Below are 286770 nucleotides of genomic sequence, written 5' to 3'. Positions count from 1 at the left end.
TTTGAGACTGAACAGGAATAGAGTGAGCACTAATGGTCACGTAAGTGTTTACATCACTGCTCTTAGACAATATTAATCACGCAAAGAGGTGAACTAAATCAAGACACAGTGCAGGCTCACTTTGTAGTTCTCTCCAAAATGGCTTCCCACACTGTGTGGGTTGAGAGCTCATGTTCTTTATTCTCATGAGAAAAACACAGTGGCTAAAGTTGTGGATGGCTCTTTTCCTCTCTGCAACGCAATACAAGATTTAATTAAATTAGCTTTAATTGCCATTCATTCGCCAATGGAACCCAAAGGTCTCCTCTTACCCAAGGCCCTTAATGAATTCCACGTTCTCTGAGGCAGAATCTTAAGTTGAATGAAAAAGTCTTTCACACAGTACAGCACAGGACCACCCGACATCTTGCGGATTGTTGGAAATGTCGATATGAAACATTTTCCCAAATATGTGAAGTGGAGTTGCTGTCAATTTGTGATCTACTGCAACGAATGGAAGAAATGAAATATGATGATAAAGAAAGCAGAAATGAGAACAGAGGAGAGAGGAATTTGAATGTTTCTGTGGTTGAATAGTCATCTTCTTGTCAAATTAAATGATCAGAGCTTGTTTTAGACCTTACAAAGACAAGCAAGTGCAAAACAAATTAACTAATAGAACTGAAGAACATGGCGTGCAGAGGTCAGCAGAGGTATGATGCAGGTAGATGAGGGGAGGAGTTGTGCTGTCGCAGTGAACTCGGTGCCTTGGAGCAGCAGCTCAGGGTTTATTGGGCTCCAGTATTTTTGTGACACAACAATAGGCCCTGAGGGCGAGGCAGGGTCATGTTTTGATAGGAGATGACATGACGGTGCAGAGCAGGGATTATTAGGGACCTGCACCTTTTTTAGGCCTTCACTGCAAAGCATAACAGACAAGACTAATACTACATCACAGAGAGGCATGCGTGCCTGTAAACCATATGCTGCCAATATGCATACAATGTGAAATAGGCATAAATCAAGCATGAGCATGGGAAGGCGCATTCATGCATGCAGACATGTCTGAACCACAGATAGCAATTACCCTGTTGGTTATCCTTGTAAACAAATAGTATGTGAAATCTATGGCCATGAACATATCAATTTTGCCACATGAAAACCATATAAGTGGTGGTTCAGTATTGTCATTTAGGGACATTAACCGTGGCTTTATTCAAAATCGCCTATAGCAGAATGTGCTGATTTGGCCCAAGTATAGTATGGAGTATGCAAACAACAGCAAAATCTGCAGTATGCTTAAAAAAATAACTGGATTTAGTACAGATTCAGCAAAAATCTGGAGCAGTCACAACCAGCCAGACCAACAACGGGCAGTTTTTTACAAGTTTGATGTCATTTCATGCTATTTTATCATCAAATTCACTTTTAGAGGTGAGAAACAAACTGGGTAGATTTCAAATGTTGGCAGTTTTCCGAATATTTTATGAGGAGGGATTTTTCAGTTTCCATACCACTGTTATTCTGTTATTGCATTTAATTTTTTTACATCTTTTATTGAAAGTCTGCAGCTATTGCCGCAGGGGAACCGTCCACAGTGTGACCAAAACAGCACTAACAAGGACAAAAACACCATCAATCAACAAGTTTTCTGAAAAGGCACCCAGTTTGACCGAAGCCAGGATAACAAGGAAAACGTTATGCATCCAAAGCAACAGAAATACCAGGAGAGCACGCCTTACCCACAAAATAAATCGATTTAACTGTGTCATACCGCACACCACTATGCATTTACGAAGCAGGCAGTTCTGAATGCAGCCCATGTCTCTTCATATAATCGTATTGTCTAACAATGTTGGATGATTCCGCCAATCCTGGATAATGTTTAACAGCAACATTTTCCCCACTGTCACTTTCTACAATATCTTTGCGAGGAAACAGCAGTGTGCTTAGGATTAGGGAAAGAATGGGAATCTAGTAAATGAGCAATGGTTTAGGAACTGACAACAAAAAGGACATGGTTAATGTTAAGTTACATGCTAATAAAAAGGGAAACATTAACTGCATGTTTGCGAGGGGAGGCAAACTCCACCAACCCAACCCTGTTTTTTCACCTGCAGCTTTAAATCGTCAGGTCCAGAATCATCTTAATCATTTCAGGATACTTTTCTGCGTTGTACCTCCAAAGCTCTGATGTAGCATATTATTAGCAAAGCGGATTGGGACTCCCTGAGCAACAGAAGAAAAGAAGTCGTTTCAACACAGGAATGCAATCAATTGTATGTATATGATCTAAACTAAGTACAGCTGCTATCTGCCGAGCTGGCGAGCTTTACAGAGCTGCCTTTCAACCCCGCAGGCGTCGAGTGTTTGACACTGATAGATCTGTTTGATTTCTTTCCTTTACTGTTTATGAGTTAGTATCACTGCTGCGCTCAGAGCTTCTCTTGATGTTCTTGGAGTCATCTCAGTCCGCCCTTCTTAGCTTTATTGTGCAAAGCTCCTCTCTCAACTCCGAATGCTGCAGGGCTTGTTCTCCTTGACCTTTCACCTCTCAAAAGGTGACCTCTGACCGCTGGGAGGAAAAGGCCACAGCCAGCCTCTTGATGCCTACTTATAGCAACAACAAAGGGTGCGTTTGGAGTGCTTAGCTATTTTCAGTAACTCTTCCCATCCCCTTGTCAGCTTTAATTACTTGCATTCTATCCTTCTCCTTCTTGTGTCTCCGTCTCTGCTGCTTTTAATTTTCTCTCCCACTCGTCGTTCCACTCAGCATGTTTTTATTAAATTTTATGAGACGTTCTTTAAATCTCACTCATTCTCAGGTTTCCAGAGTCATTTCGACGACAGTGTGAAACACTCGTTACATCAAAATTCATCCATTTTCATTCTTACCTATCTCTCCCACCCTCCCTTCTTATGTGTCCTCTCCCTTCCTGCCTCAGGAAATGTCTGGTAAGCCTCTGGGCTTTCCTCCTCCCCTCATCAAATTGATACCAATTGAGTTATTGAGGTGCCACCCCCATAACAAAGGGCCCTGTTTTATTGGTGTTTGTCAGGCCAGATGTGAAGCAGGTTTTGACATGACCTGGCAAGGAAGGAAAAGTGGAAGGGGGGAGAAATTGAGGGGAGAGGAGGACAAGGAGGCGGAGGAGGAAGAGAAGGAGGGGCGTGGACAACATCAGGCGTGTTGATTTTTCATTCGATATGGTATTTCTTGGTTTTAAGGGGTGTATGTTTTACAAATTGTTTACTGTAGCTAAGGCGACCAGCTGGTCAAAATGATCTGGTTCTGTTAAACATTAAAGTTTGGGAACATAACTTTATGGCATTTTGCATTTTCTCAGGACTTTTTTAGGACCTTTACAGTGGACTGAGTCATTGTAATTGTCTTTCACCAAAGACTGAACTTGATTAAAATGTAAACCCTCATTAGTTTATTGTTCCAAAAGTTCGCATTTTTGAGGGCAATGTTTGAAAAGGAGAGGAAAAAGACTAAGATTACTGACAGAAACGACACGAATGAGCTGAATTTTCATGAATATTCTGATTTTCAAATTTTCCTCTTGGCTTTGAGTTTGGACTGTTTCTTGTCCTCCAGTCCTGCTGATCCTCACAGATCTTACGCCAGTTCAGACCACATTTGACCCTTTTATTCTTTCTTACCATCTGTTTTCCTGTCGTTCAATTAAAGCAATCAGTGTGACCCAATTAAAGATCCGTTAACTGGCAAAAGAAGATGAGGCCTTTCCGTTGAGTCATTACAGCTTTACAAAGCTTGTGTTAGATTTTGGGCCAAATGTGTAGCTATGGAGCAGAGGACTGGGACTAATTTGAGCTCCTTTTGACACTACAAGGATGATTTATATGGAAGTAATTAAAATAATGATTAAATCATCTGACATTCAGTAGAAACTATTGCACTTAGCATAAAATACATTTTCTTTTATTTATTCTAAACCCATTTTCACTAAATCTTGTCTCTGTAATCACTGGATTTACTGAATCCAACCACAGTGCAAGACAACTCTTGCAGCACTAATTTTAAACTCTTAAATTTCAAGTAGATTATTACAGCTTACACATGATTTAAAGGAATAGTTTGACATTTTGTGAAATACACGTCATTTTCTTGTCGAGAGTTAGATGAAAAGATCAATATTATTAAATAAGAAGCTACAGACAGCAGTCAATTAACTTAGCTTAGCATAAAGCTTAAAAGCAGGTGGGAACTGGGCCTGGCCCTGTCCAAAGGTAACAAAATCCACCTACCCGCACCTGTAAAACTGACTAATTAACACTTCATTTCCATGTGTGCGCCTTCTGTCCTGTGACCCTATCAGTTCTGTTACATGAAAACATAAAGACAGGCACAGTTAAGCAAAATAACACCTTTTAACAACAGTAAAGTGTGAAACACGGACAAAAACAAGCCGATAGGGAAGCCTAAGTTAAGCTAAGATAACTATTTACTGTGCATAGCTTCATACTGTGTTTAACAGACAAAGATGAGAGTGGTATCGATCTTCTGATCCAAGTCTCAGCAAGAGAACGAAGATATGGATTTCCCAGAATGTCAAGAGAGGAGAAGAGAAAGAAGAGAATGAGAGTAAAGGGCAGTTATAAATGTTCATTCTCATGAACTCCTGTCAGGTTTTTTTTTTTTTTACCCACTTTGGACTTTCCAGTGGCTTTTGAGATGGGGCAACCATCATAATCCTTATTTGTTTTTAACTCGGGGAGGATTATGTTTTTTCAGTGTGGTTTCTGCAACCGCCTGTCTTCTCCAGATTCACTGTTTCCTACACTGGAGATGGTTTGGGCTGCTTCTATGCGGCCCTGGTGAGTGGTTGTTAGCCGAGGTGAGGAGGAAAACGGACACCAAGTGAGCAACAATTTGCAGAATTCAGTGGAATATAAGTTTAGTGTATGAATCATACCCCAGAATGCCGTACTGTGCAGACTTGAACTTTGCTTTTAGCAAAAGCAGGAAATGTAAGGTTTCATATTGGGTGGAGTACGTCTCATGTCTCCAATATTTCAGAAAACCCATATTGTTCACTGCGCTTTTATGAGCAAACTGTGCTTTTTTACTCTTCCTCATTAAATCTGAAATAGTTTTTAATTTCTCCGCTGAGGAAAAAGAGCTCTTTCCTGCATTAAGTCCTCCTATGCAACCGAATTCAGGATATCCTGAGAGAGGTGGTGAGAACATAAGGAGAGCAGCACCGAGATGAAAATACTATTCCTTTATATATACTTTTCTTTTTTAAATTTTGTTAGACTTTCCATCTGCACTTATGTCATGTTAGGCTACTTTGAGATGCTGACTGACATACAGCAGCTCATTTCCTTTCACATACATAAATCCCCAAGAGCCGCCAAACAAACGAGTGACCTCCACTCTCCGTTATGAGTTTTCCCTCCTCAAACAAAAGACATTGTGTCCGTCTCCATTGAAGCGACTGAGCGTGATGAAATGTTTAATCTCGTGAGACTCTGTGTGGAGCAGACTTGGTCAGCAGGTGCAGGCCGGCGAGGGCACAAAGATTTCACCTCGGAGACCAGACAGACAAGGTCAGCTATGCTCCCATTGTGAGAGAAACACACATGAAACAAGAACGCTAACACAGTGAACGCACACATACATATTTATGCTCTTCTCTGTGTCTATGCTCTCATTTACGCTCCCTATAAATTAACTGCATTTTGAAATCTTTACGAAATACAGTAGGTGGGTTCCTGACTGTGTTTAAGTGTTATTACGTGCTTATTTTTCAGTGTCAGTTGCAGCAATATTTATCCACTGACAAACTCATAAACTATTTAAACTCCAAGAAGGGTTTTTCACTCTTGTGTCTCTGACAAATTATGTTTACATATGACTAAATAATGCATTTTTGAGAATATGAAATTGCTGTATGGATTATGGCCTCGTGTTTGGTTATATTTAGGCTAGAAAAACTCAAGGTTTAAGCTTTTTAGGTTCTTTCTCTAACCTTTACCATAAAAACATGCTTAAGTTGCCCCATGAGAGGACATCGTAGGGAAAATAAATCTATAAAAAATATGAGGTTTGGTTCAGTTTTTGTATTTTGCAAACACATATATTAAAATGCTCTATAATCTGGCCCATTACATTTCTTTCAAGACACATTTACTGTTAATTGAGTCTCTCAATTGGCCACTGCACAATCAGTGGATTGATCTGAAACCAAAAAGGCTTTTGGCTGTGATGGGCTTCAGTTTTGATTTGTAGGAGGTTGTGGACGGCACATGCTTCTTCTTATAATCCAGAAAGTCGATATGCCAGACCGACAAACACAAAGATGATTGAAGTTGAAAATATTTCTGAAATGTTAAGGATATTTAATTATACTTCTGTAACTTTAGTGAGTTTTTTCATTGCAATAAGTCATAATTTAGCTAAATAAGTCTTTGATTGAATTTCTGAACTTCTCTCTGATTGCACACACACCCTCCGTGGTCAAACTAATCACACTGCATCGCTCACACAGGGAGATTAGGATTGTGTGGTCAGTGGTGAGCTGTGTGAACAAGGAGAAGCTCGCAGGAGGGAGATATTAAAACTCAGCAGCAGGCCCTGTGGAGGCCGCTGAGAGGAGAGATGAGAGAGCGTCGTGCTGAGACACCACCAGGCCTCATCATGTGTTGGTGAGATCCGTGTGGTGACGGGTTGTCTGGGAGAAATGTGCGAGGAAATGTTTGAGCAGGACACGGAACAACAAAGCAGATGTGTGTGTGAAGAGTGTGTTTGTGGGTAGATGTGTTTGAATACTCAGGACTTGTATCCCTTTATGTCGACATCTCCTGCAGTATGAGACATTTTTTCCACTCGAGTTTGGGTTAAAACATTGCATGAAATTGTCCAAACGTCTCTGCATTTTAAATAATCCCCATCCTAATTATAGTTTACCCTCATCCAAAGTCACATGTGGGTTTCTACAGTATATTTGTTCGACCTTCAATGAATTCCCTTACGTTGCCCTGCCCAAGCTCCAGCATCCTGCCAGCCCCATATAAACACAGTTAAACGTCTAAAAGGAAAACCTCCGCTGATCGTCAGCCTGTCATTTTCAATAAGCCAAACCTGCTTAATTCAGCTCTGACAGACAGTGGAAGAAACCAGAGCAGTCAAACTGGAAAAACAGAAATCTGTTCCAACAAACAGAGGCTTAAACCAGACCTACACGAACAAGTTAATCTCAAGGACCACGGCAAAGCGAAGTGGAAATCTCCCGCTTCGTCCCTGGAAGTCGAAAGCTTTTTGGCGGCGATTTCAGCATCAGTGAAAATCCTTCCTTTGTGTCGGTGCCACAGTCTCCAGGCTTTGTTACAGACTAGACTTGTTCTGTATCATCTTGTTTTGCTATCAACAAACCTGGGTTTCATTATGTGCAAAATGTGAAGAACATAAATGGATGATTTTCATCGAATGTAGCTCAGTTTGCAGTGTATTTCTTGAATTTACTCAAACAGATATCATCATTTTACATACACATGCTTCCAGGATCCTCCAGCATTTCTTAGCCAGTAACCTCCTGGTTTCACCATGACACTGCTTATAAAAAAACAAGTCCCACCAGTTTAATGTGACATTTACCCCATTGTTCTCAGAAGGCAGATCTCCCCTAATCATCTTCCGTTGTATAACAGTTTAAAGGTATGTTGTGCATTGTAATTACATGGGGAAATTATGAATAGATGGATTAGAGCACAAGCTGAGGAACATGAGCCAGTGTTGCACAAAGCAAGCTAATCAGAACCACTGCTGCGGCAGCGACTCCCATGATGCAATAGATGAGGACTGTCCAATGTTCGTGAATATGGAACATAAAACTGATCTGACTCACATGCCTTTATTCTTGCCTGCTGGCTCTCGAATTCCTACTGTTCCTGCTGCTCACTGACAAACTAATGTCGAGTCCACAGTGTTCTTTAGATCCAGGAGCCGCTGCTAATTTTTACCATGAAAGTAAGAAAGTTTGTTTGGAATTCAAAACCACCAACCACAGACTTTGCTTTGATGTTAGTCTGAAACAAGCTACCAGAAAAACAAATACCTGAAACAAGTATTTGGGCAAACTCCATCTGCGAAGAAAGCTCAGGCTCAGCTACAGCGCAGTCTGACCAGCGTTAGCCATATGCTAGCTGACATGTGCACTACAACAGCTTTTTGTTCCGCCCAGCATGGTTTGAATTCTCCAATGAGATTGATACACTGTCTTTGTCTGGTTTTCCCATTCAGTGCATTTCCTTTCTCTGAGGTACACGAGCAGACTGAGTGCTGACTGACGGCTGGACTTAAGAACGTGCAAACGCTCTGGCAACCCTCCCTGCAGTACCTCATAACGTTTAATCAAAACCATGCCCGGCACTTGCCCCCGACTTTCCACCGCAGCTCCTCCAGTATTCTTAAACAGAAATTAAAGCAGCTCTTTTTTTCCTTGTTGATATTTTTTCATACGGTGGAAGGTTTACATAAAGGAGAGCCTTATCCCCGGAGCTCTCTCTCCTTCCCAAATACCTGCAGGATGAAATCAAACTCCCCCTTGAAAATTGCATTGTAAGTCTCCCTCTCTCTGTCTTTCTTTCTCTCTCCCCCTTCCCTCTGAGCTTGTCAGATCAGTCCAGCTTTCCAACTCTCCAGGAGAGGATCAGCGATCATTCTGTGGGCGTCAGACGTCAGCGCAGGTCTTAATTAATGCAAGGGGGTTTTCATGGGAGAGAGAAGGCTGCAGCAATGAAGGGTTTTGCCAAGAGAAAAAATACAGGAAGCTGGAGCAGGTAAGATACTGTGTAGAGGGATGGATGGTGCATTCTTAGCAGATGACGCATGAAGCTTGGCCAAACTCTCTGGCACCCTTGCTCCCCAAGTCACATAACCAAAAGTGGCGACAAGGGAGTCAGAAAATACAGCCGAGTGCACACATCCATGAGTTAACCTGCAAAGGTTAAAGTGCATAAAACAACTAGTAAATGAAGGGTTTGTTTCTTCCATTATGTCTTTGAACCGCGTGTGTCTCCCTGTATTGTCACACATGAAACGATTCTGTCAGTGCTCATTCCTGGTATTTGGGATGTGTGTTTCTGTTTGTGTCACATGTTATGATTCAGAATACAACTGTTGATTTTCTACCAACCGCAGACTAACAAGTTCAAACCTGAGCCGAATGAAACCCGAGCTAAAAAGGGAAACGTGTGTGAGGACAGGTTTCATTTTGAAGGTGCAAAAGAGTGTAAAAACACTAATCCACTGACATTTGTTTGACTGCAAACTGCAACCACTTTAACCACATGTTTATCACCGTTAGTATGACAATGAAGGTCACCTGATTATTGTTACCATACTGACAATGAAGGTCACCTGACTTCATCCTTTCCTGCAGCTTTAAATACACTAAAATACAGTTTTAGGGACAAAAATCTCCGGGGGGACATCTGAGCAGTGGCCTTTTGTTTTCAGGGCTGTTGGACAAATGGCCTTTCAGTCTGGTGGGACATTTTCTGGACTTTAGGTATTTCATAGTAATGGTCTGTCGGAGCATACAGACATGAGAGAAGTATCAATCCTCTCAGCTATCTACTTAGAAGAAAGCGGATAAACATATTATCCGAAATATTGAACTATTCTTTGAAAGCCATGTTGCTTTTTTGAAGACAACCAAATAAAATGGAAAGCAGAAAAACTTGACTTCTGTACCATCCAACGGGAAAGACCACAAATATGTGGACAGTGCTATCCAGAGTCTGTGCTGCATATATCCAACACTAAACAGGGAAATGAGGGTACCCGCAAATTCAATTTTACTGCAAGAAAGCTGTTCTTATGCAGTCGTGCGCCAAAAGCACTGATTAGGACCCATGTCTGGCTTAAAATGACACATGTGGGACTTGCTGTGAGCCAGCGTTCCTACAGTTAGAGTTCATTTTTATAGCTGGGGTTCAACAAGGTCTGGACAGATATGGGATACAGACACAGGGCATTGAAAACATGTGAATGTGTGTAAACTGAAAGTGGAGCATGCAGTAGAAGCAGTCAAAAGCTTAATAAAAATGAAAAGAGGGAGTGCACTGAGGAGTGTTACTGATGGAGTGAAGCACTTTTCCACTGAGTATTCCTGTTGTAAATCTGAGGTGTAAAGGCTGATGGATTTACTGCAGCCCTGTCCGGTGATCCAAGGTTCTTGTCATAATTTGTTCATCTGAATGAAGGTTTTATTCAGAGATGACGACATAATTCCTGGGTCTGTAGCCTATTTCTGTTAAATTTATACCCCATAATCTAAAACTCATATTTCTGTTTCCTTCAAGTTCATATCCATAAGTTTTTTTATGGCCTCTTCGGGTTGGGCGCTTTTACCCCGTTGGATTTGTTTTCTCAGTTTTTCCGTCCTAAACCCCGTGGCAACCATTCAGGTTTGGAGGGCTTCCTGCAATTCATGTTAAGTATATTCAAAAAACGGCATTGGGAGAGAGAGAGAGAGAGAGAGGGGGAGAGAAGATGACAAAATTTCAGCCACGGACTCTGAATATGAGTCTGTGCGTGTCTTTAGTTTTACTGTATACATAAACATAAACAGCTCTCTCCAAGGCTCGCCACTGTTGGAGCCTGAGGGCAGAGGCGTCACATGTCTGTGATTTAAACTGAGGAGAGGAGAAGGAAGTCAGAGGAAAGAGGGCAACATGACCAAGCATAGGATTTTTCCCTTTCTACATTTAAATATGTCGTGCTACATGTTATATCAATTACATGTTACTCGTGGCTTTTTGTTTATCGTAAGTAATCGCATTACCTTACTGCTTATTCAATGGACACAAGTTAAAGGTACAGCACAGCAGCATAATTTGGCCAATTAGAAAAACGTCAAAGGTAACTTTCACAAGTGTTCCACAGGTGGTGTTGTTGATACTGCTGATATCAGCTTCCTGCGAAGCGTTTTGCATGTACACCTTTGCCGTTGGCTCATTATCAGAGATCCGGGGGCCGGGTCATTAAAGTGTCAACATACAAGTTGCCATTTGCAACTTGAGGTCATGCTTTTCTCATTATGACAATCAAAACAAATGGCATACTTGCGACTCATGTATGAGCATGTGAGAGTCTTGTTTATTTGTATTTTCCAAAGAGCAAATGTGATGCCATTTGCAATCTGCGTGCAAAAACCGTTGGCAAATTACTTTTGTCACAAAAGCTCCAGATATTTAGTTTCAGTGTTCTGATGTTCTGTACTTATGATTCAACCGGAGGAGTTTGATCCCATCGAAGCCTCAGAAGTGCACTAAATAGCAGTCATATAACTGTCTATGCAGGAACTGGGCTGCTCCTTCCAGAACCCTGCACACCCCTAAATAACTCCAACATTCTCCAACTGTAAGTGACATCAGTAAACTTCATTTCACCTTCTCCTTCAAAGGTATTTTCATCTACTGTATGTGACCAAACTTAGCATGGAGCACCATGCCAATTAAGAAAGAGACTGCAAATGAATAATCACAATCATAATGGAGGGAGGAGGAGAGGGGGGGGAGTTGAGTAGGGAGAGAGATTGTGTGTGTGTGTGTGTGTGTGTGTGTGTGTGTGTGTGTGTGTGTGTGGAGTTTTACACCCTAACAGTAGGAAAGTTATGGAAAGTGAGGGCATATTAATCTGTCTTCTCATCTGCGTACGCTGGTGTTCTGCCTTTGGCTGCTGTTTTGTGTCTCCATTCAGGTCCTGTTACATCTGAACGCACCGGGCCAGTCCACTCATCCCCACTCCTCCTCTCTTGCACTCCATTGTTGGCTTTCTCTCTTAGATCACATGGTTTCTTTTGGTTTAGTGGCACCTATCTTTATTTTACACTGCAAAAAGTGAGATCCAAGTATCTTCAATCAAGGCAGTATATGCTTGCTTTTTGTCTGACAAAACTTATCTTCTTACCAGGTAGTTTTTTCACTTGTTTCAAGCTTTACAAAAGTACAAAACTGCTTGGTCGAAGTCAGAATTTCTTTGCATCTAGTGTTTTTAATTTTGCTAATTTCACTTAATATTTCAACCATTTTATTGCTTTCATTCTTGTTTTTGAGAGCTTTGTTTTTGCATCACTACACTTTCTCAGATCCACTCACAAACACTAATCTACTAACTGACCATTTTATGCATTTAGTTAATGCATTCTGTTGCATTTTCTGTAAATAAATATGATTGCTTGTATTCCTAATGTTCAAAGTTATGGTTTTATGGTTAAGAGATGTGTGTGTGCGAGCTCCTCTCTACCACATCTCCTCTCCTTCAATTAAAGCAATGAAAAAACTACAAATCACAGAAATATGCGAAAAGTCTACGAAACCACTGTCATCACATTTGTAGTAAATTATAGAACGTGGTTTCGAGAGTTCAAGCAAGAAAGAGAAAATTACTATTTGCAAATATATATGACTTTTGCAAAATCAGTAATGTTCAGTGTGCTGCCTGCGGGGTTGATGACTGTTTCCACCACGACGTATTTCCTTAGAGCTTTGGAGAAGTGACACAGACAATATGCCGTTTGTTTTCAGGGATGACTCCACCAGAAAGCCAAAAGAAAGAAAGAAACTCAAACATGTACTTAATCAAGGCTTCATGCTGACTTGGCAAGAAATAAAGCTGAGATGATTACCTTGCAATTTTTTTTTTATTGACAGAGGGTCTCACTTTTTGTTTGAGGAATGAAGTGTTGAAATGTATGTCTTGTGCAAGCTTGAAGCAAAAAAAGGAAGTAGAGAAAATATTTGTTTTTCCATTGCTGCACAGTGAAGGAGGCTGCGGTGCTTTGCATTAATCTTGTTTTAGTTAAGATGAAGAGAGAGAGATGAAGAAGAGAAAACTAAAAAGACAGATCCAGAAATGCAGTCTGAAGATAATTTATTAGCTTTCATGAAACACATGTCTGTGATTCTCCTGAAAGCTGTTTGCATAAACACAATCACAGCAAACTCCTCCTGGACCTTCACTCCCATACCAGACCTGAGTCTAGACATTTAGCAGCCCCTTTAATGCTTTACATTAGTTGGGTGGGATGAATGCTCGCTTTTCCACGCATTTTATGCAATCAAAAAAACAGCGTTATGTTTAGACCAGGGGTTCCCAAGCCTTTTCCCAAAACACAAATGAGAACGTTGGCATCTCCTAGAGACCTAAACGCACCATAATGTTCACTTTTTTAAAGTACTGATAAAGACCACAACATGTCATGATTCAAAATGGCAGAGGGGATATTATCATGAAAAATCACCACTCTCACTTGTCATCACCACATGAGTCTTACACACACACACACACACACACACACACACACACACACACACACACATTTCCGACATTTGTCTGGTATGGAAACCGACACACACAAACACAGCACACAAAGTTTAAACAACGGTGAGTGAATGCACTTTGCTGATTAATTCATATTATACTAACGTTCCTCATGTCAGCAATTGTGACTAATACTGGCAATAATGTTAGCCAGCAACACGCTAGTCACCAACAACAGACGCACAAAACAAACAATTCAAATGCTGCGCCAACAAACACAGTTAATGTTTCCACTGTCTCTTGAAAGTCTCTTCTTTGCACAGGAATGATTCTTCTGACTTGCCCCGATGCTGACAATGCTTCATTTGGAGATGCTGCCCTGTCAGATTATTTTTAAGCTGCCATTACTGAGCACTTCCATATATAAAACACATTGAGGCCTCTCCTCCCCCGCAGACAATTCAACCCATTCTCAGTCTCAGAGCTTCAAATCCTGGAGCTTTGTCACGCCCTCTGCATCTCATACAGACGCACAGGGTCGCCTCTGTATGAGATGCACCAGGCTTTGAACCACTCCAATTTAAACCAATCCGTGTGTCTGCGTCTGTATGAGACGCTCACAGAGACCAATCACAGAGGCGCTTTAGTGAACTCTGCTTATGATCAATGCTAACCAAGTAGCCCATTACTGATCCTCCTGTGGCAGTTCCCACCCAGTTGGAGTTTTATGCTAGTTTTATGCTAATGTGCTATGCTGCCAAACAAGCCTAGTCTGCAGCTCATAATCCCTCTACAGGTATATGTTTACCATCATTACCATTTTAGTGTAGCATGTTAAAAGCGTTAGACAAAGTGAAACGGATGGTGGCACCAGATGAAAAGCCAAAGGCTCACCAAAGCTATTACAGTTCATCTTGAAGGGGACATGAATGTCCAAAGTTTGTCCCCTAGGCAAACTTTGCCCCCAGTAGCATAGGCTTGAACCAACTCATCCAACATTTTGTGAATATGTGTTAGCTAAACTTTCCTTGTGATACCCATGAAAATTCAAATTCATGCTTTTGGTAACATCATTAATTCACAAACCTCCACAATACTGAGTATTGGCTCACTGATTCGTATGATGTAAACCATCATCTCAGGGCCGCTCCTTGCATGAGAAGAAACCAGTTTTTAAGGGAATCTCGTTCAGCTCATGAACGTTGCACCAGAATTACTGGACTCTTGGTTCAACTGTGATTGCCGTTAACCTTTCAGATGTCTTAAGCTTTGTTGTGCATGGTGCTGCGCCAACTTTGTATGTAAAAACAATGTAAACCAGTTTCTTGTAAATCAACAGCACTGTAAGACAGGCTTTTCTGGTCAGTTTACAGAGTGAATACTTGAACTTGTTAGTGATTTGGCTTCAGTTTCTGGCAGAGGTAGAGGTTAAATGGAAAGGTGCGGCTTTTAGGAACAACTTTTTCTGTCTCATTGGAAGGAAATCTGTTGGCAGGGTGCTCTTATTTGAATAGTGACTATAATTAGCAGAGTGATGAAACTAGTGATGGAAGTGGTTTTGATTTGTGTGCGTGTGTGTGTGTTAAAGGGAGGGAGAGACCTCCCATGTGTGGGAAGGAGAGCATATACAGTCCTACTGCAGAAACATTCTGAGTTGCAGATGAGGCGTGACAGGACTGACAGCAGTGGGAGTCTTCATTAGTAACAGCAACCAATAAAATGTATTTTTTTCTGTCCCTCCTCCTGCAGGCTTTGCATTCACACCTTCACATGCTCATATTATTCTCAATGACTTTTGTCTATCAGTTCAAAAGATGCGCTACTAGAAAACACAGACAGCTGAAAAACTATATGAAAAACCAAAGCAGCAACCTCCAGAGCAGTGCCAAAAACTGCAGTTCTTCTTCTGCAAATGCGAGTCAGTCCCCATAGACCCTCATATTAAAATGCTCAAGTTAACAGCAGCCTGGTACAAAAAATGGTTTTGGTCTCTATAGTTATTTTCCATGTTCATGAGAACTCTACGGCAGTTAATTTTTATATTACTCACTCATTTAACTTATATTAAGTCTTAAAGTTAGAACTTAAGTCAAAATATATCAGCATGGCCACTTTGACCTTTCACCTAAAGATTAGGTTTCACTATCGAGGCTTCATTCGGCCCACCTCAGCTCCACCTCTGCCCACTTTTGGATTAGCCAGGGACTGCCAAGATGGCAAGAGCCGGAGCCACTGACACTGAGCTTCACAATGGCTGTTCAGAAACCTGTGGGCGATGTCATGAAGAGTACATTCACTTTGTATACAGTCTATGGTAAAACCTAAATAACCTGGAACCTGGAAGCAAGGGGGACAGCCAGCTGGAACTTGTGAGCTGTAGAGATGCTAGTTAGTATATTTCTGAACTTGAATAGAGCCAAGCAGCTATTTTCCCCTGCTTCACGTCTTCGTGCTAAGATAATCACCTCTTATCTCTCCATACTTCATTCATATTTCAGCACCGTTGTCTTGACTTACAGAACCCATACATGCCTGCACACATACCCATACATAGAGCATACATGCACATATGCTCACATAAACACGTGCTTTACATTCTATACACACTGGCTCCTATGGGAAAGGTGATGGCGGTGGGTTCAGTGTTTTGAAGTGGGTGGCCCTCAGTGGGGGTCCTGTCAGAAACAGGATAGAGTTGTTGGTGGTGGTAAGGGTTGGGTTTTCATCATGCTGCCTGTCTGATTCAGGTTGTCAGGGTCATGTGACGGCTTGACCTGGCTGCTTGCCTTGACAGGGTTGACTGGAACTCGACTCCATCTCCCAGATTGAAATTGATCCGCAGCCTCGTAATCAGTGGCTGGCAAACAAGCAACGAACGGCTAACAGAAACACACAGAGAGACGCACACCTGCACGTATGCACATGCACAAAAACACACACACACACACACGCACAGACATCCGGGCTGGTTTGGTGCTTGATGAGGCTAAATTGAGTTCTCAGAAAATGTCTGCAGGTCTTCACTAGTGCACGTTTGACTTACACTCAGTTCCCAGTTTACTGGACACGCCAAGCTGAAACTAATTCAGTCTGATACAGGAGTGACCCTGATTATAACCTGATACAGGTTAAAATGAGTTTTGCTGAAAACGTTTTATTGAGATGTTGATTCAACTTTATGGCCATTGTTGTTATAGTTGTTGTAGTTCATAGGAGCAAACATCTAATCTTTGGTAAAACATGAACTGCAAAGCACCAGACCATCTCAAATCTTTCCACAACCCTTTCCCACTGCTACAAACAGCTGAGAGGTCGAGGTCATGCCACCTGCAGCTTAACCTTGTATTTGTGGGCTATTCTAAAAAAAGAATCAAAGGTGAAGAGGGTAGCCTTCCTCTCTACATGTGGAATGATCAGGAAAAAAACAACTTTGCTCTATTTTGGTCTTTGAAAACAAACTGGAGAGGCAGGCAGAGCAGTTTTCTTGGAAAATCGCTTTAAGAAACATCAATCTGACAAACTTGTCAGCTTTCATACTCCCTGACCAACGTCTGCTCTAATCTGCTGCACTGCTGCAAAAACAACACAGCCCCTAAAAGTGGCAACATTACAGCAATGGCCCCTAAAATTGGGACAATTTAGGAAAAACAGTCACGGCTAAAATTACTTAACAACAACAATGAATTTGCCATTTGTGTCTGAACAGTTTTGTTGTGATTCATTGGCTTCCCGCAAAGCAGAGAACTTTGAGATGAAGAGACAGCTCAGCTTTCACAGGATGGAACAAAAATGAAAGACCAGTGACGAGGAGCGTTTCTTTTGACAAAGAACAGGAACACTTTGTAGATAGAAAGAGTTTTGGGACATTTCGGCAAAGCTTATTCACTTTGTCTCTGGCAGATGAGAAGATCAGTACCACTCTCAGCAACCAGTTAGCTTAGCTTAGCATAAATACAGGAAACAGGGGAACCAGCTAGCTGTCCATGTGTAACGAAATCCACCATGCAGCAAAAATATGTGTGAAAATGACTTCACTGTATTTTTTCCTGAAGCCACATTAGCAGCATCACTAAGAACACTGAAAACAAAGAGAAGTCATGAAAATACAATGTAATTAAAGACAGATGACAAGAATTAAAACTGATTCTGTTGTTAAAGCCACAATAGAATCAATGGTGAACAGGTTTGCGTCTGCCTGACTCTGCAGATGTGCAGCGTAGAGCAGGATTGCTCCTCTGCACTGATGTGTGATCTTGCTGCGTTTTCTGCTTTTAACGGCTTTCGTTGGCACAGAAATTAGGCCATGAACGGTTCTCATTACATAAAGAAGTGTGTTTTTCTCTAATGCAAGAAAAAAACACGACAATGATACCTTCAGTGAGCCCAGAACAGACTAAACAGACCTCCTTGCAACAGCTTTGGCTTATTAGTGTTTTTGAAAAAGACACACACACAATGAGAAGAGGATGGGAAAACCAGGGCAGCTGATGACAGATTTCTGTTTCATCTCTCCTTTCTCTCAGCCGTTATCTGTTCGTTTATGGGTTGAGCTGTCAGGACGCTTCATCGTGGTTTCAAACACAACGCCACAGGCATTCGAAGAAGAACGGCACTGCAACATGGACGTTTAACTGTATTTACGGATGTGAAAGATAAAGAGATGGATGAGATGAGATGAGATGGATGAGTGAACTGCCAATGAACGGATGGAGAAAGAGGCCAAGAACAATGGTTCAAAAAAGATGCGAGGAGGATAATTTCACAATATCTGGCCATTTATATGTATCCAGAATAAAAAATGGAAAGAAAAGACAAAGGAAAAGAGAATATATGAGGGAAGGAGTAAGACTTTGATATGATGATGATATATGACTTTGATATGCATGTAGCGAGAGACAAGAAGATGGGAAAAGAGAAGAGAGAGACAATCAGACCTATTGTTACCATGCAAGAGAAAAATATCAAACCGTCTTTAAAATGCAAAGGCAAATATTTCCCCGACTGTTTGGAGCAACTTCAAACAGCATGTGTGTATTTACTGTACTCATATTCATGTTCGACTGTGTAGATATGTAACACTGCACTGCATTCTTGTTATTTGCTCATTACGTGCAAGAAAGAACTTCAATTAAGACGAAAGGAAACAGGTCCAAGAAAAAGTGCAAATTGCTGGAATGCTTTGAACATAACAGGTTTGAAATGAGTGTTTGAAGGGAATGAAAACAGCATCTTCATCTGCACAGTAGTCTCCTTTGTGCAGCACAGATGAATTGCGCTTCACATACTGACAGTAGATGAATGTTATCTGTCACCATTGCCTGCTGTGTTCTTTACTTCTATACAGAGATGTGTAAATAAATTGCAGCCTCAGGGCATCACAGTAGGTCAGGTTTCTTTCATCTCTGTACTGGAATGAATCAAGTGTATTTTTCCCACATACAGCGCAAAATAGAAAGACCACCAGTGTTGTTTGACTTGGCCTGCTTCCTTTCAATATGTCAGAAGATTTCACAAATTACGACATGCACAGCAACACGTTCGAGTTCACTTCTCCTGTAAAAATCCACTGGATTTGTTTCACGAACTACAAAAGACTTGCAGATCTGTGTGGGTTACTCGCTAACAGCATACTGACAAGTATACAGTAACAAAAGGACGATACATACAACAGCCAGAGATGCACATTTGTTGAAAAGATGTTTCGTCTGCTATATCTGAAGCGCTGCGGTTTTGGAGTAAAGTACAGGGTTCTGAATCGTTTGACATTTTTTTTGATAACAGCACATTGCACTGCCACATCCTTCAAACTTCATAAGTCAAAGTACGTAAACACAGAAAATCTTGAAGGTTTTGAAGGTTTGATTATTAGAAAACTGCTGAAAGTGTGTGCAATCACTGCAATTTAGAAAAAAAAAAGGGGTTAAAGGCCCTGAAAACTTGGTTTTAAACTGTGAATATTTCTGTGAAACAGTAAATATTAGCAATTCAATAAACATCAATCAGTTAAAGAAAGTTTTCTTATTACATTTAACTCTCAGAAGATTAACTAATGTGCTTCATCAAGACTCTGAGTGACTTCACCTTTTTTGAGTCCTACCCACTTCAAACCACTACAAAGACCACAAATAAAACACAAAACATAAATAGAATATATAGAAAATATTCACAACTCTTCTTATTTTGGGTTGAGCCATTAATCTATGACCCCATCGCTCAAAATAAGAAGCTGATCCTTTAAAAGCAAGCAGTGCAGGATTTATACAGCGTGCATACGTTCTGTGGCTGCAGGCACCTACGATGTACACATGCATGCCCTTCTATAAAGCAAGCTAATTAAACCTCAAGCAATACGTAATGGAGACATTTTGAAGTTAAGAGGAGAACATGTGGGAAAGAAACTGAGCACACATTCTCTCAGGCCTCACATGTTTTACATCCATGCCTTCAAGCCCCTTCATCACCTTCTCCCTTAGAAAATTATCCTTATTCTCAATCCTATGTTCCTTCATTTTGTACCACAAAGCTTAATGTTGTAGTCAAGTTTCTTAAATAATTTGGATGGAAGGAGCTACAGTGTACTCAAGTTGGCCATGCTGGACCAAACTAGTGGACATCTCTGCAGCACTTTAGGTTGATTGTGGTGGGCCTAGCCTGTGTCTCCATCCTTTAATATGAAAATAATTCTGCAGAAAACTGAAATGCTCAATGAAGAACACACACAAACCACAGACATTACAGTGGAACAGTGAAGGGTAACTTGTTAGAGCTTCAGGTTTTGCTCTTTTTCTCTAATCTATTCACATATTATTCTTTCCTCTGTGCTCTGTGTCACCGTCTCCTCCATCTTCTCCTGCAGTCTCTATCAACAAAACCTGGTATATTTTTCTGACTCAGCTCAGTGTCTGCTGACTTCAGTCAGACTCCATGTCCTGAGGTTGTTGATCCTGACGGGTAATGGCTTCTCCAGACTGAGCATTATTCTCAATGTGCTGTGAAACCACTGGCCAAAGACAACAATGGGCCTCACAAGCTTCCCAAATAATCACTTTGATCATTGCAAGGGCTGGTCTCAATGGCTACTAAATGCTGTGGAGTGGAAAACATTTGGCATCGGGCCGACAGCTTGGTCCTTGCAGAAGCGGGAGGACACAGCTCTCTCGGCTCGAGCAGTGTTGTAACCCTGTCCTGTTCTTGGTCTCACTTGTTGCAGGAATGCTTTTTGCTCGTGTGCACACGCTTGTTTTAGCCCTGCTTCATACAGCTCGATGAACAACTGGAAGCTGCTCAGTGCATTACAGCCTTCTCCTGCTGGCCACTTAAGCTCTTCTCTGGAGAACCTGGAGGTTGAAGGGAATATTCCACCACTGGAGCCTCTCTGCGCATCATATACTATTGATTCTAATTGGCACACTGGGAAACTTTGTGTGATTCACCTTTGTGGTGTAGCCACTTTCCAGCGTGTTTTATCGAACTCTCAAGGATGTGATTTCCTCCGTCTTCCACACAACTCTTGAACACTTAGGGAAATGAACTTGCTGAAAATAGCTGATGATTACTGGTAAGTGGAGAGACCAATAAAGGTTCCAGTTGATATCCTGCACTCCAACAAAGTGTTGTGTGGCTGCATTTTATTCTGGCCTATTTAAGTCATTTTTGGCAGAGAAACAGGGGTAAAGAGATTTTGTTTTTCTTCTTGAACAACTGAAAAGCCTTCTTCCATAGAGTCTTCTATTTCTTCCATGCTAGTACAGGACAGATCAGCTGAGCTCAGTGAGAATAGCAGCCTTCCTGAGGTGAATCAAACCTGTTAAGATCTGGGCCAGAAAACCAAAATAATGAGCTGAAAGACACTAAAACACTCTGTAGAGATGAGGGTAATTACAGAGTCAGATGAAAAATTTCTGTGGGATTCTGACCTCTTTAACATTACACCTAATTATCTTAAGTGTTTCAGCAACCTTCCACTAACCAGATCTCGTTCCTTTTTATTTGTCTACCTTTTAGCTGACCTGAAAACTGTTAATCAGCATTGTGTATTTCTTGGATAAAAGCAGCACAGACAGATGGTGATCAGCCTCATGTTGCACGCAATGTGAAAATGTTGAGCAACCCGCGGTGAGAAGTGGACATCTTGAGCCAGCACTGGACACATGTGAGTAGTTAAATTGCTTCTGGCAGCTCTTTGAGTGCAGCGACTGAAAACAAAACAGCAGAGAGAGAGCGAGCGAGAGGCTTCGTAGAGAAGTGCTGAGTAAGTCCAAGAAGCACTGGGTTGTAAAAGATGGGAAATGAAAAGGGGATTGAATGATGGGAGAACTGAGAGATTTTGTATTTTCACTGGAATTCAGCAGGTTCGGCGTGGATTATTTGCTTTAATAACAGAGAAGTGATGCGGAGGCTTTCTCCTCACGGTGCCCTCTTTTTCTCCTCATCCTTTCTGAATCCTGCTCAAAAAGACAACACCCAGCCTTATCCTCCACTCTCCACCACTGCTCCCTCTAACACTCAGCACATTCTCAACTCGAATCCAACCTCTGTATCTGTTTCCATAAAGCCGCCAAACACACTCATCACGGTTCTCTCTGCCAGTCGTCCACTTTCTGTCACTGCTGGTAAAACATGTCTTCGGTGAACAATGCCTCCTGTGAATGACGCTTATGCAACCATCCCACATTGGCGCGTTGCTTTCAGTGGCAGGTTTGACCTTCATATAGTGCTGTAAGAGTGTGGAGGTCTGCTGTGGATGGATGTCTGCTCTCTGGCAGGGTGGGCTCCAGCATTCAACAAGGACATTTGCAATCTTCTTGGCACTACTAGTCAGGACTTTGGCCTTTCAACACTTTGGTCCAGAATGAGATGTTTAACAGCTACTGGATGGATCGTTATATAATGTAATACAGTCATTCATTGGCCCACAGGATAAACGACTAATAATGATTTAAAGATGTCTCATGGTCCTGTGTTTTTCATGGCGAATACATTCTCGATAGATTTCTGAGGAAGTTTTATTCTACACTGGAGGACGTTATATTTGATGCAGAAATTGCTCTGAATTGGGTGAAATTGTCTGGCAGTTGAGTGCTTCCCTTTGGACGGTGAAGGTAAGAATCATCACAGCCACCAAGAGAGAACTCTGCAGTCCAGAATCAAGCCAACTTTTTATTCCCACTCTCCCATTTCTCTTATAACACAGACGATAGCATTACCATTGCACAACACAGTATTTTCCCTTTATTGACCTGGGAAAGTTTGCAGTGTGGAGGTGGTCAGAGACTCAGACTTTTTCAAAAGGGAGGGAGATACCTAGAGGCTTCCAGCAGCATGCAGCTACCAGGACAGCAAACTTCCAAGGTTGCATGTCTGATGGGGGTCCACTTGACCTCCACTTAGAAAAAACCTGCTGCTTCTCCACCTTAATCGTGAACTCTTCTCTAGCAGGTTACAGTAATTTGAGTTAAATCTATGCTATAAGGTTGGTTTGTACAAAAATGTAAATAATTGACAAAACGCCTCTTCCTCACAGCAGCTTTGCATGAAATTGCCTCTGCATCTTCGTCAGAATAAAGCACAAAGTCAACGTTCAGCCTCTGATCGTGTGCGGTTTGTTTTCTCAGTCACTCCCGCTTCATGAGGTCATCACTCTGCGTCAGGTTGGCGGCGCGCTGGGTGCCGTCCCGCAGCTGTGGAGCATCAGGCTGGAAATCCCCTCATCCTCAGCGCTGGGCCTCCGAGTGTGTGCATATGAACATGAACGTACAGTATGTGAGGAGGGGTGTGTGTGTGTGTGTGCGAGGGGCTGGCTGTGCCTGTTGAGCTTGGCTGCCGGTGTGTGTATTTAGGTGCTGGCTTTTGTGGTTGAGGTATTTGTGAGCGTTGTATTTTGTGTGTTTGTGCGAGTGCGTCGGCATGTTTGTGTGTTTGAGTTCTGGATTCTCTCAGCCCATGTGGGCCCGGCATGTGGTTGCGTGTGGCCTGCTGTGAGGAGGCATGTGGCATGAAATGTGTGTTCGATGGAGAGGGAAAGAGACCAAAGGAGTACAAAGCCAGTTTGTGTTAACTTTCATAACTGTGTGTGTGTGTGTGTGTGTGTGTGTGTGAGAAAGAGGGAGACGGGTAGAAAATGAGGACAAAGCCTGTTTGTATAATAAACTTTCTTTTTCTGCTTCCTTCCCTCCCTCCATCGTCCTTATCGTTCTCAGTTTCACCCCGGCGCCCCCGCACACGTTCATACACTGGCTCCATGTTTACACTTGGACCCACAGAGCCAGTTTTCCCTCTCACCTCCTAATCCCGCTCCCTGCTCCTATCCCCTTCTCCCCTGCATCCTCCTATCCCTTCACTTTTGCCCTCATTTTCTCTTCTCCCTCTAAACTTCGGTACACTCCCCTGGAAAGTTGTCCCGCTCCCCTCGAGCTGCGACGCCCACGCTTTCCCACTGCACGTTCACACAGAAACCCTACACACACACACACACACACACACACACACACAGACACACACACATGATTTGTCTCTCGTCAGTGAGTTGCTTTGGGCTCCTCTGCTGCTCCTCTCTCTGTATGATGCTGGGCTGTGGATGAGTGGTGGTGACGAAAAAGAGACACAGCTGAGGGTTTCTGCAGGATGCTGTCTTTCACATTCAAATCGGTTTGTCAAGGCGGTAATCCACAACAGCCTCGTCTTTTGTTACTCCGTCATCTTTGGTGCCAAACTGTACGTTAGTCAACCGCTTGTCAATCAAACATTGTGTGTGCTGTAATGTAATGGGACATCTCAATCCCTCTGTTTGAGTGCTTGAAGAGGAGGTCGGCTTAAACAGCCATCACGCTATCAGTGTTAGGACTAACACGTTACAAAGCACCAAAAATCAAAGTAACATGTCACTGTAATTCCATTACTTTTGGCAGTAACTTGAAAAGTAATTTAAGTTACATAAGTTTCACATTAAGTTACGTAGCTACAGCTACTGACATTTAAATGGACTCATTACTTTAAACATGAGAGCAAACTAACGTAGTGTATAATGCTGTAATATAATGATATTCAGCACAGAGCTCCAGTCATGTAACTTATGGTTGAAACTATAAACCAGCACAAAAATGACACTTACCAACATAAGGCGCCATATTCTGAACAGACACATTGACTAAAAGTGGTGTAACAAACCACTCAGGCCAGCATTAGACATGGATGATGGGAAAATGTTTCATCATTTGGACGATGCTTTGTGTACTTCCACACAAGCAGCGACAGTGAACGCAACACAGATCGATGCAACAGAGGAAGGACCAGCAAAGACAAAACAAGGAGTTCATATAGAAAAGAGGGGCTACTTCTGTTGCATGGATGTGGTTTAGGTACAAAAAAATCATGCCACAGACCGGTCAAGACTGAACAGACTGAAACAACACCAACCTCTATTACCAGCCATACAAGAATCATATCGAACAGTAGAGAGTTTACGGATGAGAGCCACAAAAAGTACAGTCGAAAAAAGCCTAGACTCAGATGTCGGGTTGTTTTGTTTGCAGCTACAGTTGAAAAGTGTTTTGTTTTTACCTTTTTCTATCTTACACACCAACATTTTATGTTTTGTTACATATTTAATTGAAAAGTTGCACCAAGATTCTAAACAAAAGGAGAAAATAACTACCTTATATTTGGTGAGTGTATAATTCAAAATGTAATGAGAAATTGTTATTTATTCATTGAATTTACAGAAAATGTGCTATTTCGTGATATGTTCATTATGTGGATATACAATAATCTGTAACAGGATACAAGTTTAATTACTTTAGTCATGATAATAATCCATTACTTTTTGGTGGAAGTAATCACTATTTAGTCACTTTGAAACTAATTATTACTTTCAGTAATTAGCACAACACTGATGACGACTGTTGACTGCTCACACTGCTTCCAAAAGGGACACAATCCCAAATTCACATTCACAGAGGTACACCAGCAATAAACACGAGGGAGTTGTGAGAGATTGATTTTAAAGTGCATCTAAAAAGACAACTGATTTTTAATCCCTAGTATGGGTAAAATTTCGACAACACTGGATCCTACACTTCTCATATTGCAGGTCAGTGGTGACAGCACTGTGTCATCATGAGGGTGGTTTCCTCAGACTTGACAAAAGCTACCCAAGGACCACAAAGAATATCATTATTAATTAGAATAATAATTACTATGACTCTCAGGCCAGCAGCATTTTTCAGCTTGTGAACAGTGAAGCATGTTCAGCCCTGCACTTCGACTCCATGTAGACAGGAATCATTACACCAACCACCCACTCCGCTAATCAATTTCTCCTCTTAATTGAAAGCAGCTCACTCTCATTTAGCCCTCATTTTCTTCCATCATCATTTCCGTCTCTGTCTCAGTTCTCACCTCAGCACCCTCCTGCTCAAATCTCTGCAGTCGGTCATCACTGCTGACTTTTTGCAAACACCCCTTGGAGAAAAAATTTGTCTCTTTGCTCACACTGGGCAGTCAAACCTCCGGGTGAGCAGGAGAGCTGGAGCCAAGTGGGATTCGGTCTTGCTCAAGGACGCTGGAAATCCCTGTTTAACTGTGGGATGGTCTCCTTGCTGAGGAAACCACTGTGGAGCCAATACTTGACCTCTTAAGTATGATACAGTTGACCCTCCGCAGAGCTGAGCTGGCTCGTAGTGCACCGCAGAGTTACAGTATGTGAGTGGAAACTGAGTGACGGCAGGCTGACTGACTTCATGGGGGTCACAGCTGAGCGTTATAAAGAGCCGTCTTCCTGCCTTTCCTCTAGACTCCCTGCCGAATCTGCTGTTCCCTGCAGCGTGGGAGGGCATCGTGTGAAAGCACTGGGAATACTCATTTGGTTTTATGGTCATATACAAGTCAATTTGAATTAAACGCCCTCATATTTAATTCTCTTTTAATTATTATGGCATTGATTTACATTTTAAGGAGGGGTAACACACTCGATACACAGCACTACCACCGCAGACTAAGGAGAACATTGCTTATAAAGTTTGTACTGTACAAAATGAAGCACAGTAACTAACTTAGTTACTTTTACCTGCTTTTTGGTGCTGAAAATTTGTGTTTAAGTATGTTTCTATTCTGTGTTAACGATGAATAAACTGTAGTGAATATGAAAGAGGTGGCACGGTGGCACAGTGGCAACTGTGTTTCTATTCTGTGTTAACGATGAATAAACTGTAGTGAATATGAAAGAGGTGGCACAGTGGCAACACTGTCGCCTCACAGCAAGAAGGTCCCGGGTTCGAATCTCGCTGCGGGCACTGGGTGTGTCCTCCACCATGCTTCGGTGCCTGCTGCTCGAGGAGGGCCTTTCTGTGTGGAGTTTGCATGTTCTCCCCGTGTTCACCTGGGGTATCCTCCGTAAAACATACCCCCACTAAAAACATGCAAGAAGATCACCACCTGACCAATGGTGACATAACGCAATTGGGTCCCCGGGCGCCGCTTGGATGGCAGCCCACCGCTCCTGGTCTGCCGCGGAGGAAGGACGACCAGGATGGGAGAAATGCGGAGGACGAATTTCACCTTCGTGTGCAGTGTCCAGTGCATGTTGTGTGATAATAAAGGGGAATGTCTCCCCCTGATTCTTCTTCTTCTTCTTCTTCTTAAAAAAAAACAAAAGCATTTAAGATCCAGTTTTCTCATCTGTTGGGGGGGGGGGGTCTCCTTCCATATAAGTATCTAAATATAGAGTCGATGCTGATTGGAGCAGTTTTTCCTGTTGTGTTTTGAAACTGTGTATTTATCTTTTATCTGATTTTGTTTATTTATTTTGGTTTTCAGGCTGGGGTATCTTCCCACGATCTATCTGGGATGGAGCCAGGAGGAGGACGGAGGACGAAGATCTACGCCCGTCAGAAGGGAAGCAAGAGGGAAGACAAGTGTCGCCCTTCACCCCTAATCCCACAAACACACAGTGACTGTACACACTCAAACACACACACACACAAACACTTGTAAATCCCCCTGACACTGACAGTAAGCCAGTGGCTTCACACATTTATCGTGGAGCCAAGTTCTAACTGGCTCCAACTCATCACCCCTTCACCCCGTCCAGATTATGACTGATAGCGTTTCAGATGGGATGAAAACTGTGTGATGCTGGTGTAGACGCCAAACTTCACGAAAAAAAAGCATGACATAATAAGTGACGTAATATACAACATAACTGCTCCAGTGGAGCTACTCAATGGCAAACAGTGGTGATACTACAGCATATGATGATATGATGCAAGAGTTTTGAATAAAAAAAATCTGCTTTAAACATCTAACACGCGCTTTTACTATAAATCATTTTCATGTGTAAAATCTCTGTGCTTGCATTAGCAGATCAGACTGCAGCACTTGGAAGAGCGCTCGTACAATGGAGCAATGCACCGATTGCCAGAAACAGAGCATACTGGACAGACTTGGGGTGGACAGTTTGGCCATGTCCTGGGTGGTAGGATGGGCCCAGGTCATTTGCAGCATGGAAGGCAACTACCAGTGTCTTGACTCAAGCAGCTGGTAGCCAATGCCAGTGCAGAGGAGTGAAGCAGGTTGGGTAGGTTGCAGCTGCTGCATTCTGGATGAGCTGCAGAGATGGAGTACCAGATGCAGGAACACCAGCCAGCTGCAAGTTGCAGTAGTTTAGAGCCTGGACCAGAACCTGCACTGCCTCCTGGTTGAGGAACAGACTGATCCCTCTGATGATGTGGAGAATGAATCTGCACGAGCGGCTTGTCACAGCGATGTTGGCAGCTGGTCACCCAGTGCTGCTCCCAGCATCCTTGGGTGAACTAGAAGGTTAGAAGTCATGACTTCAAGCTTACGAACCTGCTTGATTTCACTCAAATGTGTCAAAATTCTTGAACATTTCTGTTTTAATTTCAGATACAGTAGCACATCAGTCCTCCACTGGGTGCCAAACAATCTTGCTGGAAAATCAAGTTAAACCAGAGTTTGTTTGCCTTTCTGCAGACCTCCGGGTGACTTTCAGCTTCTTCTTGTTGTGCTAGAGTCCATAGAGGAAACGCTTGGATATTTACTGAGGCAGACAGGTTAAGTGCTTCTCGCTGTCCAGTAGCTAAAGTGGGACTGACTAAGAGGCCTGAGATGCAAACCGCTGGAAACTGACTAAAATTGCCCACGAGTTGTTGCTTTTGGAAGATGAAACCCTGTGGGCTGAGGTACAGGAAAGAAGTCGATTTTCTACCTTGTAGTTAAGTTAGGAAGTTATTTGGTGTTGAGATCGAACCTGCTGAGCTCATGAATAGTACAAGTTAATTTGACTTACTCCTGCTGAAGGCTGAGCTGACGTTTGCTCTTTGCAAACTGTGAATCGAAACCTTTCAAATACATGCTGGGCAGGGACACATGGAAAGACATTTTATTCTATTCCACTGACTACATCATACAAGCCTGGAATTAAAACCACAACTGTTTGCATTTGAGTGAGTGATGTGCAGTGTATTGCAATCAAGACACTTGGTAGCACTCTCATCAGCCTTTAAATAAACATTAATCATGGTGGAGTCAGACTGATACATCTATTAATATTGTTTGTAGCTCTAACCCTACAGATACTGAATGACCTATGAGGGGGAAAATAATGAATAAGGGGGAAAAATTTGGGTGGAGAAGGTTGTGTGGGTGGAAAGACACGTCCAAATCCAGTGGGGAGATTTATCATAGACCAGTACGGCATTTGGAACGAAGGAGGAGGAGGAGGAGGAGGAGGAGGGAAAGTCCCGAAAGGTGGAGATGAAGAGAGGAGGAGAAGGCAGGAAGGAGTGAGTCAAGGCCTGGCTTTGTTATTGTTGGAAAAGGAGAAGGGGAGAGATTGAGAGCAAAGTGTGTTTCAGACTGTGAGTGTCGTGGTTCATGTGTTTCTGACTGCCTTACTTACCTGATACTATCTACATCTACTCTCTGCTGTAAATCCCAGACATCTGGGAGTATGTAGGCGTAGAGCTAAAACAATATTAAAATTTAATGTAAAACTCTGGAAGGAAAGGAAGTAATCACTCTTAAATGAACAGTTTGCCATGTTAGGGAATATGGTGTGTCTTGCCAAGATTTTCATTCAAAAAATCATTATGATATGAAGCTACAGACAGTGATCGGTTAGCTTAGCACAAAATCCACCTATCAGCAATCCCAACCCTTAAATTTCACCGGGCACGTAATGTCCACATTCTGTCTGCAACTCTTCCAACAAAGCTGATCGCTGCCATCCTACACAATGCATGCGTTCAGTCACCGTTTCAGAAGCATCCCAGAAGCAGCTATCCGGTCTGCTCTGTGGAGAATACTACACACAGAGTCTATTTTTAATGGATGACACAGTCTGCACAAAGCAGATCAAGCCAGACACAGTGTAGAGAATCAATAACAATCCCAATTAAAACAGACAGGAAAAAAAACATTTAGCTACGAAGCCTGCTTACCCATGGTTGAAGCACAAACATCAAGCAAAAATGACCAAATCAACAAAACCAGGCAGGCAAAACAGGCCCGGTGGTGTTTGCAGCCACGCGGAGGACGGAGCAAAAATGTTATGGAGACACACCAGGTGGAAGCTCGAGGTAAAGCTCAATCTATCTCTTAGCTCCCTCCTCCTGCCTTCACTCTTTGTGCTAAGCTAAGCTAACGAACAGCCAGTGGTAACTTTATTTACAGTAGATTAGACATTAGAGTGGTATCAATCCTCTTATCTAAGTCTCAGCAAGAGAGCAAATAATTAATCACACCTATAATCTTTATACATCAATGAAGCTGCAGCCTAAAAGTAAATTATTTCCACAGCATGTTTTATGCAGCACACTGCACAGATAATGCTCGGTTTGCAGCACCTGAGTCGTTGCCTGAATAATCAACAAATATCCTCATATGAACAGTTTTTGATTTTTTGGGGAATAAGCACGGCCTCATTGCCACGTTGTGTATGAAACACACCAACCTTTACACAAGCTGTGTTGTAAAATCATCTGAGGCAATATTCTATGTTCAGAGTGAGGTGACGTGGTAGAAAGAGCGAGAAAATTCAGTGGAAGAAGCTGGGGTGGATGGATGAGTCAGACAAACGTTACAAACGAACATGTTGGATGGCTGCAGCAGTTGCTCTTGCTGCAGTTGAGTTTACAGTGGAGTTAGATGAAAGCCTGCTGCGTCTCGTACAGATGCTAAAGAGCACCTTGTGTGTCTGTATGAGACGCCATGTGGTGTATTTGCTCTGGGAATAAAACTGGTTGGAGGAAGTGAAGGGAGGAAAAAAGCTCTTGGACTCTGTGTGCATGCGAGTGAGAAAGGAGAGAGGGATCAGGCCAGAGAACAACATTGAGCAATCAAGTGAGCTGAGGTAAGAACTGAGCCGCATTTCTTCCTAAGCTGCTAAAAATACCTGTTCGTATGAGAGTGGGCGGTCCGGCGGAGGCGGGTGGTCTGTGCTGCTGATACGGTGGCCGTGCCAGAGCTGCTTTCTCACCAGTGTTGTCTTTCAGCAGTTGGCACAGAGCCCCCGAGCAGACCACCGGCCTCACACTGCTGAATCACCGTAGTGCCTTTAATTTCCACTCTGACCTCAGCGAACGAGCAGAATGTTGAGGTTCATCGTTCATCACAGAGTGTTTCTGCAGCGTGACGAAGATGTTGTGGAAGGTGAAAACAGCTTCTCACTAATATGTAATTATGTGTGTGTATTTTCTGCATTTGTGGAAATGGATGACATAAAAAAATGTCCTCTAAAAAAGGAACACGCTAAGACCAGGAGCACTTCCAACGGGGCTGCAGTGGGGGCCGTGGCCACCCTGATACAATGCCGGCCCCCCCACTGGACCCCCCCAAAGCAGCCAACCACAGCTGAAATACAAGCTGCATAAAACAGCATTCATATTCAAACAGCAAATGCATAGAAAAGCAACCAAAAATTTGTACGATGGCCCAAACTTCACAGATGGCTGCCATCTTTTTTTGTTTTTGCTTTTGTGTTGTTTTTTTTTGGCCTAAAGAACAAGAAGAAGCTGGATCGGATCTGGACGCTGAAGACTTATTTATACCGGGTATAAATATAATCAGGTTAAAACACACGAAGAGACAATCTGGACATGAGACACATTTCAATCAAAGGCGTAAAAGGGGTCTAAGTGTGTACAGGATCGGCCATGAAACACAGATTCATGCCTATTTTGTTTGTCCTTTAAAGAGCAACATGCAATATAATTAACTAATTTATTTGATTATCTTAAAAGAAGACATTTTTCACAAAACTGCTGCAAAAATACATGTGACCAGCTGTAACTGATAGGGAGGAGTGCAGAGTGACGGACCGACCTGGCTTATCTTGAAGGAAACAAAATGAAATTGCGACAGAAATGAGAAAACTCAGACTGTTGACATACGATTATAAAACACTTAGGTTGGAAAACACAGGAAATCAAAGGCCCTTTATGTAGATTTTCTCATTTCCAACTTGAACGGTTTTTAGATGTGGTACCAAGTAACACACAGAGGCAGACTTTAGTGCAAGCCAACGCATCAGGAGGGACAAATTCTTCTACAAGCAAAAGCATATGGCCTCAGAATAGGTAGAGAGAGTTCATGGCACAGAGGCTCATTCCCTCTCCTGACCATCACTGTTCATTTTTCTGCACAATTTCGCACATATTTCCAAAAAAAAATCTGAAAAACCAGAGAGAAACACTTAAAAATGCAAGAAAAACACAGGGAGAGAGCTAGAAACAGAAAGAGGAAAAAGGACCGAAAAGAGTGAAACTATTTAGGAGCTGAAGTGGAAGAAAGGGTGGTCTCATGTTTGAAACCACCAAACATGACCTCAATGAGATCCAAATAGGCATTAAAATGAATTAAAGTCATTAGAGGTCTTTCAGCTCTTTGTAGAGAAGACCACTGACCGCCACTGGGCATGTAAACAGCACTGCTGGCATACTGTTCGTTACATGACAATGACGTACAAACAAGGCTCACTGATCTGTTGACATTGTTTCGGTGAAACCACTAATTGTGCCATGCTGGCTGGATGCATTTAACCTTAATTCATCAAGGAGACGTGCTTTTGCTGAGAAAGCACAAACTTTCCCAGAGCTGCCACAATGTGTGCAGCTCATGTGCAGTCGTACACAGAGAAGCAGGACGACTCATTTATGTCACCCCCCCTGCTGTTGTCATCCCTGAAGCAAACGTCTCCCAGCGTCACACTGTGAGCGAAATGATCAACAAGTCACTGGAGCGCCGTTCATTTCCTCTAGTGAGCGACCAGGGAAACTTGCGGTGACGTTGTGTTTTTGTTACCTTCTTGTGAGAGCAAAAATACACCACACTGATAACAGTAATTAAAAAAATTTTGTAGGGATTTCAGGCACAACTTCAGCTCCTTCCAATGCATGGAAGTCTGAGGAGGTCTAAACTCCAGCTCAGCACTTCTGGTGTAAAACACAACTTTCCCATCAGCAGGTCTGACTCCTTCTGGCCGGTCAGTCAACATGCTCATTGGTCTCATTCATGTTGATTGGCTATTACTTGTGACGTGATCAATCAGAGGGCGGGACATTGGGCAGAAGTCCTTTAGTTGCAGTCTTTGTTGGGGTGATAGCTTATTTAATATAACATTTATAATGGCTCGTTCTGCACCACACATTTTATGCATGTTGCCACAGTTCAGTGCTAACTCAGAGACCAGGTGCCCTTGATGTATTGAAGGTATCATATTCTAACTGACCACCAATTACTATCTATTTCAACCATTTTTCACTCATTTTAAACAAGTGTTTTTGCTACATTAACTATCCTGAAATCCCTTTGATGTTAATACACTGAAAACACTGTACTGGTCACCGACTGCACACACATGGGCCTATAGACACTTTAGCATTTTGATCATTCTATTACATATATTTATAATTGGTGATTTCTTTAATTTTATCCTCTGTATTTAATTTTCTCTTATTCTCACACTGTAATTATTACTTGTTTATTGTGCTCAAGCCTATGGAGTGTGTCACCCTGCATTTTTCTGCACGTAACAAACAAATAAAACCTGAAATTTGAACTGTAACGTGCAGATATGGTAGAAATGAATAGTGAGAGCCATACAGCGTATGAGATAAGACACTAATGGAAAACTTCTAAAGTATTTTTTATAAATTTAAGAGATCGCGGTAACTAGAGTGTGGATTGTTCTAGTCGGTGGTTCACCTAGCGAACGTCCACATAGATGTACCTCCACTGTGTAAGTTTGTGTGTGTCAGGAGTGTACAGTCGACTGTTTCAAAGTGTTGAAATAAAAACCAAAAACCAAACAATCCGAAAAGGGAGTTCCCGGCGCCGGTAAGGGGAAAATCCGCGCTGATCACCGAGGCTTATTGTATATATCCCAAAAGGCGCTGGGCATTTAGCTGGCCAACTCCCTCCAATCAAAGACCTTCCAGAGAACACACACACACACACACACACCGACGGTGCAAACACACACACTCGCAGACTGAATAAAACTGGGCCGTCATGAGTTTTAATCTGGAAAGTACCCACTGGGAATCGATTGAGGCAGGGACAGCCAGAGGCCAACCAGTCAGCGAACTGCCAGTGATGAACTTGAACCCTTGTTGAAACTTCTGAACCTGGACACCCTCTAAAGCTCGATTTTAGAGATATAAATCATGTCGTGGTTTATACAGAAACTGACTTTGGCGGATAGTCAGGGAGAATTCGACAACATTTGACAACACGCGCATTTCTGCAGCAGTCACCACGTTGTTCCAGTTTGAAACTCTAACATAAGACCTGGCTTTTGTCATATTTAAACTCGATGCTTTGTTTTGCTTACAAAGGCTTTCATTTGCTAATTAGCCATGAAAGAACCGTGTAATGCATCGAAAATCCACTTCCAAACCAAACCATTACTTTCTCCGTTACTAAAACTTCTGCTTGGCCCATCTGACGGCAGCGACCCCATGCAGTTCCCATCATATGGACACGGATGGATGGATGCACACAGATATGGACACAATGCATAAACACACGCACACACAACACATGCTGAAAGCGGACACACATACACACAATAAGCCCACGCCCACCAGATGACAGATGATGAGTCTTTGTGGAGAGGAAATGAGCTGGATTAGTCGGAGCAACAGGCCTGTTACCATGTGAACACCCAGTGTAAACACACACACACACACACACACACACACACACACACACACACACACCACAGAGAGAGAGAGTCTATAATCAAAATCGGACAGCACAAGTCCTCACTGACACACTCTTCTCATTACCCGCCGCTGAACCGTGATATTCTTGTGAGGCGTGTGCGTGTAAACGTGTGTGTCACTTTCTCTGTGCTGCGAAGTAAAGCTGTCACGAGCCATGTGATAATGATTGAACGTGGCAGGTAAAGGTTAACGTGAGAAAAAGGTGATGAGAGGGTGAAAATCGAAGAGGGTTCACCAAAGAAGGGAAGAAAGATGGGCAGAGAGAAGGGAAGAGCGAGACGAACAGCGGCGAAGGGCAACGGTCACATCTGGCCAGAGTTAATGTGTAAGAGTGGAATGGATGGACCGACAGGAGGTCTCAGACACACACAAATACACACATCCTTGGATAAATGTCCTCTCTTCTCCAGAATATTCAGATACACACACACACTTACACACACTTTGACATTCAGCCACGTTGTATAATTCCTAAAAAAATCAACATATATTCAATCCAAACATTACAATAACTGCAGTGTGCTGTGACTGTAACACACTCAGCTTCTGGTCCAGTGCGCTCAAAGAGAGTCCCTGAGGATTTTTCGGTTCAGCCGGAATTCAGAGAAAGATCAGGGTCAAATCTTTGAATATTCCAGGAAACATTAAAACCAACCTCTGAATGAGTAGCCACTTATGAGAAATGCCAGGATGAAAACAAAGGGATTTTTCAAGCTCTAAACGCCAGCGGGTGCCCTGCTTGTTTTCAGGCTGTTACTGTTTTGGTTTTCATTGGTGTGTAAAGGCCTGAAGCCACATGAAAGAGTTTGTTATGAAATCAATTTACCCCAACTGAAAGATGTGACATGAACTTCAACTCCTTAACGTGCAGTTTGACCCTTTTTCCCCCATAACTGCAGCCTACGTTGTAAAAACCATTTTATTCTATCTATCTATTACATTTGGGTTACTATACAGTAACCCAAATGTAATAGTTTCCTACAGTTTTTACTATGTTATGTATTTTCTACCATGCAATAGTACAAAAACATTGTATTCTGTCATCCATATCTTATTTATGTACAATTAAAAAATGCATATTGTGAAGCTGAGCCATCCTTTTCAAGGCAAAATTATCTGTGTACTCTTTTTGTATATAATCTTCACATATATGGTTGATTTACTTTCCTTTTTTATTTTATTTTGTACCCTACTAATTGTCTATTTGTTCTTTTTCTCCTTTTTATTCTTGCTGTCTGCAACAACTAAATTTCCCCCACGTGGGATAAATAAAGTCTTATCTTATTCTGCACTGTCTGACTGTTTCAAACATATTCTCTAAAACATCTGAAATCTAAGACTCCACGCCATCAAATGTAAATGTCCGAGATGTCTGAGTCATTTTGTTGGGCCAGTGAGGTTTAAGAGTTTAAGGATAAACTCCCTGACTTTGTATAGGAGCTTAAAGGCAGCCCCCAAACCTCCATATTCCCTCTCAGATATTGTTGCTGTCTTGAAACCCAACACAGTTCAGTCTGAACAGTGAGCTTCAACATAACTTGAGGATTTGAGGGTGCAATTGGAAACAGAAATTCATGGGATATGATAAACATGCAAATAGAATAAATTGAAAAATATGAATGATACAAATATTTATTTGATCAAATGATCAAAGCTTTCAGAACTGAATAGTTTTGGCAATTGCATTTCAATAATGTGTTATATTTTTCATTTTGTATTTGAATGAATCTGCAGATGGACAGTGCTAAAGTTAAAGGTGCCCTATTGAGTTTTTTTTTGTGTCTGTTTCTCACTTTTTGTTGTGCAGTGCTTACATTTGGGTTTACTTGCTCACAATCTCCTTCTCACCACCTTCATTGCTGCACTTCTTTGTGCTTTATTGCTTCCAACTGTAAATCGTCAGGAGTGTGCATCGTGTAGCCTCTGCGCTCACTTGGGTGCATGTACATCCTCCTGTGAGTGCGTGATACTACCACAATACAGGCAAAACCTGGACTCATTCATCATACCTTTTTTTACCTTCATGTTCAAAATTATTAGAAATACATGATTCAGTAATGATAAATAGCTTCTGAAAGACACAAGGATGCAACACTCTCCTGTCTGGCTTCATGGGTTTTCATACATTGGGGAAAATATGTTACATGTTTTAACCATAGCCCAGATTCCCATGATGCAAGGACATGAATTGCTTTGTAAATAAGAGGTCTTGGCTGTTCGTCAGTGGATATGTGTGTTATGATAGTCTATTGAGAAAATGAAATGAACTTTTCATTTCTTGTAAAAGATATATAAGATAAGACATGGTAAGACATATGTTTGAAAAGGATGAATACAGTTCTCCACCTACATTATAACACTGAACCCAACAATGGCCAAAGCAAACAGAGATCCTCCACAGCTTTGAACACGTTTATCTCATCTGGCCTCAAAGTGAGTTTCTTTATACTGGTTCCTCTTTCAGACAATCCCACCTGTTGATGGACATCAGCCTGCCTCCTTCTGTGCCCATGCAACACTTTACACACCAAACCACCTGCAAATCCACTGAAAGGAATCATAAACCATCATCAGCAAACACAGACACCTGAGATAGACACTGTTATGACAGCATCATGAATCCCACCTGTGTGTGGTCCGGCATCTCATGAAACCTGGATTATGTGAGCTGAGCAAACAGAACGAGAGCTTGCTAAGCAGAAGGAGGAGGTGTTATAAACTTTTAAGTCCGCTGGGCTCTTGTTAAAAGCTGTGAGAACTGTTGTGTCCTGGCGTTTATAGCCTGATGGAAAGAGGAAGGGCGGACGCTCATCTCACAAACAGGAGGACGAGGTGAGCTGTACATCTGTTTGGTTTGGATACTATAGCATTGAGCACTGCGGCGCTATCTCTGCGGATGCCATTTGCCCGACTTCTTGGTCAAGTCGAACAGCCAGATCCCACAACTGTGCCAAAAATGGTCACATTAGGAACAGATGTTATTTTAAAAAAAGAAAAACTGCTTGGTCCAGACTTGTTAAACATCAATCTGACTGAGTCCAGAGTGCTGGTTCAGACTAATCCATCTGTGGGTGCTGTCACAGCAGAATTATGGGTACTTGTGTTTGAAGCATTGCATTTTTCAAAAGTTGGGAGGTAAAAGTGTAAAAACAGGGACTATTTTCACAACCTCCACAACACACGAATGTTTCTCATTATAGAAGATGAACTGGGTCTTGTCAATGATGCATGAAGGTTTGGAGCTGCCAAATTCACTAGAGTCAGCGCTAAGTATGCTATTAAAAAAATATATAGGGAAAAAAAAATTAACATTATGAGCCAAGTCTTCGGTCGCTTTCCAAAAGTGGAAAGGTACTTCATGTCCAAAGATCTGTGTTATAACGTCAGGAAGACAAGATTCCAACTACTTTTCACATTCACGTCTCTTGATTGCGCCAACGAACCTTTATCCGAGTTGATTCGAGGCAGAACTTGGCAGCGGTTCCTGCAGTGTGAGCTGAGACCAAACCAAGAGTAAATGTTGTTGAGCCCTCAGGACAGAGAGGTAGAGTAAGAGAAGCCTTTTATCAGGGTCAGAGTTCCAGCTGCAGACGTAGTTTACGGAGCTGATTCTGCGTGAAAATCTCTCTTTCTGGTGTCCTTTTTTGGACCGTGGTGAGTAATTAATATGTAGCTCCATTTACAGAGCCAACATCATCCACCACTGGGAGACGCTGGAATGTGCACTGTATAAACATCAAATTACAGAGTGTGTGTGTCTGTGTGTGTGTGTGTGTGTCCCTCCTTGTGTGCAATCATGATAATCAGCACGTCTTTCATATAAAGGCCCAGTGCAGTGATATGTTCATATGTGGTGATGACACTTCTCTTTCTCTCTGCATAGCCACAGCTGTTACAACAGAAGGGAAAAATAACCCCCTCTGAGTTCAGTATGCAACACAGTCTCTCCTCTCTCAACCTGTTTTTCTTTCCTTTCTTACATCTCTACATCTGCATGGCATTCATATTTACTGTTGCATGAACTTTTTTTTGTTCAAAATGTGCACGATACTTTGAGTTATTTTCATATAAAAGCGCATGTTTGCATGGGGTTGATTCCAAAAGGTGAGTCAAAGGTAGTGCAAAAAGAGACTTTTGAAAAAGTGTTTTGATATCACGATAATCTGTAGCAACGATTGCTAGTTTTGTGTTAGCAAAGAGAGCTGCAATAGCCTAGTTTACAAAAGGCAGTGGGGCACGCTCTGGGTCAGATGGAACAGACTGACACTTTGGAAAATATCTTATTGTATGTTAAATATGAAGCTACTGCCAGCAGCCGGTTAGCTTAGCCAAAATGAAATAAAACAAATAGTCCCCTGCAAAACCACAATGTGATGTCTTTCCATATGTTTTTTTTTTTTTTTTTTTAATGTATTAAGCAAAAGAGATCCAAAAAAGTTTTAATTATTTTCCTCTTCTTTTTTATCTCCCAGTTTCCCGTCTTTATGTTATGCTAAGTTAGCATGCATTAGGCAGTACCTTTATTTTTATCTTCTCATGTAGCTGTAAGCAAGATTAGCATTTGCAGAAATAAGTCTATAATAGATAATAAATCATTTTATATGTAGTCATATTTGGAACATGTTATTTAAATAAGGTACAATAATATTTGATTATTTTTGTGTTTTAAATAAATAAAACCGTGTTCTGTTTTCTGTTACATGCAAACCCTGCCTGCATGTATGTATATATACACATGTCTGCAACATGAACTCCTGCTCTGATGTTTGTTTTCTCTTCTGCGCTGCTCTGTGAAGGAAATGGAGACTGATGTTGTAATCAGTACCACCACTCAAACACTTGCCTGCTCTCTCACTCACTCAGTTACTCAACCGGTCACTCATGCACTCCCACTCACTCCTTCTGCCTCTTTCTCCTCTCTAACCCCCAGCTCCACCTTCTTCTGTTTCACTTAACAAGCCCCAAAGCAGAGCAGCAGAGGCGGTGAAGAAATGTCGAAATGCTGGGCCGGGTTTCAGAGCTCATTCCCCAGGCGTCTCCCTCCTCCCACCCTCTGTCCTTCACCACAGACCTCGACTCTCCTGCCAGCACAGAGTGACACCGGTGTTTCCAGCCAGATCCTGTGTAATTTAAACACACGCACACTCACACTGCAGCTAATTAGGCTGTCGATGATACTGGCATGCATGTAAGGGTCATTTGTGGCCATTTCTTGTGTTGACAGCACGCACAAAAGCACACACAGGCTCATATAAAGCACACACACGACAGACGCGAGCCTTCATCCTCCCCCTGCTGAAAGAGCGCTGCTCTGAGTTCACCTTTTCCGGTCAAGACCGGCTGCACGTCTGGAACCTCGCAGCCCAACAGGACTGACCGAAGCCTGGGGAGAGAGAGCACTGACCGTGGGCGTCCAGTGGAGAACCAGAGAGAGGCGAGCAAAAACACTGTATTGGTCCTCAACCATATGATGTTGAGGTAGAAGAGTTTGCAGGTTCCCAGCAAAACTCTGCAGCTAATTTCACTCGTTAGAGCACATTTATACACAGGAGAGGTAATTAATGGAATCAGTTTATGAATTGGTTGCATGAAAGAGAAACCTGTATTATTTTTAACTTTCATTAACATTGCATATAGGGCGTGGGGGATGTGCATGTAGACGCTCAGACTTTGCACAGAAAGCAGTTCATGGAGCACTCAGGGACAGCAGTTTCAAGGTTTAAGGCTATGGAAACGTAAATAAACGAGTGTCATGCAACTTATTATACTCCTACTAACATTGAAATGTGAAATCCAAAAGGTTTTGGAAATGTGTCCTGACATGTAATGGCTGTGCTTGCAGATTCGGTCGCCTTGGTGGACGTCTTTGCTCTCTTCTAGTTACAACTTGGGTCTTAATTTTATCTGGTTATGGCAGAACTGTACTCAACACAGTCAGACAGGTTCTGAACAAGCCAACAGCTATCAAAACCACGTTAGAGGTAAGTGTGTGCATTTGAAACGTCAGTAATAATTCCTCATTGTACAGAATGAGGTGCAGAAACAACCGCAATAAATATGGAAGGTCAGACGTGAACAGGAAGTCAGTCTGTGACCTGTAATGAATGTTTACAGCAGTTTATCTAATAGTTTTACCTTTTCTCTTAAGAATCATTTAGTTTTAAAACTTGTGCAATTGTCTAGTTATTGTAACTAATGGACAAAACTATGAGAATAAAACCCGTGTTGGAACATCTTTATCCGCTTCAGTGACACATTTCGAGGTAAAGTCATGAAGAAGTGAGGAGGAGAAAGTAAATCTATGTGATGCAGTAATAATAACAATACAATAGCTTGTTTATACTGTACACCACCACCTTTTAGCTATAAAAGGACAGGGGATTAAAAAAATCAACAATTCTGCATTATGTATGATGCTGCCATAAACAGTAAGAGTTTATGAATGTCTCATGTGGACAACAGATGAATTGTTTCATCCATACAGAAACACTCCACAGCTACAGGCAGAGGAAGGTGCTCTGTAAGCGCTGTCTTATTTTATCCTCTTGGAACAGACTGCAGGCGTTTGGTCGCCTGTTTCCACACCATCAGTACCGCAGTCATTATTCTCTGGGTTCTTAGTATTTTTGGTCGACTTTCCACGACTGTAAAGCAGCCGTAAGGCAAAGCGAGGTAAGTTTATGTGTACAGCGCTTTCAACAACAAGGCTATTCAAAGTGCTTTACATAGAACATAAAAGGCATTAAGAAAAGAAACACAAGGGGACATAAAACTACGTGTTTAAATAGGATTAAAGAGTCAAATAGAGGATAAAAATAGGATGAAAAACAATAAAACATGTAACAGGAGAGTACAGTGTAGCGTAACATAGGAATAAGTGGCTAACAGAAAAATCTTCACAAAGTCCTGAAAGTTAGAGCAGAGTTCAAGTGAAGAGGAGAGAGTGTCGCTCTCTTTTGAACTCTGATGTATCTCTGTGCCTCTGCTGGGCACCATGCAGCAAACTTCTTATGTAAGAAATAATGCATCAGTTTGACCTTTTATCCTGGTAAACAGTGGCTAAGTGAATGAGTTTGCCTCGGTCACCCCACATTCCCGCCACTGCTTCTCTAAGGTGGCCTTCGAGCAAGGCAGTCAACCCCCGTGTGGTCCAGAGCAGCAGCTCAGGGACCTGCAGCAGCTCCCAGGTGGGAATGTGCGCAACTCTAACTGTAAAGTTGGAAAGAAACGGTCTGTGTTCCAGCTTGAACTGCGACGGCTGCAGCCTCGCACATCGCACCTCCCTGACGGGACCCCCTCCGGACCTCCAGTCCGGTTGTGTTTACACTGCGGTTTCAACATCTGTGTACATTTCAAGCAAACGAAAGCTGCGCCGAGCGCTCCGCAGAGCCGAGATGAAGGCAGGCGTCTGCTGCAGAACGGACAGCAGAGGAGAGCGAGAGCAGGACCCTCTTAACCCCTCACGCTGCCTCTACGCACATACACACACACACACAAACACACACTTTGATCAAGTCTGCAATGAGACGCCCGCAAGCTTGAAACACTCACACCCTCCATTTACACCACTGACATTTAGAGTGGTCTTCAGGAAGAAACACACAATCATGTACACACTGGAGGGTAAACAATAAAGCCGCAAGTGCTTGGGTTGTTTGTGTTTTCTGTGCCATAGTGACTGAAGAGGCCATCATGGACTGGTACACCACAGTCTAAACATCATGGCTGTGGAAGGCAGGGGAGGATGCACACTCATTACTGCCTCCAAGATACCGAGAATTTGACTTTGTTTTAGCTTTCGCTGGAGCTCTGCAGTGTGTTTTCAGCAAAGACAAGTAGCTTCCAAAGTACACACAGTAAGTGTACCTTTATATGAGAGTGGTAACAGTGTGTGCTCTCAAAATATATGGTCTTTTTAATGTATGAAACTCAATTAACTGCATCAAAAGAGGCAAATATGCTTCAACTCCATATCTACTTAAGACTCATGATGGGAGTTCCAGCTGTTTTTAGTGAGACAGATCATTTGCTTTCAGCTCCCAAACATCTCTTAATTTAGTATCACTTATGGCTTTTATAACTCAACCAAATTTAGCTTTGTTTTGACCTATGATTGGTATGTGTGCACACATATCACTTAAATTATTAAATGCAATTATACTAAACTGTCTCATTAACATTATGTTTGATATAAAAATATGAAATAGTTTAATGTAAAAACATGAAACACATTTCCACGTGTGTATTGAACATTTTATTTATATTGAACTACATTTTGTATGTTGGCGACAGACACAAAAGTCTCACCATGCTTGGCTCTTAGCGTTATTACCGAAGTGAGATGGAAGAAAAAGGCGATCAACACATCGCGTGTCCGGATAGTTCAGCTGGTTTGCAAGCACCCAGTCTGAACCCTGTCATCTTGTTCTTCTCTTCAGTCTTCATGTCAATAACAGAGAACAAAAGTTTTAAAACGCTTTAAAAATGTTGTTTTCAGCTCCTTAGAAAGGATAAACGGTGCTTTCAGGGACGGCTGCACTGCAATGCATTTCGCAGTAACAAGTGATTTAAGACAGAGACAGCTGATAAAAAAAAAGGCAATATTATGCCCCAAAATGGATTATTTGATCATGGAGAATTTTGGAACCAAAATCCATGCAGCTCAAAAATAACTTGAGAGTAATGGCATATAGATCCATCCAAATATGTCCCACAGTCTCAGACATCACCATTAATGGAGATGATCAAGGACTTAATAATGATGTGATGTTCACTGCCAGCCATGCTGTAGGAAATGTGATTCACACACACCATTTAAGGGATTAAAATAAACTTTAGCCATTCTCTTTGAGTAATTTATCTGACCAGTAGTCTTGAATATGAATACTTCTGGTGACTGTGAGGTCTTTAGTCCAGGTTGTATCCTGTAACACCACCTCGACCATCCAATGCAGGTTTACTGCTACAGCATTAAAGTCACTCCTGTGTGTGAATGTCAGCTGATGTGTGTGAGTTCAGTTAAAATATTGTCTTAAAGTTCATTTAATGATAAAACTGCACATGCTGGCGTCTTTGGAAGTGACTGATGAGTGCTGGTGAGCTTCGTTTTTCCCAGTCACTACAAACCCCCTGATGTACGACTCCTCAGGACACAACAAGCCACAGGTCAAAGGTCGTTTTGAGGGTTACAAGGTCGGTCAAGGCCTCACTGCCTGGTCTGGCTCCCACACCCAGGGATGCAGTGTTTATTCAAAATGACCCAAAAATGTGAAGAAAAACAAATTCAAAACATCAACACAACATGGACACAACACATGGAGGAGCAGCATGATAACCAGGTGCTCCAGACTGTAGGTGATCTTGACCTCTGACCTCCCATTTTGGTAACAGAAAATTGGCTTTATATGGTTCCATATCACATTAATGTATGGGTGCTTTATTTAAGAAACATGCGAACATGAGAGATGGGAGACGGACACTTCCCTGAACTGTGGTGACATGTTAAACCCATCAGCAGCTTAAACATTTATACATGCCCGACCACCAAATGACAGAGTTCAGATACCAAAATGAGAAAGTAACAGGACTGTATTTTCACTGGGCATTCTGACACCTTTGTCTTAAATAATCTATTCAGAATAACACAAAGTGACTCTATTTCCATTACAAGTAATTACAGACCCTCGTGTCTTTGCGCTCGCGTGTTCCTGTAATTAAAGACAAAGCGTGGGCAAAATGAGGAAGATTCCCATCCATTCTGAGTGCGAGGCCGCGAAGCGTTGGTTAGACTGGCACGTTTCTTCATTCTGAGTCCAGTAATTATCACTAGAAGATGGAGGGGAAGCCCAAAGCTGAATGAAGGAGTTACCAGAATAGATAGAAACGACTTTCTTTTCTTGAAAAGCGTCTTTTTTTGGCCTTTATTTATCCAGAGAGTGTTGCTTTTGAGCACTGTAGTTCCACTTGTGAGAACTCGCAGGCTTCACATTAATACCCAAAGCCAAGCTGAAGTCCTCAATATCTGATTAGGTTAATCAATCATTTCCTCGTCCAAAGTGTCCAAACACCAGCAATCTCTTCGTCAAATCCCACTTTTGGCTCTTATCTTATCTTTGTATCATGAATGAAGGTAATGTATGCTTGTTTCAAGCTTTTTTGTCCTTAAAAATCTCAATAAAATATTAGAGTTTGTTACTGAGAGACATTGAAAAGTACAAAACGGCTTTATCGAAGCTGAAATTTCTACTTGCTTTTGAGATAACGGTGGGTTCTTTGAGACTGGATATTTGTACCCGCTTTGTGGAAGTTTCTGGTTCTGTCAGCCTATAATTTTGCTTATTTTAAGTAACATTTTTATTGTCTTTGTTTGTTTTTGAGAGTTGAGTTTTTGCCGTGAATTTAATTTGATTTGAATTCTTTTTGATTCTTGATTCAGAACCAACTCTTGATTTAACAAACAGAAACGGGACGTTGGTTTCGGGCTCTTACTCTGACTCATGATTTAGACCTCTGGATTATACAATCAAACACGACTGAAGCTAACTGATCTTGATCTTGGGGCTTGTGACTCATGAGGTAAGCAGTGCTGCACTTTGTGTCAGTATTAACCAGGCACGTTACTTTCATCTTGCTAGACTAATTATAAGGGTATTAATCCAAATGCAAGCAAACGCGTGCAAATTAAGTCAAGTGTGAGTCTTGTCTTTTTTGTTTCGCCAACATGACGCTGCTTATGATGTTCAAAAGTCTCTTTTTAGAATTGGGAATCTTGTGGGAATTGATTTCCACAGACCCCTGATGAGAACTGCATGAGATAAATCATGAGTGTCTATATCTCTGAGCAGTCAAAAGAAAAGAAGAAGACACTGTAACAGGCTTTCTTGCACCACAGAATTAAAACTCCCTCCCTCAGTTCACTACTGCCACTAAATGCAACAACTTTCAAAGGAGCCATGAGGGAAAAATCAAAGCAGCCAATTTCATTTCTCTCCGATCCATCAAAGATGACATTTAAAGGAACGCAGGCATCTGTTGGTCACTAAAATGACCACTAACGTCTCCCTCTCTGCATGTCTTTCATTGCTTTTGGCTTCGATATTTGTTCATCGTGTTTCTTTTATATTTTCCGTCTCAAAATCCCAAAGTGTGTCCCTGCAGCTTGACTCAGATTTTCCTCTGTTGGTCTCTGCCAGCTTTTACCCTTTTGTCTCTTTTCTTTGTCATCTTTTTCCCAGCACTCGAGCGATCGCTTCTTGCCAGACTGTCATTATAAATAATAAGCTCTTAATCGAGTGTCTTGGTGAAATAAAGGTTAAATAAATCTTTGAAAAAATAGTCCAGAACCACACCTGCAGCTTGGGAACAATCAGACGGGGTTGGGCTGCGTTCCTGACCCATCAGAGCAGTCCTGGCTCGATGCAGCGATGATAAATCAGACGGGGGCCTACCTCCCTCTCGCTCTGCTTCATTTCTTTGCAGTCTGTCTTCCTTTCTCTGGCACAGAGAGGACGTCTCGGCCGCTCAGTTTTGGAAATGTGTGATTACAGTGTATATCAAGAATAGCAAGAGCAATAAACAAGATTATCTTGTATTCTTGTTGAGGCTTACTGACAGCTTAGAATTTCACAAAGCATAAATAAAGTTACATTGTGGCCATGGGGAATCCTCGGCTTTGATTGGTTGGAGAGCCCGCGTTATTCGTGAATAAGCACACAGTTGACAAAAGCTGCATCATCGTTGTTTTAAATCATTACACACAGCTGGAAGGCTACGCACAGTTCTCAATTAAAAAGGGGATTCCCTCAAAAATGAACGCACAGGAAGCGTTTGACAAAAACTGAAGAGTCTTAGGAATAGTTCAGTAAGGAATTTTTTTTATGTATAATTAGCCTTCCTGATAAGGAGCTGGAGCAAGGCGACGCTTAGCTTAGCATAAACACTGAAAACAGGGGGAAAAGGGTAGAAAATCAGCCACAGTATATCTGTTTTTTATTCTAATTAATGAACTTTGGAGGTGCTGGTCGGTAGGTTTGTTGCCTTTTGACAGAGCCAGGTTTTCCTCTGTTCAGGCGTTGCGGCGAGCTAAGCTAAGCTAACCAGCTGCTGGCTGTGGCTTCATATTACTGAGCAGACGTGAGTGTGGTATCAATCAGCTCTGGGCAAGAAAGCGCATTACTGTATTTGCAAAAATGCCCAACTATGACTTTAAGATCCGTTCAGGGGCTGCTCTTCATGGAACTGAAATCTGAACTGCTCACACATACACACTACGTCCTCCTAAATACCACAATCCCACCTTGAAGCAGCAGTTAGATTTACCATAAGTGGCTGTAGTTAGTAATAATAATCCATGCTGTGCTTGCAGCTGACCGTGCTGCTAACACTGTGTGATTTATGGAGCGGGTTGTTTGCCGTGAGGCTGACAAACCCACCAGAGGAGACTGGCTAGAGGAGTGAGTGGGTGGGAGACAGCAGGGGACATTTTCCTTAACTGAATGATTAGTGTGTGCGGTGCAGTCTGGTCAGCTTCTCCCAGGGACTGTGAGATATTCAGGTCCAGACACGCATGTCGAAACAAACGTGTGCATTTAAGAAAGCATGTAGCTAATAAATGCAATATGACTGCATGCACGCATCAGCGGCAGCAAGTGGCTGCCCCAACTGCAGAACACCCTCTGTACTACAACGTACACCAGCACAGGTACAACGTAAGAAATTTGAATTTCTCCATTCAACTCAAGAAGTTGGGGTTACAGTTATCCTGTATTATTTAATACAGGATTAATTTATCATTAAAGATACATTATTGTTGTGGCGTAGTTTTGTACTTAAACTGCAAGTCTCACAAATCTGATAGCTGTAATAAACCAAAGGATAACTGCAGCAGGAAAAATAAATCCAAACGTCTAAAACTGTGTTGCCTGGAAATAAAACTGGTCACTGATCAGAATTTGTAGTAAAGAGCTGAGACTTGCTCTGACGCTGGGACCAAAAACAACTGCATCTTGTTTTTGTATTTAGAATAAACTAGAATTTCCACCTCATGGTTGTTTGCTTCCACCAACCAGTCAAACTGTAGTTTCCATCATGTCTGTCCAGACTTGTATAATATATGAAGTGAAGACTGGCTTAGCGGCAAAATAGAAGTTATCACTATATTGACATGTATGATTCCAGCGAATAACTTCCAGTGAGAATCACGCTGTCTTCACTTAGAGACTGACAGGGGAGCACAGAGGACTGATAGAGAGCTTCATCACATAGTGCAACAACAATCATCTGAAGCTCAATATCAGCAGAACCAATCAGCTTGTGTTGACTCATGACTCGTGACTCGTGCTTCAAATATGGCTGCTGCTGCAAAGAAGCTACGAACTGTAAAAACGTGGACGCTTCATACACATCTTCAACCCGACAGCACAGAAGATATAAACAGTCAGCACAGTTTCAAGGTGGACAACCAAGATTAGTGTCGCCAATTCAGTATCGGACCAAATGTGAAATATGGTCACAATCTGTCCTTCTCTTTCCTGAGTTATGTGTTGAATAATGGTCAGAAAAGTGTTTTTGCAGAACATTATAATGTCACTTTGACCTTTTGGATATGAAATGTCATCACATCACTTTATCCTATGAGACATTTGTCTGAAATATTGTCATAATTATTATATGAATTCTTGAGTCGTGCTCAAAAATGTCTTTTGTGTGGTCACAGTGACCTTTGACCACCAAAATCTAATCAGTTCATCTTTGAGTCCAAGTGAACATTTGTGCCAAATTTGACAAAATTCCCTCAAGACTTTCCTGAGATATCGCCTTCACGAGAACGTGACAGACGGACAACCTCCGACCTCGGCTGCCGCTGGTGCAGAGGCATAATTACAGGTAGAAAACTCTGAATGTAATGAACATACAGCACACTTTATGAACACACACACACAGCTGCTCCGGTCCAGTTCCAAATCATTTCAGCACATTTTGTTTTTGGCTAAACTGATGCTCTCCCAGGGGCTTAAACGGCCGCTGGTTTAATCATCCAACCGCGGGAACACGTGGTTTCACCCTGATATTTCTTCTCTCACAGCAGGACGATAAATCAATCACAAACCTCAAATATATGTTTTTTCAGGCAGGCAAATTGGTAGCTGGCTTGACAGCGAACAGGCTACTCAGTCAGCGTTACTAATCGGAGGAAAATGTCTGAAAAACATTAGCAGGCATGAGATCATCCGTTTGTGTGCTATATGTCAGTGTGTTTCTGTAGTTGGGTGAGAGTGGGAGGACTGGGGCCAGAACATCAGCCACTGAGATCTGGATTGATATGGAGAGACCATATGGAAAACATTTGGCAATCTGGTAATCTGATACTAAATCTGGGGTCAGCCTTTTAATAGTTGGCGAGGCAAGGAACATCTCCTTGACCCCTTGAGATGGACGCAAATATACATGGATACACACACTCACACACACACTGCTGTCAGCCCACATGCATGTGGCAGTGATCTGGAACCCTAATTAGCTGAGGATGGGGGTGGTGGAAGGAAGGGGAGGGTGAAATTGGACCAGAGGTTCCTCTGATTGAGGGGAAATGGGAAACAGGCTGGAACCAATGTTACCCTTTAGCCTTTTACACACACACACACACACACACACACACACACACACACACACACACACACCAACTCCAGATGAATGATGGTTACTGGATCAGTGGTGAAATATCTCCAAGTTGGCCCACTGCATGGTGCAGATCTATCCCCTGTGATTAGGACCTTCTGTCCCTGGATGCCAATATCCATTGGTCTGAAAAAATGTGAGTTTGGAGGCTGTGATTCCAGAATGAATCACTGACTAATCTGATTTGGATTACTCACTCTTTCTTCCTCTCTTTCTGTGCTAAGCCAGATCCTAAACCTTTTCTCAGGAGCTGACAGTTGTAGCAGGAGAAATTGCATGTCCAACAAAAGGAGGAAGAGGTCAGACCTTAATATGAGGCTGTCTGCGAGGACACGCTGGCAGCAGTTCGGCCTTGTGGTTTCGGTTGATGAGCAGAACCAGGTTTAGGATCCGTCAAGGGAAGCATCCGTCCTGCTGAGGTGTCCCTCAGGAGTCCTGCCAGCAGGCTGCTGTCCTGCAGCCAGCCTGGAAAGAACAGACCTTCAGTTTACCAAAGCATAAAGCAGGACCAGAATATCCTGCAGACTGTGTAGCTTCACAAATAGGAACAACTGAGCACCACCGAAAAATAGGGCACCATAACTATAATATTACAATCAGTGTTACTAATGACAAAACGGAAGACAGTAAGATGGATTTTGGGCTGTTTTGCTTCCATAATATATAATAAAAACAGAATAAAATAAATAATGTTTGACTCTTTCAGACCACCGGGGTGTACATAATTAATTAGACAATGCCACATTTGCATATTTAATCATAACATTTCAAAAAACTTGCAGTACAAATACAATAACGGTCTTGGTGTAAGTAATCAGCTGGGGAAGTTTCATGGTAAAAACCTCTTAGTTCAAATTTAACCCTATTCACCTGTAGTGCTGATAAACAATAAATGTCATCATTTGATAACAACCAAGACAACTTCGTCAATATGGGTGGCCCCAGCAGGAGTAGCCGCCAACCCCGACCATGAATTGTGATACTGCAGATGAAACCACACCACTGAGAACCACGTCAGCACTTCGGAGCTCACTGAGAGATAAAATCCACGTGATTTGTATACATGCAGAGCTTCTGGTTTGTGCCCGATTCACTCATTAAAAGGCTTATTCGCCGTCCAGGTCTCGGCCCCCGCTTCACTTCCCGAGAAGCTTTAGGCGCCCATCTATAACCTCAAGTGTCCTCCTCAAGACTCAGCCAACCCAGTGGGAACATAGCGGACAAATCCCAGGCTTAGTGCTCTCCACATAAAACAAAGCCCTGTTCCCAGTGGACAGACCAACAGGACGAGTGAGAAATCCTGGTAAACCAGGCTTAGGATGGGTGGCTTCCAGGCACGTAGGGTCCTAAATCTCACACACTGTCTGTCACCAGCTCTGGGACCTCCATATATTCATCCTCTCTAAATGTGCTCTTAAGCTGTCAGTCAATCACTGCCTTTTGGCCCACACAGACAGCATTCTCGAGCTCAAAATATAATTATCCATCAGGCCGCAATAGTAACACAAGAGCCCCAATTACCCGCCACACTCTGCTTTAACCTTTTTGTGCTGCCCCGTGAGAAGATGAGAGGCCGTTTGTGCCACGATGCTAAAGGGGAAAAGTCCATTATCACTCCCCATGATGCCGACTGACTTTTCCCAGTTACTCCCAGCAACCAGCTGTCAGTCACGCACGATTGACAGACGAAAGCCTTTATCTGTTTGTATAGCAGAGGGTCTACATGGGTTTCCGCCTTCACGGCAGGACAAGGTCAAAATAATGTCTTTAAGTCGGTCGTCCTGTCCAACATTTAATTGCCTTTTACTGACTCCGGTAAAGTCACTTAATCATGTTGTAAAGGCTTTTGTTGTCTGTCTGGTCCCATTCAGCGGTATACATCACGTAGCTCTGTATTTCAATACTGAAGCTGTTGAGCGAAAGCCCAGCCGTCAGCTTCTCAGGAACTTGTGTCGAGCTTGGTCCCAGTCTTTGTTTTGAAGGGCTTCATTGGCCCCAAAAGGTCAGATATTTGTAACCTCAGAGGAAAATGTCTTCAATTAAATTAAAATAAAGCAGAAAACAAGGAAATCATTAAAAATTGTGCTGTCACATGGCTACGCCTTAAATAAGAAGGAGAATGAAAATACTGTTGCTTTTTGGATGACTGAAAAGTTTTGAAATCAGGACTGTCACAGTGCTAACTCGTAGTTTTAAGGGTCTTTGAGAGCAGTTCACATTGTTCGGTGAGGCTAACCATCATTACACCGGCCTAAGTTAGCTTAGCGAACACATGCATGCTAACCTGCTAACAGTGATTTCTCTTCATTTCTGCGCACATTTTGTCATTGTTAACCGAATAACTTCACTTGTGTCATACACTCACATACATTCAACTAGTAACACATTAAATCCTGATGAATTTATTGTTCATATTCAACTTTAAGCATGGAAGTGCACATTTGAATGAGCTCCATCCATGTTACCTGCTGGTCCTGGGTCCAAACTGCCAAGCAGGAAGTGGGAGCAACCAATGGGCTTTATAGTGGAGAAACCCAGACTGTACCATGTTGGTTTTAGCCCAGGGGGAGGTTTTTCAGGTTTTTGTAGTGCAGCTCAAACAACTTAATGTTTCAGTTGGGACAATTAGAATAATGATAATCCTACTTTTTATTTTATGTACATGGAAATGTTATTTATATGTGTTCAATGGTTGTGAACTGGTTTGTCTGGTATCAAGGGCGCCCTGTAGAAAAGGCAAACATAGAAGTTTTACAGCTCTCACTTAATACAGTGCAGCACAGGGTGATAATGGATGGGTGCCGTGTGTTTAAATAGTTTCTGGGTGAGGGGAATTTAAAAACAGAAACATAAATTTAAACCTAAATTGAGAGTGTCAAGTCTTATTAAGCACATTTACCATTCAAAGCATCATGTCACCCACAAACTGTGAATCTTATGAGCTCTGATTATGTACCGCCGTATGCTTTTTAATTTCCTTCTGTTCTGTTCCTTCTGTCCTCATGTGATGCAACGTCCGTTTTACATTCACCACCAGCATCTTTTCACACATGAAATCATTCTTCTTTCTTTCCCTCCAAACCAGAGAGGCGAGGAACATGAAGGGGGACCTCGGTTTGGTCCTGAAAACAACGCGGTTTTCAACCCTCACAGGGTTCAGAAGGGTGAGTAAGACGGAGTACAGCAACCTACTCATCGTGGCATCCTGTAATAAGTGAGCAAGAGAGATTTACGATTATGACGACATCAAAATGACGGGGAACGGTGGTAATTTGTAGCATCCTAAATCCTAGAGAGGAAGCGGAACGTGCAAACTTCATTATTCATATTTAGGATTTTGCTACTGATGTGTTCAAGACTAAAGATATTGTTTTTATTTGGACATATTTGGACATTTTCCAGTCCCAGCATTGCTTCTGACCCTCCACACATCCTCCCAGATAACCTGTTAACCATCAACAGTTTATCTGGTGTGTGACATTGATTCGACTGCATGTTTTCTGCTGTTTACAGTTTCCATTTCAGCAGAGGGCAAAGTGGAGTGCAAACGTCAGTCTGAGCTGTTAGAACTGGGTTTAATCTTCTGTGCCGATCAGAATAAGAAGGAAGTGAAATTTGTGCTTCCTGGTGGGTCATTCCCGATCAAATCAGACTTTTTTCATGTATATGCTATTTGACATCAAAAACTGAACTGTGTAAAATATTTTTGCCAAACTTTGATAATGGCATAGATGAAAAAACATCTGAGACTCATTTTCATGATTTTTCATGAAGTTTCGTCAGGAATATCACTCCTAGAGCCACAAAATGGTGTGCAACAGATCCAAATACTTTAAAGGCACAAGCAGGTGTCATATTGTTGGCCTTAGAAAATGCAAAAAAGTGCAAATTGCTCCGTACAGGTCAATGCATGAGGAGAGGATTGGGCACAATAAGAGAGAAAATCCAGCAAAAACATTTACCAGCATTTTATTTTTTGGTGTCAAGTGGCAGCACTGGGCTGTGAAATCTGTCTGTACCTGCACTGATGCCATCAAGTAGAAATTAGCTTTGCTTGGAGATTAAATGATTATCCTTTTATCAAGATGATCATAAGATGATCATAAACCAGGAGGGATTAGTCATTTCTATTCTGGTCTAATTGTCCTCAGTTGCTCCTGTCATGAAGTTTTGATTCATGCACATTTGCATGAGTGTGTGTTACACTCACATCTCTCAGCTCAGCTTAATCTGAAACATCATCTTCCTTTATATAATATCTGCAACCTGTCAGAAAGATTTGTGCTTTTAGAAACACATCCCAATGATTTTTTTTTTTTTTACTTTTTTTAATCGAACAACAAACCTTGGGACTTAAAAATGAGCAAATTATTGATCACAAACTTCTTCCACCTGATTCCCAAATAATGAATGCAAAGTGAAGTATTACATGTTCCCATAAAACAGATAAACTTGTCCTTTAGCACCAGAGAAACACAGTGATCCTCATCCCTTTCAAGCATTTACAAACTATGTCCTGTCTGTGAAGAACTGACCACTTTGAGTGTCAGCACAGTCGAAAATCCCTGATCTGACGCCCTGTTCTCCATGACCCTCACAAAGCTTCTGTTCAGACGCTGCACACCGTGATGAAGAGGGTGACTGAAAACACCCAACGGTCAGAGGGCTGGAGTGATGAAGAAAGTCTTAGAATAAAAAAAAAAAAAAAAAGCAAATCTTTTCTGACTCACACCGCCATCTACTGTTGACTTTTAGTATTACAATATAAATGTTAAAGCTGAAGTTTGGAAATTTATCTGAAATAAAGAAAAGTGATTCTCAAGGTTTTCCCATTTTATTGCATTGCACAGTTTTGTTGCCACACAGAGGTACAACAACTCACCCAAGAAAAACTATGTCTGACTCAGACAAACTCCCTCTCTCTTCCCGTTTTTACATCACACTCTACATCCTCCCAACACGTTTTTGAGATTTTGGGAAGTTTTAACATCCAGTGACTCCAAGCGTCGAATTAAAATACAAAACTGTATGAGTTGCAAACTAAAAATGAGGTACTGGTCATAGCAGCGTCCTATTCAGATGAGTGTGTGCAGGCGAAATGTGAGTGGTGCAATAAAATCGTTTAAGTTCTGTGTCTGGTCATCCAAAATTATTTGTCAGGTTGATATAAAATTCTTGTCTGCCATTTTTCTGGCTCATCTCTCTTGGTTTTCTTAAATAGGGTTAATGTCAGTGAGAAGTGCGGTTTCAAACTCAGACAGGGAGGAGAGTTAGGCCACAATAGTCCTCTGTAGTCGCACTCTTGCTCCTCTTCCAGCAGTTCTTGAGTTTCTCAGCTCAGCACCTGTCTGTGGTGACGGGCCAGTGGGTGTGTGGGTGGACCTGGCGTCGACTTGACCTGTTTGCCAACCTCAGTTTCATCAATGTGCGACTGTGTCAACACGAATACCACTCTCCCTCTCTCAGGAGCAGGAGGAGACAGCCTGGAGGCCCCGTCAGTGGATTTCTTCTCTTCCTTTAGCATGTTTACCGCGGTTTTCCACCTGGAGAGGGAAGAAAGTGAGTCAAGTGTTTGACATGTAACTGGAGCTGGGGAGACACGGCCACAGCCAGGATTAAAAAAAAACTGAGTCAAGAGTACAAAGTGACTATCCTATCACATTCTTTACAACAGTTATGATGTATGTTTGGTAAATTCTATCCCCTTACACAGTCAGGAATACAATTTTAGTGAAGAAACATCAAATCCTGTTATTTTATTGCATGTTTCTGGACTAAAACAGTCCAATTTAAGGATTGTGACTCTTAAAAATAACCTAACCGGGCTAAAAGCTTCAAAATGTAATATAAAGTCTCCCTCATACCATAAAACACCAAAATTCCCTGAAACAGTATCGAGGACATGACCTTGGTGTAATCAGTGGTAGCTACACAGTCCTGTGACGACTTCCATCGTTATATCTGTTGTTTTTAAATGTGTTTTTATAAATAAGCTGAGAAACAGTACAGCTGAATGTAATGTTTATGTTTGGAACATATCAGGGCAGAAGTCAGAGGCAGAGACTGTTTGAAGCTCCCACCTGCAGCCTGAGTGTCAGCTAAACAACTTCTTAAGCTTGGAGAAGAAACCTCCTTCCTCTTCTTTCTGCTGCTGATTCTCCTGTCCCTCCTCTGAGCCGGTCGACTTCGAACCAGAACCTGAAGAGCTGCTGCCCCCTCCTGGACACAAACACACACTGCATGAGCTCAGCTGCTAACGCCACTGCAGTGCAGAGGGATTGACGGACTCTGTGTCTGCGTGTCTCTGAATGACTGAATGGTGGAAATGACCTGTAGAAGGATTAACACCGTTGACGGTCCCCTGAACGTCCGTCTCCTCCTCAGCATACGTCAGCAACAGAGAGCGCTGCCGGCGAGTCAACTTCCTGCAGGAATAAGAGACCAGAAACTTAATGATGTGCAATTGTTCCCTCTTCACAGTGTAATAAAATTACAAATCACACTTACTGCAGAGTTTTTTCTCACATTCAAGGAAGAGAAAAGAATGTAATATCTATGTGGGTCTTACTTTGGCACTCTGATCTTGATGTGAACGTAGTGATCTCCATAGCTGTAGCTGTTCATCCTCCGAATGCCTTTCCCCTGCAGCCGGATCACCTGGTCAGCCTGGCAGCCAGAAGGAATCTGAAAACACAGGTGGCTTTACAACAAACAGGAATGTCCTGCACTGAAACTCTGTGCAAGGAAACGTGTTTGGAGACAAAGACGTGTCCGGTAGATACATCCAGAAAGAATCAATTTAAGCACCAGTACTCCAAAACTGCAGTTAAGTGCTTAACTTGTTGCTTTATACCTCACTTTTATTCATGAATGCTGATTTTTTACAGATACATTAGACTCTCGCTTAGCTTTTAACTATGACTCTAAATAAGTAAGCTCCAGCCGGCAGTGTATTTTGAGTAGGAAGAATGTCCTCAGAGTCCACAGTAGAATTATACATCGTCCACATGGTGCAGCCTTTCCTCTTACTCACCACTATACTGATGGTTTCATAGAGGCCCTGCGCTTTGGCTGTGCCCCCCAGGATGGCCTGAGCTATGGAGATGAACACATCTGAGTGGATGTTTATTCCATTGCGCCTGAACACTGGGCTTCTCTGGACCTGTTCAGACATTTTAGATATAACACTTCAAATTCAAACACTACTCCGGTAACAATAACTACCGAAATGCTTAAAAAACAAGCAAAACTCACCCTGAATGTAATGAGGATTTCATTTTTCCCGACTGACGTGCTCACCGTCTGACCGTCTTCCACTCCTGTGAGAAAACGTCACAAAAATGATTATTTTTGCCAAGCTGTGTTTGTCATGACTGGGTATGAATGGGGCGTCCTGGAAAGGCTCAGTCAAGACAGGTGAGGATGGAGCGAGGTTCACCACTTTGTGAACACGTGATTGTATAAAGGATATTACTTCCGGATATACAGAGAATCTATTGCTCCTTTCCAAACAGATGTGTGAGTTTGTCTCCTCTGCGTGAGGACCCACCAGCTGGTATTGGTACAGTGACCGTCTGCCTCTTCTTGGCCGTTCCTGAACCTCGGCACAGCGTGCAGGGTGTGATTATGATTGACCCCTTCCCGCCGCAGCGTCGACAGGTGGTGCGCATCATGAAAGGACCAGTGTTGACTGTCTCCTGCAGGGGGCACCATTGTCAGTGATGTGGCTGACCAGCAGCTCAGTGGTACATTGATACTGTCAGAGATAAAAGGACACTGGAGCTTGAAAACAGCTGCACAAGCTGAACGGCCGTGCTCACTACTGAAACTCACCATGCCAGTGCCATTGCAATAGTGGCAGTGAGACACTTTGGTGCCAGGCTCGCTGCCCTTCCCATCACACCTCGGGCAGGCGTCATCAATGTTCACAGTCAGCTGCTTATTCGTGCCCTTCGCTGCCTCTGAAAACGTGAGCTCCATCACAAACTGTGGAGAGACAGAAGACAGATCTGACACATGTATTGACATGACAACCCTTTACACTCGATGCACGTTTGACTAATCCTTAATGTAAATATCAATGAAAAGGGGCTGAACCGCAAATTAAAACCTACATGTACAAGAGCGGTTTAGCGTGTAATATGAAAAACTGTTGCAACAGTGACGGGATTCTGACCTCGGGCCTTTGTTCAAACATGCTGTGGACATCTCTGAAGCCCATTCCTCCAGTAAACTCTCCAAAGATCTTCCTGAAGAGCTCCTCAGGGTCTAAGGTGGTGCCCCCGGCCCTGTAGTACTGCTGCTGGCCGGCTCCAGCGCGGTTTGGGTCGAAGCCTGCCGCTCCATATGTGTCATACTGCTTCCTCTTCACCTCGTCACTCAGCACCTTCACACACAAAACAGCAGAGCAGGGACATTCAGGCTTTACTGCTTCTCCTGCACCTTTATGTAACTGGAGGAGAAACTTAATTATCCTTGTACTTCAGTGTTTAATCAGGCTAATTTCCTGCATTTTGAAAGAACCGGCACTGGCCAATGCCTGAGGTCATGAGGTTGATCAAACAAAAAACGTATGCAGACACGTCTAAGACAATGCACATTTTTAATTTCCAATATATTGGATGGAAGTCGTCACAGGACTGTGTACATTAGTAGTTGGGTGCTACTGAGTGCACTAACATTATTTAGCTTTATAAGTTTACAAATTCTAGTTTTACCTCAGAAACAGAGATGCTGCTGTCTGCTAATAAATGCTGCTGTTAAGTGCACTTTATTTTTCATTCATAAGGCTTTTTTTAAATTATTTTGTTTATTGATTACCCCCATCGGTCAACCTCGGCTTTCATGTAATTGGTTTCGCACCTCATAGGCTTCAGCCAGCTTAGCAAATTTCTCTTTGGCCTCTGGGTCATCTGGGTTGGTGTCTGGGTGGAACTTCTTTGCCAGCTGGAGAGAGACAAAAAGCAGGAGGACGACGACATCAGAGAGTGAGAAAGCATCAGATTTAACGGTATCCAAACAAACATTCTTGGTATTTGAGCATCAAAACCCTGCAGACAGTTTCACCACAGTGTGACACAGCAAAGCGTCTCTCTGACCTGGTAGTACGCTTTCTTGATGTCCCTCTGTGAGGCGGTGCGGGAGACACCCAAGACTTCATAGAAGTCCTGCTTGTTTGCAAACCTGCTGCTGGTGTGAAAGGAGTGGCAGGCAGTGCCATGGGGACATCTCATGCCTGCAGAGAAAAGGCCTATTTAACAAGAAGTATGACTCTTTATCCAAATGCTGGTGAGGCGTCTGCAGTATTTCATAACGACGAGCTTATTGTTGTTCACAGCCCCACGAAAAAGTACAATTCTGAGGTATTTGTACTTGAATATTCCCATTTTCTGCTGCTTTATGTTTCAACTCTGCTATATTTCAGAGGCTAATATTGTGCTTTTAATCCACTACATCACTTTAATATCTCAAGCTGCTGCTTACTTTGCAAATCCAGACTAATACTACATAATATAATTTACAAATAAATTGCAAAGTAATGTTATAAACTAAAATAAAACTCAACAGATACCCTGGGAGGAAATTCACAAGCAACCCAGCAGATAAAATGTATATAACTGTTAAAATGAATCCATCTTTATCAGCTTCAAACTTAAAACGATGTACACATTAATACATAAATAATCATAATCCAGCAGTATCATGTATGGTATTCTGAAATGGGCCATTCTGCACAATGATTATTTTACTTTAGGTACTTCAGTATATTCTGATGCCATACTTTTGCAGTTTTACTGAAATACAAGCTGAACTGCACCTACATAAAATGAACATGAACCTATGACCTTTACTTGTAACTGAGCATCCCTACACTAGAGTCCTGCTAGTACAAGTACAAGACCTCAGTATTTCTTCCACCTCTGCCTGTAATACATTAAAAACTTCACTGTGAAATGAATATGGTGTGTCTGCTGTCCCAGCACTAACAACATGACCATGGAAAGCCAAACGATGTGACCCCGAAGGCGGTGTGTGTACATGCTAATACTGATGTAATACTGCCGCACAGTGAAGTTAACACAGACCGGTTACATCATACACAGATCAAGGCTAACCAGCCATGCAGGACTCTGGAGCCTTTAGCCGGTTGTACACTCGTAACGCTGCACACCACAAAGTCTGGACGATGAGGCTTTTGCTCTTAAACAGCCTGTCGGCGTGATGGAAAGTTGCAGTGGACTGCTTATCTAAGAAACTCTTGTGATGTTAAGCTAACTTTAGCTAGCTGTCTCACCTGTCAGTCCCCTCAATGTCACGACATTTCGATGCGTCCAGGAGCTGATGCTAACCGCTATCCCTCCCCGGTGCGTCGGCAGTATCGTCGGTGAAACGTCTCCTGCAGGTCTGGCGGAGACATTCAGAAAACGACCGCTACGACGTCCAGAAGAAACAGATGCTGATAACCAGCGTGTGGTAAACCTGGCAGCGGAGGACGCCATTTTTGCATCACTACCGGTGTCAACGGGTCGGCGGCGGTCTGCGCATGCGCGGGTTTTAAACGTTGACTACATCAGAAGGCAGTGATGGAAAGTAAATAACAACATGTACACCTAATTTTAAGACTAGTACGGAAATCTTTTACTTATGTGAAAGTCCTGCATTTAATATATAAATGTTAAAAAGTATTGGCTTGAAAATATACTTTAAGATATACTTTAAATCCCAAAAGTAAAAGTACTCATGATCCAGAAAGATCCATTTCAGAACAATATGTAATTTAACACAAGATTTTAATTACTGACCATCACTACATTATTCTATTGTTGCAGCTGGTAAAGATGGAGCTAATATAATGTTATCATGTGAATGATAGATTCCCCTAATCTTTATAGAAATGTGTTTGGAGAATGATTTCATTGAAACGTTTTCATATTTTCCAGACTTCAGTGAAGCTGTGCTGCTACCATAAAGATAGATTTCATAAAAATAAACAGTAGATGGCGTCACAGAGCTGTGAGTGACAAACTCCAGCTCTGAAACTGATAGATGATGATAAAATAGTAACAAAAATAATACCGCCATCCTCCAGGGATCACACGGTTCCCAGGCACAGCAGCAGTCAGACTCTTATCTAACCATCTGAAAACTGACGGGACTTTAAGTTTTGTGTCCCAGGGTGAGGGTTCAAAGGTCACTGAGAGGCCGGTGGGGCAGGAACAATGATCCTCTACATCAGTCAGGTGTCAAGACCAAGTCGGACATGTTTTTTTACAGCTTAGTGATTAAAATCTTCGAAATAAACTGACAGAACGTCACTTTTTCTGTACACAAAAAGTGATTTCTTTCATTACATTGGATTTCAGTGCAGAAGCGCTTAGTTTAACCCGACAACACTGTATTTATAAGCTTTACTGAACACACAATAAGTAAGAAAGAGCTTCACATAAGTGCAGGGTTATGAGGTTTGATTTCTAAAAGTTGTATAATCATATAATTTTAGAAACCTATTACACCTTGTCTTATATTAACCTGACAACACCAAGCAAAGATACGCTGTTGGCATGACAGGTGGATGGTATAAGAGACAAGAGCTGAGGAGAAAGATCAAGATTTTCATGTCCAGCATTATGTCAGGGTTTTTTTATGAGGCGAACATGTTGAATGGTTGTCAGTGTGTGTGTGACCTGATGAAAGAGAGGCTCACACCCCCTTTGAGTTTCCCCTCCCTCTTCCCCGCCACCTCGCTCTCATTCTCCACTGTGTCCAAGGCGACCTGCAAAACAGCATCCCAGCAGTGCGTGGCTGTGAGGAATGCATTACCGGAGGAGGCTGACATTTGCCACTCTGTAATGTACATATCACTGTGAGCAGCGCCTCTTGTCTCAGTAAAGATGCTCCGACTTCCAGCATCTGAGCGCCAACACACACACAGGGGCATATTCAGATATAGAAAGATGTGTGCATGTGAGTGCTGACAGGCCAAATATGCTGAATGATGAGCTTCTGTTCACACATTTTGGACATTGGATTTATCACATGACTGGATGGTTGGAGCCACTTCTTCTTATCCTCTGCTCATTCTTGGCTTTTTAATCTCTCCAGCTATGGAGATGGAGGGTCTGAGGTCAAGTCATCTGAGCGGTGGGAGGTGGGGCAGCGGTGTCAATCTTCACTTATGCGCCTGCCCCACACACACAAGGCCCCATCGTGTTGTCACAAAACGCCGGGTTCAAAGCAGCAGTGCTCGGTGCAAGCCTGTGGTTGTAATTAGCGTGTTGGGTTTATGAAGGATGGTAATAGACCTCCATATATCAGACTTGCTGTCAGGCAACCAGCTCGGCTGCCTCATACCTCGGGCTGAAACGCAGACACATGGAGGAAAACAACACGACTGACCCAGATGGCTCCTGAGCAGCTCAAACACATGCAGAGATGTGGGAGAAAGTTTCACCTTTTTGTAGCATGAGCCAAAATCTGATGTCAGCTGTGCATTACAGTTACACTACACTGCATCCACTGAGAATTCTGCAATCTAACTGGCTGGCAGGTGTGCATTAAGTAACCATACAGTATAACCGGACACCCATGACTCAGTCTTAAACTGAGCTGTGTAACCAATGAGATTATTAATTAGTCTGCCATTTTCACACTGCACGAGAGCACACGAGCATGTTCATGAGGTTCATCAAGTCTGAGACGATAATTATGTCATCTGGGTTTTCTCAGGTTGAGCTTGGAGACATTCAGTCTTTTTTTCAGTGTTAATAACTGGGGACATGGGTTATAAGGTCATGGACTTGTACCAAGCAGGAGACCCAATGAACGATGCTCACAAGTAGTAAGTTTGGATCCATTGTTTTTGGAGTTTGACCAATACAAAGGAATAAAAGTAAGGACATCTCTGCTGAATTAATGTTGATTAATTGTTTTTAATCTGTCATTGAGTCCCACAGTTTTATGAAATGCAATCCTAACAATGCCACCAATAGTAAGATGTCCTATATGGAGCATCTGGCTGGCTGGTGGTCACAGTGCGTACATATACTGTGAGTGTGCATTGACTCCTTTGTTGCATCTTTCCCTCTTTCTCTTCCTCACCATTTCCTGCCTGTATCTGTGCTGTCAGCTAATGAAGCCAGCCAATAAAGTCCAAACAAAACAACTTGTTCAGGAAACATTATGCTGCACACTGTACTTTCAAAAAAACATATCTGGCTGTTACATTGGTTCATGGTGGTTCATATGATAATAAACAAAAAATATACCTTGTCACCTAAATTTCCCTGCAGCCCTCCATCACTCCCACCCTGCACCGATCCTTTCTCCTGCTGGTGGTTTTGACGAGAGCGGTGGGAGTCTGTGATGTCCCAGCCTCTCCCGGACAGTCACTGACGTTTTCACATCACGAGTTAACATGAGATAGATGCAGCCAGAGGAGAGGCTGAACATCTCACAATCACTTTTCAGAAACACACACAGCCGCTGTTATCACCGGAGGGCAGAGCGTGTATCAAGAGCAAGAGCGAGCGAGCAGAAGTGAAACCACGTCCAGCATGACGCGCCACACTCCCCTCTGTTATGGAGATGATGCTGCTGTTATGGTTACAGACTGTGCTTCTGAATTGCTGATTGGTCTCACTGTGTCTCTCTGTGTTTGTGTGTGCGTCTGCTCCCCTACAACCAATAAGTGGCGTCTACTCAAACACTTAAGGCCAGAAAAATGACCTCAAACAAAAGCATCAATGTGGAGGGAGACTGCAAACCATTTTCTGATATAAGACAGAAAAGGCCATTATAGTTTGTCACATTTCAAACCTCAGTTTCCTCCTTTTTATTTACTTTTTTCCATTGGAAATAGATGCATAAAAAAAAGCCTTTTGCAGTGTAAAACTCGGCCTTTTGCTGTGTTGTTTTCTCTTCTCTTTTATGGGAATGTCCTCACACACACTGCTTCATTTAAACCCACATTAACTGATTGTCTGGCCACATGGGGCCTTCACATGTCATCACCTAATAAAGCTGATACAGCGAGCATGCTGGCAGACAGTTGCCGATTTACACATCAAGCAAACATGGAGCAATATAATAAAGTATTCATGTGGACATTCTGTCCTCCTGGCAGTTTGTCTGCATGCTGTTGGTACTTTTTCTCCTTCTTCTCTTGTTGGTATCAAACCCTGTCACTTCAAGCCAACGGGAGATAAGAGTTTGATACACTGCTTTTTTCCTTCTGTCTCATTATGGGCCGTTTATTTTCTGTCAACATGTTGTATATTAAGTGCTGGATGAGATACTGCACGTAGGTGGTCCCCTCCTTCATTAGATAACTTGTTCGCTAATATGAGTCCAGTTCCCTCTGGGAGTACTTGCATTACACTGCCCTGTTCCAGCCCTCTGTCTTTGCCTTGATCACATCATTTTCATCTGGCTGCCTAAGCCAAGGCGTAAAATGCCAATCAACCAGCAATGACCTCATGTGTTGAATCAGAACATCAAGTTGCAGGACGGGTGGACCTCAAGCATGAGAAAGCAAACACACTGTGAAAAATTGGGGCTTATATGCATGGCTAGGGGTTGATATTTTGTCCTCCGTTGATATGGTTGCTATGAATGATGGAGTTGCTCCAACAGTTTTTGGAACAACAGCAAATGATGGTGTTGTTAGCTGTTGGCTGTCATCCCTGTTTTTCACTCAGGATTTGAAGCTTTGAGGTTGCAGGACAATGGCTGCTACAGACTGAAGGCTTCAGATAGTAAGTGTGCAGTATAATAGTCTGAAAATATGCCTGACATAATGGATTGTTACACATGTGAATGAATTGTGCAGCAGCACAGACGGATGCTCTGAATTTTGGGCATTTTAAAAACTAATAATAGGAATTTAAACCCCAGGATGTCCCTGTGGGCCAGTTGTTGTTCATACTGCGCAGCCAAACACACAGAACTTAACTTGTAATGCTAGTGAAGAGGCCCAAAGATACAAAATACAGTATGTCCAGTTGAGCTTCAGGGAAATAAGATCAAGACATTTGCGATATTGGATGGATCAGCTTTAAAAAACATGAGGTCCTCGTTTGCAGTGTTTCTCTCAGTGCAAACAAAATCAATGAAAAGCTGTAACAAGCTGATACGGAATATACGTGTGTGTGTGTGTGTGTGTGTGTGTGTGTGTGTGTGTGTGTGTGTGTGTGTGTGTGTGTGTGGGTGCATGTGTGTGTATACGTAAACAAAAGGGGGAAACTGCATGTTCATAACTGCAGGATTGCTGCCACTTTGCATAAAATTGCACCAGTTATGTGTGTGTTTAAAGGTGCAGTATGTTGAATTAAGGGGATCTATGAGCAGAAATTGAATATAATAGTCATAAGTATGTTTTCGTTAGTGTATAATCACCCGAAAACAAGAATTTTTGTTACCTTAGATTGAGCTCTTTGTATCTTCAGAGGGAGCGGGTCCTCGTCCACAGAGTCGGCCATGTTGCACTGCCATGTTTTTCTACAGCAGCCCTGAGCAGACAAACCCAACACTGACTCTGGAGAGCCGCTGCAGGTTCTCCTCACTCTTTGGAAGGGAGGGGTGAGGTGAGGTGAGGTGTATTCAGTCGGTTGCAATTCGCAGCCTCACCACTTGATGCCACTAAATCCTACACACTGGTCCTTAAAGCTTCTTCAAGTGTGTCTGCCACTGCTTTGGGAAAAGACACGTTGAAGTTGTGTAGTGTATACATTTTCCACCAACATTAAAATTAAAATATCTCACAACTCCTCTACAGCAGACCACATGTTTTAGGTTATCTTGACCTCATCAATGTCGGTTATGAAGGCAAGAAAACATTCGGTGAACATGGTGTGCTGGGGGAAAGTTGTGCCACGTACTTTCCTTTTGATGGATTTTTAAACCACACAAAAAAAAGTCTTTGCCGTGAGGCTACAAAGTGTGTAAAAGGACCCACCTTGATCGGTTTGGCAGGTTTCCACTGCACCACGTGCTGTTTTAACACTCAGTTATCTGGACGGGTTCAGTGATGACGCCTGAGATAATAGCAACACCACTTTACTATGTGGGAAACGGTGAGAGTGGGCTGGCATCTTTTCTGGTATCAAATCATTACTGTTTCAGATTCTCACACAGGCTCTGAACAGGTCCTCTCTACAGCGACATGTTTGCTCTGCTGCCTCTTTTATGTCCATTGTTAACGCTGCAGTGTAGCTACCTCATTGAGAATGGCACTAAAAGAAAATAGATTATATAACCACCGCGGCTGCTCGTCTGCTCCTTCCTCAGCATATTCACAGAGCGCAGCAGAGAGAAAGGCCGCCTTTGTGTGGTTATATTAAGTCACTAATCTGCAGAGTCAACAGACAGAGGGTTTCTCTGCCCCTGCGGTTCTGTGGCAGCAGCCCTGTTTGGGTGATGGCTGCCATGGGGCTGCTCGTAAATGTCTTTGTGGTTTCCTCTAATTCTCTTCTTCCCAAGCCTGAGTGTGTGTGTGTGTGTGCGTGCCCGTGTGTGTGCGTAACTGATGGATATCTGCTGCTTCAAATGAGAGGGTCTCTCCAGTGTGGTAGTACTTTGGGGTTTTGGCCCAAAGCAAATTATTGCCACCAATACACTGAGGCTGTATTGCTTTTTCACTGAAACCAGCTGCAGATGAAAATGACTGATGAGAGCGGAGAGAATGAACGAAACAGCGAAGAACAATGAGCTGAAAGATGCTGTAAACCTCTGTGGAGGTGAACTGTGTTAATGCTCTGTGAGCTCATACAAGGGACATCTTTTATTTACAAGTTGTCTTGTGTTCCATCGTTAATGCAAAATGTTTGATTATGACAGCTTTAGTCTTTCTTTGTTTGCAATGACCGCTTTCTTGTTTTTACATAACATAAAAAAGTTGAATATAACCTGCTGCGTTCAAGGAGTGAGTTTATGCATCTTGTTCAATACCAACTATTTCCTGTAGATATGATTTTCCCTTAAATATATCCACCTCATTGACTTCAGTGAATGCACATTTGTGGGGGTTTTATGGAAAACCATTATCTCTTTGCTGAACTGTAGCCCAGCTCCCTTCTTCTTTGTTTCTGTTTTTTTTACCTCTATCACTGCACTAAACCTTATCCCTCCCTCAATCTCAGCCCTCGAGCCCTTTAAGCGGCGCTGTGACGTCTTGTGGTTGATTGTTCAAAGCGTTTGCCAGTTGGGCTTCCAGTTTGAGGAGAATATTTTGTGGTTAGCCAATTGGTGGTTTCCACAGGGAAAACATTTTCATATTAACTGATAAAAGCTCTCAATAAGTGGAACACACTGTATTTTTTGTATTCTTATGCATACGTGTGTGTTGCCTGTCAGTGTATGTTCATGCGTAAAGCAGATGCACGGCATGTGAAACCATGTGCAGATCTGGAACAGGCCACCCACTCAGAAACTGGGGACTGGGCCGTTCCCAGGACTCTTACCCAGGCCAAACTTATCCCGGCCAATTTGGACGGCTCCATCCTGGTCCTGGGAACATGCTGTACCTGCACTAATGAACACTAATGTGCTTTCTCAAGCTGTTTTTGTAAGGGCTCCCAAGAGCAGTTAGTTATGGACTTCATCAAATACATTTAAAATGCTATGTTCAGAAAAATCATGTTGGCACCATGTTTGTTTTCAGCACCAGCCTGCTTCATATTCATACATCTTCATGCATTGGTGCTGCAGCACAGACACTGCACACAGCCCTGCTGGGGTTTCTGTCCGTCTCTCAGCTTCTATGTGTAAACTTTAGCCTCACACAACTCAGAATATAAGATCAGCTACGTGTCAGCAGCAATGCATGAGGGAGAGAAATGCAAGCATAATATCCAGATTAGATACGCATCGTAAACTTGATTCTATTAGCTCAAAAACATGCAGATACTCAAACACATTTAGAGGAGGATAAATGCTACTTGGGGGTGCCGTGCATCAAGAGTTTAACAACCTTTCCCCCTTTTGAAAAGCTTAAGAATCAAGCAGAATCGGTGAAAAGTGACTGAAAGTGATACAAGCATCAATCCTACAGCAGGCTACGCTGTATCAGCCCAATAATGTCAGTGGTTTTATTCTGCTTAGTGTGTTGTAGTTACACAAAAAATGAGCATATCAGCCTTTTTTGTAAAAAGAAAAAAAAAACAGCCTAAATTGCCAGCCCTGTGCCCTAGAAATCACATTTCTACACAACTAACATTAATTCATAAGTGAATTGTGCTGACAAACATAATCGTTGCCTGGATTTGTTTGAGTGAATGAAACTCAACATTTATGCATCACACTGGATCCACAGGGCGGGGTACAAAGTGCAGGGCTGTGACACCAAAATCCAGGATTCATGTCCAAACTGTGGTCAGGTTTAGGCAACAAAAGCACTTTGGCGAAGGTTAGAGAAAGATCGTGACTGCTGCTGACTTTTTCTGCATTAAACCAGAGCACGATCCTTAACCAAGTGCTGTCAGTGCCGAAACATAACCACAAGCTGAATAATGCTGTCATCACTACTAGTGGATAGGACATTGCAAGACTGTCTGTTTTGATGAAAAACAAATTAAATGTCAGAAAATATTCATTCAGTATCATTATGTTTTGTAACCTGCCTGACTCACCACACAATGAGGCAATTACACAGGGCCATGATTAGGTGAGCAGAACCCCCTCCTCTTTGCAGTAAGTGCGATGGGACCTTTAGTGACCTCAGTTTAATGTCTCATCTAAGGACAGAAATGATGTTTTATTTCACTTCAGTGGAGCTGGGACCATTTGAGCATCACCTGCCGGTTAGAAGTATTATGCCAAAGTAATCAGGCATTTCCTGTCCAACTGTGTTCACACAGTTAAACACCTGCTGTGGTGCTGTCGGGTGGACCAATCACATATGCCAGATGTGAAAGATGACCAGCGACAGCTTTCATGTCTCTGAGTGCAGGTCTCTTTCGTAACCCCCGATGATGCTCATGATACTTCCACTCTTGCACGATCCAATAACTTTGATATCCTTAGATGTTCCACACGTCGCTCTAATCTTGGCAGAAGAGGAAGATCTCACTTATCTACGCATCTTTTAAATGGAAGGAGCTGCAAAGGACCCCCAAGCAAGATTCTCTCACACCACTTAGAGATCTCTTTTGTTTTTTGGAAGCTTTATGGTTGTGAGTAGAGTTCTGTTGACTTGACCCCCTTCCTTCTGAGCCACTGCTGCCATTAGTCTTACCTGAGGGTCGGCTACTATCACCCTCTCAAATTTGTAAAACTGTGCACGTGTGCTTGTGAGACCACTCCCATATCTCCGACCATCCATTTCCCAGGAAGTCTCTATCTGCTCCATCAGTAACAAAGAGTCACACCAAAGGCTGCAGCCTGGGGCTCTGTGACACTTCATCACATCAGCATGGCCCAGCCCGTCGTTTCTGACCTCCCCTCCCCTCAGGTGACAGTTGAACCATGCAGGGCAGCGGCCCACCTGAGTGCAGCCCCTGGCTATAGGTCAATGACCGCCTCATTGTTGACAGCAAGAGGTTACTTAGGTCATGTCAGACAAGAACAGAGCCTAAAAACTGCACACAAAAGTGAAAAACAAAGAGACAAATTGCAGCAAGGTTGAGGTATGCAAGTGTTCACCAGGAATTAGTCCTCTCTGTCTTTGCCTCCTCTTCTTTTTCTGTTCTTCTCTTCCCCGTCTGCTCTCAGGAGGGACCACCAGAGCTCCTTTTTATCTTTGAGAAAGGTGTATGACTTTGACAAGTTCACTTAAGCCTCATACCGAATCAAGGGAGGCTCCATTAGCGAGGGATGAAAGATGTGTGGCGAGGGGAGGAAGGTGGGAGGTTGAAAACACAGGACTTGGCAGGACGTTACTTTCTCTGAGCTGTTTTGTCAACAGGTGAAGATGTGATTGCACACTTGACTTGTGTTGTTCTTCTCACTGCTCCCCAGCCACTGTGAAGAACGGAAATTTAAAGGAGTAAGAACAGGAGGTTGTCGAGGCAGCCAATTGTGTGTTGATGTGACAACACTTCCCCTGTCAGCTTGAATTGTTTAGGTGACACGGTTCAAACAAACCCCTAATTCCTCCTGTTTGACCAAGGGTGAAAATGAGGAGAGACCGGACCCTTATTTCCAGTCTTTATATCAGGGTGACAGAGCAAAGCAAGGGTTTTTTAAAACAATTGGAAATCTGTTTAACACGATCTTCATTCAGTAGTTTCACTTGAGACAGATTCTGCATTCAAACTGTTCTTTTCTGTAGCGGATTCATGGCACTGATGCTGTTGGTTGAACAAACAATTGCACATTTGCTGCACACATCCAGCTGCCACAGAGCAAATATAACTCCCTCCTTTTTGCTCTGCTTTGGTCTCCATTCCATTCCATATTTTCTCTCAGCTGTGGAAGCCAGCCGACATGACTACATGCAAACACGCAGCATGCTCCAGCTACTGTTCTGTCAGCAGGTGAACTATCGAGGCCCTGGTCTAAATCAGCTTACCTGAGGCATGAAGAAGAAAGTTTCCTCTAATGTAAAGAAAAATAGCCTCAATAAATTCAAATTGTCGTGGCACCCTGAAAATGGTAACAGATGTGGGAAAGAGAGGAGGTCGAGAGGATATGAGAGAGGAATTAGGGGGAAGATAAAAAGATAAAGAGTCATTTTGAAAGAAGGAGCAGATACGAGGATCATGAACCGAATGAATGCGAGGAATGGGAAGACAACATCACAGAGGGGTGAGGCTGATGACGATGAAGAGGACTGTAATCAACTTACAATCTGCCAATATTCAAACCCGAAGACGAGGAGCGCATGTTTCCATTCATTTCAGATCACAAATTAACCAACAGAAAAAAAAACCTTCTGCTTTCCTCTAATTTTTATCCAGCAGCCAAATGATAGCTCCAGATATCATCCACCCTCCACATATGCTTCTCTGCACAGAGGTCAGGGCACAGGATTGGCGGTATCACCCAGCCCCTGCAGTTAGTTTCTTGGGCCATCGTGATAGATGTGACAGTAGCTGCCCTCCTGCTCACAGCTGGAATAAAACTTCCTGCCCGTGACTCGACAGTTAGTGATATACCCTTGCACCTGTAGGCCAACCTGTCACCTTCATGTGCAGAGGAGGAGGAAGAATGTCGAGTACAGAGAGGAGTCTCTACCACAGCTCTGATCCCAGGTTCAGAGAGTAAGATGACGTTCTCATAAAGCCACTGTAAGTCCACAGAGGGAGGAGGCCGGGCTGCATTGATGAGTGAACAAAACATCTGCCTTTGACATGAGAGACAGCCAAGGCCATGTCACATGATGCTGTGCTGCCAATAGAGGCATCAGATCAGATCAGTTTGTCATTTGTAGAACTTAAACTGATTCTGACTCTGATGATAGGTGTGAAGATCAGAGGTGGAGATGAGATTCTTTATTTAAGTAAAAGTACCAAGACCACACTGTGAAACTACCAGAAATACTCATCGTGCAGTAAAATGCTGCCTGGCAGTGTTTTACTGTTGTATCTGATGTTAGTGGATTAATATTACTGCTGCACTCATGATGTTTAAGGTTGAGCTCATTTGAACTGCTTTGTATGCTGTTGGCTAGTTTAATCTACAGCAATGCACCATATTATATAAGAGCATCTTGTGTTTCATCATATTCATCATATCTGCTTTGCAACATAAATCATGAGGTTCAGAATTGTTCATTCTTGGGGATCCTGGCACTAAAATGCAGTTATAAGGTTTGTTGTTTACTGGATGAACAATTACTGTAATGTAACGTAGAAGAATTAGCAGCTGTTCTGGCTGCACAATGTGAATGAAACCTGTTAAACAGCAGAAAATATTACAATACAGAGTATTATTTCCACTTTAAAAGTCCTCACACATCAGAGTTAATGGCTTTAATTAAGTGTTGACTGGCTGCCCTGAAGCTACATCATTTCCACCAGTTGATAAAAACTAATTATCAACAACTGCTCTCCTCTTTTTCCTCCTGTCTTCACTGTCCCTCTCTCCTCCTGCTCTCCCTCTCTTTGCACCCGGCAGGCATGAACACACTTTATGACCATTCCTCAGAAGTCTCCTGGCCTTAATCCTCCCTGGGCTTAGGAGACAGAGAGACACTTTGCTCCTCACTTCCCCGCCGTTTGATCCCACATATTGTGCTCTTCTGGTCGGCAGGGAAGAAAAGGGCAGGGCCGGGTGAGGGAGCAAGGTGGAGAAAGCAGGAGACGCAGGGCGGAGGGGACAGAGTACAAAGAAAAAAGAAGAGAGGGAGCGTGCACTGTGCCAATATGAAAACAAGACATAAATTCACCATTGCCAAGATGGATATCTTTTGTTTTTGAAGTCGGGGATGATTCGACTCAATCCCCGGATTGAAGTTTTGATGCTGTTATTATGTATCGCGATGAGAGAGGGATGAAGAACAGAAGGAGAGGAGGAGGAGGGATGCATGATATGAATTCCTGTTGGGGAGGACAGCCATATCAAAGCCAGTGGGCAAATGTGATTTGTGGTGGAACCTGCAAAATGTTCATAAAGAATGATATCTCTGCATGAGAGAGGTAGCACTTTGATCTCAGGCAGGAGTGGTTGACATGATGCCCACAAGATGTTATAAATCAAAGAGGAGGGAAAGAGGGAGGCGGAAAGATTTCATATTTTCCTCCAAATGTTTTGATGTCTTTGTCTGAAGCATGTTTGAAATTCCCTGGCGATCGGCTCGTCATGCCGGGAGAGATGTGAAATATGACGGGAGAAGGGAAAGGACAGAGACACGATGAAAACCAAGCAGGAAGAACTGTGTGCGCATGCAGCGCTGCTCGTAGAGTCACTGGTGATTTTTCTTTCTTTGTCCAGGAGAGACAATACTGAACCCCCTCGGGTGAGAGCATCTTGAAGGAATCCCGACCCCTGTGGAAGGCAAGCTGGCACCTGACGGCTGGACAAAGCCGAGGTCGAGGGGTTGTGAGTCAAAGGTCGGGAGCAGAGGCCTGATGTGGAAGAAAGACCAGTGCATCACCTTCGAACATTCTGTCTCCCACTTATTAGCTGTCTGGCTCCTTGGGAGGCAGGAGAGCAGCTGTTTCTTTCTGTTTGGGGAAAAGGTTTGGCTGATTGATGCAGCCACTTGCACACTGAAAGAATTCAGTGGCAGGTTTCCTCTCTTTGCTCGTACCTCTGGTTTCTGTCTCTTTTCGTTGTCATTTTACGTCTTGTTATGCTCAGTTTCTAACAAGACCATGAGTCTACAGCCATGCTAACAGCTCCATGAGGCTGTAGCTTTGACCTAAAGGCTAACACCTGCATATTGACTTGCTCATAATGATCATGCTAACATGCTGTAACATTTCCTATTTAACCAGGAAGTCCCTTGAGACCTGGCCAGGATAGCACACCTTACAGAGATAAACATGATATGAACAAACAATTTACTGACAATACTCAGTTTTGTAATGTACTACCACTCACAGTGACTACAGCATTATTCAGCTTATTTCTGGTTACGTTTAAGCACTGACAGCACCTGTTTAATGTGCGGGAAATATCATGCTCTGTTTTAAAACAGTAAAAGTCAGCAGCAATCAGGATCTTTCCTTCACCTCAACCAAAGTGCTTTTGTTGCCTAAACCAAACCACAGTCTGGATCCAAACCCTGGATCCTGGTCACAGTCCTGCACTTTGTACCCCCACCTTCCACCCGACCACCTCCCTGTGACTCCAGCTCAGTACATAAAATGCAACGTTTCATTCACTCAAACAAACGTCGACTCTGAACATAGAAGTGTTGGTTATGGACTTTTTTTTTGAATAATAAGAATATGCCCTGTGCTTTAAATACCCAGACATGGGAGGAAACATAAACATGAAATGCAGAGAGGAATGTGAACTCGATGATTCAGTCCACAAAGCCACATCAGTTTTTCTATTCTGAGACAACAGCTTGAGTCATTATTCAACAGAGTGAATCTGAACATCAACAGTGCAGTTATTTAGATTTTATGTTACAACAGTAACACAAATGCTCCAGACCTTGAAAGCAACACGTGACTTTACTCGTGCAGGAAAAGTCCTTTGCGCTCCACTTCCGCAGAGTTGAAAAGGATGGTTTATGGGTAATAAAGAGAGAAGTCATTGTGGCCTTCGATGGGTCCCTGCATGGCTTTCTCTCTGAAGTAAGACCCCCTTTATGCAGACTTGAATGAAGCACATTTAGTGGCTTTAGTCATGTGATGGTTACTCATTTCTTTCACACTGGTCGTCCACAGTCAACAAAACACAAGCTGCTGCAGTTGCCGGACATCTCACCCTTCCTCCTGTGGTGCTTTAAAAGTTCTTTACAGTACAGATCTGTCTCCGGTGGGACTAACCAGGTTAAATAAGAAGAAAACTGATTAACTCGCCTGTTAGCGGTGTGACAAATCATCAAACTGTCAGACTACAGAATGTTTTAAACCCTCTCTGCTGGTCACTTCACTGAAGCATGTGCCTGTTCTCTTCTGTTCATTCAATAATAAAACCAGATTTACTATCGGCCCAGTGGCCCCCATCTACCCCTGCCTCTACATCCACCTCTCCATGAGCCCCCTTTCTCCTCTTTCAGCCTATTGATGTCTTTCTCTCTTTTCTCACCACTGAGTTTTAGTATCTACTCGGAGAGCTCCATAATTCAAATGAGCTCAATTCAGGAGTGAAAAAAGCACTGAAGGCCATTACCATACTGAGCCACAGCTTCATCTCAAAGGTATGCTCACAGTATTGAGAGGACACTGAAACCTTGGGGGGTATATATAATATCACTGAATGCAATGTTAGATTTAAGATTAAATCAAAGAAAATTTTGTACCATACAAGTCCTGTTTTAGCAAATACAAGACCGAGGTAACGGTCTGCAGAGCTATTTGTGTGTCTGTATGCGCACATGCACGTGTGCATATGTAAGAGAAAAAGATAAACAGCAAGTGCACACATGCACAGCTGTGCATATTGGCTTTTCAACAACAAATGACCTATTATCAGCTTGTAAAGTTAATCTGGCAAACATTTTAACAAACAGTATTTACACATGCAAAAGATACTGAGCAACGTTCATTTAAAGTCATGTCATGCCTGGAGCCTTGGCACTGGAAAACATAAATAAATAAAAACTCATAAAAACCTTGATAGGCCTTCATTGCACTTGCTCCCATACATGAGTTTGCATTTTGTTCATGTTTAGGAATTCCAGCCCTTTTTCACCTTCAAGAGCACCAACTTGTGCTGCTCAGGCGTGACACGTGACTCGAACGCATCGCTTTCTGTTTGGACTTCCATCTTTTAAACTTCCTGTCAACTTTGCGTCTGCCACTCATCATAATTCCCAAGATTATCATCTCTTGAGCCTCGCAGACTTCATAAACTGACCTCGTTCCAGCGTGCAAACTCCAACTAATCCTCCTGTTACAGCAGCAAATGGATTTCATGATTCTGGGACTGTTTTTTTCTTTTTTTTTAAGTCATTCCCCCCTTTGCTTCCACTCAAGAATATACAGTAAAAATTTAAGTTTAATAGTTTAATTACCCTTTGTTTCAACAGCCGTTGTGATACAAAGCAAATGTAAAGAAGTCAAGTGCAGAAATGTTAAATCTACACCGGCAGCCATTTTTATACCACTGATTTATTTATTTTGGGAGGCTTTAAAATGTTTATCTTGTATTTCTTTTTTCTTTTTACATAATAAAAAAGTGTGTGTGTGTGTGTGTGTGTGTGTGTGTGTGTGTGTGTGTATATATATATATATATATATATATATATATATATATATATATATATATATATATATTTCATTCCCTCTTAAAAGACATGTACATGTATAAACATACTACCTATGAAAGCGCCAAAGTTGCAGGCCACACATATACAGTGATATTCATCCACAAAATATCTAAATATTCCAAAGGATCTAAATATTATCTTTCCTGTGCATGCTCTGACTCTCCTCTGGTATCACAGTGGCTCTTAATGGCTTTGCGGTAAATGAGTATGCGACCACAGAGGGATTAAAGAGAGAGAACATGCTAGACTGACATAAAAATAACTACAATAGACAGACTTTGCTTACAGCTACATGTGACATCAGGCTTAATCTCCTCCTGTAAAATAGGTTAGAGGGAAGTCACAGCTCTGGATGGCTTGTTGGCTCTGTGGAAGCCAAGATCTGTGACTTAATGTTGTCTAATATGACTGTGACATTATATCAGCGGGGTCTGACACAGGCGTAGCGAGCGGACACACACCTTTATCCTTTAACAATCCCACTCCCCCCTAGTGAGTCCATCAAAAAGCACTTAACCCCTCCCAAGCTCATTCCCACTCTATGTTTTTATTTCCCTGTTCAGCCACACTGCTGCTTTTGTCCCTACAAACACTCAGCAGCAGCAGCAGGCCTTTTAGTCAAGCCGGCTAAAGACAATGGTGGAGCTGTAGGAGATGGAGACGACGACGAGGGGTCCAAGGAGGAGGAGGCGGTGGGGGTTGAGTGATTTGGAGTGGTTGGCAGCAGGATGGCTTTTTTGTTGTGTTTGTGTGTGTGTGGAAGAGGCTTATGACTTTAAAAAGCTGTGCAGAAGGCGGGAGGTGTTAAGAGGTGAAGGGTGTTTTACGGAATACTTGATAGCGATCAGGCAGCTGCTTCCCCTCAGGCTGTGCCGGGACCAGACCTGCAGCAGCTGGACCGGGTTACTTCATGTAGGAACAGACACAGAATCAAGTCATTTCAGCTAATGTTGCTCTGTGTGTTTCTTAAGAATTCCTACTTAAGCAATGGAGAGCAACATAGAGCTGCTGTGTGCTTGACGGTAGCAAAACACAGTAAACATTACGACAGAGCGTTCAAAGACCGGTGAGCTCTCCATGATCCAAAGCTTCTTCCACATTAACAAGTGCAACTAATTTGTCGACAAAGTCATGACAGATATCTTCATAAATCCATCTTAGACTGGAAATCCCAAAAGTTGCAACCTCTCAGTCTCATTTTTCAATCATTTTTAGGAGTCTGACAATAAGAATACGACCCCAAAACAATGAGAGAATCTCATTATTAACTTCTCCTCGTTTTCTCACACGCTCCTGTAAACCTAAGGATTTGTCATCAACTCTTACATCCCATAATTAACGGTTTCTTCTGTTCATTTGGAGTTTCATAAATATCTGTGTATCATCTGTATAGCACAGTATTTGAAGATGTGAGCGCTCATGTGGACCTCTGTGCATTTACTGACCTTTGAGTACGTATTCTGGGAAGAGTCTGGCACTGATGGCAGCTGGTTTACCTGAAGGCCCTTCAGGAGGAAAACAGGAAGGAGGAGATACACAAAGAGAGGAAATGGCTTTGACCAACATGTAGAAATGGATTTGTTCTGCTCCATTACAGCAAGAGCGCACTGTAATACCCTGCTGCATAAAGAGGCCCAGTTTAAACCTGGAGGGTGGCAAGACAATATAACAACACTGTTAACTGAAGTGACTCTGGGAGACCTTCATTAGAAACACGTGGGCACCAGCTGCAGGGGTGGAAAGTAACAAAGTACATTTACTTTTATTATTCACTCAAGTGACGTACAACTGAAACTGAATGTGATGATTTTCAAAACATGGACGCCCCATATTTAATTGAAAATAGCACAAAGAAAACATATCAAATGATGAAACAGATATTTCATTGTTTTTGAAAATTATATCCTCATTCAGAATCTGATGCCAGCAACACCTTTCAAAAAAGTTTGAACAGGGTCGACAAAAGACTGGAAAATGCTAAACGAAAACAGCTGGTGGAACTGATGAGAGTTAATTAGGTTAACTGGCAACAGGTTAGCGACATGATTGGGTGTTAACAGAGTCTGTCTGAAGTAAAGATGGGGAGGGTGTCACCACTCTGTGACAGACTGCGCTGGCAAACAGTGCAACAATTTAAGAAGAATGTTTTAATGTCATGAAAAGATTCAGAGAAGCAAGGGACAAGCCGTGATCTTCAGGCCCTCAGACGGCACTGCATTGAAAACAGACACGGTTCTGTCATGGACATCACTGCATGGGCTCAGGAACGCTTCCAAAAACCATCATCTGTGAACACAGTTCATCACTGCAGCCACAAATGCCTTCCTGCAGTCCTGACTTGTCACCCACTGATATTGTTTGGCACGTTATGAAATGTAAAATACAATGAAGGAGACTCTGTTGAAATCGTCTCCTCAGCTCCCAAATGCTTACAGAGTGTTGTCAGAAGAAGAGGTGATGCAACAGAGTGCTAAACATGAGCCTGCCCCAACTTTTTTAAACAAGTTGCTGGCATCAAATTCTAAATGAGGATATCATTTTCAAAAACAATGAAATTTCTCTGTTTCAACATTTGACATATACATCGTCTCTGTGCTATTCCCAGTTAAATATGGGTTTTCTGTGTTTAGCAAATCATCACATTCTGTTTCTATTTACGTTTTACACAGGCTCCCAACCTTTTTGGAAACGGGGTTGTATTATTTAGCTGCCAAGCTATATATAAAGCAGCTAAAACTAGCTCCACCAAGTGACAAACACATAACTGCATCAGTTATTATAATCCTATTATATAATTAAATCATTTTAAAATCAGTCATTCTGCATAATGACTGAAAATTAGCATCATGGGATAGCAGGTAAAATCATGACGGTTCAGAAATGTTTTTCTACCTTCCCCTCTCTATCTTCTTCCTCTCTCTCTCTGAATCTGTAGTTTTCAATCGTGGACAGGAATCATTCACATTCAGTGGAATAAATCTAACCTCTACACAGGATCCAGCACCAAAACATCAGCCTCAACCACACAGCAGTAAATCTTGACCCAGTGATGCCAAACCTCAGCGTTCCCCATCCCCACTGTATCCAGTGGTGGGAACAAGCCTGATGGTGGGAGGTGGACATGTTTATCTGGTAAGACGAGAGTTCATAAAGCAGCTCTGTGTGACACATGGAAAGGAGGAGATCAGGGAGGAGAGGCGATAAAAAATATTGTTTGCTTTTAATCAAGACTGAGTTTGACATCAGTGCAGTGAAGAAAGACAGTAGGAGGATGAGAGGACAATGAGTTGATACGCCTTTGAGCCCTGCTGTGTTTTTATTCATGTATAATAATGTGTTACGGCAACACATAAATCCAAGTATTGGATGCTCGCCATTCCTGTCATCCACTGCCAATATGGCGAAGAGTCCTCCCAGACCACAGTTACAGTAAGACTTTGTTCGAGTTCTGCTCGCCCTGGTTTAGGGGTCACCCTGCATTTGAGTGGACTTCCAAAAACAGAGCGGTCGTGGTATGAATGGGACAACACTTGGGGCTTGCACGCATTTTCAGAGGCTAGCAAAGGAGTGGAAAGAAAGCAACAAAGGGACCAGGAGCTGTCATTGGTTTTTTGTCACCTCCAGCAACACTGAGTGTACAGCCACGCCAGGCTTTACTTCTTTGAGCCACATGCAAGCAGCAACCGGCAGGGCTGAAAAATGAAGCCAATGCAAAAGTGCCAAAAACTGCAGTTCTTCAAATGGTTACTGGAGGCTGGTTCCAAAAGTGAGTCAATCCCCATAGACCCCCATATTAAAATGTCCAAATTTACAGCAGAAATAAACATGTGTACAGCTTGGTACAAGAAAACAGTTTTGGTCTCTAAAGCTAATTTCCTCATTATTGACAATTGTACAGGTGGCAAATTTTTATATAACACAACCACGATATATATCACGATAATAGCAACCATGCTTCATTCAGCCCGCCTCACGATATTGTTGGCATGCTAACAGCTCAATTAAGTACATTATGTCTTCCATGTTCGCCATCTTAGTTTATTGTGTTAGCATGCTAACCATTGCTAACTAGCACAGAAAAGAAAGCAATACTGAGGCTGATGGGAATTACAGATTTGCTCGTAAACCAAAGTAGTGGACAGATTGAAATTGAGACCAGATGTTCATCATGGAAGTTATTGCAATTCATTCTGAGGAGGACAGTTAATTTCATGGCAATTTAACAGTTATTACACTAAACAGAAATATCAACCTGGTGGAGGCAAACTGAGAGGCTGCTAATATCCAGCAAGAATGCTACCTGGAGGTGTTTATCCAGAGAAGACTGCTGACCCAGAAGCAGATATACTTTCAGCCCCTCAGTTGCCGAGTGCAGGAATACAGAGGTTTGGTAATCTGATCTGAGATCTGCAGCTGAAGGGAGTGAGTTCAACTTCCATCAGGTTGTACTTGACCTGCGGAGTGTTCAGCATTTTAGCTAGCATGTTGTTAATCTGCTTAACTGAGCTTTAGAGAGATGGAGTTTCTCTCTGTTTCACACACACAAGCCCACTTTCATCCTTTCTCACACACAAAGACACACTCTCACTGTCAGTCTTGCACACGCGCACACACACACAATCTCACTGTGCTCCATCCTGTCTGTTTTCATTTCCTCCCTCTCACCTTTCAGACCCTGTTACACAGTCTTATCCCCATCTGTCTCTTCTTTCTCTTTGTTTCCTCTAACACAAACAACTGCTTTTCAGGGCTTTAGATCACAATAGTCTCTCCTTTATGTTTGTTCTTGTTGGTTATGTAGCTTATGTGTCTCGCTGCTGCGCATTTGACAAACTGGCAACAAAAAAACCAAAGCCTTTTTTTTTTACGTCCTCATGCACAGTGTTGTCTTTGTGCAGCTCAAATAGAACCACTCAATTACAAATTTTATGTATTTACACTAACTACCAACTCTGGTTACACTGTTGGCCAATGTCTACACATGGTTTACACCAGCTTCTCCAAGAGCAATATGCCAGCAAAGTGAGTTACGCAAAGCAACCTCAAGCTCGCATGAAGTCACCCGACTGTCTGCCTCGTCTGCTTCTCACCACCACAACCAACAAACATTTGTTTTGTCCTCTGCTTGTTGTAAATGCAGTCAGCTGTTGAAGCATGTCCTAGAAAGTGTTTAACGTCTGAAACATAAAGAGCTGTTTGAGGCTGCGTTTCACCGCAGCGGACTGGGCCAAGCGGCAGGTTTGTGGCATGCCAACAGGGGCTGGAACGGCCTTGTGGGTACAAGGTTCGGCTCCATGGCTTCAGGTTTGGACGAGGGAAGAAAAAACATCACGTCTTCACCACCAGAAAAACAAACCCTACAATCTTCTCTTTATTTTGCAGTTTACTAATTGGCTGCTTTTCCCAAACCAGAGTAGTTGTTATGTACATAAAAATGAGTTTAGTGTTGCAGAATGAAACAAAGCAGTAATAGTTCCTCTGTAAGCATGTGACAACTGCATTTACTTGCATCTGAACGGTGATGACACCTGAACAAGCTCCATTTGTTCCTAGATCTGTTTTTACAATGGAGCGTCAGTTTTAAGAAATCGTACAGTTGATTTTGCACAGGATTCTACCAAATTCCTGCAAAAAGTTATATTTTTAGGATGTAAAATGCTGCATGACTTGAAGGCTTTGGCCAAATCATGTTAAATATAAGAACGGAATAGTTAAATTTGTTGTGTATGTGTTTCAGGTTGATTAAATGTCTCAGAAAATGGCCAGCTCAGTGGAATAACTAACGTTTATTATCCTTCATCTGGTCTGAAGGAAAATTCCTCCTGCTTACATTTGCTCAGAGAAAGGTTACTAACATTTAAAGCACTTTATTCAAGAAGTTGTAGTAAATATTACTGTTTTCTTCTGTCGGCACCTTCACTAAATAGCCAAAGGGTACAGCCATGTCAGCAACTCCATAAGACTGTTCATTAGCACAGCTGTGCTTAGAGCTAAATGCTAACCTCTGCATGTTAACATGTACAATGAGCACGCTAACAGGAAGATGTTCAGCAGGTATGATGTTTACGGTGTTCACTGTCGTAGTTTAGCATGTTAGCATGCAAACAATTTTTAATTAGCACTAAACACAAAGTACAGCTGAGGTTGATGGGAATGTGAATTACTGTGCATATTCAGTTTTGACCTGATGATGGTGCTAGATGAAATGTCAGAGGACCATCATCATCAATTGTTCCTGAGGGTCAGAGGCTCGCTGAAGTCCTCTGGGGAACAGGAACGTCTGTACAAAATTTCATGCCAAACAGCCTGGCCCAAAGATGTGAACACAGTGACAATGCATGCCATCCATGCTGTAATGTCATGGCATGCTAGCGTGGCTAAAACAGTTGAATTGTTTCCTTTTTCCTGTCATTTCTTGTGTCAGTGATTCATGTGATCACAGCTAACTTTTTAAAAAAACATTTCTACTTGCTTATCACAGTTGAGATGACAGGTTGACTTTGCCCACAGTGAAGAGGCTAAGTGCATGAGTGTTTGTCGGTGAAAATTGAAGGAGAACCAGAGAACGAGCTCCTCATCACACGCTGATGCTAACGGACGGTGGAGCGAGCAGCTGACGTACATGTGGTGTTTTGATATGAGGTCACCTTCTCCTCCACGTCGTCCACCGTCTGCGAGTCATGGGATGAGGTCACCCCCGAAAACATTTACCTTCCTCTTTATGGAGTTAATTGTCATTTCCTCAGTTTGAGTTTGAAATAACAGCAGTCGCCCTGTAACAACACTGAAAAATCACCTGTTAGCTGTTAGCTGCTATTCCACCATGTTAACAGCACACATGTCTATCTCCATTCTCTCCATTAGAGGGGTTTTAAGTGTGTGTGTTACTCTCTGTTACAAATTCACAGGGGTTTTAGCTTCAGTATTATGATCCTCCAGATAATCTCTCTCTCACACACACACACCCGAACACACACACAGAAGCCTACTCGCTTCCTCTTTCGAGTTTAAGTCCTGCAGTCGCACTGAGAAGCATTCTGTGAAAAGCCGTTTCCTGATCACCACACTCACTTTGTTTTCATATAAATAGTTTATTAGTATCAGTAAAATGTCAGGAGGAATTCGTTCCTTCCATTCTTTATGCGGATAACATACCAGAAGTAGAAACAGACAGCGATAGAAAATGAGAGGTTATAAAAATAAGAGGATATACGTGCATGTGTGTGTGAGCGTTCTGCTGAGGAAGAGTAAATCTTGGAGTACAAAAACCTAATCCCAGTCACTGTTTCTAGAAAGGATTCCACCCAGAGCATAATCCAAGTCGCTGAGCGGTTTATACTCTGGAGAAGGAACAAGACGCAGAAAATAAGTCCTTCGATATCCCACAATCCACCTCACCTCTGCCGGTGTTCTGCATTCATCATCATCTGATCACTTCTTCTCTCTATCGAGGAATCGCGGCGAGGAAACCGTCAGCTTGCTTCTTATTTGTTTCTGTGTCTGGCGGTTTGTGGCTCTTGGGTTTGTCTACAAAAAGTACAGTTGAGGTCCATATGAGTCCTCCGTTAAACCGGCCCACTGGTCAAAATACCAAACCTTTCACAGTCACATGATGGCAGGAAATGGTGGAGAGGCTGACGGCGCTCGTCCCAGTCTTCTGGCTCAGGTCGTCCCCCTCTTCCTGTCCTCCACTCCTCCGTCCGTCCATCTCTCTTCACCTGATGCCTGTTGGCAGAAGAGTTGAGTGAAGATGAGGACACGTGTCCTGTTCATATTTACAATGTTCAGTGTATAATGCTGCATGAACTCAGGCTTGTGTTACTTACTGGGTCCGACCCAGTAAAACTGCTGCTGTGACTTTTATGTAAAAGTAACTTTGGCGCTTATTCAGACATGAGATGGACATATAAGAACCGCTGTGACTTTTATGTAACCAGGTGCTTGTTTGAAAGGGCCTAGATACGGAGTTTTGCATTCAGCTGATGGCACAGTGACTTGCAGGTAGGTATGTCAGCAGGAAGTCACCTGGCTGCTGTAGCGATTGACCCTGTGACCTTTGGACACTCCGACAGGCCCTCCACAGTAACACTGGTCCACCAACATTCATCAAGTAATTACAGAAAAATTCAATGTCAAAATTATCACTGTTGATGGATTTTACTGTTTAGAGTGACTTCCAGTGATTCGGCATGTTTGTATTTAACGTCACAGATGCAAAGCTGCAGATTCATTCCATTCACTGCCACACAAACATTAACAGCCCACACACACACACACACACACACACACACACAATATCACTGATGATGGTTTTAATGCATGTTGGAAGTGGGGACAAAAGCATTTTTAGCAATTCTGCCGTCTGTCTGTTGGCTCTAGTTCAGGAGACATTTGTATAATAGGGAGCAGGGTTTGGGAGGGTCTGTGCGTATATACTGTATGTGTGTGTGCGTGTGTGTGTGGTGGTGGTGGTGGGGGGGGGGGGTTGCCCTGAGGGAGGGCTAATTGAAGCAGAGAGGAAAAACACAGTAAATACCTCAGATCTCTTATCAGCACCTTCTGGTGTCAGTAGACACATTCAGACAGGAGCAGCCGTCACATAAGAAACGAGCCAATGCATAAACACACACACACAAACAGACATGCACACATGCACGTGCGCACACACACACACACACACAGCCAGATGCTCACCGTTGTCTGTGTCTGAGTTTGGGTTGGTGTGGCGTTTGTTGGTGCACATGCACTCCAGGTGATCCTCCAGCCTCACCTGCACCTCCCTCAGCTTGGGACGCCTCCGTACGTACTCCACCTTCGCCACCTGGAGATTGAGAGAGAGAGAGAGAGAGAGAGAGAGAGAGAGAGAGGGAGAGACATGTGGAGGACAGAAAAAAGAGAGCGTTTCTAAACCAATTAAACAAACGAGTGAAAGTGTAAGAATGGATTATACATTGTGTTTGTCTGATTCAATGTTAGTTGCAAATGTTATCATGTCCGGCTAACAAGCTTGCTAAACCCTGGTGGTGCTTCCACAGTCAAGGAGCACAATTTGTGGAAACACATTACCAAAAGAAAAAATAAATAAATTAAAAAAAATCCTTGTTCACAAGCCGTAAAACCACTGGAAAGCTTTTCTCCACTGTGGAAGCTGGTCTTTGATTCTATCAGACTGGTGGCTAACATTAACAGATACTAAGGTATTATTTTCATACCCAATCATGATACTATCACCTGCTACCAATGAACCTGTTTACCTGTGGAATGTTCCATATTTTTGGAGCATTCCACAGCTCTCCCAGTCTTAAGTTGCTCCTGTCCCAACTCCCAACTAAAAATGATTATTTAGTTGATTCAACACTTCTCTGTGAAAAGTTTCATACCACATTAATTATTTTCCTTTCAGACACCAAATCTCTCCAGAATCAATTCTGACACAGATTTAGTAGACCTTTAAATTCATCAACAGGTTTAAAGACAGTTTGGGTGTACAACATGACTTTGTTAATTGTGAAAAACAGCAAAAAAATTACGAAGGGAGCACCTAATGAAGAGCAACATGTCAAGTGGACTGCTCCCGTCAATATGTAGTACAAGTACTACAGACAAAATACCTACGTTGAGCCTCTTATTCTCAGATGACAACCATGTCTCTGCTGTAGCTGTGTAAACACACAGGTGTGTCTGCTCTTGTTTGGATGAATGAATAGAGCGTCTACTCTCACTGCCAGGAAAGTCAGTTTCGTCACACATCACACTTGCTGCTAACGCTGAATATCTGAACCTTGTTACTGAAACAGCAACTGGTCTTTCTCGCTCTGACACTCATACACACACAGATATACGAACAGAAACCTCTGAGCATATGCACACCGTAAACACAGAAAAACAATGAAACACACAGACACGCTGCACACTGATGGCCACATCCCGGACGAGGAGCCAAGCCATGGAGCTCCAGGTCTGTTTGCACAAGCAACTCTGCTTCAAGTCTGAACAGACGCAGAAACCGCCGGGCTTAGAGTCAGACTCAGGTGGTTCAGCTGAGGTGAGGAGGCCAGGATTTACCTTTGATGACAGGGTGCTAAGAGGGTAAGGCAAGGCACCTTGTGAGGGACTGCTCGTGACCGAGATCAAAATCCAACCCTGTCTCCTACAAAACATGTTGTCGATTTGGAAGAAACAGTATTAACGCATTCCTAAAAATCTGAATGAGCTCCTGAATGGGAAAATTCCCATGAACCCCCCCTCCTCAAGTCAGAACAAGCTGGACAGTCAGCAAAACCTTCGGTCCACGACTTGTACGACAGTCCAGTCCAACACCACACCAATCCACCTGTCGATCACATGCTCCAGCTTGCCCTCACTCTCAACCGAGACCAAGGGGTACTTGAACTTCTGATGCTAGTTCAGATGCTAATGCTAATGTTATCTTTCTCTCTCTCTCTTCGTCTCACACATGGACACACCACCTCAACCTCAGCCCTGCCATTTCCCCTCCGGCCGTGTGTGAGTGCGTCTTGCACTCGTGACTGTTTACCCTCTGAACGCTGGATCTCAGCACATGCGGGTGACTTTACTTTTGATTTCCTCTGTAAGCAGACAAAGGACGGGTCCTTTCATCTCAGATTGGGTATCAGCAGGCTAAAGCACAGAGAATCAAACTCGCCTTCTCTTTTTCTTCCTTGACTTTTTCCCTCTCGACCTCTGGCAACACACACAAATGCCTTTTCTTATTTCTTCATCTTTGACTCTTCTTATTTCCCACTCGCTCACACTCAGCGCCGCCTTCTCGATCTTTCGCTTTTTAGAACTGTATCTTTGCATGTAGGCTTTTGTGTCTAGCGTAACACACATTTAACGCGGTAACTTAAACCTTCTTTTAGATAAGCAGTAATTGGAAGTATCAGGAGTGACATTATCACATCAGTCCATTTATCAATCTGGTCAAATTTACACGGTGAATATCAATATCAAGTTAACAACACTATTCTCATGATTTAAAAATGCATCTTAGATCCATTTCCTGTGTGCAGAACACACACACACACACACACACACACACACACAAACACACACCTTGGGTCAGCTCCCAGTTGGCAGGTGGTGTGAATCAATCAGGGTTTACTGAGTCTTATTTCCAGCTCTGGCAGAGATCAAAAGGAAGCTATTATGTTCTTGAACGAACTCACTGCCAGACTCTTAATCACACACACACACACACACACACACACACACACACACACACACACACACACTCCGGTCAAACTGGGGAGAGTAAATGTTTTTGGCAGGTGCACAGTGTATACCTCCAGTAAATGGTTAAGTAGTAGTGTGTTTACATGCTCTGTGCCATCATTAGTTATGTATGTGTGTGTGTGTGTGTGTGTGTGTGTGTGTGTGTGTCAGTGCCACGAAAAGACAAATAACAGAAGCCCCTTACAAAATGTTTGCAGAGTGATTACCGGTGTTTACGACAAATGTGCCAACGTGTTGGAATGGTGAGAATGAAAGTTTAGAAAGTAGTACTCTACTGCCTTTTTCTGTATTTCATCTATCACTGTCATACTGGACGTGGGCAGGACGTTAACCTTCAGGCTGAAATGTCCCTGAAAAAAGAAAGATACTGACAGCCAATAATAACTATTGGTCTTATTACTGTGATAAAAATTAGGAGGCTATTGACAAAAATCTGAAAAGTTTGAAGCTTGGTCATTTTACATGCACTTTTGAGACGATCCCTAATTCAGCTGCTCATTTCCTGCCCTTTTGTGACGTCCTCAAGGTGTCAGGCTTCAGTATCAGATCATGAGGTCAAGTCTTTATCCTGAACCACACAGCACATTTCATAAAGGCTGACGAAAAGGTAGTTATGATTCTAAAACTGCCAAACTTCAGGATCTGCTATAGATAGTCAGAGCATAATATCTGTTCATATCCAAAGAATGTATTTGTATTCATTTACATTAAAGAAGAAATGTTTTGGCTGTGTACCTTGACCATGCGGTGGTGCTTGCGAGCCGCCTGGCACCTCATGTTGCTGGTGTTACAGCAGCCGGTGCAGCGTTTCACCTCAACGCAGGGCGGCCAGATAATGAAGTTGGCTGACGTGGGATCCACCTGGCTCCTGGGGATCTCATAGATCGCTGTCCGCACCTTACACACCGCCGGCAAGGCTTCTTCCACTACTGCAAGGGACCAAAAGAGGTCAAAGGTTACAGAAACTGAGCATCCCATAATATAATATACAATACCGCCATAATATACAATATTTATATGCACATTTTTCTGTAGAATGAATACTTCTGCTTTGATAGGTATATTTACTTTTACTACAGCAGGATTTTAAATGCAGGACTTATACTTATTATGGAGTATTTTATACAGTTGTATTGGTACTTATACCTAAGCAAAGTATCTGAATACTTCTTCCACTATTGAAAATATATGCTGTCTCCATGGGATTGGGTGTTAAATGGTTAACATTTTAACCAACTTATCACGTGAGAGTGTGTGTGTGTGTGTGTGTGTGTGTGTGTGTGTGTGTGTGTGTCTCACCAGTGCTCCTCCTGTGTCTGGTGTGTGTGTGTGCTCTCTTCAAGTCAGAGAAGCTGTGAGAGAAGTCCTTGTGGTAGCTGTGTTTGGTCTCCTCGATCACCTCGTTCTCTGGATGAAGACAACACATGCACATTCAGACATCACACACGGTTACTGTTAACAACACCTTTCATAAATATTCCCAGATCCCTGTCACACACACACACACACACACACACACACTAAGCCTCGTCTTTGAAGGATAAAACGCGCGTCATTTGTAAAAATGAAATTTTGGTCTTAAAAAGGTCAGAACAGTGGAGCTCATTCTCTCTGGACCATGAAAATCCACGACCATGTTTACATGCTGTTTATTAAATCTTTATCAAGGCTCTCCTGATCAGAGCACAAGCTTAATCTGGTTAGTTTAACTAAGTTATCATGTTTATATCTGTCAACAGGTTACTGAGTTCTCTGGCTGTGAATGCAGGCAGTGAGAAACAGTCTGTCAGATACGCTGTAAATCTAATTCATTAGGAGTTCACTCAAGGGTCGTCAGAACTCTGCAGCTGAGAAAATGCAGTTTGGTTGAGCCAGATCTTTAACAGTGACACAGAGCTGTGTCTAGATTCAAAAAAGGGAGCTCAAACCCTCCTTGGCCAATCACAGCATGAATTTCAGATTACTGGTGACAGAAAGTGACAGAAATTGTTGGAATTTCAACCTTGGAAATATGAACCTGATGAAATATACAGGTGCTTTAATACTCGATACTGCTCTAATACATTTAATCGGCATCCGATTGTGAGCCTGCTGCGGTGAGACTCAATGAGAGAACAGCTGAAAACACACTGAAAACAGGTTTACGCTCTAGTCCCAAGAAGAACTTTGTCTTGCGGTCGAGTGCAGCACCAAACACACAAAGCCTAAAACACAATGAAACACATGAAACAAATAGCAAAAATGCATCTTGTGCTGAAAACCAGCAGACAAGCTCACATAAAACAATGAGGACTGACAATAAGAAGACTCGCCCTGAGCATTTAACAGTTTGATCGGTTGCTTCAAGAAGTAGCCAAAGAAGAAATGTTTAACTAAAACTCACAGGCGTTATCTAAACTCAACATGAATGGAGGAATAAATGCTGTTTCCATACAGCCAGTGAACAGGTTGTATTAAAATGTTTCAGACTCTTCCTTAACATCATGACTGTGCACTGAGTGTAGGTGGTCTCATAATATTACAGGAACTCATCTCCCATCTGGGGACATAAAGCAGTGAATGCATTTATTTCAGAGCATCATAAAAAAAACATCATTTGTACAATGAATCTGAGCAGTTGAGCAGTTTCGGATGACGCTTCCAGTCTGCTTTATGACTGATGGCTTTCATTCAACTGTACAGCAACACAGAAATAAATCTTAAATCATGACAGGCGGAAAAATCCAAGCTGATGTTTATGTTTAGTGATGATTTAAAATCTAGCTGTACTGTGTGTGTGTGTGTGTGTGTGCGTGTGTGTGTCTTTGTATGTGTTCATCATGAGATGCTGTAAAAGTCAATCAAGTGTTTCTAAAGTGTTCACAGATCCATCAAACCATTTCAGCTCTCAGCACTGCCAAACCACAGGATATCCACAGACTCGCTGATGGCCAATCATTTTTTTGTGAGTTTGTGTGTAGTGTGAACTTCAGTGTGTGTGTGTGTGTGTGTGTGTGTGTGTGTGTGTGTGTGTGTGTGTGTGTGTGTGTGTAAGAGAGGGGGGAAAAAGAGAGAAAGATTCCCGGAAATCAGCATAAATGATGTCTGGGCAGGACTGTTTTAATTTGATTCTGAATACCAAAGCTCACACTTCTTTATGTGTGTGTGTGCGTGTATGTGTGTGTGCACACACCCGTCACTCTTGCCTGCACGCAGAGCTCCCTGCCGTGTGTGTGTGTGTGTGTAAGCAGTCACGCACACACGCCAGCGTATACACACAATGTGCTTCTGAAACACAACAAAGTCCACCTTCAACGTTCCTCTCCCTCTCTCTCGCCCTGACATGCAGGAATTTGAGCATGAATTATACATAGCAACACAGCAGCCTTCCAGCGGGCCCTGCTCTCAAAACAATAATGGGCAGCATGACAACAGCATAATGAAGTGAGCCACTTGACCCCCACCGAGCCGGGGAGCCGTCACACTCGACATTTGCATCTCAATGATGCCAGGATTAATGGTGGCACCGCTCGGAGCGGCAGACATTAAAAAATGAATCAACCATTTTTCACAGGCAACCAGAAGTTCAGAGCAGAAGAAAGTTCGTGTGGCAGGAATTTAGAGTCTGACTCGGGGCGTCAGCGCAATAAAGCCTGTTTTGTGCCAGTTATTTCCTCCTGTCTCACCTCACTGATTCAGTCAGTTCTGATTTATTACCTGGATAATGAGAACTGGCATCTACTGTGTTTGTTGAGGGTGAATATTGGTGTATGAGTTGCAGCCAACTTGCTTTACTTACATAATGTTTGCTTTTCATTAATTCATTTATTTATTTCTTTTACAAATTTCAGTTGCAGTTGTTGAATTGAACTGCTCTTCCAGCCAAGAAAGACACCACAAAAATAAAGACAGAGAGGTCACAATAAAGTTTTTAAAGGGAAAAAAAAAGTTATTGCCTGTCGGGGACGCAGATTTCCTCTTATGAGTGCAAGCGATTGACAGGAAGCAGAAAAAAAATGGAACGTGTACATTGACATGGAAACTTTTACTATCTCAGAACTCGCACAAAATATTTTGACTCATTGGAGACATCTGCAGGAAGACTGCTATCAGAGGGACAAACACCATCCACACAAACTAAAAGGTGGTATTGAACTTCCATAATACAGGGGGATTCGTGAGAATCAGCTGAAAAAGAATCATCAAAATTGTGCAGCACAAGTCAATCCCAACTTTTAAACCTTTGTATGGAGATCCAAAAAATACTGCAAGTCCCATAATGCACGTCTCTTCATTAGACTGGTAAATGCTCACATCTTTAAACTCTGCCTCCACATTTTCTAATGCACGCTTCCAGTTAAATACTTCTTAAGGCCCAAGATCCGCAGACCACATTCAACTGTTTTCACTTGGTTGAGTTTAACATGACCAGTAAGCTGATTTTGGCGTGCAAAATTGGTGGAATGCCCCCATGTCACCAAATTTACACCTCCGTCCCACTTTGCCGTTGGCAGTGTCTGATAAGCACAGTTAACTCAGAGTTCACGCGGGGTGTAAAGACCAAGACACGCAGCTGGTCTCCTAGCAACATCTGGTGAGGTATTCGAGTAATGAGACAAGAAGACAGCATCCTCTTACTGTGCACTGAACCAGATGCAACTAATACCTCAATTCAGAGCCTTTCAATGCACAGACAGGGAGGGAAGCTGTGGCCCTGACTGGCACATGGAAGCCTTTGGTGGGCTTACGTTTGTCAGTAGAAGGGCCCACAATGGAGGCTACATGGACATTATTGTGTGTACTTTATGGTTTCTGCCAACAAAATGCTAAAATGAGATTGAGCCACTGCTCCTAATCTCACAAGTAACATATATTTTATCCTCGTAATAATCCTTTACCCTGAAAAACAGCTGCGCAGGTATTTGTGCATTGTGGTGCCTATGTTACAAACGTCATATGAACTGAATTTTTACTTTCTGCTGTTAAGGCTCACTAATCCAGCTTGTGGGAGTGACTGAGTTGTATTATAATGAAGCGCTTTACCTACGGAGTCTATCTCTAGCAGCCGCTGGAGGTCGCTGATGCTGCGGATCTCGCTGCGGGAAAGGCGCTCCAACAGCTCCCGGGGGAGAGGAGACTCCTGTGGGAAGAGAGTCGATGAGATACAAAGCTGCTCCTGTTTGGTGGGTAAAGGGCGTAAAAGCATGCAAGCATCACTAATCTGCAAACTCGGTAATTTACTTCAAAAAGGACAATACTCGTGCCATCTGCGCCAAAAGAAAGACTAACCTTTTGTGCGTAATTACGCACTGAAGTTAATCTGTTGCATTTGCCGCTTTTACCTTGTTAAATTCTGTATGAGTTACAACAAGTGTGTAACAGATCTCACTGCACGCAGCAGTAAATATCAACCACATCATACGTCAACGCGCTTTACCTCAGCAGCGGTGCGGAACAGGCAGAGGCAGCCGGCGAGGAGGTGGTATACCGCAGCTCTCATCTCCTCTCAGATCCGCTGCTTAGGCACCAGGACGAGACTAGGGTCCACTGCAGGAGCCGGGCTGTCGCTCCCTGGTCTCGGGAGCCCAGAAACATACCTCGGGAGAGCCGGCCACAACCTTGAACCTCAATGAAAGAGCGAACCAAGAGCGCCTAATACTTGAGTTGATGTTTAAACTCCTGAATGAAATGCGGTTGCGGTCTGGAGCCGAGCTTGTTCCGCTCCTGCAGTGCAAGTCGCTCTAGGTGAGGGAGTGGTTGATTTCCAAAATAATATGAAAGCGACCACAAACCGTGTTTAAGTCCGAATTGCTGGGGGGGGAAGCTCACAGCTGCACAGACTCTTGTCCAGTAGTTGGAAGCATCAAATAATCAAACCTAATTGAGGTCAAGTTGATGTTCAGCAGCTCGTTTTGGCATCAGAAGAACAGGTGTCCAGTGGAAAAACCTTGCTTTTGCATTCACACATCCAACAATATCCATCATTTTATCCTCAGTATAATCCGTTCAAAATCACACATTTGTGCGTCTTGCAGCGGCTGAGCATCATGGCACTTCTTCAAAGATGGACAAATCATTTAAATTGGTCAAATCTTTGAAATTGAAACTTCGCGAAATAACCAGTTCTGTCCTGAACACGCGGAGGAGAGACGAATAGCATCAACGAAACAGCTCCACGCTGCAGCCCAGAGGAGTTTGATGACGGTTCCCTCCGGTCCTGTGATCTCCGGCGTGAATGAAGTCGGGATGCTTTCAGTCACAGGATATAGCCGCGCGCGTTCCCGTGGCGCTGAACCGCGAGCGCGCTTTGCATAATAGACTACTCAGCGGTGTATGAGCGTTAACTTTGGCTGTAAAATGGTGCAAGAGAATCGTTTATGTCTGTTCAATTTTATCACAACTATCAGAACTTCACGCAGCGATTGAGCCGCTCTGTGATAATTAACTATCCTTATGGAGGCTAATTTATAACCAACCTAAAATCATCTTTGAATAAGTTGCTCTGAAAGTCAGTGGCCCCATAAATTCCAATAAATTATCCTCCTCTCCCCTCTCACCTAACTCTGTATGTGTGTGAGCTCAGTGACCGTGTCGGTGTTTAATTGCTGTGTAATAAAGCTCATTAATGAGTGTCCAGACCAGAGACTGAGAGAGCACCAATCCCTTTTTGTGCACAAGAGAGTATTTTGGCCTGATGGCAGAGCTGTGTGAAAGGTCAAGGGGTCAATAATACTTGGAAGAGCTTCCCATGGGGTGTGCTGACAGGAATCTCCAGGATACAGAAAAAGAAAGGATGGTAAGTACTGGTGAGACTGACGTGGTTCAGTCTTGATGCTGTCACTTCCTTCTTCTGGCCTATCTTCCAAGAATGTCACCAGATGGATCCTGTTTGCTTTGCTTTGTCTTCTACTTTTTGTCCTCCCTCTGACTCCTGAATATTTGATGTCCTGATGTCAGAAGCAACGGTGGAAGTAGCTTGACCTTGTTTTACTATCCACCTCTTACCGAGGAGTCTGGGGTTGATGGTTGTGGCAACATAAGATTGGTAGCCAGACAGTGCTGTTCACCTCATGTTTCCTCTTATTTCTTTTGACAGCAGCTGGGTTTACATCAAAATGTATTGCAAATTTTAAACAAAGTTAAAATAAGAGAATGCAAATGAAACCAAACCTCAACCTTAAAATCGTTATATGAATACTGCTATGATACAATTCGGTTCCTAATAAATAAATGCAATAAAATGGGTTCCTTTAGGAAGTCAATGTCAAATCATTGATCCATCCATCATCTGCACCAGGGTTGCAGGGGGCTGGAGCTCGGCACACATTGGACAAGAAGCACGGCACACTGGATAGAACACCAGTAGCTGGCAATAAGTGTGATAAGCGTAAACATGCAATACCACTAACTGTGTCCTTTAATGAGCACCTAACTGAGAGTCTGTGACATGACGAGCAATTTGCAATTCTCCATTTCTTTGGGTCGGAGAAGGAAATTGTTGAGGGAATGTAAAAGTATTTCCAGAGCTAAAGCTTCATAAAGCAGTGCTGGAATCTGAAAATCCAGCCTCAAGCATTCAAACATGCACGTACACATTTACTCGCCCTGTGTGTCTGTCTCACTCCCCCACGCACATATACACACACATACATAGCATTTTACCCAACATCCTTCATCCCACTGCGCACACACACACACACACACACACACACACACACACACACTTACAGTCACGTTTCCATCAGTTCTGAGGACTTTGCAGACTGACCCTAACCATAACCATAACCACTACTTGCCTCACACTAACTCTTAACCTAACCTGCATTAACACAATGTGAGCATTTTATGTCCAGAAACATGCGCGCGCACACACACACACACACACACACACACACACACACACACACAGTCATTAAAAAGGTTCTCATGAGGACAAAGGAAAGAGACCAAGAGAGGAGAAAAAAGTACACAGAGAAAGAGGAAAAACTGGAAGAAGTTGAGAGCAAGAATGGCAGAGATAAGAAGCTTGTTGATACCAAGATGAAGCCTATTTGGATGAAAGAAGACGACAGTGGGGTGACTCTGTGTGTGTGTGTGTGTGTGTGTGTGTGTGTGTGTGTGTAGAAAATCCAGGCTGTGTTGGACCAAACACTCCACCAATTAAAGCCCATTTAGCCTGACAGAGGCTAATACCATCACAACAGAAATCCACCTCTGTCTCTCTCTCTTCATCTCCCCTTGAATGGCTTCAGTGCACCCAAGACACACACACACACACACACACACACACACACACACACACACACAGAGACAAAGAACCGGAATGATGGAGGGGAAATGGGTCAGAACCGATTCGGATCTTGAATGGCGACACACTCATGCCATGACGCTGTCACTTCCTCCTGGCAGCAGCTCTGATGCATCCCACTCATTCTGTTCTGTCTTCTTTCTTTTCTTTTCTCTTCCGTCGCTGTTGTCTTTCTCTGGGCCAGTCAAGCTCACTGCTGTCAAAAGCTCAAATGTGAGTGTTACGGACAGAGAGGGGAAGAAACTTTAAGTTCAACTCTGAAAATGCACAATTGAACGTTGAACATTTTCTTGGAAAATCATAGTTTTGCTTTTTGTACTCAAAAGACATTTCTGCACGATTGACTGCTTTGGAGTTGTAACAAGGCCAACTGCTACAGTCAAGGCAGACTCCCAGGGCTGATGTGGCTGGTAAATTGGCTAGCTTTCCATTTGCACGCTTTCCACTTTTTGAGCTAACATTACCAAGCAACCAATGTCAGATCCATCAAGCGTTGCTAAATTACAGCTAGCTGGCTAATCTTAGCCTGCTTGCTTGCTTGGTAACGATATCAATAGCAAAATACTTTGTTAAACCATTTCACCAGCTAACGTGACCCATGATACTAACTTACGTATTATGAGAGACCTTGTTGATTTTAGCCAACAATAAATGATGTAACAGTACAAAGCGAACATGTAAAACTGACAAAGTGCTTTATATAGTCTCCCCCATCTCCTTTTTCTTCCACACATCCTTCCAAGTAGAGTAAGTATTTTATAGAGTTTATTTATACCAAACCAAGGAAGACTGTATCTTGTGTGTAACTTTTCCAGTTCTTGTTCTAGAAGCAGATTGATGCAAATACAGTATGCACCATAATGGGGTTTGTTGACCTTGCTCAGGAGCATGTCAGCAGTGTTTGGTACACTCAATACAAACAGCTCTCCCTCCCCAACTGCTGTCCTGTGGGAAAAGACAACGTCAGCAATGGAAATAGAGTAAAATGAAAATATAAGAGCTGCAGTTGGGGAGGAGGGTGTTGGAGATATGAGCAACAACAGAAGAAAAGGAGTGTTTAAGAGAGAGAGAGGCAGTAAAAGTTAATCCAGAAGGGGATAAAAACTTTTATGAGCAGGGTGGGGGTTAAGGGCTATCCCCAAATTTATTCACAAAACCAAGGACATGGTGGAAAAGAAAAGCCTTTATACACATTTTCCTCCTGTTCTCTCTTCAATCCACCCGACATTAATTATTAAAGCCCTTTCCAAAAAAGTCAGAGTGGATTTCACCGTTAAACCCAGAGTAAGTCCAGTATTGGACACCTGCCAGAACCTATTGTGCAACGCATGAATGTTTGGTCATCAGCCAACTGGAGACTTATCCTGGATTACCATCTCAAATATGCCGGCATTTACCTACATGTAATGCTACCCCCCCACCACCCTCACCACCCTCACCACCAACCACCCCACCCGTCTGTTCATCACGGGCCACAAGGCTGTGAGAGAATGCTTTATTTAGGTTTGTTTGGGAAAGTGAAAACACAGGGCCCTTGTACTGTGTGAACTTGTAGTCATGAAGACAGAGAGCCAGCTTAACTGGAAGGGGCATACAGTAAGTGCTGGACCTCCCACCAATATGAATCCGATTTGCTATACATTAAAGATTGAACTGGAAAGCACTCAGAGAGCACATACTTCGACAAGTGCTGCACAAATTTTTAATTTTGCAAAATAAAAGACAAATGTTTAGAAATGTCTGATGTGACGTCTGGATCTTTGCTGAAATCCACTTGGTGATAGAGACTCAACAATCATGTTCTCCATTTAAATAAGTGTAGCAGTTTGAGAAAAAATATTGTAAATTGCAAAATCTAATAAGTCGATAGATTTAGTTATTAGCGTTGATTTAAATCAGAGCCCTCAGATGTGATTGGATACTCTGACTGTTCTCCACACTCCTCCTGCACATACGTTGTTAAATCAAGATGAGGAAGATAATGAATAAATTAGACCTCAAACACATGTAAATAAAGCTTCTGCTGTCGGAAATCCAAACACACACCTCGTACTATGACACTGCTCTGCTAGTGACCCACGAGCTAACGGTCAAGTGTGGTTTCATATGATGGGTGGGGTTAGCTAGTCATCCCAAATTACTTTTGATTTATGTAACCAAACCCAAGTGCGAGTCATCATTTTTTTTTTTTTTTTTTTGGTTTAAAGGAAGGTGAAAGTGTCACATAGTTAGCACACTTTTAACAGAGGAGCAGAGGATTACAACTTGGAAAATGAATTTCCCGTTCCCTGCTTTCATTAACTCTATTCTCTGAAAATTCCTGCATATGCCACCACCAAAAAATAATCACTTTAGCCACCAGCTAAAGTTTTACAAAATAGCAAATATGCAGGGTCAAATGACCAAATGACCTCCTTAGTGGAAGTAATGAGTCTCCCAATCACAAAAGGCAAAAGACTGATGCTTTCATACACATTTTCACATTTACATTTTTATCTATCCACACTCTGACATGTGATATCAAAGGTTATTCCATTAGCTCTGAAAGGCAAAATAGGTTCTGCAACATCACTGACTGGTGCACTGACAGATAGGAAGGCAACAGGCCAAAGGACGTCACCTCCCTGACTGGATGATTGACCAGTTAGGCTCCAGCGTGTCTGAGCCAAACAGAAGCCGTGGTCTGAGTTATTCTGTGCACAACTCTTTCTAAATATCTCCCACTGAAGCATACCTGAGCCGCACACTGTATCCCTGAACACTTTGCTGGAAACAGTATCTCATCCTCGAGGATAGGGAGCCAGGCCTGTGAGCATGAGGTTGAATCTCTCAGCCTGCTTGGAAACTGTTAGAGAGAAAAGAAACTCAGTGGCACTCAGGCCTTCAACAACAACCACAGAGATGCCCTTGAGCAAGGTGCTGGTTTTACAGGGCTGATTTCAGGTGTGTGTGTGTGTGTGTGTGTGTGTGTGTGTGTGTGTGTGTGTGTGAGAAAGTGAAGCCGGACTGTGTGGGAAAATCAATTCCAAGACGTAACAGTAACAGTAAAATACATTTATTTTGTCATGTAATGCTGCCCATAGTACATTAGTTCAAAGTTCAAATTCACATACACCCTCAATTCGTGAACAGAGGAATGTTCGGAACAGACATATCTCTGCCTTCTTATCTGCACCTTGAGACAAAACATCACAGCAATGATCCTGCGAGTACTTCCTGTACTGCTGTTAACATCTGTGGTCCATCTCTGTGTGTTCAGATGCTAAAGACAAAGAGCGGCTTCCACGTGTCTGATTCAGCAGACAAGGAAGTGAAAGCAACAAGGCAACAAGGCAATGACACTCCCACAATAGATTTAACGCTCCGCTAATGTTTCACTGTCCTCCCATGAAGGACGGAATAATCAGCCATTTCAGCAAGTGCAGCGAAACGACATGTTTACATTCAAGTGACAAAGCCCTCTGGCAGCTGTAGTCATTATGACGGGAGCAAAGGAAGAAGTCAGGAAACGTTCTTATCAAAGCATCAGGAGGAGGTTGAGGTGGATGGACGGGTCAACAAAACATCGGACTTTACCAGGGGAGACTGCTGCCAAACCACAATTATTACTGAAGGGGATTTGTAGCTTCTGTATTGTTATACAGGGAATGAACAAACATTATAGTTGATTCAAATTAGTGAGCACAATAGAAGACTGCCTTTACCTCTATTAAGACACAGGAACACTGCAAAAACCTTCCAGACTCCAGACTTCCAGGTGAGGAACAAGGTGAAGCTCATCTTGACTTTTGCTGCTTCCGGAGCCTAATTTCACTGAGTATTGTTGCCAAATGGACCTGTGTTGATCTAGAGTAAGTTTTTGCTGGGAAATGATGCATTTCGTGCAGCAGTGACACTGGGTTCTTAGGAATGAACAAAATAAAAACTGGTTTGCTAGCAAGGACAACTACCGCCATCATTGAAGGAAAGCCCTGTTGCAACAGAAACTTAAACATTCCTTAAGCAAACAGTCCACTACCATGTTTTTTTTGATTGCACACTGGACTGCACTCAGGGTCTATGGAAAAAGTGATGCCATTTGACGTGTCCTGGAAGATTTCAGCGTCCCAGACAAACGGGAGAAATTATGGTCAAATATTATCTGTCATTACGGACTCTACATCCTAGTCCAAGTGACTAATGGAAACAACAATTTTTGAAAATCTAGTATTGAGCACAGCAGCAGGAAGCTGCATAACAGGCTGCCATGCAAGCCCCCCCAGGTGTCTGCACACTCTAAATGAACGAAAAGTGTTTGTTTTTGCCACTGACAGGTTCAGATTCTTATTCTAAATGTCTGACAATGATATGAAGGGATCCCTAAAAAAATCTTTCAGTGACCGAGTATGATCTTTTTTGGTCTAATCAGAAACAGCAGCCATATTGCTCTTGTTAAAGCCGCCAGACTGGATTTACAGAAACAGTAAAACATCATCATCGTAAAACACACTTCAATCAAACTCAACATAAACAAAACAAAGCTCACCAAAACGTTCTCGGTTCATCTTTCCACTGTTGCAGCAGTCTCTGGCTAGCTTGACTTTTAGCTCATCCTTCTTCTCCTCAAAGTGTTTTTCAGTGCGTTTAGTCACGGTAGCTCTCAATGGAATACTTTGAATCCCTCGCCCTCTACCACATTGACTAGACACATATGGATCTCAATCATTCGGCACACCAACAGGGTGATGGCCTCAGACCAGCAAGCACCACACAGTGTGTGTGTATGTGAATTAACCTATAGTCTAAAGTGCAAAACCAGTCAAACATTTCCTTTGTTTTTCGCCAATTAACTGTTCAGTGTTTACTAGTTTTGATCCAAGTCACTTCATGCTGTGATCTCTATGTAAGCTGTTTATCTGGAGGATCGTCTGTGAAGAGCAGAAGACGACAGCAGATAATATGGTGCTCATGTTTGTAATCTGACCTTCATGATGCCAAGATTAGACACAGGAAAAGATGTGCTTGACCAAGACTCCTCAGGATGTTTGTCTATGTGTCATACAAAATGTCAACATGCAATATCAACTTCAAGATATCAAGAACGGAAAAGGAAATCAGAATCTGAAATAAGAAATCTCATCCCATCACTATGGAGTTTGGATGGTAACGTGGTAAAACATGCATTTGGCCCACCCTTGTTATCAATGCTGAGGTTTTCTCGAGCAGGGGCAAATGGATCAGACTTGGTTCTGATTAGGTTCCAGGTCTGAAAGTGTGAGACAGTTAAGGAGAAGATTCATTTAAAACAGCAGTCACTCTCTACCTCGGTTTAATTTTAAGAAATGCTCATGTCGAAAAACTTGTGTGTAAAAAAGGATGTAAAGATCATGATGTGAGCAGCTTAGATGGAGTCTTTCCAGCCACAACTTAGCTTTTATTCCCCCCCAGTGTGCTAATTAACACAAGATATATATACAAGATCACACTGTTTACAGAGATTATAAGAACAGCACAACAGTCAGTTAGGTTTTACAGGTGAGGTATAGCATCTTCACCTCATTTTCAAACAGGGGACAAAAGAACCTGCATGTGATCATCCAAAACCTTCATAAAATATGTTTGGATTGGAATTGTCTTCCAGTGTGTCCCGACACTGACTGTCTCCCACTTCCAGCCAGCTGCAGCAGAAGGTTAACACCTCTTCCCTTTTCCTCTTCCTCCAATTCTATCACCTCTCTGTCCAATGTTTGCCAGTTGATTCATGTGATAAGGTGATGATCAACATCACTGTGATCGACACAGCTGGGACTGAATGCCAAAAAAAAAAAAAAAACCAAGAAAACAAAAACCACTCTCATCTGGATTGACAAGGTCTGCCCAGCTGACAGCTGTTAGGGAACTATGAGTGCTGAGTGTGAAAACAGGCGCTGGCGGATCATTTGACCAGTGGAACATTTGATTCAAACGTTCGTCCGTCCCCAATTGTTCATCGTTTCAGTTGGGAGACTTTAATCTCCTCTGCGGAAATAATTGGGAGGCAGTGAGGGAGTTAATTGTGTTTTCCATTGATGAATCACCAGGAAGTGTTGGTGAACCCCGCTGACCACACACACACACAAAGATATGCGTGCAAGCACACACACGAAGGAATACACACAGACTAACTGTAAACACATGCATATCCTACATATCAACACACCAACATGCATGCATGTACATTTTTTTACACTACCGCACTTATACACACAAATGCTTGCACACACACACACACACTGACACAATCACACATACCTTCACTTACAAAGTGTTTACCACACATACACGCTCACGGAGACCACATAAACACATGCATGCATGCTCACACACACTGTAATGTACAGTAACACACAGATGACCGCTGTGTGTAAATCTCCCTCTCTTCCTATCATTCTCATTTTCAACCTCTCTCACCCTCTCCGTCGCTGTATATCGCTGCCGATTCAAGAGATTAAGAGGCCAATTAGTAAAGCTCTCACGGCAGTTATTACCACGCTGGGAACTGGAGAGAGAAGAAATCCCCTTCACTCCTCTTCCAAAAGAAGGATTTCTGCCTCATTGTCGCTGGGTTGGGAGCGAAGGATGTGGGGTGTATTTGGAGGGCTGCTGATGTGGTCATTTTGGCTCGGAAACAATGCTACGCTGTCTAAAGAGGGGTAATGTAGGGAAGTAGCGGAGGTAGTGTTTGCCCTGTGTGTGTGTGTGTGTGTGTGTGTGTGTATGTGTGTGTGTTCAAATGCGATACACGCTGCGCTCACACACACACACACACACACACACACACACACACACACACACACACACAGTGAGGTGACATCATGGCATCACTCTTAAGTCCACGCTAGATGAAGGAGGAAGCATCGTATTAACTCCAAATCAGGACGGTGACACAGATGCTTTGTGTGCTTGTAACGGGCAGCAGGACACACAGAGTGAGGCTGCTGCTGCATTAGTGTGTTTAAATCACTGTGAAGGTGAACCCTAAATACTCTATCTGCCCTTCCATACTATTTTGTGGTGACTGTGTTGTTCTACTTGTGAAACCTGTTTTGTGGCTACATTGCGTTATGGACTTCTGGGGTTTCTCTCAGCTACAGCAACGAATGAAAACATTTTTTGATATTGAATTGATAAAACACAGGAAAATATCGGCTCCAATTTGACAAAAATCGATTTGCAACAAGCTGCAAATAGAGAAAACACAGCCGAATACAGAAACGCTGCACACAGCACAGATGACAACGGGGACAGGGGACAAAAAATACTGAACACACCCGGACAGGGCTTAGACACCCTCCTTGTTCCACCAAAAAAAAAAAAAAAACGCAATTAAGGTCATTTTCCAACACCGAACATCCGACTTCAGATAACTTCATGAGTCACAAACCATGGCAGCAACAAGCATGTCCCAGCTGTGTGCATCAGTTCTTAGTGTTCCCTGGAAACAGTGTCTATCTGTGCTACTTGTTTCTGTATCTGTTTGGGTTTTCTCACTTTGTAGCAGTTGTCTAAATGCTGTGCATGTTGGTGAAGATGTTTTCTTGATTTGCTGGTGTTTTGTGTATTTGCATGTGTTTTCTTAAGCTGCAGTCATGTCATAAAAAGACTAAAACCAAATGGTGAGTATAGTGAGGCAGTTCTGTTTAATAATAGGAGACAAATACTATGACTATTTATCACTTTTAGAATGAAATTTTCCATATTGAGGCTCAGTAATTGAAATATTTCAATGTGTCCTTTAGCCCTGAACCGTCATAGTTTAAATTACACAGTCCTTGAAGGCTACAGGGGTGAAATATCCATTTCTGGCATTTAATGTTAAGAAAATAAAGTACTGGACAAAATGTTCAATAATATAAATAAAAAATGGTGTACTTCTAAAGCGGTTATAATCAATATTTGTATATTAGAAATGGATCACATGACTACTTGTGTGTAAAGATGCCACTCAAAGATAAGAACCCACAGAGAATTATCACTCGACTCCCTCAGTATGGAGCCTTTTAGCATCTTTCAACACATCGTTCTGGTTTTAGAGCTTGTGAGTTCACTGCTTTGTTTCACCGTCACCACCCTTGTCAGCGATGCCACAGTAGACAGCTGGTTTTAGTGAAAAGCTCTGAAAACCCATTGTACACGACCTGATCAGCACCAAATGGCAGACAATGTTAGCAACTACCTGGTGAGCGCTGTGAGGCACATTGCAGCTCAGGAGACAGATACTTCCCTCAGGAGTTCATGGAGAGCAAAACAGAGCTATAAGGAGAGCGACTATTGGACTGACATTCATCAGGTGGTCAGAAAAACATCTCCAGATGAATGCTTATGTCGTTCTTTAAATGCTAAATGTGTTAAGTGTTTGTTTACAAGTTTGCTGCATCACCTCACATAAAAGATTAGCTGTGTTTCCATTTTGTTTTGCTGCCGCAGAGTGGCCAAAAAACAAGAATCTACTAAGGCTCCTGAAAGGAGGTTGGTTTCCCGTACTGTAGGTTCTCTGTGTGTTCTGTTCCGGAGAACAGGATGGGATTTATCCCCTTCGCTGTTCACCTGCTGCAGCTGTGGATGCTGCGTGTGTCCAACGGATGTCACAGCCGTTTTAGCCACATGTGTATTACGTGTTGTCAGAGAGAGAAAAGTTTTCTAAACTATGAGTTACTGCAATGCGGACGGAAGGTAAATGAGCCTGTTTAAATGTATACCAGAGCGTTGTTCAATGCGTTAAATTTATATCTCCAACATGAAACCATGTAACTATGGAACGTAACTGTATATGGCCAGTGGTTGGTGCTAATTTCCCACCCTGGTTATCATGTTGCTGTTGTGCAAATTTGAGCCTTTGATAAAAGTTATTGAGTGTATTTTTTTGTGAAATAGAAGTCTTCACTATATTGACATGTTTGATTCCAGTGAGTAAATTTCTAGTGAGAAACAGGCTACCTTCACTTAGTGACTATTTTTGAGCTTGTGCTGAACTACAATGTGTGAGATACTGAAGCTACAATTTATGTAGATCTATACAATCACCAGAGTTTCAAGGTGGACACCCAAGATTAGAGTCACCAATTCAGCATCAGACCAAATATGAAATATGGTCACAAAATAATGGTCACTGAATAATGGCCAGAAAAGTGTTGTTGCAGAACATTATGATGTCACAATGACCCTTGTCCTTTTGGATATAAAATGTCATCATGTCTTCATTTTAGCCTACGAGACATTTGTGTGAAATTCTGTCATAATTATTGTATGAATTCTTGAGTTATGGTCAAAAGGTGTTGTGTGGTCACAGTGACCTTTGACCACCAAAATCTGATCAGTTCATCCTCGAGTCTAAGTGGACATTTGCACCAGTTCCTGAGATATTGAGATATTCACGAGAATGGGATGGACGTATGGACAACCGGAAAAAACATAATGCGTCCAGACATGGCTGCTGCCGCCGTAAAGGCACGAAAACAGACAAAAACAGCACCTCCCTGATGATGGTAATTACATGCTGTGTAACTGGACTCCAACACTGAGAGACACAGACATGTCTCATATACTTCAGTAAACAGGGAAACAGACATGAAGCAAGATGAAAACAGCCTGTCAGCAGTGAGAGGCAGCTTGTTAGACAGGTATGTGTATACACAGGCAAACAAAACGTCTCTGATCAAAGCTGCCACTAATGGCTTTTTAATCAAGTCGAAAGCTCACAGGTATTTCAAAATGTAAAAATCTGATGCCAAAGTTTACACTGGGATGCAGTGCCCCAGACGGTATTATTCTGACAGCATTTTTGGCAAAGTGAACAAAACTGGAGCATACTTTTATGTGTTTACGTGTTAATTATACTGTGTTGTTATTACCTGCTTTCCAACTCGCCAGCAGGTGATGGCGGCAAGACAAGAGATTCTCACCTGTGTTGAGACATGAAGTAGCCTGGCTTCGCTCTCCTTTTCATCAGCCCACATTATTATCCTCCATATCTTTGCAGAGAAGTCATTAAAAGCCCTGGGTGAGACAGAGACAAGTGCTCAACAAGCCTGAGCTGGAGGGGCTGAACATGAGTGGGTGGAGGGTGAACCGCAGAGGGAAAAGTTATAAATGCTGATGAGGCTTGGTAGAGTCACTACACACTGGTTTGTCTTATTAATCTGTCTGGTGGTGTTCAGGGCATTTGTAGCAACAGTAAAAAAAAAAAGAAAAAAAAAAAAAGCAGATTGAGTTTTTGCTTTTGTTTTTCGACACATGAGCCAATGACACTGAACTTCTGATCAATTTCTTTATATTAAGAGATCAAATGAGCATGAATGATGTGAAGGAGGTCGTTTGAAGTGATGAACCCACAGAGAATTACCACGAGACCCTGCAGTTCATCTGTACAGAGAGCTTTAGAGTCTTTTAGCTATCTGTTTTACTTCACTCTCTCCATTCACTCTCATCAGCATCATTTTCAACCACAGCAGGCAGCTGTTTTTCATCAGTAAAGCTCTGAAGACCCACGGTAAACTACCAACCCTGCAACAAACGGCAGACAAAGCTAGCAACTAGCTGGGGAACATACTGGAGCATTTAGCAACCAAAGAGCCAGATAACTCCCTCAAGAGCTGGTGGAAAGCAAAACAAGGCTAAAGGACGAGTGAATGCTGACCTGACATGGCTCTACATGAATGCTAATGTTGCTCCATGCCTGCTCAGTGTGCAAATAAACCACTGTTTGCTAACCAGGTGGTCATATCAACTTAATAAGGCGATAACATGCTGTGTTTCCAGCTTTTTCCACTTCTCACAACTAGAGACAAAATCCATCAATACTTGCGGAACAAATCAGGCTCTTGTCTATATTTTTGCATACTATGTTCAATGTGGTATCAACACAGACAGCTTCAATAAGATCACAGTACAGAATGACAATGTAAGTGGGCATACATGAAGATGCTTCCGAAAAGGCTTCTGAGAAATTATTATGTGACATTATCAAACCCCAGTTTATCTCGAGAAGTTATCATGTGGCCTCTTGACTATAAAAGTTCACCTTGAAATACCGATAAGAGCTTCTCCCGATAAACTGTATAAACAGGTGCAGGTGTGCCGTTTTATTTCCATGTTCATTTTCAATGCGCTCGCCTGCTGGTGGCCTCATGGCTCTGAGGTCAACATGGCCAGCAATGACCCACTTCAATGAGAACAACCAGAATTAATGTTATTATTATTTCATTAAATCCAAATGCTGCTGTCATAAAGTCTATTCTTTGTTAGCAAGAGTTAAGAAACATGTGAAAGTGGTAATCTACATGAAAGTTTTGATGAGTGAATGGCCTGATACTTTGTTTTAATTATGCTAACACAGTTACTGATCAAGAATGCATTTATGTTTTCTTTCATGAAATTCTGATTCGAACACCGAAATGAAACAACATGGAGTACCTATTTTGATAACAATAGTCAAGTGTGCTAACCAGTTTCACTAGAGCTAAAACACTCATGTCAAAACAGGAGCAGTGGCAAGTTGGTCCTACATGACGGTTCAGTTTTTCAGCTGCTGGGCGGCATTAAGGGCTTTACTCTATTTCCTTGGCCCCATTGTTTCTGTACTCTTCACAGACACCTTCTCCACTCTGTTTTCTACACTTAAACATCACTGGCATGATAGTAGTAAAATGAAGGTGATTAATATGCTTGTCTGTCTTTTACACACACATGCACATGCACACGCACACGCACACACACACACACACACACACACACACACACACACACACCATTGCCTTGTCTCACTTAGCAGAGGCTTCCTGTTTCTTCACGAAGTTATGAATGGGAACTGTTCAGGTCTGGCAGTAACCATGATCAGCTGTTAACGATTAACCAACCAACTCATGCATGCATATTTTCACACAAACACACACACACACACACACACACACACACACACTGTACCTGTTACCTATGGGTACCCACCATAACAGGAGGTACATATGTGTACAATTTTCTAAACTGAGAGCAGGGGGATCAACTGGGTTTCTGAGGAGAGATCCTCAGTCACATTTCCCATGAACAGCATCACATCAGCCCACTGCCAAACAGTGGAAGATATTACCATATAAACACTACCCACAAGGGTGTTGAGAAAAGATAACCAAATGCCTCGGCAGCGTAGGACTCTGAATTAGTCTCACTGACTGTTGAGATCATGTGGTGCGATGATGGCGCCCTCTAGAGAACAGATTCCCAACTGAGAGTCAAGGCAAACTGAGGAGGCGGCTACTCCTACTGCATACTTTAGAGGAGCTCATGCACACATCATTTTTTTCTGTATGTATGTGTTGAAGCTCTGATTGTACTGCAAAGAGAAAACTGCAGACTTTACTTTGCTCGTGGAGACATTCTGATGAGGGCCAGTAATTTTGGCTGGTTTAAAATGTGGGTTGAGAGAAAGAGTTGATCAAGTAAAAACAGGAAGGAAGTTTGCTTATATTTTCAGAACTGCCTGTTGCTCAAGGATTAATCAGCAGTACATTCTGTCCCTTGTATATACTCAGCCGTAGAGATAACGGTGATACAAATACTGTTCTACTGTCTGATTAGAAACTGAAAGCTGAAAGCCGTGATACTGGTGTGTTTATTAGTTATTAGTGTGTTTATGGGTTTTATCCTGTACATCTCAGCTATGAGTGATTGTTTATGCTTTCTTATAAAAGGATAATTAACTGTATGATAAGATGACAAGACAAGCAATTGAGACCATAAACTTGTAGTTAAAAATTTTTTAGTCTTCACTTGTGGTTTCCTGTTTCTAAAATATCACTTAAAGGTGGAAGAAAGGGAAGTTCTGATGTCAGAACTGTACAAAATCCCCAACCACAGCCTCATACTGACGAACAGTCCTCTCCAGCCTTTAGGATGTAAGGCTTGATTTTAAACACTTGTTTCATTTCTTTTTGGATGAGTTTTCATGAATGCAGCAGGTGTAATGAGGCTGATACAAAGACCTTCTGATTAGGAACTTAAAGACTACAACAGCCATGTTGTTGGCAGAAGCTGGATGTGTGTTTATGGGTTTTATCCTGTACATCTCAGGTATGAATAATTATTAATGCTTTTATATATAAAGATAAGAAACTATATACATTTACACTGTGAGAAAAAAGTATAGGTGAAATTGTAGAAAATTGTTGATGTGGGAAAAAAAAGGCATTATTTTATGTCAGTTCTCAAGATGATTATTTCATGTGAAAGAATGAGCTCTTCAAATGGCCTTAAGTCATAGAAAGCCGGATTAATGAGGTCTGTCTGCTTCTGTTAAAGAGGTTCAAGGACAAACAAACAGCATCTGCGCCTTGAAAGGTTCGTCAGTGGAGCTGCCCTGCTCAGCTGAAAAGCCCACTTCAAGTATAAAATGGTACACTGAACACTGGGAAGGATCTAAACTTGTTCAGAAGGAGATTGCTACAGATGGAAATCGTGTAACGTACAACACGTCAGAAGAGAATCACCCAACTCTAACAATCAATGACCTGAGAGAGAGTGATGCAACGTTTTACTGCTGCAGAACGAATCCTGGTGAACGAGACCCCTGCTGGCACACAAGAATTCAGCTCCATGTTGCAGGTACAATGGAAGTAATTTACTAACACTGACATCGGTATATCAGTCTTATTTTACACATCATGATCCTCTCAGACCTGCAGGTGAAGGTGATTCCCTCCACAGAGGGACACACAGTCACACTCATGTGTAGCACCAGCTGTCCTCTGACTGAAAACCCTGCAGCCTACATCTGGTACAAGAACAGAGAGTTCCTCTATCAGGACTGGTCTCCCTGGTACCAACATCTGGTCAGCAGTGAGGAAGCAGTCAGATACTCCTGTGCTATCAAAGGCTACGAGGATCTCAGAGCCCCTGAAGTCTCAGTGGGTGAGTGAACACGTTTAACCTCTTGTCATGTTAAGAAACCTCTTCATACTTTCAAGAATTGTATTAATCAGGCACTGGAACCTTAAATTCAGAAGCTTTTGAAGCACTGTGACTGTGAACATCAGTCAAAATAATCACATTTCACATTTCTTCATGTCCAGATTCTGTCACATCAACCTGCTTTAATGTGACCTATGCTAAAGGCAGAATGTGTTTGTATAAGCAGAAACCAATGGATGAGCCTTGCTCCGTCACATACCCCAGAGGTGAAGACTCCACAAACCTCCACAAACACTCACCCTTACAACTCAAATCCCTTTAAAGTGGATTTTCCACTGAACAGAGGAGTAAGAATGATAACTAATTAAGCATGATCATTTATTTTTATTGTTCAGTGCCATATGTTTGCTTTCTTGAAAAAAATCTATTTTTACCTCCTCACTGGCACAGTGACTTCAGTTCTAGAATTATTTCTAGACCTGTTGCTATTGTATATCTGTTTTTGTACTAACCAGGGTTTGAGGGTTCATATTCAACAGTTCATGTAATTGACTAAGTTATACACTTCAACATATTACAGAAACTGATGAAAATATTTTTATCATCTCCTAACAGAAGTACATGTTCAAAAGACTTTTGTACACAGCAGTCTGCAAGCAACCTGTCACACCAGCTGTCCTCTGATTGACACCCAAACTGCCTATAGGTGGTACAAAGGTGGACATTTATACACTGAGCGTCAACAGTTTTTCATGTCTAGCTCCTCATTTGAAAGCTTGTCCTGTGGTGTAAAAGGCCTCGAGGATCTGCTGTCTGCCGAAGTCTGTGAGTATTAGCATACTGTGTGTCCTGTTTTAATGTATGAAACACTGGTGTCATAAATGTAAATAGATTCATGACTTACTGTTTATGCACACAGCGAAGAAATGATTTTCTTGGCTGTTTAATTATCCACCTCAAGATGAAAAGAGGAAAAACACATTTAATTCTCCATTTTTGATGAGAATCTGGGGAAAAAAACACTCAGATCAGAACACACTTTTTGTTAATTCTGTCAGTGAGTAATGATATTCAAGCCTCAAAATTTATCCTAAAAAAACTACTGTTATACTTTCATCTATACTGTAATTCAGATCTGGGTGGGTAAGAACTGCTTAAACTAACTTTCGAGGCTGTTTAAAGTGAAACTGCCTCTTGTCTTTTGTCCATATTTCAGGTGTTGAGGATAAGAACTGCTGGAGTGTGAATTATGTCAGGAGGAGAATCTGTGCTCTGAAAGGCTCTACAGTGAACATTTCAAGCCAATATTCTCATCCCAACTACCAGCAGCCAAAGTCTAAATCATGGTATAAAATAAAGACAAGTGGAGAGGTAGTTTGGGAACAGACTAAGGCTGCAGGTCATGTTCAGTATCACGACAACATGAAGAATCCCCACATCCTGACACTCAATAACCTGAAGAAGAATGACTCAGGAGAATACATATTCAGGCTCCAGCAACAAACTGCAGGATGGAAATTGTCTGGCCCTCCTGGAGTGACTTTGGTTGTCACAGGTAATTCTGTAGAGTAAATACAATACAGAGTATAGTGTCATCAAAAAATATGCAATCCATATATTGGTTTATTAGTTCCTTGTTCCTCTCAAAAGTAGCAGAGGTGGAACTGAACCAGTGAGATGTTGTCCTATCACTTCAAAAAGTCTTATTCTATGTGGATAGTTGGGCTGTGACTTTAGCACCAGAGATCTGGGTTTGCATCCTGTGTTTTATCCTTAAAGACAGACTGTATAAACAGTGGACGTAGCCTCCAGGTCTGAAAAGTAAAGCCAATGTGGAAGTACCTTAAACCCGCTTTCTTTCTAATGGCCAGCAGGGGGCTCCACTAGTTGCAAAAACAAGCCTGTAAGTAAGTAAGTAAGCCTGTATGTAAGCTTATAAGAAAATGACCTGGATGTAGCTTACTAGCCAAGATAGCTAGCACTAGCATTAGCTGATAAGTCAGTGTTTTACTATGCTAATGGTACCTAGGCCGATATTCAGTCAAAGTCTGATAAAAGGTCAGTTTAACCAACGTTGAGGTAACAACGTCTGTTTTGTGTTTCTGGTACATGTGATCAGGTTGAAATGGATTGTGTTAATATAATATGTTTCCACCCCTCGCTCCTCCTCAGCTCCATCCTCTTGTTCAACTATGGTCACTTCTGGCTCCAAAAGACAAAATGCCAGTGGCCAAAAAAAACAAACTTGGGGTTTCAAAGCAGAAGTCCAGAGACGAATGGGTGTCATCACGTCGGCTACGTCCACTTCTTTTATACAGTCTGTGCGTTAAATGTGACATCGACCTCAAGCATGTAGCTTTAGCTGCCCAGATTTACCAGCCTAAATTTGTATTATCTTACCCATCAATGTGGCAAAACAGAAAACGTTCACATGAGACACTTCTGGGACAGCAATGAAACAATTTTTGCTTGTTTGTTTGTTTAGGGTAATGACAAATTAGTTATTTTGGCACTGAGCTATGAGGACTTGTTCTTCTTTATGTTTGAGCAAATCTACTGACATACTGAATTTTCTTTGAGGAAATTTGTTCAAAAGATACTTTTCTGAGCATTTTTGCCAATATGAATTATTTCAAAAGACACTGACAAACAACCTATATTGTTATTCAATTATGAGGACTTGTGAGATAATATGTCTCTTTGACATTTACTGACCAATCAAACCATCTTTCAGGTCTGAAAGTGATGTTTACTCCGTCTGCAGTGGTGGCAGAGGGTCAGAGAGTCACACTGACCTGCAGCACCAGCTGTCCTCTGACTGACAACATAAACTACATCTGGAACTTGGACAGTCGACCTCTGACCCTGCCAGAGAACCAGAACAAAAACCTGGTTCTAGACCCAGTCAGTAGTCAACATGCAGGAAGCTACACCTGTGCTGTCAAAACTGGCACAAGAAACATTATCTCCAGTGAAAAAACCCTGACTGTCCAAAATATTACAGGGAAACAAACATTAGCAGCAACTGCGGGAGCCGGTGCTGTTCTCCTGGTTATCATACTTCTCACTGTCTTCTTATGGATTAGGTGAGCAACACTGTCCTCTGGTGCAGATCAAGGCATTCAATTTCTAGTCTAAAATCACTTGTTCATGTGCATACATTCATTCATTCCACTATCCAGAAGAAAGAGGACTTCAGGTCAATCTCCGAAAACTGAAGCAACAGACACCACGGAGCAGGTAAACATCAGACATTTCAACAGTTCTTCATAACACGACCGCAGGATTTAAAATTCAGAACTATAAAGGAGCCAAAAAATCAAACAGACGATGAGAATTACTAAAGAACTGCGTCCAAAACCTGCAATTACGATATGTGGTCTGTACATAATTGTATTATTTTCAGTAGCAAGCTTATTTTGGACAGAATCATTATGATTTCTAAGGCTGTGAGGTATCTAAGAGTTACTCCTGCCAATGAAAACTTAATGTGTAATGCTCTATTCAAACACTGCTTTGCCTCCCCACACGTCATCAGTCCAGGTTTCAGTTTTCAGTGTGGAGCTTTAGTGTTGCACGATGGAAACTAATATTAATTGTCTTGTCTCCTCATCAGCTCAGCCCTGCTCCTTTTGATGAAAGCGTTCCAGCTGAACCAGCAGAGGAGGAACTTCACTATGGCACAGTCCACTTCTCTAAGACCCAGACAGATGCTCTTTACTCTAACGCCCAACCACATCAATCCACAGAACAGGAGCATGTCGCTTATGCTGTTGTCAACTTTAGGTCCAACACGAGCCTTGAGTGAGCGTCTTTTACATTACAGCTGATTGGTTGTAATGACCAGGAGTCTGCCAAAAGTACTAAGCTTTGCAACCTAAAGCAAAACACCTTTATCTGCTGCTTCTTATTGGACATTTTTGAGTGTGTGTGCATTTTGTGATGATGGTGCTCCAAAAAGAAATACAGCTGTTTTAACATTGTCTTACTTTCTGGATGATTTGCAGCTGTGGCTGTAAACAAGTTTTTTGTAGAATTTTTTTCTTCCTCTCAAAAATATACATTGTTCTGCATGTGATGAACTAAAAGATCACAAACCATGTTTGCAGCTTCCTCTCCAATAAAGTTTCCTTTTTTTAAAGACAATTTAAAAAAAACAGCCACAGACAGTTCCACATTTCTCTGCTCTCACTCTGCCAACTTTAACAACTTTTTGAAGAAATATAACACAATTCACTCCTCCTGCACTGTGCCACAATGTCAAAAAATATCTATAATAAATGCGATAAAAACTGTGAGACATACAATACTCTCAAGTTAAATTCTAATCTTTCAGTGACAAAATCTGACATCAAGTAACTACTGCACTACATAGATTTTGTACCAAGAATAATAATGAGGAAGGAAGTGCCTTTTGTCATGTCAGAGCTGTGTGTCGTTTGTCTGTCTCCCACGCTCACAGTCTATTCAATCTCTGTAAGAAGACTGCTGATTTTGAACATTCATTTTGATTCTTATTTTTCAAAAAGCTTTCCACAGCCGGAGCAATAAGGTCATTCAATTATAAAATCAACTTTCTGAGTAGACATTGAAGACTACAACAGCCATGTTGTTGGCAGAAGCTGGATGTGTGTTTATAGGTTTCATTCTGTACATCTCAGGTATGAATAACTGTTTATACTTTCTTATATAACAATATCTAACTGAAAAGAAGTTTTTCTGGAGTGTAGGGAGTTATAAAAAAAAAACAGATGAATGCAGCTCCCAGGGTTTGCACTTCAACAATATCACACTATGATCACTGAGTGATGAGCATAGGAAAAAAAAATTATAAAATGTATAAATCTGTGCAGATGTTTGCTCATAAAATCTTCTGTTAAAGAGGTTCAGGGACGAGAAAACAGCATCTGTGCCTTGAAAGGTTCGTCAGTGGAGCTGCCCTGCTCAGCTGAAAAGCCCACTGCCAGCATGAAATGGTACACTGAACACTGGGAAGGATCCGAACGTGTTCAGAAGGAGCTCTCTGCAGATGGAAATCATGTAACGTACAAAAGGTCTGAAGGGAGTCCTTTAACTCTGTCAATCAAAGATTTAACAGAGAGAGATGAAAATGTTTACTGCTGCAAAGAAACGACTGACAAACCAGAAAAGTGTCAGCGAAGCACGATTCAGCTCCGTGTTGCAGGTAAACTGGTTGTCACTAATCTATTACGAATTTATTAACTTAAGAATAAACAGGGCATGAATTTTGATTTCACACATCATGATCCTCTCAGACCTGCAGGTGAAGGTGATTCCCTCCACAGAGGGACACACAGTCACACTCATGTGTAGCACCAGCTGTCCTCTGACTGAAAGCCCTGCAGCCTACATCTGGTACAAGAACAGAGAGTTCCTCTATCAGGACTGGTCTCCCTGGTACCAACATCTGGTCAGCAGTGAGGAAGCAGTCAGATACTCCTGTGCTATCAAAGGCTACGAGGATCTCAGAGCCCCTGAAGTCTCAGTGGGTGAGTGAGCATGTTTAACCTCTTATCATGTTAAAAAACTTGGGGCAAAAAATATTATACTTTCATGAATGATTTTATTATTCAGGCACTGAAACATTTCATTATAAAGCTTATGAAATGAGATGACTAATTGCCAAAATTCAGCAAAAACCATTTCTTCTTGTCCAGATTCTGTCACATCAGCTTGCTTTACTGTGACCTATGCTAAAGGGAGAATGTGCTCGTATGAGCAGAAATCAGTGGATGAGCCCTGCTCCATCACGTACCCCAGAGGTTAAGTTTCTCAAAATACACACACACACACACACACACACACACACACACACACACACACACACAAACAAACAATGCCACCTCCGTCTCCCACAACACTAAGACCTGGTTCAGGTTACATGATTTTGGCCCGATTTTGACACAGTTTTGTCGTGACCAATGAATTATGAGCCAAAGTTTACACCTCCTCTTGCATTTGCTTTTAATGTTATATCCACAGCCATATTCTCTGTCTTTCCTCTTTTTTGGTAAACAAGACCACAACACCACACACAACACTTGACAGTTGCTTCACCCACCTCCCCTATGACATCTGATGTCGTCTGTGATCGTGAAATATGACATGCCGTGATCGATCGGGGTCATACGTGTTGTCTTTCCAGTCACCTGGCCAAGACATGGCAAGACACAGTGACCATCGTTTAAGATAAAAAATTGTGTATTCTGAACCAGGCCTAAGGTCATGTTTTCAAAATGAAGATCTACTTCCCAGCAGATGATTAATTTTGTCTTTACACTGTCAAATCTTATTTTGCTACGAGCACGGTTTTACACATTCACTGTAGTCTGGATTAACTGTGTTTGACTTTCTATTCAGCAATTTATGTAATCATTTTTGTTACATTTGTTTGATTTAACAACTGATGAAAGATATGTGTCGTCTCTGAAACAGAAATACATGTTCAAAGGAGAGCCACAAGCATATCAGGCCATGTCAAACTGGCCTGTAACACCAGCTGTTCCCTGACTGACCATCAAACTGCCTTCACATGGTATATGAACAGAAACTTAGACAGAAAGCATAAGAAACCACATTTTGTAATTCCCAACACCTCGGCTGACAGCTTCTCCTGTGCTGTAAAAGGCCCTGAGGATCTGCACTCTGCTGAAGTCTGTGAGTATGAACCAACTGACTGTTTAAACATCACAGGATGTGGTCAAAATAACAGAAACGTACTGTTGAAGTTGAAAATTTCTTTCACACAGGAAGTTTAGTTTAAAGATTACTTAATGTAACTTTCGAGGCTACTTAAAATGAAACTGCCTCTTGTCTTTCATCTATATTTCAGGCGCTGAGGATAAGAACTGCTGGAGTGTGAATTATGTCAGAAGGAGAATCTGTGCTCTGAAAGGCTCTACAGTGAACATTTCAAGCCAATATTCTCATCCCAGCTACCAGCAGCCAGAGTCTAAATCATGGTATAAAATTAAGAGAGCTCTGAATAAGGATCCCGAAAAGCTGACTGACCTTGCAGGTCATGTTCAGTATAATGACAAAAGCAAAAACCACCACATCCTGACAATCAATAACCTGAAGAAGAATGACTCAGCAGAATATACATTCAGACTCCAGGAAGATGAAGGATGGAAACAGTCAGATTTACCTGGAGTGATTTTGGTTGTCACAGGTGATTCTTTAGATTAAATACATTATTTTTGTATAGAGAATTACTGACTTGAAAATCCATGATAATAAGTAGCTGGCTACAAACAACTGTCGCACAGTGCATCACTAAACAGCACTGAAGAGACCGCTGCTTTTTAGCACCATCAACTCAAGAGAAGTGCATCATCAGTTTACGACACACCTTCAAGCAGGCCTTGTTGTAAAGGAGATGCAAATCACAGCCGCGCTGGGCTGATACACTGAGTCAAACCGAGTCAAGCCAAGCTAGCGTATGTGCATGGGAAGGCCTTTTGACACCAGATAGCTCAAATCCTGTCCCACCTCCTACAAACAGAAAGTATTTGTTACCTTTTAGCATGAAGGTGATCTTTCTCTAAAAAGTATCATAGTTTTAGTTTAGTTTTACCAGACTTTAACATTAGGGTGGAAGATCAGAAAACACTTGCATTTTGGCTAAATTGATTGTTTGAGAAGACACTGAAAAAAAACTCATTTTGTTGTTTAGTTATGAGGACCTAATGTACTTTTCTCTTACCTTTACTGATCAATCAAACTGTCTTTCAGGTCTGAAAGTGACATTTGCTCCATCTGCAGTGGTGACAGAGGGTCAGAGAGTCACACTGACCTGCAGCACCAGCTGTCCTCTGACTGACATCACAAACTACATGTGGTACCTGAACAGTCGACCTCTGACCCTGCCACAGAACCAGAACAAACACCTGGTTCTAGACTCAGTCAGCAGTCAGCATGCAGGAAACTACTCCTGTGCTGTCAAAACTCCCCAAAATATCAGCTCTCATGAAAAGACTCTCACTGTCCACACTACAGCAGGGACAACATGGAAAGCAGCTGCTGCTGCTGCTGCAGGAGTCTGTGCTGTTCTCCTGATTTTAATACCCTTCTCTGTCATTTTGTGGATTAGGTGAGCAAAACGGTCTTCTGCTACAGAGCAATGATATCCACACACTATTTCACACACTAATCTGACATCACCTATTCCTTCTTTATGTTCACCCATTTCACCGACCAGAAGAAAGAGGAGCTCCTTCCAGTCTCATAGAGCTGAAACCTCAGACAACTTGGAGCAGGTAAAGAAATGTATTTTGCAGTGTCAGACATACATCTTGTTCTTCTGCAGTCCACATTAGGCCAATCAGTCAATCTCTACGAGTCATGTTGTTCAAAACTGATATGATGAAGATTACTCTCTGACTTTAAAAGCTGCCATACAAGGTTTACTATGCTTTGTTAAACCTGCCATGAAACCCTGCTATAGTTGGAAAACTTATAATATTATTTCTCCTGTCTCTTTATCAGCTAAACCCTGATGAAATCTCAGCTCAACCAACAGAGCAGGAGGATCTTCACTACAGCACAGTCCATTTCCCTCAGAAGCACACAGATTCTCTCGACAGCACAGTCCAGACACAACAGCCCCAACAACAAGAGCACGTCCTCTATGCTGCTGCAAACTTCAGAGCCGACACGGCCCCTGAGTGAGCACCTTTTGCTAATGCTACAGCATTTGATTCTGGCTCTGTTTGAGTGACCCAGAATCAGAGTAACACAGCAAGCAATAAATTAAAGACACTGGATGAAACACCGCACCTGCCTCTGTGATGTACAGAACTTTAATACTGCTCTGTTCATTACCTCTGCATTGTATTTACATTTACTTCAGTTGATTCAGCTTACTGTGAATGAGCAGGCAGACATCGAGCACCTTCAGGGGCCTCAACGGGAAACTTGAGAGCACTGATGAACAGCCACTGCCTCTTTTAGGTAGCGAAACCAGGACCTTTTAGTGACTCTGATTAACTCATTGAGCAAACTTTCACTGTATACACTGATACTTACCAATATGCAGCAAAAACACTTTAACAAACACTATTTCTGTGATACTTAAAAAGTTACAATTCATCAAAGCTAGAACTAAAAAGAAATGCTACAACATGACTTTTCATTAACCTGCATAATTCCTACAAAACTCATTCACACCTCAAACATATTCCTGGGGGACTTTTTATATTTCTGAGGGACCATTCGTCCCAAATGAACAAAAGTTAGTCAGTGTCAGTCCTACACAGGGCAAACCATTCAAGCAGGCCATGGTCATGTATTTGAAATTAGCACTGAAAGAAAAAAACACCTCTCTGACAGTCACAACAAAAACTGGGTCTCAAATGTGTTATAATTACAGTTACTTACAAATTACGTGTGAAGTTGCCTCTTTAGGGATACACAGGCGTTGTTATTACAGGAGTACCGTTCCTCATGAAAGCAGTTGTTCAAGTTATTGTGTATTTCTTAGAAATTTCCTAGCTAAGTTACAGGTAGCTGCTTGGTAGCTAACCGGACCAACGGCTTTAAAAAATGTTAGCAACATGGATGTATTCGTGGCTAGCAACCACGCAAGGAAGTTGTGTTAACGCCAGCTAATGATAGCTCCAGCTACTTCTCTATCTAAAATTAAAGAATTTGCGCTACTACCTTATGTTAATACTTAACTACTTAGATAATAGGCTTAGCGTTGCAGAAAGCTAGCGTAAAGCTAACTTAATTATGAAATACTCACCCAACATAAAATGCTGTCTCCGTGTATCTTTGCCGTTGATGTCTTTATCGAGTGACCATGTTAGCGTTAGCATATTCATGGCTTTAATTTTCCCTTTTTTCCTGTTCGTTTTTGTTTTTTTAAGAAACGCTTTATGATTTTCATTAACAACCCTACATCACATCATACTAACCGAGACCGTTGGTATCCTAAAATGGCCGCTAGGGGTCTCTATGACGCTTTCAATGATCTTGAACAAACATAAGTTGAGATAAGAAATAACTTCATGCGGAAATTTAGAAGTGGGACAACAAGATTTTACTCCTTTTATTATATAAACAGAATTAAACTAAGTTTTAGTGACTGTCTTACATTAACCCTTGTGTTACAGTTGGATTGTTAATTGTACATGTTTAATAGTCACAGAAATTAATCTGTGAAATATCAGGAAGTGGTCAGACCTAAATTAAACAGCAGGCCAGTTATTTAATCAAGAGTGTGACCGCAAAAACAAAGAAACAAACACATCATGAATATGAATTTAGTCCATTTTAATAATTTTATATTTTATTACCATACTAGTATACACTTCAGTAATTACTCCAAATACAAAAAACATAGGAAATAATTTAACCTCTAATTTATGTTGTGCAAGTAGCCGTGGGGTTTCAGTTTCTTAGTCCTTCAAGTAGGCTGAAAATTCAAGTCATGTTTCAAGTCCAGTTGTAACAGTGCATGTTGAATACTGTACGTGCTCAATACACTTGAACAGTAGACTGAGGGCTGAGTGTGCAAGCGAGTTATCAATGGGTGTGATTAACATTGTGTTGAAAGCCAGTACAAATAACTTCCACAATAAAGGCATGAAAATGTGTTACGCAGAAACGAAAGGTACAAATTTGGGTCCCGGACACATAAGGCAGAGCAGGTTCACCGTCACGATCATCCAAGCTGTGCTACAGTATACTGCAGATATTGCAGGGTCCCTTTCAACGTATGGCCCTATAGAAAAGGCCGTATGATCAAAGCTACATGGGTAAAAGAGTGGAAAAAACAAAGGAGGAATGATGAGGAGTGTCATCAAGGGTTTTTTTTATCACAACCATTCAAAATAAGATTCAAACATGATCTGACTCGATTTGTTAGCCTACACAACAAGTGTGGGGGACGGCAACCGTTAACTGACTGTCAATCTGTGCTACTTTTGTTCTGATTTGGTTGATGCCACATCCTCTTACATTTCCTCTGTATTCACATGGCAAAGAAGTGAAAGCTTTATGCTCTACTTCACTGGTTTCATTACAAACAGTACACTTAATGAACCACGATTATGATAAGGTCACATGTTGCTACATAAGTCAGTAGTCTATCTGTGTTAGTTTTCTTTGTCTGCCTTGTTTCACACATTTCCTTCTGTGTACTGGCATGTCAGTTTGAATATTAAAGTCACTATGGTCACATCGTCTCAAGGTTGTTTATCTTGAAGAAAGAGCACACCAACAGACGTTACAGTCTTAAGAATCCGATACATGGCTCGATAGTCTTTGTGCCTCATTCAGTCACTCTTGTCTTGGACTCACTGGACTGCCCTTCGCTCTCATACTCTCCATCTCTTCTGCTCTCACAGTCCCATCTCTGCAGCCTCTCCTCGTGGTTTTCTTGTGTATTCAGTTGTCCAGCAGCAGCTTCGCCAGGGACTGCAGGTGTTCCCTCTTCTCGTACAGGTACATCTGGGTTTCCCACAGCATGTTCACCAGGACCGCGTCGCTCACCTCATCCAGCATCACCTCTTGAGACAACTGGGGACTCAATCTGCACAAAAGACAATGGACAGTGTGATTAGTAAGGCGTTTCATATGTGACAAATACTAGTAACACTGCAAAGGTGGTTAATCAGAAAACAGATGAGGGCAGGAGTTAAGACAGAGTAGATGTAGCTGTAAAGAGAAGAAGTGCAGCAGGTTCATGGTCAGCTGACCTGTGGTAGATGGTGTCGATCATTTCACACCAGGCTCTGGCTCTGTCCACTGCACAGCCATCAGAGTCTGTACACTGTCCAGTCAAAGAGAGGCCGGTTTTCAAAGTTAAGAACAAAAAGACACTTTCTGAAATGCTACTGTTATTGTTTATTATGTCCAAAATATCAGGAATATTGAAAGGCTTCATAAAAAGTTAAAAAGACAACTCTGAGTTGAACTAATACAAAAAAAATGTATAGTTTCAGCAGTAGAATTGGACTCTGAGTATCTAACCAAAGAGCACAGCAGTCTGACCACATCAGACTGAAGCAGGTGCTGCAGATGTACTCACGCAGTCCACCAGCATCTTGCCCAGCTCCTTGGCTCCTACGAAGCTCTTGGCCAGCTCCAGAGGATTGGAGGGCCGGAAAACATCCACAGAGCTCACCACCACCTGTGGAGGTTTACCTGGACATACACAGGAACACAGTGTGTGAATTCAGGGCCGTTAAAGACACAGTATTCACCACATGACATATGGTAGCTCACGCATGTTTGATTTAATGCACTTAATTAGGCATAAAATTCACAAAGAAGCATAAAATAACAGTACTTGTCCCCAGGGAGACCACGACACCCAACTTCTTGATTTCATTCACACGGCCCTGAGAGGGAGGTGGAGTTAAACAGGGAGGAGACAGATAAATAAATGGCCTAATGACAAATAAACGCTTTAAAAACTCATATGTGTTACCGATTGAAGGTGAACTTGATGGAAGTGAATCAGCTGTCAGGTTACATACCTCTGCTTTTAAGGCTTTATTGTACTGATGGACTTCTGACATGGCGTCTAGTGTCGGGTTATTGGCCAGCAGCCCTCCATCCAGAAAGCGGCCCATTGGTCGGAAGTATGTTGGGGCAGCGCCGCTGGAGCGTGCAGCTCGCCACACAAGTTGTTCTGGTGTTTAAACAGGGATACAACATTTTCAAAAAGCCATGAAAAAATAAATCAGACTTTTTGATTTTCTGTACAGACTCAAGAGAAAGATTGTTAGCGCTAACAAAACATTCACATCCATCCATGCTGAAAGGGGCCAAGGGCTGAAACGTGTTTTTTGCTTCTGTCTAGTGAGAGTAAGCTTGTACGGTATTTTATATTCACAGGAAAAGTTTTGGCAACCAGTTAGCAGTCAGGCTCATTTCGCAAATATAGCATATTTCTCAAAATCTTAAAATATTCCTTTAAACATGGAAAATGGGAATATGTGGGGCTTGTCCACAATCTTGGAATGAAAAAATAGGCTTCTTTGTGAACCTTTTCTTTTCAAATGCTGAATGTCCCCCACTCACAGACACACACCTTCATCTGTCACCTTTCTACGCTTTCTGGTTGGCTCCTCTGTGTATCCTACTATCAACACATCCTCATCCTCCCATCCTGGAACAACAACAACATGGCTGCACCTCAGACAAGACAGGAGAACTGGCATTGAGTCTGATTTTCTTTTACTGGTGAGTTCGCCCAATCACAGGATGCAAAGCCACGGAGGGTAGAGTGTGAAAACTGCTGACTTTCACCCCATCCAGTGGCAGTATCAGTACACTGCACTACACCTCATTCACCGATACACCATGACAGCACCAGTGCAGCAGGCCAACAGACACAACTGGTTCCATCTGAAGTACCTTGCGGGATGGTGAGGGGCTTGAACGTGGCAGTGGTAGCATAAGGGGGCTCTCTGTGGACGGAGGGAGGGTTATAGTTCCTGAAGATGTGCAGCTCGCCTGGATGTCTGTCTGCTAGAACACTGGTCACCATCACCCTGCACAGACACAAACAAATGAGTGCAAAGGGGAAAGAGGAACTGTTAGAGAGTGGAGAGGTGAAACGTGGGCAACATTTGTGCTCATAAATAAGAAGTTTAGCTTCTCTTTGAACCTTGAAAATCAGAAATTGCAACAAAAATGTGTTCACTTTTAAGAAGAATCAGAGGGACAATCCCCTTTATTCGTCACACAGATACATGCATCATGCCCACACACACGCCATGCACTGGTGAAATTTATCTTCCGCCTTTAACCCATCCTGGTCGTCCTTCCTCCGCGGCAGACCAGGAGCGGTGGGCTGCCATCCAACCGGCGCCCGGGGACCCAGTTCCTTGTGTCACCATTGGTCAGGTGGTGAAGAATCGGTATGCTTTCAGAATCGGTATGCTTTTCTGCAGACTGCCTCGTGGACACAATCAACATGAAGTCACCTGGGGTATCGGACATCTGTCATCTTGGTGTTCTCTCCAAACTCTTTCTTCAGGAAGTCCTCCAGTGGTGCTGATTCATAAGGCCGTGACCCCTTGAACACTTGCTCCTTCATCCTAAAGTACAGGCAGCGCAGGTACTCCATGGACTTACCTACAAATAGAAGAAACATCCCCGTTGTTTCAATTACTCATTATAAAAAAAACATGAAAATAAAAAAGCAACACACACACAAACCATGGATGATGGCGAGGGCCAAGATGCCGCCAGTGCTGGTGCCAGCCACCCAGTCGAAGAGCTCTCTGGTGGGCCGACCAGCCTCTCTCTCCAGAGCGATCAACATCTGGATCAACACCAGGCCTTTAATACCTCCACCATCCAGGCAGAGAAGACTGTCCATCCTGCAGAGGACAGCAGAGGGTTCAGATAAAGTTCAGACCACATAATCACATTTTATCCCCAAGTGCTTTACTGTAATAAATACATCTCAGCTGAAGTTGAAGCTTCTGACTCACTTCTTTCTCTCCATCTTGGGGCCATCCACTTCGGACTTGCTTCTGCTCATTGCACTGACTGCAGCCCCCACATACATGATGTCCTCAAACCCTGTCAGCCAATGACAACAGCTGTTGGTGTGTGACCGACACATGGCATCAAATTTATGCACAAAGAATGAAAAAGCAAAGGGACACTGGGTTTTCTACACAGCACTAGACTTCTACTGCCATCACTATCATTATATTACTTGTCGTGCAAGTTAATGAAATGAAAACCTGTTAACAATTGGCCTCAGTGCCCAGTATAAATGATAGTGGAAGAAACAGCACAGCCAAGGAGGGGCCGAAGGAGGGATGGTGGTGTTACCTATGCCTGCAGGCTTGGCCTCGTTGGAGATGGGGGGAGGACTGCCGGGGGAGGGTGGGAGGCACCGCTGGACCCCTACACTACACAGCATGTCCAGCAGTATCTTTCTATTAGGACCTTTTACGTTAACACAAAAACACACACAAGCAAGCCAACACGTTAGACATGCACACACACCACAACGAGCAGAGAAAGAGTAGAGACAAAGATGGAGAGATAGATAGATAGATAGAGAGAGAGAGAGAGAGAGAGAGACAGAGAGAGAGAGAGAGAGAGAGAGAGAGAGAGAGAGAGAGCAGGAACATGAGCAAGCTGTTAGCAATTATCATGCATTCTCAAAATCAATACATGACAGCAAACTGCTTTTACCACCGCCTCTGCTTCAGAGCATCAAGTGAGCAGAACATTTTTCCATGTAAATATTCCATTCTATGTAAAAGGGTGGACAACATAGTCAGTGATTTCTATCAGCTGCTAGGAACTGCAAAACTATCAAATATGTGGGCTACAGACCAACATGCACTGACAGTGAATCTGACAGTCTGCAGATCACACTCGCGCTTCTTTTCACCGCGCTACAGACAGGAGAGTTCATGTGTCTAGGAAGCAACTCAACTGCTTCTCAACTTCACTAACACAATGGTTCAGCCTATATCATACACTCCTGTGTGGGCAGAAAAACAGATGCAGGGGCGGAGCAAATACTGTCAAAGGTGTGAGAACGAAGACTTTAGCTGGATTATTTTCAGACGCTTCTCACTTGTAACACTGCCCTCTACTGTTGATAAAGGTGAACATGAAAACAATTCACTAATCAGATAATGAATTTTATTATATTTTGAATAACTCTTCAACTGTTTCCTTCCTCTTCGGTCGCTTTCTTCTTATCATCTTATGTTACATTATATGGCAGTCAAATCTTGTTTATTGCAGCTTTCAAATGGCGCCGCGTCTTAATAGTCACAAAATAATGTTATTAGTTTCAGGAGCTGTGAAACGAGATTTATTACATGGACACAATGCACTAATGATTGGTTAAAGTTTGTCTTCTTGTTAATCAGTCATTACATACCCAGCCATTTTCATGCAGTAGCTTTACTTTCTACAGTGGGACACATGCACTTCAAGGAGACCACATGTTAACATTTTATAATACAGCTCAAACCAGCCCGTTATCTCTCATTTTAAGTTCCATAAACCCATCATTATTCCTCATTTCCTTCCTCTCTCTTTTCCTTGAATTGTCCTCTGCTGTACACCTCCTTCACCCCTTACCACTCATCTCTTCACAGCTTTAAGCTCTCTTTCCCATCCTGTTCTCTCTCTCTCTCTCTCTCTCTCTCTCTCTCTCTCTCTCTCACCTTTGCTGGTGCGAGCGGCGATGAGTCCAGGTGTTTCTCCCAGGTCGTTGTGGATCTCCACATCAGCCCCGAACACAATAAGAGCTTTGATCAACTCCATGTGGTCCATCTAACAAACAGAGAGTCACATATATAGTGTCACAATATTTTAACATGTACATTTCTACAGCAAAATGACAGCAAAGGACAAACACAATGTTGGATATTCTTCAGGATATCATCAACCTGTGACATTCAATACAATCAAAAAGGGCTGGAATTTTGCATTGTGGTATAACCATGTAAATTTTGATGTAGTTACACAAACTCCAATTCAAGTTCAAAGACAATATATTTAATATTTTACTTCATCAGCTTCATTGATTTTTGTAAATATCTGCTTATTCTGAATTTAATGCAGCAGCTCGATTCAGACAAGTTGGGACAGGAGCAACAACAGACTGAGAAAGATGTGGAACAGGTAAACAGGTTCATTGGTGACAGGTGGTAGTATCATGATTGAGTATAAAAGGGGCATCCTGGAAAGGCAGAGATGATATCGTGCACACACACACCTTCATGGCTAGGTGCAGGGCTGTGTTTCCATCCTGGCCCTTCAGGTTGGCATTCGCTCCGTGGGTGAGCAGCACCATGGCTGCTTCGAAGCGGCCCCTCTTGGTAAGAATATGGAGGGGGCTCTCTCCGGTCTTACTGAGGTAGTTGACTGCACAGCCATGTTCAAGCAGTAAACGACACATCTGGCAAAGAGAGAGGAAGATTTATGTAAACATCTGCTTGATATTTCCCCTCAAATGTTAAGCTCGTCTGTATTACATTCTCTTGACACATTTGTAATTCCTAACATGACTGTCATGAATGTTTGGGAGCCCAGAGCAACCAGAGCAACCCAATTACAGGCCGTTATCACTGGCTGGGAGCTGTGCCATACATGTGTGCTGGGTTTACATAAGTTTTGGAATCGTAGCTCCAGCTCTAAGTGGCTGATTGCAAGGTCATAAATTCATTGTGGTTTCATCCCAGTTTCTCTGGATGTACACTAGCAGTAAGCAAACATCTTCTGTAATTCAAACAGCTCACATTGGATTTCTAACCACTAAGCACTTGATGTAATATTCTTCACCTCAGCGGTTTTGGCCCAGTGCAGAGGCGTCCCTCCATACAAAGAGTCCTCAGCCTGGAGCTGGCCTGAGTCTGCTTTGAGGATCTCCTCCACACAGCTGAGAGTCAAACACAGAGTGAAAGAGGCTCATTTACTACATATTAACTGAAGTACGTCATTCCATCTCTCATAAACAAACTTCAATAGAAAACACACTGTTTTATTTGTATGCTGACAATTTTAGTAACCCATCAAAAAGGCACTACAGTCTCAGTCTCTAAACGCACTGTCTTTACTGTGTGAGAAATTAATTTAGCAACCTCAACTGCTCCCTATCCAACACAGATGACGACAATTCAGAGGCACAATATTACTTGTATGAGTTTATCAGCTCCAGGGATGCTGCTCTGTAACAGAAACTTTGGACACTGTATAAAGGTGAAGAAGCATTGATTTGAACACCCTGCACCCTGACTGTCCTGGTCTGAATACAACCTACAGAGAGGATTTAAAAATGTACCAACCGTTAGAGCCAAACACAACAGAAAAGAGAGCTGCTCCACATTGCATCAACATCCTCATCTTAACCGGCACTCACCCCTTCTCGCTGTACTTCATAGCAGCGTGGATGGGGTAGCCAGCGCCACCAATGACGTCACACTTGGCCCCACCCGCCAACAGAGCCTTGACAGACTCCATGCGTCCCAGACGGCAGGCCACGTGGAGCGGCGTCTCCCCGTTGTTGTTCAGCTCATTCACCCCCGTGCACAACCGTGAGCACAGGACCTGAATGAGGAAAGGATGAAGTGATGGACCACAGCATGTGGAGGGTGAGAAAGGCACATGGCCTGTTAAAAACGGTAACACGTTTTCAAGGAGACTTAAACACGGTGGTAACATCATTCCACAAGCGATGGTCATAATTTGGTCACATGGAAATGAAACTGCGACTTCACGCCCACTGAGTCTCACCTGGATGATGGCAGGAGAGTCCTGCTTGGCGGCAGAGTGCATGGGCGTCTCTCCGTTGCGGTCTTTGATGTCAGTGCGAGCCTGGCTCTCCTCCAGCAGCTCTTTCACACACGACGAGTCGCCACGCTCGCACGCCAGGTGCAGTGGCGTCTGACCTGATGCATCCCGAGCATTGATCTGACTGGAAACACGAAATTGATGTGACCATTCAAGGCGTTTTGCTTGGTTTAGTCACTAAATTAATGTTTTATATACAGCTGGTTTTAATTAATGTCTCTCCCTTCAGGCAGCCATTGTTTTCTAATCATACACTGTAGAGGTGAGCTTGCAGAGACTTCAGAGTTGCATGAGATACATTGTTAAACCACTACAGTGAACATTAAACCCATTTTATTGCCAAAGTTATGTTATCATTGTGTTAACATGACAACATCCAAGATCTGAGACTTGGCTGCAACCCACAAGCTTTTCAATGCAAGAAGATCAAATTTCACTTCCGATGTCTTTTTCATGATGTTCATGTTTCCTCATTGTGTCTTCTGAGATGAAGTTTTCCGACAAGATCGTCTGTGGATGTTTTTTGGGAGAGTCCCACGTCTTGTACACCAGAGACTTTTTGCAAAACTTTAAACAAAAAACACAGCAACTAAATGTTTCTAGTGTGACATATTTACTATCGAAAGTGGCTTTGAAGGAAATGCAAGCTGATTATCACACAGTAGAGAAATGAATTAAAACCAAATGCTGCATGGGAAATAGGCAGAGTAATGTCAAGTGACTTGCAGTTCATGGGTTAAAACCTGGAAGCGTTTTAAAGCCCTATTGTTATGAAGTAAATATAAATAGTTAATAGTATTTACTGGACTGTATTCAGCTGGCAGCCTCAAACTGACTGCCTCACAAATACGGTCTCTGTAGAATACGTGTACACATTACAATCCTCCCTTCATTCAGCTTTATCCTGAAGCACTTATCTCTGGGCAAACTGCCCTGAGCCCGAAACCAGAGCGGAAGTGGTTCGTCGACTGCAGAAATATGAATCAACGACAACTTTGATAGTCATTCAACAAACAATACAACAATTTTAGTGATACGTCGAGCAAAAATGACAAATTTGCTGGTCATAAGTTCTCGAATGAAGAACTTGCTTTCCTCTACTTTATATCGTTGTTGAATGAGTAACTTTTGGACTTTTGGCAGCAAATCAAAATCAGCACTTCCCGCCTTACCTCTGGACGTGGTTATGTTTGAGGCACTCTCTCAGGCCTGTCTCCACGGCAATGTGGGCTGAACTCCAGTCCGGGTGGCTTCGGATGCAGTCCACAATTGGCTGGGCGGTCTCGGCCTTCAATGGAAGCGTCTCATAGAAGGGGCGAAGCTTGAGGGCGTATTGGGGAAACCAGTTCATGGCGTCCTCCTCTGACGCCACTTGGAACAGCCTGGTTCACACAGTGCAATGATCACAAGATCACATTTTACAAGAACCATGAGGGGGAATCTGAATGAGGGCCAAAACTATAAGAATGTGCTAATACTGGTCCAAATGAAAGATGAACTAAATAAGAATATTACAGGAGATGCACTCCAGGTTTCTCTTTTGTTTCCCACTTATTAATTTTTGTGACCATTATTTCCACAATACAAATGTTTGCAGATTATGTGACTGCGGGATGTGAAGAACTTTCAAGTTTTAAACATAGCTTTGATAAGTCTCTGTACACTTGCACAACAGGGAAATATTAAGTGTAATTTTAGAATGCAGTATGATAAGTTTGCAGGGCATATTGTTTGCATTAGAGAAAGAATAGCCCCAAACTTACACCAACACAACACCTTATGACATCTTATGAAACATTTGGTTTCAGTTTTGGCAAACTGTCAAACTTTCTTATCATCATTGCTTAGCCCTGCCTTTCAGATGTGTGGCTTAATGCTCCAGCACTGACTCACTCAAGATAAAGGGCTTTAATTTAGTTAAGGTGCTTTGTTGGAAGTAGCTGAAGGTCAAAGGTGATCTAAACTAAATCAAAAAGTTATTTGTTATATGCTGAAAGTAGTAAACAAACCTGCAGGATTCTGATCACAGAAGCACAAACTAACTAATATCTGCATCTTAAAAATGCCTTTATGGACATTTCAGCTGACATCTGCACATTTAATTCTAGTTCAGCGGCTGTATAACACTGCAAATGACAGGCACCACACCAGACTCCAGGTCCATAATGTGATCAATACTAACCTCAGGGTCACAGTGGGCATCTCAGGGCACATGAGCAGACAGTCCCAAGACTGGCACTGGGTATTTTTGTACAGGACCATGCGTCCCTCCTCTTTCAGCATGACTTTGCCTCCTCCACCATAGTCGGACAGCGGCACATCCCTGACCCGGTAGGGGTTGGTGAAGAGGGTTGACACGGAGGACACGGTGTCCAACAGCCGGCCCAAGAACTGCATCGTTACCTGAGACAAGGAGCGGAGAGCTCAGGGAAGACTCGGCCATTCTACAGCACAGTCTATATGATCTCTGCCTTCTTTGGCAGCCTGTAGGATTGTTTTCAACATTAATAAATCATTCATATCATCCCCAGGAGAGGACTATCAACAGATGTAAGATCCCGGATATGGCATAAAACGGCTGTTAACAATCTAATTTGTCTTAAGATCACGGGCTGTAACGGGCTGCACTGTCAAAATCAACAATTTCCTGAGAGCTACAGCAAATCATACAATCGTTGTTATTAGCTGGGCTTTCACATTAGTTGAAAATTCGGTTTAGCGGCCAATTCTCCACTTGTTATTCCGCTCCTACTGACTGAAAAATGAGGCTGGCTCTCATTTAAATGATGAACAAGTGGCTCCATTCATGCTGCTCACGAGTTCCCAGTTACACAGAATCAATTTGACATGACACCAAAGCTAAAAGCCAGAGGCAGCGCACCCTGTCAACGAGAACCCCTTTTGGTTCATGTTTTATATGTATATAAATAAATATCTAAAATATTCGTCTATGTCACCGTTAGCGACCTGTCAAGTCGAGCTAATCGCATTAACTCGGAGGAAAGTAGCCTGCCTGCCGCCGCTTACCTGCTAGCACTCCTCTGTGCTGACTGACTTCTGACAGCGACATCAACAACCGCCACACTGCAACCAAACTTGCTATAATACTTGAGTGACGTGAGCTCCTCCAATCAGAGCTCAAGAACTAGAAACCTGCTCGGCAAAAGGGGTGGGGCATAATCCATGACCGGCGCCCGAGTATTTACCACTTTGGGAAGTCCCACCAGAGCTTTAGCAGTCCACTGACAATGGATCCGTAAATTTAAGACACAATGATGCATTTAAATGTTACGTGACAGTATACATAAACCTTCAAGTATCACTCAACTCTGGAACTTGAGAAGAGCTAGTAAACGGCATTTACATCAGAATCGCTTTTATAACCGAATGTTGAATGTACACGGGAACTTGACTTGGTGATACAACACAGTCAACGAGAAAACTAAAAATCAAAAGGTTAAGTGAAAAGTTAGGAACAAGAATTACATACAGAGTAAGATAATAAAATGTGCTAATAAAAAATGCGAGTAATGGAGTAAATATGCTGCATTGTGTTGTGTTTGGGAAATACTGTACATGGATGAAATGGATAGGAAGAATAGGAAGAAACACACATGTGCATGCATATAAAGAAAAACAAATAAAACTCTAATAGATAATAGTAATTACAATAATATTGGGGTCCTTCAGCTGGTGGGAGGTGGTCTCTCCTTGTGTGCCTCTTTTAAAGTCAAACATATTATTTAAATCCATTTTATTTGTGTTTGTTCATTATTAACTAATAATAAATGTGACTTACAAACTGCGAGCAGCCCACCTACATTATGATCCTAAATACACATAAACTGGTGTTTGACTATATTTATGTTTGACATTTTTAGCTCTAAATCAGTCCTTTGTTGCAACAGCATGTACAACAGACTGGATCACGAAAAAATTCAGCTTAGTTTTGCTTCCTCATTGGAATGTAACGATACCACAAACTAAAAATGCTTCGCCCCAAATTTCACTTTTCTTTTCGGCTGCTTTACTTACTTTCTGACCCGGTGTAGAAATTAGTTCCCTTGTGTGTGAATCATTGTCCTGCAACAACTGCTGATTTACTAATAATTTAAAAACAGATACGATAGAGAAAGTCTGTTTTTTTTAACGCTGGCTTTCCCATAGACGGGCTTCATACACAAAGTACGGTGGCTCATAATGACCAAACAGGACAATTATTTCGCCAAATGGTAACCTATTTTAAATTTAATGCTTTTATGTTGGCTGCAAATATCAAAGTACACATGATGCAGAATGGGCCCTTTTAAAGCACTGTGACATTGAGGTTATTTGAACTACTTAATAATTTAATATGATCACGCTTTCTCTGTAAGATCTCTCTGCAATGTATATTAGTTGCACTGTCAAACAAATCTAGAGCAGTAAAACATACAATACATCCCACTGAAATGCAGTGGAGTGAAATAATGACTTCCAGAAAAGTACGAGAATGCTTATTTGAGTAAAAAGCTCTTGGCTGTTAGGTTTTTTGCTTATAATTCCTAATAATAATAACAGATCACAAAACTGCTATCTGTGCTTTTTCTACTACTGTCCCACAAAAAAAGTGGCGGGTGCAATCACTTTCTTTTACCATAATTTTTTAGGAAATGGTACAACCCAGCTTCCAAAAAAAAAGTTGGGACACTGTGTAAGATACACATACAAAGACAATACTTTAATGTTTGACCTCAAAAATCAGCTAATTCTGAATTTGATGCAGCAACATGTTGTGACATGAGCAACTCAAGCCTGGGAAAGTTGCGGAAAGTTGAATGCTCTAAAAACACCTGTTTTGTAACATTCCACAGGTAAACAGGTTCATTGGTAACAGGTGAGAGTATCATGATTGGGTATGAAAGGGGCATCCTGGAAAGGCTCAGTCGTTCACAAGCGAGGATGGAGCGAGGTTCAACACTTTGTGAACACATGATTGTATAAAGGATGTTTCTACATGAACTCAGGAACACTTTTAAAACTGTTGTTGGTAAACAACGTTTGTTTGCAAATGATTGCATTCAGTTTTTTTATTTTTATTTTTTTTTTACATTTTACACAGTGTCACAGATTTTTTGAAAATGGAGTTGTACATTGTGAGAATTTTGAAGCTGTCAAACACAGAATAAAAACAAGACCATGTCCAGCTGTCTGAATGCTATTTTTACAATGTCAAGAACTTAAATTATTTTGACATTATTAATAGGGTCGTGTTATTCATTAGCCTAAACACCAAAGTTGGGTCCTGCCGTTTCTTTTCCATTTCTTTCATTCACGGAATCAGAATCAGTTTTTTGTTTTGTTTTGTTTTGTTTTGTTTTGTTGCCCAGGTATGTGAACAAACAGACTTAAAAAAATGACTTGTTTGTTTTTTTCGTTGCTCTAAATGTTCTTACACAAACATAGAGGTCAACAGGGCTGAACAAATAATGGTAATGAATAGACAGGACTGTTGTTGACACAAGCATGTGGAAAACATAGGTGTATATATAAATATACAGTAAGTTATATACAAAAGCACCAGTGGCCAAAGATTAAAAAAAGCTTAGAATTTTTTTTAATTGCTTCTTAGTTAATGTTAGTAAGGAAGAAAATGAGGTCATGTCTTCTGTAATTTTTCTGGAAATTTATAATTGTGTATAGACTGTATATAAAAAATGTCTTGGCAATCAGGGGACATGTTATAAAAGATGGTAGATGTTCAGTTTCTGTTACTTTTAAATTCAAAATGTTTTAACATCACAGATAAAAATAACAGAATTACTGATGACTAAATTTAATTCAATGCCTTCATGTTAAGGGTCCTGGGATTGTGCATGCTGGCTCACTGTCACTTACCAAATAGTAACACCTGTCCTTTACCTACGATGACAAAATATGTGCTGTGAAAATAGTGTATTGGGCAAAAGCCTTGACAAGTCAATAATAGCCTAAATATAACATAAATGACCACAATAATAACAGATAAAAATGGCAGACCCAGGACAGAGGTGAGTTTGGTATTAAAACTTGCTCGAGTCGGCTGCTACCAAGGAATGTAATCAGCAGATTAGTAATAATATCACTAGCATCAATAATATGGGAAACTGTAAGTTTTCGTGTGTTTCAGGGAGGAGTTAGCATAGCACCGCCCGTTATCATGAAGACGATCAGTTCACAGCAGCGCGCGGTTCTTCGCATCCTCGTGAGTGTCTTCATCGTTGCCAGGACGACGAAAGGGGCTGAACCCGGCCACGTGACAGATAGCAGGCTGGCCGCGCCGCCGCTGCTGCTGTCGTGGTGTGTGTGTGTGTGTGTGTGTGTGTGTGTGTGTGTGTGTGTGTGTGTGTGTGTGTGTGTGTGTGTGTGTGTGTGTGTGTGTGCTGCTGCTGCTGCCTCTCACACAGTTTGGCTGTGGTCGGCCTGAGCAGACAGCAGTGCTTGACGTCTGGAGAGAGGAAAACAGAGACAGGTAGCGTAGTTCGGGCATGAAAGATGGAGCTGTCGGCGGCGGGAGATCGCATTTTCGCCGCGGAAGCCATACTGAAGCGCCGCGTTCGTAAGGTGAGTTACAGCCGCCGCCGTCCCGCGTATTTTGACTTCCCGCAGATGTTGGCCGTGGTCAGCACGGCACGGCATTGCTCCGGTCTATAGACTCGTCTTCTTGTGCCTATGCAATGCAATGGAGGCCTGGCTGGCTGGCGGATGCCTTTACTTTGCTAGTCAGAGTTAGCTAGAAGCTAACTAGCGAGGCTATCAGTCATGGCTCGTATATTCAGGCATTAGCAGGGCAATAAAAACAGCGACACAAAGAAGGGGCTAGCTGCAGAACAAGGCAGCCCAGCCGATGGGATGAGGGCTGTGCTATGAAATGGAGGGGCCCGATTTCTCTGCCAGCTAATGGCAGCTAAGGCTATACGGCCACAGTCTAAATTTTACATCCTGAGGTATATGTAGCACCCACATTAAAGCCTTTCGGAGGCTACTGCTTTCTTCTTCAGCTTGGAAAGATGGTTCCCAAAACAGTGGCCCTTGTAATCCTCGACTGTTGATGAGAAAGAAGTGTATCAGCTACAGTTGATGAAGGACTTCTGATAGTTTCTGAGTTTTATCACCCAAGTAAGGCTTGTATGCAGGAAAAGACCCCTTGAATCGTGGTGGGATCCCATCTTAAGTGGCTGGTACGCATATCAACCAGCAGGCAGATACTTTTGAACTTCATAGTTTCGCCCCTTCTTCTTGTGAAATCGAAGTGATCCAAACATTTGCACAAAAGCAGGAATAGCATATTTTAGTTTGAGATGACCTCTTCACACACGTTATTATATATTATATGATAAAATTGTGTTGGGTTTCATGAGAAACGGGCATGATCTTAATCTGTGGACACATTAAAATCTAAAGACTCGACACCAAAAAAAAGGCCTCTGCTGCAGAAGAGTTCCAGATTTAAAGGATTTTTTTGTGAAGAAATCAGTTGTCCATGTTGTGGTATCCCAGCTGTTTTTGTTAATCCATCTGCCTTTTTCTTGTAGGGACGACTTGAATACCTGGTAAAATGGAAAGGATGGGCAATGAAGTAAGTGCTTCTCTTAACTTTGACTTAAATGGAAGTTGACTGCTCTCAGCCTCTTTAAAGTCGGGCATGTGTCTGTGTTGTTCTGCCCTTTTTAATGTCCTCACATTAAATTGAAAATTTGGATTAATTCCACTTTGGTGCAAAAGTCTTTTGTGGTTAAAAAAAAAAAAAGAAAAAGAAAAAGTCCTTGTTGTGTGTCTCCATGTTGCTTCATCCTTGTTTCCTTGTTTAGGCACAGCACTTGGGAGCCAGAGGAGAATATTCTGGATGATAGGCTGATACTGGGCTTTGAGCAGAAGTGAGTAATGGCAAAACATAATAAAGAGTACATGCACAGTCTCATGTTGCATAGTGTTATGTCTGTCATTGCCTGCTATGCTTCGGATTTTGGCTCCTAACTTCAAATGTTCACAGTCCTAATTTGATTTTTTAATTGTTGGCTCCCATGTATTTTACTGGTTTGTGCTTCTGCTTGCTTTCTCATCTGTGTCCTTCTCTTCCTCATTCTTTCCTCTTCCGGATTGTTAAATGTCCTTTATGTCTTCAGCCCAGCCACTTGAAAGCCTTGTGCTGCTCACAGAGCGTAGATGTTTACAGTAAATTGAAACGGACGCTATAAAACAGACAAAACTGAAAAGACACATCAAATGGAAACTAAAGTGGACATGTGAAGACAGAGAATCTGGCTGTGTTCAAACATGGCGTCAGATGTTCTCTGTGACCAACCGCTCTGCTTTCACACACCCACAGCTTTCATCACTGTATTCTTTTGATTTGTTAGAGTTTCTCTCTTCGTGGTGTTTCTTTTTTTAAGACTGCCTTAACTTTTGTGATCTGTCTAACTTTCATTTCCTTTTTATAGGGAACGGGAAAGAGAGTTGCATGGGCCAAAGAAAAGGGGGCCAAAACCCAAAAACTTTGTCATGAAGGTACAGTTTATGCATGTTTTAATGTTTATGCATGAAGATGAGTCTCTAAAGTCTTTTAAAATGACCTGAAAATCTCTACTAAAAAAAAGTCCTGTTTTAATTGGAAATTAAAGGTAGCAGCATCTTTCTGAGAGTTCAACCCACTTGATGCAGGTTTTTCTAGCTTGTTTGAAATTTAATTATTGTGTAACTTTGACTCCAAAAAAGCAGTGTAAAACCGTTGTCAGTAAACACAATTCGTTCTGTTTGAATTGACGTTTTAAACAGCGTCCCAACTCAGTGCAACTAGTGGTGCAGGATGCAGATTTAAAAAAAAAAAAAAAAAAACGCTCAGACTGCAAAAATGGCTTCTGTAATTCTTAATCATCTTCCTCAGGCTCGTGCTCAGAAAAGAGAGTCAAGCAGCCGAGCCTCAAAAGCCCGGCAGACTGCATCGCACTCCTCTTCGTCCACTTCCAGCCGAGCAACTCCTTCCTCCTCTGCCTCACCTCATCAATTAGCATCTTCGTCCTCCTCTTCCTCAACCATGGCACCCTCTCCTAAACTCAATTCCCTTGCAGCCACCCACAAGCTGAAGAAAGACATTCACCGATGCCACCGCATGTCCAGGCGCCCTTTGCCCCGCTCAGACCCCTTGGCGTCCACCTTCTCCAACCCCAGCGGCTTCCCCTCCCGCCTGCATGTCTCCCCCTTCTCCGAGACCGTACGCATCCTCAACCGTAGAGTCAAACCTCGGGAGGTCAAGAGAGGTCGGATCATCCTCAACCTGAAGGTCATTGATAAGCCGGGCCGGGGTGGCTCAGCTGCAGGCGGCAGGAATGTTACAGCAGGACGCCAAAACATCCCTTCCCGCAATCGCATCATTGGGAAGAAGGGAGAGGCACCTTATAGACCTTTCCAGCCCCCTCTGAAGATGCTGGGGTTCCCGATGTATGGGACGCCATTTGGGCTGCAGTGTGGTGGCCCTCTGCCCTTTCACTCCCACCCAGGGTCTTGCTCGAGCACAGGGGCCAGAGACACCCACTCCACTTCCTCCCAGTACCAGTCACCTCCTTCTCCTTCCAGCTCCAGTGGCTCTGAAGGAAACACCAACACCTCAGCTGCTCAGTCCCAGCCCTCCACTGGAGCCTCACCTTCCAGCGAGGGTCCCAAGTCCAGTACACCTCACACAGAGACGCAGAAAGGCCAGAGTGCCAAGCCAACTGCTCCTGCCCTGTCCTCAGATGCGGACCCCGTGGCATCAGCATCCCCCTTCCTCCCCTCCTCACCCTCTTCTTCCTTGGAAGATGAAGGAGAGGACGGTGCCCCAGACCGCTCTGCGCCCCCTGAAGGAGGCAGAAAAAATCCTCGTCCGCGCAGGGCTAAACGCCTGCTGCCCACTGCACCTTCTTCTGTCACCCCTGCGGACCAGAGTTCTGCCCCTGCCGAACCCAAAAGGGTGCCTGCCGAGGGAGACCCCGACTGGCACCCTGAAATGGCTCCGAGCTGCAAGGATGTTGTGGTCACAGACGTCACCACCAACCTGGTCACCGTCACCATAAAAGAGTTCCCCTCACCTGCCTCCTGCCCCGCCTCGCCCTCCGCTAGCCCCGAAGACGCCTCCTCCCCTCCCCCCAGCGCACCCTCTGATGACCCCTCCCCACCCAAGCCATAGAAGATCATGAAGTCGATTGCCATTGATGACGGAAAGAAATATGACGCCAGTGTTGCCACGTCAGCCCCCTCCTACCTTTTCCTAAAAGGTGTGTCCATATTTGTGTAACAATTAATGAAATGTAATGTAACTTAACACCGCCCAGCCATTGAATAGTAAAAAAGAGCATATTTTTTTTAAAAAAGAAGTGTATAAATCTGAAAAGGGGCAGCTAATACGCCCTTCCTTTCACTTAAATTGCCATATTTTGTCCACTTGCACAGCACTGACTCTTTGAAGCGGACCTGGATGGAAATGCTATTTGTTTTCTTTGACTTGCATTCAGACATGCTGAGTTCAGCTTGTTTGGTGTGATGAAAAAATTGTCCAAAAAGTGAAGCACTCACCCCATGTGGTGTGTGGGGTGAGCGTTTATCAAGCTCAGAAACAAATTCTATTTAGATTCAGGCCCTGCTGCGGAGGCCGTTACTGACAGCCTTCAGGTGTTATGCCAATTTCCTGCCCCCTTGTCTCATTGGAGGTCCAGCTTGTTAATGATAAATGAGGTGATGTGTTTTTGCACTTAACACAGTTGGACTCTCATATATTGCATCAATACAGCGAGGTAAATGCAATGCACTTGACTGCATCGAAAATGACCTATTTTATGTAGTTCATCAATTTTTCAAGGCCTTTTCCTCTTGCTCTCTTGAACGCACATGCATATACATACAGTATGAGTAAGTATTTATATGCACGCACAACCTTAAAAGCTGCAAAAGAATATACAAAACAATAGTTTTTAAGTTATTGCTGTCCTTGCCGTCTTTCCCTGCTTGCCTTGTTTTCTCACGAACCCACCACCTTCTTTAACTCTGCGATGTCCGCCAAGACTCTAAACTGGCCTGAAGTTAGTTGTGAATTTTTTTCTCTATGCCAGATACGTGCTAATAGCTTCTCAACTTGTCAAGGTCTAGAAGGTCCGTGAGCTGAACACACTTCAGGCCAAAGCCACCAACCAAATGCAGCTAAAAATAGCAGTTTGCTGAACCTTTGAGCTACTTGGCAGTTGTTTGAAGTCTGCGGTTCATGTATCCAGGCGGTTTGGGCTTGTAAAAATCAATAGCGACCGGTAAGTTTGCCTGTTTCACTTCCACTTTGGCGGTTAGAGCAAACAGCTTTATCCCCTCCTTTGTTCCTTTGGATGTTGCTGGTCAGACTTGTAGCTAACAGTGCTTTATTATTATGGTCTCAAGTTTGAAGGGAAGCGGCTCATGTAGCATGGCTCAGTCTCCTCCTGCCACTCACAGGGCCAAAGAAACTGAATCAGGCCAGGAATTAGAGGACAAAGGTTGTCTTTTTTTCTGTTCATTTACCCACTGCCTGTCTGTTAAGCATGCTAATGCTTTAAGTGACTGTGACGGGGGATTTTGGATACAGAATGTCCTAATATAAACAGAAATGCGGTCGAGTTTTGGTATCTATGGGACATAAGGAATCTTTGTAGAACTTTTCCATTAAATGCGTTTTTTTTCCCAACAATGTGGACGCAGCTTCAGCATTTGTTCCTAACTTGTATCATGTGCAGTGAAGAATGTTTTCTCTAGTTACAATCAAGTTGTGTCAGAAGCAATGGTATGACAGGTTTCAGTATCTCTGCTGATGTTTTTGTAGTGGACGATAAGAGTTAACGGGAAGTTAACTTGTTACCAAAACTGCTTAAAATGCGCTGCAGACCACAAGTGAAACTGCTGACAGTTGTCGTTGCCTTTCAGAGCTCAGCTACTGTCTCTGGTAATGCTGCTTGCAGCGAGAACACTGTGTTGCAGGTTTGTTTGGCCCAGCATTCAACAAAATGGGGTGTTCTTGGATGAAGGCTTCAGAGTAACAAAAGTGTCTCTGAACCAGATGACTCTGTGTTGCGTTCCTGTTTTGGCTCTCTGTGAGCAAAGCACTGTGTCCTGGTTTCAGACCATGACCTTTGACCTGAATTTCCTTACTTGTGGTTACGCAGTGCTCTTGAGCGCATACAGAGAGGAGCCATGAGGACTTAGACCCAAGGGTGCGTTGACGCACCGCGCTCAAACATGAGAAACATCCTCTCTTGCTGCTGTTGTCTCTTGTGGGAAATTGCCTCCTGACAAATGATCGTTGTCTGTGGCTGATAAATGCATCTTCTCTGTACTTCTCTAGCCACTTAACCAGGTTACAATCGATCAGTGCTTCATTTCTGCCATACTGGCTGACAGTGTTACGTTTCGCGCCTTGCTGCTTTTACCTTTTTTTACGATGGCAAAATTCAACTTCAGCGCCTGTTGTTTTCTGACCAGGAAGCAAAGGCTGTTGTTTTCTCCAAACCCATCCGATGTGCTGTCTTTCAGTGGCATCGTGTCTAAAGCGTGTCCAGTGGTCCATCTCAGAAGGTGTGATCTTAGCCCACCGCCGTTGACTGCGAACCTCTGCCGAGCTCGTTGGCTGCAGGTTGTTTCCAGCTAAATGCCTGAAAGCTTGAACGTGTTCAATGGTTTTGACCTTCAAGTGCACCTGAAGTACTTCAAAAGAAACCTGGCCTTTCGCACCCAATCTCTAAACCTTTTTCTGGTGCTGCCTGCTCTTCCCAGACCTCCCCAGACCTTGGCTCTCACTCTGGTGTATCTGTGTGTTACAATATTAAAAATCTTCCGCATGTGTTGCCTTATAGCTGCTCCGTTCAACCCCAGCTGCACTCCAGGCGACCTTTACCTCGTCTTACTCAGCCTCTTACATGCTAAAAAAAAAAAAAAAGATGAAGAATACTTCCTTACCTGCCATGACTTTGGTGGTACAGATAAAGATTTCAGTATTACAAACAGTAATAACCCTGAAAGATGTCTCATTTGGTTGCAAACACAGCGTTCTCTATGTCTTCATTAACAGACGAGGAAGATGTCGCCTCCTCTCCTGTCATGTACTGGATGGTTCTCGTCGTTGTCAATACTGTTTCAATACTCTCATAGGTTACATGTGGAAGGATTTATTCCAAAGTGACACATCCATTATATGAAGAAAAGAAATAGCCTCTATCTTAAATTCAAATTGAGGTACTTTAAAAAAAAAAAAGGACACTACTTAACTTAAATCCTTATTTGGCCAAGTGAAAACGCAGACTGAGTTTCCAGACACAGATGAAGGATCATTTTCTTCTCCAGATGGATATATCGTGATTTGGAATAGATTTTTTCGTCTAATATATCTTTAATATCTTTAAGTGGTGGATAGAAGTGACTTGCAGTTGGTAGATGTGTAAGGTATTAGGCTGCTAGGCGATGTTTCCAACAGGTGATAGCAATGTTTTCCTTCTTTTTTTTGTTCTCATATGGGGTAGCACAACTCAACTTAGTGGCCTATCTTTCAACCAAATAGGGCTCTTGATTTTATTATTTTACTTTTTTTAAGCCTTTTTTTTTTCCCCCTTTGGAATTGTTTTACGTTTATATGTGATGTAATTTGAAGTGCTAGATTTATGTGGCACTCATTGGAAAAAAAGGAAGGATCCTTTAAATGTATGGATAAAGACGCTCAATGAATTTGTGCTTTTTAAGCCTTTTTTTCCTTTGTACTGTACTTTAATACTTTTTTTTTTTTTTTAAATATGCATAATGTTAATGTGATGCTGTTTTATTTGAATGCCATTTTTTTGATAGTTCAATATGGGTTTGATCAGAAGGCAAACTCTGACTGATTTTAATGTGTCAAGACTGCAGTTTTGTCCAGTTTAATGCTAATATGAATAATGTACATTGTATTGATGGTAATGATCAGGAGGTGGAGGATAATGACATTGTAATGTATCTGAACTTTTGAAGCATGTTTTGCAAACCCTTATTGTACAGATTATGTATTCAGTGTCATGTTACCTGTTACTGGTGTTGCTTTCAGTGTGTTTCTTGTATAAGGCTTTTAATTAAAAGCTCTTTAAAAAGGAATTTGCTTTGTTCTTTTTCAGCCGTCGTCCTGCATGTTGGTGCGTCTGTGTAGACTGAATGTTGGGTGAGGGGGCAGCAGTGTGAAGGAACTAACCTCTAGGAAACATGCCCAGGTCATGGTGTAAGTGTAAAATGCTGAATTAACAATTGCAGGAATTAAAGTTTTTATTTTTGTGATGTCCCTGCAATAAATAAATAGGATTTAAGTGTTGGGCAGCTTTAAAGCTGAACAGATCTTAAGCTGCAACCAAGGTTATCTTCTTGTAGTGTTTGAAACTTCAGTGCAAGACAAAAAATATTCAGTCTTCAATTTTAATCAGACACAAGTTCACACAGATAATCTCACACAGTTCAGTGCTGCAGTGAGAAGAGAGAATTAGCCTGGTTTAGTATGTAAACTACCATGTCCACTGATGACCAATAACAGGCAGAAAAGGAAGATGAGTTAATAAAAGGACATCAAGGGTGAACTTTCTGAACTTTTGGACACATGGGGGCAGGGCAACAGACTGGAAACAGCACTGACAGTATTATCACCTTATAAAGTTAATGCAACAAATTGCCTGTTTATGTACTAAGCAGGCACAGAGCAACATTAGCATTAATTTGGAGTCGTGTTTCAGGCCACCTGGTTAATGTAAGTTCAATATTCGCTCTCCTTTCTGCTCTGTTGGTCTCCACCAACCGCTGAGGGAAATGTCTGACCCTGCTACAATAAATGCTCCACAATATTCACCAGCCAGTCGCTGCCTGTGTCTGCTGTTTGGTGCTAAGCGGGTGCTGTACAGTGAGTTTTTAGAGCTTTCTTCACTGAGAACAGCTGCTCCCACGGTTGAACATGAGGTTGATGAGAGGGCTGAAAGTGAACCAAAAAAAAGAAGTCACAATTGATTTAAAAGAAGCTAAAAGTCTCCCTTTAGCTGAGGTGAACTGAGTCGAGTGATAATTATCCATGTGTTCATGACTATGAGCGAAACCTTTCTGTTTAAACAGTGATTTCATCCATTGCTGATATAAAAATATTGATTAGTGCTGCTTTAAAGCCTGAATCTGTGAGCAATGAACAGCCGAGTAGACACGAGCTGTAAACATGCTTTTTAAAGATAAGTCACATCCTAAATGTGCAAAGTGCATACAAGAAAAATACAAGGAGTAAAAAGAAAAAAATAAATAAATCTAAGCTAAATCCAGCTCTCAGCTTCTTTCTTGAATCCTCCTGCTGCTAACAGCACATTCCTGCTGTAGTTCCCAGTTATCCCACAGAGAGACGCTGTTGAGCTGCTTTGGTGCTTTCATAGCAGCAGAGCAGAGCAGCCTCTGTGTTGACATGTTTTCAGAGGGATTGTGCAGGCTGGGGTGATATTAAGGTCACGACGCCTGGGTATTCTTCTCTTTTGATGCAGTGATGAATACATACATCCAGTTCAAACAGCTTTCCTGTTTTCCACCGGCAGCGTTTTATTCTGGTTTCTTTCTGTTCAGACGGTTGTAATGGATGCAAAACACAGAGAGGTGATACATTCGCTCCCTCGTCTCTTTTTCCTCTTGTCTGTTCCCTCCCTGGCAGGATAACATTGGGCTTATGAGCCAGATGGAGCTAAAATAGTCATCCCGGTTTGATGTGAGTGGCCCACATCTGTGTGTGTGTGTGCGTGTGCCACCTCTGGAGATTAATCCACAATCTGGGCTACTGGTTTCAGCAGGGGAAGCCTGGCTGGACTGGCATTTGAGCCGCCGGCTGTGGTGGATGTTTACTGTAATCTTCTTTATGAGAGTTTGACTTGAGGATGAAAACCACCAGAGGTGTATTCTGCTCTCTTGCCAAGAGTTGTGTGTAAGGTAAATATGATGCTAGCACCAGGAGCTGGTTATCTTAGCATTACATAAAGACTGGAAATGGAACAAAACAGTGTGGTCTTATAACAAAATCAGCACCTCTAACCTCTAATCACCTCTAACGTTCAATAATTAACATATTCAAGCATATTTGGTTAGTTGAATCCACACAAACACCAAAATGTGAACACCACAGGTTATGGTTTTGTTTGCAATTTGCTTGAATATTTCTTGGCCGGGTGCAGTCACCTCCCAGAGTAAGAAAAAAAAAAACAGATTAGACCTTGCAGACCTCGCAGGAGAAATAAAGTCATAACTCATGAAGAGGAAAGATGAAAAGGACTTTTTCTCTGCAGTTTTGCAAATATTTCAGCCTTTTCACTCCCATGTAAAGTTTGTTTGGATGGCTCATACTGATATATTAAACCTTGTTTCATGAGGTCAGGTTATATCAGAAAAAAAAAACCCTCAGCTCTCTAAAATATCTGTCCTTCTGAATGAAAGAGCGACAGCTTCCCTCTGGACTTCTGCTGAAATACAGCAGTCAAAAAACGGAGAGAGGACGCAGAGACACTGATGTTTGTGCTGTGTATCAGCCTCAGAAGACTAAACTGCAATGTGCTTTACACTCACTTGTATGGAAAATACCAAATAAATAAATAAATAAATAAATAAATAGATAAGGTTTTCCCATCAGCCTCAGCTGTGCTTTGTATTTCGTGCTCACTAGCCAATATTACGATGCTAACACACTAATGGTGAACATGGTGAATTCGGGCATTTCATTACAAAAGCAACTCCTCAAATGAATTAAACATCATGGATTCATATCTCAGGTTATGTGCGGATGGAGTTTCCCTTTAATGTTGTGTTAGTTAGCAGGTTCGCCTCACTGAATGGCAGCAGGTTAATCCACCCGGCTGAGAGAAGATCCAGTCCCGCATTTCTCTATTTAATCTGGACTAAAATCAAGAGCAACCCTTCCAAAAGTGGTTTATCCACCTGGTGAAAGCTTTTGAGTGAGAATGTTTGTTTGCTGGAAAGGCCGCAGAGGACTGCTGTGTCAGGGTCGGATCGGTTGGCATCAGTGGTGAGTTTTTAGTTTGCACTGTCTCTGGGGAAAACATGTTCTTCCTCCTACTCGCTCAAAAACCTCAGCGGGTCCCACCTTTCAGTGTTTTCCCTTCTTCTTCTGCATTATCTTCCTTTCTCTGCCTCTCACTGCAAACTATAAACTGACCTCTTTTTTTTGTTATCGTCACTTCTTTGAATAAATGCAGCAGCCTGTGCATATTTGAAGTGTGACAGGGTGAGCCTGATGTGTGGATTGTGCATGCACAGAAAAGTTTATTTTCATTTTATTTCTGCATTTTGTCTCTCCAAACCAAAATCAAGAAGCTTCATGACAAACCATTCACACATAAACCGTCCCTCTTTCGCTCACTCTCTCTGTTCTCCCTTCATCTTCCCATGCCTCTATGTCTTCCGCGCGCGCACACACACACGCTGCGCACACACACACACACGCTGCGCACATCGATCCATCACCGCCTTGTTTGTTCACGCTGCTGCTGGAGGTTCACCTCTGCTCTGACTGACGCATGCCCACATCCTCGCTCCTCCTCTCCTCACGGTCCCCATGGTAACGCACGGAGGAGAGCAGCTTAGCAACACCGAGACGGAGAGGGAGCATCCGTGGTCCAGACAGCGCGGTGCCATCAATATTACACACAGAGGGCGGCGAGCGGAACGCAGCAGCGCCTCCAGCAAACATCTTCTGAACGTAAGTGTCACATTTGTGCAGCAAACAGCAGCAGTGGTAGTTGATCTGAGAGGTGTCGGACTGAGTTTAGTATGTAGGTCGTGTCAGTGTGCGGGTGATGCAGTCTTTCTACACGTTACTGTAGCCTCCGGAGTGATACTCTTCTCTGTAGCCTGTTACAGCCACGGAGAAGGAGACGTTTTTCTGTTTCCTGTTAAGTGCATTTCCTCTCAGCTGTGATCTTCTGTGTCTCTCTCCACAGTCATCATGAAGTTCGTGGTGGTGCTTGTGGGAGCGGGCACCCTGGCCTTCCTCGGCGCGGTCATCTGCATCATCGCCAGTGTTTATCCCCGGAAACGTGCCGCGCCTCTCAGCGACAACGGCACCCTGACATCGGAGACGCTGCTCCAGCCACTGGAGCCCGGATCGGTGGCTCATGCCGGACCGCTGGGAGCGCTGCACGGCGCCGAGTCCTACGGTGGAGGGAACGGGCTCGGCGGCATCGGCCTGGAGGTTCCCACTTTGAACGAGCTCAACCTCGGGGAGGAGACAGGTGGGGGGTCCGCGAAACAGTTCAGCTTCAGCCGGCTGATCTGCACCCCTGTGCCGGTCGGAGAATGTAAGACTAAAGATCTGAGACAGCGGCGGGAGCAGAAGCAGCAGCCAGCGGACGACCCGCTGTACGGAGCCGGGGATGAAGACTGGACTTACCTCCGGACCACCGCGGAGGAGCTCCGGCAGATGGTCCTGCAGCAGAACGACCAGATCCTCATGGACCACAGGACCATCCGGGAGCTGACGGGGAAGTTGAGTGAGTGTGAGAGCGGCCTGGAGGACGAGAGGAACGTCCCGGAGCGGAGCATCGGCGTATGGAGCGGCAACCGCCGGGTCATGGCCGGGGATGATGTGAGCTCCTCCACCGCGGCGCAGCTGCAGACGGCGCGGGCAGTGGAGGAGCTGGCCAGGGCCATCATGGACCTGAAGGACCGCATCGAGAAACTCGAGGTAACTGAAGATACGGCTGAACACAGGCTTGTCAAACTTTTTGGCAAAACCTCTTGTTCTTGCTGCTCACCCTCCTGTTTGAGTTTTGTTTGACAGCAGGATGTTTGGACTGACACCAAATTCATGAATTAGCCAGGTGAGTCACTGCTCCCCAGTGACTACATTTGTGTCTGGTCCATTAAACAGCCTGTTGTCCCAGTGTCAGGGTGATATCCACGGTGAAGGGCAGTTTAAGACCTCTCTGCTGAAACTAGAGAAGTAGCCTTCCTTACTGACACCAGCAAAATGAAAAGATCCAGATTAGAAAAGTGCCACAGAAATGGCAGTGAGACGGTTTGAAGGCCTGTGCAGCACCGTCTATGTTCATCATCTTAGGAGCCCTGATCTTTCTCTCGACACCCTCCCTCCCTCTTTTTATCCTTCTCTCCCTCTTTTATCTTCACCTCACCTCTCCTGTGACAAGCGGCTCGTGACACAGGCGCTCCTCATGTATGCGCACGCTCCCCGTGGACCCATGGGAAATCTTTCCACCTGCTGGCCCTCACACCCCTCCGCACCCTGCCTCCACCCTCAGCATCCGACAGCAGGATAGAGACATAAATAAAAGATGAAGCTGGCTGGACAGGAAAGAGGGTGGTGGTGGGGGGAGTCAGGTTCTCAGCTTGTGTGTGCGTGCGTGCGTGTGCGTGTGTGTGTGTGCGTGTGTGTGTGTGTGTGTGTGCTGAGATTGAGACATGGGCAGGCTTATAACCGCACACACACACTGCTGCATCAGACCTCTCCAAGCACAGTCAGTTACAAGGTTGTCTCTGAGTGTGAATTTATATCCTGGACGGCCGGATCCAGTCCTGCCTCAGCAACTCTGTTGATATTATATATCGCCCTCTCAACCACATTAACAGCAGCATCTCTCTCTTTACTGTTGCTTTACCAACACCTTATTTTTTCAACTTCTGCTGTGAATACTAATACTGCCACTGCTGAGCCACTACTATCATCAGTGCAACACCTCTCGCTGTGTTGCTGCTTCATCGTTTTACTCATTTTCCTGCAGTTTCAGTTTAAAACCAACACTGTGACTAACATGAATAGCAAAATGCTTCTATTTATGCTTCTACAGAGACAAGAATGAGCTCCTCTCACTGCTTTTATGTTACTTTTCTTAAAGCCCTCTGGGGTGCAACCAGACAGGAACAAAGAGCCACACAATTCATAGAAAACAGGGTGAGCTCTGTCTCTTATTAAATTAAGAGCCCACTTAAACACAAACCCTCTTGCTCTACCTTCAGCAGTTATGTGGGCCTGATGTCCTCTTTCAACGATTATATTGACCCCAGCTCCACCCATCAGTTGTCAATCAGGCCTGTAAGAATTTTTCCCACGGGCAACACTTCATGAAACTGATCAATATAATCATTAATAGTGGACACCTGATTAACACCCAAGATGTTACTGTTCATTTAATCCTGAGAAAAGATCTGCAGGCTTAAATCTAATGCCAAGCTTTCGACCTGTAGACCCTGATCAGGGAAGAATTATAAGAGAGAATCTCAGAGCTTGTAAAGTTTTGTTTTGTTTTTCTGAAAATACAAATGGGAACGTTACCCAGATTCAAATACACAGCGAGCTCCATAGATGCAACACAGACCAGTACACAAAGCAACCAGGAAATCATAAGAAAAGAAAAACTATTCTATAAGAAATGCTGTACATTCTGTGATTGCCTAGCAGTTTCATTACTGAGGTGATCTTAAAAACTTAATTTGATAAGAGAAAAATACAAGAGAATTTATGATTGCTCACCCGACTCACTACCTTGAGTACTACTAGAACAACGACTAAAAACTACATCAACCGCTGCTACAGCTAAGAAAAAAAAAGAAAAGAAAAGAAAAGAAAAAACACACGCTGCTTTGGGCTCACAATGACAATGTAAACAAGCTGATGTTTAACAGATTTAATCTTCACCTTGTTCAACGTGTGCTAGTCATTGATTCTGTCATTGATATAATTAAGCCTTGTCGGTGGCGCTACAGTTCATCCTGAGGGAGACATGAAAATGACCGTTCAGTCATTTTCTGCTATCTCCACTACCACAACTACCCAAAGCCCTCTGTGAAAACAAAAGCTTTAGCTGCGACTACCATCACTCGAACGGATTTTCTGCCCTGGCTGCTTCCATCTCTTTGGACCAGTTGACTTGTTTTCTTCTCTCCACTGCATTTCTTTTTTGAGCTCTCTGTCAGTCTCAGTTTTTGATCATTTCTTGGACGCCTACTTTACCTTTTTTTCCTCTTTCTTGCTCTCTCTCTCGGTCGCAGGCGGAGATCGGCCCTGCTGCCTTGAACCTTACCGACACACCCGTGGGTGCAGGTAGCAGCAGCAGCAGCGGCAGCAGCAGCAGTGGCAGCAGCGGCCCAGCTGGTAACAGCGGCAAGGCTCCTGCTCCACCCACCGGCAGTGCTTCCTCCTCACCTGCAGTGGCTCCCCCAGGGGGTCGCCGCCCTGCCTCCCCCGCTTCCCCTGCCTCCAAGCCCCCATCTAAGGCCTCCCCTGGACGTGGAAAGGGCACCTGGAGGGTGGAGGACCTGGAGGGGGAGCTGGAGAGGAAGATAAAGATGCTGGAGAAGGAGCGTCAGGCCATGAGGAAAGAGACGCAGGGCCAACATGAGAAGATCAACCAGGGCATCGACACAGTCAGCCACCGCGTCACTGAGCTGGAACACAGTGAGTCTGGGGGAGGAAGAGGATGGAGTGCAGGCTAAATAAATGCAGGAAGAGATGTATGTAGGAGCTGCTGCACACAGGGTGGTAAACAACTGCTTTACCAAGCTGACGTACAAGAGAGCGTGGCAAGAGAGGGCTAAAATGAAACTTTAATAAGCACTGTGGGTGAACTGGGTCATCACAGTAGTGGAATAAGCTGTGGATTAAAATGAGATGCTTAATGAGTGCTGAAGGTTGAGAAATGTCACGTATGACTGGGAGCTAAAATAAAAATGATATAGCAAAAAAAAAAAGACAAGAAAACAAGAAGAAATTGCCTTAAATCATTTGTCACATTGGTTTCTTTGGCCGTGTGATGGTGAAGGTTCCTCGAACACAAACAACCAAGGGAACTGGGAGCTTGGTTTTCATCCACAAGTGATAGAAAGTGGAAAGAGAGAGAGGGAGAGAGACATGTTTGATAAGAGGAGGAGTGGAAGCCTGGAGGAGAGATTGAGAGTTCATGGGGTGCAAAGAGGAAGGTTGAAAAGGAAAGAAAAAGCACTTCTCTATTCTCTTTTTAGCTCTGTCATTCTCCCGACCTCTCAGACTGCCTCTACATCTTCCCTCCCTTAAGAGCTGCAGTGTGGCCTCGAGTTAGAGAGGCTGATCATTAGCTGTAATGCTTGTGCTCTTGCCAGGCACTGTGTGTGTGTGTGTGCGCACAAACTGACAGGGACAAGTGAGAGAAGAAGTACCAGTGTTTTTGTACAAACCGGCCATTAATGCACCGTCCTTCCCCATTTTCTCTCTCCGTCTGACTGATTCTCTTCATCCCCTTCACCTGTGTCTCCACAGCGCTGACAGAGCCGTCATTCCCTGATGGCTTCGTCCTCTCCTTCCCCATGCGAACCAACTACATGTACGGCCTGGTGAGAAAAGAGATAACAGAGATGTATGCCTTCACTGCCTGCGTATGGCTGAAGGCCAAAGAAGGGGGAATCGGGACTCCCTTCTCTTACTCCGTCCCGGGGCAGCCTAATGAGCTGGTGCTGCTACAGGGAGTCCACAACCCTGTGGAGCTGCTCATTAATGACAAGGTAGACGGCAATGTTTTTTCATACCATTCCTCATAGTGGTTAAAAGATCAATTTAGCTGTTTGAAATTAACTGCCATTTTTTAAAAAATTGCAATGTTGTTATGTTAATTTTTATTATATTGTGTAAATCAGTTGCTTCTTCTGGTGAAAAAGAATTCATATTGTGTACCCACTCGGTTTCCTTATCATTAATCAAGTGCTGCAGCCTGACAAGCGAGTCATTAACTTAATATGCTGTTCCGCAGAGCAGTGCAAGCTAGTTGTTGATGGTTCATTTTAATCCATTGATTAAAATGAGTGATGAAAACCAGCTTTTTTATGCCATGTATAACATGAGTGATTAAGAGAACAAACAGTAACACTGGAAATGTCACAATATCCTGTTCTTGTTTCAGTCAATATGATGTGGATTCATTTTTATATTAGGTTTGGGTTGGTTCTCTGGGTGCACAATAGCCTAAAGTGTGAGCCTTATCATTTAATTCCATTTAATTGCAGCTAAAAATCATTTATTTATCACAGATGGTGCCCTTGAATAACACATTAAATTTTTTAAATTGCAAAAAGAAAAATAAAAGAATCACAAAGAAAACAACCATAACATTAAATTAACAGTAAATGGCAACATTGCTTTGAATCTATGATCCAATCCAAAGTAAAAACCTTGAATTAAAAGGCGTTAAGCACCAGAGAGGCCATGTTCTTCTTTTGTTTTTTCACAGTTGTAGTGCTGTGGCCCACGGCAAACACGCGTTATTGAGGAGAGACGGCGCAGAGGCAAGCTTTTTGCAGCTGGTGTTTTATATAGTGCTTTAATGCTCACCTTTTATAGTGCTTACGCTTATAGTTCCCATGGCAGAGAGGCGTGGGGGATTTTGACTGTGGTGGAAGGAAGGATGGAACTGTTCACAGAGTGTAGTTTTGCTGACATAAACAACCAGTGTGTCCACATTCTGCCATGATTACTGCCCACATTTGTCTCATATCCAAGCAGAGTCCGAGCTCGATGAGTCGAAGCTCAGCGGGTTTGCAAACAAGTCTCTTTGTAAAGAGAAGGCGTAACCTCGGCTGCTGTATTGTTTGACCTGCAGGTGGCGCAGCTGCCTCTGTCCCTACCACAGGACGAGTGGCAGCACATCTGTGTCAGCTGGACCCTGAGGGATGGGGTGTGGAAGGCCTACCAGGGGGGGAAGATGAAGGGGAGGGGAGAGGGACTGGCTGCCTGGCATCCCATCAAACCAGGAGGAGTCCTCATACTGGGACAGGAGCAGGTGAGATATACAGATCGATGGATGAGTAGACTAATGGGTGGATGTATGGATAGGCTGATGGGGGCATCAGTGGAGGGATGGACAACTGGATGGACAGATATTATGGATTATGGATTAGGATATTATCAATTGATGGATGATTGAACTGAGGGAAGGGTGAGTGAATGGACTGCTGGGTGGTGTCATCGGTGATGGTTGATGGATGGATGGAGGGATGATGGGCAGATATATGGATGGATGGATGGATGATGGGCAGATATATGGATGGATGGATGGATGGATAGATCGACTGATGGATGATCAATGGATTGATGGATGGATGGGCAGATAGATGGATAAACAGGTGGATGATGAATGATCAGTTGATGGTAACGAAGTGCCACATTTTCACATTCAAAAGGTAAATTGAGGTTTTCAAATGAAGCTTCAACTGTCCGTTGGTACATTTTAAGACCAGCGTCACCCTGAAGAAATAAAAGAATTCCAGTTTGAATGATGGGATACATCAGAGTTAAATGAAATTGGAGTCTTTTTTTTTTTATTAAATCAGCGTTCTTAACTGAATAAAACTCATCAGTTCCATCAACATAAATACATGCAGGCAGCAAGCTAAACCAATAAAGGCATAATATAATGATGAAATAATAATTGTATCCTTAATCTTGTTGCTGCTAGACCGGACTTTTAATACAGGTGCATGCCTCCCTTTGTGTGCAGCAAGCAGGAGAGCAGACAGATTTTTTTGACTGCAGTGAAAACGCTGTTTTTGAAAGACTAAATACCAATATGGATTGAATCTGAATGCTTTGTTAGAAAAAAACGTGTGAATTTTGGAAATGATCTATTTGTTTGAAACCTTGACTTTTGGACTTAACAAGACTCTGGAGTTGTTGAAAATTGGATTACACGAGTCAGAAACATTCTCATGCAGCCCCCACTGGAATGCAATTCTCCAAATAGTATAAAGTGAATAATATTAGTGAGTCCAATCTTTATGTGCAACTGTGCAGAAATACTAAGTTTAAACAGAATGAAGAGACATGCGAAAACAAAAAGAAGAAGAAGAAGAAGAAGCTGAGTGTTGATTTAGGATTTGAATGTCAACGTAATGGATGAATGAATGAGCTTTGAACTATTTGATACAACCCAAACTGATGGATGGTTGATCAAAATGAATGGATGGATAGGTTGGTGGATGGATGGATGGATGGATGGATGGATGGATGGATGGATGGATGGATGGATAGTGAAACAGGGAGCCTTATTTTAAGGGAGCACCATTAACTTTTCACACACAAACAGACAGAAACCTAAGTGTGTTCATCCTCACGCTGGGCTTCCTCTGCCCTTCATTAGTGAGACACCCACATTATGTAATCATTATGAAATCTGACAGTATCCCTCCTCCCTGGTGTCAAAAGAATAACCCAAAGCTCATTCTGCTGCCCAGCGTCCTTGCATAAAGGATAAAAAGTAGAGAGCTGGGAGTCCAATTCTGCAAGATGTTGCAATGATGCAACAAGACTTGGTTTAATGGATATTTTTTTTAGAGAGAGAGAGAGAGAGCACTTTTTTAATCTCTGTTGATGGATGATGAACTGCACTTGTATGGATGTGTTGACCAGATTTTATTGGGAAAATCCCAGGACATTCCACTCACAAGGGTGCTCTCAAGGGGATAAACATTTTTAATCTTATCTAGGGGGATTCATCAAAACACTATATATTTGTGTATGGATGAAGCTTTTCTACAGTTTCGTTCACATTTAACCAGAGAAGATGACCACAGTACTGCTTACTGTACACCAACTGACCGAGGAGGGCTGTAGTTTTCTGTTTTTATTAGTATTAATTCATCCATAATAAACCTGTACGTGTATGGCTTTTGGTGGTCACTTAAACAGTTATGTCACATTCATGGGGAGAAACCTACACGGCTGATATATAAATAAAGAAACTGGGGCCAAATATATCCCCTTAAATACTTTAGAAATCTTGAGGTACCTTTGTTTCTATTATGTTTTTAATGGTAATCATTGAGTTTCCCACTCCAACCTGATGAATGTCCAAAATGGCTGACATTACAATAAGGTCTATTGAGACTTATGTCCTGCTGGCTTTCCATCCCAAATCCTCATATTTGATAGCAATGATCAGAGTGTGCTTACAGTGTGAATTAATCTGGTATACATGCTGTAGCAGCTCTATCCTCTTTAACCGCTCTCAGCTTTGCCCCAGTAGTTCCTGGTCCATTGGAAAGTAATACTTTTGGAGCAGGCAGGACCAATTTTGATTTGCACAAATGTCTTTTAAGTCGCTATCTATTGCTAAATGAGGTAACACAATGGTGATGGTGAAATGGTGCACCTTCACATTAAAAGCATGTAACTGGTGAAACATGAGTTGGGTTTTATTGTGTAGTAATAGCAAGAAATTCAATGTGTTGGTCGGTGAGCTTTGCGCTTACTGCTGTTGTTCAACAAAAATCTATCTACAAAACAAGACAATGGTCATTTTCTGACAGCAGATCAGTTTCCAAGTGGTAATGGAACAAGAAGGAGCAGACACAGTGAGCTGGTAGACAAAGAGCTGCAGGCAACAGGCTGCACACCTCCAACTTCTGTGAGATAACAAACTGCTTTCAGTTTCACTGAGCCCTGCTGTCTGCAGACTCACCGTATGCAGCATAAAAACAGATCCCAGTTGTTCACAGAATGATGGAAAAAGGCCAGTTATTGCCTGACTTCTTTATTAATATGACAGTAGTTTGCTTTGCTGCCCCCAGAATTATGTGACCTGTATTTGCTGTAACCACAACTAACTACAGATGTCACCAAATCAACCAGGACTGAAATCTTCCAGATTGCCACTTTAAAAGCTAGTTTTTCCACTTGAAATGCACATAAAGTTCCCAAGTTCCTAAAAGAGTTCCTGAAAAGGTTCCTGAGTTCCTGATAAAGTCCCTGTGTCATCCTCATACTCGGCTATTCATGCTATCATTCCAACCTTCAACTCTTTGTTTTATCCAACTCCTCTGCCTCAGGATACATTGGGCGGGCATTTTGATGCCTCCCAGGCCCTCGTCGGGGAGCTTTCCCAGTTCAACCTGTGGGATCGGGTGCTGAAGCCGGCAGAGGTGGCCGCCGTGGCCGACTGCAGCTCCTCAGCGCTGGGCAACATCGCCCCCTGGACCGACCACGATGTAGATGTCTATGGTGGTGCTACCAAGGAGTCCCTGGACCCGTGTCACGCTGCACAGCGATCCAACCCCTCCAGCCCCAAACAGTGAAGGGTGACTGGGAGCGGTCAGCCGTGGGTGGTTGTGTTTGATTTAGGAGACGACTTCGCAGATGTGTAACGGTGTATCACATTGGGGTTAATATTTTGATTGCCGGTGGACTGAAATGTGTGATGGAGCTATGAAGCCATTCGAGCGGCGTATCTGTTTTGTTTTTAGTGTTGGTGTCCACGCTCATGTGTTTACTTCTGCAGTGAGATACAGTGAGTTTAGCCACAGAATCACCTTAGTGAAGACGGCATGGGTGGATGAACCCGTGGCATGAACAAGACTGCTATGGAAGCATTCCATAATAAATGTATCATTGGCTCTGGTTAAATGTGCCACCCTGTGTTTTAGGTAAGAATCTGTTGGGCCAGTTCGTCATACATGCTTATTCAGGCAGAGGACTTTGGTGGGTTTGAATACACTTATGGAATGAACTTTCAACGATGCCATATCTAAGGGTTTCTTAATTTTACAACAAAGGGACACAAAGTGTTGTCCTTCCTCATCTTGTGTCCAGATGGTTGTGTTTCATGCTAAAACTGATGCTGTCATGCTTATATTTATTTCAGCACTCAATGGGAAACATAATGAGTTTTGTTCAATTTTAACTGTATATGATCCTGCTGAGTAATGTCTGTGCACTTTTTAAGTTTTCTACATATTCTGCATACCATGACTTGGTAAAACAGTGGTCTTATAAATGTATATTGTGTGATGTATCTCTGCTAATGTTGCTCTGTGCCAGTCTGCTCACCCTGCTGTAGCCACTCACCGTCCTGCAAAGTTAAGTTGCAGCATTTTCGCTTGCAACTCCGACAGAAGGAGCGCTCTCAAATGACCTCCGGAATAAACACTTGATGTCTATCTACGCACCATTCAGACACCGAAACTGTGACAAACCTGAGTGAGTTTGATAAACTTGTGTTGTATCCTTGAATGTAAACCTGATGGAATGTAAGTGTATTTGCATGAGCAAAGTCACATTTCCTGTCACTAAAGAAACAAACTCAACATGTGTTAACGACGTCCACAAACTGCCCCACACGCTGAAGCACACAGATGTCTCTTTGGTGAATCAGATCCTCACAGAATGCTTGACAGGGAGAAAGGTGTGTCCTAAAATCTGACTCAGCAAACTAAAGAACAAATAAGCTAACACTGATAATTTGCCTGCGATGATGCCTTTTTTCTGCCATGACTTACCCCTTAATAAAAATGTATGTGGCCAAAACTGCCACTAATAACTCTGACTACAGAAGACGTAATGATATGTTTAGGTCATGCAGGATTAAAGGAACAATTTCCTTCATTTTCAAGCTTGTTTATTAAGAGGAGTGTAATTTAGCAAATTTAGAAAATCTGATTAAAATAGTGTTGAATTAAGATTATTGACAGTTACCTTGAATGAAATGTTTTTCCTAACGTGAGCCATCCATGTTACTTTGATTTTCAGGCACGTATTTACAGCAAAGCTATATTGCATCTTTTAAATAATCTGAAAGCTCTACTCATAGTTATCACTTTGCTGGTATTGTAAATTGTATTTAATAGACATTGAGGTAACCTCCATATGACATGAATGGGACCTAACAGCAGAATTAAGATTTAATTATTTATCCTGAGAAAAAAAAATGAGGTATGATATACGTCTTCCTGTTGAGAGCACCTCAAAGTAGCCACATTTTCAGCCACAGGAGCACCAGCTGCTGTCTCAAAATTCTTCCAAAACATGCCTGATTACAGGTTATTGGTTAGTTACTATGTACTGGGCAGAATATGTCACCTTAAACTGTGATATAATGTCCCCCAGAATCAGATCGGTTCTCTGGTTTTCAGACTGTGAGATAATCATGTTTCTGAGGTAGTGTAACTTTTTTTTTTACCTAGAAGAAGAAAGTGTTTAATTTCCTGATTCGTGTAGAAGAAGGCGCCCACTGTCAGGGCTGAGAGTTTGATTCCCACAAACACACTAAACCTGTTCTTCACAGCAGCGTGCAGTAGAGTGAACTGTACAGGCAGTGCTTCTGTTCACTTCTTACCTCAAGACATCAGCCCCACATACAATTTGCCACCCCAGTTGTGAAGTGCCTGCCTGGGCTCTCATGCCTGAAATAATAGTGAAATGTTTTTGTTTTCTTCTTCGTCGTCTCTCTCTTCTCCTCCTTTCTGTCTCTCTCTCTCTCTCTCTCTCTTGCTTTTGGTTGTTGAAGGCTGTGACGGTGTTGCGCTTGTCCTTACTTGCATCTTCATGGATCTTCTATGATATTGTGAAATAGGTGGATAAAAAAAAATGAAAATAAAATGGTTGTGACATTAGCTCAAAAAATTATGTCAAAAAATATGTGCAATTAGTGTGTTAGTATGAATGTGTGTGTGTGTGTGTGTGTGTGTGTGTGTGTGTGTGTTGGGTGTGAGCTCAGTGTTTGGTGACAGATCTCTTTACACCTGTCAGATCATCTGGATTACACCTCAGATAAGCATCTGCAGGGATACTGTAAACCATCATGACCCTAACACACACACACACACACACACACACACACACACACACACACACACACAGGTGTAGTATGAGCCTAATCTCATTTAGCTGTAGTCAGGTTAGATTATCTGCCTCTCTCAGGCGTCAGATGAGTTTGCCTCTGACACGTGTGTGTGTGCGTGTGTGTGTGTGTGTGTGTGTGTGTGTGTGTGTGTATTCAGCAGAGACAGCACAGAAAGTCTGATCTTTCATATAGACATAATAGATTACTCATAGTTCTAACTAAGACCGCGTTGATTCGTGACTACTGATCTGCCCACACACGTTTCTCAGCGTTTGGCTCATCTGAACTGTGATCTAAAGTGTAACCTCCCACTGCTAACATTTCATAATATTATTTATCTCACTCGAGCTTGATTTCCTGTTTTGTCCTTTGGGCACACAATCTCTGTCCTATGACCAGCAGAAAATGATGAAAGTCCAAGTATTTTTATCACTAATGCAACTTGTAGAAATCACAAAACCGTGACTGCAGCTGTTGCTAATAAGCAAAACTAAAACCGGCGCTGTGGAACTAACTCCATTTCCAAACTTATTACTCTCATAGAATGGTAGTTCGTGCACTCAGCACACTAAAAGAAAAGTTACTTATTGGCCTACTTAATTTCTGGTTTCCTGAAATGAAAGTCTCCTTGTTCCTCCTGCTGCCACTCGCTTCACTCCCTTGCCATTGTGGGATGGTGTTCCCATCTGTTCAGTGTGGGCATGTTTCGCTTGTGGAGTATAAAATCATTGACAGGTGATTCTGACCTTAAGATACTAAAGGATTTAAAAGGATACTGGCAGAATCTTTGCTCCAGCTTCCTTTTCAATATTTAGTAACCTTTTTCTCTTGAAGGTTTGACTTAGCTGGATCAGAGCAATTCGCCCTTACTGACACCCCACCACCACCAGCAGCACCTCTCCCTCATGAATAAACCCTATCATCTTCAAGCAAAGAGTTTAGTTTGGAAAAATGCACATTTCAGAACAATATAAACTGAAATAATAAAGATGTTAACGGCCCTGAAAATGTATTTTCTCAATAATCTTTACTATACGCTATAACTGACAGTATAATCTGATCAAACCACACCCACACAGTCTTAATGAAGCTGTTTAGTTCTCAATCAATTTTAATCATGAATATCAACTTTTTTTCGAGAAAGACTTGAGATGAAGCCAGGTTTTCGGGTCTTTACCAACAGTTTTCTACAAGACAGGACCTCAAGATTGGCCGATAATGAAGGACCCTTGTTCTGTCTGTTGATTTTGTAATTGAGTGGTGTATATTCACAAAAGAATTTGCAATCAATCATCCGTCTAGTCCGTCATTACCCTGGAACATCAAACCCACCATTGCCTTGTCATCTGCATACTTCACAAGATCAAAGTTGCTGTCATAGATCTGTATTTCATTTAAGTACGCAGAAAAAAGCGCAGGGGATAAAATACAACCCGGTGTTCACAGTGATTTGATCGGACAGGGAGCCTTGTGCAGAGGCTCTTTGGGGCCAATCAGAGAAAAAGTCTTTGATCCACAGTGCAAGGTGTCCATTGGTATCAAGTTTAAAAAGTCAGTTTAATAAAATGTCGGCCCTGATCACAGTGAAGTCCATAAATAAAACTCTGGCATAAGCCTCAGGATGCAACCATGTGCAGCATTGTTAATGTACCTCGCTGTGCTTTATAGGCAAATTGGAGGTTGTCTGGCTGACTATGGGGAGATGTTAGGCGCTCCAGTAAAAACCCATCCATGCACTTGCAGAAGATACCGGTAAGAGCAATGGTCTGCAGTCATTAGGTGAGGAGGGGTGTCTCTTCTCAGGCACTGGTATGATTTCAGATCTCTTTCATCTAGCAGACCCTGGAATAACCTCAAAACGCCTTTTAGCTGATAAATGCAGCCTGCCATGGCTCTTCCTCTCAGACCATGTGGGCCTGGAGCTTTGTGTAGCCTCATCTTAGCAAGACTGTGTGTGTGTGTGTGTGTGTGTGTGTGTGTGTGTGTGTGTGTGTCAAACAAATTGCAATTTGTGATGTGACAAAATTGGCGAATGTGTAAAAAAATGCCTTGAAGATGATAAATCCACCCAGCACAATTCTTTGGCTGACTGAAGCCATTGATCAATTACAAAATCAATCAACGGGCGAATGAGTCACTGAGCCACACACTCAGTCATTTAGGCAAGCAGTCAGCCTCACCATCAGTCAGTCAGTGACTCATCCGGCCGGGGAATATTTTCCTCCGCTGATTCTCGGCTCTGTCTCCCTGTTGATCTCTGTCACAGCTTGTTAGCACAGTCACATGGGGTCTTCCACTCCCCTCCCCAACAATCTGCTTCCTCTACTGTTGAATTATAGATACACCTTAATTACCCCTCTCTGATGCAGGCAGAAATTATGGAAATCCTTGTGTGACCCATCATCACTCTTTGTCATGCACAGACACAAATACACCAACTCAAATATGATTTTTTGCAGCAAGTCTTCATCCCTTTCATAATCTGTCTTAACTTTTTTCTCATCCCCTGCAGCACAGACGCTCACAGTGTGTGTCAGCCTCTCTCTCGACTACAGAAACAGATTACAAATGTTTTTTATTCTCTCTGCAGCGCATCGCTTCATCGCCACGAGCTTACCAGTCAACCAGTTCTTACACATCCCCCATATCTATTCTGTAATTTCACTGTTCATCAGTCCTGCACCTCAAGCGCCTGTCTTCCATTATCCAGGCTGTTTTCCTTGATTTTCATTCCCGTGTGCGGCAGCATTTTCTGTTTTTGTTCAGGCCTCGTGTCATATTTACTGTGCACTGTTTACTGAATATTTCCCCATCATGATGAATACTCTGCTCAAGGTCTTTATACCACCACCTCCTCCGCTTCTCTTTCATCCACCTCTCGTCACCATTTGGCATCTTTTCACTGCACCCTCTGTCAAAAACACCTCCATCTTCCTTTTCTCTGTCCTTCTGCTTTCTTCTGACATTCTCATTTCAGCTTACCTGCCAGCCCTCTGGCATTTCTGTTTTTGTGAGTTCCTCACCTGGGTATTTAATGCTCACTCCCTCTGTGTATTTTAAGATGTTTCTCACTTGATCTAAGATCTGCAGACGCCCACATACAAGTTGCTAAAATCATTGTCAATGCTTTTGGTTTAATCGATAAAAAGCATACACTCAAAAACATTAAGACCCCGATGTACAAAAATAAAACAAAAAACACCCAGTTGCTGAAAATCAAGTTTTTTTTTCTGAAATTGTATTCAAACTACACATCAACAGTACACGCAGTATTCACTTTTCCATATAATGCACTCTGACCTTGTAGCCCAGCATCATTCTGTGCTTTAAAAGAAATCCTTGCACAAAAATCTAAACTAATAAAAGGTGTCATGAAGATGAAACATGTATGTATTCAATATCATTCTCTGTTTTCTCTTTGTCGTTTGTCCTTCCCCTTGCTCCCTTTTTGTTATTCTACCGGTTTCAAATGCTCTTTTCTTTCCTTTGATTTCTCAGGCTTAGCGGTGTCCTTCACATCACATAAACATAACACACATAACACATTTCTCAAAACAAGACGAAAAGAAAATATAAAAAAAAAACATAAAGATTTGATTAGCGCGGGACATGGACGTGGACGGGCTACATATGAGCAAATGTTTTTATCTGATAAACATCAAGGTTAATTTTTGGCCTTACTAATAGTTGTTTGACAAAGCAACTGCAACTCAAAGTTCATGATGAAGATGACCATGATGAATAATAATCTGAATCACAAGAAGGAACTTTAATGCTTTAAGGCCACAGGCGAGACATCTTAAACGTGATATGGATTAAATCACAACAGCTGCTGAGCTTTCATTTCAACAGACGTCTCATTATGACAACTGACCAAACTCCTTCTGCCGCTGTCATTGAAAGCTCTGACAAAAGTAAGTGCACCTTTAGTGAGGATTGTTCTGTCCAACTGTGTTTTCTTGGCTCCTGAACCAAAGTTACCAACCAAACAGTGGCAAAACATTTCATGGAGTAACCTAGATAACAACAACATAACACTACTGAGAGGAGGAGGCAGCGGAGTCGATGTGAGGGACAGGGTTTGAATTTAAGTTGCGTCCTTCTTCTGTTTGCATGCAGAGCGGTACGGATGACAACCGAAGAGAGAGAGAAGAAGGAGAGAAAGAATGTTATGCGATCTGTTCGCCTTTCCAGGGTTGGATTAGATAATCCACTCTAATCCAGAGCAGAGTCATTGTTTCAAATGAATCCAGATGCTCGTGGTGGTATTTCAGACCGGGTTATTCCAGCAGCCTTGTGAGTCTAAATGCGCACAAGCCAGGTTACCAGACACAACTCAGAGAATCTGGGACTGAGTATGATGTTGTGTGTGTGTGTCTGTGTGTCTGTGAGTGTGTGCGTACAGCAGACTGACAATTCTGGGTCAAAACTCTCCACCTGGGGATTCCACCCAGATGCTTCCAGCTGAATGTGGGTCACATTCAGTAAGAGGGCTGATTAGGGAAGGATGGAAAAAAAGCTTTTACTCACAGGCAGCCTGGTGGACAGTGTGCCATTTTTAAACAGACAGACCTGCACACAGACAGTGACGAAGAGTAATTAAGTACATTTACTCAAGTACAGTATATGATACAATTATGAGGTATTTGCACTTGACTTTTATTGTTTTACTTCTACTCCAGCACATCTCTCAAATATTTGTACTTTTCACTCTACAGAGCAAGATTTTACGAATAAACATTATCTGTAAAGTATTCTGCTGTGTTATAGAATAAAATGTTATATTTTGTAGTTAAGTAAAATTAGCTCAAATTCAATCAACAACAAAAAGTACTGCATATTAATCCATCAAACATGATGGTCCAATTACAGATCACAGACAGAGACCATTCTGCAGAATTAATAAGTTCATTATTGTTGCCAATACTGATCAGAATCAGGATCAGGTTTATTACCAAGTTGGTTTTCTCATACAAGGATTTGCCTTGGTATTTTGGTGTGTAACAATAAACAGAGAGAGAGAAATAAGAAAACAAAAGTACTGCTAAAGACAAGAATCATAAATATAAAGCAGAAAAAGTCACAATGAAAATACAAAAAATATATATGTAAAAAATGCTATCTGTTTAAAAGATGGAAAGTGTTGTGTACTGTAGCAGGATAGGCTTTCACTTGATTGACAAACTCTGAACCAATACGGACGGAGCTACGCTTTAATGGGCGGGGTTTTCCTTGTACGGACATCAGTTGTTTAAAATGTCTCCCTAACAACCGAACTGGAAGTCAAACAGCAGAAGTTTTCGCTGGACAAAGGCCTCGTAAGTAACTCATATCTATGTATTCTCGTCTACCACTCTGTATTTATTTACTGTCGACAACGCATTGTAGCTCGCAACATTACGACAATTGATTGAAATCAGTCGATTTTGAGGGAGAAAACATCAACCGGTAGCACCAGTTGTTTGCTATCAAACAAGCTAGGCTAAGTAGCTAGCTATTAATACCTGGTTCGCCAGTTACGGTTATTAAACTGATGAAGCTTGGTTATGTTTACGAGCCAGCCGTAATGTGTGATGTGTGTCGCTGTTGTCTGAAGGAGAAACAACCTATTCTGGTGTGAACTCCGATGAGATACTTGTTGTAGCTAGCTAGCATCGGCTAAGTGCCTTTTAGCTTGTGAGCTTCGTCTCCAGAGTGTTGTTAGCTACAGCTGAGCACTTGCTCTGCAACACGGGGCTGTCCGTGCTCCTCATGAAACGTGTTTCTCTCACACAGTTTGTACTTAGACTGTCTAAGTAGGTAGGCTCATTTTTAAACATGTGGTAAATGTTCCTTTGCAGGAGTCGGAATGGCTGGGACTGGCGAGGGAAAGAAGGAGGAGGCCGACTACAAGAGACTGCACAGCTTCCCTCTCATCAGGGTAGGAGAGGAGCGGGACAGTGGCTCTGGAGGCAGGACATGAACGTCCTGACGGTGGCTGGGAGCAGCCCACCTTGCAATGACAACATCTAAATTACATTTTGTTTGTCTTCTTTTGCTGTGCAGACTGTAAACTTAAGGCTGCTGGGGTTTAGTAGGCATATTCATGTATTAGTCTCATGAGATATGCCTGCAGAAATCTGTGTTACTTTTATGTAGCAACGGCCTACACTGTGTGTCGACTCATACAAGTTCTCAAAATTAATCATGATTGCTCTCTAGCTTCAACGTTATTAGATTCAAGAGCCTCCTTTCGCTGTCAGGACACAAGAGGACACATGCTGATTCACAAGACCCAGTTTGGTGTTAAAAGGTGTTCATGCTGTACGGACAACAAACCACGCAAACAGACTGGTGGAGACGAATCTACTGTACTCTAAGATTAGCAACATGTGTGACTGCAGAATGAATCTGAGTGGAAGCACGTTCATCACTCTTTTCCACAATTGTGTCCGCAATCGCGCAGTTCATCAGTCATAGCATGTAAATTGAACACTGGAATCACCGTGGTTGACAGTGCAGGTCTGAAAATCGCATTGTCGATAATCACACATCAGCTTTGACTTTGTGTGGTTAGGGCTGCATTATGCTTGAGCAGAACTTGTTTGTGGGACGTCTTGTCCGGTTGCGGCGTCAGAAATCAGAGTGTTTACTGGTCACAGTAAGGTTGGAGTGAAACACTGGCCTTCAAAATGGGGAGAGGAGGTGCGGTATTGTTAATACATGGGGATAAGTGAGCAGAACCCTAAAAAAGAGATTGTTTTTTAAATAGAAGGAGATATGGAAATTTAATTTTAGCCTATTTTAATACAACTTAAGTCGGGCTTGGGAGGAATTGTTTTCAGTGAACATTATGACTGAAGGGATTTGAATATGTCGGACTTCATCAGATTTTCCTGGTAAAGTAAGTGATTACTGGATAAGGGAAACCCAGATGGACGTTGTCCTGTTTCCCAGTGTCCACATGAGTCCAAAAAGCAGCAGTCTTATTATTTTCATCTGGGATGAGTAGACCCCAGCTACTCTGCTGTCTGTAAGATGTGTTCAGCGTGTGCTACAGGCATCGAGTGACGCAACGCGGCTTCTGCATGTTACACTTGTGATTGCAGCGTATTGCAAACTGCTTTGCTTTTACTCTGATTTGGAAGTTTGTCTTAAATTGTTTTAAATATCTAGAGTGTGAATGTCTATTTCTCGTTGTCCATAGCTCATTCATGCTTGTATGTAACACAACAGAAAATGTAGACCCTTAATATTTGTGTTTGTCTTAAGCACACAGACATGCCGGAGGAGATGAGAGTTGAGACCATGGAGCTTTGTGTAACAGCCTGCGAGAAGTTTGCCACCAACAATGAGGTAAGTGTACATTGTTTATTTAGTAGCTTGGTTGGGAATTAATATATTCTCACCATGCTGTGTGTATATTTAATGGCTTTTGCAAGGAAATTAAATCACTCTCTTGTGTCAAGACTTTGTGTTGTTAGCACTCATAGTCTTATTCTCTGTATAACAAGGTCACAGTCTTTGTTGGTTGACATTTTTTGTCTTCACTGTCTTTGCCAGAGTGCTGCAAAGATGATCAAGGAGTCCATGGACAAGAAATTTGGCAGCTCGTGGCACGTGGTGATCGGCGAAGGCTTCGGCTTCGAGGTCACACACGAAGTGAAGAACCTGCTCTACATGTTCTTCGGAGGGAGTCTGGCCGTGTGTGTGTGGAAGTGCTCGTAGCACCTCCTCGCTGTCCCTCCACCCCTCTGACGTGGTCAATGGGCTGTGAATGAGCACCAGCTACCAGCCAGACGCTGGTTACACTTAAGTTGCGGCAGGTTAGTTTGACCACGCTACCAGCCACTGTGGCAGATAATGAACCATCCTTTGGAGATCTTGTCCAGTTTAAAATTGAAGCTGACAGGAAAAATAGTTGAAAGGGAATTTTGAGTGCGGCAGTCACTTTGGCTGGTAGGCATAAAAATAGCTTTCTGCCTTGTCTGTCACTTCCTTTTTCTCCTTGTTTTCTAGACTCCGTCCGTCTCTGAAGCTGTATCCATGGTCTAAAACATTTGTGAGCGTGCATGTGCAAGTACGTAAGCTCAACTTTTACAAACAATACAGCCAGCCAGGGTCTCCAAAGTCCTTTATCCTCATTCCTCTTCAGGGAGCGCGTGTGTGTGCGTGTGAGTTTATATGTTCGTGTGTGCTGGACACACACAGTTTTTTGAAATAACATTTCACCGTCACCTTCCTCAGCAGTTTGTGCCACAGTGAACTGTCCACACCATCCGTAACTTTTCACACGAGTCTTTCTCTATCTCTTTCTCTCCGACCGCACTAGTCTTTCAATAAAATTTTTAATATTTTTTATGTGTACATATTTTGATGCGACTTGAAAAACTTCTTTTTAAAGACCAGTGTCATCTTCTTACAACTAAAGGCTCAGAACCTCCTGAGATAAAACAAACACTAAACGCGATCCACCTTTTCTCCCTGTGAGGGTGTTTGTAATATTCCCTGATAATACCCCCCCCCCCCTCCCCGCTGGGTGATATTAGCAATGTGATTGTTTTCATGTTGATGCCAGTTCTAATGATCCAGTGCAATGGATCATTTTGTGTGAATTGACCTGATTGTACAATAAACTCTGAAATGTGGTGAAATAGGTGCTTAAATTGCGGTCTGTGTTCTTCATAATATTTGTTAATGGCTGAAGGGATTTGCTTACATTCATTACATTTTAGGAAAGGCATTTTAGGTCAAATTTATCATAAGCAAATGCAGTTTTTGTTACCCCGGCAGGGAAACAAATGTTGTGGAGGAAGAGGGAATTTCTGGTAAGTTGAGAGCAAATTGGAATTAGTGGATGGGGTGTGATTTGCCTTGTTTCGATACAGCTATACAGCCATTAGTGACTGCACCAGCATTACTTGACTGAAATGACAAGATATTTTGAGTTCGTATACCTGATTTTAATATGGTAGAAAAGAGTAAAAGTTAAAGCTTCACACAGAAGAATAACATTCCCACAACTGCTTTTAAAGGCTTTTTATAAATAAGGTAGACACAGAGGAGAAGACTAACAAAGATGCTTCCAAAAATACCTGACAAGGGCTTCCGTTCATAAGGAAAAAGAAAAAAGGGTAAATGATGGGGTGTGTGGGGCTTGTCAGACTGGATGATGAAGATGGTGTGAGACAGGTTTTCCCAGAGAAACTGGATAAAGTTGTGTTGCTTTAAAATTTTGGAGAAAATATTTTGGGAAAAACTTTCTCAAACTGTCAGTTTTGCTTAAATGTGTTATTTAAACCAACAAGCAGAGTTGCCGTCAGCCAGTTCTGCTCTGTGGTTCCAATGAGGGATACTCCGGTTCATGCAATCCATTTTAAATGCATTAATGCAGCAGTTAAAACAATCAGTCCCAGTGAAACCTCATCTTGGCACGACCGAGTGAGCTGTGTGGGGAGAAAAGAACAAATGATGAGCAAAATATCAAGAATACTCTCTGGCACGATGTCAACGCTTACATTTAACTTTTCTCATTTCAAGATGGTTAAAATCAGACAATTAAAGGTCTACTGCGTAGGATTTAGGGGGATTATAACATTCATAATTATGTTTTCATTGGTGTATAGTCATCAGAAAACAAGAATCATGTTTTTGTTACCTCTGAATGAGCTCTTACATCCATCTTATATTGATCTTATAAGTTCAGAGGAAGCGCGACAACATAATACTGGCTCTAGAGAGACTTAGTGGCCACCATTGGGAACAGTGAGGCGAGGGGAGTTGGTTGGTTGCAACCTCACCATTAGATGCCACTAAGTCTTACACACGAGTCCTTTAAGGATTAGGGTCAGGTAGAGATAGTACAACAATTAAAGGTAGTAAACAGGAAGTGACTGATCAGTTTGCTGCCAAAGGAGTTAAGAGTTTGAGGGATATTTGCATTCATCCAATAGATATTAGCACATATTAGCCTGCATGAATGATACAGCACATTTCAAGGGAATATCGAGCTTCAGATGAGACTCAAACAAATGTGAAATGTCCTTTATTTGTATTTGAGTCATTTAACCTCAGTATTTAAATTTCAGGTTAACAAAAGACAAATCTGTCATTATCACTTTGCTGCATTTGTACACATGTAAACTTCTATATATGTGCATTTATATATGTATCTGATTTGTGTATGTATGCATCCCTGACCTCAAAGTAACCCCCAGTTTCAATCCTCATGTCCTATCAGCCCTAAACTCAAGCAAATCTTATTTCCAGTGTTAAACTCAGGTCCAAAATCAACCACAGTCAGAATATTAAGAATGTAAAAAGTGATCATAATGATGTTGTCATGAGTGAAACGTGTATACACAGTATGCAAATGATAGTCCACAGCTGACCATAAGAACAACACGAAGGCGAGGGCGTTTCAACCCAGCAGTGGAGGGAGGGAGGACAGCAATTATTGACAGATCAGTGCAATCTGCCCACCTCAGCATTTGTGTACCCAAACACCATGACCCTGAATCAGGTCAGTCTGCGCTCTGGACTCACAAATCAGACGACTCTCATCAACCCTCCTTCTCACCTTTTCCCTTCTGGTCACACTTGTCACCAGCACCTCCAATTTGTCATTAAAAATTATTTTCCTGCGCAAGAAATAATCAGTGATGATGATCTGTTTGTCACAAAGTCACAAGTTCACTTTGTATTAACCCTCTTTGATGCTAACAGACAGCGCCTCCTTTTGCTTTCTGTAATGTTTCCGTAGATTCTGTCCTGAAAGTCCCGAAACTGCCTGAAAAGTGAGTAAGTAAGCTCTGGCGTTATTTGTCTAAAACTGAATATGGTTTGCGTTAAAATTTCCAATGTGATAAACCAGAAATTGAGGCTTTGTTACAAGATGTTCATATCACTACCTAAAGCATCTGACTTCAGTCTTTTACATTTACATCTCGCCAACTATAGTGTCATTTAAGTTAGCATTGCCTTAGCCAAGCGCTGAACATATTTTAAGCATTAAAAATGTTTGTCAATGTGATGCCAGCATCTGGGCAGGCATCACCGGGGGACCACTCTTTTATCTCAAAGCTTTAACAGTGGATGACCGTCACTTCTGGCCACATGGTTTTAACCAGGGACAACACATGAATACAGTTAACTACCTACTCTAGACCACAAGGACCAGAGCTGTTCTTACTATTCCCAAATCTGAAGAATGCAAACAACCATAATGTTCATTTCTTTGCATAGTTTCAGTGAGCCTGAATCAGGTGTTCCAGAAGTCATTTAGGAAAGGAGGTTACAGGAGAGATAACCAATTATTGTTAGCGTTTTACTATCTTTATTTCATTGCATCCTGTTTCAGTATGAATTAATGACTCATTTTCATCTCATAATGACTCGCTTTCTCTAAAGAGACGGAGACAGTCGTTAACCAGTTGATAGCTAATTTTGCTGCAACACTGACAGGTGCTGTGGCCGTCCTTGTGATGTTGCCAGAGAGTTCTTGAAAGGAGTTTTGGCAGTAATATCTCTCTCGACAACACAAATGAATTCATAACATTTTTGATGTTGATAAGCAGCCCAGGTTTGAGATCCACTGGCCAACAAATCCCTTGTCATTCCTCAATCCCATAAACATGTCCCCGTAATGACCGCAATGGATTCGACGGGGATACATCTGGATTTGTGTGGTTTTAATATACTGATAACTCTCACCCAAATTCACCCGGTTGGCCTGTTTCATTCTAAGGATGCGCATTCTGCAATCATTCTAACAGCCCTGTGATTAATCCGGTGGGCCTTGTCAGTAAACATGGTTCCACCCTGTGATGCAGCTCATTCATTATTCACCTCAGACACTCTTTATATATCTCCTCCCTCTCCCTGTGTTTCCTCAACGTTGTTAAATATTCATACAAAGAGGCACAGAGTCACGCTAAAGGCTCTGCTAGTTTGCTCGGTCTCAACATTGAAATTGTCTCCCGAGTGGAAAGGAGGCTCATTATGCTGCTTGAGGCTCACATGAATTTTCAGTGACGTCGGGGCCACATTAACACAAGGGGAAGATGTTAAATGTCACATCCTGCGTGTCATGCTGCTGATTTTTACCGCCGGTGTTGTGAGGTTATTGCCTGGGGATCTCCTACGAGTCAAACACAACGACCAGGACACATCTTCTTCTGATGTTCTGTCGAGTCGCGCCGCATTTGCTAAACCTTTGCCAACTTGGAAGCTGTCATATGACTAAGCTATTTAAAAGCAGGTATAAGTGACTGCATTCAGATGGTCACCGTGAGACATACAGAATGGAAGATGAACGTTTTCTTCATCACTAAATGTAGCCTTTAACAATCATTTCTACACGTATTGATAAAAAAATTGGAAGTTATGGCGGTAAGTTGTCCTCTAAGCTGCTACATTCTTTGCCAGCTCAACTACAACATTACAGCTTGTAGCACCGGTTTTTACAGCTGTGTTGCTGTTCGACTGCAGTTTTGTGATGCCAAATTTATACATTTCCGAGCTTGAGGTAATGAAGGCTCAGCGCACCATAAGTTTAAGGGGCTCTTTTCAGTCTGTTCAGTTACAGCCAGTACTGTTAATGTTAAACACGCATTAATGATTTTTTTTTTTCATTGCTTAAAGGCAGCTGAACAAGCTGTAAACACACTGAAATACTATCCTCTCATGAAGTTGTTTGGCAGAATGCATCAGTAAACAGTCACCTATTAACATATCCAGCAGACATGAGACAAGATTAGCATTCAGTCATGTTTCTGCCCACCTGACGAGGTCCAGTCTTTTCGCTCCTGAGGGAATTATCTGACTCTTTAGCTGCAAAATGCTCCATTTTGTTATCCAGCTAGTCGCTGGCTTTATCTGTCTTGGTGCTGTGCAGATTGTGTTTACTAGAGCTTTATTGCTGAAATCAGCTGCCTGCTGCAGAGCAATCACTAATACAGTATGGTTACAGGCCTTACAACCAAAACAGTGAGCTGAAAAATGCTCAATGTGGAGCTGTGGGAAAATGCATGGCTGTGTGGAAGATCCTTGTGGGTTTGTCACTACAAGCAACACCTTTCAAATCGTACATCTGGTCCAATGTGCATATCGAAACACTGATTAGTGCAGCTTTAAGTTCTTGTAGTTCTTCAGCTGCTGCTGCTGCTGGCAAGACTTCAGCAACCACTGAGGATGCAGAAGTCACGTCGTCTGTCTTCATTCCTGGGAGTTTTAAATTGCAGTTTGCATTTTCTAATTGAAAGTTGGTTTAAAGTTAGTACACATAATGAATTTTGAAGAGCAGAAACCACATGTTTAGACGCAGTGCCATTTAAAGTTGTCTGTGTTCAGACTTTTTTTTTTTAGGTCTAGTCTGCAGTAGTGGTGGTGGCTGCTTCCACATAGCGTGTTATAGCAACAGGCAGTAGAGAAATGGAATTTTCTAATTGTGGAAATACCGCTGATTTGTGCTTCAGCTGTTGATGTTGAACTTCAAACACAGTTTTGTGCCATCACACTGTGTCCTCGTTCGAAGCATCTCTGTGCTGGAAAAGCTGGAGTGCCGTATCTTAGCAACCTCCTTACCACCTGCAGTGATGGGTGGAAGGAAGGTTGGAGCCTCCCTGAGTGTGTGTGTGTGTGTGTGTGTGTGTGTGTGTGTGTGTGTGTGTGTGAAAGACAGGAAGTAATAGAATGAAGACATCTGTGGGGGATTGAAGATGTAGGGACTGACAACTCACAGAATTCAATAGATGATACCGAAAAAAGAGGCTTTGTGATAGAGAGAAAGTGGGTTTTTGAGAACGTAACGACTGAAAATTCACAGATTTCAATGGTCGCTCAAGGACACAGAGAGTTAGAGAGGAGCAGAGCGGGAGAAGAGTGTGTCGGGCAGCCGGTAGTCAGAGATGGCGGGTGACAGAGGACAGCGAAAGAGCGGGAGGGATGCGTTTTTCATCTGAACATCGCTATTGGGCCTTTTTTTATTATTGAGAAATGAGAAAAACAATCCGGTTTTAATATGAGTGTGTGTCGTGAGGCAGCTCCCATTTTGACCATCAGCAGCTGTGGCTGTTTGTTTCATTCGCTCATTTCCAGACTGAAATAAAAGGGGGACCCTAAGTTTTGGGAAAGTGGAGGAGGCTGGTGAAAGGAAGCAAGAGTAGAGAAGCAGAGTGGGATGAAAGGCGAGCGGCGTGTGTGGATGTGTGGATGAAGCTTGAAACAGCTTGTTTATAATACATCAGTGGAGGACAGAGACAGAGAGAGTGCATTAGACAAAAACAGAGATACTTAGCAAAAAACAAAAATGCCCAGGGGGCTGGTAGGTGAGCCAGATAAGAAAAACAAATCAAAAGATTTGAGGGAAAGATATGGAGATGACAGGTGATGTTTACGTCTTATCTTCTGATTGATAACTCTCATCACCTTGCCCTAGGCTGAAGATATCCTTGAAAACTTTTTTTTGCCTCACTTATAATATTTGCGAACGAAAGTAAGAAAGTAAGTAAATAAATGAAATTACAAATTACATCTTGATCGTGTCTCAGAGGGCCAAAATTTGATGTGCACATTAGTGGTGTTGACAACCTTGAAAATCATTTAAAATATAAACCAGTTCCACGATCCATTAGGCTGACAAGGCTGCGAACCACAATCGAGCAGGAAGCCCAAAAAGTTCAAGCACACACTAAGTTTAATTTAAACAAGTCACAGGTCCGTGACAAGCATAATGCAGACATAACAAAATTGATTATCGTGTCAAAGTCAAGTATTTCCTTCACCAAGAAAACAACTGGGTGGGCTTTCTTTCTTTCTTTAAAGTGTCCTTGGATATTCATGAAAAGCACGTCAGATCTCATTTATTATCACTATCAGTATTGTTAGAGATTCTTGGTTCACGGACATACTTCATAGTCAACGGTAGCTGCCACCCTGTGGGCAAACACATTAAATAAGTGGAGAAAGGTGTTGAACCCAGCTGTTTCAAAGAGCTCACTGAATGATTTGAAATGACAGGGCTTCCAAATTAAACCACAAAGTACATCGTTCATTCACGTCTTCTGGAACGACACAGAGAAGCAACATCATGTTTCTGTGTCCTCCAAAGCCATCACACTGTGGAAAAATTTTTCTTATCATGTGACAACACTGGGTAGTGTTTGCTTTGTACATTTGGGTGAACATAAAGAGAAATTTAGGGGAACTTTGTTGCCGTAGTTACAGTTAGAAGCACGTGGTTGTAGTTATGGACCAATCCTGGTCATGCGTTCACATCAACATGTTCTTCTCGGGAGGACCATCTAGAATCACATATGATGGCCTTCACATTTAAACAGCGTGTTTGATAGCATCCTCCATCATGGAAACACCAAATTAAGGAACATCCCTCCAGTAGAGTTTCAGAGACTTGGAGGGTTGATGTCATGGAGCGCTGAGGCTGTTAGGGAGGACAGTGGTGGATCAACATCTTACTGACACTTAAAAATCTTAACAACTAATCGATGATAGTTTGGTACTGATATTTATGGTTCCCAAAGAATGAATCCGAACTGTGTGTTCAGACAAAAGTCAGAATTTTAGATGCTGTGCATTTGCATAAAAACTCAGTGGAATAACATCAGTGGAGGCAAACTGAGGCAAAGACTTTGTACTTGTCCCAGTGCTTTATGAGTGTTGTGTTATTTGACAGACACACAGAGACAGGAGGAAAAAGGAGGCAGCCAGAGCCTGCACACAAGCACACATGGTTTAGCTAGCTTTCAGCTAACATTGCTACAGTTGGTAGCTTAGCTGTTCTGAGTGAATAAACACATGGTGCCTTCAGTTGGAGTTGAAGTTTGCAGAAATGCTGATTGGAAGTTCATTTTTCAGTGGATGATCAGTTAACTACTTTGTAATTTTAGTTGTATGGAGTTGTAATTTGTCATTTTATAATGTCTGAGGAAAATGCTGATATTCCGGGGTCATTATGCCTTTTACATTTCCTGCATTTTTTTAAGCGCTTGTTAGCTTGCTAAATTATTAGCATCTGTGCCTTCTAGATGCTAATGGTCACATGTTGCTTTTGCCTGGCAGCGTTGTTCACATGACTTATCTGCTGCCATCATCAGGTCAAAATTTTAGTTTGTCCAATACTTTCTGACCAAATACTTGAAAAACTAATGATAAATCCCAACTGTACTTTGTGTTCAATGCTAACTAGCAAATGTTACTGTGCTAACACTGACTAGCATGTAAATCAGCCTCAGTACAGCCTCACAGAGCATTAGCATAGCTTAAGTCTCACCCATCTGTATATCACAGGCCGTGGCTGCAGCGCAGTTGTTAATGTCTGTCCCTTCTTTTTTCCCACCTTACACCCCAAGTACAAAAATGTTCATTTAAAACCAGTGACGAAATTTGATGGAATATCATTGAACAGTACTTATTTGCTGTATATCCACTGCGATATGTCCTTATCTTTGAATTAAAAACCAGCCACTGGCAGCGAAAAGAAAGCTCCCATATATCTGTGTTTGTTCTCTCATCACACAAAGAGAAAATCATCCATGTAGATAATAAAAATTACACATACAAAAATACAATCTTCTTCCTTCAGTCTTTATAAGCTTTCATTCCCACTATGGGCTCCATACTGTTCATTTCATTTGCATGTATCTCATGTTGCAATCCTTAGCATCTATGTTTAATGAGTGCTGATAAATAATAAATGAATATGACCACCTGCATGAATACAGGAAAAGGCCAGCACTGAATCTGTTCAGTGCACTCTATTAAGCTGATAGGGATGAGTTATTTTTTTAAGATAGGTGATCCTTTTCTTTGTCTACACACACCATAGAGAATCACAAGTATGATGCATTTTGTTTGTCTCTCTCAGATCATCACATGGATTGCTCTGTGTGAACACACACACACACACGGACACACACGCACACACACGCACACACACACACACACACATACAACATGTAGATACATGCACAGACACACACACTTTAAAGAGCCATACTTCACAGACCCAGTGCATCCTGCGGGACTTTCCATGAAGTCTGAGGTGCCTGAATCAAAGTGCAAACACGCTCACAGAATATGAAACAGCTGCCTTGATTCTGCCTATTTTCACAGTGCACTTTGGTGAAGTCTCTAACAGACTGCAGATAATTTACTGTTTATGCACATGTGGTGTATTTACACATAATGTATTCCAATAACACACTGACGGTGACATGTTATTACAAAACTTTGTATGGTGAAATACGGAGTTATCCCATTACTAGAGACTGGATCTCTGCTCTCATTAGCTTTATGTGGGGCAATTTGGTTTGTGCCACCATATTCATTGTGACAAGAGATGAGGCCATCATGTGATGTGTGTGGGAGGGTGCATCCAACAGCTGTTGGAGGTATAATATTTCATACATGCAGCAGATTGATACAATAAAGGTCCTACATTATGGAAAACCTGTGGCATGAATTTCTGTGCTAAGCCAGTTTTGATCGAGGATAGATGTATGGATGTGTGTATGTAAAACTGTCAGCGTTAATGCAGAGTACAGATCATCCTACATCTGCATCAAGTACATGTTCAAGTTTGTGGATCTGTGTGTACTGACATGGGTCTGACTGGAGGGTTTAACACAGGTCTGGCTGTCATAAGTGATCAGGCAGTTTGCCATTCCAGCACTTCATGTTTAGCATAAAATATACATTTACTTCTCAGTTTTAGTCTCTTTTTAAGTCAGACTGAGTTCTGAATTGAGTGTTGGGGACTCTGTAGAATAAGGTTCAATCTGATCATCAGATGCCTGCTGTGCAAATAAGACTGGAGGAGTGGTAGGAGCTGAATTTTGAACGGCCTAACTGATGAATGCACCGACAAAAGGACAGATAAGACAGATAAACTGGCAGAGAAGGACTGACTTTTGAAGAGAGAGAGAGAGTAAACACATTGATCTGTAGCCAGATCACTTTAACCTGGCACTCACTTCTGAACCTGGTGGTAGAAGTGGAGAAAAGTACAAAGAGCTGGGTAAAGGCTGCCTGGATACTGGATGGAGTCCTGTCTTATTCCACTGGGAAGCAACGACAGCAGTGAGTCGACAGAGAGCATTTTAAAAGGAAGGAAACTTTGTGTAAGTTGCTTTTTGCTTCTCTCCATATGTCGGATGATTTGTGACTTCAGAAAGGTTGTATTAGACTGGGAGCAGGAGGGAGTAGACCGGCATGGACTTTGTGTGTAAAATGCGTCCTGAATGCCTTTATCATGTTCTTCATTACATTGGCCATGATTCACCTGATACTGTTGTTTTAACTTGTTTTTAACACTCTGCACTGTAAAGCTTTCCTCATATTTTCCTAACATGTTTTTAAAAATCTTTTACACCACATTTTCCCCTCTCTTCCTCCCTTCATGTGTTCACCTCTCCTGACCCTGTCTCACCCTTCTCTCAGTAGGATGTTGTGGCGTATTCGCAGTCGCTCCAGGACAATCTGTCTGTCCTTGGCCTTCATCACCATTTTCCTCTACCTCCTCCTGGCGCTTGTTTCTCTTCCCATCCACCACCAGCCCTGTGAACCCCTGCAGCCACCCAGGACACACGTCCTGCGAGACCTGGCACAGACCAACTACACCTCTGTGCGGATGAGCGGTCCAGCAGGGCCACCAACCGATATAACACATGGAGAATCTTCCAATAATGATGCCAAAAAGGATGCCAAAGGCCATGTGCAAACACTTTCTGATGTCTTATCAGTGAAAGAAGGTAAAAAAGCCTCATTGAACATTGTGGGTCCCAATAGTGCCAACCGAGCTGAATCTGTGGAGTCTGGGCTGTCAAAGCTGGAGGCGCTGTTTGCCCATCCTCTTTACAATGTGCCCAGCCCTCCTATCCCTGAAGAGGACTGGCTGTTGAAAGTGAAATCAAAGGTCAAGGCTAGTGAGAAGAGCTCCCAGATGTGGTCAGTATATGATACAGTTAGTGTGCAAAATTCTCAGAAAATACTGTGTGTGTGATTTCTCCTGTCACATAATCATCATCATTCTCACAATCAAGAAATACCTTCCCCAAACCACTTTCCTTAACCAAACATACGTCTGTTTGCGTTGTTTAACTTATCTCGCTATCTTTCAGTTGCCATATTGAATTCAATGCAACTTTATGTCTGTAAGGGTTGTTATATTCAACACCTGACTACCCAGGACATGTACCCACAACACAAATCTGAAGCAAGTAAAAGCCGTACGCTAAATGCTGTTTGGAAAGCTGTAATATTATATTTGGTTTCTTTGCATTTTCCTCTGAAGTACAAGTATATGTACAGTACATGCAAGATTTTCACCAGATGGGTCAGACTGCAGGGCGCAAGCATGATCTCCTGTTAACAAGGCTTATTTATTTTTGTCACAGTGCCTCTGCTATAGGTTCTGTCGCAATTGCAAGGCAAGACAAATTTATTTGTATAGCGCATTTCATGCTCTTGGGCAAATCAAGGTGCTTTACAGAGTTATGAAAATACAGTAAAGGTGAAAAGTTTACCATTAAATACTGCAACAGTACAGACAAAGGTCAAAATACGTACAACTGGTGCCAATCAGTGAAATAGAAAGATAAAAGAACACAACAAATACTGCAGTTCAAATGCGAGCTTATTAAAAGCTAAACCGAAAACATGAGCTTTAGCTGTTGCAGGGTATAATTGGCAGTATACAATAGGAAAGTTTCAACTCTGACTTAAAAGTGATCAGAGTCTATTATCATCTGGGAAGTTCTTCCAGGTTTGTGCTGCAGAATAACAATGCAGTGGTGTCTCTTTGTCTCAGGGATGCAGTGTCTCTGCGGGCACGGATAGAGCTATTGCATGTTGTTGGTCAATGTATGTTGTCAAGCGTCTAAACAAAAGTAGCTACACAGCCAGGGAGTATGACATCGTCCTTGGAAGGCTTTGAATGCTTTTCAATGGCATCTCTCCAGTGGCTTTCACCTCCTCAACACAAGCTCTCAGTCTCTACAACCATCTGTAGTTCCTATTTACGCTGAAGCTAACTATTAACCTAGCATGATATCTTCAGAAAGCCAACAATCCCAAACGCAAAGAGATTCAGTTTTCAATTATAAAAAAGCTGCGAATATTCACATTTAGAAGCCTTAGAAAGCTATTTTCCTGACGCTTGACTGAATCATCATTTGTTGAAAGTGAATTTGTCAATTGACTGTTTTATATGTAAATTTTTTCAGTAATACTGCTGCACAAATCAGCAATTCCTTGTCTAGCAAAGAAATGTCCGGTGCCAGTGTCTGTATCACAGAGTGAATCTGAGAGATTAACGTCACGCTGACACACTCATCTTCGTCCCGTCACTCTCACCTCCTAATCTATGCAGGGTGAGTGCCAGTCAGGAAGGCTACGAGGACGTACAGTGGAACAGCAACAGCAGCAGCCATCCTCCTTGGCTGCGCTTCCACCTGGGCATCTCCCGCTGGCAGCTGTACCCCCACCGTGACCCCAACATGGAGGCGCTGGCCGAGCAGCTCGCCACGCACAACATCGTCAGTGCAGGTAAGACACAAAACATCTGAGCTGCGTTCCCAGTCAGGAACGATAGATGCCTGTGCAATGTTAAGTTTTTATATCTGTTTTACACCAACAACACACTGATCATGCATGAAAAAGAGGTGTCAGACGACTAAAGGCGAGATGTTTTTGTGGACAGTCTGACTCACTTTAGAAGGTGACTCAATGAGCCTCTTGAATAAATAAGTGCACTAAAAGTTTTTGCAGAACCAAAACTGACTTTTACCCTCACAGTCGTGGAAAAGGTGGGTGGGCGTCAGGCAGGGAGAGGGCAGGTGAAGGGGAGGGCTGTTGTGATAGTGTGACACGTGAGATTTAGGGTAAGACTTTCAATGTAGACTCACCTTGAAGTTCTCCTGAAATGAAAGCAACCGTGAAGCTGTGAAGAGCCTTGGGGGCTCAGCAGAGGATGGTCAGGAACACACGAGTCAATGCCATTTAGTGAACATCTTAGTGTCCATCAATCAAGTTTCTCCTCACTAACTTTGAGTGTGGTGCCTCTAAAGCGACTGCTTTAGTTGAACTTGACAATCTACTGCTGTTGCGAGGACATTTGGTTAGGGAGGACACTGTGTCTGAGCCTCAGCATGAAAAGTAATCATTTTAACATTTAGTGGTTAAAATCTGGCCTCGGGTTAGAAGCAGGGTTCTAAATTAACACCCGCCAACCCGCCAAATGCGGGTTAAAATTCATATTGGCGGGTGTAAATAAAAACTTACAAGCCAATTTGGCCGGTAATGCATTAGGCAATCATGTCAGTCAGAGCCGCTCTACAGTTCTCGGTCATTTGTCCCCCTGACAGTCCGTCCTACATTTCCCATGAACACTGTCGTAATGCTACGTGATGACGTACAAGACGCCCATTGGCTGTGCGCAGGCACACTACAGTCTGTAGTGCAACCGGCGCGAGAAACCACGGAAACGCAAACACAAAGAAGAAGAAGAAGAATGAACGGCGGCGTATGAACTGTAAAAAAGGAGACTGAGCTAGCTAAAAGTAAAAAAGTAAAGTTAAACTAAATGCGTGGTTGGGACAGACGTCTGGGGGCGAGAAGAGGAAGGAGGCAGGGGATGAGAATGTCGATAAAGCGTGCGAAACGAAGAAAAGAAAGTTTAACGCTAAATGGCTGACAGGTCGTGAATGGCTTGTGTTTGATCACGAAAATGCCGTCATGTTTTGTAAGGACTGCCGCATGTACACGAAAGAAAAAAACAAGACGAATAATTTTGTGGTGGGGACTAATACTTTTAAAGTCGAGGCAGTAAAGGACCATGAGTGCCCGAAGTCATCAGGAAAGCCTAAGGAGTCTGCAATACTGACTGCTGCACTATTTGTGTTTTCTAGTTGTACATACATAATTCAATTTATTACCAATGCAATTTTTTGCAAGTGTTTAAGTCATGGCTGTTACTTATATATATTTCTTATTAAAGAAGGAAAGCAGAAACACTTTAAGTTGAAAGGAAAAATACATTTTATTAGGAATGTAATGATACTAAATACTTACTGGAAAAATGTCTTCTATAAAATAATTAATCTGACAGCATTTTTTGTTTGTATAAATTAAATGTTTGCACTTTCTGTGTATATTTTGTTTCATGTGTTGTACTTTCTGTGCATTTTTCATGCCAACAATGTAAATAAAATGATCAAATGTATTCAGTGGCACTCATAATCTCTTATTTTCACCGGGAAAAAATTTGGCTAGTGGAAATTCTGATTGGCTGGTAACTTTAGAAGGTCACCAGCCACATTGGCTGGTGATCAAAAAAGTTAATTTAGAACCCTGGTTAGAAGAATGGTAAATTGATTTCTTTAAGTGAAAACATGTCACGTTTTTTAACCCACCACCAAGAGAACTGTGTTATCAGACCTCCTCCAATACCCCATTGTCCCTCATTCAATAGCAATATCTGTCTAAAGGTGACTAAGCTACAGTAACATTAGCTCCTGGTCACACCAGACGAGTACAGCTGAATTAACTTGCGCAAGGATGTGTTCTATTGTTTCTGAATTTTACTTTTAAATTATAAGAGTAAGAATGTATTATTCCATCTTCCAAAGGTGATGTAGCCTTGTTTACCGTATTTGGGATGGCATGGTCCAACCTTCACTCAACCTCGAAAAAGTACACGTAGCTTGAAAGCACAAGGCCGTAAATGAAACTCAATTAAATCAGTCAGTACATTTTTTACCATGTTCGTGTCTATACAAATTTGCTTCTGTTTTATTCAATTAATTCTGACTTTTTGATAGTAAACTCCAGAGAAACCTTACAGAACATACTGTAACAGCCAGTGTAAGAGTGACTATAATCAAAGGGCATTAACCATGTGCACAAAAAAGGTTGCTTCTAAAGGGGTTGTGGCTTGCCTCCTTCTTGCCTCCTGCGATAATAAAAAAAAAAAAACATTTGCAGGTTAAAAAAAATGAAGACAAAGATATGAATGGATGTGATACACAGAAGGACAAATGCTCCTGACTCACTGTACCCAACGTCTCGGCTAATATCATGTTATCTCATGAAGGCTGGCTAACACTCATGGGAATGATGCAAGTAAGACAATGTCCTGCCAAAGACAGACAAAGCCATGTGTGTATACACGTGTAAGAGAGATGACACAGTGATGAGTCTCCACAAACTGAGGGACCCGTGTTATATCTTGCTGGTGACGCACATATTTTCTCTGTTATATTTTGTTTGTGTGTGTGTGCCCCATCAATGGCCAATGTGTTTGGTCACAGCATGGTGTGTTGTGTGTGTGTGTGTGTGTGTGTGTGTGCTGTGTGCTTTGTTGCTATGGAAACATTCTCAGCATTGTTTTTCAGTGCAGAAGTCTGGGGGGACACAACTGAAGCTGGTGATGTCATTTCCCAACTATGGACAAGCCATGTTCAAACCCATGAAGTGAGTCGCAAGTGGCCAACACATTGCTCATAATACAGAGGATGTGTAAGATCCAAGGAAGATTAAAACCTCCCAGCTGTCTTCAGATCAATCCAATAAATCATGAGGGGAAACCGTAGATGCAAAAAGAGGGAGTTTAAAGCCTGCAGATGACTGAGAAATGCATCGGTTGAGTAAATATTAGGAAGGATGGTACCAAATATTGCAGAATCTCAAGTGTTGTGGAGTTTATGGGGAGCAGAACCTTCACAGCTCTTATGTGCTTGTTCAAAGAAAGAGAAAATACATAGATGGTTTTACTTGATGTAAATATGCAGTTGATTAATGAATTATGTGCTGCAGTTTGATTATTTTGCCTCTCCCTGGCAGGCAGGAGAGACATGAGGAAACCAATTATAACCTCTACTACTTCTCCGACTTCGAGAGACACAATGCAGAAATCGCTGCTTTTCACCTTGACAGGTACTAAGTCCATTTTTTTTTTTTTTTCAAAAAACAGGACAACGCTGCTGGGTTTTGAGTGAAATGGTGGATGAAAAGGCTACATAATGAGCACAGGTTACACAACACCAAACTGTATTTTCTTCTCTTCTTCCTCCCTCTCTGTTTTTCTCTTTTCTTTTCTCTCCTTCCATCCCACTTGTCTTCATCCTCATCTCACACTTTTCTCCACTCTCTCTGCAGGATTTTGGGTTACAGGCGAATCCCTCCAGTGGTTGGGAGGCTGGTGGATGTGGTCAAGGAGATCAAAGACGTCACCACCGACCGCAAGCTGGCCCGAACCTTTTTCACCTCCCCTGGTGCTGCTCACACAATGCTCCATTAGTCATTCAACCTGCTTAAAATGCCCTTGTGTGTCAACTGATTATGAATCTCTTTTAATGTTGTTTCTTTCTTCCAATTCTCTCGGCTCACAACCACCCACAAACTCTTTTATCTCTTTTTTTCCTGGCATTTTCATTTTCTCCTCTCCTCTCCTCTCCTCTCCTCTCCTCTCCTCTCCTCTCCTCTCCTCTCCTCTCCTCTCTATGCTCCTATGGCTCCCCCTAGTGGGTAACGTGTGTTTCTACGGCCAGTGCTCCTACTACTGCTCAACTGAGCACGCCGTGTGTGGCCGGCCCAGAGACCTAGAGGCCTCCTTGGCTGTCATGCTGCCTGATCTCTCCCTGGCCGCCCGAAGGTCCTGGAGATCCCCCTGGAGACGCTCCTACAGCCGCAGCAAGCTGGCAAAGTTAGTGGGTGTAGGGGTCTTCAGTTGTAGGGGAACCAGTGTGCAGAATGACATGAAGTGAGAGAGCTGTTTAAGGCAGTTATGCCAAGGGGTGATTGGTGTCTGTCTGTTTCAGGTGGGAGTCAGAACCAGACTACTGCTCTGCGGTGAAAAAAAACCCACCATACGACAAAGGCACGAGACTGGTGGACTTCATAGATCTGGTCATACTGGATTTCTTGATGAGTATGTTTATTATATTTTAAGAGGCCAAATTTCAGGAGTTATTGAAGTTGTTGGTGTTCAGCTGGGCACACAGCGGAATATTTTTTGCTTCGTAAGCCGGTTTGACGTTAGTGGTAATAGATTTTTCATAGTAGACACTTTTTACACATCAAGTGCAATTAACAGCATGAGTCATTGATGCATTCAATTAATATTTACAACTCCATGGGTATAGGATCTGTGCTTTTGGTATAAGGAAGCAAAATATGTGTTGTGAAAAAGGTCTACAATGATGAACACTTACAATGTTCAGATCTTACTGCATTAAATCTAATTCAAGAGGATGATGTGTTCATCTAAGACCGTAAACCATAAACTCATGAACATTTTCTGGTGCATGTACTCCACCACATGCGGAAATACTGTACATTTTACTCCACTGCATAGTAGTTATGGGTTACTTTTCAGGCAAAGATTATGTATAAAAAAACAACAACACATGAACAGATTATAAAATACAACACAAATCAGGGGTTCTCTTTTTGGACTTGTTTATCACATTTCAGATTTTATTTTATTTGTTTCTGTTTGAAGCTCAAAGAGGGAAATGCATTCAAACATAACCAACATTTGACAAATTGATAGTAAGTCGTATATCAGAACTTTTTTTTTATTATTATTTATTTTTGTTTCCACTCCCATTAAACGTGTCATAACTCACTTTTGATCCTTTGAGTACATGTAGTTAATACTTCCATACTTACGTAGGATTTTGAACTTGTAACAGTATTTTCATCGTGTGGTATGTGTACTTCTACTTAAGTAAACTGGTTGTACAAAGGCAACCGAGGAAACGCTGCTGAGGCATTTTTCATCGGGATTATCGGAATGATTTGCTGTGATTTCTTGATAGCCAGTGTTTTCTTTTGTTTCCTGTAGTCTTTACACGCCATATCGATTAAAAAAAACAACATAAATCCTGGGGTTAAAGGCTGCTGACAGTTCTAAGTGTCGTACTTGACCTTCACGTCGACTGTCCAGTTCCACAGTGCAACTCAAGTTACTGCGCGTCACCATGGAAACGAGCTGTCGCCATGGATGCCCTGACAACTTGATCCCAGCCAGGTAAGACAGTCACAGACGTTAGTTTAGCCCCTCATGTTTTTAGCTAGATCTTAGTTTTAATTTAACTTTAATAACGTCGCTATTTGCTGTCTAATTACCTACCTCGTTATGAGTTATGAACCTCGGCGGTATTAAGAGCAGGTGTTTAACTGCGACAAGGGTTCGTCTTTGGTTTACTTCTTACGGAGTTAGCTGGTAAACAAGATTAGCATAACTAACGTTTGCTAACGTTAACTAGCAAACTGTGCTCGCTCGTGTAAGGCTTTGTCCGTAAACGGTATGCATTACTGTAATTTAGGAGTCCATAACGAGTGATTTGTGTAGTTTTAAACGTCTTTTCAAGTTGTATGTAATTAAGCAGAGAGTACAAAAATGTCTTTCAGTCAAAACAAGTTGTAACTTTTAGGCGTTTCGTGGTTGTTGGTAAGATTTAATATTAGCTAACGTTTATGTGCACAGTGCTATCGAGGAAAACTATGGATGAACGTTTATTTTATTACCTCTTGAATCTCAAAGATGCATCAAGTCTTTGGAAATCAGACATTTGTCTAACCAACAAATACTTTCGAAAACTACTTTTTATTTCCCGAAAGCTTTCTTCAATGGGCTGTTATACAATTAAACTGATAATTCGGTGTCCAGCAAATAACATTATGTTTCTTGTTTACAATAAAGAACACAGTAAAGAACACTAACCCTAACCCCAACAATGCAGGTTAGGTTCAGTATGCGATGGTGGTGATTCTAAAAGTTTACGTTATGGTTTCTTTTCTTACAGAAATTCCAGATTAATGTCCTAAGGTAGCAAAAAAAAAAAAAGTTTTTTGCTACCTAAACCTGCTTATGGTATGCACTGAGAGATCAGCAGCATGTCTGCTGCCCCTTCAGAGGAAAGATCCCATGATGGAGTTTCTCCAACTTGTGGTAAAGGCATTATTAGGCCTGGAACCAAGGTTAAGAAAAAGACGCGCTCTCCTGAATTAACGTTACCACCTCTATGCCCGGAGCCACCTTCTCTCTCAGCAGCCTTTGTAGCCAGGCCTCTTTTCAGCCATACCCCCATCCTCCGAAACGTCTCACCCGATAGACCGTTATCAGTGGTGGAACTCCCTCGTCTCATAGCCCAAGTAGGACCTGGGAGAGCCACAGATGAAACAAAATGGAGAGAAGGACCTCGACTAATGGCCTCAGCATTAGGGACCCACATCCCTTTAAGACCAGCTGATGAGTCAACAGGACAGAGGTACAATGGAATAATTACAGAGATTTGATTTTGACTTGAATGCACCCATTTGTTCTGACACAGTTTTAAAAGTGTTGAGTATGAATGTTCTTCTGAATTTTTCTCATGTGAAATGTTATGATAACACAATACAATACTATAATCACACTGATAACAGATTGGCATGATGAAATGTGTCATGATGTTGATATGGGTATGTAATAAGAAGAGGTGTGTCTTGACAGGCGTTTGACACAATGAAATAAACATTTTCCAGGTATCGGTTTATCCCAGTATATTCTAGGAGCCTTGTTACACAGTGGTTCTTTCACTCACCAAAGTGCCAAAACAAACTGATAAATGTAGCTGTCAGCATTCACTCCCCAAACTACTTGATTCCTGAATTAACTGCTCAGTTATTTACATTTGTTTTTTATTGTTTCAGTCTGACAGGGAAAGATGAAGCCATAAAAATCACAACATGTAAGGATAAAAACATTAGGACTGTAAAAAGTTGGAAAGCGACCAAACCAAACAAAGTTCCTCTCACTGGCACAGAGGTAGTTCATATCTTTGCCAAGAAAAGAGACCTGGGAGAATTGGAGCTTTATTACCTGAAAGAAGTGGATGGGGACTCTTACAGGTACTTTTACAAGGTTATGTACCACGCTTTAATTTCAGACTCCCATAAATGTTCTTATGTAGTAATTTTGTTCTGCTGGGATGCACCCAATTAAACTATGAATATACTGTGTCCTTTTTTTTTAGACCATATGACCTGAGAGTGGTCCATTCCAGTGAAGCTGGTTCTGAGCACTACATCTTCTCCCCTAATACTGTACTACATGTGACAGAGAGGGGCTATGGTGGACTTGTCAGTCTGGCAGAGTGGCACAAAGAGTCTACATTGTGGACTGCTTTGCAGGAGATCCCATTTTTCAGGGACTTTCGACTACGGAAAGCTTTCGCCTGGTAAGTGCATTTAAACTGTGCTTTCTGCCTCTTGTTTTTTTAAATTTTAATCTTCATACGTTGTTGCTCTGTGTTTTTTGTGTGTGCCAGTTTGTATAGAAGTGTGCGCAAAATCATTTTTCAGCGCAAGTGTGACAATCTGCAGGATATTCTGGTTATGGCTGTACCTCAGTTCAGAATTGCTCTTTTTCTCGTGATTAGGTGAGTCACATTCATGTGCAAATCATTCCATATAAGTTAAATTGTTTATTTCAGTCAAATACTGACAGTTAGACTTTTTTTTTTTTTTTTTTTTTCCAATTTTGGATCTGACCTTTAACTGTGATGCTTCAACATTAGTTGGTCAGATTACCTGGTAATGGTACTGTATCTTTTACAGAATAATTGAAGAACTGAAAGGGACACACCGGCTACCCCAGGAGGAGTCTAGAACCTATACATGGCTGGAATTCAAGAATGCACTGACAACCATGGGTCAAGAGCGTCTGCAGATACTGGAGAAGTTATCACATAATCGCACTGTCATCCTAAATTTGGTACCACAGTTTTTTTTTCCTACATTAAACAAAACAATAACAATATTGTTATTATAATAAGTCAATAAAAAGCCAAACGTGTTAAGGTGTGATGAGTAGCATTACTGATTGCAGTCAAGAGCATTAGACATTTGCTTAGTTGGTTCATGGATAACATTTCAGAGAGTGGAAAAGATGTCCATTTCCATTTCTGGAATAGATTGACTTGTGATCATTTTTCTTGAAAAACCAACTTTTTGTAACATATATTGTTAAAATCTTATCACTGTAGAACTTCTTATATTTTATTATAACAGCGGTGCTTTTTTCTCCCCAGGTGAAAGAGGGCAGCTACAAGGCACACCAGGACCTACAGCTGCACATGGAATACGCTAAAAAGCCAAATAAAAGCCATGAACCCATTCATCTCCATCTGGCTCACCAGCGGGACCTGAAGACAGAGTTGACCTGGTCTGAAAGCATCTTGCAGAGACTGGGCAACTTTGCTGCCCTCATCAATCAAATGATTATGCAGAGTCTCGTCACGATCACCCAACAAGATGTCATTTCTTTTCTCAGCAACGTTTTGAAGGTGACGAGAGAGCATTCATTACCTCCACTGATGTAGCAAAAAAAAAAAAAGATGATTAAAACACGAAACTCTCGTCACCTTTGTCATTAAAACACAGTATTTTTAGATAGAGCACTGTTGCAAACTGCTCTCGAGTTAATACTTAGAGGGAGATGGATACAAAACTTGAATTACTTTGCAGCATTAGTGCTACATGAAATGATGGAGGAAGCATCAGATAAAACAAATTGACAAAGAATTTAATAATTTAATTTAGTTAATGCATGTTGTGTTAATGATGTATGGTGTATGTTTGTTTGTTAGAGGAAGAAATCTCAGCAGTGTTGTCTCTTCCACACTGAGCTGTGTGTCAGTGCCTGTAGTCAGCTGACTGTGGACCCACCAATACTTCTATTCCAAGAAGAAGTGAGTGAAGCACTCCTGACTGCTGGCGACTCTATAATTCAGGTAATTTACATATTTCCACTGTTATACACACAGCTGCATAGATTACATTATCTTTTTTTTACCTGTGAGCACTGGATGGTATTTGTCTGTCTGGATATGTGCCTCATACTTAATTAGTAGATTACAACAAATATTTCATTTTCCAAGTTCATAATCTGAGCACCCTATAAACATAAAGCTGAATGCACTTGTAGAATTGGATTACTGAAATGTATGCATTGAAATGTGAAGAACAAAATTTTAAATATCAAAAGCTTAATTTACCCAGATATAAAGCCTTGGATATACTTATGAAAAAGTCTGTTACATTTCCTCTATATTTGATATGTTTTGTTCATTATATCAAGCAGTGTTGTTGTAAAGTTGATAATGAATTTATCCCTAGTCTTATAACACCATTCTTCTCCAGCAGATGTGTGACACTTGTGGATTCTTCCAGGAGAACCGCAACAGTGTCTTCAGCTCTGGTTTTGCTCAGGATTTAACCTCTGACTTCACTTGTATTGAACATCCTGCAGTTACAGGTACAGCCATTTGCGCTGAAGTTGTTGCTGGTTTTGAAATTTCACTGCTCTGATTTCAGTTAATTTCAGCTTCTGCTCCCATTGTTGGCATTGCTGTTGCTGTATGGATCTAGAAACAATGGTTCCAAAATCAGATTAGTTATGCTTTTGAGTGTCCATGTGTTTTCACACCCAGCGGAGAATAAGAACAATGATGGAATGACTGGTCGCAGAAGGTTTTGCTGCTGGCGATTGCTCAGGGACCTGTCATCTTGCTGGCTGGTGCCGCCTAAAAAGACCTTGCCAATGGCACAGGGTAACAGGCTGCATGGCTGCTACTATCCCCTCCCCAAGAGGCAGCTGGAGTGGCAGATCAGCATCAATGATGTTGCACAGCAAGTTGAGAAAGAGCAGGCAGAGATCATGCAGGCAAGACTGTCACTTTCAAATCAAATACTAGCCAATGTTCATGCGTAATCAGTCGATGTGTTTCTCATAAATCTGTCTATTCTCTTGACAGGAAGCTGAACGAGAAGTACAGCAGCTGTGTGAGAGCTATTCATGGTTGATCGACATCCATTTGTTCATTAGCCAATGGAGTCAAGCCTCTCTGGAATCAATGATGGATCAGCCTGCTTTACTGTATGAGGAACACATAAAGAAACTACGTCACTGGACTGAAAGAATCTACACAGTTCCCTCATCAGTCTCTACCTCCAACCAACTGTTCATCATCCAGTGCACTGGCATAAAGGAAAATCTAGGTACATCTGCTCTAAATTAAGTACATCTCCTTTCTAGTGTTACTTGAAGGCTCTAAGATACAGATTTCTATTCAAGAGCTTTTCAAATCAGCATCGCCACAAGCCTGGAAGCAATGAAACAATGTTTCTTAAAATAAATTATTTGTTATTGTTCCCTGGCTCTGTAAAGTAGTAAAGTGTGTGGCCAGTTGATTGGCTGAGGAATTCCTTTTTCATCTTTATGCTTAAAGCTCTAATACTCTTTGCCTTTGTCTTTCAAGGACAACAGCTGAAGTTGATTGAGGAGGAAATTCGAGAGCAGCTTGTTGAGCAGATGAAGCTGCACTCAGAAAGCCTCATATCAGACTTGAAGAGGGCTACTGCTGCACTCAAGACAGAACCCAGAGATTTACATGACCTCTCAAAATACGCTCTTACGGTACTGAAACCTTTTACACACTTGCATGGAAAAACAAGTTTAAAAAAGAAAAACTGATAATGTAAAGAGAAATATAGAACCTGTTATGCTAAAGAGAAAAATCAGCCCAACGGGTAAGAAAAAGACCTAAAAAAAAAAAAGCCCAAGTTTCCCCTGTTTTGCCATTACAGGGTTCGTAAATGGAAGATTTAGATCCTCTGAATCTCCTCTTTTGGTCACACATTCACTTTAATTTAATTATTCATCCCAAGGGCTCTGCGTTGTCAGTGCAAATGTGTTCTAAATTTAGATTCCATTATCCAAGAATACATGGTGCATTAAGGTCTTCAGTGCTGTTATGTGGTGCATTAAGGTCTTCAGTGCTGTTATTTGAAGGAACACTGAGGATGAACACTCGTGTATATTTGTGGCATGAGTATGAATTCCAGTAAACTTTTGTGATGGTGAGTTGTTAAACACTTTCAATTGCAGTTTCAAGTCACAGTGAGGGTTTATTGTTTGGTTATATTTCATCTAATTGTCACCCAGCTTGCTTATCCAACCTGTAGGTGCTAGAATGTGTCTCTCATTCATCTCAAATATTTGTCAGCATGACAACATTTATTGAATATTCAATACTGTGTACCATAATAAGATTTGACCCACCCAACAGCAGTTATTTTGATGATTTCAGATCCAAAAAAGGTAATGCTTTTCACTTCACAAGTTCAAAGGGATGTGAAACTCAAGTACTACATAACGACATAGCCTGATCATTCAACTTAAACGCTACAAAGAACCAAACTGAAGCTACAAAGTTGCTAAAAAATGCTCAATCTGTCTTCTTTCTGCAGGTGAGGGAGTCTGTGAAAATGTTGGCCGACACACAAAAACGTTTGGAGTACATTCAATCCCTCCAGGACACTCTTTGCATATACTATGGCAAGATGACTGAACAGGACGTGACTTTGGAAGAAAAGGTCTGCAGGCGTAAAAGTGAAAATGCTGCCATTAATAACCAACTTGTTGAACAACTCGGTTTCATGTATGATTTTGTACCATCACATCTCAGCTATAGACTTTTTTACAGTGCAGTTTATGTGTTTCTGTTTGTGTTCTATATTTAGATGCTGGACATGTGGGATGGCTTTATTCCCCTCTTGAAGCAAGCAGATAGCATCGTGTGCCACCGTCTGCCTTCAGTGGCTAACGCTCTGGACACAATGTTCTCATTTTTGGTGAATGACCTTAAAAATATGGTGGCTAAAGCTACATCTGGACCCTTCCTTGACCCAGCCCAGGATGCAAAAGAGATGGTCTCCACACTGAACTACATGTATGCACATGTGCGTCATCTCAGTGCAAAGCTGGAACAACTTAGTAGGAACAGTCAAAACCTACAAGGTGAGATGATACAAATCGTGGATATAAATCATTTCCAGGCATGAAAAAATTACTTTTGAACATGTACCACTGGTAGATTAAACATGCATGTTAAACAAGTAGAAAAAAAGTTGTATAAGACTGTTTAATTGCCTCCATTAGAACATCCAATGGATTTGGCCGTTTTGACAACAGATGTTCAGAAGGTCAAGGCCCGTAAAGACTTGTGGGAATTGATAGCTGTGTACACAACATGGATGGAAGAATGGAAACAACTGCTTTTCAGTGAGGTACGATGTCAAATAAACCTCTCTCTGGTTGTCAACAAGATGATAACATATGTTTGGCAAGGAGGTAATTATATGCATTCATGGTGATGCCAAATTTCAAACTAATCTGTGTGAAATGTACTTGTGCTTGAATTTGGTCTTTCCTTAATCGATTGCCTTGTTTTATTGTCTTTGGAGAAAACGTAGTCTGGTGTTGGCAAGCACAGCTTATCTCATTGTACATACTGTACTACATGCAGAGATACTAAGCACTGCTTATAAACCATTCTAGTTGTAAATGTAGGAATATTTTGTTTTGCGATTATAAAACCCCTTAAGCCATTGCCATTGTCCATGTGGATTAAACCAACAAATCTTTGGAAATGCTTTTCTGTCAGGTTGTGGTGTCACAAGCTCAAGGAAAAATTACCAAGTGGAAGGAGCAAGCTCTGTCTCTAACAAGTATCATACCCACCCAGGATGCTGTGCTGCAAGAGACTTTAGCCAAGCTAGAACGCTTTAACACTCAGCTTGCAGTCTTGGCAAAGCTGCAGAGCCCCATGCTCAAACATAAACACTGGAGAGCTGTTTTTAAAGGTCAGACACTGTGTCCATATTGTAATGCGTGCATATAATCACAGCATATCTGAAGTGATCAAAATACATTCCATCCGGCAGGCATGGGTCTGCTGTGTGGCCAAGAGAAGAAGGTGGCTGTTGCTGAACTGATGTCTCAACAACCTGAAGCTGACCAGAAACTTATTAGCAAGGTGAGAGCAGGACAGATGTCACATGTATGAGTATGTTATGGTGCTGCTACGAATATCAAGAAACAAAAGGGGTTGAAATATTTGCTTGTAAAAACGGGCTCAATAAACAACAAACTGTCCTTATATGTTACTAACATATGGTACCTTTTACTCTGTCAGACATGTAAGGATGCACAAGCAGAGTGTCACATGGAGCAGAACTTCCAAAAGCTTCAACAGGGATGGGAAGCCAGACTCTTTCAGCTGGATAAATTCACTCTCCCTGTAAAGCAGCGATGTCAGTCACAACATGGATTAACAGAGACAGAGAAGCCCACAGGGGGCACTGTTTCAAATCTCCAAACTGCCAGTCAACATTCCTGTGATGATGCAGCATTCACCGTCATTGGTGAGACTGATTAACAAGCTAGCAAATTAATATTACAGATGAAGTCATTGTTGTAGTCTCTGTAAGAAGTTACAACTTTGGTTCCATCACTAGAGGAAAATGTGTTAAACCCAATATTCTGCTTACAGATTTGCTGTGTGGTTTCTCACTCAGGTCTGGAAATACACTTTGCTGAGATAGAGAATGATTTGATGACTCTGTCCACCATGTTGAAATCTCCACACAGTGTTGAGTTCAGGCTGCAGATAGAGGATTGGGTGCAATCACTACAAGATCTTGGTAAGGTGGATATTCAGAAAAAAACTTTTTGAAATTTTGCCAAAATGAAGAAACACAATAAATATTGCATTGTCATTCGCTGTCAATATTAACAGGGAAGCTGCTTTATTTATTTGAAAGATACCAGCAAATATGGGCCTTCCTGACCAAGATGTTCCACGAAACCTTTAGTGTTCAGAAAGTGGATTTGGTATGTCCCTGTGCCCCTTGTGTGTTATAAGCCAAACATATATGATTTTGTAGTGCAGTGAAACTGATAAATTTTAGACCTTTGCTCACATGTCAGCGTATATATCAGTAGTGTTTTTTTTTTTTTCTGTTTTCTTATAGCTGGAGCAATTCCAACCAGTTGATGAGACATTTAAAGAAATCATGCAGTCTATATCAAATGACCCACATGTGTTGAAGTTTGTTCATACCAAGAAGACAAATGACAGATTTTCTGGCAATAGCCTTTGCCAGATTCTGGTGGATGGTCTGTCTGTCATGGAGGGGATTTCAAACAAGATGATGGATTTCCTGGACACCCTCTGTGAACAGTTTCCAAGACTGTGGTTTTTGAGTAACAGAGAAGTGATACATATGCTCTCCTTTCACCCAGCACCTTTCACACTGCAACCCTTTGTGTGCAAATGCTTTAAAGGGGTACGCTGGCTTGAAGTGGATTGTGAAATACCATCTAATACAAGAGATATAAAGAGCTATGGGGTTTCATCTCAGAGCCACAGGCAGAAGAAGGTTCTTGGTTTTTTTGGCAGCCTCCAGGAGCACATTACCTTTCTGTCTCCTGTGGAACCGAATCTCAATGCCTTGGTTTGGCTTTGTGTCTTCGAGAAACAATTAAAGTTGACCATGGTACACCTCATGAAACAGTGTGCTATTGTGCGAAACCAGCTTGAACCATATACCCAAGATTTGGCATGTGTTAAGAAAGTTGAAGACACCCCGCCCCACATTGCTAGTGGGAGGAACATTGCACCACCTATGCTGGATCTGTTGTCTGAATATCCTCTTCAGTGTGTGCTGGTGGCTGAGGAGGCAGTTTGGTGCAGGGTTGTTCTACAAACTGTCCAAGACTCGAGTCCAGTGAAGTTGAGGAATATAAAGGCACACAACTCTGCAAAACTGAAAAGCCTTGGTTGTTCCATAAGGGATGGAGTCGCAGGGACTAAAAGTGGATCTGTGGTTTCTAAGTATACAATGATGTGTCTGCGGGCTTTAGTGCAGCTTACAATGAACCATGCACAGCAGCTATCCCGCCTCATGGAAGTACAATATGCCCCTCTGGAAATGTCCTTTGAGTGGCTAAGTTTGATGAAGTATCATATAAACTCAGAAGATTGGAGTCTGAAAGGCAATGATGAGCCAACATGTTACGTGGATGTTTTGGGCCATCAACTCCAATATGATTATGAGTATTTTGGTCCAGAAGATTGGTTGATGGTGCAAACTCCGTCCACTGATCGGGCGATACTAGGAATCCTCCTTGCTCTGATAAACTACAGATGTGGGTTTGTGAGTGGACCTTGCATGTCTGGAAAGAAAAAAACTGTGGCCCAGTTAGGAAAAGCGCTGGGGCGACAGGTTGTCAGTATACAGTGTTGTCCAAGCATGAGACCTGGTGTTGTTCAGCAGATGCTGTTTGGTGCCCTCCAGGCTGGAGCGTGGCTTCTACTGGACTCTGTGGACTTACTGTCACAAGGGGCCCTGTCATTACTGGGACAGCATCTAGTAGACATTCACCAATCTTTCTCTGAGATAACAAGAAATAAGAATGAAAAAGTGAATGAAGATCCAAAGGACAGCACTGCTGCTGGCATCACAGATTGCAAAAACGTTGATTCAGAATCCCATATCTTACTTGCAGGGAAAAGCATTTCTGTCAGCTTAAACTATGGATGTGTTCTCATCTCATCAAGGGGGTATACATCTGAAGTTCCAGAGAGTCTGCGATGTGCAACCAGACCCATAGTATTAACCTGTCCAGATTACAGAATCATTGCAGAAGTAATGCTGTCTTCCATTGGTTTCTCCGAAGCAATGTCTTTAAGTCGACGACTAGTGTCCCTCATCAACCTGGCCAAGGATTCCCTCTGTCTGCCCGATTTCATCACTGACGATCAGAGCTGCTATCTCGTTGTCTTGCGCAAGATCATCTCTGCCTCTGAAATGCACTTACAGCAAAGTGTGAGGCAACGAGAAATTTCAGATGAGGCTAAAGGATCAGCTGCAGAGCAAACTGATCTTGTGTTTTCACAAAATGTGACTGCCAGAGTTGTTGACAAGGAGAAAGAGGAAACTGAAAAGCCTTCCAGGCTGCGCAATTCTCATTTGTCAATTATACAGGGATTAATGGAGGAGACAGCCATTGTCAAAGCGATTCTCTCTGTCTTATTACCTGTTCTTTATGAGCACAAGAAAACCTCCCAGTTCTACAACATTTTCAAGGACGTTTTCCCTATATCCTGCCAGTTTCCTCTTTTCCAACAATACATTCAGGAGGAAGAGAAGAACCAACTTAAAGATGCCGTTACAGTGGAATTACAAAGCAAATGGTTTCACTGTGACACTGAAATAATTTCCAGTGCTCTTACACTCTACCAGACCATGAAATTCTCTGAGGCAGTGATGCTTATAGGCCCATCAGGTAGTGGAAAGACAACCTGTTACTGTGCTCTAGCCGGAGCACTCAATCGTCTGGCTGCAAAGGTGGTGGAATACGCGTTTGAAAAAGACAATATGATTGAAGGAGATACCCCACAGGCAGAGCCGCAGATGTCTGTTTCAGCCTGGAATGCCGTTAACACTGTGGTTCTATTTCCTAATGCCATGTCCCATGAAGAGGTATTTGGGGGCTTCTGTGAAAAGAGAGGATGGCAAGATGGAGCTGTTGCAAAGGTGCTGCGAGATTCACAACGATGTGAACCAACAAGTTCCTCAATCTGCAACAAGAATAGTAAACTGACACCCATAGTGAAATGGCTGGTAATGGATGGGAAGCCTGTGGGGCAGCCAGGGTGGTTAGATTACTTAACCACACTTTGCAGTCCTGAGAACCCATTTCTATGCCTGTCATCAGGTGAAACACTGCCATCCCAATCACACCTTAAGCTGCTTATGGAGATCACTGACCTACATGATGCAAGTCCCTCTGCAGTGACCCGCTGTAGCCTTGTTTATTTCACAGGTACTAATCTGTGGAAGACTGTGTGGAAGAGTGAAATGGAAGCTCTCTCTTTTGAACACAAACTGGATCAAAGAACCATGAACATGTGGAATCGTCTGGCTGAAGATCTTTTCTCCAGCACTCTTAGTTTGCTTGGGCAAAAGACTTTAACCTCTGCAATCCATAATGAAAGAGAATCAAGCCTCAGGTATGGCCTGCAAGAAATCATGTCATTTGTTCGGATCCTGCGTGCCCTACTACAGCATTTTGGAAAGGAAGTGGAAAAAGCTGAGCCAATACCACAAAGAGAGAAAAGAGGTACAACCATTTTGAATGAGCATATACTGTAACTTTGTGAACATACAGACTGGTTATGGTTGTGACTTTACTTTTATTAATACTGTCTCATTTTTTCTCCCATCAGAGATACTTTTACACAGAGCTGACACAGCAGGCACAGAATCCAATGCTAATCAAGAGCTGCTGGCCAGGAACCTTTTTCTGGTGGCTTATATTTGGGGATTTAGTGGACATCTGCATCCTCGGTAAGATAATCTATATGGAACTTGTTATGTAGTCACACACTGTAAATTTATGCAAATGATTGAGTGTTTATGTTATTGCTGTTAACATATCTAATCACTGTTCTTATAAAAAATCGTGTATTAGCCACCAGTTTTCTTCATATCTTTTATGTTTTTACTTCAGTGAAAAGCCACAGTTTGAGTTACTAGCCCGTCAAGTGCTGTTTGCTTGCCGGTACAAAATTATGGTTCCTGATGAAGAGAGTGTGTTTGAACACTTCTTTAACATTGACACCAAGACATGCCCCAAGAACACAATGTTGACAAGTTCTATCACTCCCAAGGTTTGTCCTGAACATTCTGTCCATGTGTAGTGACTATACATCAATATAATGATCACAGCATATAAACATTTTAACTAACAAGTGTCTTTAATCTATTTACATAGTATTGGAAATATGCCTATCTCCTGAGCCTCATGTTGGAGGCAAACCAGCCAGTGTTGCTCGCAGGAGAACCCGGTTCTGGAAAAACCACTCTGTGCAAAACTTTGCTGAGTTTTGACAAGCCACATATTAGTCTACCAGCCAGCCCACTCCTGAGCTCCAGAGACCTGCGCACTATACTGAATAACATCAACTGCCAAAGGAACTGTAAAGATACTATGGGTTCCATGCCAAAACAACAGAGACTGCTTCTTTTTGTGGATGACTTGCATGAGGCCCCCTGTGGTAAGAAAATGTACCTTATGGAGAATTAATATTAGATTTTAATCTGATTTTGCATCATGTGAGGCTTTACAGGGTTTATATTTCTGTTATCCACTTGATAGATGTCTATGGGAAGATGTCAGCAGCTCTGGAGACACTGCGACAGAGTATTTCAAAAGGAGAGGTTCTAACATTTGATAACTACCACTTCAAGTTACTGAGTTCTGGAACCATCAGCTACATGGCTACCTGTTGTGTCCTGGGATTGGGCAGTCCCCACAGCAATGTGATATCCTCCAGGCTCTCACGCCTGTTCTCCATTTTTGTGCTCCCTAGCCAGTCTTTGGATGTTATATTGTCTATCCATTCTCCTGGGTTAAAAGCATGGCTCAAAGATATGCCACTTAAGCAGAGTGGTGAGGACTTGGCATGCTGTATCGTTACTGCAACCAAAAGTCTGTATCATGCAGTATGTGACCAATTCCAGCCTACTCTACAGAGGCCCCATTTCATATTTTCCCATCATGACCTTCAGAAGGTGTTTGGGGGGATGTGCCTGTGGCAGCCTAACATCCCAAACACAGGGAAAATGCAGAAAAAGGAAAATTCACCACCAGACTTTCCTTCAGCCCTGTCAGGGCCTTCAGCATCAGTTCTTAACATAGTTCATCTCTGGATGCATGAGTGCATGCGTACGTTCAGTGATAGGTTATGCTCAGAAGATGAAAGCAAAACTCTTGTGTCACTTATAGCCAAGACAGCAACAGCACACTATGGAGTTCAATTGGTTGATGAAACCCAGCCTGTTCCAAGCCTTGCTGTTCACACACTGCCCATGGACACAGTAGATATCTGTGAGCCAATTGATCAGAGTGTAGATAGACTAAATCTTCCTCAAGAGCTAAAACCAGCTGACCAGTCAGACCTGCAGAAAGGCCATACATTGACTGACCCCTCCCTTCTGTCTGAAAGCAATCGCTCAGAAGATGCAAGCCTAAAAACTCATCCTTTACAGCAACAGATTCTTCAGCATATGGAGTACGTAATCACTAAGCTTGTTTATGGTCCTGACCTCTCTGAGGCCCTCAAGTCAATGAATCAGCAGCACAGTTTTAGATGTAGCCGTTCTTATCAGGACCAAGACCTTGATATACTACGGCAGAAGCTGTGTGCACTCATTGACAGAAAAGAGGAAGACAAAGGACAGAAGGTTTATAATGACTACAACATTACAACCAGATGCATTGTACACAGACAGAGAGTGAGTCAGCTGTTACATATCCTCAGAGTGTTGCTCATACCTGGAGGTCATGGAGTGCTGATTGGCTCAGACAGAGGCACAGGCCGTAAAACTACTGTGCGTTTAGCTGCCTATGTAACAGGCTACCAGTTGATGGAGGTTCATCCTGGTAATGAGAATAAGTTGCATGAAATCCTAAAAGAGGCTGGGAATCAAACTAGAGTGAATGGAGTTAATGTCATCATACTGGTCCATGAAGGAATTAGCTCGTCTGTCAGAGAAAAGCTTCTGGTGGCGATGGCCCACAGAACCTACCCAGGGCTCTACACAGATGAGGAGTTGGGAAACCTTGTTTCCAGAGTGACTGCTGTGAAAAACTCAAGAAGGTACCTTATGGACACCTGGATGTTTGAGAAGTAAGAGGACAATACTTAAGTGATCTAGTTCTCATGCTAGTTTGTCACATTATTTAGAGACATCTGTTAGTTAATTTAGTTATATCTAAAAGCGTATGTAATATCAATGGAGTCATTTATACTGTAGTTGCACTCATGGTGATTGTCATGTACAGTGATATCATTTACAAGAATGAACTTACAGGGAAACTTCTGACCACTTACAATGAGTGTTTGTAAATGAAAATGTGAGTACATTGCAAACAATATTCGTTCTGTTTCTTTTAACAAAGGTACTTGAGCCAAATCCACAGAAATGTACATGTGTTCCTGTTGCTTCCCTTCACCATGGCAGACTGCAGCGAGATGCATGCCAGCAGTGGAACCCATGGATGGAATGTGAATAAGTACTTTCTTTGAATTACAACCTTTGTACCTGTATTTCATAACAAAACACAAACTGTCCTTTTCAGACCAGCATGCCCAGGCACAGCTATTTAAACATGCGCTTTTATGTTTGATACTTAAAGGACCAACCCTTGATTAAGGTACAGGGCCCTTTTTACTCCATCTGTCACATCACATTTGAGTTATTAAGGTCCAAATTTCAGTTGTAGCCCATGTCATTGAGTATGCACAGTCCTAACTTGAATGCAGATTAGTGGAATCTACTCTGTTGTGATATTTGGGGCAAGCTGTGGCATTCCATGTGTTAAATTCTAATGTAGCAAAATAGATGACTTTTTATCCTTTGTAATCTAGGCACAGCTGACCAAGGCCCTAAGCTTCAGTTGCTGTGTGGAGGTGTACCAGCCTTGGTCCAAACAGTCTTTAGCAGAAGTTTCTGCTCAGTGCCTGAAATCAAGTCCCTACAAAAGTGAGTAACACCATCGAAGTTAGTGTATACTCACTCCATTTTTACAACCTTTCAATAGCAATGTTATATCTAAGCTGTACCAAGGCATATCCTTTTTTTCTTTGTCTATTTAGTGGAAAGAGAAGGGTTAGAGGTCGGCCTGTCTGTGGCAATGGCGGGAATCCATCAGTCTGCGTGCCAGTATGCTTCTCTCCTTCTAAGAGCTCAGCCTTTCAGTCCTCAGACTTATATGGAGTTCATTGCCCACTTTGATTTTCTCTGCAATGGTCTGCACAAGCAACGGCAGAGCCAAGCTAACAGGTAATTGTTCTTAAACTAGGACATGGGTTGAGTTTTTTCATCTTCTTCATTGTGTAATCCAACACAGCTACATCACAACCTACATCCTGAACAGTATCTGACACAGCTGCAACAAAAATTAAATATGGTCACCTTCACAAAATGCTTGTTGCAGAGTTGTTTAGTTGGACTGCAGTAAACTGTATAGCTCTAAATTACATTTCTATTCTACATTTCTGTGTTTTCTGTCTGACACCCTAGTTGGTCTTTTTAAACAAACAGAGATACATATACACACTACAACAATTATTGTGTTTTTCAGAGTTGCCACTGTTCTGTCTCATTTGGATGTCATGAACAACACAGCTGTGCAGTGCAAACAGCACTTAATAAGACTGCAAGAGGAAGTTGCTGAGACACAGCAGGTAATGTATAGCAATTACTCAATTAATTAGCATACTCAGTTCAAGTGGGATCAATATTCTGTATGAGGTCACAGCAACATTGACTGCCGCAATTTCTGTACCACCAGAGGTTATTTTTCACCACAGTCAACAAATGATTGAAACAACCTTGCAAGCATTGTATCCAGTGAATTTCAGAGGCAAAATGTTGCTTTCAAATCGAGAAACTCTTTACAGTAGCTTTTTTTGCACGTTTATTCTACATATGTCCCTCAGTTATTATTGCAGTTTGAGTATTCAGTAATATTTACCTTATAACAAACATGTTTTAGAAAATTAAGAATTGAAATGTTTTCATGAATATCCATATCATGTCCATCCTTCAGCGTGAGAAAGAGCTCCTCACAGCTGTAGATTACCGGAGGAGTCTGCTTGAGGAAGCTTGTAAAACATGTGAAGTAGAGGAGAACAAGGTGTATCATCTTGAAGAGCAGATAAATTATGCTCAGAAACAGGTAAACAGATCTCCAGTTCTATTAAAATCTGCATCCAAACTCATATTAATGTTATAAGATCATCATACTATCTTAGGCTCTTCAAATATTGGGTTTTTAAATCTCTTGGAACAATTTGGAGCATTTATTTAGTAGAAGTGTCACAGAAAATGAACTTAATATGTTCCTTTTTTTGTTTCTGTTTTTCAGTTGAGACCCGTGTTCTTGTCAGGCGTCAAGATTCTCAGTTGTCTGAATCCATCTGACCTGGAGGAGGTACGCCACTACAGAGATCCACCTGATGGAGTTGTGAAAGTCATGGATGCCATTTGTTTCCTGTTTAATCATCCACCAGGCTGGGAGAATGCTAAACAGCTTCTTGGGCAATCCAACTTTTTCCAGGTGTGTGGAAAAATATTTATATTGGAATATACCTCCTTCAATAGTAAAAATAGTGGTGTCATATGTATTTTTATAACGGTCAACAGTGCTTTAGTAATGTTTTGGGATTGCCCTCTTGCCAATATCTCTCCTAGGAGTTAGAATTTTTTGACCGCTACGCTCTGACAAATGAACAGCTGCAGCACCTCGGCCAGATAGTTCACAGTCCTCAGTTTGTGCCAGAGACTGTGCGAGAGGTGAGCAAGGCCTGTGAGTCCCTGTGTCTATGGGTCCAGGCTGTTTATGAGTGCTGCTGTATGCAACACAAAATGTCAGTCAAGCAACAATTAGAGGTGCTGGCCAAAGAGGCACGAGGTCAACTGAACATGGCTAAGCAGCACAAGGAGGACACATACCGTCATCTCGAGGGTATCAAGCTTCAGCTGCAGTTGGTACAAAAAGAACTGGAAGAGCAACTGCTGGGGCTGCACACGGCTGAGAGCTCAGAAAGAGAGGCTGTTAATGCTGCAGGGCAGTTGGAGATACATGTCAGAAACTGGAGGGCTGCTGCTCAGGTAACACAGAATCTGCAATTACACTGTACATGCCACTGGCTTACTTAGTGTGGTGTTATTTCTTGAAATTGTTTTTAACTGATTCTAATCATCTCTATTTCCCCTTCAGCAGGCAGAGTTAAATACCCAAACTATACCAGGAGATGCCCTTATCCTGGCTGCAATCATCTCTTATTTAGGCCCCTTTGGACCTGATATGCGCATAGAACTGTTGAGCAAGTGGAGGGAGCTATGTGAGACAGGACACATCAACATAAACCCCAAGGACCCCCGAATCTCCTTGTTTACAGACTCTGACGCTGCACCGTGTCACCCCCTTCTTGGTTTTCCCATCTCTGTGTCTGAGGGGCTGCAGCTGCCTGTGGGTCAGGTATTAGGTGTTCTCCAGGATGCTCCGTCTGCCAGAATGGTTATAAAGCTGCTGCTGTGGGGCTGCAGGCGTCCCTGGGTTCAGTGCTGGCCTCTACTGGCAGACACCCAGCAACATCTAGATATAAGCTCTCAAAGCTGGCTCATCACAGGTAGGTCTATAGATTTCCATCATTTAAATCCTTGGCTTGTTTTGATCATGTCCTGTAGAATTGATGTTGATATTAGGGCTACTACTAATCAATTAACCATTTAGTCTATAAAAATACGAGGAGTAACAACCATTGGCCATTGCAACTGAGCTGAAATAATGTCAGCAGTTTATTTTGTTTGTCCAAAAGTCATAAAACCCCAAAGTATTCGCTTTACATTTACAAGCAACAAAACTTTGTGCTCAGAAAATTTGTTTATCAAATATAGATAACACAGTTTTTCCCACAGTTATGTTTTGTAAATTGTATTAAATAACTTAAAATCAGTACAATAAGTATCTGCTCTGCAGGAGAGAGCGCCAAACTTGAGAAGGAGGCAGAGTGTGGAATGGTGGTTTGTGCTGATGATCCAGAGCTCCTGCACAAACTGGACCAGGCTGCAGAGAAAGGTGAATTAGGGGATGATAAAATATCATAACGGACCGACAGGTTTCACATGATGTAGTTAATATGAAACCCAATTTTGTGAAATTTCTAATTTTCTAAGGTTTCCGTCTTAAAGTCATTCTTACCTTTCCTTTGCAGGTTTGAGGGTTCTGGTAACTCATGTGGAACGTGCAATTCCCAGTCCACAGTTTCTGGCCCGACTGGCACGCCCTGCCAGATGTTACCTTCCAGGGTTAAGACAGCATGTTCAGCCAGCTCATCCTGAATTCTGCATCTTCCTTAGCACCCAGCTGCCCGTCCAGCTGCTTAGCAGTGGTAGGAAGGACACAACCGCTCTGTTAAAGTCGCTTACTTGGCATTTTTCTTGCAACAGCAGTGCAGGATTTTCAAATTCATTTGTCATCCCAGTCCAGTGTATTTACAGGAGTTTGTGATGCTGATTGGCTAAAGTTGTAACTGATACAGAGGCATGCTAATAACTTTTCACAGATTATAGTGACACTCACTGTTGAGACAGCCTACTTTTCTGTGTTTACATTACTCTGCACATAGAGTTAGGTCCTCACATCAGATATCTAAAAACAGAATGTAATGAAGTGGACACTCTGGACATTATGAAAATTAGCTCCTCTGACTCAACTGAAAACAGTGGCTCACTGGGTATTCCTCCCTTTTGTCCATAGAGATCCATCCGTCCATCTTGGCTCAGGTATGCGTGGTTGACCTCTCTCTGAGCTCAGAAGAGATCCAGGAGCTGATGCTGACACAGCAGTTGCGGTCTGAATGTAGAAAGCTGCTGATTCAACACATGCGGCTCCAGAATAAGAAGCAGTTGCTGCAGGAGAGACTGGTCTCAGAAGAGGTGACGAGACCACCATTTAGCATCACATCGTGCCAATATTGTTTCTGTTGGTTATTTAGTCTCGTCCAGTGAAGTAGAATGAAGTCAATATGATATACACTTGAAAAGTGTCAAAGGCCCAGTCCGCAGCTGGTATACAACCTGATTTATGCCTCATTGTCAGAGTTTGCTTTTCTAATAATTGTTGGCCAAAATATTTGCTTAGTTCATTGTTGCATATTTGTTTGGAATTTACATTATTTTATGTAGCCTCAACAAAAGATGAGTGACTCTCACACATCAGCATCAACCCTTCTCTCATCTGATTTGATATCACCAGTCTTTGTTTCCATGGCAGCTGTCATGGTCAGTTTCCTTCTTAAGAGTGCACTAAAATCACTCTCTGAATTAGAGCCCATATAGTTGCAGAGTCTTACATTTTGTGTCTAAAATACCTCGCTACACATCACATCATCATCTAAATGCTGTCTGCAGTTTGCCTATTGATCTGGCTGATCAGGCTCAGTGATTATAGATTAATAATTTTCCATGTAATATATATGTCATGCCCACGAGCTGTAGTCTGGCTCTGTATGTCCACATTATCTACATAAGACTGTGGACTATGTAAACGTTATTACCTGGGCTGCATTTAGCATTGAGACCATGTGGTGGTTGTGGTGAGAGTGCTGTATGCCAGTGTTGCATTCAGCTTACATCCTTTTTTATTAGTAGCTTTCTCAATTATTGTTAATGATTAGAAACGTGGGGTGAGAGGCATGAACTTTTTTTGGCTTCTGAAAGGCAGCATGACAGAAAAAGTTTGAGAACCTCTGCTGTACACCAGCCTGCTTAGTTCATTTCTTAATCAAGCTGCCACAGTGATTGTTTTTAAGTGTAAAGCTGAGTACAGTCCTTTTATGCAAAATCAGACTTGATAGAAGATAATGTAATTATCTGCTGTTTGTAGCTGTTGTACTTCAGTTGACTGTATACAATCTTGTCTTAGGATGCTCTCATGGACTACATCCTGCAGTGTGACACCTCACTGCTGCAGGACACTGATTTTCTCCCCCGTGTGGCTGTTTGTCAAGAAGCAATGAAGAGACTGCAGGCTGAGATCCAGATGCTGAGTGAGGAGCTGGACTACCACAAGTCCCTGCTGTCTGTGCCCCGACAGTTAATGAGGCTGGCTGCTGCCCTCTTCCAGGCTCTGCAGCAGGTGTCCCGTCTTTCACCTGCCTACTATTTTTCCCTACGTAACTACCTCACAGTTATGCAAGAGGTCTTTGTCGTTAAGGGCAGACCAATAGTGTCAAATACCACTGGGAAAGTGCCAGGTGGTATAATATCAGAGGTCACAAACTTGATGGCAGCCCAGCTGCTGGTGCAATACAGGCCTTGTCTCATCAAGAGCCATGTTGCTGTTCTGAAGCTGCTGGTGTCTGTGGCTCTGCTCCAACACAACCAGCTCTGCCCTGAAGCTGAGAGGGTGGCTTTCCTCAGGGGCCTTCAAGATATAGAACATCCTGTCACAAAGCGTTCCCCTACTCCCACTGTCTCACAGTCCACTACACCTCTGCCTTGCTGGATACCGCCTCATATCCAGCCAGAGCTCCTCTGCCTAGAGAAGATCCTGGTCTTCAGAGGGTTGATTGCCTCTCTCTCTACTTGCCCCATGCAGTGGCAGGAGTACCTGCACTTTCCGTCCTCCTCTGTAGCAGGGGCCGTTCCCTGTCACTCTCACTCCCATTTGTCCCTGATACAGCGGGCTCTCCTCTGGAAGACCATGCTCCCAGACTGTCTGGACGGCCTAGCTGACGCCATGGCCGTCTACCACCTCTGCCTGCCTAGACAGACAGCAGACAATGAGGCCCCTCACACTGGGAACCCAGAGGCTCTCTCGCGATATCTTGTCAAACATGAGGGACCCGTCATCCTTACATTGCCCAGGCCCAGAGGAGATAAGTGGACAAGCATTCAGCCTCTTCACTTAATAAACAAATTGGCCTTATTGGTAACAGAAACAATGGAGGTAACATACAGTTGTTTTTGTTTCAAGTTAGAAGTTGGAGCCATCGTCCCTCAGTGCAGTGCTTGATGCTTTTTTGAATATGTTTTGTGTTCAGGTGAAAGTCATTTCTTTTGGAGCTCCGTGTGACACAGAGGTCATCCTCTCAATTCTGCAAAAAGCTGTTAATGATGGCCACTGGTTGGTTTTTAACAACTGTCACCTGCTGAATCAATGGGATGATAAAGTAGTGGCTCACCTCAGTCAGCTGATATCCTCTCTCAGAGGTAGGTGGTTGATCAAGTATGACTTTAAAATGCATGCGTGTCATTTATTAGCATTAACACATGCTTAAAACTTTAAAAAGGTAAAGCCCAGTCTTTCTATTTATGTATCTACCTATCTGCCTACTTGCCTGCCTGCCTACCTGTCACGCAGAGGAGCGATGCCTGATTCACCCATACTTCCGACTGTGGTTTATAACTCAAGAATATGCATCATGCTCCATACCAGGTAGGTATTAAATCTATTATATTGCCTTTACTGCTCTGTCCAAGTCTTCCTGTCAAGGTCAGTCACTATAGCTTTAGTCCAAGGGATCATGACCTTCCATCAACAATACACTCTCTGCATTGGTGTGCATTGGAAGATAAAGTACTGTATATCAATTTAACACACAAGTCAGCCAGTGTAGTGCCTCGAGTAAAACTGTAGCCTCTATTTGTCTGTAATAATGATTACGGTTGTAATGAAGGTTGTTATTTTTATCTTTAAACAGCGGCAGTGCGAGTGTGGGCCCTGCCGCTGGTCTGTGACTCTCCCTGGGATCTCAAGGAGGAGCTGAGCTGTTCCTGGCGACAGGTGATGTCCGTCATACAGTGTCAATCACTGTCGGGTGTCACAGCAGACAACGTGGAGCTCCTCCTCCGCTGTGCTGTCTTCCACTCTGTGTTACTGCAGAGACAGAACTATAAATACTTAGGCCAAGGGAGAATATACAATTGGTGAGAAAATGGGCCCACACACTATATATTATAATTAATATACAGCAGAGGTGTCAGAGTGAAACCGAATATGTCCTGAATTAATGTCTCAGTATTTTAAAACCAAGGTTTATTCTTCAAATGGTAGAAATGTCATGAGAAATTAAGAGATTATGCTTGTGCACGGGCATTGTTTCTGTTTTGAAGGAGTCAGGAAGACCTTCTTGCTTTGATGGATGCACACATTTGCGTTGCTAGTCGTTGCCATGACAAGATTAAGGCTTTGCAGTATATAGCAGGTGAGGCAGCATTATCAGATAAAACACTCCCTCTAGTTCAGTTACTATATGATTTAACCTTGTTGTACTTTTCATTCACAGTCAATCTAGTGCATGGTGGTCATGTGCTCGACTCTGCAGATTTGGAGGTGGTGGAGAGTGTTGCAAAGACCTGCCTCAGCAGAATGTGGCCACTCTGGGACAGTGGACCACATGTCCTCTCAGATATTATCAACAATGCTCGTCACTGTGGTAAATAAACAATTTTCTCATATTTCTCTATTTTGCATAGTACACAGCTCATCAAATCTAAATGATGAGACAGTGAACCAGAGTAAATGGATCATGCATACAAAGATGAGATCTTTACTCTTACATTTCAAACATTTAGCTCAAACCTTTAAGTGGAGCCAAAATTTATAAATCAGCATTACAAACACTAAACAGCACAGCACTAAAGCCATGGTTGGCGTTTCTTGTTTTCGGCTATCTATCTAACTACAGTGTATTGTTTGTGGCTTTGTTACATGTCTTCAGATTTGACAGGACTGCTGCAGATTTTGGAGCAGGGTCTTCAGGTGTCAGCAAACATCAGTGACCCCCTCGTGCTGGGCTTCGGTGCGGACGTGGCAGCTGAGAGAATCAAAATCAATAGCCACAATTTGAACATACTCCTGCAGGCCTCCCAGACTCCTCCAGGAGCAGTGGGGAGTTTCTGCACGCAGCTCAAACAGCCTGCCACACTGCCAGCCTTCAGCCATGCTAGAGACAGACTGCAGACTCTGAAGCGTTACGTGACCCACAAGAATGACAGCACAGATACAAATGCAGGAGCTGATTCTCACAGTCCCCTACGTGACTTCCTCCGTGCTGAGTGGGATGATCTCATCGATTCAGTGTCCTCGCTCCTCTCGCAGCTGCAACAGCCTGTTCAATGCAGCATGCTGACCTTTACTTCCCTCCACAAGCTCACTAACTTGTCTCACTTGGAGAGGAGGGCCGAGCTGCTCAGTGCTTATCTCTGGCACCACAACACTTCAGATCCACCTGGTGCTTACAGACTATCTGCTTTCAAAAATGCCCGAGGCTTTCTGGTAGCACTGATGAGACAGGCAGCTCAAGTAAATTGCAAAGATATCAATGATATAGCCCTGCATTTTCAGGTAAAGCATACAAATAATAAAATCTTACTAAAGTGGCCTTTCACTTTTCGAATCTAGTGGATGAAAATAGCTAATTTCGAATTGTTGCTCTAACTATTTGCGGGTGCTGCAGGTTGATTGTTGTTCTCTTTCCCCCAGGTTGTGAGTGATGGTACACACCCAGCCTCTCTTCCCCTGGATGCTGTGTATTTGTGTGGCCTGGAGCTAAGAGGAGCATCATGGGATACAAAGCTAGGAGCCCTACAGGGCACAGTCTCTCTTCAGCCATGCTCACTGCCCCTTGTTTGTGTCAAAGCTCAAGTCAGGGGCATAACCACTATCCCTTATAAAACTTCACATTTATTGGACAGCAGCAAGGTCCAGGTCACACACGCTTCTCCATCAGCTGGCCCACAGTTACCAGTTTATCACTGCCCGCTCTATCTCGATGCAGAGCAGGAAAGTGGAAACTGGGGACTGGCAGATGTTAACATTATCACTACGCTTCCCCTTCATGCCACACTACATCCTGTGTTGTGTAGTTTGAGACGGGTGAGGCTAGTGAGTGTGCTCTGACTAAACCAAAAGTCTGGATTGATATAAGAGTCCTTACTCAGCCTCCATGAAAAATCTGGTCAACATACTTGCCATTAAAACGATTGTTCACATAAAGTTAAGTGACTTTCTACTGCTGTATAAAACCTCTTTAATGTTTTGTAATGTTTTGAATTTTCGTTTTTCATTAAAATGTTTACACAATGTCATAACGGTCATTTCTAGCATTTTGTATGATTGCTCAGCCTTGCTGTTGGGTGTGGCCTTGTGCACCTGTAACCACACTCAACAGTGATGTCATGATGTACTGACACACCCTGTACACCTCTTTATCAGCTGATTTTCAGCTGGTGATGAGTTCTTTTGAAAGCTGTCAGAATTCACATACTGTATGATTTTGTATGCTCATGCTTGAGGTGTTCAGTGTTTGATGATGGCATATCATATTATATAATTTTGGATTATTTCTTTCTTTAACCTTTATTTAACCAGGAGTAAATCTCATTGAGATTATAAATCTCAGTGTCTTGATCAAGACAGGCAGCAGCACAGTTATACAGTCATTATTTGTGTAAATAGCTGTTTGCCCAGATTTATGTAAAACAATGCAAATATATTCAGAACACTGAATTATCTATATGTAAACATTGGTAAGAATAGAATAAATAGCACTTTTTGTATCTTAAACACGTAATTGTGTTGGCTATTGCAAAACTATTTTCAACTGTGTGTTTGAGAAATACTAAAGTTTCTTCACACATACTATGAACTGTATCATAGGAAATTCAAAGCAATAAAGCCCAACAGGGGACGTGAACTTTGCTGATCATGATAACAAATTCTCTTTTCTCCTCCTGCAGGTAACATGGACCGGCACCATTATGAAACCTTTGAGAAGTTTGGCAACAATACTTTCCTTCTGCACCTGGACAACGGGAGGGCGTGAGTATCACTGGTGTGTTTATGTTAATATACTTTTTCGTTGTGCTTGCTGGGATTCTACCTGTAATGTGACTTGACTGAATCTGTTCTCATTTCAGATTTGGGCGTCACTCCAAAGATGAGCCTTCTATCCTAGCTCCTCTGGAACAGTGTTGCAGGTACCAACAATTATGTGATCAAATGTGGTGAAAACTTTTTTTAATTGTCCTTGTGAACTGTGTTTCTACAGCAGTCCAGAACAAAACAAAACAAAACAAATGCTGGCTCTAGTGTGCATCTTGTGAGTTTTTTGCATGTTTCACAGCCACTGTAGTTCCTCCGACATGATTGGAAACAGAGGATGGAGTGAGGGCTATTCACTTGGTTGCAGTCTGCAACCTAATGGCAAGATTCTACTAAATCCTACAAATTGGTCCTTTTAACATAGAAAAGTTGAGGTTAATCCAGTTTTGTGTCATATTTTTTGCCTCATATCACAAAAAAGTCATTAAGAAGTAACAATGTTTCCAAAAAGGGTGTTGAAGAAGTGCAAGAAAACACCCGAAGTTCCACGATCCAAATCTGTGTAACCATCAGACGCTATGCACCATTTTCTTCCTATTTTCTGGTCCATTACTTCTCCCTCCATCCTGTCCTTCCTTCTCCCCACAACCCTTCTATCATTTTACTCTTTTTCTAGAATCCGTCGCTCCACCTGGCTACGCCTGCGTCTGCTGTCACTGCCACAGTATCGTCTCAGTGACGTCATGAGAGCCTCGCTCTCTCGCGACCCCCTTCACAGGGTGGCTCCACTGCTGTCAGAGCCCCACCTTGCGGCTCTTGACCGGCGCTTGAAAACTGTGCTGGAGACTGTAAGTCGCTGCCGAAAGAGACAAAGTGAAGATGGTGGTGATGATCAGGTGATCTATGATGACATTGCCCACTTGAAAGATGTGGTCACACCTGCAGGGTAGGGGAGACTGTTACTTCCCTTATGATATCAATGTAGATGATTACATGTCACACTAGCACATGCAAAATGATCCCAGCACTAACATTAATGTACTAATTAAAGTCACAAGGACTTTTATTTTGGATTTTACAACATAAATTCACTGGAATGCAGCGCTGTTGTTACCAATTCACAATGTATTGAAAGCCATGAAAGTTGTAGTTTTTTCCCAGGAAGTAATGAAAATTCATAACTGAAATACAGAAAAAGTAGATTTTGTCATTTATTTTGTCTTTAAGTGGAAAAATTGGTGCATTCAAATGTGATGACAACAAAAATGGTCTGTTACAGGTTAAAATGTTTCTGTCTCTGTGTAGTAAGGGAGAGAATTTCTCACTACGTGTTTGAAATGCAGGTTATTTTTACTGATTACAAACAATTTCATTTTGTCTTTGTCTTTTTTTTTTCTTCTGGCACCATCAGCAAAAATTTTATTATTTAAGTTACAATTATCTGTCAGGATTTCTACTACACAACAAATAATAAAAAGAGCTTGTGGAGTGGTTGGAGTGTGCTTCACCTGCAGTAAAAAGAGCAAAACCTCAGAAGCAGCCTCTAAATTTTGAATTGCATCTCCTGATTCTTTAATGCACACGTGAATTGTTTCAGCACCTGTCTTCAACGCGCCTCTCCTCATCATGACGGACAGCTAGAGTTAGAGATTGTAGCTTTCACCTGGATTCAGTATGTTGGCCTGATGAGAAGGAGATCCATATATTAGTTTCATGTGCTTGATGTGTGAGAGGTTTACAAAACAGATCGATAGATACTTTATTCATCCCGAAGGGAAATTCACATGTACACATATATGTTGCCTAGATATTTGATATGTGAGTCTTATAAAGCAGCTGTATAACTGACCTTGAGATCGGAGTACTTAATATGTAAGGCAGTAGTTTGTTTGGCCAGTGTTGAGGTCCTCCCTTAGGTGTCAGCGTACGTCACAGCTAGTTGGGCAGCTGCTTGTCCTCCTTCTCCTTTCCTTTCAGGCCTTCAATCAATAATTTAGCTGGTCCGGTCATATCGATAGCACCTACTCCCTTTTCTCTTCCCCTCGCTCGCTTGCCCGTTCTTTCCACGAAAACCATCGATGACAAGGGGGTCAAAGAGCTTATTAACGAATTACAGAAGAAAGGAGAGAGGGAGGAAAGCACTATCATTCTATCAGACAGGTGTTATCGGTCTTTGGAACAGCGGCAGGAACAGAGGGACTGCACTAAAGGTTACTTTCACTGCCTAAAGACACTGATGCACAGAGGATAAAAAGTGCCTGAGGGAACTTCTTCAGAACTTTGAATGGGAAGACAGACTCTTTACAGACGTTTGTTCTGTCTTTAACAGTCATTTTTTAAGTTTTCTTCTTTGTTTCAAGTTTATATTGTCTTTGAAATTGGTCACTATGTCGGGAGCCACCAGTGATCAGCTGCACAGATCGACTTTATCAGTCTATTTGGTGAGTTGATGTTATCTCGTTCTTCTTCTCTGTCTGGTCATGGGGTGAACACATCGTCTTTAATGCAGTATTTAAACTTGGATGTGTATTTAAATGATAGCCTGGCTGGGGTGACTTGGATGAGTATCTATCAGATTTAAAAATCCAGTGTGTTTAGTGGTGGCTAAAGTAACAACTGTTTCTAATGATGTGTTGGTTTGCATGTATTTTTCTTTGTGTGTGTGTGTGTGTGTGTGTGTGTGTGTGTGTGTGTGTGTGTGTGTGTTACTGTAGAACCTGATGGAGCACTTCAATCCTGGCCTTCAGAAGCTTGTTGCTCTAGGAAACAGCTATGTCAAAGCTTTCCAAGGTGAGTGAGTTTGTGAGTGACTGGTGAGTAGATGTGTGTGTGGGTGAGTGAATGTGTGTGTGTGTGTGTGTGTGTGTGTGTGTGTGTGTGTGTGTGTGTGTGTGTTTGTGTGTGTGCATAGTAGCAGTAATAGTTATTTTGATTTTAATGTCCACTTTTCATTATTCATTCATATAATTTGCACACATAAACATGTTGTTAAAGAACAGTGCTATGTAATCACAGATGGGATGAGCCAGAAATAAAAACTTACCACAAATGTAATAAAATCAGATGTTATTTAGAGAGGCTAGTACTGTATGTGCTGTTACTGGTTTGTGTTGTCTTAGTTGCTGTTAGCACTTGCAGAGATGAAGGAAGAGGATTTCACACACTGAGACTGGGGATGTCAGTTTTGGTTATGTTTGCTCTCAATGGCCGGACGGCTTGTATCCAGTAACGAGCTGGAATTTTAACAGGAATTTTATCATTGTAAAACACGCTTCATTCAAACTTGACAGACACAAAATATAACTCACCAAAACATTTTTGGTTCATATTCCCACTGTTATAGCAAGCACCACCAACTCTGGTTTGGTTGAACTGAACTCTCAATTCACAGAATCGTGAGAGGAGCGAGACCAGATATCAGAGAAGCAGCAGGGAAAACAGCATGTAGAGCCAGAATATTTTCAAATCTACTTCTGTGATTATGTTTACTGGACGTTATAACCAGAGACTTAAATATGTCAACACATTTTCCCAGGGAAAACAGTTATTACCAGATAACAGAAACCCTGCTCCCAGTGACAGGTACCAGCGATGTAGCTTACGTTTGTGAGAGCCGTCCAGCAGTCAGTGGTCAGAGCTAGCTTGTCTGCCCTGGCTAGCATGACTTGTAACTCGTCCTTCTTCTCCTCAAAGTGTTTTTCACGTTTAGTCACGGTAGCTCTCGATGGTGTAACATGCTCGGGCTGAAGGTACTGAGGTACAGGTCTAAGTCATACAGCACACCAACTGGATGATGACTTTGGACTGGCATGCATCACAAAGTGTGTCTATGCAAATGAATCACGTGTAACTAGTCAGAAATATTCTTGGTGGTTAACCAGTGAGGTCACAAAACTATGAATGTGTTTCAGTATTCATCTGGAGCACTGCAGCACCAGTTTTTACTGGGGTTGTATTTTCATGAACCAGCAAAGTATATTAACAAACACATTTTTTTTCTGAAGCTGAAAGTCATCTGACTTGTATTGGCCTACTTATGTTCAAAATAGTAAAATCAAGTTTATATTTCAGTACTGATGACAAAATAGAGCAGAATTTAAACCTGTTGGCTCAAAAACACGAGGTACCAGAGTTTAAAGACAACCTTTTGTGTGCATCCCATTGTGTTTGCCTGTCTGACCTCACTAATTCTCCCTGTCTACGTTTCTCCAATCTTTCTAGTGTGTTACGCTGGTAATTGGCTGAGCAGCATGTATCATTAATGCACCTCTCTGCCTGATAAAACAAGGCTGGGCCGTCAGTCACAGGGCAACAAGGCAGCGTGGTAAAACTATACTCGCTGGCATGGGGCTATTCCTCGACCAAAATCACATATCACATGTCAGCTGCCTGAGGCCTGTTTTTGTCATGAACAAAGACAGAATTGATCGACACTATTAGGAGTAGTTTTAACTGGCCGTGATGTTTCTCCAAAGCCTTTAGGTTTATATGTTCAGTATTTGAAAAGCTTTTAGTTAATTGTGATTAATTTTGTGTGTCTGTGCCCAAAGCCTTAGCTGTTTGCAGCGAGGCCTACTTCAGTGCTGTGGCTAAGATGGGCGACCAGGCCCTTCACACGCTTTCATCTCGCTCTCTTGGTAAGCGTGTGTGTCTGCGTGACTGTGTTTGTATGTGTGATGTTACAGGTCTCACCCTTAATTTATTGCATTCATCACAGAAACAGAATCATCCTTCACAGATGACCAAGTGCTTTATCAAGTTAATGTTAAGCCCAGTCATACTGATGCATCCCAGATCGAAAAATACCACACACACACACTCAGTAACTTAAAATTACATCCTTTCACTGCTCTTTCTCATCCCCTCATGTATTTGTCTCTTTGTGTGCTCATGGAGGTGTATTTGAGTGTGCATTTGCGCAGACCTTAGTGCATGCATGAGTGCATGTTTTCCACCAGCTTCACTTTCACTTTGACCCTGGGATGTGTGATAGCATTGTTAACGGTAATTAGCATTATGCTAACGCATCCCCATTGAGAGTGTGTTGACTCATACATCAGTGCTAGCACTGCCTGACACACGTGGTTCTGCTGGGTTGGCTAACTGAGAAGGTCAGGGAGCCACAGCGTGACCGGGGGCCCTATTGAGTGACAGCCTCTGAATTATAGATGGGGACAGTCTTTCAGCTGCACTCAATTCATTAGCTCAACCACAATCCATGACAATAGACAAGGCCAGAGGCACCCATGATATAAAGGGCTTGGCTAACTTTCCAGCAGCAGTCCAGTTGCTTAGATCAAAACAGGCCATAGATGACTTGAGTTGTGTTGAATCGTGTTAAAGCCATATATCAAGTTACTGACATTCCTGTGAAAATATTGTGCCTCTCTTTTGTAACGGACATTCACACAAAATGAGTGGTAGCATTAGATCAACGGTAAGTCAAAATGTCACTGGATCCTTTGTATGCTAGAGTTTTTGAATGATTTCACATAAAAGTAAGAGACACAAAAAGAGAATATGTAACATTTACAAAGACATCCTAAAGCAGGACAAGCCTTTTTTGATATTTTAAATGGTAACAGTGGGTTTTTGATGTGTTGTTTTAAACAGGGGATGTTCTGATCCAGATATCGGAAACACAGAGGAGACTCACCGCAGAGATGGAGGGAGTGGTCAGTACATGCATTCAGTCAATACTCGTTTTATTCTAATCAAAACACAGGATCCCAATAGTCTCAGAAATGCTCGTTAAATCTTAGAATTTAAGTGTCTTGACAAATTTAACAAAAAGTGTAAGCATCTGAAATGTTTTAATTGGTTTGTAATTATGATCGGTAGTGATCAGGTCATATTTAGAGTTCCTCCGTGCATTTCACGGCTTGTTTAAAATTCAAAGTGCCACTCAAACCCTTGCGCGATTGCAGTGGCTTTCAGTGACGTGAATAAGCAAAACGTGGCCTCTGATTAAACGCTGAGCTGAGGACAGAGCACATTTGCATATAGATGTAGTCAAACAAAACAACCTGATAATGAAAAATACTGTTTGAACAAGGGGACAGGTTTCATTATGACTTGGCTACACAGGGACATTGATTTTCTTCCTGCTTCAGTTTCGATGGTTCCAGGTAGAAGTGTTGCAAGCCATGGAGAAGAATGTCAAGTTGGACGAGGAGTACATTGAAGTGAGTTTACATTTATATCTACCCTTCATTATCTCCCATAATGCACAAAATCTTTACACGTCCTCCAATAGGAAAAGAGAACTCCGCTGTGAAACTCCGGAAAACTTAACACTGTCGTTTCAGAGCTTCTTAAATAAAACTGTTTCCTGTGCTGCAGGGTAGTCGCAGAGTGTATGAACTGGAGGTGAGGAACCAGGCAGAGGCTTTGGAGAAACAGCTCAGACGAGGAGCCTACAGAGACTCCCTGGTAGTTACACAAAAACACACACACACACACACACACACACACACACACACACACACACACACACACACACACACACACACACATAAACACTTCACAGGGTCAAACACTCACTGAGTTCTACTGCATGACATATACATTGACACAGTCCAACAGAAGTACATCTGTACCATTCTATGTGTGTAATTTCTCATACTGTGTGTACATGTATGTGTGCATGCTTCCCTGTGTGTGTGTGTGTGTGTGTGTGTGTGTGTGTGTGATTAGGAGAACAGTGAGTACATGCTGTACCTGAGGCAGAGCCAGCAGGAGATCCTGAAGGAAGAGGAGAGGAGGTATCGCTTCTTGGCAGAAAAGCACTGTGGCCTCACTCAATCACTGCTCTTCCTTATAAACAAGGTATACACGCACACATGCACACGCACACACACACACACACACCAGCACCACGCAACAACCCAGCAAGACAGTGCAGCCTGCATCCTTCTGTGGTATGTCTTAAAAATGAAGCGAGCCACCATGGCCAAGACATTTTTATTCCAGCCATGTGATAGCATGTTAATTGCTTGATTATCTGAGGAAATTCACATCTCAGTGTCTGTTGTCTCATTCACTGAAGCGTTCCTGTTCATTTGTTGCTGCCTGACCAGGTTGAGATTTAATGAGGTGCTCTCGTCTCTGTCTGTCCTCAGACTGGTGCGTCTCTCCAGCAAAAGGCAGATGGATGGAAGGAGAAAGTGAATGACAACAGAGGATCCAGACCTCGAACTCCAACTCATTTGGACCAAGAGGTGCAGGTGCCAACGCGTCACGTAGTTTAATCAGTTACTCCGATGTGAACATTATAGACAGTTAATTAGTATGCTAACCACTGGATAGCCTGTAAAGAAGCTGTACTGGCTTGGAATGCTGCACCTGTGTCTGTATATAGCCTCAGCAACATGAATTATGGAAAACTGCACACCCTGTGTTGTGTTGAAACTACCATAAATTATCAAATAGGGAGCCGGAGCCTTGTTTTATCAGTAGTGTACTTTATTAAATCTTGCTAAAAGCATTGCCTGGTTTTAATCTGCTCTGGCACTTCCAGCCAGTAGTTCACAGGTCTTAATTTGTTCACTACATTGGAAAGCTCTTCCTGTACACTCAGGGATATTGGATGCAGTCCAGTGCAGCAGCTCAGCCATAATTTTTTCTTTAGTGAGATAACAGTGTTCAGTTTTGACTGTCCCTCTTTGAGATGTATTCATTTAACTGTATATCTATTGCTGAGTTTGCAGAAGTGTTAAACTGGACTGTTTTATATTGAGAGCTGGGATATTCTTCCCCTCTCGTGTCTGTAAACGATGTTTCAGCTGCAGTAAACTTAAGTGTCCCGCTGAACCTCACATGCTAGATCTCCATTAAAAATTGAAATTGAGTGGGCACAGCAGTTACCTGTGTGTGCTGTTTCTGACCAGCTGCGAGGTTCAGTGAGTTCCCTGCTGCAGACAGTAGCCAGAGATGAAGACATGTCCTGGGCGAGGAGGGAGCAGCAGGCGCTGGGCAGAGTGCCCTCTAGAGGTGGGAGGAGGACTGTGCTTTATGGAAACTCTGATTGTTGGAAATAAATGTGATTACATTCTGACAACCTTTAAAACCAAACAAGATCAGCAGTATTTGCCTCCGCAGCACTGGACTAATTAACCAATATACACATAGATACATTGGCATGCTTTCTGTTCTTCCTCCCACCTCCAGCACCGTCTCCCCTCCCCAGCCGCTCTCGCTCCAGCTCAGTGGGGGAATCTCTGGGTCTGGGTGGAGGGAGAGCCATGAGAGCCCTGGTGTCTCACCCCTCCTCATCCAACCCAAAGCTTCTACCCTTCAACAGGGGAGAGACTGTCACCGTGCTGGTCCAGGAGCCGCGCAACGGCTGGCTGTATGGACGTACTGACAGCAGCCTGCGGTGGGTAGCTGAGATAGAGGATGAATGTGTGCAGTGTGCATGCAGTTGCAGGAGCCAAAGATTAATGGTTTTCAAAGTGTTTTTCCACGGGAGTTAAACTGTCTTTGGCTGTTTATGACTGTCAGCAACCAGAAGGAACTGATAAATCTGTGGCACGACTGTTGCCTCTTAGCCCTCTCCCTCCTCCTTCTACAGCTGACAGTGAAAACACAACAGAGAACAGAGAATTATTACAAAAGGACATTTTGTGGAAATGGCAACAATACAGTTCATTTATCAAAAGAACAAAGAGAACAAAATGTCTCGCAATGCAAATCCTGTGTATTGATCAGCAACTCAACAAAGCAACACAGATCAAGGAGTGTCATTTTTTTGTAACAAGGCAGTAAAGTGACACTATTAATTTTGTCTACTTTAAACTATGAAATGAAATCGAAATATTTTGTGTAGGTTTCCATTTGGCAAGAGCACAAAAGAGAAGACAAAATGCTAGTTTGTTAATGTAGAGCAGAAAAACTGTAACAGTAGACGTAGATGTTCTCAGACACTCTGCTCTTGTTCATTCATTTCAAGTCACAGTGTATTGTGTGATAGAATGTTTTACAGTATGTGCTTCTGGTACAAGGACGAGGGTTTATGGAGCTTCAGCTGTTTTGTTTGCTGTTTCCTCATCTCTATCTGTCTTATCTCTTCCAGTCAGGGCTGGTTTCCTGCTGCTTATGTGGCTCCTATCGAGGATTTCTCCAACACTTTAGCAACAAGGTAGGGATTACTGTCAGTCTGCACAGCATATTTCAGGTGTCGCAAACAATTCACCCCTGTAGTGTAGTGGCAGCATTTCTGCCAGTTACAGTGTACAAGTGACAGGGTTACAGATTACAGAGTGACAGTTTGACCTTGGATTTGAAGAGACCCTCACCTGTAAAACTGGACCTATTCCCAGAAGTGACCAGCATACAACCTGCTAAAGTGTACTCAAGTATTCCAGGTCACTGTCCTGCTAGGAATCACTAAAAGTTCCTATATGTGCACCTTTGACCCCTCAGTGGTGTTTCTGTAAGAAGCCACAGTATGAACAATCTGCGGGACCCCACTGACACCCACACCGACCAATCAGAGAGCAAGGGCTATGGAGATGTCCCGCCACCAGCCACACCCAACCGCAGAGCGTCTGTAGACTTCCGGACGATCTCCCCTCTCCCTGAGAGGAAGCTGGAGCCAGCCGTCGAGACGAAGAGCTACAATGAACATCCACCTCCACCTCCTCCCCCACCACCTCCTCCTGCTCCAAGTCAGAATCTTAGAAGGGGCTCTGTAGATTTTCGACCAATCTCCCCCCTTCCCGACAGGAAGGGTGAATCAGCATCTGATGTCCAGGTACCAGAGGTTTAAAAAGAATCTACTCTCAAAGGATGGCATGTTTTTCTTTTTCTTCTGTTCCATATAAAGTAACCCTGGTACACTAATCACTCTTGTCTTGTTTTGGTTGCTCACTCTCTTTTCTTAGGCATTATCACCCCATGGGCCACCTGAAAATCCACTGTTTCCCAGGTAATTTTCACAGAGTATAGGTTGATGGAAAAAACTGATGAATTGCTTGAATTCCGTTTTTGACATTTTAATCTTCTCTTCTGGGAAATCATTTGTCTGAAATTGTGACATTTGTGACACCAAGAATATGAGAAGTAGTTGATTTGTGCTCATAGCAGTTGTCTGGGTTTCAGTGGACACCTCTGGTCAAAAGTGTGTTTGAGTGTTTGAGCTTCACTGTGCAGAATGATGTATGTGCAGAGTTTGACAGTAGAAGGCTGACATCACAAATAGTTTGGAAGCCAATCCTGGTCCGGTATTCAGCTGTGATGTGGAAACGTGAAGCTTTTAGCGCACAGACATGGACTTTAATGTGAAGTCGGACATGTCATGTTAGTTTTGAGGTTGTCATTGTGTATTTGCGATTATGCATGTATTTGTGTATTGAGGTATGTTTGTCAGACTGAGGCTAATTCAATCACAATTTTTAAGTCAGCAAGTCAAAGTCAAATTAAGATTAGAAAGATGAAGGACGGCTGAAGCATGCTCACTAGCCGTGGTGAAAATGTACCATCCTCTGGCTGGGATCTGGTGTTAGTTTCCAAACCTGGAGTGTGTGTGCATGTGTGTGTGGTTTATTTGCGTTGGCTGAAAGCAGTTGAGCGTGACAAGCATTGTGTTACATTTTTCGTCATCCTCTTGTTTCAGAGGCACAAACCCATTCGCCACCGTAAAGCTTCGCCCCACGACGACCAATGACAGATCTGCTCCTCGGATCCTCTGATCCATCAGTGCTCATGCAAGCGGGGTTTGTAACCGAGGATGCCAGATCAGGTTGTGGAGGCAGAACATACATTTTTGCTTCAGGATAATGTAACAACATCTCTGAAAGGTGATGGCTTTTAGCCAGTGTGGAAGAGGAAGGCAACTTTTTTGTACAGTGTTAGATATGATGAAATGTTTCTTGTACCAAAAGCAAAGATGATACTGTAGTATAACTCAGTAATTTAATATCAAAACCATAAACTTTTAAAATAGTTGTTGTATCAACTACATGTACAGTATTTAAGTTTTTATATAGATAAGTTTGTTTGTTTCCTGTAGTAGAAACATTAAAAGAATACTTGTACATTTTGGGAAATACACATTTGCTTTCTTGCCCAGAGTTAGATGATTGATATCACTGTCATATATATCTGCAGCTGGTTAGCTCAGCACACTGGAAACACGGCCCAGAGGTAACACAATCCACCTCCCAGTTGAGTAATAGTTTCTTTATGCTAAGCTAAGCTCCATGGCTACTGCCTCCAGCTACGTATTTAGTGTACAGACATAGAGTGATACTGGCATTCTCATCTAAAAACTGCATTCCCAAAATGTGCAACTGTACCTTTATGCTCATAATAGCATGTGTTTATTTTTTTGCCTAAGCTGTCATGTGTCTCGCTCTCATGCTATGCTAATGTTGTCCTGAAATGTGTCTCGAATCAGAATTTTTTGTTTATGTGACACAGATCAGAACTTAGAAATATAATCCTTTCAAATCTGACTCTGACTTTTATATTTGATCCCAAATACACTACGATACATGTCAGATCTCTCCTGTGGCAGCAATATTTTCCTTCAAAGCCACAGCTTCTCAACGAGTGATGGTGCATTTGTTCAGTGCTTTGTTGTTTTGTGCGTTTCATGTTGTGTGTCCGCTGTGAGCAACAATAAGTAAAGAGACAGTTATTACTCAAGTTTTTTTTATTATCATTTCTTACTCAGATCTTTTCTCTCTTCACAGCTTTCCTTATATATCATTTCATTTACTACATCATCTGATCGGAGGCAGGGAGTAAGGTGGAGGAGGAGATAGAGGAGAGGAGGTGAGGTGAGGGAAGGTGGATGAGGAAGAGGAGTGGGAGGAAAGTGCACTGATATGTGAACATCTAGAAGTAAAACCAATCAGACAAAATGCACAACCTGAAATACACAGAGGAAGGAAAATAAGATTTAAGAAGTCTTTATAACATCTACACCATCTACAGCACTAGCACCACCTGTTTTGAGACCACAAGCTATCTTCATGAAATCATTAAGAATGATTCTGAAACCCATACAGCATGTGTGATTAAATATATATAAAAAATGAAAAAGGAAACGGATGCCTGTATGTTCCTCCTCATGGTAACTCCTGGTCGGACTGCTTCTGTAGTGTTTTGTAGAGAGCAGGCCTGGTCTGACTCCATGTGTGGGGTCCCGAGGGAGGAGAGGAAGTGAGAGGAGTTTGAAGGTGGCAGTTACAAAATATGAATGCAGGGATGAAGAGGAGGAGGAGGAGGAGTAAGAAGGGGGACGTTCAGCTATCCTCTACTCATGCACCAAGACCTCAAACTCTGAAAAAGAGAAATTCAAAACATGAGGCAAACTAATGACCTACAGCTGAAAGGATACGGCAATCAATATTTACACGTTGTTAACAAATGAAAAGAGCAACTATGAATTCATCCTACTAACAAGTATTGTCTGAGTCTGAGTTATAATTTAAGACAAGAATTAGTTCATATACATAGCCTTAAATATTAATGTAATATATAATGTGAATCTTGAATATTTAACCTCCCGTGAACACACATTGCCAACATGTCAGAGATTTTGTCTTTTTAAATCAAAGAATTGTTGCAAATTCACATTCATCCCAGCTTCCTCTGTTGAAACTGCAGCGTTTTAACTCATCCAAGCACTTCAGAGAGCATATTGACTGCTACCAGATGCTGTTTGGCTACAGAGGTAAAGAAGTAGCGGTATCCTTTTTTGCAACAGGAAGCAAGAGGGACTATACAACTCTTATTCCCAAAAAGTTGGGAAACTTGGTTGTAGAAATGTTTGTATAATTTGGTGAAAAATCCGAAAGATAGCTCCTAAAATCCAGCTTGAATTTCTCCTTGAAGCTGGATGTGTAGAGTTACAGTAACCAATATTTAGCCTACATGCTAACCTGTACTCCGCCCACCCTCTACCTTCTCTACTTTCTACTCTTCTTTGTTTATGATGAACTTTATTATTTTTTGCAGTGTTCTGTTCTCTCACCGTCAATGCCGATCTTGCCGTCTCCATCTTTGTCTGCGGCTTTGAGGAATGCTTTTGTCTCATCGTCAGTCAGGTCTCTGCCCTCCTTGGAAAAGCCCTTCAGTACATACCTGAGAAAAGCACAAGGTGTTGCAGAGAAGGACCACTGTAGGACGGTAATAATGAACACATGACAGCATGCAGGACGTAGGCTTTGCACATAATGCAGTTTATTGGGCAGGCCCTGTCTCTTTTACATGCATTTGTGTGTTTTTGTGTCCTCACTTGAGCTCTTCCTCCTCTATGAAGCCGCTACCGTCCACATCCAGAACCTGGAAGACCTTCCTGACGTTTTCGGCCGTCATGGCCTTCATTCCCACCATTTCAAAGAACTTTTTAGGGTCGAATGTTTCTGCTACAAAAGGCAAGATAGAAGGTACAAACTGAATCATCAAACAGCTCTAAATTCTGCCTTTTACATGAGCCAGAAATGCTTTGCAAATTAAAATTTATAATCACTCTACGGGGCATAATTAATTCTGTCACAGCCAGTTGTTCAAGAGCTATGGATTTAAATTAGTAGCACTCATACATATACAGAGCACAAGAGAGAGTAGTTTGCAAAAGATAAAACTGTGTGCACTAACTGCATCTGTCAGTATCCAAAGTGGACTTCTGGAACTTTGTTGTTCTGTTTGTGCTTAGAATACCATGTCAACTCTGCAACTGTTACAGACCTGCAAAGGCATCAAGAGCCGTCTTGATCGCCTCAGCTTTCAACAGATCTGTCATCGACATTTTGCCAGCTGGAGAGAGGGACAGAGAGGACATGAAAGGTACAGAGTGAGAAACGAAAGAACAGTTTTTGAAGTATTTGAGTGCAGGCAACATCCAAAATGGAAGCACAAGAGTCAAATTTACACTGTTAACGTTAATGCATCTGATCTGAGGACAGAGTGGTTGTTAGAAAACGAAATATAGGTCTAGAGTCTACTAAAGGACTAGATGATAGGAAAATACTATGGTCTGTTCATATGAGATGAAATACACAAAAACAAAGAGGATTTCGACCCTGCTGTTAAAACTACATTTCAGGCATTGAAAACATGGCCTCAGTGAGACTTTGCACAGCGGGGGAGATCATCCGAGGCCAGGTTCAGAATTTAAGACGTGGGCACAAATACAGTGAGGCACACACTAAGGGGACAGGAAAATGTGCTCTTTTGGAAATACACTGGACTGCTGACTACACTTACACTGTATAAAACTCTCCAACATTAAGGCATGGAACACTAGAGAGAATAACAACATGCAAAACAGCAGTAACATTACTTAGCCAAACCGCCGAACAAATATGTCAGCTATGCAAACTGTGAGGTGCTTCTGTGAATGTTTTCATGATTTTATTCTATAAATATTGTTCATCCAATTACTCCAGTGGTAAATGTTAACCTAGCCCTGCAGCACATGTATTCCATGTTAATTATGCAGTGTATTTTAGGTGGAGGACATCTCTTGTCAAGACATTTATATCCAGTGTTCATAGCGGGAAAACAGGCTGTGTACGTAGTGTCGATGTAAAGCTGGACGTTGCTGGAAAAGAGTGTAATGGATCCATCTGTTTCCCCAAAGGTTGAAAACTTGTGTGTCGATCCCTCAGCTGCAGGGCACTGCAGTACCCCATACATGCCAATAGGTGTCAGAAGTGGGCTGAAGGCCCTCGGGGTCCATTGTTTGGAGCGCCTTCAAATGCTGAGTTGTCAAGACAGATGTGTGATGAATGTGTTTGTGCCTACAAGAGAACTGAGCTACCCTGTGTATATTATCTTTGTGTGCATTTGTGTGTGTGTGTCTTATTCCACATTGTGCCCTGGTGAGGAAAGTCTCCCTGCAGGTTACACTGCCCGACCTCAACAAAGCATTTACCTCCCTGAACAAACGGACAGAGAGAACAGAGATACATAGCCACCAATCCTCCGATCTGTCCATCCAGTCTACAACCTTTCAGCTTTCCCTCCACACGGTATGTGTCTAAATATTAAATATATTTAGTGAGCACCTATTTGTGGTTTGTAGAAAACTGAAGCTGTAATTCACTTTATTGTCTTTTGGTCATCGTGTCCGTCAACAACAAACCTTGACAGACGGTTCTGGTCTGTCGAGTTGTTCTGGTTCTTAATATCCTCTCAGTGTTGTAACATGGTCGTGAAAGCTCGCAGACATCATGATGTATGCATCTCAGCTGAGCAGCATTCCTTCAGCCTAAAAACTTTGCAGGTTCTTTCCCGACAGCTTTGACTTTGAAGTTTGCAGATAGTAGCTGTGGTGAAAGAACCTGTCCTGCAGTCAGATGGCCAAAACTTCTACCACCAGACGAGTCCCAACTGTCCTTAAGCACATTCTTTTTTCCTCATGGTGGCTTAAAGTGCGAAAAACTGCAATGCAGACATGAAGTCTGCTGTCTGCCCTGCAGAGAACAAATAGGACCGCTGTGATGGATAAGTGGGTTTATTTTGTAGCACCCACAGCATGCCTATTCATCAAATGACAGACTTTCACTGGAGACTGAGAGTCATTTCTTGGCCATGAGCGTGCTATAAATACAACGACAATCGAAATTACACGTTAAACCTTCAGTTCCACATTCGACCTTTTTCCCGAGGGAGGCAGACGTTTAATCATTTAAAATGAGCCGGCCAACATTGTTTGAGAGCTCCAGAAAGCTGCATCAGCCTAAAGCACAAAAGTTAAAGTTTGAAATCCTGGTGACAGCAGGGTCAGTGGTGAGCAAAGGCACAGCAAGTGTATTATTTATAAGTATAATTTATTAAAACACAGTCTCATTCAGCGTCTCAGCCCCCTTTTTCAATAAGGTCCCTGTCAAGATAGTAACAACAATAAAAAACATCTTATAATATGCATTACTTTTAACTACTGTACTAAACATTCATGGCTGCCGTGCCATGCCGCTGTGCATAAACACCTGTTCGTGGTGACACACGAGCCAATAAAACAACCATTAGATCAACACCTGCTCCTCACATTACCTTTTATTTGACGCAGGCGGCAGCACAGAAGAAAACAATACGCAGGAAACAACACATCGCAGCACACAGCGGACTGAAAGACCAACATCAGAACAAACAAACTAATTCAGATTAATACAAAAATAATAAAGGCCACAGAGGAAGGTGGAAACTTTTTTCACCTCATGTAAAAAATATTTCACTCCCACTGCTGACGGCTTTGGAAGTTGTTGTATTCATTTAGCTGCATTTCCAGGGGTTTTGATTGCTGGTGAAGACCTCAGTTTCTGTTGTTCTTTAAGATTAAGTGGGAATTAAAGAAACAGTGCAAGTAGTGCCACTCCAATATTGTGTGACGCTTTGGCATCATATCATGTTTTGACAGATTATTTTGGTAATATACACGTTATAATATGTGCCTCAGTATTTTCATTGATTACACCATATCCCATCTGATTCAAGCTTTTTTTCGATTCCAGGCAGAACTCACATCCATGGAGGATTTTCTGAGTTTCAAGCAGAGCACTGACTGCTATCCGCTCAACAGCACCGAAATATTTTATTATTACGCTTCACTAGGGCTTAATTATTCATACAACTAGTAAAGGATTTCATTCAATTGCAGCATATCTGCTTGTTGAAGACGAACCCAGCAAATCACCATGTTTCATTTTTCTGATCACAGCAGCCTAAAGCTCATTGTTGTCGCTGACCAAAGCGCCTGAAAGACTTCTGATTTCTGCCTTTTCTCAACTATCCTCTGCCACCACGTGTGATATCTTCTTTTCTGTCTTACCTTCATGAAGGGGTGGATGAGTGAGAGGAGAGACAGAGGGCAGGAGGAAAGGTGATGGAGTAGAGAGAAGAAAGAAAGGTTGGAGATGGACCTGAGATGAGCAAGTTGAGGGGTAGGACACAATAAGACTTTTATAGCTGCCTCGAAACTCATACACATTTAAATACCTATACCCCCACTCACCCACCACATCCCCACCTCTCTGTATTCTATCTATTCTGAGAAAGGTGGGGTTGTTGTCAAGATGTGACGCACACCGTTGGCCCCGGAGTGTGATGGCTTTTTTTTTGTTGTTTTTTCCTGCAGCACTAACAAATCACACACAGGCCCATTAATAATACCACTTTATCTGACTGCCCTCAGACCGTATCGCCTCCCTGTGTGACCCTCTCCTTCCATCCTTTTTACTCTTATCTGCTTTGATTTATTCCGTCGTCATCTGCGTCTTCTTACTGCTGCCACTCTTTTGAAAAATATTTTTAAGATGGGGTTTTAAGATGAGAAGGAAACTCAGGCATTGCAGTCTGGACGTGCTGTGCTGTTGTTTTGCTCTATGCTTTCCTGCCCAACTCTTATGGGCAATTATTAAGCACAGAGACAGATAATATGTGCTGTAAGAACTTAACATGAACTTAAAATGCAATTCTTTCTCATTCCATCATGTTTTTATATGAACAATGGATGGCATGTCATGTGAAAGGTGTCACTCACACCAAGTTATAACCTCATTTCCAGCAGCAACAAGCAGCAGCTTTCAGCAAAAAAAGCTCTGATAAACCCACCGCTGTACATTACCTGCTCAGCTCCAAGCAGCATTTAACAGCTTAAGAGCCACACAGTCAACACACACATCTTCAGCCCTTCTTTACAAAACTCAGACTTCTTTCTCACAAATGTGCTGAGGTGGAGCTTGTGCAGTAGCATGGCCCTCTCACTGCTATGGCTTGATTTCTGGTTCTCCTGAAGGAAAGCCTGCTGAAGCATTATTTCACCCCGAACAACCTCTACTCTTCACTTCCTTTCTCCCCGTATCTCTCCTTTCATCTCTTCGGCTCAAACTCTGTCCATTAGTTTCCTAATCTCTCGTTCACGTCTCCACCCCCTCCACTTTCCTCTTTCCATATCAAAGAACAGATTTGCCCCTCTTTCTCTTCACTCATATCTTCTCATGCCTCTTCCTTTATCACTTATCAATCTGGATCCTGACACCTGGTGTGACTCACTGTCTCTTCCTATCTCCTTCTGTTTCTCTCTGTTTCTCTTATCTTTTGTCCTGTACGCTATCAAGGCCAAGAGAGGAATTAATTGGTATGGTAGCCGCATGTATGAGAGATGGAAAGAAAGAGGGAGCCACGTGAGCTGTTACAGAGCTGCAGTCAGTTAAACAAGAGGCCATGAGGCAGCGGACTCACTTTGAGGTGAGGTGATGATATTGATGTTCCTTTACGCAGATGTTAGTATTGGCTAATCCTCTGTACTTCAGCATCAAATGCTCACCTGGATCGCGCTCACTTGCAAATCTTGTGTGCCAGGCAGAGCTTTAAATCTTGCAAAGCTTTCAGCCAATTGCCCGTTATCACCTTTTTAGAAAGGAGTACGACAACAAAGTTTCCCGGCAGCAATCCCAAGGCGGATGTTGCATTTATGTGGACTGCACCTCGTGGCCCACGCTGTTTTCTCGATCCATCGTTCATCCTTCAAAAGCTGAAAATTTGTTAAGGTCTGCAGAAAATAAGTTCAGATTTGTCAAGAATGGCTCCCAGATCAGGTCCTCACACCTAAACGAAACTACTGTTTACTGAATGCAAGCTGTAGTCCTTTCATAGCAGAAGAACATCACTCATACACATCAAAAATGTTACATTATAGATGAAGTCCCTGTTGTCCAATCTTGAAACTGCGCTGCTCAAATACATTATGCTGAAAAACTGCTTTCTCTCTAGCTTCCTCCTCCCTCTTGAATTACCCCTAATATAATAATATATTAAAATAACGGAGATGATGAAGGGGTAACAATGTTATTAACACCAGCCAGGAGAATAAACACAGTGTGAGGCAGAGGAGGCAGAGAGGATCATAAAAAAAAAATGTCTTCAATAACTTTTAACTCTGCAATGCAAAAAAGAGACAGAGAGATGAACGCATACAGTAGACGTATACATAGATACTGGTTAGTCAGAGATCTCCTCAGATGAAAATAGAGAGAACAGAAGAAAGACAGTGACAGACAGAGGAAGAGAGAGAGACCAATTAAAGGTGTTTTTAATGAACAACTTGGTGTTCAGCTACAGGTGGTGCATTAAGTCATGGCAGGGGGGGACCACAAGCCACGGCTGAGTGTGTGTGTGTGTGGTACTGATATATCTGGGGTATCCCTTGTCTACTTACCCAAAAATATTGGCCCTAAAAGTAAACATGGGAAACCCAGTGTCTCATTAGAATCTCAGATGTGTGCTCGCACAGTGAGGACTCACTCTCCTGCTGTAACCCTTAAATTGCACCTTATCATGTGGTATAAACTCATTTTAAACAACACAGCCGCTGAACGAATGATGAAACAGCTGCATCTGGGAGTGGCACCAACAGAAGGGGGGTAGCGCATCATTTAACGAGGTGCTTTTTCAGTAGAGATTAAACTTTTGAAATTCGCAGATTACATTGCAGTTACTAATGTAGCTAATGCTCCGTTACTTTGGCATTTTGGGGGGTCAGCGTCTCGCTCTGGATGGAGGTTGATTTCAGTTTCGTCTCTGCGTGCTCAGTAGACAGACTGGTCCTGGTCATGTTAGCTTTGTACAGGGGCAGGAGGTGTTGGCAGGACTGCCTCAAAAGAGGACGATTCACGGTAACTAGCTGTTGTGTGTTCGTAGCTGGCTCGCTAACATTTGGTGCTGGTACACCTGATTTTGTTCAGCGGTGGAGGGTGTGTGAGTCCTGCTGTGTCACTGTGAGGTCGGGATTGCTGCTGCAGTCAAATACAGAAAGACATGGAAAAACAGATGTGACATATAGATGGCGAGGCTTTGGAGTTGTTTAAAGGAACCTGTGGCTGAGCTACAAACTATCTATTGTAACTGATTAAAGATATTATGCAACTTGCTCAGCTCTGCTCAGAGATGGTCTCAGTTGTGGATATCAAAGAGTTTGCAGTCCTCAGCTTGTGCTCATGTGAGTTGGTGTCTTAACTCCAGCACCCCTCATAAACTCATGGGATCAGTTCAGGCCAGCATGTACAGTGGAGTGGGAGAAGGAAGCCCCACTCTTTGGCAAATGTGCATGACTGCTCTGCAGGCACTGGTTATAGTGGTATATTTAGTGCTAATGTTGCGGCTGGTGTGTGTGGGCGTGTGTGGGAGATGGTGAGTTTTAAAAGGAATGCACCAAGTTGTTGGGAGTTTGGTTTGTCACACAGCCAATGTGTTAAGTAATGAGAAACTCAATCTTCCACATCTCCCTGGTAGGTCCCTGATTGTTTTGTATGAACCGTGTTTAGGGACAGTGGGTGACATTATCTCTGCAAGAATATTAGAATTTCATGTATTAAACAACCCTGATCCCTTGCAGTCAGAGCTTTAATTCATTTGTGGTTACTGGCTCTATCCTACACGGTAACTAAATTTAAATTATATTTTGGCTCTCATATTTATATAACAAAAAAAAAAATCCCTAGAGGTGCACCCAAACTATCTGTAGCACTGAATTCCAGCTCCTTATTACTCACACTGTTGCTATAGTCACAACATATTTGTCTATTTTAGCCACCACAAACGTTTAAAGCCCTGCAAACCCTCAGTTTTCAGTTGTTCTGATTAAACAGACTTCTGTTCAGGTCAAAGTTGGGCGGTGGCCAGTGTGGGAGATGGGAATCAATCAGAGTCTGAACATGCCATCACAGCCCTGAGAGGAGGTGTGATGTAGGTGAGAACACCTGTGTAGGTGCACCAGGGGTCTGTAGGAGCTGGTCAAACACCTTCAACTGTGAAGAAAATATTTGTGTTGGAGGTTCTTATTTCAGTTAATCAACACGTAGCCTGTTGTTCACTATAGGCTAATATTTGTTTTCAGTAAGTTTGATTTGGTAATTTGCAGGTCTGAAGGCCTCGAGGTTAAAACTGGGCTAAATTTGCTGTCCAGATGACATGTAACTGTTTCAACAGCTTTACAATGAATTGATTTGAGTTGTTTGGTGAATCCTCCCATCAGGCTCAGAACTGAGTGCTGCACTGTGGCTGCTCACTGCTCCTCATACTTAAATGCAGAGATTTCACTAAACTTTAATGATAATCAGTCGCTGTTTTACAATAACTTTGCCAGCCATGCTCATATACATAACCATCTTTTAAAAACAAACACAACTCATTGTTTTTGGCTACACCTTTGAGGCAGTGGATTCCAGATTTTGGATAAAAACTCTTGAGTTGTACCACCTGTATCATAGTAAGGAAGTGACACTGTGCTCTGCTGTGAAGTACCAGGATTTACATGAGCCCCGTGCTTCCTCTTTCTACTTCCCTTGTGATGTCTCCATGGTAACCAGCTGTCAACATTGTTTGTTGAGACCTCCTGTCAGTCTCACTTCTGTTTCTCTGCGTGTGTGTTTACGTGTGTGTTGTGATACCTGTTTGTCTGTCAACTTAATGGCTTGTTATATTTCATCAGTTGATGCTTTACAGTGTACTAATGTTTCAGAGTGATATTTCAGGGCTACAACACACACACACACACACACACACACACACACACAGACTTTTTTTCACACATATACACATTCGCAATCCACAAATTCTCCCTCTTACATACACACACACACACGTACACGCACAAGCACAATAGACTCTAGCAGCTGGCCTGACCTTGAAGATAAATACACCCTTGAAAAAATGTTTCTGCAATTCATGGCTGGTGATGGTCTGTTATACAAGCAGCGTTTCAAAGAATCCATCTCAGGGTCCATGAAAATGGATATGGAGACAATATGTGCTGCAAACACACATGCACACACACACACACATGCACACACACAGTTCTCTATGCACCATTGCACAGTATTGCACCCTTTGTCTTTTTCTTACACACACAATCAGAGCTCAGACTCTGTTTAACACAAGCAGATATTCACAATTTGTCCTCATACACACTCAGGAACACAGGAGCTCAGGAACACTTTGTCAAGCTGTTTGCAAATGACAGCATTCTGTTTTATCTGTTTTGCACAGCATCCCAACAAGTTTTTACTGTTTGCAGACTAATCAGCTGAGTGTAAGTCTGTCACGACTTTGAAACACTAATGCAAACAGATAAGAATCACTGTGAACACTCCTTCAGCGCACCTTGTTTGATTTACTGAAGCATTTGCTGCTGTAATCCCTGCCCGCCTCATCTTTGTCAACCTGTGCATGCAGCCCTTTGATGCAGCGATTCAGCTGCTGTAGCTCCAAAGCAAACACAGGCTGGAGTGCAGGACTAAAGCTTAAAGTGGCCGTGGACTTCCTGTCTTTATGTGGGAAACAACTGTAGGTGAGTGGTTCACTGAGCCTATTATTGTGTGTGATATGTTGACAGACAGGATGGCTGTGTTGAGAGTCTGAAGACTAACTGAAAGAAAGATCAGATGGATCAAGATTAAGTAGAAATTATAGATTTCATCTCAAGTAGTTAAGAAACTCGTTTAGATTAGACGGTAAATCAGGGTTGTTATCTCTCTGTCTCTCTCTCTCTCTCTCTCTCACACACACGCACCCTCAGCAGAGCAACAACTTTGCTGACATCTAGTGTCATAATCTTTAATCACCTCTGATTTTTCCCACTCATTTCCCCTCAGATTTATTCCCCCAATCACCAGCCCTGGTTTTATTATCATTTACTTCTAAAGTACTACGACAAAAGATAGATGAGAGGTCAACACTGTGTTATGAAGCGTTTGCACAAGGGTGTGTATGTGTGTCTATGTCATGCAGGTGACATGGAGAGTGTGTACTTTCTGCTTCAGGTGAGATAAGAAGTGAGAGAAGAAAGGAAGAATGTCAGCACACGCAAGAAGAGAGTTGACTATACAGGTGGAGGCAGATTATCTCCTGAATAGCTGATCCTCGTCAGAACCTTGATAACAGCCTTTATTTAACCGAACCGCTGGGAAATTGTAAAAGGCTGCATTTGTAAAGCCCTTTAGTCAGTGGCCCATTCACACACCAATGGCAGCGAGCTAACAGGCAAGGTGCTGGCCTAACCATCAGGAGCATTTTGGGCAAGGACGTTTCAACACGTGGGCAGGAGAAGCAGTGTGGAGGTGTCTTACTGCTGGAGGAGCCGGGGATTGAACCACCAACCTTGTGATTAGTGGACAACGCGCTTTACCTCCAGCTGTGTCAGTGTTGTGTTTACAGCTTGTTCTGCTGCCACCAAAAAATCTGTTGATGCAGATTTGTTATTGCAGTTACAGTCAGCTCCTTGAAGCTCTTTGCTGCAGGTACTCAGTGTTAACAGAGTGACCCTGAGATGAAAAGGCTGAGTCCAGCTCAGAGACGCTCTTTATCCACCATCTCCCCTGTATGCTTCAGGTCTCAGAGGATGACCAGCCTTTAGTGGTCCTCTTCAGGACTGAATTCACACGACCTTGCCAAGCAAGAGGAGAAGATGGATGTCTAATAGCTTAAAGCACAACAGTGGAACGAGTGCAAGTGCAGCAACAGCAACAAAGAGTACAAAGAGCTTCAAGGTTCTGCAGCGTCTCTCCAGAGCACAGACGCTGAGAGTGAAGCTGAATAACTCCACATTCCTCCAGACAGGTGATGCAATCAGAGCTTTGAAAGACGCTCTCTTCTATGTTTTGAGTAGTTGCACATTACACCTTCCCTTTAGTTTCCTTGCATCTTCTCTACTTAAACTACATTAAGTCATCAGAACATTGTTGTCACAGAAATATGCTCATAAATGCTAAAAACATCACCAAAGGTCTCTGGAAAACTTCCATCTTGGTGAAAAGATTCTGCCAAAGTTACGAGTTTCTGGTGTCGGCACAGTTGCCCTCTCAGGTTAAAGCAGCATAAAGTCACACTAACTGAAGTCACTGCCTGTGATCATCACTCAGTGAACATGTCAGTGTCTTCATGAATGAGAAGATGTGCTGCTGGTGGCTCTTCTATCATCAGTCTCTCCCATCTTTCTAACTGCTCAGTTACATAAGAAATGACTTACACTGATGGAGGTGTGAACTTTTAGCTACATCTCAACTGACTTGTGCAGTGCAACCTGTGTTATGAAATTCTAGCGCCTGCCCAACATCAGAAATCTGAACAAACCAGTCTGCTTGAGCAGCTGGTGAGCTTAGGACTGATTTTTGAGTGTGTGATATTTCTCTCCATTCATATATTGAGCTATGATAACAGCTTACCTCCATGGAAATGTAACCACCTGACAACATTTGCCATTAGCCAATATGCATTTTTGCTATCAACCACGTTCAAAGTAGAAAACTTAAACTGGAGTCAGGTTGTGCTTTTTGTTTGTGTGGTGTAAATTAACAATCCTCCATTGTGTGATGCAGTGTGGGAGGCTGGGAGAGGATGCCAGCAGCCATCAACTGTCTTCCTTGGTCAGAGTTTTTACAGTAATCAGTCATATTGAATGTGGGATTGATGTTAGAGATGGGGCATGTGGCGCTGCAGGTGTGCACAGACTCTGGAGGAGACGGCTACAGACAGGAGCTCTGTAAAAATGATCAGAGGAAGGCCGCTTCCTGTGAAGTGTCCAGAGAGTCCCAGGGCATGGTGTGATGCAGAGGTTTCTATTTTTAAAGCTGCTTTTACAAACATATTAACAGTAAGTGATTTTGGCACAGTGGCCTCTACAACAAGGGAGAAAATGCAAAACCTCGCACAAAATAATTGTCAATCTGAAACTAAATAACTTATTTAACCATGATTTTTTTTTTCACTTCACAGCACTCATAGTGTCGACTGCATATTGGCACAGCTTCTGGGTAAGTTTTTAACCCCTTCTGTGTTTAATATTTGCAACTGAATCTGCCTCTGAAACTGAAGATGCATTTTTAGCTTGACATGCAATTAAAAAGTACTAAGCAGTGAGGGTGTGTGCTCCTGCGGGAGGAAACAGGAACACATGCTCCAGAAACATTTCAAGACACAAAGATGGAAGGTGACAGGAGGGCACGAGCCGCTCACGGCCAAATCACAGCCTGTGTGGCAGGTAGACAAAAAGCCAAGAGTAATGCAAACAATAGAGCCCTGTAAACATGTGTTGTTCAAGGCCTGGCATGCTGAGAAGAAGATGAAAATGTACTGAAGGATGTATTGAATGAATGATAGTTGATTATGTATAATGGAGCCAAATGATAGTTGCAAAGGTGCTCTCTGTGAAAGACACAACAAACGCTCCTCGTTTAACTGGAAATTCAAGTTTGTACACGTACAGTGATGTTTCAGAGTATTGAGCATCACAAAATAGGGGGAAAGAAGTAGTTGAGAGAATTTTATTTAGTTATTTATTTATTGATGAACTGACTCTTTAACATAAGCCCTCCTGACATTTACCTGTTTCCGGGGCACCTCATTCAACTCAGCATCAACCAGAACTGCTCCATCAGCCTCTCTATCACCATACCTGCCGTGTTATGTGTCACCTGAACCCCATTTCAGGCGCTTTTTCGGCCCAGCCCGTCAATTTCGGCACGTGAATGCACCATCCTCAGGTCATTTTGGGGAACTGTCGCTTCCTGTAGCCTGTTTCCGCACAGTTAATTAAGCTACGCCTGCGGGCACTTTCAGAGGCAGTCAGGCAAAGAAGGCTGTGCTGAGAGGAGTGCGCAATTCAACAAACACCTTTTCTCCGCACGGAAAGTTCAAGTTTCTGCGCTCGTCTGCAGTCGATCCTGTGCGCAACATCATGTCGCTGCCGCAGCAGTTACGGGACGAAAGGTGAGTGTTTGTCGGAGTGAATGTGTGAGGAATCGCTGCTGTGTGATTTTGACTTTATGTCGTGCTCCACAGCGCATCTGAACTATAAAAGGGTTATGAAACTGAACTGGCTGTCTGTTCTGCCGCAGTGTTTGCAGAAGTTTTGTGGCTGCGCAGCTGATTCTGTTTGTTTGTAGTTTAAGTAATTTGGTGTTTATTGTATAAGTTGGTTATGTTTTATATGAGTGGTGAAACTTTGACAAAGGACAACATTTGCAGAACAGTGTAGCCTCGGATGGACTGTGCAGACCTCTGACTTTAATTCGTTTTGAAAATGTTTACATGTTCAACATTTAATATTGTAAACCCCATCATTTAAAATCTCATAAACTGAAAAGCTACTTTTAACTAGATTATTTCTTTACTCAGTGACTTTGATCAGCTGCCCGATAACATTCCCATCAGTGCCACCATCGCTGATACTGAGGAGAAGAAAGGCTTCATCGACTACTTTGTGAGTTTAAAAAGTTACCGCAAACCTTTAACTGAGCTTAGATAACAAAACGATAAGAGGAGAAATCAGCTTCATGTCTCTGTTTCTCTTCCAGAGGTTTGTGATCGAGGTGAAGACTAAAGGAGGGGGCAAGTATTTCATCTACAGGAGGTACAGAGAGTTCTTCAACCTCCACCAGATCCTCGAGTCCAAATACTCTCCTGAAGACCCAGAGAAGCCTGGTCCCAACACCTGCGCCCTGCCCTCTCTTCCAGGTGTGTGTGTGTGTTTGCAGCACTGATAACCGCAGCGGCACAATATTCAGCACGGTGTCAGATTTCACATTGTTCAAATGCATGTCTGTCAGAGGCCAAGCTCAACATTCAATTCATTACGCCCTTTAATTCTGACTGTGATGCTTTCAAGTCGGACAGGCGTGAGGAACTCTCTGACCCAAACTGTGCAAACAGTCATGGTCTGTGATTTCCAATTTTGTTAAGTTGCTCTCCTGGCAAGATGAATTGTGCCCTGGATGCTGGACTTTATCAGCATAAAACGCTTCGGTAGACCGATCAAAGTCCAGACGACATTGACCGAAAGACCAAAATACATTAGCTGGCTCTGATTTGAACCTTTTTGTGTTGAGAGAACAACCTCAGGTTTCACAAGGGCAGCTGGAGGAAGACCACAAGTAAATGTGAAATGTGTTAGTTGACAAAAAAAAAAAGACTAACTGTCTTTTTGTCCTCATTCAGCTAAGTGTCCCTTCTTCTTATCCAAGTACATTAAGTGCAGTGTTTGAACAGGAGTCAAATTTCTTGCATGTGCACACATACTCGACCAATAGAGCCGATTCTGATTCTGATTTCAGGCAGTCTAGTTTAGCCAAAACCAAGATCTTTTTTCTCATTTTATATATTTTCCCCTAAGATTTTATTAAATCATCATGATGATAATGTGAAGGACAGATAAACGCAGCATTTTCAAATACACCAGTTAGTAAATTAGCTGCTCCAGTATGTACAAGGCTGTTGTTCATGATTTCAACGTGCAACGCTTTTAGCCAGTTAGCTTGCTAGTTTTACACTGAAGTTCCTATTGCTGCTTGAATTAAACTGTACTGTGCACACACACTCCACTGAATAGCTGCGTTTGAGTCCTGACTGTGCTGTGCTGATGTCGTCCTGATATGCACACAGTACCGTCTCGTCTTTTTTCATCAACAGTATTTCATGTCAACACAGACTGCATGTAAAAAAACACGGCAATGAGGCAGCCGAGGGCTCCAGGTAAGAAAGCAGAGAGCGCTCGCACAAATTAGTTCAACATTGCTCAAGTTCTGCAGCAACACAATGTGGCAACATCTATCAATACTCTGTGTTGGCCAATCAGTTATGTGCAAGCGCACCTTCCTGCTAGTTTTCTTTGCAATGTGCCCGGTGTCATATTAAGCCACTGTGCACTGTTTCATTCTGTGATAAGACTTCAAACTCATGGATGCTTTTTATTCTCATTTCACTTCTACCTGCAACAATCCCACCAACACAGACTGTATGTAACGCACTCTCAAAGTACAACCTTTTCGCTTGTTGGGATCCTTCACCCTGTTAACATCTGCGCATTGTCGATCAGTAGTTTTACACTGTAGGCAGTTAACCAGGACGAGCATTGCAACAGTAAAATAAGATTAAATATGGCTAATCAGCCACCAGTGGGGAGGTCAAACTGCAGAGCAATAACACTTCAGATATATGCAACAAATACAGCTTTCTTCCTAGACTGAACACAGTAACAACCAAGTGTTTGAAAAGCAAATAAAATCAAGGATCCCAAAGTAGAAAAAGTGTTTTAGAGGATTATGATAAAGAGATTTTAGGTATTCGAGATCAATTTTATTCCATCCCATTTGACATCACCCCACAGTAAAGGCTGCATGCAGGTTGCATTGCTAAACAAATCCTCCTTTGGATGCTTCACTATAATGAAACCTGTAATTCTAATAATAAAGGTTGAACTTCCTTCTTTAGAGGGCAGTCAGCAGGGTTACTGCAATTTCCAGTTTGTCAGTGATGACAGTGATTTTGCAGTGTGGAGCCTTGGCAGAACAGAGGAAACATTGTACTTTACCGCATCATTCCTGGCTCGTCACGCCGTAACCTTCACGTGCACGCTCACTCTGCTCTGCCTCATGCATATGGAGAGGAACAGACTGACTTCATGGTGACAGCTGGCTGAATTTTCTCCCTGTGGCTGGAAGAACCGAGACCCATCTGAACATGATTTTAAAAGCGAGGATCTGCTGCATGTGCTGGACATGGATTTGTTATGTCTGATAGCATAAATCGACCAAACACCCCTCCTGTTTTGCTCCCTCGTGTTCAGAGTGGATTTGCTCAGTGAATTTTAAAACGAATTAGTTGCAGATGAAATCGAGGAAAAATAGGAAGAATAATTACTGTTGTGGCTCTTAAAGATTTAATTAAAATGTAGCCTGAGTTTCATGTGAACTTACTTTTCTGTAAATGGAATATTACTCAAGCTGCAAGGTTGTACTGACAGAAAAATGCTGCGTCTGAAGGGAAATTCCTACTCTTAAAATGTTTTCAGTGGAATTCAAATTGTTTCGAGTCCCGATCCGAAGCCTTTAATATTGGGCCATTATTACTGATCTGATATATTTACCTTCATGTAGATTAAATATGTATCTGAAACATTAAAATAACAGCGGCAGCCTTGAACTTGCCCCAAATTCCGAAGCCTCCGGTTCAAAACTGAGTTTATGAGCTTAAATTATTGATGTTACATGAATGGGAAAAACTGGAAGAACGTAACGACTGAAACTGATGTGACGCGACTCGAAAGAGAGAAGACATGTTACGCTGTTGCTACAGAGTGAAGCGTCTTCCCTCACTAATGATCTTTGGCTGAGAGCAGAGACCAGCTTGTAGAGACCACACGAACCCAGCGAAGCCAAGTTTGATTTAAGTCTGGCATCAAATTACTCATGAAATGCACATTAGAAATAGCCACAGCTGGTATGATGATAATTGGTGTGTTAGCATCTCTGTCTGAGTCAAATAAGAAGTAATTCAAAAAATGAAGACGTTCACACACTCTTAGTTTTTTGTTTTGGATATGCAGCAGGATGCTCACACTGTAGGCTGTCATAAAGAAGAGCAGTGCTACAACACTATGAGGCTGAGGTGACAAAACACAGCACAGACTTTAGTTCAGCTGATACTCACTCGTTTGGATACGTCCAGATCGGCCCCAGTATGTGTAATAACGAACAAATAAAAAGTCCCAGAAATTATTAACGTCTTTACAAATGTCCCTCTGTTGAGCTCCATGAACTTAATGTAAGTTCAAGACCCCCAAACGGTCTTGAAATCATTTCCCCTTCTTTCAGATATGCCTGTAGCAAAGTGTCATGTCGTCAGGCTAAATGTCAAAAACTGTGCACTGCCGTCAGTCATCATAGTGCCACGAGGAGTATGTCCTACAAGGTCAGTCTAAAACCTCATATCAGAGGACTGTAATAAATAAGTATAATCCTCAGTGACATTCAGAACAGCCAGAAAAGAGCAGCTGGATGGAAGGACAGATGGGTGCCATGGGGGGAAATAAGGAGAGGAAGTGGAAGGAAAAGCAGCCATGTTGAAGGAAGGGGCTTTGGGAGAGATTTGTACATCTATCCAAACCCAAACATCCTTTTCTACGGGCAGCTTTCTCTAGTTTGCTGTCGCGCTCCCAGGCCAACAGGGGGATAGAATCCCTCCACTTTTGCCCCTGGATCTCCTCCAAATCCATCAATCCTGGAACGCCTCTAAACCGAGGCGGCAGGGTTCTTTACTTAGGTGGTGATTGAAGCGCCTCAGGCTGTTTGGCCAACCTCTGCATCTACATGGTGCTTTTATCCAAAGCGAGACACTTTGCTCCACAGCCATCCCAGTAGCTGTGACTGGGTGCGAAGGCTCCTCAGCCTGCATATGAAATGTATCCTGGCTGCCATTTCCCAGTGTGTCATTCTCCAAGCATCCACTTAAAGGTCATGCCTCTAAACCTGGTTCACAACAGTACATTACACATCCTTGTGCTCCCATGGAAATCTCTGGAAGCTTCTACTATTGTGTCTCTTTCCTCCACCATCGTCATCTTTACCCAAGCACAGAAGATCACCAGGCACTGGATGTGCTTCATACAATGTGAATGGGACCATCAACAGGACCCTCTATCCTTCAGCTGGAACTCCTCTCCATGCAAAAGTGCTGCACCTCAGTCAGTATATAGGCTCAAATAAGTGTGGACATCATCATAATACAGGCTGTATTATTGGAAATGGTTTGAGAAAGTATTATTCTGTGAATGAGTTTTTGATTTCTTTCAGTGTCTCCGTCTCTTTTTAATGTCCTGCCCACAGGGAAACTGTGGAAGTGACAGAGTTTTAATGATCTTCCAGACCAGTCACAGGGTTTTTAACAGCAGAGCAGCATTGGACTTTTGACTTATGAGTCAATTCTGGGTCATGCTTATTCTCTAATGACCCTTTTTTTTTGCTTAAGAAAAACTGTGATTTGAGGAAAATGTGGAATGATGTGGGTATCAGTGCTATCTGCTAAAGCCACTGGGAACAGCAGTCTCTTGGACATTTAGTAATCTAAGTTAATGGGAAGTTTATCTTGACAACATACATTCAGGCCTCAGTCAGTGACTGGGCTGCAGTTCGTCCGTGTTTGTCCGCTTGTCCTCATCTCCCTGGTGGCTTCGGTTTTACTCTGCAGCTCATTGTTTTCCCATAAGTCAATCTGTCTGGGAGCTGCTGTCAGCGTCTGTATTGATTATCGGAGGCTGGAAACCAACATCTGCAGCAATAAGAGCCTGAGGGTTCGGAATGGGTGGCTCGGACCATCGATTTAGGACAGATGAGGATGGAGTGAGGTGTGTGTGCGTGTGCCTATGTGTATAAATTACAGGGGGTGAGTCAGGTTGCACTGCTTTGCACTGTAATCACACTTAAGCTGCACATAATTTGTGTCTGTTCAAACTCAAATGGCTTTTGTGTGGCTGTCGACTCATGAACAGTGTTTTTACAAATATAAGGATATAAGGAAAGGAGTCCAACAGTATAACTCTGCTTCCTTCATCAACCCTCAGGTTCCATTAACACCACGTTAGGAACTAGTGGACAGTATCACTAATGTAATATTTACTGTACTGCTTAATACTACTGCGTATTCTAGAGTTACGCCTTCAGAGTATCTTCATCTGTTTCATTTGCCTGCTGCATCTGTGGTGTTGTCTTGTAGCTGGAGCTCTGCCAGAACGGCATCCAATCCAAGCCATTAAAACAAGGCTTCTGCTGTTCTCTGATCTCTGGACTGTTTTCTCAGCTCCTCTCCGTCCTCCCTGAAGTGTCTCTTAGTTCCCCTGATGGTTACTGTATGTGCTGTGTGCCAAACGGGGGGTAAAGTTACAAACGATGCCTCTATTCTTGGCGTTTGTTATAACCTGCTCAGAGGAGCAGATGAGTGAGAGTTTGCCTCGTAGTGTGTGCATGTCAGCAGCCGTGGAAATGCATTTAAAACGTGAAATGAGTTTTTTTTAAGACTGTGAACTGTTTGTCCTTATTACAATGGATCTATTGTATAATGGTGCAAAACAATGAAAATTGTTGTCTTTTGTAGTGTTTACGTCCTGATGTAACAGTGAATTTACTTCAGTCTTCCAACTGATATATCACTAAAATTTACCACAGGGTGATACGTTACCCTCACTTTCTCCTTTGTTACCTGTCAGAGGTTATTTTTGACAGGGCTTGCTCATCTGAATCGAGGGTTTAAGGACAGCGGGTGTCGTGTGCTGTACAGAGTGCCTGATGTGTGACTCTGTAAATAAAATGGATTTGACCTGACTCACTTTTCAAAAGCCCGTCATTTTATGATTCAGGTTACTAAAATCTCTCTGATCATTGTCCCCTGACTGTCCAGCCCCTGTGTTTCACATGATCATCTGACCCACTTTCAGTTTATTACCGTGACTCAAAGCAATCAGCTCAGAAAGCAGCTGCGGGTGGTTCGATGGATTTCTTTGCCCTGGTTAAGGTCTCACAGGCTCTGTATGGTATTACTGTGGATTCTTAGGGCTGATAATTCTTTTTTTTCATAGTTTATTCAAAGTAACCTGCTATAGACACATTTATTTCAGTCAAACCTTTGATTTTTTTTATGCAACAGCATAATTTAGCCACATACCAGAGCAACAAAGCGTTCATTAACATTTTTTTTTTTTACACCAGTTCTTTGTAGACGTTAAAGCAGTCTCTCTCATCGCCGCTTTCTATATCAGGAAAGTTCTACTTTTCTACAAACTCTGATTTAGCATCTGCCACTGAGGAGTCTGCTGGATAATATTAGATCCGATGGGTTTAATTGCGGTGCCAGATCTCATCAGGATGGAGAGGGAATAAGAAAGACAGCAGGGAGAGAGGAGGGAGACAGAGGGGAGGGTGGGTGACAGGTAGGAGCAAGAAAAGGATGTTTGGTCAAATTGAAACTGTTTTGATTAATGAAAAATAATGAAGGGAATAAATATCTCAATGCCAGACTCTGTTTTGTTCCTTTGCTCTTTTTGCTTTGCTAGAATTAATTTAATATTCAATTTTCTGCAATATGTAAAATTCTTTTTACAAGATGTGAATGGACATGTAGTTGAATTTAGCCTCTCTCCATCATATTAATCTAAATGTATGAGCTGCTGTCTTGACATCAAACAAATTCTCCTGCTCTATTGTTTTATAACAGGTGTAGCCTTTGTGCTAAATGCAACATATGTATTACTTAAGAAAAAAGCCGTTCTACAGGAGATTCAAGGTCAGAGGAGCATTTCATTCAGTGAGGCTCCAGCAGAGGGTGAGCGGATGAGTGCATGATTCACCAGTAAGTGAGCGAAAGAGTGAGTTTGTGTCTGCGAGTGATCGAGTGAGTTATCTTGCTCAAGAGTGAATGAGACGAGATGAATTGAGAGAGGGGAGAGAGGGCTGAATATCATGGCTGAGGGTCATTAAGAGTGTGCTAAATTTGATTTAACAGCAGCATTTGATGGCCTGGGATGAGTTGGTGAGGGGCCGCATTCAGAGCATTAGGAGTCGGCACTGTGCATCATAATTTTCACTGGACTCGAGGGGGGTGATACTCGGGATAAAGGGTAATATGTCAACATTCTCAAGCAGGGTGTGTTTTATGGAGGAGCAGGGATAGATGCATAGATCTCCGTGCAGGTAAACATCCCCTTCATCAGCTGTTTACCTCCAACTGCTCCAACATGCTAAGGCAAAGATGAAGCACAGTTTCAACATGGTCCTAACATGCTGATATCCTTTTCATTCCACCTACAGTGTTGATAAGTCATGACATCATCATGCACATACCTGTAAACTGAGCTACACCTGGTCTGAAGTCCAGTATGTGTGAAGTGTGCACCCTCCTCTTCGTCCATGAATACCAGTGTACGGTTTATATCTGACCCCTGCTGAATTTATTCCTGCACCTGTTTCATTCTGAACATTTTTCTCTTTAGGAAAAATCTTCATTGGCAACAAACAGGAGATTGCAGAGAGCAGAATCCCTGAACTCAACACGTACATGAAGGTAATCATGCTTAATTTTATGCACAATGCAGCCTTTTGCTGCACAGAGGTTGTGGAGTTGTTGGCATGCTTGGAATCTTCTGCAGCGCGCAGTGCAGAAGCCTACAACTTGGTGGGCTGAACGATGCTGTAGGTGGATAAGCACTGACTCGGATATTTCAGCAGTAGTTTTCAGATGGAGCTCAACATGTAGGCGTTGCTGCTCTCTTCTCTTTGCTCTGCCCTGTGCCCACATCACGTCTGACTGACTGTAGTTGTGGGACTTTTGACATGTTTCAGTGTTGCTCCATCGCTAAAAACACGATCAGGTTCTCTTTCTCCCACTCACTCACTTCTCTTTTCTGCTTTGCTCTTTTTTTCCCGCAACCTACGTGGTTCTCACTTTGCCACACTCTCTCGCCTTCGCTTGCCTTGCACTGGTAATCTTCCTCGCTTCATCTCCTCTCTTTCATCCACTGCTTCCACCCTTCTTGCTCGATTCTCCCACCACCCTTTCTCCCTCTCCCACTCTCCTCACACCCCCCTTGTCTCTGCGAACCTCTCTAACCATTCACCTTTCTTTCCCTCCTTTTCCGTCTCTCCTCCACCTCAAACACTGCGTCATTACCTTGAGTCCGTCTTTACTCCATCCTTTCCTTCCTTTCTTGTTGGTGAACTCCATCTCTCTTGCCTCATCCTCCCTCCCTCTCTCTCCTCTCTCCTCTCTCCCAGAGGTTGCTGGGTCTGCCAATATGGTTTTTGCTCGACGAAACTCTCAGGATGTTTTTCTACCAGAGGGACCAGGACAGCCAGCACCAACCGCGAGCCCTCAGGCGCCTCCGCCCCAACACCCGCAAAGTGTAAGCCCCCCTGCACACAGTGCTAGTAAGCACACTGAGTGACTGGTAGTGATGCTTAACAAATAGCTGAACCCCTTGATCAGCAGGCCAGATGTGAATAAATATGAATATATGAAAATCAGGCAGGCAGATTCTTTTTTTTCTTTCATAATCAGGGCTTCAAATCAAATGAGACAATACTCCAATTATATGAAGTGTGTCTGGGTGGAAAGGTGCCAACCTTGGTGAATCAGGCTTACAGCTGGAGCACCTGCACTTAATGATGAAGGGGGTTATTTGTTGGCATTTGAGGGCTTCTTTGTGACCTAAATTGATTTGCATGCATTGCTTTGTGATCAAGTGAAGGGCCTCAGTAAAAGCATCCAAGGTCCTCAAAACAGGACCGTGGTGTGTGAAGTATCAGAGGCATCATCAAGACGGGCAAGTGCCTCCTTTATCTTCTAAAAGTGACCATAATCAGTGTCAATGTATTGCCATTAGGTTTTTTTAAGAGCAGTTTTCATCCCTTGAATTAATGAATAGAAATGAATGAATTAGGTAATGTTTTGAAATTAAAGTACTTGGAGCAGACGGGGTTCAGGTCTTGTTTGATTACAGAGTGGGGATCAAGGGAGGGCCTCCAACAACATGATAGGCCTTTAAAAATAGAAAAAGGAAACAGAGAATGGACTTTACCCCAAAAGCATAAACCTCAAAATGCTTAGACTATTGGCTTTCTGTTAATAATTAAGCTGGTTACTTGAATTTGATTTTATGGTCAGCTCTTATCAGGGAGGATTCAACCAAACAAGTAAACCAGTAAAACACCACATAACCAGACAAACACATAAACCATAGCAACCTTGGTATGTTTGAATCTGTTAACATGTTAGCTACACTGACATTGTCTGAAATGTAACAGTGAGTTGTACAGCGCCATACAATAAATGGCTCTAATTTTGTTATCGTAATCTATTCTTGGATTTAACTCTTTTATGTATTTGTATGCCTCTATACCCTATACAGTGCTGACTTGTCAATCAGGCCTCTAGAAATTGATTTTTGTAACTCTTTATGGATGCTAAGAGAACACTTAGATCATTCTCACTAGATGAGTGCTATTAAATCTGCATATAAGAAATTCAGCAATGGATTTTTAATCTTTACTCAAACGCTCCTTAATAAGTAGCAGTCTGTTAAGTATGAGTGGGTCTATGAGACACAGAATCTAGAGATACAGCATCACGTACAAGAGTGAGATACATTGTCATGATATAACCAGGACCCAAAATAGATAACAGTCACCCTGTAACCCAGTGACAGGTGAGACAGCTGTGCAAGGCTCTCTTGAGTTATGATGTCCCATTTGGCCAGTGAGTGCTGCCGTGATTCCTCCCATCTCATCCCTGTATCTCTCCCTCACATCATGAATGGATGAAGTTAAGTAGCAAGATGGAGGATACTTAAATTTGGCATTGAGAAAACTCCACAGAGACTTATTACCCTTTTTATGGTCCACTTCCTCATTCATAACAGGCTTCCGATTGGCCCATTTCCCTGGGGTCATGTTACACCAGCAGGGATGTGGTAACAGGGACTCTCTCAACAGGAAATGATGCAAAGGAAGACTATCATGACTTACCCTGTTCCTCCATTTGACCTGCTTTTATATGCACGTATGATTGGTTTGTGTGTTGGAACTTTACGGGGAACTGTGGTATTTCCTCTTTTCAATGTTGTCACATGTTTGATTCTCTCAGTCCTAGAAAACAAATGCATTTTATTTTGTTGAATAGTTCTAATATTCTACAGTTAATTCTGCTTTGTTCGACCCTGGCAAGAGCTTCTTGACCTGAAATTGATCTTTGTATTTGCATGAGAAAAATGCTAAGATTTGATAAAAGTTCAGCATTCCTAATATATAGGTGTAGTGTTTAGGACACCACTGCACTGACCTTTATGAAAGTGGCATGCCAGTGGCCCTCTGGGGCTGGACATAGGCACGGCAGCACTTTGAGCTAAATGCTAACATCAGCGTGCTAAAATGTTCACGTTCACCATCCTAGTTTAGCGCGTTATCATGCTAACATTTGCTAATTAGCACAAAACACATAGTAGAGCTGAGACTTATGGGATGGATGTTTTGCAGGTATTTGGGCTTTGACCAAATTATTGAACACATGAAATGTCATTACAGTCCATCCTGAGGGGGAGCAGTAATGTCTGCACTAAATTGCATGTTAATACTTCCAATGGTTGGCGAAACACTACACTCTAAACCAGAAAAGTCAACACAGTGATGCTACAAGAGTCAGGGGGTCACCAAGGCCAATCCGATTCATCTGCTGGGGACCATGAATGTCCATACAAACATTCATGGCAAGCTGACTGACACTGGTATCTCTAGAACAATGCTGCTAGCGTGGCTCCACAGATTGGGTCTGACAGGAATTATAATCAGAGGTCAAAGTTTCAGCCTTTAATGGTCACATTTTGAACTCCCATCAAGAGATAATGCATCCTGTTAGCGAGCACATCTGCAGAATTTGTGGGCGACGACATGACCTGTTGTCTTATCTCTGGCCCTCTTTGTCTTTTAGGAAGTCAGTCAAACCAAAGATGGACCTCTTCTCCTCCCCCAGGGCCGAGGTATGTGGAGTAACATCTCTTTTTTGTTGTTGTTGCTTTGGTTACAGTCTCCATGGCCACCCACAGAGTAGCAACTTTTTAGTCAAACCACCACGCAGAATGCACTTCATCACCCTGTGAAACACCATGTGATCCTGTCAGCACCCCTGGCGTGACACACACACACACACACACACACACACACACACACACACACACACACACACACACACACACACACACACACACAGTCCTGCCCATGGCACTGCATTACAAAAAAGACATGTAAAAACACACTCTGCAAAAGAAACACCACACACATTGACTGATGTGACGGATCAATCAGGATGACTTCATTTGTCAAATGTTGTGTCACTCTTTTTCTCCTCTCTCTTGCCCGTGACTCTGTTGACCTCATCAATAGTTCCCGCCTCGCTTCACTTCCTTTTTTAATTTCTGTGTCTATCTCTCCTTTCATATTAAGCCTCTCTCACCCCCTCCTCCCCACTCCCTCCCCTCCCACCCTTCCCCTTAAACAACCTGTAAGTTTGCCCTTTCTTCCTTGTGTCTTTTCAAGGTTGCGACCATCTCTCATCCCCTCTCGTCCCCTCCTCTTCCTCTCCTTCACATCCTCTCATTTTTATTCTGCGCACACCCTCTCCTCTGACACCGTAAAGAAGCGGAGACAAACAGTGTTTATATTCTGTGGTCGTTTTCTCTAGAAGGGGGGTGTCTTGTGAAGTTGTGGAGCTGGTGTTGCTCAGACGCAGGTGTGCAGGAGGAGAATGCAGGGAGGTCAGAGGTTAAAGTGGTAATGACCTGCCAATTTAACTCTCCAAGGAGGCACAAAATGGCTTTTATCCTCTGTGCAATCAGCACCATCCCAGACTTACCTTTAAACACACATACACATGTGTTTGTACTTCTGTTCTTCTGAGGACCCTCATAGACAAACACATCCCCTAACCCTGACGCTAACTTTAACCATCACACCTAAATGCCTGACCCCAAAACTTACCCTGACCTCACCCTCACCGCGATCCTAAGTCAAACAAAGTCTAAATTCAGACAGCTCTTTGAAGAAGCCAGGAGCGACCAAAATGACCTCACCTTCCAAAAATGTCTTCACTTGTTAGTCTAAAACTCAAGTTGGTCCTCACAAAGGTAGAAGTACAGGAGCACACACATGCACATGCTTAATTACAGTCATCATAAGTGTCTGTTTTACAGTAAAGCAGTAGTGCCTTGAAGTAACTGTGAGTAATACTGTTTGTGTAGGAGTAATGATGTTGATAGTACAGTCAGACTGATGGATGACGACCATTACTTCACCTGTATGTATGCACTGTGGTCTTTACAGATAGACAGATAGATACTTTATTCATCCCCAAGGGAATTCACAACCAAGGGAAATTCATGTCTGTTATTAGGGTGTGTACCTGCACTGCAAATATCCCCTTCTTATTAAAGGACCAGTGTGTGACATTTAAGCAGGGCTATTGGCAGAATATGGCAGAAGTATGAAGACGTGTGTTTCCATTCATGTATAATCACATTAAAATAAGAATTTTTGTTTTAATTACCGTAGAATGAGCTCAGAGTCCATCATTTTTCCCTGCCATGTTTCTACAGTAGCCCAGAAAGGACAAACCGTCACTGAGACTAAATCCTACACACTGGGCTTTTAAGTAATTTTTGACTGTAATTCAGCCTTTAAAGTTTAATTTTAATAAAACTAGTGGAGACAGTTTTAGAGAAAGGCGCCCACACATTCTTTTCATTTATTTAGTGCAGCTACAGCACTGAAACATTACGTCTTTATCAGGTATACTCAAGAAGATCAAGAATAGTGCCTTATATGCACTGTATACTTGTACACATAATATACTTGTGTACTATACGTGGTTCAGCCCTTGTTTGGCCCCTCGATCGACCATCAGTTAAATCAAAAGACACGGATGTGCATTTGTGCACTTGTCTCTTCCATGCTGGGAAGTGCATGAAGTACTTTGCAGCTTTAAAACAGTCATAAATCTGGCAGTGCAGCATGTATTTCATACTCTTTCAAATGCAAATCTACTCATGTCAAGTATTTTCAGAAATCAGATGTAACTTTTCAGAGTGATCCAGCGTTCATCTATGTTCTTTTATTCATTCCTGTGAAATGTTGAGACGAGTAGTTTTCTGTTGGAGACAGGTTGTAGTATTTATATTAGAGCTGCAAGAATGAATCAGTTGACTGACGAACAATTGACTTATTAAATGTTTGTCATTTTGAAGGCAAAATGATCAAATTGTGAGAATTTGCTGCCTTTGCTTTGAGTTTTATTTATTTATTAGCTTATTTGTCAGGCACACTTCAACAAACAATGCAACAGCTTGCATTATGTATTCCACATAGGATATCAGGCCAAGGCTAATTGTGGAGCGCCTGCTCCTTGTTAGGCTTTTCTACTATGACACATCATCATTACCAAAAGTGCCTAAGTTAAATTGAATGCATAGAAAATAGTGGCAGTTTCATACATGTAACACAATCATATAAAAATGACAATATTTATACAACATTGCAGTCACGTATTGTGTATGTGTGCATGTGTATATTTTGGCTGACCAAACTATTCATTGACTCATCGAGAAAACAATCAACAGTTTAATTATGCAAATAATCATCAGTTAATGCCCTGATTCATTCATTCATGTGGTGGCAGATTTTTCTTATACTTGTTCTTGGAAAATACGCTTTTTAGGATACAGCTACAGACACACGTGCCTCAATAAGCTTGAGATTTTTTTGCAGTGTGAATGTTTGTGTGTTTGATGCCCTTTTTTTTCTTTTTCTTTTTTTTCCCCTTTTCCATAAATGGCTGTTTATACTGTATATAGCCTATAATGTGAGTAGATGTCTGCAGGTGAAGTGTGTATGTTTCTGCAGCTCTTGAACTCCTGTGTGCTTTATCCCCTTGGAAAAGCATTTAACTTTTCCTGACCTTCCACGGCACAGAAAAAGGTACAGCTCTTTTACACACACATGCACACACACACACACACACACACACATGCACACACACACTGTACTGTGTCTCTCTGGACACTCCAGTGGTGTTTTATTGCCAAACTAAGAGCAACAACACCATTTTACTCTCTCCTCCCTCCCCCTCTCTCTGCCTCCCCTCCCTCCCACACAGAAGTAAAACATTGGTGTACTCTACTCACGAAGCAGCCAGCCTACTCAACATTTATTTTAGCTCTCTCTTTTTCTCTCTGAGAAAAATGAGTGCTCATCTGTGTGTTTGCGTGTTTTTGTGTGCGTCCTGCCGTGTGTTTTATCAGGGCGGGGAAGTGGCTGTTAAGCCCCGTCCAAACAATGATCAATGGCTGGTCTGTGCCTGATGGATAAGAGGACAGCGCAGGCATTTGTCACAGTAGAGCTGGTGCAAGCGTTAGTGTTTACGCTACAACACTTCATTCCACTTCACGTAGTATTAGCTCAGGCTTAGCCCCAAACAGCATGATGAGTAATTGTTGTTGGCTGTGGCACTATGAGCTTCAAACAAGGTCAATGGGACAGGCTGCTCTCGGTTTGCATGATTTTAGTGATGCTCAAGCTGAAGGGATGGTTTGTCTGACGTGGCAAAATTGGGGAATGACAGGCAAAGAAGCAGGAATAGATAAAGGAGAGAAGAGAGGCAGAGAGGCGAAAAGATGGGAAAATGGCAAAATTTCAAGTGAAAACCTCATGAAATTAGAAAATTGAAAATCAAGCAGTTCCTAATCGACCGAGGCTCAGCCTGTCTTCTTTTGCAGTGAGAGCCATTAGAGCAGAAATTAGATCTAGTTTAGATAAAGACCTATCCGAGCCACAAAGGCTGATATGCAGGTATGCTTTGTACTGATCCTCACCAGGAACCAGCAGCTCAGATGTTCACTTTTACCTGTGTTACGAACTGAAATTTAGCTGTCAAAGGTTTATTGGTGCATGTGGATGCAAACCATTATAATGCAATATCTAAAGATTTATTTAGCAGTTTGATAGAAGAAATTCGAGACCAGCAGAATCATTGTTTTTTTTTACCAGTTTACCTCAGTGGACATGTTTCTCTGCACCTAGTTTAAACTGAAGGTTTAAGATCATGCATTCATATGTTAGCAGGTTAAATGAGTCTATGTTAGCTGAGTTTACACAGCCTCACCACTCCATTTTTTATATTAACAATATATCAACGACTGTCTAAAATAAGAGGTGAGTCACAGTGCTGAAACTGCAGAGAATTATACCTTAACCCTGCAGGTTCTTCTGAGCTCTTCAGCGAGTGATAGCTCACTGTTTTGGTCTCACAGCAAATTAATTGTTTGGTGCACTCTCACCACTCTCATTAGCCTCGTATGCAGCAGCAGCAGCAGGAAGCTGTCTTCTGCAGGATAGCTCGGATAGAACCGCTGCACTCTGCCTGTCAGGCGCACACAAAGATGGAGACTAGATTACGAACTTAGTGGACCATTGGCTGCTAAGCTAGCCCAGATCTGATTTTCTCAGGAGTTGGTGGGGACCAAAGCAGAGCCAAAAGAGGAGTAACTGTTGGACTTGCGGTGATCAGTTCACCAGAAATATGACCTCAAATGAACGCTAATCCTGCACTGTGTTTACTGAATGTCTGAAAATGCAATTTCTTGCCAACATGTTAGCCATGAGTTTATACGTTTTAAGGCTTCTGTCTTCTGACATTTAGTAGTCAAAAAAATAAATGAATTCAGCTTTAACTTGCCAAAGATCTGTTTGTAAAAACTGTGTTGTAACACCAAAGTGCACGCTGTAGTTTCTGTGTGTGACAGCTGAGAGGCAGATGTGACCTGCACACACACACAGATACACATCCTGTGCAACCTGTGCTCATTCTTGTATGGATATTCAAGCATATCCTCCTGTGATCCTTCACTCCAGGCCATCTACGAAGTGGGCCATCTGCTTGAAAAAATACACTTTCATTAAACGTCAGGGAGAGAGAAAAAAAAAAAAAAGCCCAATTCTCATCTCCACCTCCCTATTGCCAGACTAACGAGCTGAGGGTTTAACAAGCTCATTAAGGCGGGGTCGGCGCGAGTCTAATTGTACCGGATGATTGCTGCCGGGCATGGCTGAACCCAAGGGTTGTGTGGCTACATTTAGAGGCTGATCCTTCGCTGGGCACAGTAGGGACACCAACACAGAATACCTGCTCTGGATAAATTAGAGTGTATATTTAGTGAGAGAAGACAGAATGATCTGATTGTTTGCTTCGCTTGGCTGGTCAAATGATGAAAATGTCATCAAGGAGGTCATTGTGTTCCACACAGACAGATTGGAAAGGATGCAGTGTGGCTGCGTTGAATTCTGATCTGTGTGGGTAATCATAGAATAAAGCTCTTTCTCTATGATTTAAAGGGCAGTGCCTGAGAATTGCATGTTTGTTAGTCCACCAAACAAATCGTGCCCACAGATCTTGACATCTGGCCAGATTGTGACAGCTTGGTTTCATAATTGCTGCCTACATCTTAAAGTTTTAAAGGCTCTGCGCACCTATGCGACACCCACACAGGTGATATCACATATTTTGACTGATTATACCACTTCTCGTGTCTATTCCTCTAGTGTTTGCCTTGCTCCAATTATTAGAATGGTACAAACTACAACTTTAACGTTCTTATTAGCTGAAGCAACCAGGTGACCTGTGAATTCACAACCTATAGCTAAAAACATCTAGTCTTGTGTCTGGTATTGTGTTTTCCTGGCTGATACAACAGTCCACCAAAAACATCAGTTCAACTTCTCGTACATGCAGCAACAAGCGTCAACTGAAAGTGTCCCTCTGATTCATTAGGGAGAAAGGAGACAATATACACTCCCCTTGCAATCAGAAATCGTCTAGCAGTGCTTTATGATGGAGTTTCACTCGGCATGAAAGTGTATTTTTGTCTGTCGTCTGTGTTTCTGTCTCGTTTTTGCAGTGTGAGACATTGTTAAAGGTGTCACTGTTACAAAATTCCTCTTTTTGATTGTTTTCCCCGATTTTCCCCTTTTTATCCTTTTCTTTATCTCAGGTTATTTTTGCTTGGCAGATGCTAAAAAGCAGTCTGTGACACACACACAAGAGCCTCTTTTTCTACATCTTTTTAAATAGCACGCACTCATACAATTGACCGCTGTATCGCTCACAGCACAGTTGTTATAGGTCGCTCATCGAGTCAACCACTTGATTAGTTGGCTGAGCTGTTAGTAGAGACACAGAAAGACAGTGAGGGAAAAAATAACAAATTGGATGAAAGAAACTGACTGAAACAGACACAAACGAAAACGACAAGTTAAAGGATGAAGAGGTGGAACAATGATGGTGAGGAGATGGAGAGGGGGAGATGAAAGGAGGTATTGAGAGAGGGGGAATTGGTTTGTCACATCATATTTAGTGTTAGTGTTGGAGATAGTATCTTATCGCCTCAAACACATTTTCACATCTATAAATTACAGCCAGCGGCAGGTCAACACTACAATAAAACAGCGGCTGGAATAATGCATTAAAAATAGCAGCCCTGAATTCAGCGTGTGTGTGTGTATGTGTGTACTGGCATTTGCGTGTATGTGTCCTCAGGGTCAGGGTAATCTCAGTAGATTGTTAATCCAGCCCGCTCCCTCACTCCCCAGCTTCATTAATCTGCCATCAGCCTCTGTCTCATTTTCTGTGGACACACACACACTCCCTGCACACACACTCATTCATTCACACACAGGCACATATGCACTTGGACGTTGACTTTAAAGGTGCAATCCTTACGTTTTTCAACACGTCAATCTGTCAATCTTAATGGCTGCAGCATTTTTCAGCAATAGCCGTGCAGGATTCACATTGCGTACCCATGTTCAAAGGAAAGGATGCATGCAGGCACTGGGTGTGATGGAAAGAAAAAGCTGACGCTGAGTATTCTGATGAGGAGCTCTAGTTGCTGCCCGCTGTCTTTTTTACTGCCCATAATTGCTTTGCCTCCTTGTAAGCAGTTAGCTGAGTTGGTCTCCTGTTGCATTTCTGAGTAGCTGTTCAAAGTGCGTTTGCTGCCCCCGGTGGTTAATTTATTCAAGCACACTTAATGTTATCGCTTCAGAACTAAGGGCGTTTACACACCTACAGTTCGTTTGCTCTGGTCTGAGTGGTGTGTTTCTTCCCTTGGTTTGGTTTCCTGCCACACAGAGAAAAATCCAGGCAAGCCAAAATGCAGCACTGCAAGCCACGTGAGAACGTTGGTTCTGCTCAATGGTCAGATGTGTTCAGGGCAAGAGCAAGAACGCAACGTACTGTACTGTGTTGCACTGTCGTACCACTTCCAGGTCTGACCTCGATTCATTCTCTGGCTAGTTGCTAGCACTTGTTAAATTAGCTCATCTGTATCCCACTATGAAAAGCACACCTGGCTTTTGGGGGCTGCTTCTGCTTCACTTGAACTTGTAGGGTACATCTAACAGGTCGGATCACGTTCCCACCACAAACGAACCCCCTCAGAGTTTATTTGAGACCAGACTGAGACCTCCTCCTCCAAGGAGTCTCAGTGTTTTGGTTCGAGTGCCATTCCTGTGTTCATACCTGCACAAGCAAATCACAAACATTCGCTGTCCTTTTAGCACTAATTTGGTCTCAGCCCACTTGTGCATCTTTAGCCGCTACATGCTCACTATGTTCTCCAGGTACTCATCCACGCTGTCTTCTGTCATTTGGTGCTGGGCAGGTAGTTTAGAGTAAGCCGCGTTAATCAAGAGCTTTTTCACTGAAAACTGCTGTGCTGCCTCCTGTGGTTGGAAACAGTGATGGTAAGAGTGATGAGACTGAACCACAACAATAAAGTTACAGACCACAAAAAACAAAACAATGTGCTAAATGATTCTAAAACACAGAGTAGAGTTGAGGGGAACAGTAGAGTCCATGATCATGTGTGGGTTCATTGCTACGAGCCACAATGTGTGCATTGTTCATTTGACTTATAGTTAATATACATTCACTGATTTGTCCATCAAAGGGTTAAAACTGTAAGTTTATCTCGCACTTGCACTCACACTCGCACTCGTCAGTCATTCAGTCAGTCAGTCACTCTGTCACTGTCTTGTGATGATTATCACACAGAGTCGTTCACTTTGAAACAACCACATGAAAACAGCAGCGATCTGTCAGCGCTCTGCAGCCCTGTACCTCTGTTAAACTTTCACTTTTCTTATCTCCTCCTCCTCCTCTTCCTCCTCTTCCTCCTCCTCTTCTTCACCTTCCTCCCACTGCTTTAACCACTCGGCATTCTTTTTTGGTCTCGCTGTACCTCTCCTGATTCTCCACCTCTCATTAGGTTCACCGTCTCTACTGATTGCTCTCCTACTGTGGTTAATTTCTTTCTTTCTTTTTCTTTCTTTCTTTCTTTCTTTCTTTCTTTCTTTCTTTCTTTCTTTTCTTGTTTCTTTCTTTCTTTCCTTCTCTCAAACTTGTGTGTGCATTGAGCTGCTTGTGTGTGCAGGTACTCAAAGGGAAGAGTGTGCAGGTGTGCTTGCTTTGCGGCACATGTGCACATCAGGTTGGATTTATTGTTACACAGTAACAGTACTGTTACTGTGAGATGAGTATTGTAGCTTGTGTGTGTGTATGGTTGTGCATTTGTAAAAGCTTTCATATATATATGTGTGTGTGTGTGTGTGTGTGTGTATATAAGAGGCTACTTTATCATCTGTCTGTTCGAGGAGTCTCTGCAAAAGGACAGAAAAATGTTTAAAGCATCAGTAGTGACTCTACTGAGCTCTACTTTAAATGCAAATTCAGCTGTGGCAAGCTTTAATTCCAGACCCACTGATGCTAACCAGGATGCTCAAGCATCCTTCCCCCCCACTCACACACACACGCCCACACACACACCCTTGCATTGCAGCGTGGCATCTCCTCAGGCTGTACCACTTTTGTAGACTCCTCATAAGCTTTCTACTTCATCGCCCACAGACATCCACTCACTCACACACACACACACACACACACACACTTTTTCACACACTCTTTCACACACTCACACTGATGCAAAAATAGCTGTATTTTAGTTGCGCTGCATACATGAATGTAGTGCTGAAATGGCCAGTTAATCGATGAATCAAGAGCGATTGACAGTTTACATAACTCACAACTTCAGTCATTGATCAAGCACGAATGCTTAAAATTTGATGGTTACAGCTTCTCAAATGTGAGATTTGCTGTTTTATATCATGATAAATGTAACATTACACTGTGAAAACATTTACATATTTGTTGATGATGATGAGTCCTAACACACGCACACACACACTTTCAGAGGCTTACAATAGGTTCACCAATATTATTAAATATCACACATTGCTTGCAAAGATGGTGTCTGCTCCAGAGAAACACAGAACAGCTGTGTAACGACACGTGAAGTGATCTTTGTCTAGCATCTCTTCTTTCTCATTTCCTCTCTTTCTTTTGCCCTTTCTGTTTTCTGCTGTCTCTCTCACACACACTCACACACACACACACACACACACACACACACACACACACACACCTCAGGGTTTCATTTCTTTTCATATCAATCCTCTCACTTCCTCACAAATATTTCCTCTTACAGTAAATAAATTCATTCTTGTCTTCTCTGCATCCCTTCACTCTCTCTGTCTCGCTTTCTCACACACACACACACACACACACATGCACACACACATTCATCTTACTCTCCAAACTTCACTCCTTTTGTGTATCAAGACTCTAATTTGCTCATGAATCTTAACTTTGTCAAACTGAAAAAATCCAGCATCCCTTCTGCCTCTCTCTCTCTCACTCACACCAAAAAGTGTGTGAAGTCTTACCTGTCCGCTCTCACCGTCTCTTCTCTCTCTGTGTGAAGTGTGTCCGTTTCTCCTCCGTCGTTCCTCTCTCCTCTCACTGACTTGGCCGTGTGTGTGTGTGTGTGTGTGTGTGTGTGTGTGTGTGTGTGTGTATGTGTGTGTGTTTGTATGTGTGTGTATGTGTGTGTGGGTCTCTTTTCTGTGTGTGTATTTGTGTGCGCGTCCCAGGCGATGTTTGACTTTCGCGGCAACGGCAAGGCGGAGTTGAACCTGAAGAGGGGAGAGGTGATCTTCCTGCTGCAACGAGTCAACGCCGACTGGCTGGAGGTAAGAACGGAGAGAGAGTGGGAGAGTGGAAGAGGGAGGGGGAGAGAAAGAGAGAGAGAGTGAGAGAGAGAGGGAGGGAGGGAGAGAGGGAGGGAGAGATGTAGAGAAGGAGAAAGGGAGGGAAAGAGTGGGAGAGTGGAAGGCAGAAAGACAGATGAGAGTGAGGGAGAGATGGGAAAGATATGGAGGAGGTGGAGGGGGAGAGGGGACATGAGCCAAAAAGTCAGTGAAAGATAGAAAAATGGAAAAAGAGAAGGAGGCATCTTGATTGGGACGGTGGAGGGAGGAGTGAGGAGAAAGAACCAAAGAGGAGGGTGATGGCAAGAGATGGAGAACATTGAAGGGAAGGAGAGAAGGAAACAAAGAAAGATGGAGAAAAAGAGCAAAAGGGGGGAGAGAAGGAGGGAAGAGGCAGAGATGAACGAGAGAGATGGAGGGAGGCAGAAAAGTGAAGGGATTAAGTAATAGACTGAATGAAAAGATAAACGAGGAGATTAGGTGGGGATTGTGTTGCCACCAGAATGGATTACAGGACCACTTCTCTTCCAAAAGATGCATGACACAAAATGTATGTACTCTGTCTGCAAGAGGCTGCACGGACCGCCTTCATGCCGTGCGACACTTGTGTACTTTTTATGAGGTTATGGATGCTGATGGGCTTATAAAGAGACAATCTTCCCAGTTTTGTGTGGAAGATCTGACCTCAACTCCATCCATGAACCGGAGCGTGAACCAGGCCTCCAGCACCAGTGCCCGACCTCACTAGTGCACATGTGGCTTAACGTGGGCAAAACCCTGCAGACCCCTCCTAGAAGAGTGGAGGCTGTCTCAGCAGCACATGAATGTCAGTGGTTTGGATGATGTAATCAAAAATATCAGTGTCCACATACTTTTGGCCATAGAGGGTATATATATTTTATTTTATTCCGTTTTTTTTTACTTTTAACTTTATTATCTTTACCTTGCCAAATGTTTTAAATGCACAAAACACTCCCCCCACAAGTAACAGCAGTCAAAAAGTTAATTACAGAGTATAATGCGCCTTTAAAAATAAAAGTTAAAACTCGTGTCATCCCCACGTCGCAGCTGCAGAACACAGTGACCATAAAGTATCTCCGCCGGTGTGATTGGAGGCGCCCTGCTCCAGTTTCCTTCAGAGGAACAATTACTTAATGAACAAAATGTCCTGGTTACACACTGCAAGTGTCACGTGTAAGACATCCAAAAACGGGATGTGGGACATTTTAATTAGCTGCTCAACATAAAAATGCAACACTGGAACTTCGGTGCCGGCAAATAGTTGTGACAGAAATTGTGCTTTGTCACAGAAAGCACTTAAAGCAAGATCAGGAAACACAAATGTGTAAGGTGTTGAGATATGAGTGTGAGAGAGACGCTGGGAGTGGGTGAGTGGGAGAGAGAGAGAGAGGGAGGGAGGGAGAGGGAGGAGGTGGAAGCTGATGTGGTGGGAGAGAGTGAGAATCAACATGGAGGAGGAGGACGATGCACTTATCCTGCCCCTAGCTTTCTAGAGGGATCCAAAAAATCGTAACAGAAAAGGCTGTTAATAATAACCTTACACAACACTGCAAAACACTGTTTTGTTGTTCTTTTTTGGCAACTTTGCAGCCATGCTAGTAGCAAGCCTTTTGTTTTTTTTGGGAGGGGGGGGGGTTGGGTGAGGTTAATGTAACACTTGCAACTTGTGAAAAGTTGACTGAGTGCCTTTGATTTAGTCAGTGGACAGAGTGGCTGTGGGTGGAAAACGTGACAAATCCAACTGGCAAGAGTGGCGCATCAAGGTAAACGTTTCAAACACACCAGTGGAGAGACACCTGAACAGCTTCAGGGCTCTCAAAACAGGACTCACAGGTAGAATTTAAAACTGAGACCTTATTAAAATGATGAACTGTGTGTTGGACAGCCTGACAGCTGTAGGAATGAGAAGGTAACCCCTCTGCTGCAGCCTCTCTCTCCACAGACAGTCATTTATACATGTATCACTCAGGTTGTCCTTTGTTGTCCTGTGAAGTAAATGTGACTTTTCTTACACTGAACAACTATTACTAATATAGTTTGTTATTGCCTAAAAGCTTGGGCTTTAAATGTGAACGTTTTCTAAATGTGCCCCCTTTCCTTGAACATGTGCACGTTTTGCATCCCTGCACTCGGTGAAGCTGCCAGAGTCGATGGCCAACAGTAAAGAGAGTGGTTGAACTGAGCAGCCATGAGGTGTTAATGTGGCTTTTTACAGCGTGATACCGTCACCTGTCACCAGTGAACCTGTTTACCTGTGGAACGTTCCAAACAGGTGTTGTTGGAGCATTTCACAATTTTCCCAGTCTTTAGTTGCTCCCGTCCCATATTGTTTGAAACGTGTTGCTCCATTAAATTCAGAAAAAGCAGATATTTACAAAAATCAATGAAGTGCATGAGGAGCAAATTATCACATCCTGCTTTAAGTATGTGCTATGCCACACCCTAACTATTTTGGAATCAGGGCTGTAAAACAGTTTGCTTGTGTGAGTGTTTATGCACGCACACACACACACACACACACACACACAGACACCAAGGGTGCAGTAGAAAGGCTAGATTGTTGTGTTGAGTGCTTGTAACATCAGTAGGATCTTATGAACAGGATAATTAGTCTGGGAAACTTCTCTCTCGATGCACATCCGCGCTGCTTTCTTCTGTTCCTTCTTTATATCATCAACCCATCTCATCACTGCATCCGCCCCCCATCGCTCCGCCTTTGGGGACTCGTCCTGCATTTCTCATCGTCTCTTTATATTCTCATCTGTCCTCCCGTCTTCTCTTCAGGGCACAGTGAACAATCAGACAGGTATTTTCCCACAGTCCTTTGTGAAGATCATCAAGCCCCTCCCTGAGAGTGACACAGAAGGTGAGGGCGAAGGCCACACCTACAGCTGCCTGCGCTGCTTCCTGCTCACCCCCAATGGAGTCGACACCAGGTTTGTTCCGAGGCGTGTGTGTGTGTGTGTGATTATGACATAATCCGTCATTTGGATATCGATGAGTACGCAGGACATCTGTTGTTAGATGATTCTATCAGAAAAGTTGTATGCAAAAGAAACATTTGTAATGCATTTAAAGGCATTTAAAGGTCTACATTAGAAATTGTAGAAATCTGTAACAATTTGAATATTTTTTTGCGTTCCCTCAGAAATTAAAGGTATTTTTTTAAGTGGATTGTAAATCTGCTTTAGATGACTGTGTGTTCCTTCTTCCAGAGATGTGTGTGTACAAGAGAACCTCACCATCCAGCCGTCGTACAAGGACCTGCTGTCTCGTATGAGGTAGGCGTGCACCAAATTTAGTGGCATCTCGTGGTGAGGTTGCATACTCCGAATCCCTCACCTCGCTCTCTCCTTTGGTGGCCCCTAAAAACGCAAAAAACATGGAAGATGCTTTGTAGAACTGGTGGTTTATTAGTGAAAAGAAGCTTGTTTTAGGGTAACGAAAGTGCAGAGATTCTTATTAACAGGTGATTAAACACTTCTGAAAACATAGTTATGAATGTTTACTTTCTCCCAATAGATCCCCCTAAAATCCTCACACTGGACCTTTAATATCACCGTCTTTGATAATACTGGAGCCATTTTTGGGGAGGTTTGATGGACCTTCAAAAGTGTGTTTCATGTCATGTTTTTATTTCATTTACACCCATGTGGCAAACAGTGATTGAGAGAAACATGAGGATCAATTTTGTGGGTGTTAAGAGCTGACTGTTGTTTTGCTGTGAAGGAGACAGTGACTGTATGCAACCTCACACCTGTGAGTGAATTACAACACCTTCCTGGAAACGTGATAATGGAACATGAAACTGACATATTTGATGAAGGCTTGAAGTGAAGGCAGCAAAGCAGGCGACGATTACACTATTTTTGAATCAGCACATCATAATCACATTAAGAATCTTATGTAAGCCCTTTCCCCATTTCCCGCTTTTCTTTATGTCACATAATTACATCAGTGAAAAAGTACTAATCGTTGAATCTCTGACCTCGGCTTTGTCAAGCCTTTGTGTGAATCCATTTTAATAAATTAGACTTAAAAAGATGGTGATTTAAAATCGCAATTTAAAGCATTTTGTCCTCAAATCTTTGCCCAGCAGAGCAGAATTCCTTATCTCATGTTCCCCCTGGAGATGCAGCGATGAAGTAAGGTGATTGCTGACCTTTGTGATGACACTTTTACCTTTTCACTCCATTCGTATTTTTTCCAGCGCAAACAAGGATGAGTCCATTAATTCACCGGCCTGCCCTGAGGGGCAGCATATTTAGCCGCTGTGCACAGCAAACCTGCAAATTGCCAGTTGGCAATCATCACAGTTAGTCAAATTAGTTCCTGCGGGACCGCCGACTTCCTCCCACCCCCCCTGCACCACCATCACTAGATACATACGCTCATTACACCATCATATCCGCTTTTCTCTGTCTTTTTCTCTTTCATTGTCCCTCTCCCTCTATCTCTCATTATCTAGTAATTTAGATAGGTGAGCGCTGTGGTGATTAGCCCTCCCCATCCATAATCAGTTCATTTCTTCTGCTTATCTGCTCATTATTGTTTTTCTGTGTTCAGGCGTATTGTGCCCTGGAGTAGAATGGATGAGACCCTGGTCTTGAGTTTTAATATGGCTTAGCACTGATAAAGGGAGGGGGAGAATGAAGAGAATGGGGGAGGAGAGGGTGGTGGTGAAGCTATGAGGAGAAAGTACATAGGAAAAGAGAAGAGAGCATTGCATCGTGTGAAAGAGGAAAGAGGAAGCTGTAGCGGAAGGAGGGCAGCAACTTAAAATGCCGCTACTAGATAATGAAATAAATCAAAATAAAATGCGATAAAACCAGTGAATTTGATCAGCTCTCATGCAGAATCACATCAACGTGTGATTATTACTGATTTTGTTCCTTGTGTGATTATAAATTTGCAAGATTATCATTAATACGTTTTAACATGTAATATTTTGACATTCGATCACACTCACAGTATCAGTGTTAGCAGAGAGAGGCTTTGTCAGTGCTGCTGGTGGTGATCAGGGGTGGGCGATATGTCCCTGAAATAAAATCACAATATTTCTAGGTTTTTCTGCAATAATGCTATTCCTGACAAGTGTGGAGTGTGTCTTGCCAAAGATTCGGTGATGCTATTGTCAGCCAGTGCACATTTTCTGCTTGGTTCAGAACTCACAATAGCTGAGCTCTCCTTGCAGGATTTTTGGCTCCCGTCGTGCACTGACGGGAGCGCTAACATCAGTTCGAACTGAGAGGATGAGAGAAACGTTTTCAAGTTACAACCAAATCCAGCTGCCCATGATTCAACCCTCTGTGGATAACCATGACCTGGATGAGAGAGAATCTCCACAGACATCTCTCCTCGTATTCAGCCGGGTGCTACTGCTCGAGGTGGTGAAATAAGTTTGTGGTGCTGCCCCTTTTGTTGTTACAGCCGTCTTTCACTTCTTACATTGCAGTAGTTGTGAATCTGATCTTTTGAAGGTCTGAAGTCGCTCCCCTTTTTGGCGCTAACTCTTCAACCATGGAGCCAGTGGCAGCGTTACTCTCGCTTTCAGCCATGCTTGTTGTTGCTGTGTGTAACGATAGGATGTTGTTACGCCAACAAGTGAACGATACAGTATGATATGGTGATACTGTGATACTTCTTGTGATACTACTGAATAACTACTCTTGTATCGGAGTATGTACATTACCATACCAGCACTAAAAGAGAGAGATCCTCATATGTTCATTTTCTACAGGACTCAGATTGGAAATGCATGCCCTCTAAAAAGTCCTTTCATTGCTGGTGGCAGGAAGCCACTTTGAGTACCTTTCTGCATGTCCTTCATCAGATGTAATACTTCATCATGTTGTGCCTCCAGGACTCCTGCAGTAACCCTCATTAACTGTGACTGTTTCTCTTTATTTCTGTGTCTGTCTCTTATTAATTCCCATACACAAACTGTCTGTTTATGTTGGAGAATGTGAATATAGAGAAGGTGCTGCCGTTGTCAAACTTCATATCTGCACTCATTACCCATTTCCTTTGGTCCGGCACATGTTTTCTTGGTGATAATTTTCAGAGCAAAATTTTAATTAAACTTGAATATATCAACAAAGGCCTTGTGGGGCCAGTCATTTCCTTCACTGGAAGCATGGTGCAGGGCGTTCCTTTAATGCAGTCATTAAATATGTTCATGGCTTTTAACATTACACAACCACTTAATATAAAAGAAACATATAAAAGCATGTTTATTCTCATAGAGCAGTCTAAATAAGAACCCCCGCACAATAGTGATAAAATGATGGTGATGATAATAAAAGACAAAACCTAATGAAAGCAATACAAGTGAGACAAAATAAAATAGGAATTGAAAAAAAGAAGTATTGATAAATTAATGCATAATTACATTCACTCGATGTAGTATCACATTCGACAGCTTGATTAAGCAAATATGAAAAAGCTGCTTTTGCTGATCTTTGAATTTGATCTCTGTATGAACCTGAGTCACACATGTTCTACATGAAAAACCCAAACATGTTGTTTAAATATCTGAAGTCACCCCTTGAAGTCATTTCTCGTCCTTGTCTTTCTTCAGGAACGTCTTCAAGGTGGAAGACATCGCCCTGAACTACCGCGATCCCGAAGGCGACCTCATCCGTATCCTCGATGACGAGGACGTCCAGCTGATGATCAAGGAGGGGAGAAGGCAGCAGGGCAAAGTCAAGAGACCTGTCAATCAGTTTCCATGGGAACTGCATGTGACCTTGATCTCTGACCTTTCTGTTTACAACACTGAGGCCTGAGAGAATGAAAAGAATAGGGAAGGAGACATTTAGTGAGTTTGGGTCCATGTAAACATTTTCAAACCAGTTTGATATTAAGCCGAATACCAGACCTGACCAGTAATAACTGCTCATCTGCTCATGAGTGGAAAATAATGAGAGTGGAGTGGTACCACAGGATCTGAGTTACCACCATGTTTTTATTTCTCACAACTTTTCTTCTTCTAAAGTTTCGGCCTTCTCCAGCTTGAGAAAATATAAAAGTGTTATCTACAAATAGACAATTATATCATATGTTATATGATTGTATAATGTATTTATATGTTACTTTACTCCTTTGCACAATGCGTTTGAGATTAGACCTGAAACACACGCTCAGTCAGAAACACATTGGTCAACAAGTCAAACACAGCTTCTGATTGGTCAACAAGTCAAACACAGCCTCTGATTGGTCAACAAGTCAGGAACACAGGTTCTAGTTGGTTGACACACTCAAGCCAAGGCATCATGGATTGCTCGTGGATGGCTAACAGCCATGCTAACCACAACAATAAGTGTTTTCAGCATGGAAGAATGGTTAATAATCACAGAAGACAGTCAGTGTTGGATTTATGAAAAGGGATGTGATGGCACTGGAACTCGTTATCCTTCACACACACAAAAAAAAAGTCTGTAGCATGCAGTTTACCAGTAATATTCAGTGTTTCATATACAACATATTTTAATGTTGGTTGCGTCGTCGACCTGACCACTTTGTTATACTTCTTATTACTAATGCAATACAAGTTATATTTAGCGCTGTTGGCACAGGTTGCTGATGTAGGCTACTTTTTAACTTGCTAGAATATCTCATGATGACAAATTCGAGCTGTTTGCGTAAAATCAAACAGGTATAAGCTCATGCACTGGACCAAACCTGCAAAACCAGAAATCAACTAGCCCAAACATTTAGTATTCTTATGTATATCAGAACAATGAACTTGAGTAAGTGAATATTGTTTCTGATGTTGCCTGTGTGTGGTTTGTCTTTTCCATTCAGTCACGGCCTCATTCATGACTAACATATCACTGTTGTTTCACTGACACATTTGACTTAGCAATAAACTAATAACATTTTTACATTTTGCTCACTTTAGTCTTTTGTTTGTTTGTTTTCTTGATAGAAGTTGCTGAAAACTGGAGAAGCAGAGCATTACTCAACTGGGTATACGCAGTGTTAGCCTGAGAGCCTCAGCTCAGGGCAAAGAAAACCTCAGGCGACAGATCACCTCACACATTGGCAGGTCAGGAGTTTAGTTAAAAAAGAAAAAAAAAGAGGTATACCTGAGGTGAACCAGAGGAAGTGTGGCTCTCATTCTTACTCATTTCACTCATTAATAAAAGGCTATTTAAATTATTCCTTGAGTAAGCACATCATATACATATAAAGACTCTTGTACACATTCAAAAATCTGAATACATGTGTAAAAACATGATTCAACCACAGAAAGACCGTAAATTTAACGAGCAAAATACCAAACATTTGCAAGTTTCAGCTTCACAGCTATGACAACTTGTTGCTTTTCTTTGTTTTATATGACTGTAAACTGAGCTGTTGGTGTGACAAAAAAAGAAATCTGACAACAACATGGGATTCAGGACTGTAGTGTCCTTTTTTCTTCTTCTTCTTTTTTTTTTTTTTTTTGCTATTTTCTGGCATGTTATACACAAAAAGAGTAATTGATTGATCAGCAGCAACAACAACCAAAAATAATAATCAACAATGAAAATCTGTGCTAAACATTCAAAATACAAGGTCAGTTAAGTATTCCAGGAGCTTTTGACCATATCCCACAGTCCTCTTCTGAGTATGGGACTTGCTCAGCCGTCAATGACTTTCAGCACTTATAGGGAACGTGATGATAGGTTCCTGTAAATGGGTGATAAAGAGGAAGAAGGCCATGGGATTCAGACGAAAGCTCCAGGATAAGCTAAGTAATTGGACCTTGCATGTAGAATGTGTACCGTAGATATTTGTACCCAAGGTTGAGAATGAATCTCCACTCTCAACGTAATGAAAATAAATGTTTGCTCCAACCCTATTAGCAACTGTATTGACTTTTTCACCTCTTTCTCTATGGATCCTCAAGACATTTAGTGTCTGTATTTGGTGCTGCAGGGGAAAACCTGAATTTACAATCTACCCTCTACCTCGCTCACACCATGCATTCACATTTTACCCATGTGTCTGCATTTCATTCACACTGGCCTCAGGATATTCAAATACTGTATTGCCTTTGCTGGCAGGACAGTTTTTTTCCTCATCTCTAATGCAAAGTTATTCCCCTCATATTCCTTTTTAACAACCTCTCCCAGGCAATGTGGAAGTAATGCATCTTTAAGAGTTGCTTATCGCACCAGAGGCGACTGATACTTGCCCAGACTTAAGTATAAACACCCTTAATATATTGAGTATTCAGGTGTGTATTTTGCTTCTTTTCTAGGAGTAGGCATGATTGGAAAAATGACAAATCCAGAATGAACATATGCATGTTGATTTTGTGATAGATTGGATATGACAGCAAATTTAAACATACAGAGTCCAAAACAACAGTTATTTTTGGAACAGCTAAAACAGTTAATTCTCCACCCTTTCATACAGCCGGGCTCCCTTGACACATGTTGGTGTAAATGGTGGTTTTTCAGGTGTTGATTGGTTATTTGGTGATGATCTGATCCCGTGAGACTCAGCACATTGCATGAATGCCACTGATGTGGAGGCACATCTTTATCATTCACTCAGATGTTGATATGCAAAAAAGTGTAAGATTGTATTAATGTCTGTGGACTGAAAGCACTAGAAACAGAAGAAGCAAACCTTGAGGTAAGCAACAGACTCTGCACATAAACACACTCATCTAAAGACACACAAGTGAGCACACACACTTTGATTCAAATTAAAGTACACAGGGAATTAAATGGATAAAGAGGACATGTCCTTGATAAACCAGTTTGTCTGTGTAATAACTTTATTTACATATTACTGCTTCCAATTACATCTATTGCCTTTTTCATTTCTAAAGAGCAAGTGAGATATTCCTCTTTCCAGAGATTGACAAACACAATGACAATGATGTGACCTTGGCAGAGCTGGAGTGAAGTAAACACAATGTGGTGTTTGGTGATGTCACTCCAAAAGCAGCTGTACCTCATGACCACAATCACTTTTTGCTGCATATGTTCATGCTGCACGGGGCTTTGTGATTGTTCTCAGTCACTGCTTTGTTTTTGCTGTGCTAAAAGGAGCCCATCGCTGCTAACCTGCTGTCATGTTTTCCACTTACATTTGGCTGATGCTTTCATGCAGAGTAAGTTAACGCTGCGTGAGCATGCAAGGCTGCAGGTCCTGTTCAAGGACACTGTTTACTAATGTGGCCTACTGGAGCTGTTGTTATGGGGTTTTCTCTGCAGTCAGAAATAATCTCCTTGTTCAGGTTAAGCTTTTAAGACTGATTTTCCTAGTGTTGTTTATTAAAACATTCTAATTATAGCAACTGTTATTAATTTTAAGTACAGCTGTGATTGGAAATGCTCTACATACTCTCAGTGCAAATGTTTGCTGATGTTGTCAGTGCTGATAGTGTCTCATAATCATAAGCAAATAACATTTCAGAGTTGTGTTATCTGTAAATTGATGCCATTTTCACCACATAACAACAATACAAGGTGAAACCCCACCCTGTTGACATTAAATAGCAAACAAGCAATATAAATAATATAAACAAGGAATATTGAAAAAATATGAACAATTTAAACAAGGGGAAATACAGAAACTAGCAACCTAGTATGGGGAAATGTAAAATATGGGAGTGGTAACAATATATAATGTTTTAAAATTTACACCATGGCACAGAGGAAATACCGATATTGCACATTGGAAATTAGAGATTTGCCAGGTACTGATATTGCACATTGGATGATAGTACTCCTGACTGGAGTACTGATATTGCACATAGAAGTAATAATACACCTGATTGAAAGATTGCACCTTAAGTTGAAATTCACCTGAGCTAAATATTTTCGCAGTGTAAGCATAAGCAGCGACTGAAATGGCCAGTCCCCTGTTCAGAATGTCATTGGCTATGGGAAGTGTCAGTCATCTGCAAAGTCAGTTGCTATTGGCTCAATCTTCTCACAGACGTTACAGATTCACCGTCTGTACGTTTCCGGAAGTTGTAACAGGGAAAATAAAGACAAGCGGGTGACCAGCGCCTCAATTTGAAAGGAGAAAATATCTTTTTGTGGATTGTTATCATATTTTAGACTAAATATTTTTAACGCAGTGGACCGTTTGCAATTTTGTCGATGTCGCCAGACCGTTTTTTTCAGAGTGTTACCGATCTGTGGATCCCTGACAGACCTAATCAGTAAGTTGCCTCAATGCTGAGTCAGTTACATAAATGGTTGTTTGCTGTTAGTGTTTATTGGTCCTCCTGTTGTGATTGTATCTCGCAGTGATTTGCATTAATCGATTCACGTGAGTCATTGCTTCCTAAGGATTTGTAATATGAGTATAAACGTGAACTTTGTCATTGTTTTAATAATAGAAAAGAAAAATAAACAACATTAAATACACAGTGTTCGCTGGCGGCCGAGCTGTGTGTCCGTGCGCGCGGCTGTGTGTGGCTAATGCCTGCTAGCTTAGTGACTGGTTGTGTCTTTTGTCAGTTACATTGCCACAGAGCCCCCATTCTGGTCTAAAAATACATGTTGTCACACTTGTATTCAGTTGGAAGCCCTCCCTTGCTGAAAGCATCTTCCTGAGCACCTGTTAGTTGGTGAATTTTGTTAGCTTCAGGCAGAGCCCGGCTAATTGTTTGACTCTGTTTCCAGCCTTCATGCAAAGCGAAGTGAATCAGCTGCTGGCGGTAGGTAGCTGTAAACTGCTTTGAACCTCTGTCAGACTGGGTGAATTGTATAAATGGGCATAGGCTGTTTATATAAATTGGTCTGGTCTGAATAATGACACTGTATGTTTTAGCAGTGTGTACTAGCTTTAACATACACTGATGGCTCCGGCTGAAGTGATAAAGATTTAAATTTAAAACTCTGAAAACACACAACATAAAAAATACCAGGTTTTGCTGAAACTTGAGGAGTGACTGATCTTATTACTGAGGGTGACTACATCATCTGTCATCATCTAGAGAACATTTTATTTCTCCATGTTAATATATTTCTGTCAATCTGACCCAGTCTGTCTGACATTTTGTCACTTTCACACTCACACTGTATCTGTCTGTCTGTCATCCTCGGTCTCTTTATGCCTCATAACCATCCTGCAGAGAAATAGCAGTCTCAGTCTAAGTAGCATGTTCTCCATTCAACCTTTGCCCAGAATTTAATTATCAACATTCATCTTTGCTGCCACAGCGGCCTGTTGTACATCTAATTAAGCTCATAATGAATTTCATTAGGGCCAAAGTCATGTTAGCCTGCGAACTAGCCATGTCCCATGAACCATCAATGAAACGTGGGGCACATGCTCAAACAAGAGGCAGCTGGAAATAAATGAATGAAATTTAATTTTGTATTAGTTTCTATATACTGTAATATTTACAGCCAGTCTGAGCAGTTCTGTGAGTCAGCAAAGTCAGCAGCGCCCAGGTTAATTGAAGGTCTCAGTGGAGCCTTGTAAAGTAAATGGATGGATATTGGCTATTTTGGTAATGTCACACATTTGGACTTAGCATGTATGAGTCACCATGACAAGCTGAAAACCCTGAATTGTATCTGCTGGGTGGCTTGAAATGGATTGCAGAGGTTGTGAGGACAAAGGCAAGAGGTGGGTCAGCATTGAAGCAGATGGGATGCCGGCCGGTGGAGGTGCCAGCAAGGAAAAACAGCCGAAAGAGATGTGGGAAAGAGGTAGCAAGCAGAGAGGGAAACAGGCAGAGGGCTAACTGATGTGAAAACAGTGGAAATCACCAGCAGGAACTGGAAGACAACTGGAATACAACAAAGTAACGCTGGGAGATATGAGACCTGGAGCGATTGACAAAATCTCACCAGCTGAAGTGTACTGAGAGCTGCTGTGCTGTCTTGTCTTCTGTCCATGCTTAGTCTCACTGCGCAGTCACAGTCTGGACAAAGTGTCAACAGACGGGACTCAGACAAGAGGGCTCATTATGTGAGCTTAACAGGCAGTGAAATTTGTGTAAATGTTCTGTTCACAAAAGCAGGCTAATCGTTGGCAGCGGGTCGGGAGTGAATGAAATCTAAAGGGGCAGGAACGCAGGAAATGACAGGCAGGCAGCGGGTGAAAAAGGTTATAAAGACTAGTCTTCTCCTGTGTGGTAAAGGACGTCTGTCTTCAGAAATCGCTCTAAGTCCTGCTTCTCCTTTCCTGTAGGCATGGTGAATTTGAAACAGATGGTTGTGGCTTCTCCTTGATCTTGTGGGTTGGATTGTGCCTCATTTATACGTTGCATTGAACAAATGTATTTGCCAAATGAATAAATGTTTCAGCTAGGTAACAGATAAGAATGAAGAATAAGCTCAAATGCTAAGGTAGAGAGGTTATATACACCCCCTGATCACAGTAACTGGCACTATTTTGCGTAAGTACAATGAGCCTGAAGGGGGAAATTCATTATATTGACCTTTACCCTCCACAAGTGAGCAAGAGAGTAGAGTCAGCTAGAAAACATCTCCAGGCAGGGGCTGTTTGAGATGCATCAGTGCAGATTCTGGGTTTTATGTGAAAGAGATTGAAGTCGTGCCTTGAATCTGTGGTTGTTCATCATCCTGAGCGACTGGTGAAATAGATAAATGTAAAAGGCTCGGCCTAAATTTACCAACATGTGGTTGGTGGATGGTGTTAATTTCCCCACAGTCATTCCTGTGTGCCTTCTGCCTCCCTCCGTTTCGTCCCTGTCTCTATTTCCCCTCGACCTTCCTCTCACCTTCTCTTTTTTTGTGTTAATTGTTGTCCCATTTGGCAACTGCAGTCATATCAATCTTCTCTTACTGGAATAACAGTTTTCCACTTGCAGAGGGTACCCCCTCAGAAAGCAACATGGGTTAGTTAAATCACATCCTGATAAGTTACCGCTCCTGCTCTGGCTGTTTTTCACTGCAGTTGTTTTGGGAGATTGCTTTTTCAAAATCACATTACTTGACGATCCAAATAGCTTTTGGAAGAGCTTTGCAGTGAGGAGATATCCATTTAAAGTTTGCTGATAAGGTAAATCATGCCATTAGTTTGAGTCATGTAGCTTTTTGAAATAGTTTTTTGGACCCTTTCATAGTTGGTTGGCTAAACATTTGCTGAACATGTAGCTTTAGAGTAACGTGCTTTTGATGTGTTTGGCTTTGTCACAAATGAATTCTGTATAGATGCTCATTTCAACCATGTATGAGTATTGAATTCACACTTGGGTAAAATGGAAAACTTTTGTCTACTTAAAATGCCAACACACTTAGAGAATCCCTTTAATTTCAATGCAGTGTTGATGCATACAAATATGCCATATTGCACCATACCCAGGCTGGTGAAATGATGGCTCCAGCAACATCTGTAGAAATAAATTACAACAGGTGAAGAATCCATGGGAATTAGTTGGGTTTGCTCTGTGTAAAGATTTAAAATTTGCTGTTGGCATTAAAATCTCGAGCTGTATCCCCTCACGCATTCACTGCCCCCTACATAATAGACTGACTGTGGTTTAATCTATAGTGAGCAGAGAAATGAGATTTCAGACACAGCTGACGAGTAGCATGATGGTAATTTTGGATTCACAAATTTCGGAGCATTGCACTGTTGGAAGAAAGCAGTGTATGTGCCATGGACACTGCTAAGTTGGGAGTTTGAGTGCACTGTGTTTGATCATTGACTTCGTACACACTCGCTGCCAAAATAGTTCCCTGTAAACAGTAGTAAGGTTCATGCTGTCCTTTTCTAATGTAGCTGTTACTAACTCTAATAGATTTTATCTGGTTTGGTTTTGACACTTTACTTGCCAACATGCTCACAGCCTGCAAGCGTTGTAAAGCACTCAAAGGGACGCTACAACAATTTTGCACATCAGGTTCACTTAACTCATCACGAGGAGTACTGCTCAACCTGTGAATACAGTTGTGTAATGTCTTCTGTTGTTCTGGAGGAGCTTTCTAAAGCTGGTGGTGGGAGGCTTAAAAATTTCGACATGAAGCCAGCATTACAAACTGAAAGAGTGGAGTTTGAAACACGTGGGCATTTACTGGTCAAAGAGGATCTAACGAATGGCGCTTCTGAGTTGCATTTTGGCTACTGTAAGATCCAGTTTTTGAAGCTTAACCCCTACGAGGAGCTAAAAGTCAGCATATGCCACACTGATTTAGACCATTCTTTATTGGATATGCCTCTCATGGGTGCTTCAGCTTGAGTGAAGTGCAATATTATATCATTTGAATATCCTTTTAAGATCTGAGTCAACTGCAGAAGATGTAGGTTGTTCAAGGTTTTGTTGAGGCGAAAAGTCAGCTGTCACAGAGAAGAATTAGATGCAACTAAGTCTTTCATCTGTGGGTTTGCACCTGTTCGTACACGTAAAATGTGATGGAGATAGTCAGGTGAAAAATAAAGAGCTTTAGAGAGAGGTTTAAATCCTGCTTTACTGTTCGACCTCTGCACACATCACAGTACAAACACAACCCGACAAGCACTTTAAAGCACACCGAGACCTTTACCCTGCTTTTGCTCCTTCCAGCCTCATTCCAGTCACACCCTGAATTACGTCACCTGCTGATATACCTACCACCCAGTGTTACAGATGTGTATATTTTCATGTCGACTTCTATCAAAGAAAACTGTGAACACAACTTCCAAATTCATCTTCATCTCTCATCTGATAAGTAGAAGTCTCAGTAGTTTTACAGAAATAACCCTCTCGCCTCTGCATTGATCTTCTCCACGGATCAGCTGTAGCGCTGTGAAGTGCTGCCACTCATTGGACTTTATGAGGTACTGCAGAGTCAGCCGACAGCACGGCGTAATCGTCCCTGTTAATTGCTGCAGTAACCTTTTCACTATTCACAGTTTACAGGATTGTATGTTGGTGAGATTTCACAGGTTGCAGGAGAGCAGCAGCACAGTGCTGTGTGTTTCTGATGATGAGAGGCAGTGATGAATGACTGTTAATGGTGACATAGAGCCAAACAAAGATAAATAAGTAGAGAATGCTTTTGTTTATGTCTGTTTTCTCTGGGTGTCTACATTTGGAAATGTACAGTATGACTGTGCACACACACACACACACACACACACACACACACACACCGGTGCTCTGGCTGGTGAGAGATGGATCTGTCTGTCTGCTCCTGGTTTTCTGCAATGAGTTCAATCCATCTTTATCTCATTCTGTCCCAGCTGGCAGACATTCACCCTCCTCATCCACATTTATGACCATACACACACACACACACACACACACACACACACACACACACACACACACACACACACACACACTCACATGACCACATGCATCCTTTAGACCTGACTTGTGCACACTGGATAAAACATAAATGCTTTTAACATTTGGTGTGCAGAGAGGGCATATGTAGCTCACTGACAGTTTATCTTTAATTCTTCCATCCAGTCTCAGGAATATTTGGTGTAAATTTAACCCATCAAATTCTGAACTCCACTCGATTCTCTGAGCTTGAACTCGTGTTTTCTTTTGCTGACACAAGGGGGCACTGTTTAATTGCTTTGGGCAACGTATGACAGTGCTGCAGGGTCATCATTGTGTTTGATGCAGATGCCAGTAAATATATGGACATTTTAGAGGAAAAAAAAAAACCTTTCAACATATAAGATGTTATTTATCCAAACAACCCTTACATCAATGTCCAGGTGTTACAGAGAAAATGACCTTTTATTGGCTGTAAAAATGTTATTCATGGTCAGCATCTAAAAAAAAGTTATCACACCACTGATTATAATTAGCCAGCAACACCGGAGCAATATTCAATAAATCCAAAACATTTTCGTGTGTAGTGGAGAGCTGCTAATAAGCTAATTAGCATGCATATAACCACGTTAGTACTGCTTCTTAATAGTAATTTCCTTACTTGCTATCTTAATAGCCAAATCCTGACTCTTAATCACCCCAATCCACAGGATAAGGCATTAATATGTGCTTTATAATGACAAATAAAGAGCCAATATACTACTAAAATAAATGCTAATCAGTAGCTACTTAAAGCTGAATATGTGTAACTTAACATAAAGTAAGACCCCTTGCAGCATCATTTTCTCCCAGCTTGACTTTTCGGTTCTCGCCACAGAGGGGCGCTGTGGATCTACTCTACAGTTGTCAGATGACTGTCTGCTGCAGGGCCTCATTACATCTTCATCAACATAATCATCATCATCAAGGTCGTCAGCATCAGGACCATTATAATCATCAACATTAGCAGCTTCCTGCAAATTAGATTCTAAGAAAAGAAAACAGAATTACCCTTTACCGCTCTCCGCCCTGCTTTACTTGTGTTTCTGGGTACCAGAAATCAGAAGTCAGAGCATTACAGCACATGACACTGACTTCTCTATGATTCATGACTGTAATGATGCCTTTGTAATAACTGAAGCTAATTCTTCTTGTGCTTTTGATCTGCTTCCAGTTCCTTTTGTATGCTAACATGAAAAATGTATGTGATTGACACCATATTGCTGTCAGAACAGACGCATGACTGGGCAAAACTGCATAACACCGCAGTCAATTTTTCCATCAGAGGAGAGAGGAGCAGGAGAGAGCGGAGTTTTTATGGAGAAATTGGTCGATGCTGTCATCTCCATTAAGGCCTGCAGGTTTTGAACGGAGAGGCAGACAGACAAGGAGAAAGAGAGGGCAAAGAAAATAAGTGGAGATGGACCAGTGAGCAGCACTCACAGAGAAAATGTTCAAACAGGGCGACTGGAGTCACACAGATGGCCAGACACACACAGAAGGTCAATTATGAAGCTGTGGAGGAGGCAGAGACTGCTGGGAGTCTGTTGTCAAGAACTTGGCCTGAGATGTTGGTGTGAGGGTACTGTGTGTGTGTGTGCGTGTGTGTGTGTGTGTGTGTGTCAGTGTCGGTGTCAGGGGGTGTGTTTTGTTTTTTTTTTCTCTCCGTGTGGATCTTAAATCTGTCTCTCTCTTAGATATGTTGGGACTAGGGGAGACAAGCTGGTCAGGGATGGAGGCAGGTGGGTGGAGGGAGGTCGAGAGGAGAGGCGGGGTTAAAACAGCATACTGAACGGAGACTTTTGATGTCCGAGACAACAATAAAAGGAGGCCGTGCTGGATTTTTACAGTAACAAATCTGTTTTCCTGGATTACAGTAAGCCGGGCAAATTGTTTATTTTGTGCGTGTTTGTGTGTGTTTGTGCATGAGTGATGGAGTTGGTGGGGTTTTTAAGAAAAAGATCAACTTCTGATAAGGAATGACACAAAAAAGAGGCAACATGACTGAAGTCCAGGAAAAGTCCTCAGTAAGAAAAAAGTCTCCTCTCGCTGCTCCTCTCTTCCATCTATGAGGATCACAGCTCCATACTGTCAGAGCACTGTGGCTGTGACCTTTGACCTCTTTACTGTAGGTTGCTAGCTAAGGATTTTACTGGCTTCTGGCTCATACGCTGCACGTAAAATAGGAGGCGTTTGCTGAGAAACCTTGGACTAAGCACCGGCAGCAGGTTTGAGTTTGCTCACTGTTAGCCTCTGGCTCATCAAAGTGTTTTCAGTGAGGGTGCTCAGTCCAGTTTAAGGCCACATTTCCTATAAACCTTGTTGCTTCCTGTGACAGCCTGGGATATTACTGTTTTCCTGGCTTCAGTGGCTTCAGCAGCTTTTGTCAAATTAGTCTCTATTATCTCTAATTTGCTTTCTTGAAGAACATACCAGAAACACTAGAAATGTGTGACGTTTTGGATGAATTGTTAAATATGTTTAACTTCCCATTAAGAGTTTACTTAATTTACAAACTGTAGGAATAAGGTGACTCTACCCAAACATGGTGAAAGTGATTTCTCTGTCTGTTCACTCTTCTCAACATTTATCACAGCAACAAACTACCTGGAAAAATAGTGCCATAAAGCAACCAGGCAGATACTCTGCCACTTTTTGGGAAATTGGGTTAAAACTCAACTTTTGACACCTATGAGATTATACATATGTAAACTGGTCAAAATGAATGTAATGATCTATTTATGTTAGCATGTTTTTCAGCTAATTTTGCTTTAAAATTTACATACAGGCAGCTGTCTCAGGAGGTAGAGCGGGTTGTCTCAAGTGTGATTATTACGTTGGTGGTTTGATACGCACTTACATGTTGAAGTGTCCTCAGGCACTGAACCCTAAATTGCTCCTGATGATCAGGGCAATTTGGATAAAAGTGCTGTATAAATGCAACCATTTATTTTTGCTTTGAGTGGACTAGATAGGAAGGAAAATGTCAGTCTGAGCACAACAATGAGACAGACATTCGTCATCGTCCTCTTAACCATCAAATATCCATTTTTGGAGACAAAAGAGAGACAAATCTGGAGGCAAAGTACAAAGGTAGAAGCGGATATCATGTGAGAGAAACACACATGCGCACATAAACACACCGACATTTTTCTAAACACGGTCACACATACACACACATCCTCACCTCCACAGGATCTGCAGTATAAACTGTCCTTCCAATCTACTGTCAAACAGGAATACACACACACATGCCAAATTTCTTTGTCTCACACACACGTATGCACGCAAATGTAAACTGTTATCATCATCACATACCATCACTGTCATCAGAAAAAACGGCCCAAAAATATCCAACATGCACACACGCTGTTTCACGCATGCACACACACACACACACACACACACACACACACACACTCACACACACACACACACACACACACACTGTGCACAGCCCTCAGACGTGGGTGTGGGTGTGTCAGTCTCCTGTCCACTGCAACACAGAATAGACCATTGTTAACCTTAACTGACAGAGAAAGGAAAACAATTAGGAAAAGTCCCTCAAATCAAACACACACACACACACACACACACACACACACACACACACACACACACACAGACTGACTGATAGAGTCATAAAGTGGAAAGAGTTTGATCATGTAGTTGGTGAATTATCGCTGTGCTTCATTGTTCTGATCTGCCTCATCTCTTAGCGCTTCGTCCACATCCAGACTTAATGGCATTGGTCTGGTCTGTGTGTGTGTGTCTGTGTGTGTCTGTGTGTTTCTGTACTCGTACAGCCATCTTTGTGAGAACCAATTTGAGTTTTAGAATTTAGGAGTGAGAACATATTTGGAAAGTGAGGACATGTTGGCCAGACCTTCAAAGGGCTGTTTGAGGGTTCAGACTATGTCCAAAGGGTTAAGTTAGAACTAGGTTTAGGTTTAGGTTTAGGTCAGGGTTAGGGTCAGCCTTTTGGTTGTGAGGGTTAAGGTTAAGGTGACGGGCCGGGGAATGCAATTTGTTGATGAGTGTCCTCACATGGATAGAAGCACAAACATTTGTGTGTGTGTGTGTGTGTGTGTGTGTGTGTGGATGTTTCTCTCGACATCCATCATTCTTATCACGTTTCCATTTTTTGTTCATTCTTGTCTGTCTCCTTGTCTCGCTGTACCATTTTTGTCTCCTCTATTGTCTCTCTCCAGCTCTCTCTCTCTGCCGGCTCGTTCCAAATCCCGTTATCTTTCCGCCGTTTCCCCCTCGGTCCTCGGCTCCTTCTGCTGCGCTGGCATCTGAAACAAAGGAAAAAATGAAAGCCTTTGTACTTCAGTGACTTTGTATTTGATGTCAGAGCGGAAGCTTTTTCATGACGGTCCAAACTGTAATTAGGGTTTGCTCATACAAAGAGCTGTTGCCCTTGATGGGCCTTGTGTGGATAAACTACTGAAGGACTCACACCTCCAGTGCTGTTTGGGGGCGGCTGAGTATCTGCGCCCCCCTGAGATGTGTTTGAGTTTCTGCGGTTTGCCTCACAGTGACACAGCTGAATCCACAATTTCTTTTATCAAGCTATGATGGAGCTCTTTGGTGTGGAAACTGTCGTGCACAATATGAAACATGTAATATAACGAGAGGCAAACTGAAAAACGTGAGCAGCAAGAAGTAAAGTATGAATAAGTCATGCTACTATCTCATGTGCCAACAATCTACACTGCTTTGCACAAGATAATGACTTTTGTAATCTTTTTATTCTGATTTGATAACTGGAAGTTGGTGAATATATTTATGTAGAGTCCAGGAAGAGAAGCTGTTGTGACAAAAAATCTAAATACCCACAGACACTTATCAAACTATTCCTGCAGTATAACTTGTCCAAAGCGTGACCTTAAATTTTGCCGCAGTCATCATCAGAATGTGCTGGAGCAAATGTAAGTGCATTAAGTGCATTTAGCAGCGTGCTTGAGGTTTATAACCTCCACAGAGGGAGATCACAAGATCACATGAGATTACGCAAGCCGAGAATCCATCTTGCCAGACTTCAAGCGATGCACTTGTGGCCAAACCACTGACCAGCCAGCATCCTATGAGGAACTGCTGGCACTTAAAGAGGTCAGCGTCGATGCTGCTGTAGCATCAGACATATCAGAGCTGGAGAGTGTTTCTTTCATGAGGGCACTGAAGGCTTTTGTCTGTTCTGTGACAACATATGGTTCATTGATTGTTCGAAGTCAGTCCCAGAGATGGACTTTCATACACAGATGATTCATCCAATCACCTGCCAAGTAATTTTGAAAGTGCGTGCCCTTTTCTAAACAGTTTCTAAGGACGACTTTCCGGATGGTTCTGTGTAACAAACCGCCTGGTGCTTCTGCTTATAACGAATTATCTTTAATTGCTAATTCACAGCCTATTAGATGGTGTAATTTATTTCTTTTATGTGCTTAACTTTGTTTGCCGTTCTAAGAGACAGTGGGCCTTCATGCACAGATGCTCAATGGTTTGACTGTAAATACCTTCCCTGTAACAACGTAACTTTGACCTTTTACTGTCACTTCTACTGGACCTTTAATTTAAATCCCATCATCCTCTCAGCTCAGCGAGTAATGCTCTAAAACACTTTGCTTAAACTGCTTTTATTACGCTACATGGCATTTGACCTCGGCTCACACACCAGTGACAATGGCTGAATTTTATGATGCAACTGTTGTGTGTGTGTCAGGGTGTTTAGCTTCACTCCTGTTTCACTATGAGAGAGGATTACTGCAGCACAGAGGAATTTCTCAGTGGTCATTAACGGCTCTTATTTTAAGTTTGATGCCTCTATATATCCAGAATAATAATGATATTAATAATAAAAAGCCTATTTTCAACCTATTCTAAGTCTAAAACTTTGCCATTCTGCAGCATGCTTTGGAAAGGTTTGCTTTGCGGTTGCTCATCAGCTGTCAGCGAAAGACAATCCAAAAAGGACTATTTTCTGTCTCTTATTTCAAATGTAAAAAAAAAAATATTACGAGCTCTTTTAAAATGTCAGTTGTGGTTCAAGGAGGAGGCTCTCCACTCTCACCTTTCTGTGTGTTTTGTGTTGAGTCTTCACTTTCAGCCCTCAACACGCAGCTGTGCTTGCACCATGTTAACATTTCCACTTAAAGAGGCGACGGATGCAGGTTGAGATGCTGGTGTGTTTGTGTGTGTCTGAGTGTATGCGCACCCCCATACGCACGAGGAAAAAAAAAAAGGCAGCAAAGGCTCCACTTTCACTTTCAAACATCCTGGAGAGGGAAATAGATACACCCGTTCTTTAGTGATGCCCTCAGTGTGTGCAAAGGATAGAAGTTAGCCAAAGTGCATTCATCCCCTATCAACAACTCCACTTGATGGGAGAAGGATCCTCTTTCACTCACAAACCACTTCCACCACCACCACAGCTTTTAACACTTTAAATAGGACACACTGACACGCTGGGCCCTGCGTACACTTTACAGGGCTGACAAAACTGGTTTCATTTTTCACTGGAACGGGATCTTCAGAAATGTATTGATAGCAGTTTTTTAACCTGTGATTGACTTATTCTTTATTGTAAACCTCATTATATACAAAAGTACAATTAAGTGCCTGTTTTGTGGACGCTCCTTAATCAGTGTACATGCAGTTTTTGCACTCCTAACCTTTAATTTGTACTCACAGTGAGACCTATAACTCCCATTGTGTGGAAGTGGAGAGTGGCTGCTTGTGAGCAAAGTCTTTGACGTTTGGAGGAAAGAGAAACCAGGCTGAGATGTAAGGCCAATCGACTGCCTCTCTGTTTCTGGCTGCGTCTCTTCAGTCATAAGATGTAATGCAGCAAGGCTGGCAGGCTCCGCTGACGCCTCCCGCTGTGAGCTTCTTGTGAGCAGGTTAATCATGCTGTCAGTCCAAACAGTTTCCCGCTTTCTTCCACGGTTGTCGCAGTTTAGATCACAAATGGCCACAGATGGGTGAAGAAGGGCTGCAGCTCACTGGAGTTGGAGTATTTCAATAGTCGGCTATTTAAGCTGCAATTACCAAAATGTATCAGGTGTTCGTGTGGGATGCTGCACTCTTTAAGAGCAGCAGGTGAGCTGGGCGGACATCAGGTGTGGTGGTCAGCGGATGACTTCTCCGTCTTCGCTTGGCTTTGTCGTCCGTCCCTGCACTGTGCATGCAACACTGAAGTCATTCATGCGCAGAGGCTGATCCAATGTCGCTTCACTTTCCGTAACTTTACTGTTTGCTCTTAATGTGACGAACAGGTTGAAATTAAACTCCATTTCGATCTGAAGTCATTTTATGAAGCTGTGTTGACAAATGCAGGGGCAGATAATCCTCATAACGGCTATCTTGCCAGCTCTTGAAAATAATAACTATGAAGGCATTCGCTTTTATTTTTCCCTTTCTTTTCATTATTGTAAGTGTGTGAACACTTAGTGGACTGAAAGATGCAGTTTGATCTTTTGAAGGAACATAGTGGAGTGACTAGATGGTTTTGAGTATTTTGTTTGGTGTCAGACCCTCAGTGGAAACAGAGCTGTTATGCCTTGTTACGGCTGATGTGTCCGTCCCAACAGATGCCATCATAAGATACAACAGAGCTTTGTTTCTTCAACAGAAACAGTGGACTCATTGAGTCTTAAGAAGAGCAGAAGTCAATACACTCTGCGCTGCACCACTCAGATTATAAACATGTTAGTTTTTGTTAAACCATGAGAATTAAGACAGAAGATTCATCGACGTCACACAAATATCACATTGCCTTTGTAAACAGAGCAGTTTTGCGTTGCGTCACTGATCGATAACACGCTGAGGAGTCTTTTTTAGAGTGCAGTGGAAAAGTTGTTTGTGCAGCCTACGTGCTCAAACCTGAAGGGAGGCGTGCTCTGCTGCACAAGACTTTGTGATAAGCATTAAACAGCATGACGACTTGAAAGAAAGCAGCGGCAGGGTAACACAGTGGCATCTTATCCATGGGACTTAGGAACTAAGCCAAAAATCAGTGCTGCATTTTTGTCATTAAAATGTGCAGCCGCTTACGTCCAGCTGCTGACCCTGTCCAATTTTTCCTCTCCCCTCACTTTCTGCCAGCTGTCTAATCAAGACATAAACAGCCTGAAAGCAGTTTCAACCATAGAACTGACACACATCCCCAGGGCCTTATAAGTGATTTGTCTACAAATAGAAGATGATGAGCTCCTTAGCACCACTAGTGGTCAAATACGATCAATATGTGGCCAGTTCAATTCTTAGCTGTTAACCTGAGCAGAGGAAGTCAAAGAATGGACTTCCTCATGTCTTTCCTGGTAGTTTGTGTTGTTGCCATTAACATTGCCAGCTGCTGCTTCAACATGGCCGACCATTCAGACCTACATCACCGTGATCCTCCTCTGTCACCACAGCCTCTATCAGCAGCTGTCCCCAACACTGCGTCTACTGCAGTGAGGGTGAAGGGCTTGTTCTGCTGAGTTCAAAGCTGTTTCTGATGCCGAGTCCGAACGCCATCTGTAGTGTGTCTGTGTGTGTGTTTGTGTATGCATGTGTGTTGCTCTTGGTGTCTTTGATGTGTACAGTATAGGTCTGTGCATGTCTCTCTCCTTCTCCGAGTTACTCTGTCTCTCTTTCTCCACTGACATCTGGACGGGTGTGAAACAGCTGTGTCTGCTGCAGTCCCCCTTGGGATTTATAGCCTATCTACACACACGCACACATACACACACACATACAAATATTTCCTCACGTAACCCCTCATCCCTTATCTGTCCACAACTTCCAACCTCACGCTACACCCCTCCCTAACTCATCCTCCACCTCACAAAGGAGAGAATTCTGAGATTTTAAGATGCCCCTGCACTCTCATCTTAACTCGGTGTGTGTGCGGTAATGTGGACAGTGTGTGTGTGCAGGTCCAAGTTGCTCTATCTGTGCACTTGGCAATTCATGTAATTGCATCACTCCTCTTATGCCTGTTTATGGGTATGTATGTGCAAGCACATGCATGTGGGCATTCACAGTTTCATGTGTGTTTAGTGCTCATGCACTCTCATGGCGAACATTCCTCAGCCTCTGATCTTCCACTCCTCTCCTCCTTTCATCCCTCCCTCTCTCTCCTCCTCTACTCTGCTCTCCTCCTCCTCCTCATCCTCCTCAGGGCAGCCATTCATAATCAAGATCACTCTGGAAGAAAAGGAGTCTGTTGGGGGAAAAACACCCTATTCTTTCATCTTTTGCCCTTTTCTCCTTCTGCCATTTGGATTAAAATCTGATTCAATAAAATGCTGCAGAATGATTTATGGGATAGAACTGGCTTGCTCTCTTGATGGATTCAGTGTGAAACTGACGTTGCGTGCACACTGAGATATCCGGTAAATGAAAAATGAAAATAAAAAACAAAGTCTTGATTTCCAAAAAGTTAAGTACAGTGCATTAGAAGCAGGATGCCATTGCAGAGAAAGTGCAGATTTTGATGCAGTTTGATGCAAATTTGGTATGTTTAAAAGTTCTGCCGTAATTCATCTTCACCTTCATCATTTTTAAAAAATCAAACTAGATATGTATAAATGCACCCTGTGGCCAGTTAATTTGGTGCACCTCTCTTGTATATAGTATGCTGCTCCTCCTTCGACCTTCAGAGCAACATGAATTTGTCTGGACATGGATTCAGCACGATGGCAGAGGCGAAAGCATCGCTGCAAATTGGACGGCTGCACAGTCTTGCTGTAAACCTTTCGCACCTCAACCCATGGATGCACCATGTGGTCGGGATCCTGGCACAGTGAAAATCACTGAAATGAAATGGCAATAAAAAAGTCCTGTGATGTTCCTGGAACCATTTGGAGACCAAACACCCCTTGACTTGCTGTGTTATCAAGTCAAGTCAATTTTATTTATATAACATTACCAGTTTGTCTCAGAGGGTTTTATAAGTGTTCATCTGTGGAGAAGGCTGTGGCCATGATTGGATGACAGTAGTAAAGATGTTCAGGTAGATCTGATCTTACAATAGTTGCAGCAGCCAAACAGGAACAGACTTGGTCCAACTTGGGCCTCTCGGTCATGAAGCCCAACTCATGACTTTGATGATCCCAACCATTATGATGTGTTCCCCACCTTAAGTGCTCTAAACACTAGTGCTAAATCTTGAATGTGTTTTTTGGTTGTGGCCACACTTGCATGAACCTCCATTTTCAGCATGAGCTGTTCTCATCTATCTCTTGAAGTGATGCTTACCATCACTGTAAGTTGTTTGCTCTCGGTAAACAGCATGAAAAGATGACAGCTGTTTGGGAGACGGCAGCTCTTACAGCACAACCATTACGCCGTCTGCCTGACTTATACCACACACCACGGTAATGTAATATATCACTTGTTGGAATGTACATTTTGTGTGAATGCAGGGGGGTTCACCTGACAAATTGCACGCGCTTGTCTGTATCAATTTTTATAATAGCCTCAGCTGTATATGCTAAACTTTTTATTTTATGATTTATGTGAGCACAGTGTACCGAGGGAGAGAAAGCAAGACCGAGGGAGTGACGGGCTAATTGGAAACTCGCATGTGTGTCGTTGTGCGAGTGCGTGTTTAGCGCCTGATGGACTGCAGCTCCCGTTATAGCCTCAGAGCAGTGATTAGACTTGTCTGTGAGCTGATTAATATTCTCCAGAGACGCCGGGCGAGGTGAGGGAAACGATTATGGGATGGACAGATAATGGAAAGATAATGCCCCCATGGATCACACTGTCAGAACAGAGAGAGACAGAGAGCGAGGGAGGGAGGGGAGAGAGGGATGCAGGTACAGAGAGCAGGCCGAGTGGAAATAACTTTGTTCAAAGAGTTTGAAAGTGCGTGGTACAGGGATGAAGGAGGGAGGGGTACGTGAGGGAGTGTAAAGGTACTATATGGCCTAATTTAAGTGGCCGCTTATGCTGTCCCATTGTTTTCATGGGTTTTTGGTCTGGTTTGGAGTGGAAGAACTTGCCTGGTCTGCACAGAGCCCTGACCTGGACCCCACCCAACACCTCTGGGATGCTGATTCCAAACCAGACCTTATCACCGAATCATGGGCGTCTCACCACCCCACTACTGCTTTTCCAACAACTGTTTTTGGAAGAGTTATTGTAGAGAGGAAACACTGAAAGACTACTGCTACTGAAAACGTCCCCAAGATACTAATCTTCTCCCCAGAGCGCAGTCTTCATCCTTCGTACTGACACTCTCTTGGAAACCATCAGACTTTTTCTGAATGTTTTCAAAAAGAAAAATGAAAGCAGCTTTGTGATATTCTTCATTCTTGGCAGCTTGACGGATGATTCTGTCCCTGGATTGTTTCTGCAGTCAAGACTCCAGGAGACATTTTCTATGCTTGTTTTCACTCGTCAGGAATTTATTTCCTCCTTGACAGCAAAACATATTATACGATAAACGCCTGTAGGTTAAGCTGGGCTCACTAATCTGATCTGATGCTGAGGATAAATAACTGTCATGTCCTCAAATATAATGTGTCTTACTTTTTAATGTCATTTCCAGAAAAACATATTGTCCTATTTCCAGACAAACACAGTGCCTGTGGTTGTAGTAGCATGGGTGTAATGTTTGGGTGTCTACTTACTTTTGGCCATGTTGTGCAGAAAGGGAAAATGGAAAAAGAGATGAGGACAGGCAGGGAGTCAGGAGAGTGGGAGGACAGACTCGAAAAGAGTTAGAGAGGAGGTCAAGAGTGAGAGTAAGATGATGAAAGGGAGGGAGTGCTGAAGAGCCAGGGAAGGTGAAAATGAGGGAAGTAGGAAAGGAAAGAGGAAAACAGGGAGCAAAAAAAGGTCTAAAAACTCATGGGGAAAGGTGTAGAAGGATGCAGAGGAAGGATGGAGACAGCTCAGAGAGGGGGGAGACAAGAATGAAGAGAGGGAGGGCAGCGGCAGCAGCAGAGGAGTAAATCCAGCCAGTGTTTGGCCCGGCATAATCTATGCCAACATAATAACGTCACCCACAAGATGACAAACAGCGAGGCTGAGAGAGCAGAGAGGAGGAGAGAAAGAGCGATGGAGCCAGAGAAAGAAGATGGGTGACAGAGGTGATACAAGGCCATGCAGGGGAGGAGGAGGAGGAGGAGGAGGAGGAGGTAAGAGCAGAGCAGAGCAGTGGTGGACAGCCATGAAGTACATTTGCTCAAGTACCGTACTTCAGTACAATTTTGAGGTATAGGTACTTTACTTGAGTATTTCCTTTTTATGCTACTTTATACTTCCTCTCTGCTTTGTTTCAGAGGGTAGTGTTGTCCTTTCTACTTCACTACTTTCATTTGACAGCTTACATTTAAGATGAAGATGTTATGCAAGAGATAATATAACATAACAACCTTTTAAAACACATCACATTGTTTAAGACTAAACCCGTGAGATGTGCTTTCTCACATCTTACAAGAATCAGTGTGTAGGTTGGACTCACATTTCAGATGACCGTTAACAGCCCTCAAGCAAATAGGTTTTTTTCTCACATGGTTTCATTTCAATAAATGCTCAAATGACGCAATGTCTCACCAAAAATCAAAGATTACGAAAGAGTCCAAAAGATGACACCAGCTTTGTTTTTCTTCTTTTTCTCTCCCACCAATCATCTCACACACAGCCCGTCAGATTTATGTGATGTCCCTGTACATAAAACTGTATATAAAGCAGCTAAAACAGTATCATACTGCTTATACACTGATGCTTCAGTATTACTACTTTAATGATGACATATATAGTAATTTATCAGTCCCAGGGACCAAACCAGTACTTTTGCTTTAATACTTTTACTACATTTTGCTGCTAATGCTTGACTGAAGTAGGATTTTCTGTGCAGGACTTGTAATGTCAACTTGTAATAGAGTTGCTTTAGTAAAGGATCTTAAGAATTCAGGAGTTTTAGAGGAATAGGACAACTTTTTAGCATGTCAGTCAGTTTACTGGTCACTGCTCAGTGTTCAGACCTGCCATTAAAATCTCTCATGGATGATCTGATCACAGCCAAACGGCTAAAAATACAGCTGTAAATGCATCAAAGACGCACTGAGAATCTGATCACCCGAGCCTCACTTTGACGCTGTCTGAAACGAGTGCGATCACTCTGCAGTGTGTGAACACCCTGAAAACTGGATCACGTTCTTCATTTGAAATTGCTTTTAAGGAAAGTTTACGTCTGTAGTTCGCGCTTGAAGCTCACCTTGTGGAAGTCAGTATATTGAGGTAGCTGCATAAGAATGTTTGCAAGTCTGTGTGACTGTTGAGCACTAAAATTCAGGTGATTGTTAGACTTGGCAGTTTGAAGTCTTACGTCTGGATTTCAGGCACACGTGGATGCATTTGTGTGTTTGGTTTGTTATTACTGAGAGACAGGAATGACATTCCAGCTGCGACTGTTTCTGCAGATATGTGCGTATTCGCCCACCATAATTGTCTTTTCTTTCCACGGCTTCATAATTGACCTTTTGTGTGTGTCTAGCCATCTGTGTGAGTCCAGCCCTCCAGTTTGAACATTTGTGTCTTTTTGGTGGAACTGTGCTGCTCATTGTTCTCTTTCTGGCTCTCTCTGGTTCTGGCTCTCGCTCCATCACTGGTGTAAGAAAACGCTGGAATTTGAGGCACGCAGTTTGTACTTCCTGTGTTTTCTTCATGTTGCTAAGGTAGCACTTCCTGTCCCAGGAGCTGGAAAACACTACTCTGATGCAAAACACACACGTGTGCCCAAACACACATACACACACATGTCTACTCTCTATAAAAACACACTGCAGCTGCACAGGTATTAATGCATTTTGGCAATGAATTGAACTAGCATGCACATGCTAAAGCATACTTCTTTCTTCGTGGACTGTTAACATCCTTTGCTGGTACAGAGGTGTTTGACTCGGTTAACCAAAGAGTTCAGTGAAAGTCTGTCAGAGAGCCTGGTTTTAGCTTCATTTTGGTGATTGTTTTAAGATCAATACCCAGATCTTTCTTTATACACCAGGTCTGAAGACAGCGAGTGGACCACATAGACTGCTCTGTGGCCCAGTGTCTTTAAGATCATTGTTTTGGTTAGCTCCGCAGGCTATGGTTTTTAAACCCAATGTATGCTACCCTCCTAGCACTAAAAGGCAGGCAAAGTTATCTATTAGCTCGTGAAGAAAGTGGAACATCCGGATCTGCGCCCTGAATACCAAGATATTTTTCCAGGAGTAGTTGGAAACCAAAACACAACAAAAAACAGAGTTCATATTGGACTTAAATTCATCAAGTGGACAGAAACACAACCCCAAAATAATGCCAATGTTGCTCTGTGTTGGTTGGATGTGTGAATAGGAAACACATTCATCATAGCATTTTTATAAGGTGATGATATGTCAGTTTGTGGCTGATAAATGTTAATGGAAACTTTTATTTGACAGCCGTGCCATTCATTTTTTAAGACTTGTTTGCTTGTTCACTTTAGAAAATCAAGACCAGCAATATTGTAATTATCTACTATAAATGGTGACTGCACAGATGATTCATCTTGGAAAACAAATCAATCAGGGCTATAAAATAAGATTTATGACTTCAATGAATTTCCCTTTTTGGACCGCTCTCTGTCATACACTTAAACATTCAAAGTGGCATTGCTTTGTTCTCTCTCTCTCTCTCTCTCTCTCTCTCTCTCTCTCTCTCTCTCTCTCTCTCTCTTCCTTTTCAACAGTCACACCAGGTTTGTGACCCCAACTCGGTCACAATGGGAGGCTGAAATACAGTCCTGCTGTCACTCTGTCTCTCTCTCTGTCTCTGGTCCTGACAGCCTGTGACAGTACGGAGGGGGACACACACAAAGTCGCACACAGACTCACATTCTTTGAGTCTTAGTCACTTGCTCACAGAAAATGCCATTGTCAACATCCAGAGAAACAGACCGAGGGGAGGCAGCGGTGGTACTGCAGCAGGGGAGGGGACGGGGGGGTAAGAGACAGAGAGGATGTTGAGTGTTGACTTGTGCCTTTTTGGAAAGGCTGTCCTCGTATTTCTCAGCTGTCAGCGAAGGAGAGAGGCAGAGAGATAACAAGTGAAAGGGAGAAGGCCTGATAAGTCTGGTGGTGAAGAGTTAAGTGAGTGATGGTCTGTTTCGAGTGAGGAATGTTTGAATCAGAAATGCTCCTCTTTTAATTCACGTTCGGGATGAGAAACATTCTGCACAGTAGACATTCTGTACAGATCAGTCTGACCTGTGAGACAGTTAGCATAATTTCTCTTTAATCCCTCGTGTAACAGCCTTCCGGTGAAAAGAGGAGACTGATGACAACTGTGAGAAAAATGA

The 286770-nt window shown here is 42.4% G+C and overlaps 13 protein-coding genes across 17 annotated transcripts; 9 read left to right on the top strand and 4 right to left on the bottom strand.

The window, feature by feature from the left end:
• Positions 1–54011: 54011 nt before the first annotated feature.
• On the bottom strand, positions 54012–59716 carry LOC143320123 (dnaJ homolog subfamily A member 3, mitochondrial-like). 2 transcript variants are annotated; one of them, XM_076729566.1, is made up of 12 exons: positions 59489–59716; positions 58293–58429; positions 58057–58140; positions 57371–57580; positions 57028–57180; positions 56744–56891; positions 56449–56513; positions 56228–56356; positions 55763–55878; positions 55525–55619; positions 55275–55413; positions 54012–54737 (listed from the first exon to the last, which is right to left on the bottom strand). In XM_076729566.1, exons 1-11 carry the CDS (start codon positions 59691–59693, stop codon positions 55289–55291), a joined length of 1467 nt encoding a protein of 488 aa, XP_076585681.1. In that variant the 5' UTR covers positions 59694–59716; the 3' UTR covers positions 54012–54737; positions 55275–55288. The 2 variants fall into 2 exon arrangements, with proteins under 2 accessions (XP_076585681.1, XP_076585682.1); XM_076729567.1 differs by having other exon boundaries at positions 54601–54737; positions 55275–55410.
• Positions 59717–81064: 21348 nt separating this feature from the next.
• Positions 81065–92488, bottom strand: LOC143318911 (platelet-derived growth factor subunit A-like). Its single transcript, XM_076727435.1, has 6 exons — positions 91689–92488; positions 91295–91391; positions 87572–87679; positions 87008–87201; positions 83711–83837; positions 81065–82741 (listed from the first exon to the last, which is right to left on the bottom strand). Exons 1-6 carry the CDS (start codon positions 91749–91751, stop codon positions 82731–82733), a joined length of 600 nt encoding a protein of 199 aa, XP_076583550.1. The 5' UTR covers positions 91752–92488; the 3' UTR covers positions 81065–82730.
• A 15004-nt stretch (positions 92489–107492) lies between these two features.
• Positions 107493–112623, top strand: LOC143319864 (uncharacterized). The gene is made up of 9 exons (XM_076729109.1): positions 107493–107639; positions 107868–108170; positions 108243–108476; positions 108638–108742; positions 109092–109301; positions 109693–110031; positions 111211–111562; positions 111659–111716; positions 112093–112623. The coding sequence occupies exons 1-9, from the start codon at positions 107585–107587 to the stop codon at positions 112282–112284; spliced, it is 1848 nt and encodes a 615-aa protein (XP_076585224.1). The 5' UTR covers positions 107493–107584; the 3' UTR covers positions 112285–112623.
• Positions 112624–113626: 1003 nt separating this feature from the next.
• On the top strand, positions 113627–118684 carry LOC143319796 (uncharacterized). Its single transcript, XM_076729013.1, has 8 exons — positions 113627–113661; positions 113753–113986; positions 114155–114259; positions 114933–115154; positions 115330–115668; positions 116232–116589; positions 116698–116755; positions 116985–118684. The coding sequence occupies exons 2-8, from the start codon at positions 113803–113805 to the stop codon at positions 117165–117167; spliced, it is 1449 nt and encodes a 482-aa protein (XP_076585128.1). The 5' UTR covers positions 113627–113661; positions 113753–113802; the 3' UTR covers positions 117168–118684.
• A 69-nt stretch (positions 118685–118753) lies between these two features.
• On the bottom strand, positions 118754–130951 carry pla2g6 (phospholipase A2, group VI (cytosolic, calcium-independent)). 3 transcript variants are annotated; one of them, XM_076729011.1, is made up of 18 exons: positions 130824–130951; positions 128971–129191; positions 127961–128170; positions 126732–126912; positions 126358–126545; positions 125781–125877; positions 125215–125397; positions 124661–124769; positions 123300–123416; positions 122951–123041; positions 122673–122836; positions 122438–122588; positions 121866–122002; positions 120983–121137; positions 120793–120844; positions 120532–120647; positions 120200–120273; positions 118754–120033 (listed from the first exon to the last, which is right to left on the bottom strand). In XM_076729011.1, the coding sequence occupies exons 2-18, from the start codon at positions 129183–129185 to the stop codon at positions 119889–119891; spliced, it is 2385 nt and encodes a 794-aa protein (XP_076585126.1). In that variant the 5' UTR covers positions 129186–129191; positions 130824–130951; the 3' UTR covers positions 118754–119888. The 3 variants fall into 3 exon arrangements, with proteins under 3 accessions (XP_076585126.1, XP_076585124.1, XP_076585127.1); XM_076729009.1 differs by lacking the exon at positions 130824–130951 and adding an exon at positions 129816–129865; XM_076729012.1 differs by lacking the exon at positions 130824–130951 and adding an exon at positions 129756–129824.
• Positions 130952–133083: 2132 nt separating this feature from the next.
• Positions 133084–140912, top strand: cbx6a (chromobox homolog 6a). The gene is made up of 5 exons (XM_076729675.1): positions 133084–133370; positions 134342–134385; positions 134618–134683; positions 135248–135314; positions 135691–140912. Exons 1-5 carry the CDS (start codon positions 133302–133304, stop codon positions 136966–136968), a joined length of 1524 nt encoding a protein of 507 aa, XP_076585790.1. The 5' UTR covers positions 133084–133301; the 3' UTR covers positions 136969–140912.
• A 3337-nt stretch (positions 140913–144249) lies between these two features.
• On the top strand, positions 144250–156192 carry nptxrb (neuronal pentraxin receptor b). The gene is made up of 6 exons (XM_076729674.1): positions 144250–144531; positions 144773–145515; positions 147837–148242; positions 149080–149321; positions 150413–150592; positions 153636–156192. The coding sequence occupies exons 2-6, from the start codon at positions 144778–144780 to the stop codon at positions 153879–153881; spliced, it is 1812 nt and encodes a 603-aa protein (XP_076585789.1). The 5' UTR covers positions 144250–144531; positions 144773–144777; the 3' UTR covers positions 153882–156192.
• Positions 156193–161667: 5475 nt separating this feature from the next.
• LOC143320202 (dynein axonemal light chain 4) lies at positions 161668–165062 on the top strand. 2 transcript variants are annotated; one of them, XR_013077131.1, is made up of 5 exons: positions 161668–161742; positions 162265–162344; positions 163676–163759; positions 163967–164229; positions 164423–165062. XR_013077131.1 is itself a non-coding variant. In XM_076729712.1 (4 exons), the coding sequence occupies exons 2-4, from the start codon at positions 162273–162275 to the stop codon at positions 164129–164131; spliced, it is 321 nt and encodes a 106-aa protein (XP_076585827.1). In that variant the 5' UTR covers positions 161668–161742; positions 162265–162272; the 3' UTR covers positions 164132–165062. The 2 variants fall into 2 exon arrangements, 1 of the variants encoding a protein (XP_076585827.1); XM_076729712.1 differs by having other exon boundaries at positions 163967–165062.
• A 14739-nt stretch (positions 165063–179801) lies between these two features.
• LOC143319041 (extracellular serine/threonine protein kinase FAM20C-like) lies at positions 179802–181366 on the top strand. Its single transcript, XM_076727607.1, has 5 exons — positions 179802–179890; positions 180260–180352; positions 180575–180690; positions 180941–181121; positions 181237–181366. The coding sequence occupies exons 1-5, from the start codon at positions 179847–179849 to the stop codon at positions 181364–181366; spliced, it is 564 nt and encodes a 187-aa protein (XP_076583722.1). The 5' UTR covers positions 179802–179846.
• A 955-nt stretch (positions 181367–182321) lies between these two features.
• Positions 182322–207833, top strand: dnhd1 (dynein heavy chain domain 1). The gene is made up of 45 exons (XM_076729061.1): positions 182322–182450; positions 183229–183693; positions 184118–184315; positions 184441–184644; positions 184735–184845; positions 185024–185180; positions 185497–185751; positions 186055–186198; positions 186611–186722; positions 186898–187130; positions 187222–187465; positions 187726–187883; positions 188717–188842; positions 188990–189266; positions 189408–189535; positions 189913–190111; positions 190193–190284; positions 190444–190672; positions 190826–190951; positions 191047–191141; positions 191282–194435; positions 194542–194662; positions 194826–194985; positions 195090–195372; positions 195474–197007; positions 197280–197385; positions 197749–197863; positions 197977–198163; positions 198465–198567; positions 198933–199061; positions 199251–199442; positions 199577–199996; positions 200106–200517; positions 200868–200966; positions 201103–201279; positions 201648–201826; positions 202815–203840; positions 203935–204103; positions 204255–204329; positions 204595–204820; positions 205007–205098; positions 205180–205329; positions 205615–206240; positions 206379–207729; positions 207815–207833. Exons 2-44 carry the CDS (start codon positions 183320–183322, stop codon positions 206793–206795), a joined length of 13614 nt encoding a protein of 4537 aa, XP_076585176.1. The 5' UTR covers positions 182322–182450; positions 183229–183319; the 3' UTR covers positions 206796–207729; positions 207815–207833.
• Positions 207834–208684: 851 nt separating this feature from the next.
• baiap2l2b (BAR/IMD domain containing adaptor protein 2 like 2b) lies at positions 208685–219366 on the top strand. The gene is made up of 14 exons (XM_076729063.1): positions 208685–210160; positions 210434–210509; positions 212270–212356; positions 213333–213394; positions 213833–213904; positions 214062–214151; positions 214416–214547; positions 214841–214939; positions 215609–215711; positions 215889–216096; positions 216793–216858; positions 217143–217473; positions 217604–217647; positions 218335–219366. The coding sequence occupies exons 1-14, from the start codon at positions 210107–210109 to the stop codon at positions 218408–218410; spliced, it is 1500 nt and encodes a 499-aa protein (XP_076585178.1). The 5' UTR covers positions 208685–210106; the 3' UTR covers positions 218411–219366.
• On the bottom strand, positions 219358–255082 carry pvalb7 (parvalbumin 7). The gene is made up of 5 exons (XM_076729065.1): positions 254867–255082; positions 221418–221486; positions 220966–221095; positions 220702–220811; positions 219358–220007 (listed from the first exon to the last, which is right to left on the bottom strand). Exons 2-5 carry the CDS (start codon positions 221476–221478, stop codon positions 219982–219984), a joined length of 327 nt encoding a protein of 108 aa, XP_076585180.1. The 5' UTR covers positions 221479–221486; positions 254867–255082; the 3' UTR covers positions 219358–219981.
• Positions 233297–262021, top strand: ncf4 (neutrophil cytosolic factor 4). The gene is made up of 10 exons (XM_076729066.1): positions 233297–233435; positions 233844–233928; positions 234023–234182; positions 241483–241553; positions 242264–242391; positions 244971–245019; positions 255074–255172; positions 257996–258147; positions 258427–258492; positions 261792–262021. The coding sequence occupies exons 1-10, from the start codon at positions 233404–233406 to the stop codon at positions 261997–261999; spliced, it is 1050 nt and encodes a 349-aa protein (XP_076585181.1). The 5' UTR covers positions 233297–233403; the 3' UTR covers positions 262000–262021.
• Positions 262022–286770: the final 24749 nt, after the last annotated feature.

Source organism: Chaetodon auriga, chromosome 4 (genome assembly GCF_051107435.1).
Source record: "Chaetodon auriga isolate fChaAug3 chromosome 4, fChaAug3.hap1, whole genome shotgun sequence".
Lineage (NCBI taxonomy): Eukaryota > Metazoa > Chordata > Actinopteri > Chaetodontiformes > Chaetodontidae > Chaetodon > Chaetodon auriga.
Note: the sequence above shows the minus strand (reverse complement) of the source record. Positions and strands in the feature narration are given on the sequence as shown.

What these genes read in the sequence shown, in the direction of transcription:
- LOC143320202 (XM_076729712.1), top strand. Translation starts at nt 162,273, where the DNA reads ATGGCTGGGACTGGCGAGGGAAAGAAGGAGGAGGCCGACTACAAGAGA. An exon ending in ACAGCTTCCCTCTCATCAGG is followed by an intron (nt 162,345 to 163,675) that starts GTAGGAGAGGAG and finishes GTTTGTCTTAAG; the next exon opens with CACACAGACATGCCGGAGGA. An exon ending in AGTTTGCCACCAACAATGAG is followed by an intron (nt 163,760 to 163,966) that starts GTAAGTGTACAT and finishes TGTCTTTGCCAG; the next exon opens with AGTGCTGCAAAGATGATCAA.
- dnhd1 (XM_076729061.1), top strand. Translation starts at nt 183,320, where the DNA reads ATGTCTGCTGCCCCTTCAGAGGAAAGATCCCATGATGGAGTTTCTCCA. An exon ending in TTCTCAGCAACGTTTTGAAG is followed by an intron (nt 185,752 to 186,054) that starts GTGACGAGAGAG and finishes TTTGTTTGTTAG; the next exon opens with AGGAAGAAATCTCAGCAGTG. An exon ending in CTTGCATGAGGCCCCCTGTG is followed by an intron (nt 195,373 to 195,473) that starts GTAAGAAAATGT and finishes TCCACTTGATAG; the next exon opens with ATGTCTATGGGAAGATGTCA.
- baiap2l2b (XM_076729063.1), top strand. Translation starts at nt 210,107, where the DNA reads ATGTCGGGAGCCACCAGTGATCAGCTGCACAGATCGACTTTATCAGTC. An exon ending in GCTTTCATCTCGCTCTCTTG is followed by an intron (nt 212,357 to 213,332) that starts GTAAGCGTGTGT and finishes TGTTTTAAACAG; the next exon opens with GGGATGTTCTGATCCAGATA. An exon ending in CGTACTGACAGCAGCCTGCG is followed by an intron (nt 216,097 to 216,792) that starts GTGGGTAGCTGA and finishes TATCTCTTCCAG; the next exon opens with TCAGGGCTGGTTTCCTGCTG.
- LOC143318911 (XM_076727435.1), bottom strand. Translation starts at nt 91,751, where the DNA reads ATGAGAGCTGCGGTATACCACCTCCTCGCCGGCTGCCTCTGCCTGTTC. An exon ending in GCTAGAGATAGACTCCGTAG is followed by an intron (nt 87,680 to 91,294) that starts GTAAAGCGCTTC and finishes GTCTTCATCCAG; the next exon opens with AGAACGAGGTGATCGAGGAG. An exon ending in AGCACCACCGCATGGTCAAG is followed by an intron (nt 83,838 to 87,007) that starts GTACACAGCCAA and finishes CTCAATCTCCAG; the next exon opens with GTGGCGAAGGTGGAGTACGT.
- LOC143320123 (XM_076729566.1), bottom strand. Translation starts at nt 59,693, where the DNA reads ATGGCGTCCTCCGCTGCCAGGTTTACCACACGCTGGTTATCAGCATCT. An exon ending in TGTTTGAACAAAGGCCCGAG is followed by an intron (nt 57,181 to 57,370) that starts GTCAGAATCCCG and finishes GTCTCTCCACAG; the next exon opens with TTTGTGATGGAGCTCACGTT. An exon ending in CGGTGTTAATCCTTCTACAG is followed by an intron (nt 55,414 to 55,524) that starts GTCATTTCCACC and finishes GTTTGTGTCCAG; the next exon opens with GAGGGGGCAGCAGCTCTTCA.
- cbx6a (XM_076729675.1), top strand. Translation starts at nt 133,302, where the DNA reads ATGGAGCTGTCGGCGGCGGGAGATCGCATTTTCGCCGCGGAAGCCATA. An exon ending in ATACTGGGCTTTGAGCAGAA is followed by an intron (nt 134,684 to 135,247) that starts GTGAGTAATGGC and finishes TCCTTTTTATAG; the next exon opens with GGAACGGGAAAGAGAGTTGC. An exon ending in CCAAAAACTTTGTCATGAAG is followed by an intron (nt 135,315 to 135,690) that starts GTACAGTTTATG and finishes CATCTTCCTCAG; the next exon opens with GCTCGTGCTCAGAAAAGAGA.
- nptxrb (XM_076729674.1), top strand. Translation starts at nt 144,778, where the DNA reads ATGAAGTTCGTGGTGGTGCTTGTGGGAGCGGGCACCCTGGCCTTCCTC. An exon ending in CGTCACTGAGCTGGAACACA is followed by an intron (nt 148,243 to 149,079) that starts GTGAGTCTGGGG and finishes GTGTCTCCACAG; the next exon opens with CGCTGACAGAGCCGTCATTC. An exon ending in TCATACTGGGACAGGAGCAG is followed by an intron (nt 150,593 to 153,635) that starts GTGAGATATACA and finishes CCTCTGCCTCAG; the next exon opens with GATACATTGGGCGGGCATTT.
- ncf4 (XM_076729066.1), top strand. Translation starts at nt 233,404, where the DNA reads ATGTCGCTGCCGCAGCAGTTACGGGACGAAAG. An exon ending in CAGCAGTTACGGGACGAAAG is followed by an intron (nt 233,436 to 233,843) that starts GTGAGTGTTTGT and finishes TTCTTTACTCAG; the next exon opens with TGACTTTGATCAGCTGCCCG. An exon ending in AAGGCTTCATCGACTACTTT is followed by an intron (nt 233,929 to 234,022) that starts GTGAGTTTAAAA and finishes TTTCTCTTCCAG; the next exon opens with AGGTTTGTGATCGAGGTGAA.
- pla2g6 (XM_076729011.1), bottom strand. Translation starts at nt 129,185, where the DNA reads ATGCAGTTCTTGGGCCGGCTGTTGGACACCGTGTCCTCCGTGTCAACC. An exon ending in GGCCAAGCCTGCAGGCATAG is followed by an intron (nt 123,042 to 123,299) that starts GTAACACCACCA and finishes ATTGGCTGACAG; the next exon opens with GGTTTGAGGACATCATGTAT. An exon ending in GGCCCTCGCCATCATCCATG is followed by an intron (nt 122,589 to 122,672) that starts GTTTGTGTGTGT and finishes TTCTATTTGTAG; the next exon opens with GTAAGTCCATGGAGTACCTG.
- pvalb7 (XM_076729065.1), bottom strand. Translation starts at nt 221,478, where the DNA reads ATGTCGATGACAGATCTGTTGAAAGCTGAGGCGATCAAGACGGCTCTT. An exon ending in GGCTCTTGATGCCTTTGCAG is followed by an intron (nt 221,096 to 221,417) that starts GTCTGTAACAGT and finishes TGCCTTTTGTAG; the next exon opens with CAGAAACATTCGACCCTAAA. An exon ending in ATAGAGGAGGAAGAGCTCAA is followed by an intron (nt 220,812 to 220,965) that starts GTGAGGACACAA and finishes TGCTTTTCTCAG; the next exon opens with GTATGTACTGAAGGGCTTTT.
- LOC143319864 (XM_076729109.1), top strand. Translation starts at nt 107,585, where the DNA reads ATGTTGTTGGCAGAAGCTGGATGTGTGTTTATGGGTTTTATCCTGTAC. An exon ending in TCTGCTGTCTGCCGAAGTCT is followed by an intron (nt 109,302 to 109,692) that starts GTGAGTATTAGC and finishes TCCATATTTCAG; the next exon opens with GTGTTGAGGATAAGAACTGC. An exon ending in AGTGACTTTGGTTGTCACAG is followed by an intron (nt 110,032 to 111,210) that starts GTAATTCTGTAG and finishes ACCATCTTTCAG; the next exon opens with GTCTGAAAGTGATGTTTACT.
- LOC143319796 (XM_076729013.1), top strand. Translation starts at nt 113,803, where the DNA reads ATGTGTAGCACCAGCTGTCCTCTGACTGAAAGCCCTGCAGCCTACATC. An exon ending in CTCCATCACGTACCCCAGAG is followed by an intron (nt 114,260 to 114,932) that starts GTTAAGTTTCTC and finishes TCTCTGAAACAG; the next exon opens with AAATACATGTTCAAAGGAGA. An exon ending in TCTGCACTCTGCTGAAGTCT is followed by an intron (nt 115,155 to 115,329) that starts GTGAGTATGAAC and finishes TCTATATTTCAG; the next exon opens with GCGCTGAGGATAAGAACTGC.
- LOC143319041 (XM_076727607.1), top strand. Translation starts at nt 179,847, where the DNA reads ATGTCATTTCCCAACTATGGACAAGCCATGTTCAAACCCATGAA. An exon ending in AACCTTTTTCACCTCCCCTG is followed by an intron (nt 180,691 to 180,940) that starts GTGCTGCTCACA and finishes GGCTCCCCCTAG; the next exon opens with TGGGTAACGTGTGTTTCTAC. An exon ending in AGCCGCAGCAAGCTGGCAAA is followed by an intron (nt 181,122 to 181,236) that starts GTTAGTGGGTGT and finishes TGTCTGTTTCAG; the next exon opens with GTGGGAGTCAGAACCAGACT.